The sequence below is a fragment of the Brachionichthys hirsutus genome, chromosome 12 (assembly GCF_040956055.1).
Source record: "Brachionichthys hirsutus isolate HB-005 chromosome 12, CSIRO-AGI_Bhir_v1, whole genome shotgun sequence".
Lineage (NCBI taxonomy): Eukaryota > Metazoa > Chordata > Actinopteri > Lophiiformes > Brachionichthyidae > Brachionichthys > Brachionichthys hirsutus.
In genome coordinates, this window is record NC_090908.1 from 5,378,749 (window position 1) to 5,626,069 (window position 247,321).

Consider the following 247,321-nt stretch of genomic DNA (forward strand, 5'->3'; position numbering starts at 1 on the left):
GTTGCAATATTTATATTTAATGATTTAATAAAAGGAGACCAACTTTCTGTAAAATATTTCAAATATTTTTTATTAATTTTTTTGGAAGCAGAGATTTTCTCCATTGATATGTGTTCTATGAGGAGATTCAACCAATGATTGATGTTTAAAGACTGTTTATTTTTCCAGTTAACGAGGATTGTTTTCTTGGCGATGGCGAGGGCTGCGAGTGTGGGGTGCGTATGTTTCTTAGAAATAACGATTTCTGCCAAGTCACCGAGTAGACAAGTAATCGGAGATAAAGGGAACGTACAATCCAGGATGGACGACAGTCTATGTGATACTGCGACCCAGAAATCCTGGACGGGTGAGCACAACCATAGGGCATGGAAATAAGTGTCAGCAGTATTTTGGGAGCATTGAGAACAGATGTTAGATTCAGAGAAGTCCATTTTCTTCATCATATACTGAGTAATGTGTGTTCTATGAAGGATCTTATACTGGATGAGTTGAAGATTTCTGTGTTTTGTCATTTTAAATGCATTTTCACAGATTTGTGTCCAAAAGTCATGATCTAAGGTTAGTGACAGATCCGTCTCCCATTTTGAGATGGGAAGAAATATCGTATCTGTGCTTGAGAGGAGTTTATAAATCTTAGAAAGGGTCTTTTTAACTGTCGGGGAAATCTTTGTGACTTCCATAACAAATACAGGTGGCTGAGGCGGGCCCCGGAGCGTTGGAATTCTTTTCTTAATTGTATTCATTACCTGAAGATAGTAAAGGAAATTTCCGCTTCCGAGTTCATATTTTTGGAACAATTTTGTACATGACATAAACGTATTGTCATGAAAGAGATGATGGAGTTGAGAGATTCCCTTCTGTTCCCACATACCTACATGGAAAGGTTGATTGCTAGCAATATAGTTGATGATTGATTACCTCCGCCGAGGCAGGGTTTTGTGATCGCCACCGTCCGTCAGTCTGTTAGCAAGATAACTCAAAAAGTTCTGGACAGATTCTGATGAAATTTTCAGAAAATGTTGGGAATATGACCAGGAAGAGATTATTAAATTTTGGTGTGGAAACCAGAAGAGATCCTGGATTATGGATCAGTTTTAAATGTTCGGTAACATTGCAGTCAATGGAGCTTCAAAATTTGTTCCTCAATGTCTCGGTTGATTATTGACCGATGTTTATGGAATTTGACACATGTAGGGTGGGGGCCTCTATCTCAGTGTTTTCCAACCACCGTGCACCGTGAGAGATTGTCAGGTGTGCCGTGGGAAATGATCTAATATCACCTAATTAACCATTGTCGGGTGTCTGTGCTGTAATAAGGTGTGTGTGCCGCCCGTAGATCGCTCTTCAGACTCCAGCGTTGCACCGGAGCACGGTGCCGCTCAGTTCCTCTCTGCCCCTAACTCAAGCACAGCAACTTCTCCTTGCACTACAAAGTAAGAGCACACACTTCAAAATAAATGTCACGCTACTGCGCTGCATTTACAGTGTGGCAGATTAAAAAAAACTCATTTATTAAAAAACAGAAATCAAATATTTCCCAAAAAACAGTTCTTCATGCTTTGGCTTTAGCCTACTATACACTTTGTGAGTGCTTTGGTTCCCCTTTAAAGAGGGTCATCCTTGTTGCCGCACGTGACAGTGGCAGTTTGGGATCACAGCAAGACGAGCAAGTGACAGTGATGGAGACGTTTTTGAGAAGAGAAAATGCAAATGCCGAACACGGCCCTGGACAAAATTCACCACCGACTCCGCTGTGCTTGGTGTGTGGTGAGAAGCTATCCAATAACTCCATGGTGCCAAGCAAGCTCAAACGCCACCTCCAAACAAAACACCCTTCCGTTCAAGCCGAATAGTCGATGGACTATTTTGTACGCTTACGTACAAACAATGAGAAACAGGCAACTCTTTTTTGAGTTGCCTGTCGAGCGGGTCGTCCTACAATCGAGAGGTTGGCGGATCGATCCCCGGCTCAGGCACATGTGTCCTTAGGCAAGACACTTCACCCACATTGCCCGGGCGCATGCGCATGCTGCGACCAGCAGCAGACTACAGTTGAAGTGTAACTGCTGTAAACCAATTCTACCTTTGGGTACAAATATAGTCACCTTACCTTTTACCTTGTTGCTGAACTTGTAGCGAAATCAAAAAGTCCGACACTGTGGCAGAAACATTAATACTGCCAGCATGTAAAGGTAAACGAGATGCTCGGCCCTGACGCGGCAATCTTGAGAAGTTCCCTCTCACCGAGGAACTGCATGATGGCAACCCTGCTGCAATGTGCGAGGTGATTTGCACACATTTGAAAACTCTTGAAGAGAAGTTGTCATTTTATTTCTATTCAGCCTTCACAGAATGCCTTGACTGTGTTAGGAACCCACACAGCTCAGCATCTGTTGCAGGATATCCATTTTGTGTTCACTAATGAATAGAATAGAATAGAAAAACTTTATTGTCATGGCGTAGTGGCTACACAATGAGATTAGGAGCGCTGCTCCGTCTGGTGTCTATAAACAACATAAAATTCAAGTGATAACCGAACATTCAAGTAATTGCAGGATATAACAACATAAGTTTAAAGTGATGAAACAGTGCATGCAGAGAGATTGTCCAGTACTTTGGATATGTTAATAGCATACATTTGTTGTTGCACATAGTGAGTAGGTGTCCTGTTTAGTCCTGATTGTTGTTCAGAGCGCTGATGGCTCTCGGGAAGATATAAACAGCAGATCAATACATGTTGATTAGACGTTCATGGAAATCAGTCATAGCAATACCAAAATAAATGTCATGTCTTCCTAGTGTAGTGTCGGCATGTAATCATGTTGTGGAATTCCATCTGGTATGTAAATTCCCTACAACTTATTCCCTTCCCTAAACTGAAAACCAACTGCATTGGATCAAAAGACCACACGACTAGTTGAATCCATCAACAAAGTGGAATTAAGAACATAAATAAATAAAAGCTGTCATCTATGCCGTAATGAACAACTACTAAAGTAACACAGAGAATCATAGTGTACAATAGAGCTGGATTTACACAACCGTAGGTTAAGTGCTTCCGTTAGGAGCTCCCTATAAAGAGTAACGTTATTATTCTGTGTTTCATTTTACATTATTACTGCTGGAATACGTGGCTTAAGTCACCCAACCTCAGATAAGGGGGATTTGGTAAGGGGGAGGTGCCAGGAATAATAGCCTTGGTTGTATTTCGAAATCTTTGTACCAAAAATGGAATAAATTATTATGATGTTAGATTTAGCCTGCTCAGAATGTCAATACAGGCCTACAGACTTCGTAGAGACTTCTGGTGTTCTTGTTCTTCAGTCAGATCTTTGTAAAATGTGATGACAGTCAACCATGGCTCTCATTAACAATTCCTTCACCCTCTCCTCCATTCTCATCATCACATCCATCATCCTCTCCACCCTGTCATCGTGCTCATTCCTTTTCCCTCATCCCATTTTCCCTTCCAGTCCTCGTTCCTTCTCCTACAGTTTAAGCCAATTGCGAGCACGTCCTTGGCTTCTGGAGGAGAAAGAAGAGAGGCTCTTTCTCCTTTCCACTTTTGTTTAACTCCTTTTTTATTTCCTTTTTTGTCATGAAAGTGTGAGTCATGTGATGACTTCCAAAATGCCTTCAGCACATGTGGACCTTTAAAGGCCTGTGTTAGAGGCAGTTAATGGTTTATCAGGCTATGATTTATCTCTGATGGATCCTTGTTAAAGCTGACAATGAGCTGACGACAAAGGGTTTCTGAAAATATTGACTCCCCTCCAGTCAAGCCAAAGGGCAGCATTGTTCCACAGAGAGCAGGTGCCTACGAGAGCATGTAGTACAACTGACTTATAGACCCATTGCTTGTTTGAAAGGAACCAACGGTCCCTTTTTCTCGTCAGTTCTCGTCAGTAAAAGCAGGCTCGCTTGTTTGTTTTTACAGAATCTCCTCAATTGCAAACACCAAGTTATTAATGATGTATTTAATACTTTCACTTTGTAACAAATTATGAAATCAAATGTTAAGGTTTGAGATCCGTCATGGTTAATGCTCCTGTTAAGGGAAGCTTGTGGATATGGGCATCGATCTTTTTGACTCGTCCTTCTACCTCTTTCCTTGTGGGGTTTGTTGCTTTATTATAAGATGCATAAATTAATTACATTGTCATGATAATGTAATAAGATGAAGCCATTTAAATGAAAGATCAGTAGAATAGTAGCCTCATATTGTAATCACGAGACCTTTTCAGAACTTTCCATGCAGTCGAACCTCCCTGACTTTTTCCCAAACCCTCCTTCTTTATTTGGGTTTGTTAGGTTGTGCAGTTATGATAGAATTACTATCCTGTGTTTTTGAGTTGAATAAAGTAGAAAGCCTTTATTGTCATTGCATAGCTAACTTCGATTGCGTGGCGTCTGTGGAGAATTGGTGTGCTTCCCCTTAACTGAATCCATTTCTTCGGTATTCACATTGACTTTTGGCAACACAAAAAGCAATTAGGCCTGTTTGAATGACACGGTTGTGTCTTTCTCTGCTGAATGGGGTCTTTTGGAATGGTTAGCTTCCAAGTAAACTCAAAGTCAATTAGAGTCTCTTATTTTGAAAAGAGGCTTGCAGTAATGCAGGAATTAAACGGTCTGTTTTTAATTCACTTATGTGGGCAAGTAATACATGCACGTTTTTTTATTGGCAGGTTGGCTAAGGACTTTGATTGGATAAGTAAGCGATCCATTTTAGCTCTTCCTCTGTCATCAATTCTCTTTCCTCCATTCCTCACCACCTCATGCCTCCCTGTTCCATCTCATTCCTGTTGATGAGTGGCTCACGTAGCCATCTGCTGCTCACAAATCCTTTCCTTCCTTGCCCCTCCTTTTGTTTGTTAATGTGACTCTGGGGACGACAGTGATACCTTTATCGCTCTCTCTACTTATCTGTTTCTGTCTCGCTGTCTGCATTTCCTTGTGTGTGTGTGTGTGTGTGCGCGTGTGTGTGTGTGTGTGTGCATATGTATTTACAGCCGTATTTATACAGTTTCAGCTAGGGATGTCCCCGAGTCCGAGTCATTTGATGTTTAAACGACACAGAGTCCCAATCCGATATTTCTATAATACATTTTTTTTACAATTAAAGAAGAGTGATGAAACAGATCCAAGATGTCCCTTATTTTCTTTTTTAATCATCTTATTTCAACATTTAACTCTTAAACAGAGAACTTCTGTGGCGTAGCTTGAACATTCAAGTAATAAATAAAATACTTTTTACACTTTGGACTAGTGCAACAGGAATTATTAATAAATATGAATATTTAAAATAAAATTAACGGCACCGCAATCGCCAGGTTTTTGTCATCCACTTCAAAATACTTCCAGATCGCAGAAATACTGGCACTTTGAATGCAGAGTTTCTGCACCGCTCATAAAAGAAACTCCTGCAAAAGCTGTGCTGGGTGTTCTCTGCTCTCTGAGTAACTCATCTACTGTAGTTCCACCTTGCATGACATTCAAGGAGAGGGAGTTCATCTTGAATCACAGGAGAATAACAACAACAACAACAAAAATACCTTAGATGTGGTGCTTTGAAAAGACACAGCGACTCTGCTGCCCAACATAACCCGTAGTTGTAGCTCTCAGCTGCTGGTAAACCTCTGCTGTACATCTGGATTCATCTCCCAAGAGACTCGGGGTCCGTCCCTGCTCCACAAGCATTTTGCCTAATTAACTCCTTTTCTCCACACTTCCAGCTTTGATGCATTCAGTGTCCCGCAGGCTCACTCCTCCCCTCCTCTGATGACACTGGTAGCGTCGGTGCTCCTGAGAGGGCCGCCGGGCGGTGCCTCATTAACCCACATTTCACTTGCTGATGGGAAATGAAAAGGTTAGGTGTGTGTATGTGTGTGTGTCTGAATCTATTTAGTACCTTCGTGCTAAAGCTATATTTTGTGTGTTTATTTTACAACATTTCACGCCTGGTATATTGAATGCTTCCATTTGGAGTCAGAAGTCAGAGATTAAAAACAATAAAGAAGGGATCCTTTTTGCCTTCGTGCCTGCATGGTTTTAGGAACATACGGGATGTGATTCTTTGTTTGGTTGCTCACAACCACCAGAAAAATACAATCACAGAAGTTCTGTCGTGCCCTGATCCAACGGGAGGTTTTTACATTTCAGATTGTAAAACTATCTCCGATTGAAAAATAGACCAGTGGCTTATATCATTATGAAATCAAAGTATTCTGTTACTTTAGCACTCCCCTCCTAAAGCATTCGCTGTCATGGGCCAGTTAACTGGTCGATTTGTTTGAAGCGCTAACGTGAGCTGAGCACCTGATGAAGCAGAGCTGACACATGCTAACTATTGTTTCTGCCCCCAGTCTACCACGTCCCCAGCTGTTGGGGTAACGTAATCCCAGTAACCTCTCCCCTCTCCTGCTCATGATGTCCAACGTGCTTCCCAGTATCGCTCATGTCCCCTGGGATGGGCTCGAACCCAAAGTTAATCATTTGTGTTTTGAACTTGAAGTATATTATCTTATCCACCCAGCCGGCCAGACAGATGGCCGTCCACCATGAGCCTAGGTTCTGTCCAAGGTTTCTGCCCATTAAAGGGAAGTTTTTCCTTGCCTCCGTTGCTCTTGTGGGTCAAGTTGGGTTCTGTGTTTCCCTGCAGGTCTTTCCCTGCTAATCCTGTAAAGTGCCTTGAGATGACTTTATGTTGTGATCTGGCGCTATATAAATAAAACTGAATTGAATTGAATTAATCACATTAATGCTCCAAATTCTAGTTTTAAAATGAGAGATTCTCTCTCATCACAAATCCTGCTTATCTTCTGGAATCTGTAATGATGATGGTGGTCAGGTCTTACCCTTATGTAAGACACTGCACATAAGCTCCCAATCCAAAGACTGACTCTGAGCCCAGATCGAGCTGGCATCAGTGGGGCTTAACGTGGACCGGGATGAAGAGGCATAGTGCTGGATTAACACTGAGCAGCAGTGAGCAGGTGTGACATCACATGCTGCCTATGAACACTGTGTGGGATACGTATGATGGGCTTCAGCGTTCATCTCGTTCTGTAACATTTTTATGTTACAAGGCTGATTTAGATTTTCCAGACTGATCCTAAAGTGTGTGAATGCATTCAGATAATTTTTGCATGTTTTAGATGGCAGCAATAAATAAATGTATGTTTACTTTGACTTATTTTGATATCAAAACTTCACATTCAGGGATTTAACATCGTATTCAGTGGTATGTATTCTGTTATATTAAGGCTTCTATCATCCTCTAAGGCCCCGTGGGTTTGGTAAATGCTTTAAACATTTAGTTAACACACTAGAGCGCTTCCACCGTTATCCACTTGTTCCCCTTTGGAAAGCACTTCAGGATGTTGCATGCAGTCTTTGATTTATCATTACATGTCTAAACTGCTTCTTTGTCTTTCTGCTGCTGGCTCAGCATTCATCAGTCTGTGCAGCCATCTTTTGAGGCGTGTGGTGAAATACCACAGCGGCGTCTGTCTTCCAGTTCCAGCCATGTTTGAGTTCATACAGTTTGCTTGCACATAAAGCATTATAAGTGCACCATGTGGACAGCAGTTTGCCGTATTCTACCACACACTATTTGCCAGCCCAGTGTGTAACATACACTACACCATTTGTAATGCAGCGTGAGCCATTCTTTTGACTTGATTTCCATTTAAATAACTTTAATGCTACAATAATCAACATTTTCACCTTTTTCTGGTGCATTTTGTATTTTGTTACCAGTCTGCAAGTCACCCCTTTCTTTTTAAGATCACCAGCAAGGGTAGAAAACAAAGAGGTCAGAAGAAATGCACCTGGGTCAGCAGCATGCTACCCCTCCATCCTTGGGCACACAAGGAGCATCCTGACAGCATGCTGAGGCTCCAAGCCGTGCTAACGTTCATCCTCCACTCATACACCATTGTGGGAGGTGAACTCCATGCTCTGTTGGTTTTAATGGAGGGAATATTGTTATCGCTGGATTTCTGACAGACTTCTGTTTACGTTGAGTTATTTTACAGACTGCTTTCTTGCTAGTTCTGAATAAGTATTGGAGAATGTCGACTTCCAAGGTCTAAAACCTATGTAGGAGAATCAGAAAAAGTTCCCACTGTCAGTGAGCGCTCCCTCCTGTGTGTTTCAACACAGCGTCACAGTGCTGTTTGAAGAAGTGGTCCCAAATGTTCAGGACCATAAACCCAGAACAGCCTAGACCAGGGTCCCCCATTGGTTCATTTTCTTCCCGCTGGACCCCCATTAAACTAGAATTTGTTTTGCATGTTAAAACAATTTTAATTGTACCGTGCATTCCAACAGGAAGGCAACATGAAGGCATTCAGACAACATAAAACAAAGGTAGAATGAATTTAGAAGAAATTAAGATTTCAATAGAATTGATAATGATTCCATTATCACACCATGGTCTCTATCCTGATTTGGGATTCTTGCTGTCTGAAGAGTGATAATCAGAAAACGCATGAAGCGCATTTCTAGCATTCTTTAATTTTGTTACTCACACAAGCACACACACACACACACACACACACTGTTTCTTCTGCTAAGGTCCATAGTTGTGGAGGATGAGTGAAACATGAATGGAATGGACTCAGTGACTCACTGAATAAAAACAGGGGACATGGAATAATAAATGGACACTTCAATCAGCACCAATTTCCAATCCAGGCCCGCCTCATAAAAGCGTATCTGTTTCAGTGGGATTGTCTGAGGGAAGTTATTCTGTGGACAAAACAGTTAAGGGAGAAGACTCCCAGCGTAGACTGAGACGAGAGAATAATAATTGCTAAAAGTGTTTGAAATCAGCAGATCTCACGACTAACATTGTATCTGCATCACTGTTGCAGGAGAGAGCGTGCACGGGAAAAAATAGGCGATGCACAGGAAGTTCCGCCAAAATCACCCAGCGCTCCTGGGATGAAAGTGGGGGAGGGGGATAATTGTGATAAGTGACAGGCACTTGTCAAAGCTATGGATGATGCAGCCACAAAACTCTCCATCCTGTGGGATGGGGGGGGGTTACGTAAGAGAACATGCGACTCTGTATGACAATGTTTTGGTTCTCACCGTGTTGATGAAGATGCGATTATTCATCACCCCTGCAGAGAAGTTGTTAGATGTGCTCTTTCCTGTTGTTTCATGTCATATTCTTTTCATGCTGACCTACATTCAATCTGTGTCACTGATCTCGCTGCTTTATTCTTCTCTTTGTGATGTAAAAATGTGTTTTTAAGCATACATGCAAAAAGGAGTTCTGATGTTTTGTTTGTTTTGTTTGAAGCAAGTCACTCTATTTTATTAACTTCTGTTTGAGGGGCTTTGCTGCTGCTTTTATTCACTGTTTGAATATATATCTTAATTTCTCCATCCATCTATTGTCTACAGCCGCTTTATCTGCTTTGTAGGTCACGGGTGTTGCTGGAGCCTATCACAGCTAACTATGGGCTAGCTCAGGCATGGGCAAACCCAGGCCCGGCGGCCTTTTTAATCCGGCCCGTCGAACTTGTCCAAATTATATCATTAAATAAAATTGTATTGTAATTAAACCTCATTCCTTTTACCTTTTCCCTATAATGCTACCTGTAAAAGGCCAAATCCTTTAATGCAATAGCTTTCATGTGTCATTTATATTAGCTCACACAAATACTCCATCCATCTGTTCTTGGTCCGGCCCCGCTGTCAAATTTTAGAACCTATTGTGGCCCGCGAGTCAAAAAGTTTGCCCACGCCTGGGATAGATGGTACACCCCGGACACCTCGCCAGCACATTGGAGGGCTCTCTTTATTTATTGCTAATCAAATTTGTATTTTTAATTGTCTTTTTTAGAAAGCACCCTACTCACATGCATGTGCATGCACACATTGCGGTTCGGCTTACGGTAGTTAGATAGATTATGACTAATTATTATTAATTAATTATTTTTCTCCACGGCCCCTGGTGGCCCTGCTAATATTTGTTTCCTAACCACTGATGGTGCATATCAATTACATTTGTTATGAATTTGACATTTAATGATAAATAGCAGGCTATTCACACCCAATCTGTATGCAAGCTCTCGGTATGATGCATGAAATCTGCTACTCTCTCCTGAGAGAAACACTAATTATGTAATTGTCTCAACATCTAATTCACTCTGTGAAAGCAGGACGTGGGTTGTGTTACCGTATCAGGATACGTCTGCTGCCATTCAAGCCGCAGGTCTCCGCTGCTGCTCAGAGAGGTTTGTTGTTATGTTCTGGAAAAGAAGCTCATTGATTATCGACTATTTTCTTCTCTTTGTGTCTCTTGTAGCTCAGGGCCACATCTGTCTGGCTCAGTGAAACATCCAGACAGATCGCTGCGCTAAGAAGAGACATATGAGGAAAGCAAGCACTTTGGGATCTGAGCCAATGACCTGTACGAGCAGAGAAGCAGCACAGAAGCTTGATTAAAATGGGGTAAGTTTAGATGATGAGAGAGCACATTGCCAGCAGCTGCATGGACTGGATTTATCTGTTAACCTGATCTCTGCAACGTGAAGCTCACCGCTTGGGATCCTCTGCACAGAGAACAGGAGCGATGCGCCGATAGCAACAGACGCTGACTCAGATACAGTATAACAGATCAGTGTACAAAGGCACAGACAGAACTACACACTGGAAACGTAACGCATGATAATCTGCCACAATCATATGACACATGTCACTGGAGACTGTTTCTAATAATCAATGGTGAGGCGCCAGTGTAGTTATTTTTTTCTTATTTTTTATGAATTCGATAAAAAAGTTATTTGCAGTGCAAAATGAAGGTATTCACAATCCTTTTGATTTTAGATGCAGCCTTCAAGGCATCTTTAAAATCTGTAGTAAGGCCAGGTTCTGTTTAAATGATGTTAGAGAGAGAGAGGTGTTGCCTCACGGTTGGTCTTACAGTTTGGATTGGTCGGGGTTGGAACCCACAGAGCTTAGAGTTTCATGTGTTTTTATTTAAATGGGAATAATGTTTAAAAAAACACATTTGGTTTGGGGTGGTTTAACAAAGGTGGCACGGTGGGTAGCGCTGTGTGTGAGTGTGTGCGTGAGTGGTTGTCTGTCTATGAGTGGCCGTACAATGCACTGGCGACGCGTCCGGGGTGTACCATGGTTCTCCCCCATAGTCAGCTGGGATAGGCTCCAGAAACAAAGTGGATATGAGACTAATGACGTTGTCTCGTCTAGAGGATGGATGGATGGATGGATGGATGGTTTAACATATTACAGTACTTTCTGTCAGCAGCTCATTTATAGACCAGTAAAGGTGTTCTGCACTAAAGAGGTATAACAACATCTTGTTATACCTGATAAAGGTAAAGGTTAAAAGGGAAATGATTGCTAGTTGTGTGAAACCATTCAGTGACTTTATACAGAATTCAATCAACTGGAATGAAAGGGGCTCGCCTCCATAACAAGCAGTCCAGTATTCTCTATCCAGTCTGTCCACACAGTTCTGGACTGACAGATAAAAATGTCAGGAGTGTGCAAGCAGACTTGTTAATGTTGAGGTTGGCAAATATAGCACACTGACAATTCACAGATCACAGATTTATTATCTCGTCTTCTTCACACACCCTGTCATCCCATCTGTAGAAAGCAGCTCCCGTGTGAGCCGGCACATGGGCCTGATTTATCTTCCCAGTTAACTCCAGTGACAGAGGGAGCAAAGAGCGGAGACCTCCCAAGAACCTTTTATTGTACACCAGCTGTAATTCAAACAAGGCAATAAGATAGAGAGTGGCATGCTGGGAAGCATGCTGCCTGCTCTTCACACACACACACACACACACACAGTGTGTATGCTGAGCAAGACAACAGGAAACCCTGTAAAAATAACGGTTTGCCGTTTCATACGCTCTAAGTCTTGGGAACCGATTCAATGCCATTTTTCACTCATGCACGTAATGCCCTGATCAATGGAGATAAGAATGGACAATAATCGATGGGTGATGCGATGACATATTCTGTGAGATGATAAATATTTGATCACTGTCTGCTATTCTAACTTTGTGTGAGCCTGTTCTTATCAGTGTGTTGTCGGGAGCAGATATATGGCTATGACGCATAGAATTGGTACAAAGCTTCATGGTTCTCTAACTTTAAACCTCATCCAGAAACTGGAAGACAGTTTCTGGAACATGGGGCCAGTGATTTTCTGTAATACACTGTCAAACAGACAAACCCAAACTGAAGAGATGGCCTCCAGGCTGGAGGTATTAAATGTGTGGGTTTAAGAAAGTAAATTTTTATATGGAAAAATCGACTTCCACAGAGTTTCACCGTTGAAAGAAGTTACCTTGAGTCAACATTTTAATGTCATTGGTATTTGTTCTGGGGCCTCATCTCATGAGATGCCACAAATAAGATTTGAGAGTGCAGAATAGAGATCTGTCTATTAACGCAAAGCTGCAGTGTGGTGCGATGTCCTGTTTGTGCACTGGCTTTAGCAAGCATGATGATGATACAGATGATTTGGGTTTTATTATGGGTTGGTTATGAGCCCTCTGAGTCCTAGTTTCATAATCAGAGTCATAATCACAGCTACCCTCGCTGCTGCGCCAGAGGATGAGATATGGGTGATTGCGTTTGGGCTGGGCGGTCGACATGCTATTTGTACTCATTACAGTGAGAGAGATAACTGTGATACAGCCAGTGCCGTCTCAGCAACTCTCCCGGTCAATCGCCAATTGCTGTCTGACTTGGAAGGAAAGAGCCGAGCTGGCCGCCATCGGACACCCAAGCAGTTATCTTCATTATCCTCCCCTCGATGCATGGCCTTAATGTAATTGAATGGATGCCTGTGCATTTATAAAATTACATCTAGAATGGTCATCGGCGGTGTGAAGCAATGAAAGTCACAACGCTGCTCTTGCGTTGTGATGCGACTGCAGACATAACTTCCATGTTGACACTGATGCAGGACAAGCCCAGTTGTCATCTGCATGAATGTTTTTTATCTGTATTATCATACGTTCTGTCCTCGTTCATGCAGGCTGCAGAGCTTCAGACCTGCCGACTGGGTGTCTGACGGCCGCTCGCTCAGTCCGCAGCCATGCAGACGTGAAGCCTCCACCACCGTATGACTACCTCTCCACCTCTGCTGGCTCTCCTGCTGGCTGCGCCTCTCTCCACCTCATCTTAGGCATGGAGCCCTGCATTACCAACCTTTCCCTATCCCCAGACCTGTCCTCCTTCCCTCAACACCGACCTAGTGCCCCTCACTATCCAAGCTTGCAGGGGCCTCCCTTCCCACTCTTGGCAAGGTGTAACAGCAGCACTCTGCTCACTAACCTGGGGTTGAGGTACTGCACCGGCAAACAGGCTCCTGTTGGCGTGGGGCCGGGCCAGAGTTTGAACCTGGGCGCCTGCATCCATACAGGAAGTAATGGCAGCAGACCTTACAGAAGCATGGAAAACCTAAACTGGAACACACGGACAGATTCTGGTATGTATGGCTTGAGCGCTGCCCCTTACAGAAGTGTTGACAGTGAGTTGATTTTACAATACACCTCTACTAGCCACTGGTGTGGCGAGCCTCCAGATGGGTCTATTGTGGGGACCCATGGACTGGTACCAAACTCAGAGAGTCTGGTGTTTTACCCTCGACATGAGATGCCCAGGAAGGATCTACCGCTCTTCCCTCAAGTGCTGTTTCCAAGTGGCATTGATGAATGGGAAGCAAGGAAGGGTCTCAGGGAGAAACTCCGACTCCAGAGTGCCCGGTCATCAGTTGAGCCTCTGAGGTCGCTCCCCCTACGGCCTCAGGTAACCTCAGGTGCTGCGCCTGTTGAAAAAGAGGGCATGCATCATGTAAGTTCAACAGGTGCTGGGTCCAGGACGCTGTGCACATTGCGCATTACCAGCCCTGAGGACATTAAGCAAGAGGTCCTGAGGCGCTTGCAACTCCGGCGCCAGAACAGTAGTCCGAACCTGGCTCCCCACAGCTCCCCGTCAAACCCAAGAGTGGTTAAGGCCTCCTACACAACAGACTATATTGCAGTTAGCAGTAATCAATCACATGCTGCATCTGACCGCCGCAGAGCTCCTGTGGGGCGCTTACATATTCCTACATTTGAGGAGTTTAAGAGGATGAGGCAGACGGGGGGAGAACAAAGCGACGGTTCCACAGCCGGTTCGGTGGGAGCGAGAAAACTTGATGAAGGAGGAACATCAGACAGTAATATATGTCTTTCTGATAAAACTGTCTCTCAGCCACACTCTATTGGAGGAACCGGAGAGAAGCAAGGAACCATGGAGGAGGTGGAGGCTGAAATTAAAGGCAGCAGCGGTGAAGCCCCGCAGGCCGACACCTCCTCAGACAGACCTCCCATTGACACTGTGAGCAGTAACAACACTGCAGCTCCCACCTCCTCTTCCACCTCCATGACCAGCATGTTCTCCCCAATTCGCACATGCCCATCTCCACGTTCAGCCCTGCAATCCATGGCCAGCTCAGTCCAAAACAAAGCCTCTGCAGCGCGTGGAGGTGATGAAGGCAGCAGGCGGAGGAGGAGCAGTCTGGGACCAGCTGGGTCCGTTCCTTTCCCACCCAGCAGGGAGAACTGGGAAAGGCCCTCCAGCTGCTGCCCTGCACTCCTTCTGGAGGGGTCGGACCTGTCCAGCTATGGAGCCAAGATCTATCAAATGAAGGATGGCCTCATTGGATCTGCACTGGACATCATCAAGAAGAGGTTAGTCTGGTAATGTTGTGTGTGTTTGTTATTGTCAATAGTGTTCAGGTCCTTTACTTAATGAAACTATAAAAGTCATACATTCTAAATGTAATGCAAATATACATTTACATTTCTACATTATTGGATAATTTGTAAAGCTAAATAACGGTGTAATTTTGAGTGTGACTGGGGAAACATTTCAACTACATGGCGAGCGGAAACTCATCTCTCCTTAAACAAGCAGTTTAAGCAAGTTCATTTTCCAAATTTAATTTGGAGCTGTAGACATGAGACTTCCCACCTAAAGATTTATCAGCCAAATGTTTTTTTCCAATATAAAATCATAATAAATGAAGTATATTTTGAAAGGTAATAATTCGATTGTATTCATAAAGTCCAAGTGTTGTGACCAACCTACATTAACTCAGTGCTATCTGCTGGGCAGACTCTGTAATAGCAGACCTTTTCTCTAAGGTGTTTAAGCTTCAAAATGAGTTTATAATCAAATTAAATGAACATTTAAATTAATCCAATTAGGAATTTGCATATCTTATTTGTAATCAATCCATTTGTGCTGTTGTTGTGTTGCTACGGTGTTAAGGCCACCAGCATGCTGTGTGTAATTGTACAATCACAGGATGCTCGTATGTTCAAAATTAAATGTGCTGCTACTTTTACCTCCGCTGAGGAGGTTATTTTTCTCCGCCGTTGGCTTGTCTCTCTGTCTGTCTGCCTGTAAGCCTTTTAGCAAGATAACTCAAAAGATTCTTTACGGATCTTGATGAAATTTTTAGGAAATGTTTGGAACTGTACCAGGAACAGTTGGTAAAATGTTAGTGATGATTGATGATGATGAGATCCTGGATTCTGGATCACTTTAAAATCTTCATTAACATTGCAGTCAATAGAGTTTCAACATCTGTTCCTCAATATCTCGGTTGATTATTGACCGATGTTTATGGGTAGGGTGGAGTCCTCTAACTTACCACCGAATTTCATTCAGATCGGATCCAGAATGAGGTCAAGAAAAATATTACATTTTAACATTGAAAACTCCATTTACGGATTAAAAATCTGTTAAAAATACACATCAACTCGGATTCACGTTTACTTTTCATGGTTGGTGTATAAAGATACCAAGAACAATTTAGAACCTTCTGCGCTCTCTGAGTGCTTTTCTAATTAGTTAATACCAGTAAGGCATCAGATCTGACATATTTTAAATTTTCTTTTAACAATTCTGAATCAACGTTGTAGATAATAGTATTTTTTTTGTATTCTGACTGGCTTGCAGTTCTGTCATAATCAGCTTTTATTGAAAGCATAAACTGTTGCGAAAGTGTGCGTTCGTATATAAGAGTATTTAGGAACCCTGTCCCAAATGCCAGCTTTTTTCAGAAGCTTTTATTACCTTAGCTAATCAATTTGTAATGTGATAACTGACAGGCTCTGTCCAACAGGTGTCCCATAACAGTTTTATAAAGATTTTTTACATGTGCTGTGGCGTTTTTCTGTCTCCTTGAACCCAAAAAATCAATCATAACTAGAAAGACAATCAGAGATTTTCAAGTCGATTGGGTTACTAGTTTTTGAGTTATGCGCTCGGACAGACAAACAAACAGACAGACAAACAGACAAACAGACAAACAAACGCACCCAATTGCATTACCCTCGCCTCCTCTTCAGCGAGGGTAATCAGTAGCCTCAAGTAACATGGTCAGATTTCTCTGCCATAAAATGTATTCTTTTCTATAATTATAATTTTTGTGACTTATTTGGACATTTTAAAAAGAGATAGGGCCTGAAGAGTTTTGAGAGATAAAGGGGTGGACTGCCTAAATAGTGATTATACTCATGTTGAGTACTGAGGACACAACACCTACTGTGGCCTGCTTCTGTTTTACTAGTACCACGTGTCAGTCACAGCCGCTGAGCTGTTGTGGGTTGTCCCAGATCAGTGTGAGCAGGACTGGATCTGTGTTATCAGACAGGGATGTAGGGAAAGCCTAATTCCGCTCTGTGTGTGTGTGTGATGAGGGGACATTGACATTGATTTTGGTGTTTGGGGGTAGAATGATGATGGAAAAAGAGGAGGATGGATAAAAGAACAGGAAGCTGTGAGCTGTGAATGGAAGAGCAAGGTGGACTGAATGACGGAGACGCTGTAATAAGATCGGTCTGATCCAGAATGACCATTTCAGCCCTCGACTCCTTCCTGCTCAATTAATCTTCTTTTTTCTTCCTTTGCTTTTTCCTTATTCATCATTTTAATTCCTCTGTCCCACATTCCTCTCTTTCACACATTTTTTCCACTCACCCTTTCAATGCATTCCTATCATCTTCTCATCCCTCCCTTTCATTTCCCCTCCTCTCCCTCCCTCTCCCCATCTGTCTCCCCATTATTCTGCCGTCTCTGCTCTCAACCAGCTGCAGTGCAGAGCTCTCCGCCGAGGCCCCCGTCAGGCTGTCAGGTGACCAGGACGGAGGCACTGACATCACCGGCCCCTCAACCGGTTGTCAGCCTTCCGTCGTTTCCATGGCAACGTCGACAACGGCCTGCAAAGCTGAAGCTGGCGACGAGGCTCCTGCAGAAGGATGCGTAAGGATTCCTTTCATGTCTTTTGAATGTCTGTTCTTGCTTGATCACCGCATTTTACTTCTGCTTCAGACCATATGGAATATAAATATATTTGTATTCAAGGAGGACCGAACAAGCAAGGGGACTGCGACACACACACACACACACACACACAGGCATGCACATCACTCACACAACGTGATGCAGAGGTATTTGTTGAGACAAGAACAAGCACGTACTGTCGTCCAGCAACATGTCGGTAAAAAGAGGATCCAGCCCCCCCCCCAGAGTGGCTCAGCTCTTCATCCTGCTCTCTGCATGACTCCTCTCCGCTGGCTGCAGCATTGTGCTCCTCTCTGTGCATCTGCAGAACGGCGGAGCCGGACTGGCATGAAGTCTCATCTTGCTTCCATGCTAAAGGGCTGTAGGTGGTTTTGAGAACAGATCTGGTCGAGCTGCGTTTGCTTCTTGCCTTTCAACAACGGAATCTATTTCTGCATTACCAAAGTAAGGATTGTAATTTGATAATTTAGCAGATCATGAATTATTCTCCTTGATTTCACCTCATGGCTGCAAGCTTTAAATTATGTTTCTTCCTGCCGTAGAGCGGTGGAAACCTTTCCACGCAGCTCAGTCACGTAACTGGTAGTTGTCAGACGAACGTAAATATTTCGTGGGTAATTTAAAAGCCAATATCATCACAGGCGATGCCGGGGACCTGCTTGCATGTGAAAGGGATTAACTTTAAACTTTTCATCTTGACTGGCGACTCTTCATGCTGCAGTGGGTCGGGGAAGTCCTTGTTTACCTTGCAAAAAGTCAGGACATGCTTGGGGGGGGGGTCCTATTTTTCATCATTTCAAGCTGTGATCAGAACAGATTTCCAGATGCGTGGCATTGTTAATGTTTGTTACAAGACTTCAGTGCAACATTCCAATATGAAATTTAGATTCTTGTCAAGAGACATAAGAAGAATTTGATGTGTAATGATGCTCGTCGACATGGCAGCATCTTGCTTGGAAGCTGCTCATGCAGATGTGCACAGAGACACTTAAGATGCGAGTTCTCCTCTCATCTTTTGCACCTCATCTTCTCAGAGAGTTGGTGCCTTTTTTCATCCGTTGCTATAGCAACGTGACCATTTGATTGACGTATGTATCCTTCCAAACAGCAGCACGCCGGTCTGGGCTGCAGGCGCTCCAGTTCGGATGCAGCCTATGAGCTGGCTGAGACGGTGAGGGTGCAGCGGGAGTGCCGTCTCCGGCCCCACTACAGCGATCCCATGCCAGCCGACGCCTCGAAACGCAAACAGCTGGAGATGAAGATCGCTGCCGCCGCCAGACTCCACGGCCATCGCCGGGACCGCGACAAAGACCGTGACAGAGACAGTGGTGAGTGTTTGTGGTTGCTCTGTTTTATAAATCCTTTGCATCTTTATGTAATTATAAAACATTCGTAAAGTAAATTATGGAAGAGGCAAAAAAAAGCATATGCATAATATGTTTACAGTATTTTTATTTGCATCTGTACTTAAGACTGCATCATAACCCATGAGAGAAATACTGATTTTGGTATGACTGGATGTTCATATGCATCTGTCATGTTTTTTGTTTTGTTTTTTTGCAACTACAAAAGACAATTGGACATTTTGAAGTTTGTATCAGTCACCCAAAAATATATTGCTGTGCCATAATTGGTTAAGAGTGATGCTCAGGTGAAGGGACGAAAAAAAACTTTTACAATGGAGGACAAGCATGATTAAATATTTGTCATGAATCGTGACATGGACAAAAAATCTAGACAAAAATAAGATGTGCTTCATAATATATAGAAGCACATAGTAATGAATCAAAAATGCAGTGGTATGATAAAGTATTTGATAACATTTATATATCCATCCTTCCATTTATATAATGAAACATGAATAGCTCAGCACAAACATACTTTATATTCCGGATTGGGAAATTTCTTGTGTTACTGGAGCCAAGTAGGAAAAAGTAAACAAGCAATCGGTTGGAAAAAATGATCAGTAAATATAATAAAAAATATAAAATTACATTATTAATATTAAGTTATTCACAAAGTAAAATCCCTATAAATAACAAATAGAAAATAACTACAATGAACAACAAAATTAAAGATAAAATACAATATCTCAGTGGTCAAAACTGGAAACTGGAACTTTGAAGTTGAGAGTTCTGTCTCAGAAAGGTACAGAACTGGGAAGCGTTATTGGCCATGAAAGGTTTGTCCTTGAGACGGCAGAACTGGATCCGTCTGCTGGAGAAGAAGCTTCCTGTCTGTCCAGCAGGGGGAGAAGAGGCTGGTCAGGCTCGTCCACAATGGATAACAGGTGGATCAGCCCCTTCCTCTCCGCTACAGCTTCTAATGTGAACACACGCAATCGCACACTGTAGTGGAGACAAACTGAAGTCTTTGTCTGGAGGAGTAGCGTCGAATTATTGGAGAAAGATCAAATCTATAGTTTATTCATTTGAGGACTGGTCCAGATTAAATGGGCGTTTAAGGAGGCTATCAATTCTCTGTGTGTGTGTGTGTGTGTGTGTGCATGCGTGTATGTTCTCTATGCTTGAGAGAAGAAATCCATGAACATGAACACTGATGAATCTTGCTCTGCTCCTTCTCCACAGCTCCAGCAGCCCTTCGTGGTCGCTCTGAGCCCCCTGGCGAGGAGCGACATGTTGGCCGAGGTGTGACCTGGTCCGGGCAGCATCGCTGGAGCACCATCAGCAGTCTGAGTGCCGACAGTGGCGTGGTCGGCCTCAACGACGAGCGGGAGGATGACGACAGCGAGCCTCGCCGCTACCGCAGAACCCGGGGAGCTGAGGTGGAGCGAGTAGACAGTGGCATTGGCCCGGGGCTGTCCCGCACCTGGAAAAGGCCATCGGCCTCCCTCAGAGCCTGGGAGGCTCAGAGACCCTGTCCAGACTGTGGAATGAGGGACGGCTCCTCCAAAGAACGAGGAGAACGCATGTGTGAACGTTGCTCCAAGCTGCGCACTGAGCGCAAGGAAGCCATCCTGGAGTTTCTGAACACCGAGTCGAGCTATGGCGAGGACCTGCGCATCATCAAGGAGGAGTTTTACTGCCCCATGCAGACTGCTGCCCTGCTGACAGCTGAGCAGCTCGCTGTGGTGTTTGGTAACGTTCAAGAGCTGATGGAGGTGAACGACCGCTTCACTGAACACCTGCAGGATAGCGTCGACCAGGCCTTTGACCAGGTGACCAGAACAATACAGAACCCAAACAACTACTAGATTCAGAAGTAAACTCCATCCGAAAATATGTGTTTGATACGTTTGAAGGTTTCAGAGCAGATACTGAATAGAAAACTTTCAGCAACCGGTTCGAGTTCCGTCCGTCACAATCATTCCTTCTGTTTCCCTTTAGACGTTGAAGCCACTGTGTCCCAATCCTAGTCCTAATCTTCATGGCAAAGGGGTCGGGGTTGGGATTCACAGTCATCAGATCAGTCCTGACTTTATAACCGCCTGCCTGTTATTGTGCAAAGCCCCCTTTAAACTCCAAAAACAGCATCGGGCAGTTGCTCGATTGGATTGAGGACCCGGGAATTTGTAACACCTGGAACTTGTAATCATTTTCCACAAACCATTCCTGAGCGTTTTTTTTGCAGTGTTGCAGGGCTCAATAGCTCGTCTGCAGCTGTGCAGCCCAATGCGCTGCAGCCCAATGCGCTGCAGCCCAATGCGCTGCAGGCCAATGCGCTGCAGCCCAATGCGCTGCAGGCCAATGCGCTGCAGGCCAATGCGCAGCGGGCCAATGTGCTGCAGGCCAATGCGGTGCAGGCCAATGCGCTGCAGGCCAATGCGCTGCAGGCCAATGTGCTGCAGGCCAATGCGCTGCAGCCCAATGCGCTGCAGGCCAATGCGCTGCAGGCCAATGCGCTGCAGGCCAATGCGCTGCAGGCCAATGCGCTGCGGGCCAATGTGCAGTGGGCCAATGCGCAGCGGGCCAATGCGCTGCAGGCCATGGCATACTGTGCTTTCTGACATGCTCCTATCAGAACAAGCAAGCAGTATGTGCTGCACCTCGTCTGTGGAATCAGACAGCGTGGGCCATCCTTCACTCGGGGCCACTGCCCTTCTCAGCACTTCACTGGTTCCCGTTCCTTCGGTCACTTTTTGTCTCAGTAAACTCTGCAGACCAGGAATACTCAGCAAGACCGACGGCTGCAGCGATGCTGAGACCCGGTCGTCAGCAGACACAAGTCCTTGTCAGCGATGCTGAGCTCCTTACACTTGCCGGAGGATCTATCCCACCATTGATGGGTGCCATTGTAACAAGATAATCAATGCGATTTGCTACTGATCAGTTATGTTACAGCTGATCAGTTTAAACGTCACAGAGTTTTCCTTGACAGCGATGACTTCAGCGATCGCGTGGCATGTAAATGAGTGACATGAACTATTTCTCTGATTTGGTTTGACGCCAGGGAGACGATGATCTGCTGACAGTCTACATCGGAGAGATCTTTCTAGAGTTCGTCAATATGTTGCCCGCCTTCCAGACCTACTGCCTGCAGCAGTCTATGTCAGTCAACATGCTCAACGCCCTGGAGAAAGAGAAAGAGCTGCTCAGGTACACAGAATGCAGAAAGTCTTCTAGTTGGTCTGTGTGTTGGAAGCTTTTCTTGCTACGTGGAAAAGACAGACGGTTATTATCGCCGTCAGAAGTTCTATTTTGAGAGCAGACTGGCAATGATTCATATCACGGCTAATCAACGAGCCCGGCTGTCTTAGGATTCCAATTATTCCATTCAATTAATGGTTTTTTAACCTTATTTTCTGTTTCTTACATTGTTTAGAATCTTTCTGGACGTCTCCCAGAATGACAACACGGCACTACGTCGGATGAATTTGCGCTCCTTCCTCATGGCTCCTCTCCAGCGTGTGACTAAATACCCTCTTCTACTGAGCCGCATTATTAAGGGGACTCATGAATGTCACCCTGACTATGCACGCCTCCGTGAGGCCAAGAGTCGTGTGGAATCCCATCTGGAGCACATCAACATGAAGACCAAGCAAGAGGGGAATGGCGTCTCCTGGTCCCTGCGCTCGTTCCGCCGCGACAGCCGCAAAAACCGGGAGCTCGTCAACATCGAGATGCGAGAAGTCTCAATGAAGATGGTCGGCTGGGCGAGAGAAACGGCACGATTTGTTATGGAGGGACCCCTGCAGGTGTCCCAGCCAGCAGATGGTCAGTGGTTAAGGAAGGGCAGCAGGACCCTCAAGTTTCACAACGTCCAGACTCTGCTGATGGTGAGGACGCAGCGGGCTGGTGAAGCCCCCGGACAGGGCGTTGACCCGGGAGCACGGGGGGCTCAGGGGGGGGGATGTAGGGACGGCATACAGGACGGCGTGCTGATTCTAATCAAAGACAAGAGCAGTGGGAAGTTTGCTGTGCTGAGAGAGCCCATCCATTTGGGAAACTGTGTGGTTTCGACAGATCCGGACTCCGAGGATACATTTGAGGTGCTGGACATTCGCCGCGACTCTTTTGTTTTTCGTGCTTCTGACAAATCTCGCACCCAGCAGTGGTTCCATCAGATCCAGAGATATGCTCGGGACTTTGGCAGCTGGAGGAAGAGGCGCAATGCTTTGCCCAATATCATGATCAACACAAACCAGAGCCGCTCCTGAGACTAACTACCCCCCCTCCAGCGTCACCCTGTAAAGAACCTGAATAACTCTCCTACTGCAAAAACAAACTGACCACAAGAGGCATGCGAGAGACGCCACTGCGAGTTCTTAGATGGTGCAAATGGTACAAAAGAGGCCAAGAGCTCTGTTCAGTGATTTCTCCTCTGCTGCACGCTGGAGGTGAAGCAGCTACAGACCTCCTGGATCACTGTGTTTACAGCAATAATCTCCACCAGCTTCTGAACAAGGAGCCACTGCAGGCGCATTTAAGAGGAGCCCCCAGAGGCTCAGCGCTGGAAATGCAGATCATCGTCGTGCCATGAGAGAAGCCAGGTCAATCTCCTTTGCGTTAGCAGCATGCTAAATACCAAGGTCAAGCGCTTGTGTGCCCCCACAAGCATCAGGACAGCCGAGGGATCAGACTGACCCACGGGACAGATGTGTTGGTTATTATGGGGGGGGGGGGGTATTAGCATTCAAACAATGAAGCTGATTAATCTTTTGCCTAAAAGAGAAAATCTCTGAAAGTGAAATTTTTTTCACAGTAAATTCCCAGTTACTTTATGTGCAATTGTAAAAAACAAGGGGGGGGGGGGGCTACATTTGTCAGGACTGAAGCAGCAAACATTTGACTTCCACGTTGATGACCTGGTGTTAAGCTCATTTCAGCACGGTATGATCGTAACGCATTACGCTTGAAACGTGTCATTAGTTTAAATACTTCTGCCTTCGTCCAACAATCTCCACTAGAGCTGAAATACGGCGCTTTGAAATCAATAATCAACGGCTTGCTATGGTCAGACAGCGGCTTTTTTTTAGCAGGTCCTTGATGAGCCTCAAAGATCCATCTCTTCATGATACAGGTTAGCTGTTACTGCCAGCTTGTTGCTGCTGTGCCTTGGTACTCGATTACTGTTAAGCGAAAACCTGAATCCCTTTTCAATCAGCCCCAGTAGCATCGATCACTACTCTAGAATGCCCTCTGGTGGCAGTGAGCTCACGTTACAGGTAATGTGATTCTCTACCACTTGTTTTATTTATGAAGGCTTTATTTTAAATGCACTTTATTCTATAATAGAAAGCTCTGAAGGATAACCAGTGGCAAGACCAGTTCAACTCTCCTCATTGGAGAAGGGACCTTATTGACCAAAGGAGATTTCAGAGAATCAAACCAAAACGATTTAAGCCCGATGCTATGAAGTAGCGCTAGCAGAGGTAGCAAATCACTGTGTGAGTGCAGAGTTGGTCGACTCCATGATACGCCAGTGCCGGAGGACAGCTTCCAATGAACCCTTCTGAAATGTAAAGAAAAACAAAGGCTGCTGATTTAGTTTTCCTCATTTGCATTTGATTGAGTCACTATAATTTCACCGGTGTTAATATATAGTGAATTATATTAAAAGATTTTGAGCTTGTTTGTTGTAGTTTTCTGCTTAATGTGAAATTAAAACGTAGTTTCAGCTTCAATCACTATAAGCATCTTTAGGTCGACGGATAAACCAGTGCAGGTGAAGTGTATGGAAAACAACGACAACATAGAAACCAGGAATATTAATATTTCCAAGAAAATACAATACAGCTCAAAAGTATTTAGACCAAATAAGAGATGTGTAACATACCGGTAACTGAATATTCTCTTGGATAGCAGAGAAACTTTCATCACTTGACGAGCACATTTGTGAAACAGTTTAACAGACTTTCATTGGCAGTTCTAACAAGGGTTCCAAAATAAAGGAACCAAACCAATTACAGACGACAGAGTGCCTTAATATTCAAACATTCCCTCCAGAAATGAGGCACCTGGTCTTTATGCATCTGATTCTGATAATGTTGCCAAAAACACAGACATTAAAAAACTGGCAAAGAACACAAAAGCTGCATTTTTGTTATGTTTACAAACAAAAACTACAAAAATCATCAGAGAACAGATTTCAACAACAAAAACCAAACTGGTTCTTCAAAGTCCCCTGCGTACATTAAACACACTCACACATGGTCTATCCTCGGCTGATGGCTCCTGTCATCAACGTGGGGCGGTTCCAGCCCTCCTCCGTCTCCCACAGCCAATCACCACCTGAAGCTCTACTTGTCTAAGACGGGCTCGGACTCGGGCTCCTTGGCCAACCCACGGATCGACAGGTCGTAAACCACCTCCTCGATCTTCTTCACGTCGTACTTCAGGCCGTCGTAGCGCTTCCGCAGAGGGTCGTTCTTCAGGTTGAGCAGGCGGAAGCCCGAGTCAAGGTCATTGATGAAGTTTGAGATTCGGAGTGGCCGGTTGTAGTCCCCGGCGGTGACGCTGTTTACCGCTAGCCTGGACTGGAGGAAGATGCAATGACAAGAAACAAGAATGAATGCTGGACCCAGATTCAGCAACTTCACATCTCAGGGATTAAAATGGCTTTCTGAAGCAGGACAGTGTGTGTTGGGTCATAATGCATTCAGATGCAGGGGCAGAGGGGCCTGTAGCTGGGCTTAGGGAACCGCTGACTGGAGTGATGTCATCCTGGTGACATCACAAGGTGTGCTATGCCCTGGGTGAAATAACACGATTGATGTGTGCTGATGGCACACACTCGCTGAGCGCGTCGTCATTTCATGAGATTAATCGTATTTAGCTGAAGCAGTGAAAACACTCCCATCCGCCATGTTTCTCCAGAGCTCATGCTGAAACATTCAAAACAGCGGCAGCACATTCTCAAATAAATAACGTTTGTAATACAATAGAAACGTTTCGCCTCCCATGAATTAGTTATAAACACGTGAAAAAACCTTCTCAAGTCATTGACATCACGTGTCTCCATAAAACACACACACACACACATACAGCAGACTTTAAGTATGTCCAGTTAAAACTAGAAACGCAGCACGTCCTTAGTTTTGTGGCATACTGGAAAATATTCCATGGACGGTTTGTGCATTCACGGTGTCGAGGCGAGTCGTCTGGCGCCCTGCAGGTTGACACTGAGGGCAGCGAAATCAGTTCTGATTAATCAGCGCTTTCCTGCGTTTGTCACAGCAGCAGTCAGAATGTCATTTTGGCCTTTGGTCACCACAATTTTACATATTTTGTTGCCATTGAGAAACAATCAAAGAAAGTTTGAGACTCAAAAACGTGTAAAAATAAATCCAGGACAGTTAACGGGTTGCCGAGCTGCAGTTCTACCTGCGGTCCCGGTCTTTAGCAAACATCTTAACAGCCATCAATGGACTCACCAGTTCACTGGCCATGATGAGCACACCTGCCAGGTAGTCCTCTACATCCAGGTGGAAGCCTTTCTCACGCACCACGTCAACTGTAGGGTGAAGAGGAGACGAGAGAAGATGAGGAACGCTGCCTGTCCCAGTACGAGACGCACCGTGGCAGAGCACGCTGACGCGTCGTCTGAAGAAGCTAGAATGTGTAGGAAAGCTTGAGACGTCGTTATGACTGATGGACAGACAGACTGCTGCGTCCCCATCACTTCATGGTCAGAGGGACAACACCCAAGTAACCTAACCCCCCATAAATGCTTGCGGGGGACCAGCAGCAAAAAGCGAGCGTCACAAAAACATGAATGGATTGAAGTTCATCAGAAAATCTGGAGTAGATTACAGCGTTTCGACCAAATTAAAGATCCAGTGTGACGTTTCCAACTGCTGGAAAGGTGCCGGTGCCACGGTGGCACAACCGAGATGACGTAGGAGAAGAGGACCCGCTAAGATGAGTCAGCCGTACCATGCAGAGTGAGATCAGCATCAAACACAAACGGGTACCTACTGCCGAGTATCCGAGTGACTTCCTCCCGAGTCACCAGAGTTTCACCCTCCAGGTAAACGACAAAGGCCGATAAGAAAGCCAAGCGCTGCAGCACAAAACGCCAATGTTCATGGAACCTAAAGCGGAGCCGCAGCAAAACGCTGGTTAATACATGCACCAAGGTTATATCTTGAATCAATACATTATTGAAATGTTCAACCTAAACAGTGGTAAACAAATCGGTGCTTGGACGGAAGCATCCTCAAAGTGCTTTAGGAAAAACAGTTTGGTGTGAAAGATTGTATTAATGCTTTAATCTGAACGCTGTGATCCAGAGAAGCCGTACGTCTCAGGTCCTACCTGTAATACTGCTCCGCAGGAAACTTTGTTTTGAGCTCAGCCATTTGTGTCCTGACGGTGCAGAACAACTCCCGGGCCTTTGCACATTTCACAGGAACTAAACGGAGAAAACAAAAAAACTACTATTAGAGTGAAAAAAAGAGAGGCGGAGAAGGAATAAAAATGGTCTCCTCCACCTCACATTCACACGCCAGTGGGCGACTGCTGCCATGCAAGGAGCTGCCAGACCCACTGGGAGCGATTTGGGGTTCAGCGTCTTGCCACTGACACGTGGGCAGTCAGAGCTGGGATTCGAACCAATGATTTTCTGATCGCTGGATGACCTGCTCCACCAACTGAGCTTCAGCCGCCGCTTCTACTCACTTTCTTTGAATCCAGACGGTTGGTGGACACTTTGCAGTACTGTTAGTATTTCTCTGGCATTCTGCTCCAACACCTGGACTACCTTACGGATATCCTGCAACGGAGTACATCGTGCTTATTGGATCAATGCCACTATCCCCGATCAGTAGTTGTATCATTGCAACCATGGCTCTTTAATGTTTGGTAGGATTCATAACGACTCCACGCATCTCACCTCGACCGCCATTCATGCTCACATGCATTCTTCATTTGTTGACTGTGTGTGTGTGTGTGTGTGTGTGTGTGTGTGTCTGCATCCGAGATCACGGAGAAAGCCCACGGAGACACGGGGAGAACATAAACTCCACACAGATAGGAACCTTCTCTGAGGCAATAGCGCTAATCTTTCCCCCCCAGAGCTCATCGTAGCGCAGAGATAGCACTAGCCGTCTAGCTTATAAGCGCTAGCTAAGGTCACGAAAGACCTTTTACTCGCTACTAATAACAGACTCATGTCTGTGCTTGTCTTATTAGAGGTCAGTGCAGCCTTTGACACAATCGATCATGAGATTCTGTTACAGAGGCTGGCAGGGATGGGTGTTGAGAACCGGTCCTTCTTGAGAACCGGTCCTTCTTGAGAACCGGTTCTTCTTGAGAACCGATGTCCAGCGTTTTAATTCGTTGGTATCGTTCGCCATTTTTGCAAACGATTCCCTCCTTGATTCCAGTAGAATGTAGAACGACGTCACTACATACATTTGCGTAAGATACGCAACTTTAGCACATATATTCTTTTAAAAAAGGAGCACATTTTAATTTCTAGACATTCTTCTGTAATTTATTTTAAAGAAACTATTGTTTGGTTTGTATGCGGTCATGTGAGTCTGGGTCAAGATATAAAACTAAGTTGATCGACCCGTTTGTTGAGTCTGTAGCACCGAATCGAAGATGGAATTGGAATCGTATAAATCTGATCAGTTCTCATCCCTACTCCAGATGTGTCTGTAAATCACTCAGAACAAGATTGGCGATTATATTGATATGGAAATAGTCTGTGAAGGTATGCGCGTGTGAGCAGGAGCAAAAACCTTTAGTAATGTAGCAGCCTAGCTTTGAATGGCAGCGTCCCTGCTAACACGCGTAGTTAAACGTTTAACTACGTTTGTGTACGACATTTGCATAATAAAATTCACTAAAAGCTTCCCAAATACTGTAATAAATCAAACACGAGTTGAGCGTGCGGCCCCACTTTTAACGCACTCTCTCTCTTTCAAAGCCTTATTGCAGATGGTAGCTGAAAGTTTAAAAGAGAAGTGCGGCCGGATTACACTCAACCAACACCAGAGAAAGCAGGACGGATTACACTCAACCAACACCAGAGAAAGCAGGACGGATTACACTCAACCAACACCAGAGAAAGCAGGACGGATTACACTCAACCAACACCAGAGAAAGCAGGACGGATTACACTCAACCAACACCAGAGAAAGCAGGACGGATTACACTCAACCAACACCAGAGAAGGCAGGACGGATTACACTCAACCAACACCAGAGAAAGCAGGACGGATTACACTCAACCAACACCAGAGAAGGCAGGACGGATTACACTCAACCAACACCGGAGAAGGCAGGACGGATTACACTCAACCAACACCGGAGAAGGCAGTGAAGAGGTGCGTCTGGGACCAACAGGAACACTCACTCATCACCCCGAGTCGGATGGAGCTCCCCGCACTTTGTTAGAATTTTGAAACAAATCTTTTCTATTTTCTGATAAAAATAAAAGGCATTTAAACAAAGTGCTGGAGTTCATTTTATTCAAAATTGTGACGCCAATATTTTCCCTGAGATGAATGATCGGCTCCTAATATTGGTCATCAGCCTCCTTTGCTACTAATAATCAGTATCGGCTCTGAAAGAATAGATCAGTCGATCTCTAATATATACGGGCGGCACATGGTGGGTTGGGACTTCGTTTGGGAACCAGAGGGTCACCGGTTCAAACCCCAGCCAAGACAAAAAATATGTGGTGTGGACCGGTTACTGGAGAGAGGTCAGTCTACCTCCAGGCCACTGCCGTGGTGCCCTTGAGCAAGGCACCGACCCCAAAAGCAACCATCAACCATCAAAAGCTTCAGGCGCACTGACCATGGCGGCACCCTTTATATATATACATATATGTACTGTGAACGATATAATTTCATTGTGTGTGTGTGTGCCTTGCTGACTGACATTTATATGACAAATATTCTTGATAACTAACAAACACACACACACACACATACATACGGTCGTTTTTTGCTGGCAGGGCATCAGTTTCGGGAGAATGTGTGTACCGTGCTCTGTTTATGTTTATATCCTATCATCTGCTAACATTAGCTAACATTAGCCGATTGCTAACTCTTTGCCTTTACGAGGCGGCTCGTTGACTCTCACCTCCCGGACGTCCTGGTCGGCGCTCAGGGATCCCTGGATACAACTAAACATCTCGGTGACAGACATTTCTGACCAGTCAAGCTGTTCGTAGCCGATGATTAGCCGATGATTAGCCGATGATTAGCCGATGATTAGCCGTCTGCAGCTAATTCAGACACCATCGGCGTGCACGAGACCCGTCTCCAGTGACTCCGTATTTTGTACGGCGCGTTAATTCGACGTCACCAATAGTCTTCTTCTGCGACTTCTTCTTCGCGGGGTTTATAGGCGGCTGGTCACCTTTACGAAGGGCATTATTGGGCATGGATCAGACTCCTATTTAACCACGAATGTCGCTGTCCTCGAGTTACAACTTCAAAGTATATTTGTGCTAACACGAATACTAAAATAAATAATTACATTTCCCTTATATTCTTCAAAATAATCCTGTGCATTTTACAAACTCCATCACCGCTGTCATCGTTTGTTCGCCTCTTCTTCTTTTATTTTTTTGGCGGTCGGCAACTCATGTCTGATGCGCATCACCGCCACCTTTCGATCTGGAGTGGGTTCGGAATGGATTTTACACACTACAACTTCGTATGCGGTGTGGTGCCCATAGACATAAGACATCCCATAATGTTATTAGATAGCAACCGACACTCACTTTGACGTGTGCCCACTATGGGTCGTTGAAGAAGATCGACTTTCATCCTGAAACCATTACACCCAATTAAAGTGTAAACTGGGGCTAAACCTTCTCACCCTCTGCGATTTCTAAAGGCTCCAGAAGATAAACATAGTTGTCACCGGGCCCTAAAACACTACAAAGCAAAATAAACAGTAATAGCTGGCAGAAAAAGGTTGTGATATATTCATTAAATAAATATAAGACCATGAAAACCGACTGACAGACTCATTTACAACAATCCTTGTACTTATATAATGAATTAAACAAATGTTGCTGTTAAACTACATCTCACATGGGTTTATGAGAAACATAGAAGGTGTTTTCTGACTGCAGGTCACAGACTTGATGTCTATCTGATTTATTCTTCTGATGGAGCCAAATCAGCACTTGGTAATGACATTTTCACGTGTTGCTCGAAACAACGCAAAACAGTCATCAAGAAAGTCCCAATCTTCATGATCCTTCAAGAATCAGAGGCAGAGTTTTATGCATATCATTTTATTACAGTAAGGCAAAAATATAAATTATGTTGCTTGCCCTGAAAAAGACAAATACACCTTTTAAAAATGTCAGTAGCGGTAATTTCTTTCCTTTTTTCTGAAAGAAACGTACCATCTATTCACACTCAATGGATCATATTATATTTATGATATTAGTATGCTATCCTTTGGCCACAACAGATTTGATAAATACATATAATACATGTAACTCATCCTATTACTATGGAAGCCCATTTGTTAAAGAAAAGATTTAAAAGACATAAATCATAAATAGTAACAACAAAAGCAAATCAGTCATAAACTAAATCCATAAAAAATAATAAGAGAGATTTTGGCATAAAATCATAAGATGGTGCTCAGCCTTTCAAGTGAAAAGTGTGTGTGTGTGTGTGTGTGTGTGTGTGTGTGTGTGTGTGTGTGTGTGTGTGGCCACAAAGATCAAAATAGAATAAAATAGGAAATAGAAATAGAAATTGTCAGGCTGAATCAAGCTTAAACTAAATGTAAAGATCAAATTCCGTCGTGGCTCATGCGCTCCACCATAGAGTTCAGCGCTCTCCACTCGTAGTTTTTATATTTCCGATTACCTGGAAGGCATCATCTGAGTGCGCTGCTGACGCAGGAGCGCAGCGTTCAGCCGCCTGTTGCGCCACACGGCTGGTTTCTGCGTTCGGACTGTCTGCGGTCTGAAACGGGTCGCGCCTCAGCTCAGCGGTACCGAGTTAAGAACTTCCGGGGTTTGAAGCCGTGCTGTGAACCTGAAGCCTTGAGATGGAGAAACCCGCAGCTGAAGATGACTGCGTGGATTCAGGAGCGGAGACCGGAGGGTGAGCAAAGCAGACTCCTACCGGACAAGTCACCATTTCCATTTTCTATGATCGATCTCCATCTGATTGTAACAGCAATTATTTTTGATTCATAGAGCTGTAATTTAACAGAGATTTTTTGGAATACCTGTATTTTTTTTTTTATATGTGGCTGCGCTCTTCTTTGAAGTTTCACTTTCCACGCTGCCACGATCCAGTTCTTGAATGATTAATTTTATTTAGAGAGCTGTTCAAGTCAACTGATAAAAAAGATAATTTATTTTGTCGCAAAATATATCACTAAGAGAGAAGTTCACTATCAGTTTGCTGATATATATAATATTTATTCATGTCTGGAGCTTTGCTTTCCTGTAGGATTCAAATGTGACAATTATACTAAAGTATTGGAGCGTGATTTTGTTTTTTAACCTTTTTTTTTAGCCTAAGGAGGTCGTGTTTCTGCATCAACATCTATTTGTTTGTTTGCATGACTTGATTTTCATGAATCCTGGTGGGAGGGATGGTCATGGAACCGTTAAATTATTGAAGGGAATTCTTTTCTTAGAAATTGCAAGCATTCTTTCCCCAGGATGTTCTTCTGTTATGTATAAACCAACTGATAGATTAGTGCTGTCATGTAAAAAAAAAAAAAAAAAGACCAATTTAGTTATTGATCAGTTATTGAATCAGTTCAGCAGACTGCTGAATTGATGTCTTCACTCTCTTTCTGCCTTTAGACAGAGAAGAGTCCCCGTTTCTGCTGTGGTATGTCAGACTGTTGTGGTGTTGTTGTAGTGTTTGTGTGTGTTTTAGTGAAGGATCCTGCAGGACTATCAACTCCTTTTCCCAGACATCATCAGAACAGAACTTTATAGGCTATTTTGTGTTTCATCACTATTTAGATGTGAAGAGCCATTGGGTGGGAATTGGGAAATAATTACAAAAATATGAGCCTTTTTAATTCCTCCTGATATACTATGAAAAAATATTTAATTTCTAAATGATTGATTTCATTGCTCTATAATTTTCTAATTTGTTAAGCCATTTATACTAGTGATCGACCTATATGTTTTTTTATGGCTAATACCTAGTGATTGTTAGTAGTCAAGGAGGCTGATAACCGATATTTGGAGCCAATATTCATTTGCAGTAAAAGTGAAAATATTGGCGTCAAAATTTAGACAATAATCAACAAATCTTTGTTTCAAAATTGTAGCAAAGTGCAGGGAGCTCTCAGCAGCATGTCTAATAAAGTTAAATGAAAAATTAACAATTAAATAGCTTTCTGCCATTTTAAATAAAAGTTATAAAGTAAATAAAACAAAGTTAGATACTTTTTGTTTACAGAAATGTGAGTCACATCAATTATTAATCCCAGTTGAGAAGCATTCGATTTTGGCGCCAAAAGCAAAGTTCCGCATGCTCTCCAGTGAGACGGCTTCTCTACGCTCTCCGGAGTTTCTACTTTCTGTGTCCATGAGCGGCCCCGCATGTACAGCTCACTGCTGATTGGCTGGTTTACCCATGCCATGTGTGTAACCAATCATATGTTGCTGTGGGTCGGACAATGCTGGAGACAAAGTAGTGACTGCAGAGTGCAGACAGAGAGGCATCGCTGCATCAGAGCCAAAGTAAGCCAGTTTTACATTGATCTCTTATTGGCCGTCGGATTAATAAAAAAGGCCGATGCCGATATGTGTCAAAATGACGAATTTCGGCCGATTATCAGTCGACCCCTAATATATGCATGTAATAACTGTGCCTTGTGCTGTTTTAGATTCGTTCTCCTAAATTAAATTTTGCTTGGTGACTTTAACAAGTGAAATCTGAGCCAGGAACTTCCCAAATACTGACAGTTTATTAAATGCCCCACCAGAGAGGAGAACACTTTGGATCACTTAAACTACTGTAAGCAGCGCCTATTGCTCTCTGCCCCGAGCCGCCCCGGGACTATCAGACCACGTGATGCTCCACCTCATCCCAGCATACAGACAGAGACTGAAGCGTGCTAAACATGTAGCAAGCACAACTAAGACCTGGACTAGTGAGGCTGTAGAGGAGCTGCGCACGTGTCATGAAGAACTGAGATCTGGACCCACAATGCAGACAATGCAGTCACCAACAACATGGAGGGCACTTCATCAAAGGCCTCCACCGACACATCACCCACTCCACCCCCCCTGCCCTCTGCATCCAGGAGCAAGAAGTGCACAGACAGTTCATGAAGCTGAACCTGAGCTTGATCGAATCAGACTATTCTGAATTAGGTGTGTACATGAAGGATGTTTATTCCGATCAGGCTTTTACTCCGAATAGATGCGTCCATTTAAACGTAGCCTGTGTGTGGCCCTGCATTGAACTGGAGGCTTGTCCATGGTGTACCCCACCTCTCACCCATAGACTGATGGGATAAGCTCCAGCACGACCCGGGACCCGGTAACGGACAAAGCAGCTAAGAATATGAATGAATGAGTGAATCAGAGTATGCTGAAAAACACAGTGAAATATCAGGCCTAAGAGTTCTCTTTACACTGAAAGTATGATGGAAATGTAATTTGACATTCGTGCATTTATACCGATATTGTTAGTTATTATGGGCGCTACTATTTCATGAGCTGTGATCTGGAACTGAACTCCAGAGTGTGGATGAAAGCGCCAGTGAAAATGTGCTGATGTGAAAGGAAAAGGATGGACGTTGAGCTGATAACCAGTGCACCCCCACCTCCATCAGCTCACATCCTCCAGCGCTGCTCTGCCTTGCATCGTTTCCTTTTCGGCTCCCGTATCACAGACTGCAATGCTAGAATGAGTTAAATGGCATATCAGCACAGGCTCACGTAATTCAACATGATGTGTAGTTAAGTGACAAAATCTCTTAGGGTGTGGTCTTGAACTCTAACAGTGGCTAATTTCTATAGCTAATTGCTACTGAAAGCATTGATAAATCGGAGGTAAAACAACATTGCAATGATATTAAATTCATTTGTTTGACACAAAGATGATGTCATGTTAATGTGTACAGTATGTCACCAAAAATCACCATCATCAACGAGGCACACAGCGAGGTTTTGTTTTCAGCTTGTTCTCAACAATAACTAGAAAAAGACAATCAGAGATTGCAGACCCTCGCCTCCAAAAGACTATTGGATCTTGTGAGACAGTAAACAGGGCTTCCGGATCAGAGGGGCCAAACCTGCTCTAGCTTGCTGCTCCGGAACGTACTACAAGACACCTTCTGGACTCTTTTTCCCATCATGCCATTCGTGTCCCTCCTTCTTAAAGTGGCAGTTTACAGCAGAGCACAATTCCAGATGTAAAAATAATTCTAGAATCTGGATCCAGATCCGGATCAACGCCATTCTCAGGGATCGCTGTTACGACGAGCGGAATGCACTGGCTGAGGAGTTGTGAGTGATTTCGTACATATTGTTACGTACCAAGTCAGAGTAACATGATTCACAGGAAGGGGAGGAGGCAAAATGTAGAAAATATCAGGAAATAACGGTGCCACAAGTTTGACTGTTCATCATTATGTCCAAACCTTCTTGGCGGAGGTAAATACAGTCCTGGGGTTGGTGTCCCTGCAGATAGAAACCACTATGCTATGTCTGTGTGTATTTTTAGTGACCTTTCTATATGGATCCCTCCAATTGTTTAGCCAGATGTCAGCATTTCATGTGAAATAGGAGTATATCATCCTGTAAATCATGTTCATTGTAAGTCACACTGTAATATAAACTCCTGTCTCCGCTCTCTGCTTTTTGTCCTCTTCTTCTTCACATTGCCTCTGCCTCCCTCATCACTGTCGTCTTCTGCAGGTCGGATTACAGTCCCTTGTCCTCAACAAGCAGTAAGTAAACCAACGGCAACACCAACATTTGCTAACATTGATTCAAACATACGCAGATGAGGCCCAGAAAATGAAATGAGCTCTGGCTGCCAGATCTCCAGGCCTTTCATAATGGAAGGATTTTACTCAATATTAGCCCTTTAATCCAGTCTGCAGGAAGCTGCATTATCCCACGCCACACACAAGTAGGAAGTGTAGAACCACACACACACACACACACGGGGACAGAGAGAGAGAGTGGCAGTGATACAAATTTGACAATTTGCATTAGTCGTCCCCAGAGACATTTTATTACATGCTTCTGCAGCATGATCATCAGCCACTTTGGACACACAAATATTATGTGTATTTGTATAAGTAGCATGCAATGTGTTGTGTGTGTGTGTTTGTAAAACTATTCAGGTGATTTTGATCACATGACATTTTGATACTTTGTTTAAAGTAGGCATATTATGAAAAAACACTTTTCCCATGTTTCTACACTCATATTTGGTGCTTTCGGCTTATTACCAACCCCCAAACTGCTAAATGAAACCATCCTGGGTAGTTTGCGTCGTTCCGTAATCAAGCATTGAAACATGTCTGGCAGTACTCTTTTTGTTTTTGACATCACAACGGGGGGACATTTACAAAATGTGTGTGCACTCTCCCCGTGTCTGCGCTCCACACGTCCACACTCTACCTGTGGCTCGTACATGAGTCCAAACAGAAGGAGAGCAGAGTGGATAAAGTTTATTATTGGTGGTAATGTTTTGGCAAAAAAAACGTTTTAGTGTGTGCTAAGAGTCACCTCACCGGTTACCATGGTAGCATGCAGCTGCGTGCAACGCTATGAACGTACTTTCTGTTTCATTTTTGTTTCTGACAGAGCAGTTTGAGACAGAAAAGAGGGACGCTGTCCTGCAGCATCTGTTTGCTATTTTGACCAAAGACTGTCACAGATATTTCACATAAGTGTTTGAGAACTGCGTTAACTTGTGGAAAAAGAGTATAATATGTGACATTTAATATCTCGATCAGGTTACAGTTTAAATAACATCGGTGAAAAATCATGCTTTTTTTCATGTCATTTCTGTGTGTTTTTGTGTGTTCTATGACTATGAAGATGCGTGTGTGTGGAGGTTGTGACCTCTCCCCAACCTGGCTGCCAGATCTCCAGGCCTTTCATAATGGAAGGATTTTACTCAATATTAGCCCTTTAATCCGGTCTGCAGGAAGATGCATTATCCCACGCAGGGGCGTCACTAGGTTTTAAGGACAGGGGGGGCTTAGCCCCCAGGAGATGCACAGGATGTGAGCAAATGTAGCGTACGAGCACAAAACCTCACAAATGGCTAACAAGGACTGATAAATTATACATTATTATTATTTCAGTCTGTTTTTCAATACAGTACAACAACAAACAGTTTTAGGGGGGCTGAAGCCCCCCTAAAATAGGCCTAACGACGCCACTGTATACGGCGTTCTGCTCACTGGGAAAGGGACAAACGCTGATTGATAGCGGATCGGTCTGCGTTCAAAAACAGTGTCAAACCAGTCATTTCAGTGGGTAAGTGGCAAACATACATGTCTGTCTATCTATCTATCTATCTATCTATCTATCTATCTATCTATCTATCTATCTATCTATCTATCTATCTATCTATCTATCTCTATCTATCTCTATATCTATCTATCTATCTATCTATCTATCTATCTATCTATCTATCTATCGCCTAGGCAACGCAGATGAGGCAGAGACACTTTACAAGTGGGGTTGCTGTATTTTGCTGTCGAAAACAGCAGTCAATTTGCAAAAGGGGACCGCACAACGGCCTGTTGTGAGATCAGGAAGTAAACGTCCCTCTTTTAAATCGCGTTGTCAGATCGCTAATTTTAGAAACACTTTGGAGAAGATGGCTGAAAGAAAAAAAGACGAAGTATCGTACTTTTCACTTTGTAGTCACAAAGCCATCACAAACCAAACATCATCAGACTTTTACTGCTTTAAAAACATCAAAAGCAGATTTCCTGAGATCAAAGGAAGCAGGATTATATATTCCAGAATTGGAATACGTGTGAACTACAGACAGAATGGCTGAAAATATTAGACGTTTTCCTGAGAATATTCATACTCTGGACGTAGAAACGGTTCAAAGTTATATCGATGAGCTTGACGAAAAACGAAAGAAACTTACTGCTATGAAGGCAGAACTATGTAAAGATGAACCTAACGACTGTTTGTGGCTTAATGTAGTATTAGCAACTGCTGCTTTTGTAGGAGTGCTAGCTGTAGGTTGGAGCTATTTCAGCAAATGAGTTCAGATTTCTTGGGATCTGCAGCAGTCTCAGCAACAATGTCTGGGAGACACCTCCTCCAGCTCGTCCCACAGCCTGCTTGCTGTGGGACATCCAGAAAATAGCGTCCAGGAGGCCAAAATAGATGCCCCAGCCACCTCAGCTGACTCCTCTCAATGTGGAGGAGCAGCGGCTCTCTGAGGGTGCACACAGCTACCCCGGGAAGGAAACTCATTTGGTCCCCCTTTTTGAAAAGGGGAACCACAACCCCGGTCCAGAGACACTGCCCCCGAATGCCATGTGACTACCTGCCATTTGACTTGACAGACCTGATTCACTTAGTTAATGGAAATATTTATCCATCTTTGGTATTAAAGGGGACATGTTATGAAAAGCTCACTTTTCCCGTGTTTCTACACTATTATGGTGATTTTGGGTCCTTATCAACCCCAAAGCATTCAGTCAATCCTTCGTAGTTTGGATAGGTCTGTAATCACCTCCTGAAACATGAGACGGAAGAAATCGCGCCCACTGTGACGGACACAGCGAGCACCCGCTCGTCTGCTTGTGCACACAAATGTGAACAAGATGTGTGTGCACATGCGTGCGCACGTACCCATGACGCTCATCCACGCTCCACGGCATTCTCCTTGCATAAAGTTTATTTTTGGTGGTGAAGTTCTGGCGAAAAAAAAATGTTTTAGTGTGTGGTGAACACTGAACGAGACTTTATGGAGCGGGAGACGACAGCGATAGACATCACCGATGTACGCGATACTGCCGACGCAGCGCCGATCCGTCGGGTGACGAGGGAGCAGAGCTGAAAGGCAAAGTTCTCCATTTACCGGTCGATGTCCGTTCCTGCCCTCACCTGTGACCACGAGCTTTGGGGAGTGACCGAAATAACAAGGTCGCGGGTACAAGCGGCTGAAATGAGCTTCCTCCGTAGGGTCGCTGGGCTCTCCCTTACAGATGGGGTGAGACATTCCAGACGGGAATAATAATTGGTGAAAATGCATTCAAAAAGAATTTCCATTTCATTTTCTCACCGCTTATTCCGCTATCGGGTCACGGGCCAAGCTGGAGCCAATCCCAGCAGTCAATGGGCAAGAGGCAGGGTACACCCTGGACAAGCCGCCAGTTCATCGCAGGGCAACACAGAGACAGACAACCAGCCACACACACACTCACACCTACGGACAATTTAGGGTCACCAATCAGCCTAGGCTGCATGTCTTTGGAGGTGGGAGGAAGCCGGAGAACCCGGAGAGAACCCACGCAGACGCGGGGAGAACATGCAAACTCCACACAGAATGGCCACAAGCCGGAGACGAACCTGCGACCATCTCGCTGTGAGGCAACAGTGCTTACCACTGCACCACCGAGCCGCCCCCAAAAAGAATTATGAAGTAAATAAATGTTAAGTAGGGCGGCTCGCAGAGACAGTAGCCTACACATTTCTATAACAGGTGTTACAGGGAACTCTGTGACCCGTCAGAATCTGTCGCGGTTTCTGGAGGTTCAGAGTTATCTGTCACACCTGTTATCTAAAAACACCAATTAGAAGGGCTGATTGAAAATGGCGCAGAAAAGAAAGTCATATTCCGCGGCTTACAAGCTTCAGATAGTGAAATATGGAGCTGAAAACGGCAATCGAGCAGCAGAAAGAAAGTTTGGAGTGAGCGAAAAACTTGTAAGGGACTGGCGAAAAGCGGAGGTTACGCTTACTGAAATGAAGAAAACAAAGAAAGCTAATCGCGGGCAACAAGCTAGGTGGCCACAGTTGGAGGAACGAGTTCACGCATGGGTGCTTGAACAACGTGCTTCTGGGAGAGGTTTGTCAACGGTGCAGTTGCGTCTCCACGCCCAAGTGGTTGCCAGGGAAGTGAATATAAACGGCTTTGCGGGAGGACCTTCTTGGTGTTACCGCTTCATGCAGCGCAAACGCCTCTCTATCAGAGCTAGGACGACACTGTCCCAAAAACTGCCAGCGGACTTCCAAGCCAAGGTTGACAGTTTCCGCGCGTTCATTGAAAAGCATGTAAGTGATCACAACGTGACACCGGATCATATTATTAACATGGACGAGGTCCCCCTCACTTTTGACATCCCCATGGGCCGAAGTGTTGCAGAGAAAGGGCAAAAAAGTGTGAATATCGTTACAACTGGTCATGAGAGATCACACTTCACAGTGGTGCTGGCATGTTGTGGAGACGGATCAAAACTGCCACCGATGGTCATTTTCAAACGAAAAACCATGCCAAAAATCCAATCCTCCTCAGTTGAAATCGCCGTGAACGAGAAAGGGTGGATTGATCAAGAAATGATGAACTTGTGGCTTACAAAGTGCTACAATAAGCGACCGGATGGCTTCTTTAGAGCACGCAAAGCTCTGCTTGTGATGGATAGCATGAGAGCGCACATCACACCACAGTTAAAAAATAAATTAAAATTTTTCAACTCCATACCTGCCATCATCCCTGGAGGCTTAACCAAAATACTCCAGCCACTTGATATCTCCGTGAATAGGAGCTTTAAGTCAGTTTTGCGTAACCTGTGGGAGCAGTGGATGACGGATGGAGAGCACAGCTTCACGGCAACCGGGAGAATGCGCCATGCAACTTTCCTGGAAGTCATTGAATGGATCGACAAAGCATGGGCTTCAGTAACAACCGCAACCATCCTGTCGGGATTCAGAAAGGCTGGAATAATTGGAACTGCAACTGACGACGAGTCTGATGTAAGCGACGTAGAAGAGGAAGTGGCGTCTTGTCTACCTGCCGAGTTGGGGGAGTTGTTCAAAAGTGACACCGAGGATGAAGATTTCCTTGGATTTCGTGATTCGGAGTAAAACCTGATATTTTGGTAAACGTGTTAGCATGTTCTTTGTGCTATATGTTGTTTGGTGTTGGATTTTATCAAATAAATTTTCCCCAAAAATGCGACTTATCCTCCAGTGCGACCTATATATGGTTTTTTCTTCTTAATTATGCATTTTTTGGCTGGTGCGACCTACAATCCGGAGCGACGTATAATCCAAAAAATACGGTAACTCTACATTCTTATTACATAAATTTGTTTTACAAAGGTTTGTCTCCCACTTTAAATGTGCATCTGTTTTGGAATTAAAGGAAGATTACCACCATTGTGAAAGTTTTTTTTATTTAAATAAGCTGACAGTTATGATGAAAGTAGTTTCATCATGATACACATGGAAAAAGGATTCCTAAATTCAAACAGGAATTCGTCATCCCTCATGATGATGTCATGCCTCTGGTCAGTGGCATCTACTGTTTCTTCTTTATCACATGACTACGTCTTACTTCACTCGGATTACACTGTACTAACTCATGTGGCCGTGTTTTATGGAAATATCAATTAGATACAACAGTCGCATTGCTGATGAGGCCACATCCATAAAAAATAGAAGGACAAGATGCATTTTGTCAAATCACGCACTGGCTGTCTGAGCCGAGCCACCAACACTCTAAGGCAGGGGTCAGGAACCTATGGCTCGGGAGCCAGATGTGGCTCTTTTGATGGCTGCATCTGATTCTAAATTTTTTTGGTTTGTTTCACTCTTTGTAACTTTGTGCACGTGCGAACCGGCGACAAGAAAGCCAGTTCGCTATGAGGCACCGATCAGGAAGTCCGGCTTATATACGGCCAGGGGCGTCACTAGGTTTTAAGGACAGGGGGGGCTTAGCCCCCATGAGATGCACAGGATGTGAGCAAATGTAGCGTACGAGCACAAAACCTCACAAACGGCTAACAAGGACTGATAAATTATACATTATTATTATTTCAGTCTGTTTTTCAATACAGTACAACAAGTACCTTATTTTCTGGACTCTAGGCCGTTACTTTTCCCCCACGCTTTAAACCAGGTTTTACAATGGCGCAGCTCGTTTATGGATTTTTAAAGGCAAAAGATGCCGCCAACACATTTATCCTCTTCACATCAGACCAAATGAAATGATCAAACAGGTCGCAGTGGACCAATAAAACTATTCAAAATACATCAAACACTCACTAAATTCTCATGCACACACAGACCTGTTTACCAGTACGCCTATGGCAGACAATATTCTGAACTTAATTCAGCCATAATCAACAAATCGTCACGTTTCAACCAAATATTCTGTACCACAAGCAAGAAAAGTCGTAGATTTGTGTGAAGCTGTTTCAAAAGTGTGAAAGCAAGGATATATACTACGGGTGTATGAAAAGATCGATTCTGCAATATATCGCGGTATTACATCGCACGATTCTCCTTTCGACTCAAAATCCGTCCAAATCGATTTTTAGTGTAAATGCAGCGTCTTACATATGTGCCGCACTTAAACTCCCACCCACTAGTTGGCAGCGCAGCAGAGCTTAGCAGCCCACCTGAATAAGACTAATTGATTCAGGCCCTTACTTCCGGTGTCCACCACCAGTTTCGGAGGTTGTCGATCATAGACCCCCGGCCTAGGGTGTCCTGGTGATCGTTATGGACAAACTGTGACGAGCACAGAAGCCCAAAAACAGAACACCACTCACGTTCAGATCGGGGAGGCCGTTCATCCCAGTCATCTGCCGCTGGGTATCACTGAAGTCCAGCAGAAGAACAATGGAGTTCTTCCCCATGTTCTCCCCGTGTCTACGTGGGTTCCCTCCAAGTTCTCCGGCTTCCTCCCACCACCGAAAACATTATATTTAGGTGAATTGGACATGAACTGGCGGCTGCTGGGATCGGCTCCAGTACTACCCACGACCCGGATTTCAGCTAAAGCGATCAATGAGATAAGTGTGTGTGTGTGTGTGTGTGTGTGTGTGTGTTTGTGTTTGTGCGAGTGAGTGCTTATACTCAGAGAGGGTTAGCTGTTCCGAGTAACAAATTATATATTTAGGCCACAAGTGAGCATTGGTGAGACTGTTGCAACAGAAACACAGAATACTAGAATACACTAATGGAGACACGAAGCTGTTGGGAGAACATATACATGAATATGTTACACGCAAACTGTAGAAGTCACTCCCAGGCGAGGCTTAAAGTTTACTTCATAGCTCTCATCCCAAAGACAAGCACACTGGGATGAATTTAGGTTATCCAACTTTTACAGGTAATAGTGGGAGAGTGGAAACATTGAACAAAATTAACTTGGCCTTGTAAATGTTAACATTTCAGTGAGTCTTTTATGAGTCACAGTTTGGTGCAGGATTGATAGTTGTATGACAAATGGCGGGCAGTTACTGGCTGACATCTGATTCGTCTGTGACAAGCTCGCGATACAAAGTCATTGTGATTATGTTCACTGTATGTGGAAAGACTGACAGCAGGTCTGTAGATCAAATCTCAGTCATGACAAGCTGCAGATGAACTGAAGAGGAATGAACAGCCAGGAAGTGTCAGTTGAAGGAAAAATGAAAAGACTTGTTTGGATTAGGAATTGGGATTAATAAAAGCAAATGAATTTCCACTGTGCACTGGTATATATCAGGAAGTGGATTAAATACTTCAGGATGAAGGGGAGCAGCCTGCCAAGTTTGACTTCCTTCCTTGCACTTATTCACAGTCTGCTTTGGCTTTTTTCAGCTCTTACAACCAGCTGAACGTTGAGACAGAAAACTTAAGAGACCTATATATAAATGAAGAATCAAATGCATCTGTTGCCTTATTTTTTTCCTTATCATGATATTAAGAAACTGTAATTTTGAACATCAATTGTCCCTATAAATAGTTTTTACATTTTCCAATAACGAGTGAATGCTTACATAACGAATACATGGGAGATGCGTACATTCATTCATTCATTCATTCATCTTCCTGGCCGCTCTTGTGCGTTACCGGGTCGTGCCTGTCCCAGCAGAGAACGGGCGAGAGGCGGGGTACACCCTGGACAAGCCGCCAGTTCATCGCAGGGCCACAGGAAGACAGACAATTAATTGCACACACATTCACACCTATGGAAAATATAGAGTAACATGCAAACTCCTCACAGAAAGGCCACAAGTCCTGTGACCTGTGACCTTGCTGTGAGGCAACAGCGCTAACCACTGGGCCACCGTGCTGCCCTTGCGTACATATAATTAAGTTAATTAACTGAGTATTCAACAGTTTGTGGCTCATGCCTGATGCACAATTGTAAATTCCGCTTCGACACAAACATTAAACTGATCTTGAGCCGTGTTTCAATGCGTAACAGAGGATTGTCTAAAATCCAGTGTTGGTTCTTTTCGGCTGTGTGTGAATCCCTTTCTAGCTCGATGGAGTATAATTTGCGTGCACCAGGGTTGTGTTTAGTCTCTTAATTACCTCCGTCGAGGTGAGGCGGAGGTTATGTAATCGCCGGCGTCTGTCCGTCTGGCCGTCTTGTAGTAAGATACCTCAAAAAGCTCTGGATGAAATTTTCAGAAAATGTTAGGAATGTTACCAGGAACAGATGATTAAACTTTGGTGACGCTCCAGAAGAGATTGTGGATTGTAAACATTGAAAACTCCATTTACGGATTCGAAAATCAGTTAAAAACACACATAAGGTCTGATTCACTTTTGGTTTTCATAGGTGGTGTATAAAGATACCAAGATGATGATCCAGATCACCATGTTGATGGTGTACATTTAATTAGGAATGGAATGGGCTGCTCGGCGGAGGTCTGCGCTCTCTGAGTGCTTTTCTAGATATTCAGTGTTGTGTGTTGGTACAACATGAATTAAACACATCGGTGAGAATAACACAAATACAGCAGTGCTGTCTTCGTAGGAGAGTGTGGTGTTTTAACATCAAGGCTCTGAGGACAAAAACAGCTCGTCTGAAGTGTTCCCAAATGTGCATCCTCCAGAATAATGTAGTGGCTGCGGTTTCTACTGAACATGCTGCTGTCAGCTGTTTGTTCTGTTTGTTAAGGGGTTAATTGGGGCAGACCTTCCAGACAGCCTTGCTGTGGCCTCCTCGGGAGTTATTGATTGCGTTCTTGCTGCGTTAGTCATTAATTAGTTGCAGAGAAAAATCTGTTGTGTCTTGACTCTGAGCTCCAGAACAGTGAGTTCAGAATGACGAAGGTGAGGTTGAACATTTTCACGGATTCTTTCATCGAAGAACCATCTTGAAACTAGAAAAGCAATCAGAGAGCGCAGACCTCCGCCAAGCAGCTCATTCCCCTTATAATTAAATTTAAACATCCACATGGTGATCTGGATCATCACCAAAAGGTTATAAATTGTTCTGGGTATCTTTATACACCAACCATGAAAAGTAAAAAAAAAAAAAAGGAATCTGAGTTTTTTATGTTAAAATGTAATATTTTATTCCTGACCTCATTGTGGATCAGATCCAGAAGATATGTAGCATGACCTTTATGACTGTGATTTATGGTGAGTGAATTGAATGCATACTTTAGTTTATAAGATATGATCTTTTTGAAAAATCTCTAAGTAAATTGGAAAATCCAGATTAAAAAAATAATAATATGCAGGTATACGGATCGCTTTCAAAATTTGATTTGATGTAAATTAGACCAAGACCCATCTTCAGATTTATTTTCATCAAGATCCATCCAGCAGTTTTTCCATAATCCTGCTAAACGCAATCTGTACCCCCATTTTTAGGAAGAAAATGCGACAGTATCTGCAATCCGGATCCGATCCAGATTAAATTCAGTGGTAAAATGGAGACCCCCACCCTACTGAAGTAGGTGCCTGTAACTGAGTCAAATTCTATCAGCATTGGTCACTAATCAACGCAGATATTGAGGAACAGACTTTGACGCTCCATTGACTGCAATGTTCATGAAAAATTCAACGTCAAACCCCGAAATAGCCAACCCCCCCAACCAGACCTGGATGCATCCCAACAAAACAGCTCACCTGAGGGGGGGGGGGGCAACAACCCTTCACTTTATAGCTGCTAATGACTCCAGGGGATGCGTTGCTCAGGTTTCATGACTGCTGGGGAGCATTAGCATTCATAGAGGAAATCACAATACTCCTGGGGTCTTATTGCCTTGGTGGTTTTGTATCTAAGTATCTAAAGTTTAAGTATCTAACTGAAGAAGCATCTTTGATGAGAGGAGAAACGTCTTCGATCCAACTTGGAAAAAGTCCAATTGATTATATTTATTAGATGGTGATCCATATCTTGGATCTATAGCAACGTTTTTGCTAGCAGGGTTTACAAAAGGTAACTGAAGCAGAGCAAGAACAGAACAGCCTGAATCAGAGTTCGGCTTCAGGGTTTGATATTTTGAAATCAAAAGTAAATATTTAACAGAACGTACAGAAATGATAGTCGAGGCATTTTAGTTTTCTTGGCACCAGTCAGGGTGACGTATGAGTGTTGGAACTTTCTTTTTCTCTTCTCTTCTTTTCTCTTCTTTTCTTTCCACCAGACGACAAAAAGGGGCCCACATCTTGAATTTCCTCTTTCAGATGTTTTGACTTACACTGAGGTCCAAACTAGTTAAAGCTTCGGCTTCACTCCTTATACCCACACAAACACACTCCGAGGCATTAGTTGAGTCGGTTGCTAATCACTCTCATATGTGCAGGGGCCACCAGCAGGCTGCTGCTGTAGCTCACGTCGTCACAGTGAGCATGTGTTAACACTTACTCAGCGCAAACGTAAACATTTATGAGTATTAAAAAACACAGGCCTGACTGTAAATGAGCATGAAGATTTTCATGTGTGTTGAAGATGGTTGTGCACACGTGTGAGTGTGTCTGCAGGCAGATCATCAGCTTCAGGGGATTAAGAGCTTAGAGACATGGTCCTTCAGAGCTTTACACTCAAGCCTCTTCGTTCCCGTCACTGGGCTGGGCTGTCATAAAGCATTCTCCTCTGAGCCCGTATCTGAATCATCATTATAAATACACAAGGTGTGTTGTATTGTTTCATGACGTGGACCAGGAGATTAAACTCATTACCTTGTGTTCTGGCTGCTGAGCGGTCGTTGGTTTATCAGTGACAGATGCCTTTTTGAAAGAATTGGTTAACTTGACAGGAATTACAGTCAACCACTGAGCAAAGCTGCCTCCGTTCAGTTCGCCAGTACGTTGATTTGTGCTTCAATAATGTGTCTGATTTATTACCCGCGCCGAAGGGGAGGCGAGGGTATTGCAATTGGGTCTGTCCGTCTGTCCACGCGCATAACTCAAAAGGTAGTAACACAATCGACTTGAAATTTTTACACAAGCAAGGTTCTATCCGTGGCTCGGTCCTCCCCGAGAATGCCGTTGATCCGGATCTGGATCCAGATTCTAGAATTGTTTTAAGGCATTGCGAGCTAGGGCACTTGGAGGCGAGGGTCTGCAATCTCTGATTGTTCAGCTCGTTTTATGCTTGTCAAGTCAGCTACAGACAAACTCATTTTAATAAAATTCCTGTCAACAAGGTTTAATCGAGGAGGATGTAGGGGCAGCAATGTTTCCATAAACAAGGCTGATAAAGACTTTCGTATACAGTAGTCCCTCGATATAATGCGGTTCATCTTCCGCAACTTCGCTGCTTCGTGGAGTTTTTTAATGCAATTTCAGATTTGTTTTTTGCACTTGAACGCGCCTTGAAACGGTGCAAGGACGAAGGGGCGCGGTTGGAGGAACTGTGAAATACGTGCAAGTTGCTATTAATAACTTCTTATGTGTTCAACCTCGTAGGATGATCGTTAAAATTAAAGTCGTTATTTCTAAAAGCTATTATGTTTATTTGGTCAGCGTTTGTTTTATAGCGCTCTTCTTCTCTGTGTAAAAAGAGGCTTTTATTTTGTAGGAGCATAAACGTCACGTCCCTTTTAGGCTTCGTTTCTTCCTGTTGATGTATGTAGCCGTGCTGCTGTGCTAAGCTATCCAATAAAGCAGCCCACAAGAGGCTAAAGACAGCACGAGTAGAATATTTGTTCTTTTGCACTCCAACCTGCTCTTTCCTCGACCTGCACGCCTTAACATTATTAATAAGAAAACGTTTACTGTACGTACTATATATTTTTATTTCTCAAACAAATGTTTTGTTCTGAAAACAGGTTTTGATCTTTGGTTTCATTCTATAATACTGAAACAATCTATTTAGATTAATGCCTGCCTGTTAAACGTGTATAAAGTGTGTGGTGTGTGGTTTTAGAACGTAACCCCCGTGGAAAATGAGGGACTACTGTATATATTTAATTTATTAACCCCTCCCCCCAACATGTATTATGGAGGTACAGAAATATTCTTTAGTTTTTCTCAGTTTTTTATTGTGCTGTACCTTAATTCTGTGATTCTTGAAATTGTTTTTATCCATTGATATATAAGTGACTTCAGGAGGTTAATTATCATAAAAGCCTTTAAGCCAATCACCTACCAGCTCCTTTATATAAATTACACTGGTGAAAATGAGATCTGTTTAAATTTGACATTTACAATGACTGCCTTTTGTAATTTGTAATTACTAAACAATTTCTTTGTTGTTTTTCTAGATTTTCTTTTTAACCTGGGCTTTTCTGCATGCTGTTTGTTTAGAGAATAATGTACTATATATGTCATATATCATTTGGTACTCTTTAGATTTTATATCAAATATATCTTGATCATTTTTGAAGCACATGTGAACTGTGCATTCTATCTATAGCAGGAATGATCAGATATGTTTTCCTCCAGTTTTCTCTATTTTTATATTTATTTCTAACTGACCCTAAACTTGTGGCTCTTGTTTTGACTCATGCCAGCTTTAGTTGTAAAGTACTTGAACAGGGGACAAGTAGATCACATTTTCAGTGTGTGGTGACAGACAAAGGATCTCACATGCAAAGCAGAAAAACGTATCACCAGAAAAGTACAACACATGTAATGGAGATGAAACTAAAGGAGATGAAGGATTTTAAAGAATCAGTAAAAAGTACTCAAATGTCCTCATTTCTGCTCTGTTTAACTTGTTTTCCACTGTTTCATTGAAGCAGAAATAATGGATGTTGGTCCTAAAAAATTCTTTAAAAAAACACATTATAAGAACATTGTGTATTTAATGTTACTTTGGAGGAATCACACTGTCACAGTCAATCACAGTGTCATGTGTTGTGCAGTAAATACTCTTAAAGATCCTGTGTTTGGTGTCTTGATGCCAGCTACATGTCCGGGAGACAGGCCTTTATTCTAATGGGATTACGCAGTCATTAATGAGAGTGGTGTGTGTGTGTGTGTGTGTGTGTGTGTGTGTGTGTGTGTGTGTGTGTGTGCACCTAAAACCTGCAATAGATCAGTGTCCACCCTGCTGTAGTCGTCTCTTGAGACAAACTGATCCGCACGAGGACACTTTGTTCTTGTTGATGCTGTTTAATTGCAGGTGAATCTAAAATAAATTCAGTGAATTGAACAATTCAAGTCAGATTGTAGCATTTTATTATTAAAAATAAGTGAAATAACATTCCCCAAAGCTCAGGGCTGCCTAACTGTAATGAAGGCCTGGGAACAGGAACCCAAGGAAATACTAAAGTCAGTCCTCATCTGCTGCATCCATTTCCAAGAGTTAGAAGAGAGAAATCCAGGATTCCTGTCCTCGACTCCTGGTTTTCCCACCATCAGTTCAGATCACTTACACCTGAGTGGAGAACACAGGACAATGAGTCAGCGCTACATCAGCAGCAGAGAAAGAACAAGCAACACACTGCGTCAGGGCTGATCACCATTTTAGCATTAAAAGCACAAACATGCAGTGCAGAACTTTTGTCATTCCCTCTGGCATTGAGGGTTATCACACAAACGGGATGTGCAAAGCCGTTGGCCTCATATCTCTAGGTTAACGGTGCAACTCTGACAAACCCATCAATGCTGGTTGGAGGCCACCCTCTCATTTGCCAGCCAAGCCCCTGAGGGCTGAGCGACTGCTTCCCCAATCACAATCTTTTCCAAATAAGTCTGAGTTCTCTAATTTTGCTATTCTGCACAAATAAGAATAAATCTAAGTAGAAGATGCAATAGCGGTCAAGGTCTCAAAATGTGAAAATGTATATGCCATCATTCCATATTTGTTTTAAATATTTTAAATGCATCAAGGCCTGATCCCTAGCCTGTGTTTTCATATCTAAAGGCCCCCTTTAAGTAAAGCTGCCTTGTAACCTCAGCTTGACATTTAGAAAATGTTTCCTCCTCGGTCAGGTAGAAACTCTCCTTTAGCAAAGGTCAACAGGACCCATGAGATCGAAGCCGTCTCGGATTGGCCTCCCGATTTAATGGAGGGATTGTGGCATCAGCCAAGCAGTTTGCTGTGCCAAGGACAAGAAGACTGCGTGCCTTTTCATGAACTTGAAATGGGACAAGACCCCTGAGAAGTCAGATAAAGACCATCGGAAAGAATGAGAAATGGAGCTGAGAAGGTACAAAGTGAGAGAGCAGAGGACATAATTAGCCGATAGTTTGGGAACATTTCAGTGGGAGATTTGCTGTACCTGTAGTGAGGTGCCAAGCTGGTCCGGTTCAGGGATTTTGGGGAAGGCTACACCTGAATGCATCACTTCCACTGGGATCTGAAACACTCCTCTGGGCTTCAGTACTGAGCTCCTAATGGCACCAATGAGCCTTCACAGAGGAGCCCCGCTCTACATGGGTCTGCTGGGAAAAGGAGAGACGAGAGGGATAGAGGAGGTAGAAAGGTGAAAGACGGAGAAAATCTGGATGAGTGAAATGGAGAAGGGGGGGGTGGGAGAATTATGGGAGGAGGGAAAGGGGGAGGGGAAAGAAATGGACAACTGGAACAAAGATGTCAGGGAATTAAAATAAAACAAAGAGGAAAAAACAGCTTTGGTATAAGGCGGCATTATGTCTGTTTAAAATGAAATTACAGTTTGTGTCCCCAAGAGACAAGTCAATTATCAGTTATTGAAAGGTAAAAGAGCAGGCCTAGACTAAATGCAAAAACCTTTCTCCCGTGAGAATGTATGTTGTACATACTATGTGTCTTTTTAATTTATTGTAACTTTGCATCTGAGGTGTAATTTATTTTGAATTTATCCGTCCATCCATCCATTGTCTTCCGCTTATCCGGGGCCGGGTCGCGGGGGCAGCAGCCTAAGCAGCGAAGCCTATACTTCCCTCTCCCCGGCCACTTCCTCTAGCTCTTCCGGGGGGATCCCGAGGCGTTCCCAGACCAGCCGAGAGACATAGTCTCTCCAGCGTGTCCTGGGTCTTCCCCGTGGTCTTCTCCCGGTGGGACGTGCCCTGAACACCTCACCAGGGAGGCGTTCAGGAGGCATCCTGAATAGATGCCCGAGCCACCTCATCTGGCTCCTCTCAACGCGGAGGAGCAGCGGCTCTACTCCGAGCTCCTCCCGGATGACTGAGCTTCTCACCCTATCTCTAAGGGAGAGCCCAGCCACCCTACGGAGGAAGCTCATTTCAGCCGCTTGTACCCACGATCTCGTTCTTCAGGTCACTACCCAAAGCTCGTAACCACAGGTGATTTTGAATTTATTGTTATTTTATATCTGTGGAGTAATTTATTTTTAATGTATTGTTATTTTGCATCAAGTTAGTAATTTAATATGAGTTTTATTTGTATTGTTAAATGTCGATAATTTATGTACTAAGGACTTTCAACGGAAACAAGACCGCAAGGGCTTTTTTGAAAGGCTCCTCTTAGACAGGATGTTTGACTGTATTTGTACTGTGATACATGCAGTCTGTTTGACTGTACTTGTACTCTAACATTCTATCTAATAAATATATTCATCATCATCATCATCAATGTACTGGGCAACATTGGGGGGGAGGGGCAGATTTGGATAGGCATAACATTTGAGGAGATCCTGACTCCAGGTGGGCGGCCTTCTGCTTTCACTGGAGATCTGTATCTTTAGCTAATTATTGCCTCCCCCGAGGAGGTTATGTTTTCGTCTGCGTTGGCTTGTCTGTCTGCCTGTTTATTTTGTTTGTCTTTTAGCAAGATAACTCTAAAGGTTCTGGACAGATCTTAATGACATTTTCAGGAAATGTTGGGAATCTTACCAGCAACAGTTGATCAAACTTTGGTGATGATCCACAAGAGATCCTGGATTCTGGATCAGTTTGAAATTTTCGGTAACATTGCAGTCAATGGAGCTTCAAAGTTTGTTTCTCAATATCTTGGTTGATTATTGCCTGATGTTTATAGAATTTGACACAGTCATGTAGGGTGTGGATCTCTATCTTACCACCAAATTTCATCTGGATCGGATCCGGATTGCAGATAATGTCGCGATTTCTTCCTAAAATTGGGGGTACACGTTGCGTTTAGCAGGATTACGGAAAAAGCTTCAAAAGCTCCAGATCCAGATGAATCCGCCATTACTGAAAGTGTGCTTGTTGTGAATAACTTCTAAACTAATAATGAGGCATGGTTAGTTTTGCCTTTGGAAGGCTTTGCACTCTTGTTAAGGTTAAGGAATCTAAAAATATAGATAAAATAAATGTAGGGCCGTCCTGTTTGGTCTAATTCATCACAATATGGGGAGACTGAGGTGCTCGGTGGAGGTCTGTGCTCTCCGAGTGCTTTTCTAGTTGTAGGTTTCATTATACAGAAAGATATTACAGAAAGAAATCAAGTAAACGGTAATAACAAGTCTAGTTTGGCTTTATCAATGTCGTCATGCTGATAATAATTTGATCTGTTTTTCCCCATGCCCTTCTCATCCCACTTCTTCTCTTGCCATTTTCACCCTTTCTTATCTTGACTTGTATGTGGAGGTGAGTTATCCATGGGGGGGCCTCAGGATCCCTTCCTCGTCTGCATCCACCTCATCGCCGACCCTGGCCAAGGCAAATTCCTGCAGCATGCCGCTGATGCTGCGCTGGCATGGGTTCACCCAGAACTGCAGCTCTTCAGAGTCTCAGAGCGTGGTTCCGTCTCCCAGCGGCCCCGGCCAAAGCCCCATCTAAACAGCAGCCTAGGTGCAACCGGCCAGCCGGCCATGGCGGTCATTCTATTCCTTCAAGAGGCGTTTGGTGGTGAGGATCACATACTGATGCTGCATCACGCTCTGCAGAGACCGCCTTGGCAATATCATCACACCGAAAAGGTCAGCAACGGCCGGCGGATGCTCCCGCTGACACCATGCAGTCAAGACTTTTTCACTCTGTCTCCTGGCACGCCACTCTGGGCCGTGCGTCAGGTCCATTATGGGAAAGAAATTGTGCGATTTACTGTTTATTGCCGATCTGAGCATTATGCCGACATGGTTCGACTTTACAGGCTGTTGCTTCAACGGAGAGTGGCACAGAAGAAGGAAGACTTTTGCTTTTTTGTGGTATATTCCAACCCGGATATGGAGATCCAGTTGTCATTTAAGAGGCTTCCGCGAGGTCAGAGTCCAGTGGCGCTGGCGTCGGCTGTGATAGAGGTGCGAGTGCGAGATGTCGGGGCACTGGTGCCTCTGCTGCCCCACCCCTGCAGCCCAATCAGTGAGATCCGCTGGCAGACAGAGGACTACGACGGAAACAAGGTCTTGCTACAGGTGAGAGGTTTGGATTCATGAATGGATGGTTTATTTTTACTCCGTTTTTAAGATTCACTTCATACAATGGTGGACTGTAAATACTGAACTATGTGTAATATATTTATTAGATAGAATGTTAGAGCAGTACAGTCAAACAGACGCTGTCTAAGAGGAGCATTTCAAAATAGCACTTGCAGCCTTGTTTCCATTGACTGAATGGAACAGAATTCCCTAACCTGGAATCGAACCCTGGCCGCAGCGGTGAGAGTGCCGAACCCCAACCACTAGACTACCAGGGAGCTCGCTGAGTCTATGATTTGTGTTTATGTAAAATTGCAGCAAGAACGTTCCGGATTCGAGTCCGTTCTGTGTGGAGTTTGTATCCGTAGGTGTGAGTGTGTTTGTAAGTGGTTCACTGTCTGTGTGGCCCCGCAATGTGCTCGCGACATGTCCAGGGTGTACCCCGCCTCTCAGCTGGGATGGGCTCCAACCCCTGTGACCTACAAGGTGGATAAAGCGGCTGTGGATGGATGGATGGGAGAGACATTTGCAGTATTTAAAACTGTTTTATAAAATATTAACTGGTTAAGTATGTTACCATCTTATACTGATTACCTCAAAATATCACAAAATCAATTTAATTGTAATTTTACTGCCACAGACCGGTTTCATGCCAGGCAATTTTTTCGCAGACCGGGGGGGGGGGGGGGGTGTAATTAAATAAAAAAAGAGGAATATGATCTTACCAATAAACTTTATATTATGCACTTTCAATAACTATTAAACAAGTATTACACCAATATCTACTCACCATAAATTGTGGTCCCAATAATTACTTCTGGCCTTCATGGTTTTTTGTTTCATAAATTCCACATTCTTGTGTTTTATTCCGGCGTTCTGGTCTCTATGTGCCGAAGCAGTTTTGATGAAGCCAGTCAGCTGTAGGTAAACCCGAGTTTTAAGTCTGACTCCTGGTTTGTCGGTTAAAATAAGTTTTCTTTTATTCCTCCTCTCCTTCCTCCTCAGTTGGACTTTCCCACTAGCAAAGAAGCTCTACAAAGACGTTTGTTTTTTAATTTAATTGTTGCTAGTTTACGGCTGTTTTTAGTAACGTATCAGGTAAAGCATGAAAATTCACAGGCAAATATTACGTTGGTGAACATCCAGTCGTTTTTCAAAATAAAACACCTTTTAGACGCTAATAATCAATACAACGGAAATTGTATGCATTAGTTATTCTTTCTGTGCGGCCCGGTAACAAATGCCTCATGGACTGGTACCGGGCCGTGGCCCGATGGTTGGGGATCACTGCTATAGACCAAGGAACAAGTGACTGTTTATTTTTCAAATTAAAATGTTTTTATATGCACAATAAGTTCTAGAAAGCTGATGGTCCGGCCACCTTAGTCGCTAAGTTGCAAGGCAAATCAAGATTTACACACTGTGAAATGCCTGCATGCTTCTGAATGATCACATACACACACTCACTCATCTACAAACACACACACAAACACACACTATGGTCCTTGTTGGCCAGGTATTAGTTTCAGGGAGATGTGTGTCCAGTCAGTGGCAGATAAGTAGTCTTGATCATTCAAGCTGATTAGCAGCAGTCCATTACTGGGATTGGAACAGCACAGAGGGAAGCCGTTAGCTAATCCATCTAGTTACATTCTAAACTAGAAAACCACTCAGAGAGCGCAGACCTCCGCCGAGCAGCTCATTCCCCTCGTTATTGGATTTACACGTCCAGATGGTGACCTGAATCATCATCAAAAGGTTCTAAATTGTTCTTGGTATCTTTATACACCAACCATGAAAAGTAAAAGTGAATCAGAGTTGATGTGAATTTGTAACTGATTTTGAATTCTAATGGCTTTTCAATGTTAAAATGTAGTATTTTTTCCTGACATCATTCTGGATCAGAACCAGATGAAATTCAGTGGTGAGATAGAGATCCCCACCCTACATAAATGTCTCAAACTTCATAAACATCAGTCAATAATCAACCGAGATATTGAAGAACAAATTTTGAAGCTCCATTGACTGCAATGTTAACTACAAATTAAAAGTAATCCATAATTCAGGATATCTTCTGGATTACCACCAAAATTTAGTCAACTGTCCTCGGTAACATTCCCAAAATATCCTGAAATTTTCATCAAGATCTGTTTGTAACATTTTGAGTTATGTTGCTATCAAACAGACAAAAAAACAAACCACTGCCAGTGATTACGTAGCCCCTCCCTGTGACACTTTGTTTCCTGTGGTGGGGGGTACAACGGCTTCCTGACAAAAGAAGGTGACAAGAGAAGAGAAACAAAAGGAAGGAGAGCGTAACGTGCCTTTCACACCAGAGCATGCTAACTCGCCATTACACGATAGACTGATGCTGTGAACGTGCCACCTCAGCGTTTAGCTGAGGCTCCAGCCTCACAGAGCCGAGTGCATCGGTACACACACTGTTTAGCTGTGCTTCTATTCAGAGGCCACATCCTTCCAGTGTAGTACTACAGCAGTACTGTACTACTATTACCACAACTGCAGCTTTTACTGCAGCCTGCTTTATTTCCAGTACTACGGTACTCTACTACGCCACAACTCGAATATTCCTACCATGGTGATTTGAGGATTGTAAATCTGAAGGTTGTACACACAGAATAAATATTTAGATTGTATCAATCATGATCAGCAGCAACAATTGATTAATGTTACAAATGCAGACTCATGTACGTAGTGAATTGCCGTTCAGCTCGAGTTCCCAGGAAACATTTGCTAATGATATTTACTCTTGTTGACACAGAACATATGGAAATCTACAAACTCCCCTCTTTTCCTGTGATCTTTGAAATAATTGTCTGGAGGCTGCTGTGTGGAAAGTTATTGTTTCTGCTGGTATTGTCCGTTTGGGAAGCCAGTTGACAGAGAAGTCATGAGACCAGAAACATGAGGCATTTTTCCAAATTGAGAGGAGGAGGGTTTTTTTTAATTCTAAGAGAAGACAAACATGTTGAGAAATTAAACCAACATGATGATGGAATGAATCCTGCTGAACGTTGGAAGAATATTTCCACATTCGTGTTGTAATTCGTGTTCTATTCTTTACTTTTCCAGACTATGTACTTTGTAGATAGTGATCAGACTGCAGAGATACTGTGTAGTACTTTCTGTATTTTGAGTGGTCTGTAAATAGAGGTGCGATGCCTATGGGGCCTCGTCTGGATGCTAATGAATTCTCTGGCTGCTTCACTGGCTGGGGTGAGAACAAGGAGCATGGGGAGGCTGTTAGAAGCCCCAGGGTGACCTTGTACCCCTTCCTCCTTCGATCTGCTGCCTGTACGTTACGTGAGGCGTCCTTGATTGCGTGAAAGGGAGACGTTAATAGTCCTGAATGTTGACCTCCTTTCTTTGTAACTCTTGTACCCTCATATTTAACAACCTCCACAGGGTGTAAAACAAAATGGTAGAGTTGCTGTGCTCCCATTCCAAACAAGACATAACTGCTATTTTAAGTAAAATCTATGCATAGCTGCTACACGCAAAGACAGATGTTCTTTAAATGAGACAGAACTGCGATAGATGGCCGACACACATTTTCACCTCTCTGTAGTCCTTATAATTTAAGATTGTAAGCCTTATCTTAGAAAAATCATTATGACAAGGTACAGCAGCAAAGCAGAGGTGTAACCAAAGAGACAGTTGTCTAGATCATCGGTCCCCAACCTTTTTCCTGCCACGGACCGGTTTCATGCTGTGAAATATTTTCGCGGACCGGGGGGGTGTATAATTAAATTTAAAAAGAGGAATATAATCTTACCAATAAACTTTATATTATGCACTTGCAATAACTATTAAATAAATATTTCATAGTTACACAATATCTACTCACCATAAATTGTGGTCCCAATAATTACCCTCGCCGAAGAGGAGGCAAGGGTATTGCAATTGGGTGCGTTTGTTTGTCTGTCCGAGCGCATAAGTCAAAAACTAGTAACCCAATCAACTTGAAAATTTTACACAAGCAAGGTTCTGTCTGTGGCTCGGTCCTCCCCGAGAATGACGTTGATCCGGATCTGGATCCAGATTCTAGAATTATTTTTACATCTGGAATCGGGACACGAATGGCATGATGGGAAAAAGAGTCCAGAAGGAGTCTTGTAGTACGTTCCGGAGCAGCAAGCTAGAGCAGGTTTGGCTCCTCTGATCTGGAAGCCCTGTTTACTGTCTCACAAGATCGAATAGTCTATTGGAGGCGAGGGTCTGCAATCTCTGACTGTCTTTCTAGTTTCTTCTGTCCTTCATGGTTTTTTGTTTCATAAATTTCACATTCTTGTTTTTTAATCCAGGGTTGTTTTGAACCCTTCATTGCTCGTTAACGAAGCTAATCAACTGTTGATAAACTGTGTTTTAAGTCTTAATCCTGGTTTCTCTTCTTGGAGGTCATCACCTCCTCTTCCTCCTCTTCTTCCTCCTCAGTTGGACTTTTTTCATAGCAAAGAAGCTCTCCAAAGACTTTTGTTTCTTTTTATTAATTTTCAGGAGTTCACGGCTGGGTTTTTTTAGCAACGTGTCACGAGGCGATTGTTACGTTGGAGAAAATCCGTTGTTTTTCAAAATAAAACACCTTTTAGACGCTAATAATCGATACAACAGAAATTGTATACATTAGTTGTTCTTTCTTTGCGGCCTGGTAACAAATGCCTCACGGACCGGTACCGGGCCGCAGCCCGGTTGTTGGGGACCCCTGGTCTAGATCATAGTAGATCTGGATTCTGGTTGCATCAAACAGTGGTCGAGTATGCTAATAAACCAATAAGTGTAAATGTGAGCAAAAGAGTACACACACACACACAGTATTTAATGATTACTGATTCGATTTATTTTCCATCCTCTTAAGGTCCAAGGTTCACACTTCCATAACCAACAAGATTCCTGCCACATTTCCAGAATCCCTGAGAAATCCTCAGCTCCGTCCACCTTCACTCGAAGTGCTGCGTCTCACAGGAACCATCGGCACCACTGTCGGACGGCGTCCCTCAGAGTCTACCGGACACCCAGCAGCTCCCACCCTCTGGTCTGTGAAGAGCCAGATGAGAATGAGCAGTGGGCAGGCCAGTACCATCCAGACAGCTGGAGGGGCAAGTGGTCCAAGTCTCTCTACTCGCTACCGAACCTGGGCTCGGCCAGCTCTCACTCCACCTGCTCCTCTCCTGGCCCCTCTCCCATCCCCCATCACAGGAGCCATTCCCTCCACCGGAGCTCGTCCCTCATCCCACCCTTCCGACTCAATGTGGACGCTCTGATTGGGGCAGAGGAGACCAATGTGGACACCGGGGACAAAGTAGATCCAGGCAGCAGTATAGACCTTACAGTGGTTTCTGCATACATCAAATCAATCCTTCCAAAATGTTCTCGGCCATCATCAGCACCACCACAAGACATCAGACCTTCCCCCTCCCCTGGCATCCCAGAGAAGTCCTACAAGTCAGCCACCCTGGGCCGGACTGCAGACAGCTTCTCTACCAACACTCCCTCCACCGTGTTGGGGTTACATAAGCAAAGCACTAGTGCTAACACAAGCGATGCTCCATCCCTGAGTGATGTCTCCATAAACCAGTCTGACAGCTGCAGCATTGGTAGTATGCCGGTTGAAGAGACGGACAATATGGATGAAGAAGAATTCTACATTTGATCCATTGTTAACTGAGAGGACAATGTGGTAAGAGACTCCAGGGCCGAGACGCAACACAGCTCTATTCTGTCCCCTGGTGTTGGACAGTAAGACTTAAATGACGAGGACACCTATTGGAGCGCTTGAGACAAACTATTGACCTTTTAGTCTTTATGTGATGCTGTTTTTTTTTTCATATGTAGATTCAAACTTTGAAAATATCAGGTTATAGACATTAGCAAATGAAATTACACCTTGAAAGAACTAATCACATCACTGTGTAAAAACAACACTAACCAATAAATGTGTTTCTCCATTACTGCTGTGCTAAACGCTACCACTTGGAACAACATGAGACTCTTACCTCATTCAACAGGGTGTCTCCACTTCTGTTACATTTACATTACATTTTTTTCCATCTCAGACTCTTAGAACATTTCACACTGGACTTCAAGCAGCTTGGATTCTTGCCTCTCCATATCTCTCTCATCCATATTCTTGTCGATGAGACACGGTATTAGCAGAAGAAGAAAAAAAATCAATTTACTTCAATATGACTTCCGGAAGATTTTTTTTCAAAACGCAGTCTGTTTCCATGGTAATGGCTGATGCCTTTGATTCTTTATGATGTCACCAACACTACTGGAAAACAGCAGAGTAATATACTGGCTTTCTATTACTCTCAGTGTCTGCAGAGGTTGGTTGCTTTTGTGCTCAAGACTAGTTAGCCAGCTGATCATGGGAAAGCATCTGTTCTGTGTTGTCAGTGAAATATCTGCGGACATCCTGAGGATGACTCGGGCGCCGTGTGTGTGTGTGTGGTTTAACTCAAAAAAGACGGGCATACTGCTGCTTAGGAATTCAGTCCACCTCTCCATTTTTGCAGACTGTTTGATAAAATTCAATAATGACACAAATGAGACTGGAGTTTATACCATTCTACATCATTTTAATAATTCGGATATATAGAGAAGATTTTGGGTTCAGTGTGACTAATTTGACAGGAAATGATTCATACGTGTACACTTTGAAGTAAAATCATTTAAGATCCATTATATATTTGGTGTATTTGCATATACACAAATTATCAGCTAACTGAAGAACCAAATAAATTAGGAGCACTTTAAATCGCTCAGTACAAAACAGTCTGATTTTACTGACAACTGCAGTCTCTACGTGATTCAACCCTTAATGACAGGAATCCTTAGGTCTTCATTGCGATGCTTTACATGCTACAACCTGCACACCAGCTTCTGGCAGTGTTCCTGAGGAATCTTAGCCCATTCCTCCTCCTGACTCACTCCTCCAGTTGCATCATATTCTTGGATATGTGCTGTAACCACATTCTTGAAATGTTTTCTATGGAATTCTTATAGAATGATCCTCTAGAATGATTCAGGACTTCTTCTGGAACCAAACCTTGAGGTCTATGTGGATCGATGCCCTTACAGACTTGCAACATCCTCTTTCTCACAAAAGGAAACATTTTCTTCCAGGATTTCCTCATCCTTAATGAAATCCATCTGAACCTTTACACACTGCAGGTTTCCTGTGTCTGAAGATGCAAAGGAGCCCCCTGCCAAGTTTCACTGGAGGCAGGGGGCTTTTCCCAGTGTCAACTTCATTCCTCCTCCAGACATACCACTCGTCCAGAAGGTCCAGTTTGGTTTCATGGCTCCACAGAACAGCATCCCAGAACTACTGGGTAGATGCTTCTGAGCTACGAGAGTGACTTTTCCTGTAATCATTACAAATGTATGTAGAATGTGAAATAAAGTTCTTGTTTGATTTGCTGGTAAATATTAGTTTGCAATAAGGCTAAAGAGGTTGGATAATTTTGCTTCCAATAGTAGCAGTAGGTCAATAGTGTATTTTTAACATATAAAATGAGTCCACTTGAACATCACGGACAATTTTAATGTTTTTCTTGTGGTAAGATCTTCAAAATTGAAAAAATAAATAAATTCAATTCAGTTTTATTTGTATAGCACCAGATCACAACAGAAAGTTATCTCAAGGCACTTTACAGGATTTGCAGGGAAAGACAGAACCCAACTTGACCCACAAGAGCAAGAACTTTGGCAACGGAGGCAAAGAAAAACTTCCCTTTAACAGGCAGAAACCTTGGACAGAACCTAAGACTCATGGTGGACGGCCATCTGTTTGACCGGCTGGGTTGAGAGAGAGAGAGAGAGAGAGAGTTAGGAGGAGAGTCACAAACAAGGAGATGAATAGGAGACAGAGCAGGAGCAGACATAAATAAACTGTATGAAGCTATAAATGCTAATGCTAGTGATTTGGGCATCAGTGTTGAGGGACACAGGTCCAGGTTCTGCAGCACCACAGACAAGAAGGACCTGCAGACAGAGACAGAAAGAGGGACAAACAGGGAGAGCGAGCACAAGACTTTGTACAGTGTACTGTACAAATATTGGACACACTTAATTCAAGCACAAGTAACTCGACCCATTTCTTGATTTGTCGTGTTTATTAGGCCTTAAATACTTATTTCAGGGCTCCTGCTGTAAGCATAAAGCTAACTATTTATTTATTGTGAGAGAAAGGTCAAACATTGCACATTTATTACAGCTATTTTCACAGTCCTTAACTTGATATGTCCATTTGAGAGGGACCATTTAAAAATACTTTTTGTTGGTCACTTTGCTTCTCTCACATGAACACTCCAAGTATCTCAAACTTTAATCAATAAAGCAGGTCTTTTCGTTCAACCAGTAGTAGCTGGTGATATGGAGGGCAGTGTTTGACTTCATAGCCACACTATGAACGTTTAAGCGTCATTAACCTTCAAACGCAGCACGAAGTGACTCTGAAACCTCAGCCAGCATCTCGTGACATTCCAGCGTTCAGCCACGCCCAGGACAATGACGTCACGGGTTTTGACTGACGAACTACAAGGCTGACCAATGAAATCTCTCGATAGATCTGGGTCATCCAATGCGAGGCTGACTCCCACTGGTGCGTGACGTCAGGGGCGGGCCAAACCTGTGGACTCCGAAGACGTCAACTGGGCAGGAGAAACCCAGAGAAGGAGTCTGTCGATAGAAGAAGGGGCAATGGCGCGGGGCAGTCGGAGTCTCCGAAGGGTCGCTGAGTGCTTCAGGCCGTCTCCTTCAACGGCCAGCCGGGAAATACACACCAGGAGCAGCGTGAGGTAAGAACTCGTTCATGAACCCGGATAACCGGACACACCTCAAACAGGAAGACACGCAGAGGTGAACGTGTTTAGAGTTCAACTTAATCGGGGTTAAAGAGGTCGCAGCTCCGCTCGGATGGTCGTCCTGGAGTAGTCCTGTCTAATGGACGGAGCCCAGGTCTCCTCACCACTACTACTAACTAGTACTACTACTACTACTGATACTACTCACTACTAATACTAGTAGTACCAGGTCTCCTCACTACTACTACTAACTAGTACTACTACTGCTGATACTACTCACTACTAATACTAGTAGTACCAGGTCTCCTCACTACTACTACTACTAACTAGTACTACTACTGCTGATACTACTCACTACTAATACTAGTAGTACCAGGTCTCCTCACTACTACTACTACTAACTAGTACTACTACTGCTGATACTACTCACTACTAATACTAGTAGTACCAGGTCTCCTCACTACTACTACTACTAACTAGTACTACTACTACTAATACTAGTAGTAGTACCAGGTCTCCTCACTACTACTACTAACTAGTACTACTACTACTGATACTACTCACTACTAATACTAGTAGTACCAGGTCTCCTCACTACTACTACTACTAACTAGTACTACTACTGCTGATACTACTCACTACTAATACTAGTAGTACCAGGTCTCCTCACTACTACTACTACTAACTAGTACTACTACTACTAATACTAGTAGTAGTACCAGGTCTCCTCACTACTACTACTACTAACTAGTACTACTACTACTAATACTAGTAGTAGTACCAGGTCTCCTCACTACTACTACTACTAACTAGTACTACTACTACTGATACTACTCACTACTAATACTAGTAGTACCAGGTCTCCTCACTACTACTACTACCGGTTCTACTGACCCCAGCCACCAGGTGGAACGTACCGGTGTGTACTCTGCTTCGTTACTACTACCCTCCAGAGAGAGATCAAACATGGAGCCTTCTTGCTGCTCGTTTCTTGTGTTTCTTTTTTGTTAACTTTGCTCTCATTATGGCTCCCAATGAAGTACAAATTGCTACCGGTACTTGTAGTGTGGCTCAGAAGCCTAAGCGTATTCAAAGGAGTACCGTAGTCTTCCTCCTCCATCTGTGCCACACACTTTCAACAACCACGGTAATTGTACTATTATTATGTTTTAGAATAGTATTAATGTACTGCACTTTTAAGGTTCTTTAGTTCCTCTCTATATTTTGATAGCCCCATAAACCGACGTTTCTGGGCCTGGAGGACGGGTCGGCCGACTTTACGCTCATTTCAACGGGAACGATCGTTTCTGTTTGTCAGAGAGCAGATAGTTTGAGAGCAGATAGTTTGAGAGCAGATAGTTTGAGAGCAGATAGTTTGAGAGCAGATAGTTTGAGAGCAGATAGTTTGAGAGCAGATAGTTTGAGAGCTGAGCTCCGTCTGTGATGTAGAACAAACGGCCGCTGCCTCGGCTCAGAAACCCTGCAGAGGTATTACTGCCATCTTCAATAGGGAACACGATGAGAATCAAAGGGGGTCTGAGGGTCATCGTTTACCCGTTTGAACCTTTGAGAATGCAGTTATTGATCGGTCTGTCTGCCTATTGATGTTCTGGTTGGGTCTCTTTCTGCGCCCTTCTGAGGCTGGATGTGCAAACTGTCCTCTGGTGCTCTACTCTGGGCTCCAATGTGTGAACTGTAACCTTCACATCTGCACCCTTATATAATATATTGCTTTGTATTATATGCAGGAGTTGCTAGTTTGAAGTCCGTAAAGGATCAGGGATTTGAAGCAGCCAATCATAACAAGCAGAATAGATTTCACTGATCAATGCGAGGATGAACTGCACGTTAAGTGTTGATGTCCTGAACGCTACGATCAGCTTCTCAACCATTTGCTGCAAGGGACACTGAATGACGGCCGAGCATGAATAAATCAAAGCTCGTCACGGCGCGCCTGCATTTAGGCATGTATTCATAGCATGGTGGCACAAGGCAGTTTGCCCATCCAGGTTTGACGGTCCTCCGGTAAGCGTCAGGAAGGACCTGCCTCAAAGTCCCATTGGCTCCTGATCGCTAAGGCAGCGCTGTGTACGAAAAGGCAAAGGGAACTTCAGCCACAGTCGAGCGAAGAAAACACAATTTCAGATCGTTGTGTTCCGTTAACTCAAACCGGGATTGAACAGAAATCACAACGACGATTGAGTCGTCTTAACGAATGACCCAATTCACTGGACGTGTTTTACATGAACCTCCGTACGCTGATTTAATATCATAGGGGTGTTTGAGAGATGGTGCTGCTCACAGAGGAGTCATCTCTTAAGCCTGTGTTGTGACTCGCCGCTGCACTCGTGGCGGGTCCTGAGCCAGAAGAGCACACGTTACAGCTGACTCTGTCACCGAAGTTAATATTTAAAGACGTATATTCTGACACCAAAAGTATGTTACCCTGTCAAATCACAAGAAGACCTTTGCTTGTAGAGCTATATCAGCTGCATGCCATCAAAAGACGTGGATCTATAGTGACTTAAAACGTAAACAAGCAACAGCCGTCTGCAAATTAGTGTTAAAAATCCACAACGACGTCGGAGACGGGAAGTGGTTAAGCTTTCAGCAAATTGTTTCAGCTTGTATGTGCTACCGTTTAACATAGGCAATATTTATTTTTATCTTGCCATGATTTAATTATCAGGGGTAAGAAAAACATACATTTATGTCCTGGGACAATGAGACAATGAGACAATGAGGAATCTGGGCTGCCTTAGCAGTGCTGGTCCATGTTGCATGGGTTTATAAAAATCATTTAATAACCAGGGAGTCCCTTCAGAGTGAATGTCTTCTTCGCATGTTCCTCTCTTACTGATGAGCAGTGTTGCAGAGAGTAACTGCTCCACAGAACGCTCACCTCTCATCCCGTCGCTGGTTTCTCCGTGCTCAGGTACCTGTCATCGTGTGGAATCCTCATGACTCGAGTTCCTCCCCTGCTGGGTGCAGCGATGCCGGGGCGCTGCACCATGTTTCCAGCCCGAGGCTTCTTCAACTTCACCGACTCCTTCTCCAAGAGGAAGGAGTACTCTGAGAGACGTGTCATCGGGTCAGGCTGCTTTACCTTCCACCGCTTATGGAACGTACGCCTAGGAAGATTCCACGAAGCATGCTCATCACATTTTTAGGTCTAAACAAAGCTCATTCACAGAAAACATCATCGTGTACATTCAAATATCATGGTAGTAATAATAGAAAGTAACAGTAACAATGCAGGAGTCAGATATTCACGTGTGTAATAATTATTTCTGTATGACGCACTAAGTGTCCTGTGTTCCACACAGAGGTCATAATCACTTAATCTGCTTGTATAAATACGCACTCGTGTAAGAGTGGTGTGGGATACTCTCCATCTGTCTCTCGCCCGGCCTGTTGGGGTGTTTTGTTCAGTACCTCGCTCTCTCTCTCTCTCTCCTTGTTCTCCAGTCCTCATTGGCCCAGATCAGACTGTACTGTCAGGAATCTCACGCTGTTCGATCCTGTTGTGTTATGTCACAGCAGCTGACCTTGGTCTGACCTTGGTCTGACCTCGGTCTGACCCTGGTCTGCTTCCTGCTGTACTTGCGGCTCTGCTCAGGTTCTCCATGCAGGAGATCTACGACGTGGTGTCTGGAGTGGAGAACTACCGCCTCTTTGTTCCCTGGTGCAAGAAGTCTGAAGTTATGTTCAAGAGAGCCGGCTTCTGCAAGGCCAAACTGACTGTGGGCTTTCCTCCTGTGGTGGAGAACTACACCTCCCTCATTACTACAGTGCGCCCCCACCTGGTCAAGGTGAGACACTGCCTCCAAGTTTGCATGACTATTTTTGAGTTCCTCTTCTAAAGTTCTTACCGAGTCACCGTAATGACGTGATTCGAGTCAGGATGTGACGCTGAGGTCATTTTCATTTCACAATGTTCTTCTGTGAGATGCTATTATTTTCAATAATTGGAAAAACATCAGGGTGGCACAGTGGGTAGCGCTGCTGCCTCACAGCAAGAACCTTCCGCGTTAGATTCCTTTCTGCGTGGAGTGCGTGTGTTCTCCCCACGTCTGAGTGGGTTCTCTTCCTCCCACCTAAACTCGTGCACTGAGTGTGCATGGTTGTTGTCTTTCCGCGGCCCCACGATGAGCTGGCGTCTCATCCAGGCTGTATTGTTTACCTCCACCGGATCATTCCACACTCTGGATGCTGTCGGTCTCAGATGTTTGGGTTTTAAAGGGATTCGAACTTCACCTGCAACGCTGTCATTCTGTGCTGCTGCTCAGGCTTCCTCTTCAGAGGCGAAGCTGTTCAACCACTTGGAGACGGTGTGGCGTTTCAGCCCCGGCCTCCCTGGATATCCCCGAACCTGCACTGTGGATTTTTCTGTAAGTGTAAGCAATGTGTTCAGCCTTTAACGGCGCTTCTTATTGGATCAGTCTCGTACTGTGACACACAAAGACCTCCGACATACACAGCGCCCTGAAAAGTATTTGCGTTGCACGCAAACGTTTCCAGTCTTTAAGTTCAACAAAGTGCAGCTTTAAAATGATCACCTGCATGAAAAGGTATCCCTCAATGTAATTGCTGGTTGTGCCTCATCAGGCCACAAATTATTTCCCAAACATCTCGGCATTATCAGGATGCTTTTTTGGGGAAAGTTGGTTTTCACGCTCCTCAATTTGAAACATTTAATTGTGACAGATGTGCAAAAAAGAAGAAATCAGGAAGTGGCAAATACTTTTTATTGCAGTGCGGTTTATGTGTGTACATATTGTAACTATCTCCTTCCTCTCTCCCTCAGATCTCCTTCGAGTTTCGTTCTCTCCTCCACTCCCAGCTAGCTCACGTCTTCTTTGATGAGGTGGTGAAGCAGATGGTTTCAGCATTTGAGCGCCGCGCCTCCAAGATATACGGAGCGGAGACGGCCATCCCTCGAGAGCTCATGTTCCAGGAGGTTCACCACACATAGACGGGGAAGCACAGAGAAACTGTCCTCACGCAACGCTGCAGTGCCTTCCTCACAGCATCCACCAGCAATGTTGTATTTCATCTTTAAGAAATGACCCACCAGCACATTCTCAGCTGGTGCTAAACGTTTCCATGATAAGAACAATCCGTGCCTGAGTCTATTTCCATCGAGGTGAGCCTGCGGCGGTCCAGGGAGTGCCATCGTTCCTGTTAGCTACCGTCTAGCTACCGTCTCGCTACCGTCGCGCTACCGTCGCGCTTCCTCTGTTACAACGAAAGTTATACTGAATCCTCACATTGGCTACGTTTACATGGACACATTTAATCGGAATAAAAATGCTTCATGTACAAACCAAATTCTGAATAGTCTGCTCTGATCAAGCTCATTCCGATTATTCTGATCGAGAGGGGTGTTTTATGCTGATTGATAATCTGATCAGCGCGCGTGAAAACATTTTTCGTTAAAAGCCGTCCTTCCTACGTATCTGTGTGACGCTCTGCTTCAACGCGCTTCTGTTATTCCCAGAAGCGACTTGGAGCAGAGCGAGTGAAAGACAGAACTGCTCAGTATCTGAGACAAACGCGTTGCCGGAGATATTACAGTAAAGTTACAGCGCAAACGGGGAAAACGTACGAAATAATGCTGACGTTGTGGGTGGAGCCATGTTTTGTTAACAACGGAAGTCGCTACGTCTTCTACTATTTTGGGTATATTTGGTAAAATTGCACATGTCAACATAATTTATTCCCATCAAAAGTGTGATGCGTAAACACGCGAGTCCTAATCGGATCAATATGTTTAGGGTCCATGAACACAGTGCATAATTTTAATACGAACTCTAATCGGATTAAATGAATGTCCGTGTAAACGCAGCTATTGTGCTTCACAGACGATGATTCATGATTCATTTTCTTTAAATCGACTGATTGATCAATCAGCTCATAGTTGGGTATTATATTCACTACAGCCACAGCTTGGTGCTGATGAGAAGAACCTCTGAACCCCACCGGTGTGCTGATTCAGAGAGACGGTGACTGGAACATGATGCAAAAACAGAAAATAAAAATCTAAATTCATTCTATAAAGCTCCACACAACTCATCGCACCGCTAAAGCACCCTAACCCAATGCACACACACACACACATGGAGACCACATTTGTTTTTGATGGAGGTTGTGTAGCGGTTACTGCAGTGTGATGTACATGTACCGTAACCTATTGAAGGGTGTTGAACCCCTTTGTTTCTCTGTAAGGGACTGTCTGTTTATGTTTAACAGAAGAGTTGTCGTACTTTTACAGCTCAGTGTGCAATATCAGCAGTGTACGCGTACCCACTGTCAATACAAGGGCCCAAACTGGCAGCAAGGCAGGGGTCGGGTCACCGCCCCCCCCCCCCTCACCAGGGCCGCCTCACCTGCTGCCAGCACTTTTGTTTGAAACATATTAGTTTTATCATATTTATTGCTAAGTATAAGAGTAAATGTTGGATTGGAGAAGGTAAAGCTGTGGCAAACCCTTTTAGCATTTAATCAGGGCCGGTTCGTTTTATTAGTGCAGATAACCTTTTCTAATATTTAACATAAATGTAATCGCTGTTATCTACACTGAATTTCCAAAAGGATGGTGACAAATAAAAATCACATTTTCACTGTATTCAACTTATCCGTTCCTTCCTGATACGTCCCTGCCCCCCTATCCCTTAACTAACTGGCGACTCTTCCAGAGTGTACACTGCCTGTCGCCCGTAGCCAGCTGGGACAGACTCCAGCGTGATTTGGATAAGCACCTGGAGACGACTACAGTCATCTTCTACTTGTTCTGCAGCAATAATTTGAATTACATCCTGGATGTGTGGATCTGGATCTGCAAGTGAAATGTTGATAAATCTGCTTTATGGCCTCTGATAAATATAATTTCCTAATTAAATTGACTTGCTGACTTTCTAGCTGATTTGTGAAGGTTGAAGGGGTTCGCCACACAACCACAGCTTCGTAAAGTGTTTCAATGGAATGGAGAAAGATGTACCAACTGCATGACTTATAAAGTATTTTTTCTAAGAAAAACATCTGGCTGATGTCTGGTCTGTTGTCCAAAGATCCGCAGAGCAGATTGTGAAGCCGTCTGATTGGACGGTGGGGTCATGTGAGTGGTAGGAACAGACCAGCCATCTTGAGTGTGAGTTTGGTTCAGAGCCCTAGAACAGTTCTGATGAAATCATTTACTGTAACGGTTAAAATCTAGATGAGCTGAGAACCTCGACAGGACAGGATTTAAAATCAACTTGATGAGAATGATTTCATACTGAACAGGATTGAAAGCACTCAAGTTACTAAATATCAGGTAAAATTAATATCAGGACATTTAGACATAACGCAACAAAATATCAGAACAAATGAATTTATTAAATAAAAATTACCATCAATCATGTCTACATCTTACATCACATGATCATTGCTGTCTGCCATTTTTGTAAAGGAATGATGTCTTGGAGAAGAGCCGTTCACCGGCGAGTCTGACTAGCAGCGCTGCACGTTTTAGGCTCGGTGGGGATAAACTGGTTTGTAACTGCAGCCCATCAATAATCAGCCGACGCCAACAATGAAAACATTCCCAGACATTTCAGTAAACAGTTCATCTCCACACTGGCTCAAACAGGCCTCTGGTGAACGGAGGCACTCTTCATCGGCCTGATGTACCGGAGAACAGCGGCAGACATGCAGGAGACAAAATGATCAAGCTCCGGCAGACGAAACCCGAACCCAAACCCACAGCGCATCAGCACGGAAAAAAAACAACAAGACAAACATGGACAGTCACAGTCCTGCTTTATCAGGTTTCTTCTCAGACTACAGCGCTCATCTACTGATGATGATGGTGTGAGGAAGGTGATGCTGTGACTACTGGACCTCATTCTGAGGATAATGGATGAGTAGGATGAGGCTGGTCATCCTAGAAACCTGGATATGGGGGGGGGGGTCATTGGCTGTTTGTAGCTCATTAACATAATCATGGCCAGTGACCCAGTTTGGTGGACGAGGTGGGCGGAGCTTCTTGGAGGACTTTCCTTTTATTCCTCATCACCACTCTGCCCATTAGTCTGTATGGCAAGGTCGGGGGGGGGGGGATCAACTTAGAAACCCATGCCACCTCCCATTCCTCCCATGCCCCCCATACCTCCCATGCCCCCACCTCCTGGCATCTCCTTGTCCTCCTTGGGTATCTCTGTGACTACGGCCTCGGCCGTGGCGAGCAGAGACGCGACTCCAGCGGCGTCCAACAAGGCCGTCCTCACCACCTGAAGGAGCAGCAGAGGACGTCACGACACGCCGGGCTTCCAACCTCGACCCCAGCCAGTGACACTAGCCAGGGTTAACCCTAACCACTTCCTCAAATTTACAACGGTATCATTTTAGTGCCAATTATAACAAATAATTTGTTTCCCCTTTCCATTGTGTGCATCCTCAGCCAGCCTTGTTAACCACTAGGTGGCAGCGTCAACCTGCCCGAGCTGGCGAAGGCGTCCCGTACCTTGGTGGGGTCGATGATGCCCTTCTCCACCATGTCGACGTACTCTCCCTGCATGGCGTCGTAGCCGAGCTCAGGAGGAGACTGCAAGATCTTCTCCACGACGAGAGAACCCTCCACCCCCGCGTTCTTAGCGATGGTCATAGCCGGGATGCGCAGCGCCCGTCTGATGATTTCCAAACCTGTTGGGAACAAGGCAGCCAATCAGATTCTCTGACCGTCAGGTTTAAACACCACATTTTTCACACACACAATCACTTCGGCAGGATGGACGTTCAATTTGATTTCACCGGTACCATCAACAAGCTTTAATAAATAAACTTTTATCTGTCCAATAATTTAAAATCAAACTTCCTGGCATGCCCAGCAGCTCCATGCGGGTCGCCTACTTCTAATGGGGACTTGGAAAACGTATTTTCCTGAGTTCCAGATATCCTGTATTTAGTGACTGAGGCGGCGCGTGCTTTTACTGCATTTGCCGTTTCCCTTTCTTTCTGCCACCTGAACACATGAAGTTTAGAAAAACTAATGTTACTGTAAAACAACGTTTCACCACATGTGCTTTACTAACCAGTCTTCTGGTCAGAATTGGCCATCTTGAGGTTATCAAGGGAGGGGATGCAGCGCAGCAAGGCACACCCTCCACCTGGTACGATCCCCTCCTCCACGGCCGCTCGGGTGGCATTCAGAGCATCCGTCACACGATCCTTCTTCTCATTCACCTCGACATCACTCGTTCCTCCCACCTGACAGGTGCGCATGCATGATTGCTTTGCAGCAGGAGTGCAGTGACGAGCGGCGATGCATGGGGGGGGCGACTCACCTTGAGTACAGCCACGCCGTCAGACAGCTTGGCCAGCCTCTCGTTGAGTTTCTCCTTCTCGTAGTCGCTGGTCGTGCTTTCCAGCTGCTCAACGATCTCCGCTGCCCGCTTCTCAACTTCAGCCGAGCTGCCCCCCCCCTTTAGTAGCAAGGTGTCATCTTTGGTAATCTGCACCTCGCCGACTTTACCGAAGTCGTGAGCCTGGATATCTTCCAGGGCCAGGCCCAGAGAGTCGTCTCCAAACACCTGTAGGAAGGGACCCAACAACACCCCGTCAAAATGGCTCAGCATGCTCGATTACATTCATAAAAAAATACAAATAAAAAGTCACAACAGAAACTCTCTCTTGATTCAGTTCGTGGACTCACGGTGCCCCCAGTAGCAACGGCCATGTCCCTGAGCTGGTTCTTCCTGTTGTCTCCGAAGCCCGGGGCTTTAACAGCTACTACCTGGAGCCCAACCTTGAGCCTGAAAATATCAGTCACTGCTTTTAGTCCCGCTTCAAACACTCATAAGAGTCCTAACGGCGGATCAGGGCCGGATGTACCTGTTGAGAACCAAGGTGCTGAGAGCCTCTCCATCCACGTCTTCGGCCACAATAACCAAAGGCTTGCGCTGCTGGTTGGCGATCTCCAGGGCCGGCACAATGCTCTGGACACTGGAGATCTTCTTCTCACTGAGCAGCAGGTAGGCATCCTGGAACTCGCATTTCTGTCCTGGAGACGTTTCATAGATGGAGTGAAGCAGATTTCTACAGAGCTCAAACTAGGCTGAGCTTCATGTTTATAACATGAAAGGGCTCTACTCAAAGCTCACAGAAACCATTTCATATAACGCTGCAGCGACATCGAGTCTTACATTAGCGATGACTTGAACCAGAGCAGCTTCCGGGACCGAATCATTAACTAGAATCTAGTTAACGCTCCGCTACAAAACTAAACATGCTGGTTAAGGTAGAGCCCAGGAATCTAGATTTAGTGGTGGATTATTATGAAAAGGAACTCGACTGTTTGAGCTTTACTGAAACTCTAATGACATGTTTGTCCTTCATGTGGCGCTGCAACGAGCTGGTGTCTCATCCAGGGTGTACCCCGCCTCATCTGTAGCACGATTACCTTTGGCGGTGTTGATGAAGTAAGGAGAGATGTAGCCGCGGTCAAACTTCATGCCTTCGATGATCTCCAGCTCATCATGCAGAGTCTTCCCGTCCTGAGAAGTGAAGAACGCAGAAAGCGTCACTTCCCAGCAGACTGCGGAGCTTCTCTCCGCTAGCAGCGCGGCGCAGTCACGTGAAACCAACCTTGACAGTAATGACCCCCTTGCGGCCGACCTTCTTCATGGCATTGGAGATGATCTCCCCGATCTCTGCGTCACCATTGGCTGAGATTGTCGCAACCTTGAAGAAAACATTCCAGCATTTCAGGACAAACTTCATTTCTGCTAATATGCAGAGGTATAAACAGATTCTCTAAAAGTTACTCTCATTTTAATAGAAACAAAACGACAGCATGACTTCATCTGCAGCATGTCTGGACTCGTTCTTTTATGGGATAGATTTATGCTTTTCCCAGACAGTTTGGCCATGTACAACCCAAACACGCCACGCACGACACAAACACGCCGACCCAGACAGGCAAGATCTCTGCCACACATTTCCACCCATCCCATGAATGCACGTTTGTGCCCAGAAGTGTGTTTTGTGTTGTGTTGTGTGTTTACCTGTGCGATCTCCTCGGGGGTGGTGACTGGTTTGGAGAGCTTCTTCAGCTCATTAATGATGGTTTCTACCGCCATCATGACGCCGCGGCGGATCTCCACCGGATTAGCGCCTTTGTTAATGGTATCAAAGCCCTCCTTGGCGATGGCACGGGCCAGCACAGTGGCCGTCGTGGTGCCGTCACCGGCCTCCTCGTTGGTGTTGTTGGCCACGTCCTGCACCAGCTTGGCCCCAATGTTCTTGTACTTATCCTTCAGGTCAATGCTCTTGGCCACCGTCACGCCGTCCTTGGTGACCTTCGGGCTGCCCCAGCTCTGCTCGATGATAACAGTGCGACCCTGGAAACAAGGATAAACCGATGATAAACGAGTCCACTCTAAACCTCAGCGGGCCGATGGCAAAGCTCGCTACCTTCGGGCCCATCGTTAGGGCCACAGCGTCAGTCAGCAGGTCCACTCCCTGCAGCATGAGGGCGCGGGCATCGGCGCCAAATTTAACATCCTTAGCATAGGCTCGGGTGAGGTGAGGAGCCAGCGCCCTGCACACGGGCCGCGCCCGTCCCATGACTGTTGGTAGACGAAACATTTCTATGGAGGACAAAGGGAGAACGACTGAGCATGTCCAGAAGCTCGTTCCAATAATCTCTGGGCTGAGAGTCCACATTAATCAGACGCGCTTTCTGTAATGGCCGAAGAGAAAACGGTCAACACATTCAAAATACATCCATCGACTACGAGATGCCAAGAGTCAACCCCCCCCCCCCCCCCCAGCAGAACATGTCATACAAAGGGGAAATGCGCCCCTAGTGGTCATCGGTGGTATGACATGTCAGCGAGTAACCGACCCTTCACGTCAGCGGTTTAATATTCTCCAAATCAAAGAGGACACACACGGTAAACAGGTTTTCACACCACTGCACTCGAAAAAGTTATACGTTTTTATTTACGATAAAAAAACACACTAGTTACTTAAAATAATTATTGACGGCAGTTGAATGTAACAGTCTATTGTGCAGATCCTGTTTAGGATATTAAAAGGTCAAGAAGTAAGGCACTGATTCGGCCTAAAATGTCCATCTTCATTTATTATAGATTTATTTATCTCTCTTCTAGGGAGTCTGTTAAGACAAACAGTGCGTCAAATAAATACAACCTACTTTACTTTCTCAAACTAATCAATCAGAATACTTTAATAATCCGATAGGGAAAGTATATAATGCCTAAATAAATAACTAAATACTGACTGACCACTAAACTTTTTATGTTCTGGGTGCTGGAACCAGAAAATTATATTTTTCCTTGGTTAATGTTCGTTAACTATTAAATGCTTTCAGAATCTATCCTCACTACACACACGTTAAAAATATAACTTGGTTGGCAAACAATGATCTTAAATTCTAGAACTACGGTAATTAAAACTACGTTTCGATAGTATCACGATCCTGAAGTCTGCTCGAACCAGCTGCACCACGTGTTTTCCGCAGGTCGAGCGGCACAAGGTCAAACTGAGAAACCACGTGCGGAACGCCTCACCACCTCCCGGATGAACGACGACCAGCCCCAGTGCCTCTTGGACCAAGAACGGGTCAATCGATTAAGAATGCCGATCAAACTCCGGTCGTGATCGTCATTCAGGCCGAATGTGGCTTCTTCACGAGACGACTTCAATAATCAGATTTCATCAGACACGAACGCAACAAACGTGACCGGATCAACGCAATAAACGGGAATGTCCCCCCATTAATGAATACCTTCCAGTGTTAGCAACGGAGCGTCTAAAGCTAGCATTTCAGCGACAAGTGTTGCGTATTAGCTAGTAATCCAACCTACAATGAACAGGCAGCACTGGTCAAAAAAGAGTCCGCCATATTTGCACGATATCTGTAAAGACTTACTTGAAAGGTTAGATCGCTTCTTGCAGCAGCTGCGAGGTGCTCAACGTGAAGTCGGGATGAAACAGCGACCGGGGTTGCGGGCAGCAGCAAGTAAGTTACTTAAAAGGGTGCACATGGCCCTGTACATCCGGGTAATTAACCGGACCGCCCCGAACCCTGAATAGTAGCAAAATATTTAAAATAACCTTCTTAAACTACTAACTTGTTAAAAAGATAACTAACCCATTGAATATTATAGTTATATAATCTATGAAAATTAGTGTGAAGTATATCTAATCTGTAAATCTTTTTTAATATTCATTTAAAATACGTTAATGCTCGTTCCCGGGTTCATAATTCTCGAACGTTCGCGTGTGCCATTGGTGGCATAAGGCAAAGGTCAAAGTTGACATTGTGCAATATTGCTCCTCCACGGAATGTCTGGATAAGAGAGAAATAAAGAAAATTCTTTCGGAATTCCTGAATATTCTTTATGAATTGAAAGTGTGTTTTGTTTTTGTTCATTAAGTGAGGCAGCATTTTATTTTTGAGCAGGCTTTGAACAGGCTTCAAATTTAGGGCAGGTAGTGCGCATGCGCGGGTTCTTTCTGGATATTTCCTCACGTGGAGCTGCGCCATCCATTGTCCCGTTCACGAAGAAACCGGGGTCCATTTCCACGCCGACTCCCAGACCTCACGCTCCTATCCAGAAATGGTAAGATGTACCGTCCAGAATCTGCGTTATTTGTCACGAACCCCGCAGAGCTCCATTGAATAATCATCAATCAATAATCACGTGGCTGCTAAACTCGTTAGCGGCTAATGTTATCAGCCACATTTTAATGTCGATCAGCAAGGTCAAACGACAGGGAAGAAGAAAGGAAAGGAAGCGTCCCTAACGAGGCGGCGGCTTTGCTGCGGCTACGCCGGCTGTTAGCTAGCACACAGTTAGCTTCCTGAGGCGGGTCGGGTTCTGGTCGTCGTGCGGACATGCAGAAATGGACCTCCGAGCTGACTCGTTCTGATGTTCCGCCGTAAGTCGCGGTGAGCTGCTGCGGTCGCACGTGGATGACGTGCCTGAGCATTCAGACCAGTTTGGTGCGTTTTGGTGTTAACCGGTGTTGCGTTGACACGCATGGATCTGGTCAGTGAGAGACGACAAATACACGCCTTGCAATAATTTGACCTCCATGATTTATCTGCTTCCGGTAACCATTATCAAATAAAACCCGAATCCCTTTGCTTCGAGTCTCATCGTAGACGCGGGCTACTTTATGCGCCTGCTTTCCCAGTGATTTGTGTGGTTCTGGGTGAATTATTAAACACAAACTATTGACATTGATACACGAGAATATAAGAAACAGTCCTAAACTTGTAAGGTGCCCAAAGATGCCATGAAATGATCCTCGTCCGATGGAGATTGTAATCTTGAATTCCGTTTGAATAGAAACGTTATTGGTTGCTCTGCAGGCGCTGCTATAAGACGGCATTTATGATGCAGATATTTACGCCTCCTCACAAATCTTTACACGGAACCTTCTGGAAAACCGGCCCTGCAAGTTATCGCCTTGTGCTCGAAACATGGAGGACGTTCACGTGCAAAATGCAACTTCTCCAACTGAAGCCTTAAGAGTCTATATTTGTCCTACTCTGGATTAGCTTGGGGTGAACGGGTGCAGTGAATAACTAACCAGCCCTTCTGGTCTCTGCTGAATTAGATCAGTCATGAAAGACCAGCCAACGACCTTCACCCAAGGACACTCATAAATCAGCTGGTTTTAAAAAGCTGCTTTCCTCCCTTATTTTTATTTTTCTAATGTTACGTTGCATCAATTGAGTTATTGAATATTGGTTTTATTTTTATGTGTATTGTTAATTGTGGATGATTTATGTACGAAGGACTGTCAACGGAAACAAGACCGCGAGGGCTTTTTTGAAATGCTCAGGATGTTTGACTGTACTTGTACTGTAATACATGCTACTGTGTGACTGTACTTGTACTCTAACATTCTATCTAATAAATATATTCATTCATTCATGCATCTACTAATGTGGCTTAAACAAGTTGCCATGGTTTCATTTTATTTTCTCTACTCCGGCTCCCCGTTTCCCTACTGACTCCCTCATTTGCATCAAACTCTTCTAGCCAGTGGGTCACGAGTCTAGTCTTTGGCTGGAGATCGCCCCCTTGTGGTGTCTCTTAGTTCTTACAGTGCATGTTCAAGTTGTATAATTTTGAACGAAGTAAAAACGTTCCTATTTAATATAAACTAATATTTTCTATTTTTCCCTCTTGCTGGTCTCTCCAGGCCTTCAGAAAGTTCCTCCCCTTGTTCGACCGTGTGCTGGTGGAGCGTTTGACTGCAGAGACTGTGACAAAGGGTGGAATCATGCTTCCAGAGAAGTCCCAAAGCAAGGTGGTGCAGGCCACAGTAATGGCAGTCGGGCCTGGCTCTGTCAATCAGGTGATCAGCTTCTATGAGCCTGGAATGTTTTCTCATGATGCAGATGGAGCTGCACATGAAGAGTGCGGGACTTTTGCTGCTGTTTTACTCTTATCGTTTTGTTCTTTGTTTCTCGTTTGTTTTCTAGAAGGGGCACTTGCAACCAGTCAGCGTGAAGGTTGGAGAAAATGTCCTCCTACCAGAGTATGGTGGAACTAAAGTTGTTCTGGATGACAAGGTACAGATGATGGTTCTTAATAAAGATTCCCTTTGTGCTCTTTATTTTGGTTAATTTCTTGTGTATATTTTCTCTTAACATCCAGGACTATTTCCTGTTCCGTGACGGAGACATCCTTGGGAAGTACATGGATTGAGTCTTGCCGTGTCTGATGCTGTGGAACGTGTGATGTCCCCGTCATCCCTGCAGAATTAATATTTCATGTCTGTTTTTTTTTTTTCTATTCTATGATTGTAAATAATTCAAATCACATTTTGTTATAATAATAAAAGTGAGCTGTCGATTGCTGTGTTTTTGTCTACATATTGTATTAAACATCGAGTATTCCAAAGAGAGGGTTCACTTATTGGCCCGTTCTGCTACTTCTGGCTATATATCGTGCAGCCAAGTTCAGATAATGGCGAATAAAGCAATGGCTGGGTGTGAACTCACTTCAGTTAAACCTGTGTGTCTGGCCATGCCCCCAGACACACGGGAGGGCGGCCATATTGGGTTGAAATTTAAAAACTCCTGATGGCGGATGGCCGTGTAATCCAAATAACGATTTGACTAAACTGTGAGCTACTCATGCAGCTCGAATCTAAACACTTGTGAAGCACTCAGGACAAAAGCGGCGTGCGTCGGCGGGTCAGCTCATCGGCCTGTCGGCCGGCGAGGGCCGACAATGCCGCTTGCGGCTTTAATTAATTTTGTTATTGTATTTGATGTCTACAGCATAGTCCAGAAGAGAAGTGGAAAAGGTTTTTTGGGATATTATTGTAAGAAAAGCGGGAGCTTCCAAATAAGCATTTGCGTAAATATAATTTTATTTCGATAGCGCAAATAAATTGCGCTTCAGTCGGAGCCGAAGTGCAATTTTCCTCTTATGAGAGGAAAGCAACAGCTGAGTGCTACAGAAGTGAAATCGATGAGAAATCGCGCTAATGTGAGGATTCGTGTTGAAAGGGTCATCAGAACGGTGCTGCAAAGGTTCGTGAGTCTTGGAGCAAAGTCTTCTTGCTTGTCTTGTGTCAACAGCTGTGTTTGTATGCTGTGCTCTGACCAACATGTCCCTCTGGCGTGTCATTTCATAAGCAGCAACACTGTCCTTTATGTTGTGCAGTATACAGCAGCGTGTATCCTCACGTTGTGCTGCATGTCTGACATTAGCATTCAGAGAATTCAATTCAGTTTTATTTGTATAGCACCAGATCACAACAGAAAGTCATCTCAAGGCACTTTACAGGATTCAAAGGGAAAGACAGAACCCAACTTGACCCACAAGAGCAAGAACTTTGGCAATGGAGGCAAAGAAAAACTTCCCTTTAACAGGCAGAAACCTTGGACAGAACCTAGGCTCATGGTGGACAGACATCTGTCTGACTGGGTTGAGAGAGAGAGAGAGCAGGAGCAGACATAAATAAACTGTATGAAGCTATAAATGCTAATGCTAGTGATATGTGCCACAGGTGGTACATTTCCATTACCTTTTGTCAGAGTTGTCTTCGTTGTATATTGTCATGAATAGATCAATGATGAAATATAAACAGTAAGGAAACAGGTCAGCAGTGACGTCATCCATTCTGCGTGATCAATGTAATCCCATTCCCACGACAGAAGCTGCACTGACGAGGCCAGGAATTGTTAGACTTTGTGATTCAACACGCGTTTTTGAGACAAAATGGTTTTAGGTCTGTTTTATCTGCACAGTGATGTTGGCTGAAAAATATGTTTCATATTGTAATATGTTCTGATATGACAGCAAATCTCAAATGTTTTTATCTTTACAGGGTAAAGTGTTTTTAAGATGACCGGAATGGAACAGACATTTTCAAAACATTGTGAACGCAATTAAATCTGCAGAAAACTGCAGATATGTTTATTTTATTTTAAACTTTTTTATTTTGTCACTTAGTGTAACAACATTCTCCCAATCCTGACTGACTACGGTGTCCAATGTAAATTGTAACTATAAATTATTAGTTTTTGAAATACTTAAAGTATAAACACATCGATTCTGTTCTCAAATACTGGAGCCCGGTTATAATCGGTCTTTGTGATCCGATTATAACCGGGTCCGCTGACACAACAGAGCGCCCGACTAACATCCGGGTATTCTGTCGAGATGGTCATGGCGGAGGGTACGGCAGTTCTTAGGAGGAACCGGCCTGGAACCAAAGCAACGGTGCGTTTCACCGGGCAGGAACGCGCTAAAAACAATGTGACGAAGCTCCCGACATTACGCGGTTCGGTCCAGACCGGTCCTTGTCGCGGTGTCCCGCGCATGTCGTCGACAACTTGGTCACGGACACCACGTAGTAAGGGCCTGAAGGAAGCTGTGGCTCGGTCTAGTTCCCGGAAGGATGCTAACTAGTCCGGCTGTGGGGTTTGCGGTATCGTCTACGTGACTGAAACCGTTTGTCTTCGGTTATCGTGTTTTCACTCTGTTGAATGAAGCCGGAAATGCGCAGTCATCGAATGTGGCTCCTGATGTGTTGCGAGCGACCCGCTAGCTGTTAGCTTCGCAGGAAGCAGACGCACCCCAGCCGTAGGTAGCTCGCTGTTCGTGTCAGGCTAGCTTTGTAGCTGTGATAAAGGTATAAAACCCTCTTTAGCCTTTAGCTGTCACCGTTTAGCTAGTGTTGTCTCAACACAATAGAGCTGAAAGTAATACTTCAGACGCGTGTTTATACACAGTAATAGTTTTATTACATCGGATTCCTGCTATGTAACGACGTTTATCCTGCAATCCTGGATTTCACCTTGGATTGTAACTATCTCAAATAATCCTCCCTCCTGCAGGATTTCTACAACTGGCCGGATGAGTCGTTCGAGGAGATGGACAGTACTCTGGCTGTCCAGCAGGTGTGTTGCTCGTCACAGACACACAAACGGTATCGTTATTTCTGGTAGTTGTATCTGAAATGGAAACACAATAAAGTAACAAGTAAATCAGTCCGTGCTTGATATGTTTCAGGCATTTTACACAATCTTCTGATTGACGTTTGTTACCAGGCCAGAAAGAATAAATAATTTGTATAACTTCAGTTGTATTGATTATTAGTCTGACGGGTGTTTTATTTTGAAGAGGGACAAACAGAGGGAGAGAGAGCACAAGACTACATGGAAGAGAGAGAGATTACTGATATATATTTAACATGAATAATCAGATAGAGAGGGAGGAGCTCAGTGTGTCATATGAGGTTAAGCCACCAGTGCTGGCCTATGACTGCATATTGATTATTGTATTGATTAACTATAAGCTTTGCTGAAGAGGAAAGTCTTTAGTCTACTCTTGAACACAGATGGAGTCTGTCTCACGGACCAATCAGGGAGCTCCTGTGACTCCCTCAAGCAGATAAGGCGTTCGGAAATCGATATAAACTATTGAAGAGTAATTAATTTAAGAATGTATCTCACTGCTTCTGTCACTCGTACTCCGGTGATCTTCCGTCGCTGAATATTCGTGTCAGGGTTCGATGAAAACTGCCTGCCTGAAAACATTTGATGGTTGCCCGCAAATATTTAACTTTTTTTCCGTAATGTATCGACTAGACTATCGACTGATTGTCAGGGTTGTGAAAATGTATCGTTTTCCTTTCCTGTGTGATTCATATGAACGTTTAGACTCTTATTTTTTCTCCTTGTCTTCAGTTGCCAAAATCAAATAATTTACGTTCACCTGTATTTAGCTTGGATTTAATTAAATGTAATTAATTATTTATAAAAGAAATTTGAGAGCATGCAGATATATTTTAGTGACTATTAAACTACAGTGGTACCTCGACTTACGAATGTCCCTACATCCGAAATTTTCAGGTTACGAAGTTTCTGAATGGGAAAATATTGCCTCTTGTTACGGAAGCATTTCAGGATACGAGGTGAACTCTGGGAGCGGCGAATAGCGCTATTCGCCGCTCCCAGAGTTCACCGAACGTAAACAAACTTGTAGCTGCTCTGCCATCTGCCTGGCAACCCGTTGCGTATGCGTGTATCTCAGCATGCTATTCGTGTCCCCCTCGTGTCACCCGGAAAAAGTGTTGACAAGTCGGGCTATTGCTCATTATGATGACGTCTGCCTCGCACATTTCCGACGGATTGTCAAAAGCCGGCAAAAGCAGACGTCATCGGATCAGTTTTTCAAGAAACGCGAGGCAGAAAACACCGCAAAGGACCAGTAAACAAAGAGGACAAAAAGTAACAGCTAACAGGTAGATTAATATTTTAAAAAAATATCATAATGTAGCGTCCGTCGGACGCTGGAATAAGCACACGACGGGTAACTCTCCGTGTGTGTGGGTGCCGCGAGGAGGAGGAGGGGAACGGGAGAGCTGCGTAGCTCCCGCAGCTCTCCCGTTCCCCTCCTCCTCCCCGCGGCACCCACACACACACACCGCCCCTCCTCCCTGGATGCCTTTGCGGACTCTCTGCAGCGTAGGAATAATGAACACTCCTAAAACATGAACCGTTACAATACTTTTGCGGGGCTTGGAACGGATTAGTGCATTTACATTCAAAATGCGTCTCTACTTACGAAGTTTTCACGTTACGAGGTTAGTCCCGGAACGGATTAAATTCGTAAGCTGAGGTACCACTGTATCTGAAATGGGGCAATGAATCATTTAGGAATTTCTAATCAAAATAAACAGAAATGTTGTTTCTTCCTGCTTTACACAAATGTGTTTTCCTCTGTGCTTTGTGAACCTTCTCCCGATCCACACCCTGACGGTACAGTTCACATACGCATTGTGGATTATCGCTCTCGTGTGATGAAGATAATGTTGTTTTATTGCTGTTTCAGTACATTCAGCAGAACATCAGATCAGACTGCTCCAATATCGACAAAATCCTGGAGCCACCTGAGGGTCAGGATGAGGGTGTGTGGAAGTATGAGCATCTCAGGTATGTCAATGACCCGAGACGCGTTGAGCACATTCTGACCTCCACCAATAGCATAGGCACATTCTGCCATCAGTTGTCTTTTTACTGATATCTCAAAAGTCAGCAGCGGACTTTGAATAACCGGCGTGGAGATGCGGTTCTAGGAGCAGACGAGTGACGCTTCTGCGATCTTTAAATAAATATAAGTAAGGCAGGGATGCACCGATCGATCGGCGTTGATTCCCTTCATTTTGCCGGATCAGCCGATTCGTACATATGAAACTGATCAACCTCCGCAAAGGTCTGAAAGTCAGCCACTGTCTCCTGCTCTGCCATTAAATCACTGACAGGCCCGCCTACCTGCCCGAGCCTATGGCTCCGCCCCCTGCTGCATTGAAAGAGAGCGCCTGTTTAGCTTGGCTGGACATTTAGAAGATGAGGAAAGACTTTTCCCGTCTGGTGGAAAAGCAGCAATGCTTTTGCTCATCCAAAATGAAAACCTGCCACTAATGTAAAGGTGACTGCAGTGAGTCTGAGAACAATGACCCGTTGACTTATGAAAACGTTTAACATGCTGCACTATTTTTTGTAGAATATTTTTGGGCATGTTTTTCTTTTTGCCCTACGAGAAAGAAAAGCTCAAAGTCGGGACACCTTATTGGTGGTTGAGGCTGTTTGGTTAGTTTGTTCCGTGTTTTCCTTTTACTTTGTAAAAGCAAAATCCTGCTGCTCAACAGGTCTGCAGTGTAACCTGTTTAAAAAATCCAAATCGGAAGGTCAGGCTTTTTAGAGATGCAGCTCTAAATATGGACAATAATCAGGCGTGTCGGATCTATAATCTGATTTCTCCCAGGTTAATGCCAACGGTGGAGGGACACAGTGCATCCGCTGTAATGTTGTACACGTTTTTATTTCTATTCTTGACTAGTTCCTGTTGCTCATTTGTCTTCCCTGTCCTGCGTAGACAGTTCTGCCTGGAGCTGAACGGACTCGCTGTAAAACTGCAGGTACGTGATCGGACTCGCCTTTTTAAAACTCAATGACGTAAAGCGAACGCTCTGGACCCAAAACAATGGACTGTGATACGAGCTGTTAGTCGTATCACTTCAATAGTTTGAGCAGTCTTCCAATAATGTTGACATCACATATGTGCTATAAAGTTTAGAGGATTTTAAACTTTATACAGGTTTTGGAATTTGTGATGCCCTGAGCTCAGGATAAAGGAGATCGAGTGTAGTTTGATTTCCTGGGATAAATAAATGATGCTTTATGTTTATGATCACACTGTAGCATGAATTACTGTGGAGGAGCTCCGGCAGCGTCTCCGTGCTGTGAACGTTTCTGCCTTTGTGTCGGTGTCATTTGTATTTCTATCGCGCCAGAGGACAACAGAAATGTATCTCCAGGTACTTTACAGGTGTAGCAGGGAAAGACGGAACCCAAGTTGTCCCACGAGAGCAAGAACTTTGGTGACAGAGGCAAAAAAGAAACGTCCCTTTTGACGGGCAGAAACCTTGGACAGAACCTCAGACTCTGAGTGGACAGACATCTGTCCTTACATAACATATAAGCTGCTGAGCAAGCCACAAAGAGGTGCTGTATGAGGCTATAAATGCTAATGCTAGTGATTTGGGCATCAGTGTTGAGGGACACAGGTCCAGGTTCTGCAGCACGACGGACAAGAAGGACCTGCAGACAGAGACAGAAAGAGGGACAAACAGGGAGAGCGAGCACAAGACTACAGGGAAGAGAGAGAGAGAGAGAGATTACTGATGTATATTTATAACATGAATAATCAGATAAAGAGGGAGGAGCTCAGTGTGTCATGATGTTAAGCCACCAGTGCCTGCCTATGACAGCATATTGATTATTATATTGATTAACTGTAAGCTTTGATAAAAAGGAAAGCAAAAAAGGAAAACAAAGGAGCTTGATAACTGAAAGCTCCGCCCCCTAATGCCTGTCTAACTGAAAGCTCCGCCCCCTAATGCCTGTCTCTGCTCCAACAGAGTGAGTGCCATCCAGACACGTGCACCCAGATGACGGCCACAGAGCAGTGGATCTTTCTCTGTGCTGCCCATAAGACCCCCAAAGAGGTGAGTCCAGAGCGTGCGTTACCCTGAGAGGCTGTTTACTGACGTGTGTGCTGCGTCCTCAGTGTCCTGCCATTGACTACACCAGGCACACGCTGGACGGAGCTGCCTGCCTTCTCAATAGCAACAAATACTTCCCCAGCAGGTCAGTCGTCTCCCTTCAAGCAGCCACGACTGACCGTCTGACTGTCCCTGACACTCGTCGGTCGAGGTATTACTGCACTTTGTGCTGACAGTAGACGCCAAACTGTGTCCCCTCATTGGCGCGAGCCTGGAGTCCCCGTCTCTGAACGGTGCAGTGGACAGGATGTCTGAGCTCACTCTAAGCCCAGAGCAGCTCCTTATTCTGGGGGTAATTCCTGTTGTCATGGTTCCCTGTCACTGTTCGGCTATGGATTATGGTGCGGCGTCAGAATGTCCGTGAGGGCAGCACACAGGAAATATTATCTGCCATTTGCTTTCCAGGGTGAGCATCAAGGAGTCGTCGGTGGCCAAGCTGGGCTCCGTCTGCCGCCGCATCTATCGGATATTCTCTCATGCGTACTTCCATCACCGCCAGATATTTGACAAATACGAGGTGAGTTTCCTTTGAAACGGTGAATCAGTTGCACCTAAACAAAACTTGTGTGTTTAAATTGTTTTAAAGTGTACGTTTACGTCGCCATCGGCCCAGGCCTTTCTTAAAAATACGTGCACACCTTGCAGGCGATAAATATTTTCTCCATCTGACCAAATTTGTCATAAAACATTGTGACTCGTAAGCGAAAGGGCAGCATTGTTAGTTTCGTTGTGTGTCTGTGTGTATACAGAATGAAACATTCCTGTGTCATCGCTTCACACGCTTCGTAATGAAGTACAACCTGATGTCCAAGGACAACTTGATTGTGCCCATCCTGGAGGAGGAAGTGCAGAACACGTCGTCGGCTGGCGAGAGCGAAGCCTAGGATGAGAGTCGCATGCAAAAACACAACGTTTGACACACAAACACGCACACCGGTGTAATTAGAGTCCATGTCCCCTCACCCCAGTCGCCTGTGTCTGTCTCAGAGGACGAGGCCGAGTAGCAGGAGCAGAGCTGCACGCCGCTTCCTGTCCAGTTCACCCACTGGTTCAGGCTGGAACCGCTGCTGCTCCCTCCTCGCCGTCTCCAACAAGCAAAAACTCAAGTAACCGTATTGACCCCCCCCCTCTGTGTGTATATAAATATATATATATATATTTAACCCGCCCACTCCCACTCTAAATTCACTTGTTCTTGTTCTTTGCTTGTTGCCTCATGTCCTTTTGGGGGCGACATGGACCCCATCTCATCACGATATTAAACAGTGTGGTTCCTGAGGCAGAGATGCGTAACCTCTTAGTGAGTACACTAACTCACCGGTAGTAACCAGCTAACTCACCGGTAGTAACCAGTCGTTCTGTTTGGCCTCTGGAGTGATCCTTTGTGACATGCCCCCGTTTTAATCCTGCATAAGATGCTCCTGATGTTCACCCTCCTTCATGCAATAGTACGTGATCCACGGCGAGGCAGAGACTGCGCTGCTGTAAACCTGTTATTGATTAAACGGAAAGATGGAATATCAGCTACATTGATCGTCGAGCACGACCGCCCTCCCTCATTAAGTTATTTTGTCGATCCAAGCCACTTTTTTAATGGACTAAAACCTTTTGTTACTGATAATTTTCATGTCTGTTAATAAATAAGACATATTATTCACATGGCTGTGTGGATCTTTGCCTCACGTTTGGTGTCTGTCTGGCAGCAAGATAACTCAGGAACAGTTGATCAAACTTTGGTGACGATGTACGAGAGATCCTGGATTTTGGATCACTTTGAAATATTCGTTAGCGTTGCAGTCAATGGGGCGTCAAAATTTGTTCATGTTTATTGGATTTGACATGGGGGGGGGGGGGGGGGGGTTAAAATGCCTCATTAAATCAGTTATGGAAGGAACCATCTGGATCAGGTGCAGAATAAAGTCAGGAAAGAATATTTTATTTTAACATTGAAAACTCCATTTATGGAGTTATAGTTATATATTTATATATAACTGTATTTATATCAGTTATAAATACACATCAACTCTGATTCACTTTTACTTGTCACAGTTGAAAAAGGTACCAAGAACAATTTATAACCTTGGTGATGATCCAGATCACCATCTGGATGGTGGAAGTCTAATTATGAGGGGAATGAGCTCAGAGGCGATTTTATTAGCGCCATAAAAAATGCTTCAAATATTCCAGATTAACCTGATTGCAGACTTGAGTCCAGGAAATGACTCTCTCCAGCGTGGTACCTTGTGGAGAATGACAGCAAGTACTATGAAGAAAGTGACTCTAAAACCAAAGTATTTCTCTTGAACCAGTTCCCATCATCTAGAAAGCAAAGCTTTGGCAGAGGCGTCCCCTTCATCAAAAATGTCAGCCATTTTCTGGAGTCTTTATTGCTGAAGGCTGATTGTCACCACATTTTCCAACCAACTCCATTTAAACTCGACACACATCCCTCATTCCTCGTTCCTCACGCTGACGTGTCAACCAGAAATGAGAAACTGCAGTCAGCAACTTTTAGTTACATTTACTTTCCTCCTGCTTTCAGTCGTCCATGTTTCAGGATTTAGTGCTGCTCAATAGGTCCCAAGTTCTACTTGCAGATTCAGGACTACATCCCATCATGTCAGCTCTGAGGCGTGCTCGTTTAGCGAGGAAAGGGGGCAGACTGCAGACAGAAACAATTCTTCTGTGATGGATGCATCTTGGTAAATTAATTGATGCTGCAGTTTTTCTGCACTCGTGAAACTTTTCCATGTGAAGAGTAGGACCGGGAATGAATCGTGCCATTAATGAAAGCTCACAACGGATGGAAAAGTGTTTAATTCAAAGTGCAATAATAAAGTAAAATGTACACATCAAAGAGGGCCAGAGGAATAATACTGATGTTTAGTAAACTGATCAATACATCAGTTTAAACAAGGACTCATCTGGTCTGTTAATATCAATGAACACTTATTTTCACCGCTTCATGAATGCATAAAGGAGAAGCATTCACACAACTCTGTATGCTAACGCGAGATAAATACGACGTCCTCTGTGTGTGTGAGATGCACAACGTCAACACTCGGCTAGCTTCTGAGTTAAAGGTCCATGACCCCCCCATACATCTTCCACGTCTGACGGCATGTCTCCGATCCGGCTGACGGGAATGTCCACGCATCACTTCACACCGCTTCATCGTCAACCTCTCTCATGTCCAATCAGCTCCGTCTGGAGCCGCGGAACACGAGATTCAAAGAGCTTCATCCACAAGAGAGGAAAGGACGGTCGTACCGTGTTAGCCGTAACGCAGCAGAGGAACGTGAACTTCGTTTGAGCAAACGCCACACAGAACTTGGAAATCCTAAAATGGCAGGCAGAACAGGCTCCTATGATTTTTGGGTCGACACTGATCTGAACCGTCTTGTTTCTGAACAGAACAGAACATGAAAAACCTCCGGCGCCCTCAGATAAACGCCGTTATCTGCATGGCGTTAGCAGCTTCAGTGAGGTCAGCCGTGTTGATGACACCCCGCCCCCGCCCCCCCGGGGAGGACAGCAGGAGCAGCGAGTTCGTGAGGAGCACGTCACACACGAATGGACTTTCTCATTTCCACTCATTTCAGTGTGAATAAAGTTCCTGCCTTCACAAATCATTTGTGGAGTGTCGAAACAAAACAAAGCACTAACACATGCGCCACGCGACGAGATCAGAGGGAATCATCGGCACCTCAGTGGCCACTCTAGATAAAAATGTAACGTCATGTCATCCAGCAGAGCTCCGATGCGTCACTTTGAGGGGACGGGTGAACGGTGATGTAAGCAGAGATCGTTGCTGACTCTCTTACATTAGCGGCACAAAGGGAAGATTTCACCCTGAAATGACCGTAAAGAATATCTTTCAATCGGTTTTGATCTCGGGGCTCCTGGAGAGGTTTCTAAAACTGGTCTCCATCTTCTTCACGTGTTCAGGAGAATGCTACAGTCTGATGCGAATTAAGGCGCTTCACCCGACTTCCCATTGAAGTTGTTGTTTTTATAAGTAACTTACAGATGAAGGGGTGACTGAACAATACACAAGATGTGAAGACGAAACTGTGAAACATTTCACTACTACTCGTGTCTAATGTGCAGAAATCTGGAACAACGTTTGTGTTTTAAAATACTGTAAGCGTTTTCCATGAGCGCCTGAACGAATCCGAGGTTGGAAATCCCCTGAAGATGGTTTTAAGTACGTAGAAATAGTCCAGTTTCTCATTATGGCTTCATTAAAAACAGTTTTAAAAAGTGCCGGTTCCTGGATTTAAAAGTTCAGGTTCTACTTTTGGGTCCCGGAGTCTCGGACATAATGGCCAATGAAGAGTTTCTGATTCACTTCTCTGACCCATAAATGATTGAATCCTGGAATCTGAAGCAGCCGATTTCCTCCTCACATACAGGTAACCTCCGCTTTCCCCTCCTCCTGATCAAAGCCTCCTTCCTCCAGGTGTGACAAGGTGCTGGAATATCCCCCTCCAAACACCGGGAAGCCGCCGATGCCTCCAGCGGTGGGAGACGACTCCTCCGGAGAGGGGGTGCTACGGACCGCTTGGCTCACAGAGCGGCTGGACACATCGCCGTGGACAGACACGTCCTGCAGATGGGAACAAACAGCTGTTCTTTACCTAAGACTGAACACCAGGGGGCATCGTGGCCCCACAAATAAGCACATCTCATATCAGCATTATTTACACATACAAAGTGTAGTAAACAAAAAGCATTTAATTATTTTTTATTATTATGGCTTTACTCATAAATGAAGATCATGCACTCCTCTTTCTGAATAAAAGCATTGATAACTTGTTAATATAAGTTTTTCTCATCTTCCTTCCATTTTAAAGCTCAAATAAACAGTACGTTACAGGTAGCTGTAAATTACTCTCGTCGACAAGTCACAAATAGAATCCCTGGGATCACAGCGCCCCTTACCATGAGGCACAAAAACTGCATGCCTCACAGAGTTCCCCTTTTTCAGTCGTTTTATGATCGCTCAGCGCACAAAAAAACACGTTAGACAAACAGCTAACAAAAAAAAAGACTACATTATACGAATCAGCTGAAATATAGTCATTTAGTTCATATAGCTATATTAACTAGCAACATAGAGAGACAACAATACGGACTCAGTTAGCTGTTTGATTGATCCATGTGAGGCTCAGCTGGCTGCTGCCTCACCACACGCCTCCTGGTATTTAAATTACAAATGTGAAAATTCAGCGATTTTAAATGAAAAACAATCTAAAACTGTTGAAGTTCAATGGATAATAACTTCAGTACAAATCACTGGATAAATAACAAATTAATGTTATTTGTTTCCCTTTTTTTTTTTTTTTTTTTTGCATGTAGCAGGTGAGGCTCGGTCTCACCTGCCTCCCCCTGACTGTGCGCCACTGCTTTGTACAGACTGTAAAGCCCTCAGGCAAAATGTGACTGACTGAATATACTGGCAAGTTTAGAGCAGGAAAAAGCTGATCAACAAGTCAAAAAGACCCTACCCTCCGTTTCTGCGGAAAATAATTGTCCTGCAAGTGATGACATCACAGGAATGACCTAGAAACACGGAACTATTTTATAAATACATTTTGAGGGATGAAAAAAAAGAACAATTATCTAAATATTGTTGTACTTGGTGCCAATTAGCAGCAAGGACTATCAAGGAGCTCGCCGATGGCCAGAACCGGGTCTGGAGATCCACCGACACGTCAGGGGCCTGCTGAGATGTTCCATGCGGGGACCAAACACGCCGAGTTCATTGTGAGCTGTGCAAGCATCCATTCATCCATTCATCCATTCATTCATTCATTTTCTTAACCGCTTTGTCCGTTACCGGGTCGTGCTGGAGCCAATCCCAGCAGTCACCGGGCAAAAGGCGGGCTACACCCTGGACAAGCCGCCAGTCAATCGCAGGTTCACACACAGACAGACAATCATTCACACACACACTCACATCTACGTACAATTTAGTGTAGCCAATTCACCTAATTTGCATGTTGTTGGTGGCGGAAGGAAGCCGGAGAACCCGGAGAACCCGGAGAGAACCCACGCAGGGAGAACATACAACCCTCACGGAAAGGCGAGTAGGATTCGAACTTGTGACCTTCTCGCTGTGAGGCAACAGCGCCACCACTGCAGCGCCATGCTGCCTGAAAGTCAAGCAATGTTTCTAAACGTTACTTTGATCTTCAGTGTGATTTTGAATCCAGTGGGTTGTTGGTTTTGGTTTCCACCGACCATTGTTCCAGTTTTGTTCCGAACAAACCAAACCAGCGATTTAAAGACCCGTTGTGTGATTTACGCCCCCCCTCACCTTGTTCCTGGGTCGTCCTGCCGCCTGGCTCCTGACGGGCCTTTGCAGAAACATCACCTGTTTAGTCGCCAGGTTCCCGTCACTGCACACACAAACACAGACGTCAGCAGAGCAGGCTGGATGAGGGTCTCCACCGAGAGCACGGCGGCCGCGGAGCGCGTTCCTCTACCTGTCATGCCGGATGATGGGGGTGGGCAGCACACACGTGAGCAGCCAGCCAAACTCAGCCAGAGTGTGAAGGAGGGGGCCGTAGTCAGTTTTCACATTGGAGCCCTGGAGGTCATTAAATGCTGAGTCACTTCATGAATCAAACAACATGTTAGAAATGTAGATGAAGGAAGCAGGTGACCTCTGAACTGGGAAACACGCATGCAGACAGAGCCAGTATGAGGTGGGCCTCACTGAGGGACGGCGCGACGCCCCGAAGACCCCGACAAAACGAAACCCCGCTAACAGACAACCTGGCCGACATTTTGTGTGGTCATGAAACGAAAGGAGCATTTCTACTGTACTTATGATACATATTGATCCTGATCAGCAGGCCATACGGTGGTGGAGTCGCTTCACAGCAAGAAGGTCTCAGGTTCGAATCCCACCTGTGCGGAGTTTGCATGTTCTCCCATATTCGTGGATTTTCTCCGGCTTCCTCCCAAACACGTGTACAAGTGCGTGTGTGTGTGTGTGTGTGTGTGTGTGCGTGTGTGAATGGTTGTTTGTCTCTGTGTGGCCAAACACTGATGAAACGTGTTCAACCTTTAAACACATTCATGTGTGACCAGACAGGATCAATGTGAATGCTCCGTTTGAGTGAACTGGGCCTTTAATTATGGAGCCTCCTCTTGTCTACATCTCGACCTTCCCTTTACGCATGAAGCCCGAACAGCGAGACGCTTCCAGTCGCTTTGTGACGTGAACCTTTACAACAAGACGAGCGTTTGTTTATTCTGCCGTAAATCAAGCTGCCAGCCCGATTCGTCACGTCACGTTGCTTCTGACAGAATGAGACCATCCATGCATCATCATTATGAAGGCTCCGTCTCACACGCACGCACACACGCACGCACACACACACACACACGTCTACTGACCTCGATGACAGTCCATTGCTCTACAACAACGGTGTCATTGGCAGGCGGAGATGTGCTCCTCTCCTCATACACAAACAATCCCTCTAAAGACCTGGGCACTGGCTCACCTGGAAAACACACACACACACACACACACACACACACTAAGATGTGTACAAACCTCTGAGTGTGATGGTGAACATTCTTGCTACTGCCAAAGTCTGGAAGTCAGCGAATGCATTTCCATCTCTTCTCAGCCATGCCGATGTCTGCTACTCAGCAGAGGAACAGGAAGTGTGGTCGCCAAGGTCAGGAAGGCAACTCCAAATACAGATGCAATGGAGGAGGGGGGGGGCACAGCCAAAACAGGAAGTATCTGCTTCTAACCCCCCCACCCTCAGATCCAGCTTCCACCCGCCGACAGATTCAAGGTTCCCACGAGCAGGCCGATTCAATCCTCCATCATTTCAGGGTCAGCCTGCATGGAGTCCAGAACTGACCTCGTTGCAGCGACAGTAAACTGTAAATGGATCTTATCTTCATTTACACACTTACCGGTACGTTGCAGGAAGATTTAAAATGCCTCGACCACCAGATAAAACCGTTTGTTTGTTCGGTGTAAATAAATAAATGCAGCGAAGCCTTTGCTGCTCAGGACCTTGAATTGATTGGAATGCTTTTGTTTCCATAGTTATAAATTGAATTTGGGCTCATTCTGGAAGCGGAACTCACCTCGGATGAGGCTTCTGGGGCACTACAAAAAAACTGGTCAGGACTTTTCACCAAATTTTGCATACCCATAAAATCTTGACACACATTTTGAAAACAAATCTATTTGTCTCAGATATTGTTCAGCGAAAACGTAAACGACTTCTCTCTAACCTCACCGGGGGGGCGGGGGGGGGGGGGGGTCATGTTTGTCTTCAGGGTGCCGTCTGTGGAGCTTCTCAGTCACCCTGGTGATGAGAGAACTCCATGTTGAAGAAAGTCAGCCTCAGTCCCAGAGGATTAAACCTCATTTACAAACGACTCAACCAATCAGCTGAACGGCTTTCAGGTGACTCCAACCTCCCTGGGGTGGCAGCCTGCAGCCCACCAATAACTCAGTCACACAGCAGAGTTAACCCAGACCCCTCCCACTAGGTTAAACATCTAGGACTCCCCACCAGTCGTTCAGAACCGAAGAAGCCCCTTGGTGAGAAGCTTCAGTCATTATTACCTCCAGAGGCCATCACATCCTCAGACATGCACGTATCTGTGCACAAAGACAATCCAACAGAGTAGAGCATGACCAACTCAAATCTAAGATTCCTCGATGTAAAAAACAAAACTGGACCTGCTGCGGATCAACAGACACCGGAACTCTGATGTCATGCAGGAAAAACCATCCAACAACTAGAAAGACAATCAGAGATTGCAGACCCTCGCCTCCAAAAGACTATTGGATCTTGTGAGACAGTAAACAGGGCTTCCGGATCAGAGGAGCCAAACCTGCTCTAGCTTGCTGCTCCGGAACGGGGAAAGATACAACTTTTACGTTGCACCCCTGAGATGAAATGAACGATCATCTTCGTTTGGCAACTTTTAATTACAGTCCTCGGTTCAGTAACGTCAAGTAATATTTTTGTCTCCTGCGTACTACAAGACTCCTTCTGGACTCCTTTTCCCATCATGCCATTCGTGTCCCTCCCTCTTGAAGTGACACTCCCATGTTACAGCACAGGCACAATTCCAGATGTAGAAATAATTCTAGAATCTGGATCCAGATCCGGATCAATGCCATTCAGGGAGGACCGAGCCACGGACAGAACCTTGCTTGTGTAAAAATTTCAAGTAGATTGGGTTACCAGTTTTTGAGTTATGCGCTCAGACAGACAAACAAACAGACAAACAAACAGACGGACCCAATTGCAATACCCTCGCCTCCCCTTCGGCGAGGGCAACAACCAACCTTTAGGGGTGTCCCAGTAAACAAACGAATCCACCAATGACCAGCCTTTGCGGTAGTAAGCAGCAGTCAGCTCCAGCCAATCAGCTTCAAGGGCAATGACAACCTGTCCCTTCCTGGAAACACGCATGGAGAGCGCCCCCTGGTGGTACTGACAGATGAGTGGGTCCAGAGGAGCAGAGCCTGGAGCCCAGGAGTGGAAGAAGACGAGCAACCTCAAGTCTGCAGGGAGAGGATGAGGTCAGGAGAAAGAGGCGTGGCCAAAAACCGGACCCGATTTACAGGCTAGAGTCAGAGGTGCATCTCAAAAATGTAAATATCATCGTAAAGCTATTCCTTTTCTCGGAATTAAATTCAAACAATGGATTTCATATTTCTTGGGTTTATTACACAAACTGAAATATTTCAAGTCCTTTTTGTTTTTATTTCACTGACTGTCATGCAAAACAATAACAGAATGTTGTCCTGATCTCGTTGTGTAACCACTATGCAATGACAATAAAGGCTTTCTCTTAATTAGAAAAGCACTCGGAGCGCAGACCTCCGCCAAGCCGCTCAGTCCCCTCCCAATTAGATTTACTCCGTCCACATGGTGATCTGGATCCTCATCGAAAGGTTCTAGATGGTTCTTGGTATCTTTATACACCAGTAAACCCGCTCCCAGGAAGTTTCTGTGGGAAGATGCCAAGTCCGGCTGAAAAGGAAATCAGCATCTCCACAAAGCTTGCCAGCAGACAGAAGCATGAAGCGCTCTGAACTTTCCTGGAGGCTTGTTTGTGGACCAACACCGGCAGAGGACGCAGACCCAAACCATCTCTGACTGTGGACACTTCAAGCAGCTTGGATTCTGGCCCCTCGACTTCCCAAATGAAGTACATTCATCTGAAACGAGGACTTTGGACCACTGAGCTACGGTCCAGCTCCTTTTCTCTTCAGCCCTATTTACTGAGCTGTAAGCCATAATTAACCAAATAAAAATGAAAAACGCTTGGAACATTTTAGTTTATTTACACGGTTTTCACTAACGGACCAAACATACGGAACTCTTCCCAGATATTCAGATTTCATAAGATGCACCTGCGGTTCGGGAATCAAGTTTGGTTTCGATCTCGGGACAGAAGACGGGACCTTTAGAGGTTATCCGTTGTGAGACAGACTTCAAGGTGACACCCTGATGAAAGACGGAAACGAGCGTCTCACCGGGGCCGCAGATGTTCTCCTCCAGCTCCCGGTGGCCAGGCGGCGTAGGGGGAGGGGTTCTCGGCGGGGAGCGATAGCCCCTCTTTGGACTCTGCGCCCCGCCATTGGTGATCCCACTCACCTGCTGGAGGACCGAGCCAATGAAGCGGACCCCCCCGCGGGCGCTGCTGTTCACCTACGGAACAGGTTAAGTGAGAACACTCATCGACATGATTCACTACCAGCACAGCAGATCTTGTGATGCAGTGTCATAATCCAAAAACAGTCTCAAGTACTTCATGATTTACTACTTAAGTACTTCATGATTTACATGAGGATGCTGTTAATAACTTGTCTACATACTTTTATTTATTAGATGGATAAATTCCTCTGCTCAGACTGGAAACAAGTAGTGCTCTGATAATAGTAATAATAATAATAATCAGCTGTACATTTTAAAACTGATCATCCAGGAGGCTTGAACTGAAGAAGCCTCCTGGATTAAAGGTGAAACGTCTCCAATCGAGTCCAGTTGACTCTTCGTTTGTGCTTCTTGCTGTGAGGCGACACTTTGCTACCGTGATGTGTGATAGAAAGTACCCACATCTGAACGTTAGCGCTCGACTGCCTTTGAGAACAGCACATTTCTGTCTTTCCTCTGGTTTATTCTTATTGGCCAGCCTCAGCCAGGGAAACGTTGGTCTCCTTCATTGCTTCACTAAGTTGCAGTAGAAGCACCAACCCTGTCGATGAGAGCTCGGACCGTGTCGCCCGTCAGCGAGTCTCCAGGCAATGGCCATTCCTCCACCCTCAGAACGGGAATGCTGTGGCACATGGATGGCGTCTGCCTACTGACACACACACACACACACACACACACACACACACACACACACACACAGAGTCGGATGTGGGAAACGAACTGCAGGCACCACGCACATTATTTACAGGTAAACAACAATGTAAGCAGCTCAGGCAGAATTTTAGACGAGAACAACGACTTCTGTTCGAATGTCGTTTCATGACATTAAAAGTACCGCCGTAGTTCCAGCCTCCCGACCTATTAACCATCAGAGACCAATGAGGTTTCAACCCCATTGGCTGCTGCTCCCTAATGCCTGTTGGGTGGATTTCTAGCCAATAGAAATCATGGCAGACACAAGAACCAAACATATATCCAGGAACGCACCTCTGACCTCCTACCATGAATCTACATTAAACATGCAGCTGCCTTCATACATCATTTATTTATTTACTCAGCAGTGTGGTGGGCACCGTGGGGGGGGGGATCTTAGTTTATGACATGTTTGCATGATTCTAAAAGCCAAAATAAGGAGAATCTCACAATGTTATTTTTTACATTCTCAGATCCATCTCGTGATCATGATCAACATTCACACACATCTAGGATCTGCAAGGCTCCATCTTTGGAGAAAATGTCACAATCGTGCTGACAGCATGACAAACAAACCAAACAAATCAACCATCGATTCTGCATGACAGTGTTCAGGAATCGGCGGCTGTGACTTCTGAGTGTCGCTCGGCTGACATCTTTAGCAGATTCTTACTAATCAGACTTTCAGTGTGGACTCAGAGCAGTTTCTCTGGGTGCCACAGTTTGTTCTTTCTTTCATTAATTTAGCTTAAAATAAAAGGTGATATTTTTGACAGAGAAAAATACAATTATTAAAATCATCAAAGCCAGATTTGCTCATATTCACAACAGACTCAAATTGTTCTGCAGGTGACTGAGCGTTCTAGACCTACAAGGATGAATTACCTGTAGTATATTAAAGTCTACAGGTTTAACAGGGTCAGGATCGGCGTACCTGCGTCTGGGGCGGGCCAGGATGGCACGGTAGAGGAGACTAAAGGCCAGCGAGCGGGTTCGGCCCACGGAGAGGATGATGGGGTGCAAGGCCGACAGGACGTAGCCTTGAGTATAGTAGGGCTGCAGGGCCTGCGGCAACTCGGACAGCGAAGACACATACTGCACCGTAGGACGACTGCCTGGAGGATGGAGAGACGGTCAGCGAGAGAAACATCAGAGTGCAATGCTTCTCGCCGTTTCCAAAAGATAAAACGAAATCCTCATCCTTTCAGCGGCGAAACGCTGGATCAGCGGACGCCAGATCAAGAGTGGCTGCAAAATTAGAAACAGATTCGTTGCTAATAACGTTGCTGTTTTCAGGTTCCAGCTCCTACAACAGCTTTTGAACAACAGTAAAGTGACAAAGTTTTTCTACGCAAATGAACGGAGGGGGGGGGGGGGGGGGTCACACAATACAGGAGCAAGAGGTTCATTTACACTGGTCAGTTCTGCTTCGTTTACGTCCTCATCTCATCCCGACTTGTTTCAGAGACACACTTGTGTTAATCAGGTAAGTTAATTGAGAATTAATTATCATTAAGTTACTTGTTTTTGGGAGGAAGCCGGAGAGAACCCACTCAGACACGGGGAGAACATGCTAACTCCTCACAGAAAAGCCCCAAGCTGGATTTGAACCTGTGACCTTATTGCTGTGAGGCAGCAGTGCTAAGTCAGAACCATATATCGTGTAATTTATGCTTTGAGTTCAATTAATTCAACCCAAGTCACTGGAGACTCACAAGACGTCCCCAGAATCACTTTTTCCCTTTAAAATCTTTCAGAAAATGATGTAAGTGTATCGTATCGCGAGATTCGTGTATCGCTACAGCCCTTTCTCAGTCTGTACAAGAAGTCCTTAGATATGGAGCCGTGTCTTTAAAAATCACCACGCATATGATCAAAGTAAATATTATGGTGTGTGAAACTCACCATCACCGCTGCAGAGTTTTAACGTTCAGCCGTTTGATGGCTCAAGGAACAGCCAACGGACTTCTGTGGCGAGACGCCACGGAAAAAACCGCCGCCACACCGACAAATCTGTATTTAGATTTTTAGTGCTCAGGCCGTGACGTCATGCGGTGAGACTGGTTTTGGGGTTCTGCTGGGGTGTGGCTCTGGGACCAGCACATACAGAAACAGACTTTTAATTTTAGTCGTATAATCGTCATCTCACTGTTACAGTTTGGGTCTAATTCAACAGAAATATAGACAATTATTTAGAATCTCTGGCAGATAACTGATCTGAACAAGTCTGTGCTGTCGGTTGGCTCTTCTTTTCAGCAGCGAGGAGCTGTGAGCTGCTTCTGTTCACACTCGAGGCCTGGCTGGAGCCGTCAACTTCCTGTGTCCACAAAGACCGGCTGTTCAGACAACCCCCCCCCCCCAACCCCGACACACACACACACACACATTCTTTTTCTTAATCAAATGCAAAATGCACAAACATAATGATGTCAAAACTTCATGTAATGCAATTAACTGTGTGTTTGTGTGAAATATTCCTCATCAATACGACAACTCTCATGGGGGGGGGGGCTGTCTGCCTCCATTATGGGACCAACCCCACCAGAAGCTCAATGAGGGGGGGGGGGGGGTGTCGGCAAACAAGCTGCATTTACTGGCATTCCTGACATGCTGATGGTTCTTCACTGAGGACAGAACAGATCCAGGCAGCTCATAGATCAGTTACAGAGTCTGGAGGCCCAAACTGAAACACAACCGGCAGTAATGTCTCCCAGGACGACCACAGGGACACAATGGACTTCAGAGGCATCCTTTACTCCTCATCTCCTCCCGTGCTTTCAGAATCCCGAATCCCTCTGCCACACTGAGGACTCTGTCCTGAGATGGGTAGAGAAATAAAACAGGACGAGGAGGAGGAGAAGAGAGGATGTAAAAAAGGGAACAGAAAGAGGAGTAGAAGGGGGGGGGCTGGCAGGATGGGGCCTGGAGCAGCGGAAGACAGAAGGATGCTGAAACAGAGGTGAGAATCAGGAGGAACATTTACAGGCTAACGGGTTACAAGATGAACGTTTATCAGCCCGCGTGTGGAGGAGGGAGCTGGAGAAGGGCTGAAGAGACAAACAGAGAACAGGAAACCAAAGACACGGCAGATGTGGCTGTACTGAAGACGAAAGAGCGTGGATTTACTCTGAAACGCATCATCCAATTCATCCTTTCTATTCTTTCATTTTCTTAAAGATGAAACAATCAATTATCGGCTCGTCTTTAGCTGCTTATCCGAATCCGGCTAACAGGTTTACGATGGAGCCGAATGCAGGGAGAACCCAAGCAGAATGGGGAGAATCCCTCCCTCCAGGAGGTACCGAACCCCAGACCTTCTTGCTATGAAGCAACAGCACTACCCACTGCACCACCGTGCTGTCCTCTGACTCCATTTCTATCCTCAGAACATTAAAGACAAATGTTACCGAGTCCTCTTGACTGCTTTTCTCCAAAGGAGCATCAATAAAGGCTCTCATCGTTTCCTGATGAGCTCCAGCTGCAGGAGGCGTCGCCTCCTCTTACGAGGAAGCTGCTGCTGATTGTTACTATCAACACGTTTCACACGTCAGAGTTCTACCTCATTAAAGAGAACATGTGTGGAGATGGCAGCTTGTTTTAATGCTGCTACTACTGGACTTTCTTCTTGTCCCCTGAGGGGTCGCCACATCAAACCAACGTTCTCCACTTCACCCTGTCCTTTGCATCCTCCTCCCCAACACCAGCCACTCTCATGTCCACATACGTCCATGTATCTTCTCCTGGGTCGACCTCTAGCCCTGTTCCCTGGCAGTTCCATCCTCAACATCCTTCTACTGATATAGTCCCTGTCTCTCCTCTGGACATGTCCAAACCATCAAAGTCTGTCCACGCTGACCTCATCTCCGTCTAACCTTCCCTGTCCCTCTTAGTGAAACTCAATTCACTTTGAAAGATATTAGTTATTGACATGTTGAAATAATGAGGACTGATTGTGTGTAAAGAGACAGGTGCAACCTGGGAAACGGAACAGACAGGATTAGATGCTTATGTTTATACATATTAGTCATAGGATTAGATGTTCATATTCATCACATCACATGATTCTGAGTGTAGAACACTTCTGCCTCCACTGCTCATCGATGTAAGTAGACAGCACTTCCTTCTTAAGTCACACATCTTGTAAAACTGTGTCTCCAATGCATTACAAGCTACTTAGAAGAAAGACAGAAGACTGCCATTTGGTGTCCGGGAACTTTATTGGTCCTCTTCCAAAAGAACTCCTAGAACATTCTGCACAAACTCGTCTTCCAAGATAACCCCTCCTCCATTCCTCTCTCCATCTCCTCCGTTATAAAACAACTTGAATGCTGCTCCTCAGCTTCTTGCCTTGCTTCCTTTCCACCTGGTCTCCTGGACACACAACACGTCAACCTTTCTCCTCATCATGTCCACCAGCTCTCTAGCTTTTCCCGTCATAGTCCCAACAAAGTTCCTACTCTCAGTCCTAAACTCTTCCATTCCTTCTTCGCTCGCTGCTGATGCACCCGTCTCCTCTCCTCCTCTTCTTCGTCTCCGTCCCACAGTAATCCAACTTCCAGCAGCATCCCGTGGGTTAACAACGCTGCTGGCAGTCATTGTTAACCCGGGCCTCGACCCATCCGGTATGACTCTCTTATTTATGATGATTTGCATTTTGTAGCTTGGCAAATATTAGCTTATTATTATATATTTATCCGGGCTCGACACCGGCACAAACTGGCAAAGCTACTTTAGCTTCTGCTAACCGCACTACCCATGAGGCAGCATTGTTGTAATGGAGACAAATCAGTCCAACACAGACAACAGAGGGAAGCCTTGCAGCCCTTCAAAGCTCCTACAAATGTAATAATGATTGAAGAAACTTTAATCAGAGATAATCCACTACAAACCGTTAGAACCTCAGATTAGACAGATTAAAGATACTGATCTCTGGAAATAGCAGCATAATGACATCAAAGACACTTTCTAAAACAGGGCAGTGATCCTGAGGGAATACTGTTTAACCATCTTCCCTCCATTCATTCAACCAGTAAAAAGGACACGTCACCTCAGATGAACTCATCTCTCCACCCCCAAATCTCTTTGAATCCTCCCATTTATACTTCTGGTCCCGACATGTCATCACTTCATCCTCTTATCTCTGGTTCCCTTCACATGGCTCGGATGACATTGCTCCAAAAGCTTGGAATCATGATTTGGGCGTCTTCACTGTCGAGCTGTCCGGTTGTGGGAACTGGCGCTCGGTTACGGTTTCAGTTCGGTTAAAGAGTCGAGTTTTGGTTTTATTGAATACTACATTTGTAAATGACTCAACCTGTGAGAAACGCGCAACATAAATTGTTACATAACAAAATATATTACTTCAACACAAAAAACAGTTCACTGTCGCAGGTTCTGCCCGAGAAAGGCAAGTTGTTCAGCGAAGAATGGGTCAATAACATGTTCTAATATTGTTCATTTACCTGCAGTTTACACATTTTAAATACGTAAATGCGTAGCTACAGCCAGGCCTCGAAATAACGGTCTGATATTGCATAGCGAAATGCTACACCAAGAAGCTGTTTCAGTATTTGAATAGCATTTCTGTAATAAACAGCAAATAAATAGTAAACATGTTGCTTTGGGCAAGCTTTATGGACCCAATACGATACACGCAGTGATGGAATATCAAGATACACTACCAACCACATTAGTAGTTTAACTTTTATTACAATGTTTGGGAATTCGTCACAGACGAAGACAAAGACGAGAATAAACATGAATATTTCTAAAGCTACTGTTCGTCTGTCGGAAAGAAATCTCAAACAGATAGTTCAACGTATCTGCTACAAAGCGTCATCAACTTCTTTCGCCAACTACCAATTAGTTGACTCAAATGATAAACACGTTTTTTTTATCGCTTATAACTGTACAATTATTGCCGCGGCGCACTTTGAGGTGACTTCTCCGGCGCCCAAGCCTTCTGTATTTAAGAAGGCGTGACTTCTCCACATATTTAAGCGGTGGTGACACGAGAGGGTACACTGAAAACGAATATATATAGTGGGCGACGGTGGCGCAGGTGAATGTCGGTGGTGGTCAGGAGGGCCGATGGCGCAGATTGGCAGCCTCGCTCCTGTCAGGCTGCCCCTGGGCAGCTGTAGCTACTAGCAGCTTGACCACCACCAAGTGTGGAGAGAATGAGTTGAGCGCTTTGAGTTTCTCATAGAAAAGCGCAAAATAAGTCCAAAACATTATTTATTATTATATACACACTGATAAAAAAAAAGAGTCTTAGATTTCACACACACACACACACACACACACACACACACACACACACACACACACACACACACACACGCACGCACGCACGCACGCGGAAGTCTGACCTTTCTTTTGGTGAGAAGAAGCTGATTTAACTTGGAAAGCATGGCAGACGTCACCAGACTGCACACGTCTACTAGAGACAGGAATCTCTGCAGAGCCGATTGTAGAGCTTCAACACTTTGAAAGAGACGTTTATTAACACATCTGATTAAGGGAGGGAGAAAGTCTGCATGCTAAAACCTGCCTTTCTACCATTCACTAAATGAATAGTGAAGTGGTCGAGAGCAGCTGCAGGCCTGAAAGACGTCTCAGATATGGAGCATGTATCTGGTACAAATCCGATGGACACAGTCCATTCAGTCTGATCTGCCAAAAACAGACAAGATTTTCAACTTTACATCTGAGCTAACCAGCAGCCAACGCATCGCAGAGAGATAGTTGATCCACACCACGGGTTGTCCTCAGTGGATGGAAATCAGTGACACACACACACTCAGTATTTCTGAGCCCGTCTGGGAGCAGAACCTATGACTTTGCAGATCGCCGTCACAAAGAATCACAGTGCTTCAGAAAAACAGTCCAGAATGCGACCACACGCAGATTCACCAGCATTCACGTGGGAGATCGTCCTAGGAGCAGACATGTGGAATGTGTGACGCCTGTATGGAATGCCGGATTGCTTTTTAAAAGCACACTGGGGTATCATTAAGATGCCGCCGGTTTGTTGTGTAAACAAAGACTTCTCTAGGTCACATGATCCGTGTGCTAATGAGGCTATGGGCTCTGGGTTGTTTGATTAACGGGTTTACAGCACAAACATTAATGAGTTCAAGTTTATCAACTTCACTGAACACCAAGTCATTGAGGGAGTATGCCGACTGTGAGCATGAGGCTTTTCTGTGGGTTAGTCACTGATAAAACAAACAACATCAGCAATCAATCAATTCACAGCTTCAAATCAATCGTCTAATTTCTGATTACTTTGATTTAATTGATTTTGGCCGCTCCAATGTGACTTTTCAAAAATATTTTTCTAGCAGGGACACATTTGTGAATCCTGATGCACCGGTCCTCCAGGACTCTAATCCAGGATCTCATTTAAGCGCCATGCTTCTGTCATTACGACGTCACCGAGACGAGGCTCAGTCGGTCATCTGGTGCATTTAGCCGCTCATCGAGGCTATCTGCCACTCACTGGGCACAAACCTATCGTGGAAGTTAGTGGAAACCATCGTCATGAGTGGTGAGTTTACAGCTGTAATGAATGATCCTTTAGTTTGGGAGTGTTTATAAAGTAGAAGGTCTACTGAAGAAAATAATCCTTAAGTGAGTCAACTATAAGAAGCTGATTGCACTCTGAAGGGATCATACCCCAACAGGATCGGACCCTGCTGAATCCTGGAGCACCCTGAACTCATTAAAAGGCAGGACATGCATTTATTGTTCCTCTGACCAGAACAGCATTTCCCCCATGATTCATTCTGGTGTCGACCTGCGGTTCTCTAGGCTCTCATTCAGAACTGAATCACCATTTCCTCCCAAATAGGTCACAGCCCAAACAGCCATACTGAGGCCCAGATAAAGGGATTATCCCTCGAAAATATCAACCTTCTGCCATTCCAGATTAACACACGTTCACATTAGCCTCCATATCACAGCAGGTGGCTTGTAGTCTGAGAGGGCATTGCATTTATCTGCATGGAAATGAGTGTGTGCCCATGTGCTCATCAAGTGGTCATGGTTCTCTGGAGAAATAAATTGTGTGTGACCCATTTCTGCATGAGCCGGATACTGTAACGTTACACTAATACGCTGGCAAGAACAAACAGGTCACTCGTCTAGAAGCAGGGATGAGGATACCGCCTGTTATTACCACATAAAGAATGAAAACTCAACGCTAGCTCGGGCAGAGGCCCCCGCCGCCTCAACAGAGGCCCCCGCTGCCGCTGCCTCAACAGTGGCCCCCGCCGCCTCAACAGAGGCCCCCGCCGCCTCAACAGTGGCCCCCGCCGCCTCAACAGAGGCCCCCGCTGCTGCTGCCTCAACAGGTATGAGGTAGATCACAAGTTCTCGTTGGTCCCTTCGAACCTTCCTCACACTCCATGTATTTTTATCAAAGAAGGTCAAAATTGAGGCAGCAATGTCCTTCCAAAGTTTGGGGTCTCTGGTCTTCCGGAGACTCTGATCCTCCTAACACGCTTCTACAGAGTCATTTCACATGCCGCTGCCGCTGTTCTGTTCCCGCTTTTCTTCAGTTGCTTAGCAGAAAACTATGAGACTGTCCTGGTGTGATGCTGAAAGCGGCCTAATCATCTACAAAACTTCACCCAAAGTTCCATCAGAATTACTGACGACCGAATTTAAATTTGCCCATGAACTGCTCCTTTGATTCCACGTTTCAGTAAAAAGAAGTCCTTACAGTTAATTATATCTTTAAGGGTACATCCTTATTCTAAGGTTTGGTTTTATTAAGATTGATGTGTGATAATTAACTTTAGGCCAAATGGAGTGAAGCGTAATCAATTCACGTGTAGAACCAACCAAGGATCATTTTCATTGTGTTGATTATTTTCTGATCGATTAATTGTTAGGATTTTAAAATGTAACGCATGTTCTGCAATTTCACAATCATCTAATAATTTAATTTGAGAAGCATGTCCATAGCTCGAAGTTCCCAAATGATATTCATTTTTGAACACAGAACCAGGAAATATTCCGTGTTATATTCGGAAGGGTGACTGAAAATAGAGTAACAATATGAAATCATTTCATTCTTTTGAGCGGTTTAAACAAGGAATCCTTTCAGCGTACAATAACAATAAATGGAGCCGCTCACCTTCCAGGCTGAAGTCGAGCAGCACGTACTCGTACACGGTATCCGTTTTTGTCTCCACTTGCGGTCTCTTCAAGGTGGAATAAATCTTCCCGGGGCTGGAATCCTCCGGGTCTTCCAGTTTCCGCAGCCCGCAGCCCATGGCCTCCAACCCGCGGACAGCGGCTCTGAGCGTGGCCTCAACTTTAACGGGACCGCCGCATCCTTCCGGCGGCTCTCAAAGAAGTAGCGGCGCAGATACGACTACAACTCCCAGTGACTCGGGAGAAGAGCAGCCTGGAGGATTATCCCACCGGCCGCTCGAACAGAAGCGTCCCGCTGGTGCGGCTGCAGGGCGGGCGCGTGGAGCGGAGCTGCCCTGGAAGGAAACTTTCCCCGACCGGAGGAAAGAGTCGAAGAGGAACTTCCGCCAAACGTCAAAGTAAGATTCTGACGTAAGCACCAATTTAACGCGAACCTTCAACCCGATGCGCCTTTAGGATGTATTGGCCTTCCGTACTCTTGTTCAATACTTTTTTTCCCATGATTTTTGTAATAATAATTAATTTTCAGAATTAGAATCAGATTCAGTATCGGTTTATTGCCATTGTCAATGACGGTCCACAGACTAGGATTTATTTTCAGTGCAATCATGCAACATGTAACAATAATGATAATAATATAATAAAATGCAAACTACAGCGCTCCTTGTCGTGTCTTTATGTTGTCAACAAACACCAACACCACACTCCCAAGTATACTTTCCAGATATCAATCAATCAAATCTTTATTGCAGACACAATGGTCCAATTAAAAACACACATAACATTTACAGCATTTACAACGTTTACACAGTAAACACAGTAATCCTATAATAACATTAGGTACCAATGACACCAAATACCTGAGTTAAACTTCACAGCACTTAGGCTTGGCTGAGTCAGTGTTCTGATGATGTCATTCCCTGAGTCATGCAGCCGACATATAAACCTGTATGACAGGTGCCTCAGCTGAGCGTTAAGGCTGTTAACCCCGACACCACAGAACATCTCACTGGCGCTGGACCATCTTGGCTTCCTGAGAATTATCCGCATGCAGTCATTGTATGCCACCCTCAACTTCTGCATGCTGGCCTGTTTGTACTTAATCCACAAGGGGGCAGTATGGAGTGGCGTACAAAAGGCCCTGAAGAGGGTGACTTTGACCGCTTCAGAGCAAAAACTAAATGTCTTCTTTAGCATGTTAGCCTGCGCATACAGCATCCGCCGCTGTCTATACATGTCATCATCATCTCCCAGCTGGTCATTGATGATGTGGCCCAGATATTTAGTTCTGCTGCAGACAGACAGCACTTGCCCTGACAGATAAAAGTTTGGGAAGTCCAAACCCTTATCCTCTCTGGTTCTGCAGACCATGACGGCACTCTTCTTGGCATTATATTCTACATCAAACCTGATACCATAGCCAGTGCATATGTCCAGGAGCTGCTGGAAGCCATCACTGCTCGGTGACAATATGGCCAGGTCGTCAGCATACATGAAGTGATTGATCAAGGTGTCACCAAGCATACATCCAGTACAGATGTATGCACAGAGAGATCATGCATGTAGAAGTTAAAAAGTACCGGCGAAAGAAGCCCACCCTGGCGGACACCGTTCCCCACAGCAAAAGGAGGAGAGACCACATTACCCCACCTAACCTGCATGGTCTGATTTGCATACCAATATGCAAGGATTCTAAGGAGGCAGTTTGGCACACCTCTCTCCCTCAGCTTCAGGAACAGCTTCCGATGGTTCACACAGTCAAATGCCTTAAAGGCATCGATGAAGCCCACCAATACAGAGGAGTTTTTAGCCATATACATGTCAATCACTTCTTTCAGTCCATAAATACACATGTCAGTACCATGCTTGGTTTTAAACCCAAATTGATTGTCAGTGGTGTTAAGAAAAGGACTTAAGCGAATCAATAAGATTTTTTCTAAAACCTTAGAAATTACACTAGCAAGAGCAATCGGCCGGTAGTTATCCAGGCTCCCCACCTTGCCTGTCTTATCCTTAATCACTGGCACCAGGGTAACATGCAACATGGAGTCAGGCAGCAGCCCATGCGACAATAAGCCTGTAAAACATAAGGCAAGCAGGACAGACACCCTCTGGCTAGCATACTTTAGGTGCTCTGCAGTGATTCTATCTGGACCATCAGCTTTGTTATCTGCCAGTTTATCTATGGCTTCATGCACCTCAGTAGCTGTGACCCCCACCACCTCGCTGTCAGGGACGCTCCCTACCTGGAAGGGGACACTGTCAACACAGTTAAAGATAGCAGAGTAGTGCTGCCTCCACAGCTCAGCTATATTATCCGATCCAGTGACTCCCTCAACAGAACATGGCAGGGCCACACTTCCCCGATTCAAGGACTTCACCTCCTTCCAGAACCCAGTTACATTACAGCTGAGAAGCTTCTCAGCCAAAGAGTCAGCCCTCATCAGTCGTTCCTGCCTGGTGATATAACGAATGGCCGATTTGTACCTGGCTTGAGTCAGTTTTCTGTGGTCCAGAACAGGCCCCTGCCTGGGCCTGCCTGCCTGAACCCACTCTCTGTGAGCGTCCCTGGCTGCAGCATGGTGTGGAGCTACATGTTTGTGCCAGCCTGGTTTGCCTCCCAAGTATACTTTCCAGATAATGTGGCAATGTAGAAATATCAGTAAATAGTGGCCATGCCCCTAACGTCAAACCCGTGCTGTCACATCTTAGTTACTGTTCTTGTCTAAACAGAAAACTAACACCCTAAGTTAATCATCCACCCATCCATGTAAAGTACAAAGATATTCTTTTCATTGGGAATAAAGCGACAAAATTGTGGCTGCTTAATAAGCAGTCATTTCAACTGAAGATGATGAAGTCTCTGCAGACGCACACTCCTCTATCAGACAGTAATGACTCAGGAATCCAAGGACAGAAGACCAGTGATGACAACGAAACCTGAAAGATGGAAATTTTGCAATTGTGACAAAATTACATCAAATTTTGGACTGTGATCCTCAAAATAGGCAACATTTTCAGATCCCATATTATACTCTTCTTCCACAAGTTAACGCAGTTCCCTCAGAGACTTACCGGTACATGAAATATCTGTGACAGTCTTTGGTCAAAACATCAAGCAGATGCTGCAGGACAGCGTCCCTCTTTTCTGTCTCAAACTGCTCTGTCAGAAAAGCCTCTGAAACCGAAACAAAAACTATGTTCATTGTGCAATGAATGTGCATGCATGTGCACGGACATCTTGTGCAGGTTCCTGCTCTGTGACATCACAGGGGGAGAGATTTCTGCCAGACGCGTTTCAGTAGGTGATTCCAGAACTACGCAGGGTTTATTTTGCTGTTTTTGTAATGACCCAAACCCACCATAATAGAGTAGACACACGGGGAAAGTAAGTTTTTCCCAACATGTCTCCTTTTACTTACAGCACTTTATATGCACCTGATGTTTTATTTGGAACACAGCAATATTCCCCCTGGTGTTCGAAACAAAATGTTGCTGGCAGTATTCAGGACTTGTCGCAAATACAGCAGAATGTAAGTGGCTAGGACTCCATCTGTTCAAGTCTGTTCAATACAATAAATGACTTTATAAAGCTACTTCGTGTTATATATCAATCTATTGATCTGCCACAATAATGTAATGAAATACCTCAAGTTAAGGTCTTTTCTCAGCAATGTTTCAGTGAGATTAAAAAAGAGATTAATTAGATTAATTAATTACAGATCACAATTAATTAATCTCTCAAATGTTTTAATCTCTTGATAGCACTAAACATTACAGCTCACCTGAGGGTGGGGGGACAACAACCCCCCTTATGAATGTTCATGACTCCTGGTAGTCTTATTGCCTTGGTGCTTTTGGTCCTTTCTTTGTTTTCTGCTCCAACATGAATATAAGTATCTGGACTCTCTGCCAGTCGTTTAGAACTGAAGAAGCCTCTCAGATGAGAGGTCAAATGTCTTCAACCAAACTTAAACAAGTCCAGTTGATTCTTCGTTTTTGCTCTTCTTGATAAAAACACATTATCACAATATAAACACGTATGTCGGCCATTGCATCAACTTGTCGAAGGTTTGGTAGTCCGACACTAACTTCCCCCATGTCTGCGTGCTGATGCATGCGTCAACAAGATACATAGCTCCAACTTGCTCCCCATGTGCTATAAGGGCTGCCCACAGCTCCTGTATGGGTGGGTCCAATGCAGGAGGGAAAAAATACACAACAATGTAATACAGTACAACAATACAGTATTATCAAATAAAACCGTTATAGAAAAACACAAGACAGCAAGTAACTAGACAATACAACAATGTGAACAATTATTATCACAATACAAATGCAAGAATGTAAACATATAATATCACAATACAGTATTATCATATAGTTCAATGATATAAAGACTAAAGTTAAACATTTATTATCACAATATAAACTCATAATGCAATATATACAATAGCAATAATTAAAATGTGTGTTTGAAGGATGTTAAAAATAAGTTGTTATTGATATTATTCATAAATGAAAACAACTGTGTTTTTCTGCCTGCTATTTTTTTTTTTTAGCTCTCTGGATTGCTCTTTTGTCTGGATGAATGAATGAATGAATGAATGAATGAATGAAAGGAAGGAAAGGAAAGGAAAGGAGAATGCAGCTGGTCTGATGAGAGACATTATTATTAGAGAGGAATAAATAGTGGAGAAAACCCTACATGTATTTGTCTGCTGAAAACAGACTTATGTTAAACAGGTATTTCTAATTTAGACTTTCTATATCACCATTCAGTAAATTGTTTTAGACATTATGTGATTGTAAGCAGATAAATAGATAATAGATATCCATAAGTTCAAGCTGGTGTGTAACCACACAAGGAATGAGAATAAACACGTTTATAAACTATCTATATAAGGGAAGTTAGAACTACTGACAAATACTGCATGTCCTTTAAACTGCTTATGTAATTAGAGATCAGAGACACATGCTGACTGCATACTGATGACAGAATGTTTCAAACATAACTCTAAATGGCTCCAGCAGGAACTTGCTGTCACTCAGGAGCTCCATCCGGAAAAGAAGCACCAAAAGGAAACCTGGGACTCTTCATTAAACACCGGCCACAGAATTGGGAGGAACAGTCTGGTTTACACGCATCTGATGACCTTTGTCTATCCACTGACTCTCGCTGTGTTTAATTCAAATAGACCAAACGGGACTCGACTGCAGCTGTAAGCCAAGTGAGATGCTGATCATTATTTCTTAAATATGTTTATTTATTAGAATATTATTTTTTTCTTTACTTAAAATAGACATTTTAAAATTGTATTTACCTTTAACATCACGGTGAATATTTATTCTAAAGTTGTGTACTGCTGTGTTTTTGTACATATTAATATAAAGTACATATTTCTATATGTACCGGTAATTAAAGTTTGCTCTTGTGAATATTTTTATGATTATAAAGAAATGCATGGAATTCATTCAGTGCCACCATAGTCAAACAATTTACAACCAATTTTTGACATAAAAAGTAAAACGTTATTTACACCATTGCCCATGCACAAGTTACACATTGTTTTATTTATTTTTTTGTATTATGTTTTATTTTATTTTATTGTGTATATTCTGATAAAGTAAATTTTTGGTCTCTATCTTTTACCACTTTTTTACACATTGGCCCTGTGACACAAGAATTTAATTGGCCGGGACTGCCCTGTGAAATTGTTGTCCATATGATAATAAAGCCCTGATTGATTATTAAATCATTTTCAATTTCCTTAGATTAGAATTACTACAATATTTAATTTACTCATAACTGTGATGAAGTTTTTCCTCAAACATACATGACTCTGTCTCTTAGTTCAACAAAATCCTAGATTGTGGGCATGTCTCGGTGTCCTGTTCCTTATAATAATTAATTCAGTATAATCAATATTGTTTCTGAACATAATGCATTAAGAAATGACACTTTGCTAATAAATGCATTGAAACTTACAAATCAGTCTACATAAAATAAACTTTCAGGAGAGAAGGGAAGTTTTCTCAGGAGGACTGTTTATGACAGATGTGGAGACTTTGGGACATCATTTGGTTTGGGACGTGTCTCAACAATCATGATTCACCTCACAGAGTTTGGCTGTGGAAACTTGAAGCACTGAGATCTCATACAGAATGAGAAGATAAAATGTGTCTGTCTGCGTAAATGCAGAAATAGTTGTGTATTATATGTTTCAATTAATCGGAACTTTTTAAGACTTCCATCCGGTGCTCCATTGTACAACGTTACACAAATTAATGCTGAATGTCATTGCACAAAAATCAAAAGATGATTGACATGCCTGGTTCATTGCTGCTTTGTTCGAACATGACGCCATCTAGCGGTAAGCAATGTCTCTGTTCTGTACACAGACTCATCCCCCTGAGAAAAATGTGTGATTTCTAAAATAACAACTGTTTGATTGATTGATTGATTGACCTTTACTTTGATATCCAATTGTCCTATTTGTAAATTTTGCAAATAACATGAACATATGTTTCTCTCATGCAATGACAAGTCATTTGAAGTTTCTTTAAAATATTTATATTCTTCACAATGTCTGTGATGAAAGCTGTGGGGACCCTTTTGGCAGTGCCATTTTCTTTTGCCGGTGATATGGGGGCTCATTGACGGTGTGCCGTGCTGTTAGATATTTTGTGCCTGACATGATGAAATGAATAAAGACTGAATACTTGTTGTTGAATCCATTGCTGGTAAATGCTGGTGCCACCAGGCGCTGGCATATGAACCCCAACTCCGGGCCCTTGATGCTTTTCTCTTCATAAGGGATTTCTGACTGCTCTGAGTCTGGCCCATCACCCAGGACCTGTTTGCCATGGGAGACCCTACCAGGAGCATAAAGCAGTGGAAGATGGGTGGAAGAAATTATATCTATTCATTTTTCTGTATTAAATCTCAGAATATTGACAAATTAAAATGTTTTTTAAGAATTATAAAACTACGTACATTTCTTGGGGGTGCTATGTTCATCCAAGGGGGACCAACAGCACCACCAAGCCCCTTCTTGGTGCAGCACCACCAAGCCCCTTCTTGGTGCCGCCTATGCTTTTTATGGAGATTAATGATGTGGGGACATAAAAATGTTCCTTTTCAATGCTGCATTTTGTAGCAGGGTATTACTAATTTTACTAAATAAGTCTCTAAAAGTTTGAATCTAACAATATAACCTTAAAATCAATAGAGGGGTTTGTCCTTTTCGTAACAGTATCTCACAATGCAACGCTGCCGGCCATATTTGTAGGTTGTAGGCTTTACAGAGTCGTATACGATCGTTAATCATAACACGTAATTTTCCAAAGTATTTACTGGACATTAACTTTTCGGCGGATTTTGTAACATGCAGAAGTATTAGAAGGCTATGATTGGGGGCAAAGATCCTTACAAGATCGACAAGTCCGATTGGAGTAAAGATAACTTCATGTTCCCTGGTGTTTCCTACTCAAACTTGGTAAATTAGCTCATCTTTCAACCCAGCTCGTTTTACTCTTTGAAGGACTTTCAGAATCATCCGAGTCTTGACAGCTACAATGGTTTTGTTTTGGATGGGTCCGTGATGTTTCTGTTTATCTGCATAAACCCAGCTCTGCTCACGTAATCTAAACTACTTTTCAAACAAACAAATCAATTTAATATGTAATGTGGGCATCATTTATTACGATATTACATCGATGTCTAGCAAATTTTGCTTGATATAACTTGCCTGAAATGATCCGAGCAAACATGAAGCATTTTGTTGGATTTTATGCAGCTGAATGGTTTTCCTTGCACTTTCTGTGTATTTTGTCTTTTATTAAGAGGGGTGTGGTTTTATCTGTCTTTCAGCTCTCACAGTGTGTCTGGAGAGTCATATGTAAAGGAATTTTCACTCCCATGCTAAAGGCTCCTGAAAAGCAGTCAGCTTCATCATTGTCTGCCCGGGGTTTAGCTACGGTCATAGCACGGCACATCAGATCGGTTTATTGCAGCATTACATGCGCTCCTTCGCCATTCACTCTTCTGTTCTGCTGCTTCCCCTGCCAAGAAATAACATTAAGAACATGATAAAAGCTATTTTTTCTCTCCCGCCGTGATTGGGACAGTTTATAATAGCGCACTGGCTGAACATCAACAACACAGAGTAAGTAATCACAGCTTACAAGTATGGCGACCCACAGTGCACTGTGGGAAATTTATAAAAGGACGAACCCCTCTGTAGGAAATTTGTGCTTCATTCTTTGTTGTGATGAAAGACAAGTGAACAAGAATTGTTTAGGGCTCAGGTGTGAGATGATGCTGTCACCTTAAACCAAGAGAAAGACAGTGCTGAACCCCACACATGGTGCTCTTTTCATGCAAATATTGAATGCTCCACACACACCTACATACATATGGAGAAGGGGTGTGAGTGTGTGATGATCCACAGTGGATTTTCAGACAAAAAGTTAGAGTCATTTGTTGCTCTTTAATGAGGAATCGGATACAGAATTTGCTCTGAGACAAACATGCAGACGCTGTTAATAATCACCTCGATGTTGATTTACATCTGTAATGATACTTAAAGTAAGGTCTATGCAGGGGTACCAGAGAGGAGGGTCCGCAGGATAGTCAAACCTCGGATTCAGGAGGTGCATTGTGGTTTTTGTCCTGGCCGTGGAACTGTGGACCAGCTCTACACCCTCGGCAGGGTCCTGGAGGGTGCATGGGAGTTTGCCAAACCAGTCCACATGTGTTTTGTGGACTTGGAGAAGGCATTCAACCATGTCTCCGTGAGTATAGGGGTTCGGACCCCCTGATATGGGCCGTCCGTTCCCTAAAGTACCGGTGTCAGAGCTTGGTCCGCATTGCCGGCAGTAAGTTGAACACATTTCCAGTGCGGGTTGGACTCCGCCAGGGCTGCCCTTTGTCACCGATTCTGTTCCTAACAGGACATAATTTCTAGGTGCAGCCAGGGCGTTGAGGGGGTCCGGTTTGGTGACCTCAGGATTTGGTCGCTGCTTTTTGCAGACAACGTGATCCTGTTGGCTTCATCAGGCCGTGCCCTCCAGCTCTCACTGGATCGGTTCACAGCCGCATGTGAAGCGGCCGGGATGAGAATCAGCACCTCCAAATCCGAGGCCATGGTTCTCAGCCAGAAAAGGTTAGAGAGTAACCTCCAGATCGGGGAGGAGATCCTGCCCCAAGTGGAGGAGTTCAAGTACCTCGGGGTCTTGTTCACGAGTGAGGGAAGGATGGAGCGGGAGATCGACAGACGGATCGGTGCAGCGTCTGCATTGATGCGGACTCTGCACAGATCGGTCATGGTGAAGAGAGAGCTGAGCCGAAAGGTAAAGCTCTCGATTTACCGGCCGATCTCCGTTCCTACCCTCACCTATGGTCACGAGCTTTGGGTACTGACTGAAAGAACAAGATCGTGGTACAAGCGGCGGAAATGAGCTTCCTCCGTAGGGTGGCTGGGCTCTCCCTTAGGGATAGGGTGAGAAGCTTGGAGTAGAGCCGCTGCTCCTCCGCATTGAGAGGAGTCAGATGAGTTGGCTCGGGCATCTATTTAGGATGAATGTGAATTAGTGTGAATGTAGGGGAAACAAAGGGTTTACAGCTGTTCAACCACACAGATAGCAGATTACTGAGTGAATACTGTGATATTACAAATATCAACATGAGAAATAATGGAAAGTACATTTATAATAATAATATATAATAATTTAGATATTTATATTGTAACATATTCCAAGAAAAAAACTATAAACATAGGCATAGAGACCAATTAAATATCCCCGAAGACAATGTTTACATGACTGAGAGAAGAGTTTGTAGAGGATGACCTTTTCCTCTGCCTTTAGTTCAAGGTCCCGAGGAGGCCAGTAGACAATTAATATTTAACACAAAGATGTGCATGGATACACACCGACACCCCACTGGACTGCCACAAGGCCTTTGCTCCAACTTTCTCACACCCTGATGGAGCATAGCATGAAGGTTCTAGTTTCAGTAGAAATGAACTCACATTCCTTTGCCATCCTTTTGAGAATTTCCATCTGGTATCATGATACTCTATTTCCCTATTCTTGTCTCAAATTTTTTGTGTGTTTGTCATTTTAAGGGAAAGGTGGAACTGCATCTGGAGTCTTAGATTCACATTGGGGAAAACAAAATTGACAGTTGAAACTGTACATGAACAAAGTCAGAACTGTAAGATAAAAAATTATATTACAATTTCCCACATGTATGACTGGAAAACAAAACATAACTTTTCATAACGTAACGTAACGTAACGTAACGTAACGTAACGTAACATAACGTAACGTAACGTAACGTAACGTAACGTAGCGTAACGTAGCGTAGCGTAACGTAACGTAACGTAGCGTAACGTAACGTAGCGTAACGTAGCGCAGCGTAGCGTATTGTAACGTAACGTATCGTATCGTAACGTATCGTATCGTATCGTATCGTATTGTAACGTAACGTATCGTATCGTAACGTATCGTATCGTAACGTATCGTATCGTATCGTATTGTAACGTAACGTAACTTAGCGATATGTTCCATTTTCGTTGACAGAAAAAATCCTAGATGTCAGCCATCGACACAACAAAATAAACATCCATACTCTGTAGTCTGTGTGATGCCACATGCGATAAAACTATTTTCGCACTAAGTGAACTGTGGTTCCACAAATACTAACAGTGAGGTGCGACTGGTGAGCTTCATGCACTTAATAGGCCTCACCAGCTGACCACATTCCACAGCTGCGTGCTTCAAGGTCTCCCCCCCACACACAGTAACACCTTCTAATTCTGGGGATTCAGAGAAGTTAATGGCTTTCTGCCTAGTCTCAGCTACACTAGAAAGTGTTTCTGCTCTGTGAAAAAAGGTCTTCAAAGTTCCTGTGGAATAAACGACATGTGCTTTAAAGGGCATGAAGCATTAACCCTGGATTTATGGGATAAAAGTCTGTTCTGTATAACAAAGAGAAAAATGTAAAACATTTTATGATGTGAACAACAGAAATGGTTACCAACTTTTACAATAAGTGGATAAATGAATGTGGCTCTGTCTAGAACCTGCAGGCGATTGCTCCACTGGTTTATAACAGGCGATGTCATAATAACTTCACCTCTCTTGAATAATCCCCTCAGTATAATCTAAAATCTTCAACTAATGCTGCTGATTTCACATCTATGTAAAACGAGTGAACCAAAAGTAGTGGGGATGGATGGGACATCTTCATGAGGTGCCATTGCGCTGAGCAGAGGACAATGGAACTGAGTAGGTCAATGATGTATTATCATTCATTCATTCATTCATTCTATATATTAGCCCATACTGTTCAAAAACTATTTGATGGCAAGATTTTCTGTCACTGCTGTGAACGGCTACTGAACAAGACTGGAAGCAAAGCTGACCCACTTTATGTTACAGTTTATTGGTTGTGATAAAAGAGACACAGTAATTGTGAGTCTTGCAGCTTTTTGTAATTCCCTAAATCTTTCTTGACATATGTATGATGAGGTACAATAATACCATATACTCTTTTCTCTCCTAATTTACATTCAAGTGGTATTCTACGTAGTCTGTTCAGGAATGGTATTGAAGAGCTTGTACATTATTAAGACATCTAGATATCAAAATCTGCGTGAGCTACAATCCACCCTGCTGACTTATCCTTGAGCACAAACACTAAATCCCTTCCTGCTCCAGGAGTCCTGCTGTCAGGAGGGTCTGACTTCTGACCTGCAGGAAAGGTTCCCAATGAATAAAGGAAATTTTACTACAGCGATAAATAATGTATCATATTTTTTATTATACTGCCACAATGCCTACCAATTATTACTCTTCTGCCTACCTCCAGAAACCAGCTCAAACTAGACAGCAAGAAGAGGTGAGAGGGCAGATGTGCATCTCAGACATCTAAATTCATTCTCAGCACAAAGACTTCTATTGTATTTCTGCTCACTACTCTGTCCCATAAGATAAATATTTTTGTCTCCCTTATGTCCAGTCTCACTTACAGTTTCAGAAGGAAGATTTATTGGGCTGAATGCATGTGTGAAGTTAACTTAAGAAGGTCCTCGGCTTAAATCCACCTGAGGATCCGTGACTTTTCTGTGTGGAGTTTGAAAGTTCCCCCCATGTCTGCATGGTACCCCTGTCCATTGAGTGATGAAAAATTAGATTAGAGACAAGAGAAAAACGCTGTTTTGACTGATCAGAATCCTGTTTATAATTTTAGAAACTGTTGTGTTAGATTTTTCTTGAATTAAAAGAAGCATTCACAGGGCTCGAATGTGCAAGAAGTGAAAATGAATATGCGAGTATTGGAAAAACAAACCCAGCGTTAGAGTATAAGTTAGAACCTACTGCTAATGTCAGCATCAGAAACAGCACCCCAAATTCCACAGCAGGTGATGGTGATTATGCGACCATATATTACAGACATAATACGAAGCATTTATGACCCAAAATCTCGAACAACATCTAGGTATTTATCATGTATTTTGCTAAATCGTGTACTCTACTTACATTATCTCAGATATTTCCTCCAAAATCTGTAACTTTATTTGAGATCTATTATTTGTACACAAATAGCAACCCCCCTCCCACCAGGGTGTGGAACCTGAGCAGGAGAAAATAATTATTTTGCAATGCAGACATCAAAAGCGGTGATAACCTTTCATTTTTATATTGTGAGATGAAGGGATGTATTTGTAATCCAGACACACATTATATCATTGTGTGAGGTGCAAATGTAGTATTTTTACTTGCCTGGACACACACACACTTTCCTTCCAATAAGTCAAGCATTATTCATCTAAACATTTCTGCTGTCAATACAGCTACATAAACTCTAACATGTGACATATTTCACCAATATGTCTACCAAGTTTGTGGAAATCCATCTGGTAGTTTTTGCATAGGCCTGACGACATGAGAGTGGCAGGTGCTGGGGAGGACGATGCAAAGGACGGGGTGAAGTGGAGAACCTCTGGCCTCTTCATCTAATATGATGGTTGTATAGAGTGTGTGAGCCGGTAAAGTGGGCTGGACTGGGCAGGAGCCGCATTCCAGAACCTAAGACGGATGAAATGGAAGATTTACACTTAAAGGTTCTATGCAGCAAAGGGTTGATTTAAATTATTGTTGATACCGGTACTCTTGTCATTTTCCATTTAAAGAAAGATCTTATTTTCTCTTCTGTGGATTGTATGCCACTTTAATCTCGCTGTACAATGTACAATGACAGTAAAGGTTTTCTATCCTATTCTATTTCTCTTCTTCTATTCTAGACAGATTGCGGTACAGCAAGGACAGCAGTATTCACCCACCAACGGCTTAGATTAGAAGAACACGCTGTTTTGGCTGGCTGGCTGTAAAAAGGGTGCAGAAACTGGCATGAATGAGGATTCTCAAGCATATAAAACGAGGCCCCGCTGCCACAGGGCAAGGGTGCAAGGATGGAGTGCGTGTGTGCGCGCGTGTGTGCGTGTACTCTTCATATATTCCCTTGTAATTCCCTACTTGGGCCACCAGAGTTGAAGTCTGGACACCAGACAACCATTACGCGCTGATATTTCCCTAGCGTGCCTTCCCAAGTTATTCCCAGCGCTCCTTGGATTTGAACGCGCTCCGTGGTCTCTGGGAAGCGGCTGGCCGCCTATCACAGCCTCTGACACGGGACGAACCTCCCAACGACTGGCCGATTGGCCGCCGTGCGCGTCGATCTCGTTTTCGGGCAGCGCGTAGGAGGAGCAGAGAGGAAGGTTGAAGGGAGGAGGTGGCGGCCGCCGCGCCGCGGGGTTTCTGTCAGTTGTGTTGCTGCTGTGCGCGGAGCTCAGGCGGCCGCTCGGACCGGTGCGCGCCACGCACCGCCACGCACGAACGGATCCTCGTCTCTCTCACCATTTTCTACACGCACCGACGCTTCGGGGGATTCATCCTCACACTGATTAAGGACTTGTTGCGCGCATCCGGGAGCGCGCCAGTCCAGTCTTCGTCCAAGTCGTTTACCTGCGTGTGATGCTTTGATCCACAGTGACTGCGTGGAACGGCTCGATTCTCGGTTGCTCATCATTAACTTGTGTTTATTAGTTGCTGCTGATGCCTCAGGAAAACAACCGGGTTCCCTTTTAAATGGCATCAACGCACCGAGAAGGAAAACTTTTAACGAGTTGATTAATTTCCTCCTCTCAGTGTTTTTTATTGGACTCGCCGACATGTCTGAGCGTGATGAATTTGGAGACGGGCTCAGCAGCGACGGCGCGCCGGACTTCGTTGCGCCGAGAGCGCCCCGCGGCCGGCGGAGCGGCGTCACCCCCCCCGGCGGCGGCCAGGACGCAGACAGCATTCTCCTGGACTCGGTGAAGGCAGCACCTCGCAGAAGCAGCATCATTAAGGTAAAGATTGCCCCTCTGGCTGCCTCATTTAGTTTCAGACGGCTCGGTAAGGAAGGAAACTGCTGTCGTGTAGTCCTCTCGGACACTTTACGCCCTCCTTGTCTGGCCGCGCGTTGAACTGCGACGACTCCTCATCCTTTCACGTCCTGATTTAGATTCACTGTAATTGTCTTTAAAAATGATGTTTCCAGAATCTCAAATGATAAGAGGGATAAGACCCAACCGGTCCAGACAGATGGCCGCCTGCTATGAGCCTTGGGTTCTGTCCAAGGTTTCTGCCTAGTCAAGTTGGGTTCTGTCTTTCCCTGCTACACCTGTAAAGTACCTGGAGATAACTTTCTGTTGTGATCTGGCGCTATAGAAATATATTTGAATTGAATCAGACAGGTGAATCAAATAGGTCCGTTCCATTGTGTCCTTGCAGTAGTAATTTATGCTAAACAGATTTCGTCGTTGAGTTGTGGTGATTAATTCTCCATGACTAGTGTGTATTCAGGGACGAAGATTGTGTGCGACTCTGATGTGATGTGGTGCAAGACACACGTTCAGACTGTAAGAGTGTTCTGTCAGGACAAACTCTATTATTATCATAGCTAAGAGCGTGAGTGGAAAATATTGGAAGAACTGATTAGATGCTTTACTCTAAATGCTGTCAAAACGGTACAAAATACGACCTCATATCTAAATGTCCAGTTATTCAACCCTCATTTTTTATCAGGTTTATTAGCAAAATATATTATTTATCAACTGGTTGATGACAAGTAACATTTAAATAGCAAAACACAGCAGATTGCATTTTTTTTCTACTTTTAATAACTGCAGTCTTGAAACGGGTCAAGGTCCTGAAACTCGTACCTCATCCGAGACACATTTACACACACACACTGGGGGCACAGGTGTAAATACATACAGGTGAAACCTCTGAAGACCTTCGTTCACAGTAGAATTACATTATTATTTTTTTAGTGCTTTTAAATCGTGGCTGAAAATGCGGCTGCGGATGTGAAACAGATTCTTCTTTCTTCAGATGTAGTTCAAACACTGAGCCAGTCTTCATAGAGGTTTTGTTCAGGTCTAAACGTACATCAGGGCTCCAGATCCCAGCTCCAGGCTGTTCACACTGCTGACCTTTAACACTACTTTTTAGAAATATGTATGAATATATAGAAATCTTTAGCCCGAGCAAATACATGTAAAAGTACATGCACCACAAAATTGTGCTTGCGTCTATTACTTGATTAATTAATCTTAGTTACTTTCCAACACTACTCGAAAGACACCCATGCATTGACATGCTGACATCATTCTTTTCCACCATCACTTGTACTCAGCCTGCAGTCACTGTGTCCTATCCAGGATCAGGATGGGAAGTAGGGATCGTGTTTGAGGATCATTACCTTTGTGTGTGGCTAACATGTCAAGTCAGGTTGTGTGTCGCCTGTGCTGCAAGGCGTAGTCCTTCAGCAGGGTAGACTTCAGGCAGCAGGAGGTTTTCTGTGACACCAAAGGTCACCGAAAGAGAAGTAGATTCACGTTTAGTTGCCACTGAGGTTTAGAACCTTCTCATCTGATGCTGAAATGAGGCTCCATATTTCATGTCACAGGGGGCTGATGATTTTTTGCCAGACTGTCATTTGTGCAGGACGTTGTGAGTTTTCCTTCTAGAAGACGTGCTGAGTAATGAGCTCTGTATGTATGAAGTAGATGTCAGGGACAGGAACTTGAAAAACCAATGACTGAAAGTTGATATGTCTGGTTGAAATGTATTAATAGACTAATACTTCCAGAAACTACGTTTCTTTTTTGTCTGAGTTATTTTCTGGAACACACACAACCCCTGACATGATGCCAAAATGAAGAATAGAATGCACTTTTTTGATTACAAAATGAACCATGTTTGGATTTCCTGTTGCACATGGGAGGAAGGAAATGGGAGTACTTCTTTTACTGTTACATTACATATTTATTCATCCGCTTCATCTGAAATTGTACCAAGTCAAATAAGTAAAATTATTGTTTGCGTGAATGATTCTTTGGTATTAAAATGTTTAAATTACCTCTACCGATACAGTTGGAGTGTCTGTAACACAGAAAAGGCCACAGAATTTGATTGGTTTTATAGGTTATGGCCAAGGGACAGTCCAGTAGATAAAGGTGATGATGATCTTCATCTGGATCCAGCAGAAGGTGGCATTTGAGTTATCCTAGTCAGTCTGTGTGTAATAACACATACTCAGTGACATTATAGGAGCCTTCAAGAAACAGTTCTTAGACTTTGGTGATTCTCTTGTCAGTTGGTCACATTCTCTTAAGACAGAGCTTTACCTTCTGTCATTGGACACAGCTTTTATAGATATGGTATAATGATTCCAGGAAGGAATTATCTGATGCTTATTTCTAAATGCATAGCTAATGTCTACAATGATTGGACAGAAATGACGTGATGCAGGGGCGTCACTAGGTTTTAAGGACAGGGGGGGCTTAGCCCCCAGGAGATGAAAAGGATGTGAGCAAATGTAGCGTACGAGCACAAAACCTCACAAATGGCTAACAAGCACTGAGAAATTATACATTAATATTATTTCAGTCTGTTTTTCAATACAGTACAACAACAAACAGGTTTAACCAGTAAGATAATGTTTACAGTATTAACAATAAAAAAAATGGCTCACATTACAACTTATTTGGTGGATGGAAGCATCAAAGAATGCCGTCTGTTTCTAAGAGAAGCAAATCTGTCGATCACTCTGTTGTGATTCTGAAGCTTGTCTTTTTCAATGACTGCAAGACTGAAGTCTTTTCTGGCTCATTTGAGCCAGACGCAGTGCACTAAGGGACCTTTCACATGAGCAGCTGCTTACAGGCACTGTTAGGGCAACTTGGGTAGAACCTTCAGAGAGGGAAACATGTCTGAATCAAGGACAATATATCTTTGGGAAAACATCCAGCCTCTGTTTTCTGGCCACCAGAACATCCTCTGTTTTCAGGCTCTAGTGTTGAAGTTCATTCAAGTGTGATCCACTCAATAAGTTCTCACATTTAGGACACATTTAAATCTTAACTCAAGCTCGCCAACCATCCTATCCACACAAGGGAAAAGTAACTCTCTTTTCACTGTGTCTGAGTTCTAGTCAGTGCGTGAACCTGCAGGTTCCTCCAGGTTCTGCAGGTCTCTGCACCTGATTCAGGGAGACTGTGGGCGTGGCTCAGGGCTGTAGTTCTCCCATACAGCTCCATATGCATCTGTGTGTTTGCCCTTAAATCTATCACACAATAACTAAGTGTTACTACCAGCAGTGATAAACTCTTACTTTCTTGAAAAATATTCTTATATCCATTCTTCATCCATCCGTTCACGTTCTTCTCCTAAAGCTTCAAACACGCTGCAGGGACCGACGTCCTACAATTAGCGCGGTCACAGGGAAAACGTGGACTGGAGTTTCAGTGATGCGAGCATTCTCTATAAGAATAGGTGGAACGGGTTCTCTACCTTTCGTCATGAAGTGAGGGGAAACTGATTCATGATCAGATTTAAGTAAATAATGACAGGTTACATGTCTTTAAACATATATTCTGGCGGCTTTAATAGAATATGTCCGCATTTTTTGGTCACTGAACAAAAAAAAAAAACGTTTTTTTTTTTTTTTTTTTTTATAAAACAACCCAAAATTATTTAGGGGGGCTTAAGAATATTTTAGGGGGGCTGAAGCCCCCCTAAAATAGGCCTAACGATGCCACTGACGTGATGACATAGAATCGAGCACGCATCAGAGTGTATCACTGTAATATTCTGGATCTGGTCGTAACAAATATGATACAGACTGAACTGCGATCAGGTTTGAGCAAAAACTGATCTCGATAATTAGGAAAATCAAATGAACTTTTATGAAATTATTGATATTGTATTTCTTAAGTATCAGTAATAACACTGATATGGTTCCAGATTCTATGGGCAGGTTTTTATGATCCACAAGTCACATGATGAGGGTGAGACTGATGATAGTTTTAGATTTTAGGGGTAATGAATTATGGAGACTGAATTTATTGGTTTCTCCTCTGAGTGACATTTAGTTCAGGGGTCCTGAATTTTCCTCCTTCCAACCTTTCTTACTTACCAAGAACTTGCCATGACCCTTGTTGTTACATCAGGAGAATAAACCATTTTCAGGAAAAAGTCTAGAACTGACATCCATCCACGATCATTGGTTTCAGGAGAATCAGATCAATAAGTGTCACTGCCTCCTCGGGGTTTTCACACTATTAAAGAAAGTGGATCAACCTCTTCATCTGGATGTACCGTACATTCAGAGGGCTCTCCCTGACACACGCACGCATGCACAAACACACACACACACACACACACACACCAAGTTTCATGTTAATCTGTCAAATGTTTTTTGTGTAATGCTGCTAACAGACAAACCTCCATTAAACTGTTTGAGGTGGATGTAAATGAAGATTTTGCCAGCAGACAGTCGAACACAGACTTCCTAGATTGTGAACATGTCGTTATGGGTCATTTAAAACAACGCTAAGAAGTGATGTTTATACACTGGGAATCAGTAGAAATGCATCCTTTCACATGACATGAGCCCTAAATCTGCAGGCCCACAGAACCCCATGGTCTCTGGGTGTCCCATGAGCTCCATTCACACAGACCTGTTTGAGGTCCAGATCTGACTCGAGCACGAGGCCAGAGTCGTCTCCAGTGATCACTGTCAGAATGAATATGGACACAGTCCTGCACAGTGACAGACGCGGGCTTGGATAAGGAATCAGTGGGGAGGAAGAGTGTGATATGGGGAACACCGTCATCCTCAGAGATTAAGCTGTATTCACATGCTTACCCTTTACTTTGTTTAACACGTTTCAGTTTTCAAGGATGAGAAATGTTCTGTTGCCATAGTAACACTCAGTTTATAAAGTAATGACTCATTTTCTTATTTTTCTTTCCAATATAAAATATTTTCTAGGTATTTCCACTGACTTTCGCTGTGTGTGTGTATGTGTATATATTTGTACATATTTATATGCATATATTTTCATATGTACAGTATATATAAATATATATGGGTAGCAAGGAGGCGTAGTGGGTAGTGCGGTCACCTCACAGCAAGAAGGTTCCGGTTCGATCTGTGGAGTTTGTACATTCTCACTGTGTCTGAGTTCTGAGGGTTCAGGATCTGGGTCTGGAAGTCCCACAGGATCTTGGTTCGATTATTCTCGAACACCTTTTGGAGGTGTCCTCCATCTTGACTCTGGGGTCTCCAGCCCGTATTTGGTACAGATGTTCCTGTACAATTTGATTTTTATATGTACATATACATGTTTTGCATGTTTGACTTTTTCATCAAAGAAGTCGATTTTCTAAGTGAAGCCTTTTTCTGTACAGACGATTCATTCAAGAGAGTGTTTTATCCATCGAGACCCTGAACAGGCTACAATCACCAGTCACCTATTGACCCTTGTTGCCAGAAATAACTCTTCCTTCATTTTTAGTTGAATAGCAATTAAAGTGACATCTGCATGACTTGGGAGGAAAGCCTTTCGGTTCTCTTGAAGGCTTCAGAACCATGGAGATGTGTGTGCAGAAAAGCCAAACCGAATGGCATCCATTAAGAAGACCAGTTCACCCTAACTTCAGTCCAAGATTGAGAAGGTTTCTGGTTTTGCTGGTCCAGCCAGATTTTCAAACATTAACCGATTGCTTCGTGCAAACTGGCCAAATGTATCGGGTGAAAAGAGCGAGCAGCATACAGCTAGTTAGCCAGAGCTGGGTAGCTGATAAGATCCGTGCCTGAGTGCCTGGACCCGTCTGTCACTTAAAAAGCCGGAACCAGGCCAATGCACACGAGAAGTTATGGACCCAAATCCAGGAGACTCCAATCCTGTTGGCAGTGGTTTTGTTACTGGTTGCCATCAACAAGTTAGCGTTCATTTGCAAGTTGTCAAAACAAAACGTTGCCTCACTAATGTAAAGTTAGCGGTCATCTTTGCCAGGAGACACATGTAATTCATCCTCCTTGCCAAGAGCCGGTGAAGTCCATCCAGTTTGTCTGTTTGTTTTCCTCTCTTGCTGAATCAGCGTTTACGCCCCCGGAGTTCAGAGGATGACAGCAGTAACACGTTCCAGCTTTAAACTGGAATAGAAAAGATAGGAAGCGGATGCATAATACAAGGCTATTTTATAACAAAGGAAATGTAAGGTTTTAACTAAAATGACCTTCTTTGTACAAAGTTGTCCGCTGTATCCACCCCACTGGTTATTCCGGGGTTTTGAGCGCCTCGCTCTGATTAATGGCGTAACACCAGCTGCTGCCCACAGAGCCGTCATGCCTCTGTATTCTTTCATTTTTCATGGTATGAGCAAAAAACCAGAAAAAAATGGAAGGAAGCGAATCAAGCGATCCAGAATCGGCTTCCATACCTGGATCCGTAACAACTCTTCCTCAGTCCGACTCCACTCCTACACAAAATGTGGTCAAAATCCAGACAGACCAACCAGCGTGGGAGATTTCATCACTTCCTCCAGCTCTAAGATTCTCTGACATGTCTTTCCTTCTTTGGCTCATTTTCACTCATTCATGCATTTTTATTGAGGCCATGTTGAGCTGGCGCAGCTGCCAGACATGCAGCGACTTAAAGCAACATTAATCGAGTTAAACACATTAGGTTGAGGCTGTTATATTAATTCTGCTCGGCAATTAGCTTTCAGTATGACTGTGTAACAGGCCAGAAGGCATGCAGAGCCTGTCAGGGCTGAGCGTGGTGAGAGGGATTAGCAGTGGAGCCCATATGTAAGGGAGGGACCGCGCACACACACACACACACACACACACACACACACACTGGTTTTCCAGCACGAGGCTCGGGGGAACCATCGTCTCTGAGGCCTGTGTTTCCTGACTGCTCTCTGTTGTGGCGCTGAACAACACGTCTCTCTCTCTTCCTGTTGTGTCTGGAGGGCAGAGCTTCGTGTGTCAGAGTTTGACCACCAGACAGTGTTTAGTATTCCTGCCGGACACATGCTGAAGTATCTTTCATGGAGATACTGATGTGTGATTAGCTTCCTGGGTGCTGTTACCACGGCCGCACTGCTCCTCATGCAGATGAAGCATTTTTCTATATTTTATTTTATAAAAATGTTAAGTGCATCGATGCGCCTCCTCTCCATTATTGAAAGTCATGGAAAAGTCATGGAATTTCATACCAAGGCCACACTGGGAGTCCTGTTTATCTCTGATACGCACTGCAGAGTTTATTTTTGTCCTTTCTCAGAGGGCTGTGTGGATTTATTACCCTGCCCTGCCTCCTTCTCCCTCATCTCCACTCCCTCGTCCTCAAACGTTGTGCCATTCTTTTCCCATCCCCATCTTTGCTCGCTCTTTCAACCATTAGCTTTTGGACTTCTGTTGTTTTTCTTGGCATTGTTGCTCTCTCTCTGTTCCATTCTCAACACTGTTGCCCAGAAGTGAACAATGATTTGCTTACGCCGTACTCCCGTGTGTGTTATGCTTTTGTGTGATCGTTTGTGTGAACATACACAGTGAACAGAGCCCTCTGAGGGTCCTCTGGGGGCCCTCTGTGTCTCGGTGCCATTCTGCTACTGGTGGCGCAGCTCTCTGGGAACACACCGCCTCATCACAGCTGCTGGTCAGGAGTTTATCTGTGTGACCGCCAGATAGGGAAAGAACAAGAAAAGAACTGACCAAAGCGCTGACGTATTGACGCTTTCAGACAACACTGCAATAGACCTTCACACGAACAACATTAGTTGATACCTGCATGTTGGCTATTTAGCAGCTCAAAGGTTTTCCACTCTCCGAAGTTTTCATGCTCAATGAAGGAGCTTGTCTGATTGTATCCAGATTATCCACACACGAAGGAGGGATTTGATCTGGGACCTCAGTTAGTAGTTCTGCCTAGCCCTAGATGATTGGCTAATGTAGAACTTCTGGCCAGTGTTAAACTTTCTGAACCTCACACGGGCTCAGAGGGGCGGCCCTACTAAAATCAATCATGTTTAATATTTAGGATTCAAATCTAAATATTAAAAAGGTTTAATGGCATGTCTGGGTGTTTCACCCAGTTGGAACGCTTAGAAAGCAGCCAGTAGCAGTGAGCTGAAGAAGAAACAATTCACCAGAAGAGGCCTTTAAATTGGAGCGGCAGAACAATGTTTGGGTGACCCCGCATGAATGAAATATAGGATGAGATCAGCTCTCATCTCGCAGGAAAGATGAATATTTTTGGCATGTTAATCTATTCTTTCCAAATTGCCAGTTGAAGACTGTGTTAGAAAACACACTGGACCCAGGCAAGAAAAGATGAAAATGAATTCATCCCTCGCTGCGGAAGCCGTTGACTTGTTGCACTTCCGGCTTCCTTTACTTGTGGGACACGAGTTGAAATCGCCCACTGGAGGACTTTTCTGCTCTTTTGTTCAGTGTGAACAAACAAAGGCTTGCAGAGAAGGGACTTTGTTGTGGTCTGATCTCTGTGCCAAAGATGCTAATGACAGATTGTATATCATGATTGTATATCATGATATCATTGCTGTCAAGCAATGATAATCATTAATTGGGCAAAAAGGTGGAGAGAGAGACGAGCCTATAGAGACGGGATGTGAACATGATTTCTGTACGCTTGTCTAAAGCGTTTGCAGTGGCTCTCTGTGAGGATCGAACTGCTTTTGGAGCCATGTCTCTTGTTACACTTACCTTTAGTCCAGAGGTGATGGAATATTAAAAGCAATGAGACAACATATTTTCAGAATCCCTGCTTTATGTCATTTTCCCGTATTTAAAGATTTCCCCATGCTAATTTCCACGGTACGCCGTACTGCTCAAAATCCAATTTTCCTGTCCAAAAATACTGAGAAAGCGTATTAGTTGACAGGCATGATACCTTCCCCTTGACATGCTTCTACAGAGGAGTGTAGTAACAGTACTGTTACATACTGCACACTGAAACAGCAAGCGAGCTGCCATGCCTGTTCTGGACAGCAGCAACGTTCTGCACTCTTGTCATGGCTGTCCATTGAAGACTCCTCTGAGCTGTAGCTAACGATGCTTAATCACCCTCACCCAAGACTATTAAAGTTCCAGCCGGTGTAGTGAGTCCAGTCACCATCAGAGAGGAGCTTTTACCTGACATGAATTATGGCTACTGGCTTGGTAGGTTAAACACAAGCATATAAATTAGGAAATAGTCAATTTAGTTAATTCAAGGTGATCTTTTTGAATTATTATTAGTAGTCATTTGAAGGCTTAAGATAATACATATATCTCCAATGTGTCACAATAACCTTAATTAAAATGACTGCGCACTAACTTTTGTCTGGATTCCTTACGCCCACAAAATGATTTTATAACTGACTTAACCTGTGTGAAAATAAAATACCGTTAAAGAGGACATAGAATGAAAAACTCTTTCTGTACTACTATTTTGGTGGGTTTGGCTCATTACCAACCCAAAAACAGCTAAATAATCCTGCGTAGTTCTGTAATCAAGTACTGAAACGGGTCTGGCAGAAATCTTCGTCACTGTGACGTCACATTGTTAAAACGTGCACAAGATGTGCGTCACTTTTGGACTTGTTGCACGTAGACCAGGTGTTGCTGAGCCCATGTCATGCCCCTCCCACACACTATCTCAGCATTAGTGCCCCTGCTTGCTGGCACCTGCGTGCCAGTGTGTGATGCGTTTGCACAGTGTGACTACTGATTACACATGTCACCTTGCATGTCAGGAACCAATCAGCGCTCTGCGAGAAATCTCACCACTACATCTTGCTGACCTTGGATTAGTTTGAACCAGAGTGGTTTTGATTTTGTTTTTTCACTGACCTTGACAAAGAAATTGATTTCCTGGTATTTGTGTCATTGATCTCTAAATGAAAACTCTGACAGCATTAGACAGATTGAATTAGTGATCCCCTCTGAGCCAACGATGCTGTTGTCAGCTCACTGCTACAGTGATTATGTGAGCACCAGACCAGTCGTTACACCGAACATTATCTGCAACAACATTTAATTAGTCATGAACGTATTGTGTTTGCATTTAATGTGACTGCCAGCCAGTGATTAACTGCTTTACAAACAAACCTGACTCTGATCAGAGACAATGATATTCTGACAGCTGAATGTGCACACATCAGGAAAACCATAAACATACATCCCTGTGTTGGGCTTGGAAGAGTCATTCCAAGATGACAAGATGAACACTCGGTGCATGTTAACCTTGTGAAGGTTACCCTCCACAGACCAGCTACTTTAATTATCTCTGGGGGGGGTTGCATGCTAACAAATATGCTCCAGTTCTGAAGCTAACCATCATGCCCATGAAATAAATCCATCATGATAATCAGACTCTAAATGACTGCTGTCATTATTTATTAATTATGGTGGCGACAACTTGAAACAGTCGTTTTATCATTTTCCTGCAATCCCATGATGATTAGGTTCCATCTGTCAACTGAGAATGATTTCCTGACTCGTCATCCAATCATATGCTCAAATACTCCCAGTTGAACACAGCTGTGTCACCCTTTCTATCACCGCTCCTCTTCAAACAGGCAGGGAACAAGGAGGAGACGAGAGTCTCTGGAGGCAGAGAAGGATGACGATGGAGAAATGATGGAAGGAGTTTGACAGGTAGAAAGTGACACACAGATGAGTCGACATGACGGGAAATACTGCAAAAGCAGGATAAAGAGAAGTCATTCAGGCAGGTGTATGTATGTGTGTGTGTGTGTGTGTGTGTGTGTGTGTTCATTCATCAGTGTGTGGTGTTAACCTCAGGGTGGATAGACTGGGCAAAACTCTGAGGGTACCTGCTGGGTTGTTTTGCCGTTACGGACTTCAGCATTGAAATATTTAATGTGCCTATCAGTGAAATTATGTGCTTTCTAGAGTTACACATAAACAATGTAAATTCAGTCTCTGATGAAGATCCACCATATTTCAACTGGCTGGCAACAGAGCATGGAAGACAATGAAACTCTTAGTGATATATATATATATATATATATACTACCGTTAACATTCATTTATTTAAAAGAACATGAAAATGAATGGTGCATCTGCTCTCTGTAAGAAAAGTTAAGTCATCAAGAAAATGTCATTTCATCATCATGCCTTCCAGGCGTCTGCTGAGATCAACCAGCTTCTCACTTTTCAGATATTTTTATATGGTTCAGTCTTAAAGGTCAAAAACTATTTCAGATGTTGCACACATTTTCTACTTTACACGTACACTTATATAAACTTAGACATAATAGTTATTCCTTTTGAAAGTTTGTGTTCTTGATAGAATCCTTCGGTTTGATGATTGTATATCGTCGATGGACTCCGCTCGTACTGGCGTGTCAAATCACTCACGAGAACACCACGGCCATGTTGATCGGTAATTTCATGCTTCATCTCCATCGTCATCATCCTGCATCTTTTCTTGCCACTGCCATCCTCACCACTCGCTTTCTTTGGACAAATCACAGATACAGCCAAAACCATGTAACTAATGGAAACACGACTCGGGAGATGCAGGAGACGAGTACGGAAGGTGGTGAATACCTGAACTGAATGGGTGAAGCGCGCTCGCAGCTCGGCCATCTAGCGGCAGCATCTGGAAGTCGCTCGTATCTCTCCTGTCTCACATTTATGCTCGCAACTCAAAGCAAAATATTGCACGCAGGCTGGCTCGTATAGCATGTGTAACTGAGAAGGTCCCAGGAGGAACAGTGAAGTTACAAGGAATGGATGGAGAGAATGTGGAAAGGAAGGTAAGAATCGTGTGCAGGCAGGCTGGAACGGGTGGAGGAAAGTATCCGGTGTGCTCTGTAATAGAAGAGTATCAGCAAGGATGAAGGGAAAGGTCTGCAAGACAGTGGTGAGGACAGCCATGATGGACGGCTTAGAGACAGTGGTGAGGACAGCCATGATGGACGGCTTAGAGACAGTGGTGAGGACAGCCATGATGGATGGCTTAGAGACAGTGTCTCTGAGGAAAAGACAGGAGGCGGAGCTAGAAGTGGAGGAGATGAAGATGCTGAGGTTCTCCTTGGGAGTGACCAGGTTGGACAGGATTAGAAATGAGACAATAAGAGGGACAGTGAAGGTTAGATGAGGATGGAACTGCCAGGGAACAGGGCTAGAGGTCGACCCAGGAGAAGATACATGGACGTAGTGAGGGAGGACATGAGAGTGGCTGGTGTTGGGGAGGACGATGCAAAGGACAGGGTGAAGTGGAGAAAGTTGATTTGCTGTAGCGACGTCTGAGGGGACAAGCCGAAAGTACAATTGTAGTAGTAGTATTACTGTCAATGTAATCTGTCGAGAGCAGAACATTCTACCAAACCATTTTATCTCTGAAAACAAAATAATATATTGTAGAGCTCAGCGTGTCTCTGTCCATCCATACTGGTCATCCATACTGATCTAAACATTACTAGCTTCACCAAACACATATTAATCATGACATGCTTCTGACACGTTTTCTTTGCCTAAACACAATGGCAACTTTCTTTTCTCATTGTTAAACAGCTGTTTGCATTGCAGTTCTCAACAACTGAGTAAAGGACTAATTCACACTGGGCGTGCCCTAATTCACCATTGTTAGTGTTGTGTTAATCTTGTCTGTCTGTCTGCCTCTCAGAAACAACCTTTGCTACCTGCAGGCTGCACGAAACGGGCTAGAAATATCAAAAGCGTGTCTTCAGTCCCATCAGAGAGGAGAACGTGCAGCTTCATGCTGGTCAGTGAGGACCTCTAAGCTGTCCTGTCCAGTGGAGCAGGAATGCCACTCATGTTCCCGCCGTGAGCAGGTGGGAGCTTTTTTGCTGAGGATCTCAGAGCAGCCTCAGTCAGATGGACTCAGTAAAGTTTACTCTGAATCAGGGTTTAAATGAGCACATTTTTAGGTGAACCACTCAGATTCAGAACATTTATTTATTCTCCACGCCCCTTCTCAAAAGGGGCGTGTACCATCCCCAGAGCCATTCTACGTAGTCTGTTCCCTCCTTAAATAATTCTACGGACCAAAATCAGCTGCAATTAACCGAATGCTTTCTACTTGAATAAATGTAACAAACATTGAAGCAGTGAAACATTATTTAACTGACTGATATTTTTGTGTAACTCATCACATCCAAAATCGGTCCTGAACACGAGGGGTTGAATCCTCTTTCTCCAGAAAGCTACGCCTTCTTGCGTTTAACACTCTGCGTGTATCTGTAGACTAGAAACATTTTTTGTCTACTAGAATAACCAGACTGAAGGTTGGGTTGAGCCTGTGTGTGTGTGTGTGTGTGTGTGTGTGTGTGTGTGTGTGTGGTGAAGGACATGCCTCAGCTCTTTCACAGCAGAGGAATGCTGTGTGGCTGCCAGAATAGTCTGCTGTGACTGGGACCAGCAAAGATTCCTTGCACTACACACACCTGCTGCCATGGCAACCACATATAGCACCCATGATATACCAACCACAGTACATGTGCATGCTTGGTGATGTGATTTAGTGTCTATTTAATGTAATGTAATAATAAGTAATAATAATAACCCATGTTGTAACAACATCTATTACCTATGTAACAATATCCTGTTTAAAATAATAACATTGGTAAAACTAGAAAAGCACTCTGGGCACAGACCTCCGCCGAGCATTTCACCTATATTGTGATTTACACCAAAAATAATGGCCCTACCTTTATTTGATCAATATTTCTAGATTCAATAACCATGAAAACAAACCTTTAGCAATTGGATTCACGTTGATATCATTATTAGTTTAGACGTTATTCACAAAAAACATGGTGGATTCTTCTGGATGCAGATCCGTAGCTTTTGAAGATACAACCAATCCTCAATTGGTCAATGCTCAATTCAGATTTTTTATGAAATCTGATTTTTGTGCAAATTCGTTCACTTTTCCAATTAAATTCGACTTGTATGTGATGTCCTGTGTGAACGCCAAGCGACCCAAACGCGTGGCCACAACGACGTCACACGCGGTGAGTGACGCTCAGTGTTTGTCAAAGTAAATATGGATGGTAATGGTGGCGTGTATGTGGCGATTTTAAAACTCTTGTCCAACCGGAGCAGCACATTTACAACTTGATATTTTCAAGAAGAAGATTAAAAAGGAAGCGAAAACTTCAGTATTGCAGAATTCCATGTTCTTTTGTTAGAAACTGCCAGAAGCAGCTTGTTCTGGCTCTTTCAACTTGTTTTCAGGTCATTTTCAGTGAATTAGCCGTGGCGTTCTGTGGGGCATTTGGGGTCTTGCGAACCGCTTTGTCCGTTAACGGGCCGCGGGTCATGCTAGAGCCTAACGGCCAAGAGGCGGCATACACCCTGGACAAGCCGCCAGTTCATCCCAGGGCCACACACAGACAGACAATAATTCACACACACACCAGTGTCACCAATTCACCTAATTTGCATGTGGTTGGTGGTGGGAGGAAACCAGAGAACCCGGAGAGAACCCACGTAGACATGGGGGGAACATACAAATTCCTCACGTAAAGGCCCCAGTTTGGATACGAACCTGTGACCTTCTTGCTGTGAAGCAACAGCGCTTACCACTGCGTCCAATGTAAAATCGATACTCAATCAGGATGAAGCGAAGCAAACAAAGACAATGAAGAGAGGAAGCTGGACTTTGCTGAAGTAAACCTGAAAGCATAATCTGGCAGAGGCTACGAAGGTGAATAAGTAGAGAGCCGGTGAAGCGAGGAATTGGAGTCAGGGGTGCCTCACTTCGTCCAATCAGTGCCGTTCAATCTCGCAGCTGTGAGTGGAGCAGATGACAAGGCAAACAAATGCACAAAAATACAACCCTCACAAAAATGGTGTCGGATGGAAACTGTTCAGGTCACGGATAATTATGTCTTGTCTTAGTAAGTCCCACTAATGAAATATTCAACATACCGTATTGCTTACTCATCAAACTACCTCCATGCAATTGAAGTGACGTTCTGCGGAGGACAGCAGGATTACTGCTAGTCTTTCAGCGTTTAACATGGCCACGTAGATAAAGGTCAGCTGAGCAAGTGATCCAACGTTTCACTGTTTCACCGCGAATTTTGCCCTTTTTGTCTGTGATATGGAAATCCTTTCAGAAATGATTATAATTCCAGGCTTCTCTTTCTCTTTTCATCTCTATGGTCCCCTCTGTTCCACCAGCTTTATTCAGCCAGGCAGAATGAATTGTGGGACAAGGAGACAAAAGAGGACACTGTGGTGGATTCAGAGTTCGAGACGTGGAGACGAACAGTCAGGTGTTTCTGGCACGAATAATTGAGGGAGAGCAGTTGAAATGGTTTGAAAATTAAACCTGAAGCAGGAAAGAAACAATGCAGCACTTGTTCGTTCTCCCACTGCATTATATGAACACTCTATTCTAATAAAAAATAACAGTTTGCTGCTGCCAAAGGGTTTTCGCACAAAATAATATCCTCTTTGTCTTTTTTTCCAGAGCTGTTGTGTATCTCCCACCTCATTCTGTCTGCCACCCATCATACAGATTCAAACCTCTTCATTCATTTGTGTTATTCTGGTTTCAAGCTGTGTCGAAAATCATTGTCTCTTCAATCTCTAGATCAGACCTGGGCATTGTATGGCACCAGGGCCGCATACGGCCCTTTGGTTGTCTCTGACCGGCCCGTGAAAGGTCAATTGGAAATTACAAAATAAACACATTTTCTCATTTTACCTCATGCATGGACTAAAATGGCATTCAGTGACAGTTCAATATGATGTATCTTTCTTAATGAGGACAAAGACAATATTGTGATGTTTTTAGGATGCTATGAACCTTCACACAACTTTCCAACAGTATATTAAATATGTTTTAGAGTGAATGTGACTGAAGATGTTCACTAATATGAGTCACAAATGGTAAAACGTTCACTTTTATTTTACCATTGTTTTGAGAAATTTAATTGAATAAATGCTGAAAATCCTCGGCCTCATTCAGCTGAATTGTGGGAGTGTTTCAGATGAAGACCAAACGGGATCTGTCTGTAAGCTCGGCAAACAAGTCGGATGCCTTATCTCAGCAGCACAACGGATCTGATCACTTGTCAAGGCAGCATACAGATCACAGATTGTGCTTCTGATAGCTGGACACATTAATTAATTCAGGCTAAAACCATGAAATATATCGCTACTACCTCTGTAAACCCTCCTTCCTTCCTCCCAGACAGGAAACACATCATGGCAGCTTTAATAATTATAATGCATTGGTTTTATATAGGCACATAAAGATGCTTTACATTGTGCATTATTCATTCACTCCACACTTGGTGGTGGTGAAGCTACTAGTAGCCACAGCTGCCCTGCGGCAGACTGACAGAAGCAAGGCTGCCAATTTGTGCCATCGGCCCTCCTGATTCACTCGCTCACTACATTCACACAGGAACTTCAATTAAATTAAATTCAGTTTTATTTATATAGCGCCAGATCACAACAGAAAGTCATCTCAAGGCACTTTACAGGATTAGCAGGGAAAGACCTGCAGGGAAACACAGAACCCAACTTGACCCACAAGAGCAAGCACTTTGGCAACGGAGACAAGGAAAAACTTCCCTTTAACAGGCATAAACCTTGGACAGAACCTAGGCTCATGGTGGACGGCCATCTGTCTGACCGGCTGGGTTGATAGAGAGAGAGAGAGAGAGAATGGCTGGTCGGAGGAGAGTCAAAAACAAGGAGATGGGTAGGGAAGTGATAGCAAGACAGAGCAGGAGCAGACAAAAGCAAGATGGATAAAACTAGAAATGCTAATGCTAGCGATATGGGCATCAGTGTTGAGGGACACAGGTCCAGGTTCTCCAGCACGACGGACAGAAGGACCTGCAGACAGAGACAGAAAGAGGGACAAACAGGGAGAGAGAGAGCACAAGACTACAGGGAAGAGAGAGGGATTATTGACATAATTATAACATGAATAATCAGATAAAGAGGGAGGCGCTCAGTGTGTCATATGAGGTTAAGCCACCAGTGCTGGCCTATGACAGCATATTGATTATTATATTGATTAACTATAAGCTTTGTTAAAAAGGAAAGTCTTTAGTCTACTCTTGAACATAGAGATGGTGTCTGTCTCACAAACCGAAACAGGGAGCCGATTCCACAATAAAGGAGCTTGATAACTGAAAGCTCAGCCTGCCTGTCTGCTCTTGGACATTTTTGGAACCAAGAGCAGGCCAGCATATATTCAATTCGTGCTCTAACAGGAAGCCAATGCAGAGACGCCAGACCAGGGGAAATGTGTTCTCTCAGTCTGGTTCCTGTCAGAACAAGAGCTGCTGCGTTCTGGATTAGCTGACGATGTTTAATCGACCTTTTGGGGCATCCGGACAGTAAGGAATTGCAGTAATCCAGTCTGGAACTTACAAAAGCATGGACAACTTTTTCTACATCTTTTCGGGTTAATAGGTGCCTGATTTTTGAAATATTGCGAAGGTGAAAGAACGCAGTCCTTGAAATGTGCTTTATCTGGGACTGAAAGGACAGGTCCTGATCAAAGAGTACCCCCAGATTCTTGGCAGTGGTGCTGGTGGACACTGAGATGCCATCGAGTTCAACTACAACACTAGAACATATATTTCTGAGATGTTTTGGCCCAAGAACCAGTACCTCAGTTTTATTTAGATTTAATAACAGGAAGTTCTTGGTCATCCAGGAGTAAATGTCCTTAAGGCACGTCTGAAGTCTAACCAACTGATCGACTTTGTCTGGCTGAACGGACAGGTATAATTGTGTGTCATCTGCATAGCAGTGGAAATTTATGCTGTGTTTCTTAATAATGTTGCCTAAGGGAAGCATATACAGCATGAACAGAATAGGTCCAAGCACTGGACCCTGTGGAACTCCATATTTAACTTCTGTGTACATAGAAGATTTATCATGAACACGTACAAACTGAAATCTAAGTTGATGATTAACATTTATTAGATAGAATGTTAGAGCAGTACAAGTACAGTCAAACACCCTGTCGTATATCTACTTCCATTGCGCAGGGATGGGTCAATGCCACACGCTGATGAATGTCATCTGTCTGTTCTGTCGGAACAGAAGGGTCAATAGAGCTGGTGCTTTGTGTTAGCATAGCTACGGTGTCAAAGAGAAACCTTGGATTAGATTTGTTCTCTTCTCCTCTTAGAGGTGAGGAGTATGTGGTAGTATGCAGGAGCATACTACCACATACTCCTCCTCAGCCATAATGTGGCTGTCTTGCCCAAGGACACAGCAACAGTGGACACATGTGCCGGAGCTGGGAATTGAACCGCCAACCTCTCGCTCATAGGACAACCCTCCCAACCACCTGCGCCACCGTCGCTTTATTTGTTTATGTTTGACTTTGGCAAAAAGACCCCAAACTTACATCTAGGCTTAAAAACATCAGTAAAGCCAGTAGAAGCACTTTTGTGTGTGTTTTGTGTGACTTGCTCTTTTCCTGCCAGTCAGGTCTGATCGGGATTCAGTGATTATGAACAGTTACAGTATAAACTTTGAAACCACTCCAATGCAGAAGCTGTCACATTCACTGCTGCACACGTAGCACTATGAATGTGGAGGATGAGGCCATTGTGCTCCCGGCCTTGCTGGGGAGATGGGACTCATCTCACATAAAGAGTATCTCATTAAGGCCCAGCAGGCACTAGCCGCCTTCTCCTCTGTCACACTGTCCTACACTTCAGTTTTAAAATGTCTGTCAGCTCTGTGCTCAAGCAGCCATTTCCTGTGTGTCACCCATGACCTGTAACCTTGACTGAGGACATCTTTGGTCTGTTTCCTTGGCAACTGAGAAGGAAAAAACGAATGGCCTTTCTGGCTCCTGCATCTGGCTCTCGCTTTCTTTCATGCACCCTCCGTATTTAACTCGTGTTTGCAGGATCTCAGCTTTGAGTAGAGATTGTTGAATGTGGATGATAGGAGCACTGCAGTAGAGACCGCCATCACTGACTTTCTCTTTGTACTGTTTAAGCCACCAACCCAATTACACTATCATTACACAGTCATGAGTCAGGTTGGATCCATTTGTGCCTATTTGCAGTTCCTAGCAGTGTGCCTGGGTGAGGGAGTAATCAACTCCGCCAAACAGGTAATGTTTTAATGTTGTTTGTTAGCAGGATCACGAAAAAACTTCTGGATGGAACTTGATGAGCGTCTGGTGCAGCGTCTGCAGTCATGCGGACTCTGCACAGATCCGTCATGGTGAAGAGAGAGCTGAGTCGAAAGGCGAAGCTCTCGATTTACCGGTCGATCTTCGTTCCTACCCTCACCTGTGGTCACGAGCTTTGGGTAGTGACCGAAAGAACAAGATCGCGGGTACAAGCGGCCAAAATGAGCTTCCTCCGTAGGGTGGCCGGGTTCTCCCTTGGAGATAGGGTGAGAAGCTCAGTCATCCGGGAGGAGCTCGGAGTTGAGCCGCTGCTCCTCCGCGGTGAGGAGCCAGATGAGGTGCCTTGGGCATCTATTTAGGCATCTGGGGAGGTGTTCAGGGCACGTCCCACTGGGAGGAGACCACGGGAAAGACCCAGGACATGTTGGAGAGACTATGTCTCTCGGCTGGCCTGGGAACGCCTCGGGATCCCCCCGGAAGAAGTGGCCGGGGAGAGGGAAGTCTGGGCTTCCCTGCTTAGGCTGCTGCCCCTGCGACCCGGCCCCGGATAAGCGTTTGAAAATGGATGGATGGAAAATTCTGAAGGTGGGTCTTTGTCTAATTTACATACCATCAAATTTTAAGGCCGATTTGGATACCTGTATGGATTTTTCTTTTTATCTGGATTTTCCCATTTATAATGAAGTTTTCAAAACAAAATCATATCTTGTAAAATATGTGTTCAATTCACTCACCAAAAATCACAGACATAAAGGGGTCCGCTATGCAACATCATGAAAAATGTCATCTGGATCTGATCCAGAATGAGGTCAGGAAATAACATTTTATCATTAAAACCCCCATTTGTGGATATAAAAATCTGTTAAATATACACATCAACTCCGATTCAATATTACTTTTCATGGTTGGTGTATAAAGATACCTAGAACAATTTAGAACCTTTTGATGATGATCCAGATCACCATGTGGATGGTGTAAATCCAATTATGGGGGGAGTGACCTGCTTGGCGGAGGTCTGCACTCTCCGAGTGATCTTCTAGTTCGTAGTGAAATGAGACTTCAACCCTTTTCACACAGATTGCAACACTGCCTGTGTTTTCAACGAACAAACAAAGGCAGCCTAACGTAACAAAGAGAATGGGAGTCTTCTCCTTTAGATAAGATCGATTAGATTTAAATTGACAAATATATTTTTTTGATTAAAGAGCATTCAAATATTCTAAAAACAATATCGCATACTTACTATGCAACGTGTTGGAAGTCTGAACAGCATGAACATTTCACCTTGGTTGCATCAGTGTAGATTTTATTGATAAAAACTTTTTGCCACCTCAGCCAAACACGTTTTTGCCCCTTACACTCTGTAACGTATTTTCTTGAACTTTCCAGAATGTCCACATTGGAAATGGGCGCATAAACAATCATAATAGATACATCTGTATTTATTTTGTGTCGCGTCTGGATAGAAATTAGACAAGTGTGGCAGTCAAAACAAAATCTGTAACCCCAGAGTGGCTGACAGCTCCTGCTGTCTACATGCGAGCTTCTGCTTCTTAATTGTTCAGATTAGTTCCTGACATTTTCAGTGACGGACAGAGAAGCTGTTAATGAGCAGAGCTGACTGGTGTTTGACAAGAGACACATCTAGAGACACACACGCATGTATGTGTTGCTGCTCGAGCTCTGGGCTGCCAGTCAGATTTCAACAAGGGCTAATTAAAATAATTCGTGCTTTTCTATCATGAAGACATTCTCTACCCTCTCTGCAAAGCCTTGGAGTCATTAGTGTGTCTGTCATAAAAAAAAAATTCAAGGTGCCAAAACTGGATTTTCAGTTATCTTGTTTCTTGAGATTGACATCTGTAAATGATTTCTGTTCAATCTCAGTACGTTGGAGTCTGACATGGTGTGAGGGATTCAACAGTTGATCCCTCACACTTCCCATCTTCACACCAGGTGGCAAAACCCGTTTGCTTAATGCACATCCTGACAAGCGGATAGATGTTTGACTTGAGAGATGTCCTGCTGGACACCACATGCTGGAGTAATGGGCTCCATCTTTACAGTTCTGTATTGGTGTTGTGGTTGTCTGCTCTCTTTTCTAGAGCATAATTCCACTTCTCTAAATACTCCTCTACCTGCTCCCTGCTCTCGCTCCAGATCACTATGTCATCTGAAAACATCATATTCCAAGGAGCTTCCTGTCTCACCTCATATGTTAGTCCATCCATCACCATGGCAAACAAAAAGGGGCTCAGAGCTGATCCCTGGTGCATCCCACCTCTAAACTAAACTCCCCTGTTACTCCTACTGTACACTTCACTGCTGTCATACATGTCCTGAACTACTCTGACATACTTCTCTGCCACTCCAGACTTCCTCATGCAGTACCACAGTTCCTCCATGAATTTGTGCCATATTTAAAGCAAATCACAAACAGTTCACAAAAGGTTCAATGACATTAATGATTTTGATAATACCAAGCTAAAAAGCTGGTATTTGGAATCATGAGTCATTTTCAGAGTGACAGACACACAAACAGCGTCCCTGTAACCGTAGCAACTGATTCTCAGGCTTGGCAGTGCACGAGAGGATGAATACAGATATAATATTGTGATATAGTTCTCGCTGTATATTTTCCCAGTGCTGCGTTGATACTTTGTCTGTCTGAGCTTTCAGTGTCTTTTTTTGTGCCATGATGTTTTTTTCATCGAAGGTAGATAGATAGATAAATAGATAGAGATAGATAGATACCCTATTAATCCTGAAGAAAATTCCGTAATTGTGTGAGTATGTGAAGTAAACTGTGAAGAGTGTTCAGGCTGTGAGTCTCACAATCACCCCTTGAGAGACGGTATCAGTGGCCTTGGAAGTTTCATCGATGGGAACTGATGAATTGGTGCCAATGGAAGGTTTTTTATAACTACCGGTATCTGTAGCCCTCGTCTGACAGCAGGCATTGGCTCTGCAGCCTCCGCTGTGCACTGATGCACCGGCTTCAAGAGAAAAGATTACTCCGAAATGTGTGTGAGAGTCTGTAGTATTATGGACACATGCATGCGTTTACTGTTTTCATACTTCGTGGAGTTTTATTGACACGTATTTGCAGAATGCAGACGTTCAGGATTACACAACAATGATGTGTTTTAATGAGCACTTTATATATGCACACTGGTTTGTAAGTCAGTCACTGCTCACTGTCTGCCTATGAAAGATCCACCTGCACCCTTCTCCCCCAACTGTTAGGCCTCCCCCACTACAGCTCTGTCTCATCTCGTCTGTCTTCCCATTATAGTGTATATAGTAAGCATTTCAGTCACACTTTGCAGCGCTGGTTTATTTATTTGGAGGTGTTCCATGACTTTTCTTCATCTCTGTCTCTTTCAGATCTCCAATAAAGTGCTTCCAACATGTCTCAACACACACACATGCATGCTCGCACGCACACACTTTTCTCCCCATCCTCTCTTCATCGGGGGCGGCATCTGTGGCTCAGTTGGTAGAGTGGGTCGCCCAGTGATCGGTAAATCGGTGGTTTGAATCCCAGCTCTGAAGTGGAAGTGAATGTGTGTGTGAATGGGTGAATGTGAGGCCTCATGTAGAGCGCTTTGAGCACCGGAAAGGTGGAAAAAGCGCAATATAAGTGCGGTCCATTACCGTCACTCTTTTTGTGTCCCACCTCCCTATTTAAGCCTCTCTTATCTCATGCGGATGCTCTGTTTAATTCTTACTCTGTCTTTCTCTCTCCTCTCAGGAGAATAATGGATGTTTCTTCTTCTTCTTCCACTGTTTTGTATTTTCCCTCATTGAATTGTCGTTATTTCTTCCTCTGTGTTGGTTGGTACTCTTCCTTTTCTTCCATTCATCCTATTCATCATCCTGTCTCTTCAACAGCTCAATTTGAATGCATATGAGCTAATGTACGGATATTTAATGGAGGTCTTTAGTTACTTAAATCTATTCACATATCAGGATCTAATGGTCCTTTACTCTGTTCAGGTTCACACAGTGAAATAGTTTCCTTCCTGGAGTGAATTATTCTCTCTACTAGTGATCTAAGCTCAAAGATGTCCCCTACTGGACAAATGAGGTGTCCCACAGACATAGCACTCCTATGTTCACAGCAGGAGTGCTCACCATGTACTTCCCTATTTAATGCATTTGACAGTGACTTTGTGCTTAGACAGCTTAGTACTGATTCAGTGGATGAAAGGTTTTGTAAATTTATCATGCAAGCTGTTTAATTAGTATTTCGTTTTTTTTCAAGTTTCTTCATAAACTTATCAGGAAAGTTCAACAGTCAGGATTCTGGACTAGACCTTTCTTTACTGCTTTACTGACCCAGTGCCCTCATTTTCCTGTGCATTCTCTCTCTCTCTCTCTCTCTGCTTGGGGATGTCTTGTCTAGACGTCTTATTATATATATATAGTTGTTGTTTGTGTCTGTGCGCATGGAAACTTGTGATTCTGTGTATTGCTGTCTGTGACAGTGTCTGTTAGTGACTATGGTGGCCATGATTATTTGTCATTTTCTTTGAGTGGCTCCGTTACCACAGAGAAGGCGGGTCTTATGTCAGTGGTGTACTAGAGAGCCACTTCAATCTTGCTGCTGTCAGTGAAGCGTGAAACCTGGGAGAATGCACATGCTATCCACGGACACTTGAGAGCTGCAGGAAGCGCACCCTGAGCGTGTTTGCATGCTGGGGTGTGATCTTACCCGATGTAATGGAAATTCGAAGCAGCGTGTCCCACTACATTGTTGTAGTGGGTCACTCATGTGGGTGAAATATTGGTACAAGCCATCAGATTTCTATGTGAACGTTGGTCTGAATGGTCAAGGCTTTTAAACAGCCTGCATTGGAAGGCTATTGAGATGGAATTGGGGATAATTATCTGCACCTGGGGAAGCAGTGGGGTAACTTGGAGAGTAATGGGGAAACTGATCATTGAGGATATTCCAGAAGATGATCATCAATGATAAACTCACCAAGGAAATGAGTTGGAAAGAGCTAAATTGTGGTGTTTGGATTGGCCTAAGAAGGGTACAAAGCTTGTAGAAATCTTACAGTTGTCCGAGAACACAGTATTAAAGAGATCCGAGTCCTCACGCCAATGCGCTAATTCTTCAGAGAATCAGCAGCTCTCGATATTGAACGGAAACATTTCCCTCACCTGTTGTCACTCACATCTGGTTTCAGGGTCACATCCCCTGCCTCCATTGTCTCTCAGTTTTCATCAAAAAGAAATCTACACATTAAAGCTGCAGGGAGTGTTGAACGGGTCGGGGTCACGTCGGGGGCCCGTCGGGGTATCAGTGATACCTTGACATACGAGTATAATTCGCTCCTGGACCGAGTTCAAAACTCAAATCAATGCTAATAACAATTGAAAAAATGTTTTTAACACACACAAACACACCGTTCACCATTTGCGAGCAGCCGATCACGATGACAAGGAAAGATCTAAATTTGTTCTGATGCATTATGACGTTCAACAAGTTATTTCGAGCTCAAAACTATATGAAACATCCCATTTCCTGTTGCCAGCCGACGGGGACACTAACAAACATTGAATTTAGACCTTTGGGTGTCTTCAAGATGGGGCCAGTACCCCAGCTGCAACGATAGGACAGGACAGTGGTGCTAGAATCACTTCCTCTTTTATCGTGAATGAAATTCCCCACACATTTAGAATGATTCAACCTTTCATCGCTGACATGTTTTGTTCAACCAAGACTAAATGTCAATGAGTGCTGGCCCCAAGAGGCTGTTCAGCAGGTCTTGTATGTAACATACCCGTATGTTTACCAAAACCGTGTACCCCTCCTCCCCCGTAGCCAGCTGGAATCAGCTCCAGCAGCATCCGCGACCTGCAAGGCAGATGAGCGGCGGAAGAAGAAAATGGATGGATGGATGTGTACCAAAAATTGTGTTAATAAGCTAAGCTTAATAAAGAAACAGCTCGAATGCAGCAAGAGACTGCTGAACCCGACTACGTTCTAGCATGAAATTCCTACAGGAAATTAGACAAAAGTATTTTAAATTGAATTTGTTATTTTGTACAGGGTGTTTATTTTTAGGCCCACTGTACGATTCCTGAAAGGTTATTGTTAGATTTTATTTTATTTCCCTCAAGTCCTGGTGTGTTCCTGGAGGTCTGTTCAGAGTGAATGACCAATGCTCCTCTCCCTCTCTCTCTCTCTCTCTCATTTCCATGGTTACAGCAAACCAGAATTGCGTGCCTCTTGCGTACGTCGTACACACTTACTACCACCCTCTCTGTGTCCTATCCATCTTGAGAATGGCGACAGCGTGACACGGAGAATGAGAAGACGTAGATGTCTATGGGTTTAGAAATGAATCCTTGAGGGTATGAATCCAGCGGGAGAGATGGATGCAGTTGAAGACTTCTGTTGGGCCTCCGATGAGACACACTCACACAACAGCAGGAACAGGCTGGTGCTGAGAGAAGACTCAGTCTAACAAATGAAAGCAGCTACCGTGATACCGGGAGCCCGAATATTAATGTACGGGATTCTACGACTATTGATTGATATTATTCCAACTTCTAAAGTCCTGAATGACACCACACTGATCCTACGGAGTTCTAAGAAATGAAGGAAGAGATGTCATGACCATGCTGTCTCTGGACTGTAGGAAAACGCTATGACTGAGGATGACTGAAAACCAGCGGTCTGAATACTTGGTCAAACATTTACCCGAGGCCTGAATTTAGATACAGGTGATCAGTACCAGGCTTGTATATTTATCCATGTTATCTGAATGATCTCTGGGTTAATATTTCCATTCCACCATGCTCCTAGGCTGGCATCAAAGGTGAGGGCCCCTCTAACACACACACACACACAGGCCCCAGATAACCAGATAATGACACTTAGCAGCCGTACATCAAGTCTGATATGTCATTTTGTGGCGTAGGCGGCTCTACAGAATATTACTGTTCACACGTTTCTTATATGACAATTCCAAATTCAGCGCCGTTGTAGAATGTGTGGAGGAAGACAGCTGGAGAAGGCCATTTCCTGTGAGGGCCATGTTAAAGGAGATGTGAGATTGTGATCTATATATAGCCGCATCTGTGAGTGTGCATTTGTTTGTGCATGTGAGGAAGAGGAGCGATAATGTGGGCCTGCCCTGTAATGATTTTGAGGTTGGTAGGTCCAGCATCAATAGCAATGAGCTAATATTACTGATGCCATGGAAGATAAGCTGCTCTGTAGGCTAGTGTTGGTTTCATTTGTGTGTCTGTAGGTTAACCTCTACATTGTGGGAGTAGGAGGGTTTGTTATTTGTGTCGGGATATCTGTTATATTTATGGATGGATGACGTGGGGTGGAGTGTAAAGGACACGTTGCTTGTCCTGCTCTGTCTTTGTGACGGGGTATGGTCCGCTCATCGCTCCTCAAAAGCTGCTGGACCTAAACGAGTTCAATTCCTCAGGAGGTACTGAGGAACTGAACTTGTTATAGATCCAGTCTTACGCCGACTGAGCTGCTTTGCAAATGCTTTGGGCCGCCCTGAAAATGTCCAACAGGATGATTTAGTGCATTCAAAACGGTGCATTATCTAATGCATAGATGGCAATTTTTGTCTTCAGCCACTTTTCTGAAAATAGCTGTTTCTTGAGAGATCAAATGAGGTGATGCGTTCATGCTCCTCTGGTACCAGGATCTGAATTGAGGCTTTTCGTGTCGCGGTGCTATTTTTTTTTTCATTTCTTGGGTGTGCCCATGTTTGAGATGGAGATAATCAATAGATATTCTATTTTGATCAGTTAGGATTCTAGAGCTCCTGCCACCTGAGGCCTGCTTAAAGCAACGTCATCCTGATGACACGTACATAAGGATGTGCATTCTGTGGTTCGATACACGGGGGGTCTACCCCCCCCCCCCCCACACACACACACACACACACTATGAAACACTGTTTGTCTGCTCTTTGAAAAAACAAACCATTACATAACATAATCTCCTTATGTAACAAATTGAAGTCATTACACGTATGCACACAGTACACACACACACACACACACAACCCAGTGGTTCACGTTCAACCCACCAGCTGTCTGATATTGACATTGGCATATCATTAAGACGTTTTTTCCCCTCCTGTGCTTCTGCACCCTCGACCCCCTCAACACATTCAATCATCTTCTTATCATGTTCACATCATTGTAACAAGCTTACTCTACATGTGCTCACCTTTAAATGAACAAAAATAACGTGTCGTGGATGTGTTTCGGGCTCCACAGCAATCACATTTCAAAACTCGTTACTTGCTTCAGCAGCACCGCCTGCCTGCAATCGAGGATTAAGTTTTCCCACGAACCAAACTGAGTAGTACAAGAAGACATTTTCTGGTGAGCAGAGTCGACTTTAATCTGCTGATAAACAAATAAACAAGCACAGATCTTACCATTGTTAAGAGTTTGACCCCTTTGGTTGTAGAAATAATTATTTTGACACAGTACTTAAATACTTTATTTATGCACACAGCCCAGAACTGCATTTAATAAAATGTGTGTCTGGCTGAAAGAAGCCAGAAGCCACAAGGTTACAAGGTTTGGCATCTTGACTTTAAATGTTCTTCATCAGGGAAGCATTTCCAGCATCTTTGCTCAGATGAATCTACGTTCAAGAGTTGATTAAAAACTGGGGGTGTAACGGTACACTAAAATGTAATATCGGTTCGGGTCAGTTGCTTGAGGTGCTCGGTTCCATTAATTTTCGGTAGGGTTGTCCCAATCAGGTTTTTTTGCCCCCGAGTCCGAGTCATTTGATTTTGAACCGAGTGAAATATTTTTTATTCATCTTATTTCAACATTTAACTCTTAAACAGATCACTTCTGTGGCGTAGCTTGTACATTCAAGTAATAAATAAAAGACTTTGTTCACTTTGGACTTGGACGAGTGCAACAGGAAATATTGACGGCATTCAACCAATAGTGTCACAGGAAGTGACATCATGCCGCTCGTGCTGCCGTTTCTGTTGGAGTAGGGAGGTCTGTGCCACAACTCCAGATCTGATAAAAAGTAATGAAAATAAATATCCATATATCCGAGTCCTGATCGGGAGGTAGCGTCCGATTGAGTCCGCAAGCTTGTGATTGGGTCCGATTTCCGATCACGAGATCGGATCGGGACATTCCTAATAAATACAGTTATTTAGCAGCATGTTAAGGAGTAGTTACATTTATTTTACATTACATTACATTTAGTGACTTTTACACTGTGTTACGGTTACAACTGGCCTTTTGAGGGCCACCATAATGCTAATGTGGCCCTCGGAGAAAATTAGTTGCACACCCCTGCCCTAGCTGTTCTATTTTTCTCTCTGTTCCACTTAAAGTTTAATTAAAGAATAAAAACTGGACAGATTATTAAACAGATACCATGTCTCCAAAATGGCATGACGTTCTTGTTTGTTGTGGGATGCATAAAGACTTATTTGAAGCTCTGCCCTTAAAGTTTTTACACTGATATTGTCTGAATTGTTTCATTCCCAGCATCGCGCTCTGACAGGAGGCAGCTGGCTTGGTGTTTGGCCTCCTGTTTGTCCCCTTTGAATTCTTGACACCATTAATCCAGAAGCTGGTCAGTGCCCTGATGAGGCTCACACTGCACACCTCCAGCTACGACTATTACAGTCTGAACTTTAATGAAGCTGTATTTTTCTACAGCCGATCTGTCAAGACAGAAGCTGCTTCCCAACCAACGCTCTTCCCAAGTCTGGCTTCGGAAGGTGGTTTGAATTGACATCAGCCAAAAACCCAGTATTGTATTGATTTTTGGGAAGCGAGCGCAGAGACGGAGAGATTAGCCTTTCCTATGCTCAAAGACACAAGTAGACAAAGTGATTTTCCTTCATATGGTGGCTGGAGACATATGGTGGGCAGTTCTGACATCCTGGAGCAGAGACACTGCTCCACTCTAGTTTGGGTGGATTCAGCATCTGATTACGATGCGTCCAGGGGGCCTTCCTTTGGAGGCTTTCAGCCGTCTTCAACTGGATGGATGGATAGATAGATAAATGGTTGATGATTGGCGCTGTGGGAGTGGCAACTCGCCACAGCAGCGCCGACTCTTTTAATTTTATTTTCGTTTGTTTCATTTGGTTTTGTCTTTTTTCCCCATCCGGCACTCGATTGTTCCTTTTTGTCTACAATTGAGTGTGAGATATATTTATATATATATATATATATATATCACACAGAGTCGCCAGAATTGTGTGTATATTTCTATTGTTTTGTATTTTGAATAATTTCATTTTCATTCATTTTCTCTTTTAATTTCCATGCATCCACTCACGCACACACTCATACACAATTTTGATTAATCAATTGGCTTAAATTGCATGTTTTTGGAGGTGTGAGGTAACCCACGTGGACACGTGGAGAATATACAAACCCCACACAAATAGGATTCGAACCCGGCTTCTTTCTGTGATGCGACAGCACTACCCACTTATTTAATATGTTTATGAGATTTATATTTTTTTGGCTGCTGTGATGATGACTATTTTCCCATTTGGGGATAAATAAAGTCTCATCTCATTCATCTTATCCATCTGCTGTGTCAGACAAACAGGATGCCCCCTTTGTTTCTGCCGCCACCGAGACGGAGGTGACGTAATCGCAGGCGTTTGTTTGTCCATCCGTCCGTTAGCAAGATAACTCAAAAGGTTCTGGATGGATCTTGATGAACTTTTCAGGAAATGTTGGGAATGTTACCAGGAACAGATGCTCAAATTGTATTGATGATCCAGAAGAGATCCTGGATTATTGGTCAGTTGGAAATGTTCGGTAACATTGCAATCAATGGAGCTTCAAAATTTGTTCCTTAATATCTTGGTTGATTATTGACCGATTTTTATGTATTTTGACACAGTCATGTAGGGTGGGAATCTCTATCTTACCACAGAATTTCATCTGGATCGGATCCAGAATTGAGTTTGAATTGTTTTGTTTGTTTTTTTACATTGAAGACTCCATTTACGGATTCAAACATTTTTATAGAAAAATGTATAACCTTTTTATAATGATCCAGATCACCATGTGGACTGTGTAAATCCAATCAGGAGGGGGATGAGCTGCTCGGCGGAGGTCTGTGCTCTCTGAGAGCTTTTCGAGTTTCATAATTTCAATTTCTTAGTTTTTGGCCCTGATTCAGTAACTAAATCACGTACGTGTGCATTAATTGTGCCTGAAGGAAGGACACACAGCAGAGCTCTGGAATAAGTCACACATATTTCATGCGTAAAACCACACCCACTGACCTTGAGACGTGAACGGTGTGCGTTTAAACTACACACAGTTTAAAAGCTCAAGGGAGTAGCTGATCACGTTGTGTGTGTTTCTAAATGAAAAGCATTCGCAGCTGCATGAAGTCATGACGCTCATAACCCTGGGAACTCACGTAGAAATGCTGTCAGAGCAGGACTGACCACAGTGATGAAGAGATTTATGGTTGACCTTAATACAGGAGCGGACTCATCAGCGGCTTGTCTGCTGAAACGCTCTCAGGCCCTCTCAGGGGAAGTGGGTGTGATGATGGGTTACCCAGTTCAGACACACATTCAGTGAATCACAGGCGAAACAACTTCCATGTTCGTTTGTTCAGAATAAATGAGATTATTTCATTAAACCAGGAGCCCCCAACCTTTTCTGCGCCACGGACCGGTTTTATTGTCAGACAATATTTGGACGGACCGGCCTTTAAAGTGTGGCGGATAAATACAACAAAATAAAATGATATGCATCTTATGCAGAGCAGGCTTGGTGCGTGGGAATCAGCCGTCGCCATAAATCCATATTCATCTCCTGGTATTGTCTGTTAAATGCAGCTTTCTTTTTCTTAGCGGTCATGGGCTCTTCTTCTGTCTCCTCACTGGGCCTTTTCCCCTTTGCAAAGAAACTTTCCAAAGACGTCTGTCTTTTACTCACTTTGCGAGCTTGTGGGTTTAATATTAGCGTTGATGTATCATGTGAGCGAGTCGAGCATCAGTTACAGAGATGTAACGGAGATAATTTTTTAAAAACAACAATGTTTTACATTGTTCAGACTCGGATAATGATTAAAATAAAATGTAAATATACGAAATAAATAAGAATTAAAAAGGAAAATGATTTATTCTTTGTGTTCGGCCCGGTATCAAATGACCCATCGACCGGTCCGCGGCCCGGGGGCTGGGGACCGCTGCATTAAAACATCCAGTGTCCTTCAATAGCAGCTGCGGAACTCATACCGAAAACAGAGCGAGTGTAACACCAACAGTGTGTGTGTGTGTGTGTGTGTGTGTGTAGTCCAGTCACTGCTCTGACCTGTCTCAGTCGGTACGTTGGTTTTTGGAGGACGTTGCGTAACTGATGTCTTAGCCAGTTCTCTCATCTGACAGAACTGTTGCTTGGCTGCTGGAGCCGTCTATGCTGCTAACACACACACACACACGTACACGCACACGCACACGCACACACACAGTAGCTGAACATTTCTCTACTTGTCATGCAGGGTCCATATGTCCACATCATTTGTCAGATGCATTTTGAATCACGATGAAGCTCAGTCTAATTTCCCTTAATCTCTCTTGATTATTCAAAATGAGCTTTCACTCTTCCTCCTCTTCTGCATTTTCTCCACCTCCTCTCCCTCACTCCGAGATTAATCGTGCCATTTACCAAACACCCCCTTTTCAGAAGCGTTCACGGCTGCCATCCAACTCTCTCCTCTCCATCTCTCCTCCTTTCCCGGTCATCCTTCCTTCCTATGGTTGCAGCAGTCGATTTCTGTGGAACCTCTGAGGGTCTCTGTGTTTTTAGGGCGCCTGACCGGTCTACCATTTCTCCATCCATTCAATTATTTTTTCCTTTAATGCTCAGCTTGGACTTCTCCTCTCATCTCTGCTGCCCTTGTGTTTGATCATCTTTTCTTCACATATCTCTGCATCCTCTTTTCTTAATCTGTCACTCTATCTTCTTCCTCACCCCTTCTCTTGATCTCAGTTCCACCTTAATCTTTCCTCCCACCTCGATGCGTGTGGTTTCTGTTTGCATTTATGTGTGTGTACATTTGTAGATATTGGTCGATGCCCACCAGAGAAGCTTTAATCCGTTATATAACAAATGTCCTTTTGACTTGAAAGTGTGTCATTGCTTTTGATAAGGGCCCCTTGTGGCCACTGCCTAAAGATCCCTCCAGGCTTCCTTTGATTGCACTAATGTTTGTATGGAGGGATGACGAAAAAGAGTGTGGGAATGGAGACCAAACGTCTGAAAAGAATGGAAGATATGGAAAAAGACAAGAAAGAAGGAGTAGGCATCAGCAGAGGTGAGGAGGTGCTGCATTTAGAGCAGGGGTGTCAAAACTCATTTTCTCCGAGGGCCACATCAGCATTATGGTTGCCCTCAAGGGGCCAGTTGTAAATGTAATATCGTGTGAATGTAACTATAAATAAATTGTAACTACTCCTTAACATGCTGCTAAATAACTGTATTTAGTACTACATACTTAATTAAATTATAAATATTGCATATGCAATTGCATAGTTCTAAAAATATATCGATACCTTACTGCTGTAAAAATATCCGCCGAGGTTATGTAATCGCCATTGATTATTGACTGATATTTAGGGAATTTAACACAGTCATGTAGGGTGGGGGCCTCTATCTCACCACTGGATATCAACTGGGTCGGATCCAGAATGGAGTCAGCAACAAATATTTAATTTTAACATTGAAACCCCATTTACAGATTAAAAATCAGTTACAAATACACATCAACTCTGATTCACTTTTACTTTTCAGCATTTTACAAAAACAAATGTCTGCACAAAGCTCTTGCGGGCCACAAAAAATGACGTGGCGGGCCACATTGGCCCCCGGGCCTTGAGTTTGACACATATGATTTAGAGGGTAAGGGAGGACAATCACTCCTAGGAGACAGAAGGAGGGAAGAGAAATGGGAGGGGAAAACAACACAAATGGATGGAAAGAAAGAAAGCGGGCCGCTAAAGAGATGACGTCATGCAGACAGGAAGGAGATGTTGCTATAGGAGTGCCTGGAACGTTGGAACAGACTCAGCTCCTTCATACATGTAGATCTTTATGTGAAGATAATGATGAATCAACATGTTGCTGGGTAGATTATTGCTACAGCCAGCAGACATTTCCCTTAAATTTTGGTCCTGTAACTTTTTACATTTTTTTTAACAATGTGAGAACTTACTCCAAAATATGTCTAAACATGATTAAAGTAATTTCCTCTTGGGTCAGACAAGCTGATTAGACGTGTGGAGGAAATCTACAGTCGTGCTGAAGACGTGTGCTGACTCATCATCATCATCATCGACTTCCTGGTGTCTGCTCGTCTAAACGATTCAGTTACATACCACAGCGTACAGATGACAGCTGTCATTCACCTACCGCTAATGCCATTACATCATGAGCGCTGTGTAACTGATCTCGTCACAGCAGACCAGAGTGACATTGTGGAAGTCAAACATGGTTTTACATCCCAGAAAACCACATGGCTGTTTGTCAGATCACTGATGGTCAACAGTCGTTGACCTCCCCCTAGCTGGAGGTCACAAAACAAATCGAAGCTTCCCTCCTTAGGGAACATTATAGGGATTTAGAAATACCTGCTTTATCGATATTCTGCTCTAATGGTCTGGATCTGTGAACAACACCCTAAAAAGTTGACAGGATATAAGGTAGCCTTCTGTAGAGCGGCATGCTGCTAGCTGCTGTATACATTGGTATAATGTGTGTGGTGACATAATAGAGAGATAAATCAGTTTGTGGTAAAGGTCGCAGCTTCTCAGGGCTGTGGCCATCGGTGGTTCCATTTGAAGAATCAACTCAGGCTCTGATTGGTTCGGAATCTGAAGAGGAAGAGCTGAGACACTGGCAATCATACCCAAAGCCCATCAGTCATACCTGACTGAACGCACCAGTGGACGATAACAATGTAACTCCTACTTTCAATAAATATTGTAAAGGCACTGACAGACTCTAATTAATGTTACTCGTGTTTTCATCCAAACATCGTAGGTGTGAGTGTTGGACAGAAGGACACATTCAATATGTATATACTGAAATGTCCTTTGATACTGAATCTATCCAGAAAGGTGTCCCCGGATCATTACTGAAACACAGTCGTGCTTGAAATTGGGCTCTAAATATTTCAGGAACCTGTTTCTCCCTGCGCTCTCCACAGTCTAGGTTTAACAGGTGGTTTGTCAATCTATCAGTTTGTTCATATGATTTATGTTGTGTAATTCCTGCCCACGCTAGACTGGCCTTCCATTCCTTGTTTGAAGTTTGAGACTAGCTTTGTTAATGCAACACGCCTGTTCATTCAAGCCTGCTATAAATTATTACGCACTGAAACACAAGCCAACTCTATAAATGTGCACAGATGTGTTTACAGTAGTTGTTGAGCACTCTTATTTAACTTTGGCTTATTGGTCTTTTTCTACCCTTTCAGTTGTCTGTCAGGTTGAATTATTGTGAAGTGTTTTGCTTTCCAGGTACATCACTAATCCTTCAACCTAACAGAATGTACTTGTAAGGAGACAACATACCAAACAACAGGAAGTAGGGTGCATAACCAGTGGCCTCGCTAAGTGTACAATTGTAAGCATGGACCACATTAGCCAGGGATGCTCTCCTATCTGCTTTGGCAGTCTCCGGTAGAGTTCTGAGCATGGCCAATAGCGTACAATAAAATGGATGGATGGACAATTATTAGTTTCATCATGACATAAATTATGGTTGCATATGATATTGTAGTCATCCATCCAAAAATTAGACCTAACCCTGACTAAATGACGATGGTTTGACAACATTCATCAGTCTGAAATCTAAGTGGCTAGAGGCAGCACTGCAGTAATCTACTGTGCTAATCTTCTGCACTCAGGGATCATTAGCCACATCATGGGATCAGATTGGGTTTGGATTTGTTTGTTCTGTGTGTGGCAGCATTATGGATGAGGCTAACACGTAGACACTTTGAGACTGGATACAGCAACACGCAGGGCTGGCGAAGCAGTGGGTGTGTATGCGGTTATAGTGCGTTTGTAGTTTGTTACAGTTGTAAATGTTTGTTCATGTAACTGCTCCTCATCCTTCTATGATAAATTCACAAGTGATCATTTGTTTTCTAGAGCTTGTACTTCCCAAAAATCCACACATGATGGAGAAACCCATCTTTTAGGTGCAAGCTCCTCTCACTCTCTGTCCCAGGAGCCCCACACAACCACTGCGGAGGGAATGCTTTCCTCAATATGGTGAGAGGCATCACTCGGCCAGGAAGCTTCATGCTCATATTCTATGTGGGGGATTGGTGATTACATTTGGAGAGTACCTCCATAAAGTTTAGGACTGTCCTCTAAGTCCTGCAGGTCCGTTGGGTCACGTCAGTGCCAGTCAGGTTGGTCCTGCAGGTCCTGTGGACTTTCATTGCTTCATCCCTGAATGTGTTGAACCTGTGGGTTGGTCAGCTCCCTCTTCATCACAGTTATCCGCTACAACGGACCCTGAGATGTGGGGACCACACCCTGCAGGAGTAAATCCACTGTATTCCTGCCTGAGAACAACATCCTCAGCGTCATCCCTGCCTCTTCACATTCTGTTGCAGACTGCTGCAGCGATGAAGGTCATAGAATGATGACGCTAGAATCCCATGAGTCTCAGCCAGCAACCACTCGGTTCTGAGGACCCTCTCCTTACTTCAGCTGCCCCTTGAGTTACATGTCTATTACACATGGCAGTAAAAGCGTTAGTATTGTTGGCTCTCTATGGCTGAAACGCATGTGATTCAGCTGCTCCAAGTGCTTAATCTACTTTCCTGATTACTACATTGTTCCAGGTCCATTTATTCTCCTATCCCCTCATCCCTGCTCTTCTTACTTGGTGCATGTCAGTCTCTTTATGTCTCCCAGCTTCCATCTATTTTATTGAGTTTGACAATATTTTTAGTACATCTTCCATACATTTATTTTGGTTAGTTGTCCTTTCCTCCGCAAAATAAGAATGTCCTGCTGTTTTTTAACGCGTCTTGTTTCTGCCTTTCTTGAGTCTCCTCTCTTTTCCCCTGCGAATGGGTCCATTCCTCTTTCACATCTCTTCATCTGTGCTGACATTTTTCCATGGCAGCAGCTCAGTGATGGAGAGAATGATCCCATCACAGCTAAGAAGAGTGCAGGAGTAAAACAAGTTGCAGAGCAGGAGGTGAAGGCAGGCTGTGGATTTTAACCAATAGAGGCCCTGCATTAAAAGCTTAATGTGGACGTGGCCATAGTTTCCTGGATGGCATCGCGGTCATGCACCGAGATGCTAGCGTTACACTGGCAACATGCACACATGCACTGTTCGTGCATGCACGCACTGGATTAATGAGAGCCAATACAACCAATGTTCCCAAACGCTCACGCCGCCACTAAGCGTTGCTAACATCCGCCGCCGCCCACGCCTGGCTCCGTCCACATAAACACCAGCTGACCTGGTTTCTCTGAGCTGAACTTAAAAAAACACCGTTTGGGGCACAGTTGTGTGAACGAAGACAAAAAAACCATCTGTCCGGGTCGTGGAATTGTTAGAATTAGAAATCACCAAATCGTCCTGTTGTGAATGTGACAAGGCAACAATCTTCTCTTCCTTTGTTTGGGGTAATCATTTTCTGTCCTGTTTTTTTGTCCTGTTCTCAGTGTACCATTTTTTTTTCTACCAGTGCTTTGCCCATAAATACACTCAACTTCTCCAGTGAGGAAAACATTACTTTTGTTAAACATATTGTTCATATCAGGTCAGGTTTATTTAATTGCAAAACCTTCGGGTAAATGTACACAATGAATGATCTCAATGTTTGAGTTAGCATCCTGGTTTAAAGTGAACACAAAGGGTGTCACTAAAACCTAATTAATGGTGAAAGAAGTATAATTAATGAAAGGTCTAACACTAAAAAAACATATAAAGTATATTATTCCCATGAAAATGCATTCATATTCAAGGAGAACATGTCCATGTAACTGCACAGAAAAGAACAATCAAAAATAACATAATTCATTCTCAAATTTGAGAGATAAAATAATTAAAAGTCTATTATTCGTCGTCTAGCCTGAAGCCTTAAGATCAAAACACGGAAGTAATTTCTGTGAGGTTCTTGTGTAAAATACATTTTTAAAGGATAAACCGGATATTGTTTACCTGACTTAATCCCCACATCTAAAGCAATAAACTTTGACATCATTTTATCAAATGGTCCTAAAAGCCTTCACAAGGAAAGAAGAGGAACAAATGTCAAAAACAGGTTTCTTGCTGTAAACAGGGCAGATCGATTTGGATTATTTGCTCGTATTCCGATGACAATTGATGGATTGGGAAAAACAGGAGGTTTCCATGAATCTGTCACAGCTGCTTCAACTCTTTACATCTGCGATACTCTATGATCTGACTCTTTTCCTAACTTTTTAAATTTAGGAACATTAAAATCTAAGTTGATGATGTGCCATTTAAAATTGCTTTAATAACTTGTCACAGTAAATGGAAATATTGAAACATTTAAAGTAATTTGGGTCCATTATACACGGATAGAAACGAATGATTGCAAATTGATACCATATAACAATACTGAATGGCATACGTGCATATCTCCACCGAGGCAGAAGAATTCTCCATGTTTGTTAAGCTAGCTTGGCTCAAGCCGCCACAAAGTTTTCTTTATGTTCTTGAGGTGGATTTATGTACATTTCCTGACCTAGGAACTAATTTTTCACAATATTCATACCCTTTAATTATTTCACCTTGTTGCTCCAGGAATTACACAGGGTGTTGAATTATACCATGATGGCTAAAGTGCATCATGTGTTGCATTCTGGCCCAAAAATACAATTTCATTTGAGTTTACAATGTGAAAGAAGCATCAGCGAAAATCTAAATCTATTGTCAGCAGATTAAGAAGAGCAAAACATCAAGAACTTCATTTATTATTACAAAAAGTATGAAAGAAAAGTCCTCAATACTTAAAGTAGGATGAGACTGTTGGATGCATGAATGTGCTCTAAAAGCTTAAAACAATAACGACTAAAATCCTTATTCATGTAATGCCATGAATGTGAGCACGGGCCTTCATCAAGACTCCATCAGCACTTTGACTGTGAGAGAAATTACACAAGCGTTAAATCCTTTGACCAGCTGTACCTTACCTTACATTAGATTTGATGGTACTGCTATTACCATGTAAAAAACACATCCTTGTCTTTATAGAATGAGCTTGTGGCTATCTGCATCTTTTTGCAGGATCCTTCAATCCAGAAGGTGGGAGGAGGCAGGAAGAAGACGGTGTCCTTCAGCAGCATGCCCTCTGAAAAGAAGGTAGATCTGTTTCACGAAATTACATAATAAAACATGCGGTTGTACTTGAAATTATTTAATGAAGTTTTCACCGATTTTTTATATTATTGTATTTTTTTTATCCCAGGTGAGCAGTGCAGCAGACTGCTTGGCATTCATGCAGGGTGGGTGTGAACTGAAGAAGGTCCGGCCTAATTCCAGAGTTTACTGTCGGTTCTACACGCTGGACTCAGACCTCAGCTGTTTACGCTGGGAGCCATCTAAAAAGGAAGTGGATCGGGCCAAGCTGGAGGTCTCCAGCATACGTGAGGTTCGCACCGGGAAGAGTACTGAGACGTTCCTCCATAGCGGTCCTCTGTCTGAACATCTGGCTGAGGAAGCAGCCTTCTCTGTCATCCACGGGGATGAGTACCAGGTACTGCATTCATTCTTTGGCTTGTTTTATTCTTGAGGATCTACTACAATCACCTTATATCCACTTTATTATCTGTCCGTCTCCACAGTCTCTCGACTTGGTTGCGCTGTCTGCAGACGTAGCCAACATCTGGGTGACAGGACTTCGCTACCTATTGGCTCATCCCTCAATCATTGGGGCTGCTGGGGGAGGAAGTGAAGGAGGAACACTGGTTGAAGGGGGTCTGGCTGTAGAAGGCAGTCTGGGAGGAAAGATGAGGAGCGAGTGGCTTACGGCAGAGTTTTCCCAGGTAGATGAAGATGGCTACGGCATCGTATCTGAGGATGTGGCTGTCGCTACCATCTGTAGACTTTACCCGGGCATTAAGGAAGCAAAGGTGAGGGCAGCTGGGCTTATTATGTCTGCAAACTGTTTGGTCAAACTATGATGTCTATGTCTGCTCAAAAAGTCAGCAATTAATGATGGTATAGAAGTTGCTCAGGAACTGTAAAGCCTTCAAGCAAGAGAAGCCATAACTTAAAAAATAAGAAGCGGCTGGCTCCAGGAGGATGCTAACATACTGAAACACCCCTAACATAACACAAACAGCCAGTCATAGTGGGGAGGATGTGTCCTGAGAGAAGAAACAAGGACATGGATTTTTTTCTTCTTTTTTTTTCTTTTCTCTTTTTACCTTGTCTGCATTCGTGCTCCACACTGACAACGTACACAACGTCAGTCACTGCTAGAGTTCTATGCAATTTTTATTCTTATAGTGATTGTGACCGTCACCTGCCCTCTTGGCAGACTAGCCTATTCATATTTTATTGGTTTTATTACCTGCTTACCGCCGTTGAGGGCTGTGCACACCGCAGTGAACATACAACATGGACAAACAAAAACTGACAAATACACAGTGTTCTGAGAAGAAAGTGCAATGGATTTATTTGTGCCCCTTAATTCTACCCCTTCCATCCACTCATCACCAAGAGTTGTCCCAATACACCAGGTTCACATCCATCTCTAGAGGAAAGTCTGGATCACCAAGGAGGAGAGAGGTCAGGGAGGAGGGAGGGGAGGTGAGGGGGCCATGGCCATGCCAGGTCACCAACCGGACCCGGGCCGCTACTACCAGCAGAGGAGTGACAGACTGCGCCAGCTCAGTGCCATCCCGAACTCATGGGCCAGCACCCCGGCATGGCAACCTAGTGGAACACCGGCGGCCGCCCGAGAAGCATGCGCCACCCAGCAGAGACCAGAGGAGCCGGGCCGCACATATCAAGCCACGGGGACAGCCCCTGAAGAGTTAGCCCAGCATGCAACAGCCCCAGAGATCGACCATCCTTGTGTGAAGAACATTGAGCTGGAGACTGGAGCTGAAACATAGAAAGTTAGAATGGCTGGGAGGTGATGTATTTCTGAGGTTCACTCGGTCCTGGAGACAGAAACCGGGACATGGATAATCAGCCAGGAAGCTTGAGCATTAATACATTACCTTATTTAATGTAGGCCATTTCAATATTACCCTATGTTGCGGCTTCCTTGTAGCCTGTTTCCGGGTTTAGCTGCTGAGAGGTATGTTGGGTCATGCATAGTTGTCCGACGTGCTAAAATGTCTATACAGAGACGCGGAATCCAAGATGCGTTCACGTGTGTATTTATTGGATGCCCAAGTACGGCGGTACCGGTGATGAACAAAGTCAGAAAAGTGCCCTCATATGTTGCAAGATGCCCTCATCTATGCAATAAATGAATAATGTATTGATGAAAAATAAACCATAAAATAAAGAAAAAGCGCTGAACAAAAATTACGGATACCTAACTGCCTCTCCGAGCTCCGTGTACCAGGTGAGTGTGCACCATTCAAACCTCATACACACCCACAGGCACACCCACTCCCAAGCCATTCTCACCTTCACCATACGGGGCAGCAGACACACACATGTATACAGTGCTCACCATACCTGTTTTCTACACCCTATTAGAACCAGGTGTCTGCAGATCAATCACATTTATCAGCTTTAGTGAGGCATGAGAAACCTGCTCCAGCGGACTCACTGGGATCAATAACTGGTCCATCCTGCCTCTCTTTCATCGCATTTCTCTTTCCACAGGTGCGTCTGCGTTTTAAGGAGATCCAGCATAGCAAGGAGAAGCTGACCTCCCATGTGACACGTGAAGAGTTCCAGGAAGCCTACTGCGAGCTTTGCACCCGACCCGATGTCTACTTCTTACTGGTGCAACTGTCAAAGGACCGCGAGTGTCTGGACCCTCAGGACCTCCGCCTCTTCCTGGAGACAGAGCAGGGCTTATCTCTGGTGACGACTGAGGGCTGCTGTGAGCTCCTGAAGCGCTATGAGCCTTCGCTCCAAGGCCGCGAGAGAGGGCTGCTGGGTCTGGATGGATTCTCTCGTTACCTGCAGTCTCCAGAGTGCCAGCTGCTTGACCCGGAGCACCTTGGAGTTTGTCAGGACATGAACATGCCTCTGTGCCATTACTACATCAGGTGCGAGTCACCATTCAGTTTGATGAGAGATAAAGTGGCCTCTATAATCTTATTCTGTATCATCAGTGTCAACCATTTACAGTCAGTCTCTAAGATCGTCCCTGTCAGCGATTGTCCCATCATCGTTTGCAATTAGGACCATCGACAATGACAGACTTGTGTTTTTCCTCCAGGTTGTTGACTAGCAGTAGCGATACTGTAGTTAGAAGAGCTCAAAACTCCTTTCCTTTTATTTTTTACATTTTACAAAAATTGACAAAAGCAAATTACAGTTGGACAAATAGCAGCGCTTAGACTATACGAGTGCCATTCATACTGCTTTCCTTCCCTCAGCACCTCCTACCGCTCCTACCTGCAGGATGATCAGGTCCATGGCAGAGCAGACTTGGGGGGGTTGATCAAGGCCCTGCAGTCCGGCTGTCGATGCGTTGAGCTGGGGGTGACTGATGGCCCGGAGGGAGAGCCTCTCCTCGGGGTCGGCTATGAGCCGGATATCTCTCGCCACCATCATCAGCATCATCATCACCACCGTGCTCCTGTCACTATCCGCTCTGCCCTGGAGGTGGTCATTAAGTATGCCTTCCTGACGTCTCAGTACCCACTCTTGGTATACTTGTGCCACCGTTGCTCCCCTGTTCAGCAGCGCACCATGGCGCATCACCTAAATAAAGTGTTTGGGCCAAGGCTTTACACTCCAGACTCCCTGCTGGTCAGCCTCGGAGGGCGAGCCACAACCTTACCCTCCCCTGAGCAGCTAAGGGGACGCATCTTGGTGGTGGGGAAGAAGCTCCTCCCAGGGCAAGAAGAGTCTGATGCGGAGGTATCGGAGGAGGAAGAGGAGATTGGAGGGGGTGGACCTCTGGCAGGACGGCGAATGACCATCCCTGGTGAGGAAGAACTAGGGGTGGTCTTGGTGGTGCCTCCACCTTCGCAACCCAGAAAGCTCCGCCTCCACAAAGAACTTTCTGACCTCATTGCCATCGCTCGGACAGGCAGCCGTTGCTTCTATGCCCAAAGAACCAGTCAGAAACAGGCTCAGAAGCAGTCGCCACCCAGCAGTCCCTCCTGCCCCGACACACCAGTACCTTCTGAGTTGCCTTATTGGACACTGTGCTCCCTGGGGGAGGGCGAGGCGGGGCGACTGACCACTGAGAGCCCACAAGACCTTGTTATGTTCACCAAACGCACCCTCAGTAGGGTACGACCCAGTTCAGTGCGCCTCGATTCCAGTAACCCCAACCCACAAGGATATTGGAAAGGAGGGCTCCAGCTTGTGGCTCTGAACCAGCAGACCCCTGGAGCTATGCTGGACCTTCACAGAGGCCGCTTCTCACAGAATGGCGGGTGTGGTTATGTCCTCCGACCCACTGTAATGAGGGACGAGGTGTCATATTTCAGTGCCCACACACAGGGCTGCGTGCCAGGAGTGCCACCTCAAACTCTGCGAATCAAGGTGTTGATCCCATTTTTGTTTTGTAACATTCATGATTTCATGAAGGCTCGATTTCTCTGCCCATGTGAAACCTAATTTGCTTTCACTCTGAATTTGGACTCTACTCTGCAGGTTATTAGTGCCCATAATCTTCCCAAACCTCTGGGATCAGGGGCAAAGGGAGAGGTGATTGACCCGTATGTGGTTCTGGAGCTGCACGGTGTCCCAGCAGACTGTGCAGAACAACGAACGCGCACAGCTGCACAGAACCAGGATCATCCACTGTTCGATGAGACCTTTGAATTTCAAGTAAGGCATTTTCCACTTGTATTTAAGTCTATTTGATCATTTGTGAGTTTATTTGTTTCATAAGCAATGTCGGTTCCACTCTTTGGATATTTTGTCTCCACATTTGGCTCACCTGCTGTTCTAGAAATATATATAATAATAATAATCAGACTCAGACCGAAATCTTCTCTTCCACACGACCAACCATCCTGCTAAATTTCACAGGAATCTATCAGGATGGAGACGCTGAGGATGACCTTAACTCGTAATGCTGAAATTCAAAAACGGCTGGATCCTAATAGTTTTTGTACAGTTTTAAACAAAGAAACAAACATAGGCACAAACATTACCTGAAACAAGGAGGGAAAGTGAAGCAAGTAATAGTCAAAACAGCAGATTAAACCGCTCTAGATAAACGGAGTAAACAATGTCCAGAGCAGGTCAATGTCCAAAACAACTAAATGAGAAAGATCACATTATGGTAATTGTGAGTATAAAACAGGAGGAGCACACTAAATCCAACATGGGTGTTGCGTCCCGTAGGCCTAACGAGCAGAGAAGACCCCAAAAAATGCGGAGACAGAGCCGGGAAACAAAATAGAGACTTTAATTGCTCTTAAACAAAAAACACTCAGTCTAAAACGGTACTGAGGGGCGGACGGGCTGGAACGTCCGGTAAGAAAAAAAACAAAATCGCAGCCAAACAAAAGTGCAAAAAACACCAGCTGAGCTGGTAACTAAATCTAACAAACAAAAATCCAAATACTCAGCTGAGGTCTCGTACCAACGGCAGAGAACGGAACGCTTCACAAACAGAGCAGGAACGGGAAACAAGCACGAGAGACATTTGGGTGATCTGGTAGTCGTGAGACTGGTGACCAAGGGATTATAAACAGTTGGGTAATTGGAATGATGGGTTACAGGTGTGTCTGCTCTGCCGAGCCCTTCTCTGCCACGCCCACTGCCGAGAGAGGGAGAGGGGAGAATGAATGAAAATCAAGCAAAACTCAGAACCCCAACAATGGGGGGTGAGTTTAACGAGACAAGATGGTATTATTCACAGTGTAAGCTAAATATTTAAATTTAGTATTAACATAAACATGTAGACCAGAAAAGAAAACATGTGCTTCCGAGCGATCCCAGGGTAAATGTTGCTATAGTTATATTTAGGCTGTTTACATGCACACATTGTTTATACAGCAAATACTGAGAAAAGCAATAACCCGTTCCGAACATTTACATGAATGCACGACATCTTCTAATAATCCTGTTTACAAGGTTTAAAATAGGATGTTCATGTTTTGGAACAGATTGTTTATTGGTGTTTTCCTTTAAACACAATGTCTCATTCTGGGTCGCACTTCAGTGAGGATTTGACTGAAAGCGAAGAGGAGTGTGACATTCTGATTTGTTGATCTAAATCAATATAGTTGCATTTTAATATGAATTGAGGAGTATACCAGATTAAAAATGTATGAAGTAGAAAATGTTAATAGCACAAAGCAGGCCTGTTATGACTTCAGATATTCATTGTTTGCTCGTCGGTTGCTTTGCACCTACAAAAAAAGAGCCCCACAGAACTGCATTAAAGGAGGGTTAAGAGGATGGAGACTTAAGTGCTGTGCTCTGTGACACAGCAATGTCAGCAGTGCATTGATTTAAGGAGATGCTCTGATGACTGTGGCGTTCCTCATTTGGCTTCCTTAATGACAGAAAGTTGTCACAACTCATGTGGCATGTTCTCTGTCTGTCATCAAGCTTACTTTTGTTCAGGCATTACCGTTTTAAAAGGGCTGACAGGTACAGTTTTTATTATTTCTGACAGAAGCATAGCTGAGGACTAGCCTGTTAGACTTAACCCTTTATTGTGTAAGTAAATATTTTTTGTTATTTTATTTTCTACATGACATTGAAAATTTGTGAAATTTTTTACTGAAATTAAGTTTCGTTTTGCCCTCCAATAACACTCTCAGGTTTAATTGTTGAATTCCAAATGTTTCAATGAGTGCCCTTTAAAGGCAATGTAATTATACATTTATATTTAGCATTTATTTATTTTACCAATAATATATCCTGCGCAGCTTTAAATGAGTTGTAAAAAGTGAATAATTTCCCAAGGCATTCAATTTTCAGAATTTAACAGATACAGCCAAAATCACTGAATGAGCGAGCGTGCTCGCAGCGCTCGGCCATCTAGTGTCAGCATCTGGAAGCGTGCTCATATCTCAAATTTATGCTCGTATCTCAATGCAAAATATTTCTAGCAGGCTAGCTCATATCTCTGAATGCTTGTATGAAAGCACCTCACAAATGTTGAGGTATTACAGTGCATACAAGCTGCAATCACAGTGTTGCTGGCTTATTTTCCTCTGAGGCTGAAGACTCATGAAATATGACTTTGTGTGTGACGCACACACGCACACACTCGCACACACATACATGCACACACACATGCACACACATTCACACACACTTGCTTGTGGCAAGTTACTCTTATTCTCAGTAGGAAATGACCTGCTTCCTGATACAGATATCCATCTGTGTGTGTGTGTGTGTGTGTGTGTGTGTGTGTGTGTGTGTGTATGAAATGATGTGTAGTTGTTATTTAGGGATTGTTGTGTTTTCTCTTTTTTTGTTTCCATGGTTACAGGTTGGTCTTAAGGTCATTTTGAGCAGACCTGAAATACTGTTCAGTATTTTTCTACAAAACTTTCTACATAGAAGACCGAGTTCTGAAGTGGTGCTGGTTCTTAGTCATGATTTTAAGCTCTTTATTTATTTATCCTTTATTTTTTGTTTCTATGGTTACAATTCAATCTGAATCTGTGAGTGGGATTTCTCTCAGAAGGCGGTTTCCATGGCATAAAACAATATATTTTCTGAATCGTGTACAGATCATGTCCAGCAGAGATGGTTTTGTTATTTTAAGAATGTTAATATTGGAATTCTAAATAAAAGGATACAATTATTGATCCTATATCACCAACTGTTAAAATTAGTATTTCCTGCTTGTTTATAAATCATCCAATTCATGCTCATGCTTGACACCACTGGTTCACAGCAGCATGAATAGATTTCAGCTTTTCCATTTCATTTCTTGTCTCCAGGTAAATATGCCAGAGCTGGCCTTGTTGCGCTTTGTGGTGTTAGATGACGACTACATTGGAGACGATTTCATTGGCCAGTACAGCCTAGCCTTTGAGTGTCTTCAGCCCGGCTACCGCAATGTGCCCCTGCTGGGCATGTCGGGAGACCTGCTTCCCCACACCAGCCTGTTCGTGCACGTGGCAATTACCAACCGGCGAGGAGGAGGGAAGGCCCAGCGACGAGGTCTGTCTGTGAGGAGGGTGGGAAGGCGAGGGAGGGAGTACGTCATATTGAGGCACACCGGTATCAAGGTAGTAGACGAGACTTTCAAACCAGCTGGTGGCCCCCTCAAAGAGGCAACAGACCTGCGTGAGGATGCTCAGGTGAGAGGAGAAATCTATAATGGTGTTATAAAAATAACTCAAAGTGTAATTTTAAAGGAAATAATCATCATTTGGACAGGAAAGCTAATGTGGATAACATAATGACTCATTGAGACATCCATCGGGCCAGTTTGCCCACCTTGCGGGTCACGGGCTTGCTGGAACCTGTCCCAGCAGACGACAGGACGAGATGCGGGGTACACCCGGGATGAGAAGCCAGCTCCTCGCAAGGCCACACAAAAGACAAACAAACACACACGCTTACACTCACACCTACAAACACTTTGGAGCGATAAATTCACCGAAGCTGCATGTTTTTGGAGGTGGGAGGAAACCGGAGAACCCGGAGAAAACCCACGCAGACACCGGGAGAACATACAAACTCCACACAGATAGGAGTCAAACCCGAAACCTTCTTGCTGTGAGGCGATAGCACTAACCACTACACGACATTTATCTAAATATGAATACTATGTTCTTTCTGAAAATCACCGCCGTTTGTTTGTTTGTCTGTTTGTTAGTGAGCAACATAACTCAAAATGTTTAGGACGGATTGTGATGAAATTTTCAGGAAATGTTGGGAATTCTACCAGGAACAGACGGTTACATTTTGTTGATGATCCAGAAGAGATCCTGGATTCTGGATCACTTTGAAATTTGTGTTACCATTGCAGTTGGTTGATTATTGACCGACGATTACGCACGTTGACACAGTCATGTAGGGTGGGGGTCCTCTGTCTCACCATCTCACCCATCCAGATCACCATGTTTATATGTAAATCCAATTAGGAGGGGAATGAGCTGCTTGGCGGAGGTCTGCGCTCTCTGAATGCTTTTCTAGTTCTATGCAATGAATTCACAGGATAAAACATATTAAATTTATTTTCTTTTGTTTATTTACCATGCAAATCAATGTAGTGCACAATCTATTAGATACAGTAAGAGGAAAGACAAATACTGTGATCTCAGCAGTTTCCTATATGTTAAACACAGTCAGAGAAGAAGGCGTCCTCAGTGGGGGGCTGTGATTTTCTGATCATCCTTCTGGTTGATGAAAATGCTTTATGAAAAAGTCAAAGAAATGAAAACTCTTTAGAGCTACCAGAACATTATACAGCATGTGTTAGACGGCCTTTCCTCTAAACCTGCACCAGCACCTCCAGCCATATCTCTGCTTTGGATGGTCCAATATGGGAGGTTAGGTCATGTCTTTTTGTATTTGAGAACAAAATAAATACCATAATAGGAATTGTTTTTATCCAACTCTTTTATTCAAATGACTTGTGTAATTGGGGTAATGAGTGGCAGTTGGTCAGATGTCTGATCTCTGACTCTACCTGAGACTACTCTGTAAAATATGAGATAGAAAAGGTGAGAGGAGGTGCGCCAATGACTAAAGTGGAGCCAGTAAGAAGGGAGGAGGCGGATCATAAATACGAGCTAAAATAGAACCACGCTGCACAGCGCCCACCAGCTTGACACAAATACAAATGGGGTGTGTGATGTGAATAGAATTCTTGTTAGTTTCAAAAGACTTGTGTTACATTAATATAATCTATACACTCAAAAGTATTTTGGATAATCTCCTCTTTCAACAAAATTGCCCAAATTTCAAAGCCATATCAAGACCAGGAACCTCAACCTGATTCTAGGCCCAAATCTCTACTACCAGTATCCTGGCTCTGTAAAACCTGGTTTCCTTTGGGCAGCTCAACACCAATTATCAATATATATATATAAATATTCCAGACCTTACAGAGAAATCAAAGTCTCCAGAAAACCCTGAGATCCCAAATTTATTAGAAAAAAATATTTTAAAACAGCTGACACTGCATTGTTTGATATTAAAGGAACACTTCTAAAGAGGTTCTATCGCTCTGTGAAGCAGGGACACAGTCCTGGCGTTATAATCGATCTCAATATTCAACACACAGTCAGCGCAGTGTTCGGCTTTTCATTAGCTTCTGTTATGTAGCACAGATTTATGGATTAAATGCATTTCTAAACAAATGTAGCTTCTAATCTGCCAGCTTCAGTCTCGTTGTCCCGCCTGTCTTTCTGCCAGGACATCAGCTGCTCATCTGCTACAGTCAGTTATTATTCATCAAGCCAGTATATCAGTGTGTCGTACACACAGATATACACAAGCACACACAGGTGGCGCGTGGTAGTGGTTGGTGCAGTTGGACCTCTGCCACATGGTAAATTCTGTTTCCATTTGTGTGTGTTTTTATGTGGACCAATAGTTATTTAATTCTTTCATGCCTCATTTTGACCCCGAAACAGTGTTGCAGAACATTTACGCATGTTAACACAGTTGAAAAACATTCTTCCTCATTTGTGGAATATTTCCATTTTCTTATCAAATTAAGTTAAACTCAAGCTGATTTCACTGGATTAAAACAGAAATGACCAGAGTATTTAAATTACAGGTGAGACAGCAGGTGACAGAACAAGAGAGGAATATATGTGTATTTGCTCCTCATCCCAATCCTCTGTTAAACTGTTCACAGAGCACTGTTTCCAGTCTCAAAGAGCAGTGTGGGCTCCCCACGGTGGCCAAGTTGAAGCAGTGCATCCAGAGCCTGGCCACAAGACTACAGAGCCCTGAGGGCACCGTGGGGGCCACCATGGTGCTGAAGGAGGGCTACCCATATCTGGAGTCTTTGGTCAACCTCTCTGAACCGACACGCAAACTGCTCACAGCCTACGACACAGTAAGTAAGAGGCATACCTGTCAACCAGTACGTTTTTGCCGTACAAAGTACGGTTTTTATGCATTTTAAGACGTGTACGGCGTAATCTGTACGGAAAAACGCAAATTTGAAAATTCTGGGTACTGTAGCGTCCGTCAGACGCTGAAATAAGGACGAGATGTTCTCACAACAAGCGTTTTATTCATCGGTCACTGTCGGCCGTAACCCCGCCGCTAACAGAACAGATATCGTTCTCACGGCTCAACCCCGTCTGCTCCGTCTCCCTCTCGCTCCTCGCAGCACCCACCCACACACACACACACACACACACCTCCTCCCTGGATGCCTTCACTGACTCTCTACAGAGTAGGAATTACGAACACTGTCAGAACGTGAACCGTTACAGTACCATCCGGTATGCACCGAATATCAAGAAACGGCAAATCAAACGAGTTCGCCGCGGTAGCCTCCATTCCGTATTTCTACTGTCCGCATGCGTGTGCCGCCTCGGTATTTCCCATTGCATCATTCCGATCACGTGTGAACAGAGCGGAAGGACAGTACAACGTGGTTTTAAACTTTTTTTGGATACAATCAAGTCGCGATGTCCAAACCTGAAATAAGTTAAATGGAAGAGACAAACATCACAAAGAGTGGGAGAAAATGTCAGGACGATACGAGGGATTGATACAAGCTTTGAAGAAAGCTGTGGAATATTCATTTTGTGTTGCTTGCAAAAAAGACGTGAAAATAGCTGCCTCCGGTTTCTATGATTTAAATATGCATTTTGATACAAAGAGCCACGCCAAAAACGTAGACGTCTCGAAAACCTATCGATCAATGGATGCTCATTTTGCTCTTTTACATAATTTATTGAGCATGTAGAATATAGCGAAACAAGTGTAAAATATCAAATGTTAAACTGTATCATAATTAATAATGTCCAACTATGTACATAAATAAACGCATTTGAAAAATATATATGGTGTACGATTATTTTGTATTTTGTAAGGAAAAATACAACGGTTTGTAAGGCCATGGAGCCTTGGAGGTTGACAGGTATGAAGAGGAATGATTGAATGCAGCGATGAGGTGGAAGGAACGTGCTTCAACACTTTAATGGCATGTCCACAAAATAAAGGGGGTCGTCACTATTTTAACAACACTGGCCAGAACATCACGGGTAACCTGAAGAAAGTCCTGGTCCAACACAAAGCATCGAATAGCTGAGCAGAGGTCAGCGTTTACGAGTCTTAATGTCTCTCGGCTAACGTTAGCACGTCTGCAGGCAGTGTTGCGTTTCATTGACATCATATAAGTTGTTTTTTTACTGCCATAGATAAACGTAGCCGGACATTTGTACTTGTCGGCCGATGCTCAACCTCAACAGCAACAACACAGAAAAATGAAATGAAATCCTGATAAAGCTCATTCCTCCATTGTTTTTCATGACCTCAATAGTGGGCTGCCTGTTGCACTGGGTGATCGCGTGCACTGTGGCCCCACATAGACCACAAACAGGCGTTGGTGACCAGATTCATATTAGTCGCTGTCACCAGGCCGGTGGATCTGTGAGGGTGGTGGTTTAGCTAAAAGCTATTGAAACCAAATTATCACCGTCGAACAAAGAGTTGAACCAAAAATATTTCACTTTCCTAATTGATGATGCAGTATGTACACGCCACACATGATCACAATGTCACTTTATCTTCCTCATGCATATGTCACATTTGAGTTTACATCACCCTCAGGAGTAATTTGACCAATCCCAAAACTGTTTGTTACCATTGACTGTGTAGTCACACAGATTGTACAGGTTTTATTTAACATAACAAATCTACTATTGTAGAACATTATATATGCCAACAGAAACTCTGAGGTGGCATACATGAAGCAGCCACCCAAACACACATAACACACACCCTGCCTGCCAGCTGTGTCTCCTCCTACTCGATCTCCTTGTGCATCAGATCAGGATGAAACGCTCCCATTTGTTGCAGCACTCAGTCATTACACGTCCTACACACACTCATTAGTACGCAGAGAGATTTTTCCAAGTGTTACTTTGACACTGTGCATGCCAGTGGAGCTAATGATGTTTTTAGTGTGAACACAGCACACAGCGTCAGTTGGTGTAATCTCTGGTGGTGCACGACACCTCCAGCGCTCCCACAGTCTTTAGTCATGACACACTCACACTCTTCTCTCTCTCTTTTGCTGCCCTGTAGCCCGTCTTCTATGCCATCTGCCCTCCGACTTTCCATTTCTTCGCGACACGAGTGTACAGATGATCAGACAAACAGCACCTCAATTAAACTGAAGTTGACCTTGAAATTCTTACCAAAATGGACATAAATGATTCAACGCTGAGTTATTTTTCTTTGTTGATTATTCTCAACACTTTGATTTCACACATAGACTGTTCGAAACATGGCCATCGTCTCTGTGATGTATCTGCTTACTTTTGTGCTATAGTTCCATTGACTCCAGCCAACTCCCTGCTAATCCAACAGTTGGCAAGAAGGTGGCGTCTATACTTAAAATGTATCAGAGCATCTTTTCTATTTGTCCAATATTTGTGTGGCAAATTCTCCAAAATGCAAAAAACAACACCACAAATACAGCTGGAAAAGGCAAATTCTAATTGACATAAACAAGCTAAAAATGTCTTGAGTTTTTCTTTTAGTAATGTCCCAATTGATATTATGTGAATGATCTCCATACTTAGAAGGGTGTGTTGATATGATTTGGAGGCTGTGGTTATAAATCAAATGAGCAGGCTGAGTCATGTTCAATGAGAGGTGACATCAAATATAGTGGCCGTGATTCCTCAGGCATGATGTTGACTGAGCAGCTCATTCCCCTCCTAACTGGATTTACACCGTCCACATGGTTGATCTGGATCATCAACAAAAAGTTCTAAATTGTTCTTGGTATCTTTATACATCAACCATGAAAAGTAAAATTGAATCGGAGTTCAGATTTTTGAATCCTTAAATGGGGTTTTTAATGTTAAAGTTTTATATTTTTTCCTGACGTCATTCATGATCCGATCCAGATGAAAATAGAGATACCCACCCTACATGACTGTGTCAAATTTAAATTTCATAAACATTGGTCAATAATCAACAGAAATATCAAGGAGCAAATTTTGAAGCTCCATTGACTTCAATGTTACAGAAAATGTCAAAGTGATCCAGAATCCAGGATCTCTTCTGGATCATCACCAAACTGTAATAATCTGTTCCTGTTATCATTCCCATAACATTTCCTGAAAAGTAAAAGTGATTCGGAGTTTATGTATGTTTTTAATATATTTTTGAATCTACAAATGGAGATTTGAATGTTAATTTTTTTTTTTCCTGACCTCATCAGGACTTCTTAAGTGTTTTTCAAGTTTTCTTAAACAGAGACTTTAGGGGCTTGAGAGCTCTCAGATGTCTGTGACCATGTTGTTTTACAATACATCAAGTGACTAAATGCCATTGATTGCATATAAGCAAGTCATATAGTCAGATAAGGCCTTATATGTTTAAAGTTTGCTCAATTAAAATTTATAATATTGGAAAACTGCTGTTGTTATGTTTATACTAGTATATCCTCCTGGGACCCAGCTTTGGGTTAGCATGTCATCTGTAATGGACAAATGTCCACTACAGAGGACATGCTTCTGGCTGGGTCTCAGGACATGGAAGGAAAGGTGAATGTGAAGAATATGCTTGCCTGTTAGACCTTGCAAATAATCAGAATAGTACAAAGAATAATAATAATAATGAAAACAGTTACATATAAAAGAAAAAATACAAATATGATGAAAGCAGCCACACCATTATCACTATAACATCAAGATTTTCCATGTTTTTGTTCTGTATCTACTTTTTTATTTTAATAAAAATAAATACACTTCATAATACAATGCAATACAATAATGAAAAACAGGATATCTAAGATGCCTTAAAGATCTGTTCAATTAATTCACATTTGTATGAAAAAGAAAGGGGTGGCTCGGTGGCGCAGTGGTAAGCACTGTTGCCTCACAGCGAGGTGGTTGCAGGTTCGTCTCCGGCTTGTGACCATTCTGTGAGGAGTTTGCATGTTCTCCCCGTGTCTGCGTGGGTTCTTTCCGGGTTCTCCGGCTTCCTCCCACCACCAAAAACATGCAGCCTAGGCCGATTGGTGACACTGAATTGCCCGTAGGTGTGAGTGTGTGTGTGGCTGGTTGTCTGTCTCTGTGTTGCCCTGCGATGAACTGGCGGCTTGTCCAGGGTGTCCCCTGCCTCTCGCCCATTGACTGCTGGGATTGGCTCCGGCTTGGCCCGCGACCCGATAGCGGAATAAGCGGTTAGAAAATGAAAAAGAAAGCATTCTTTTCACATTTTCCTTATTTTCAGGCTCATATATTCCATCTGTTTTTATGAATTTCAATTTGAAACTAAAAGATCCCTTGTAGAGCTCATGTGCACCATGAGTTAAACACTGAACCAAAATAATGAAATCCTGAGTCTGTGCCTTTGTCAGGATCCATTCTAATATTTAATGGGTTCGTTCTCCTTACACACCCAAACTTTCACCACAATCAGTCCCGTAGCATTTCTCTGCCAATGTCAAAGAAAGTGAGGAAACACCCTGAATCTGGTCTTTCATCAGGATGGCCTTTCATAAATAATAGATTCTTCTCTGTCCAACTCTCCCACTTTCAGTTTAATGAAAATCCATCAGGTAGTTTTGTGTAATTCCTCAATCAGACAAACAGTCAGATGAAAACATAACCCTTGCGTATCAGGCTCCGGCGGCTTGTAACACAAAGACTTATAACACAATCCGTCTTCCTGTCCATTCAGCTGGTTACCGCCCAGAAACAGCTGATTGAGGGTGCCGATGCTGTTCAGGAGCGGATTGCTCAGGTGCAGCGAGAAGGTAAGGCCAGCGAAAGATGGATAAACTGCTGCATGAGTTGACATGAGCTGAGAACAGAGTGTAAATGGTATAAGTTTGGTGCAAATACATTTCAGTCTCTAAATTAGCATGTTGAGTCACTTTTAGTGACACTGTCCTTTAGGATGCTTTTGGTTCTGAGTCTTGGGTGTGAAGAGCCTGTAACTCTGTACTGCATCCATAAACCCGGTGGATTATTAAAGACTCACTCCTGACCTTTACCTGCCAGTTTAAATGTCATGAAATGTCACTGGATGTCATTCTGCTTTTGCATATACAGGTGGTCCTCACTTCTCATTAAATGACTTTCAGTTTTATGTATGTGTGTGTGTGTGTGTTATGTTTATGAATGTCTAGAAAACAGAAAAAGGACATTCTTTTTGTTTGTATTTCAGCTTTACAGATCTTCTTAGTAAAGCTTCAATAAATGAAGACTCTGATGTTTTAATGGGAAGCTGTTTAGCTGTGTACCAAGATAGAAATCACCTTTATTCTTGTGAAGGCAGAATAGTTGTGTTCTCAGAATACAAAAGTGTTTGTAGGCGTGTGTGGGAAAGGGTAATAGTTTCAGTTTATTAATTTGTTTTGAACAGTTCAAAAATCATAAAGAGAAACGCAAGTAATGCAACAATACTGCTCAAAAAGGAGTGGGAATAAGTAAAAAAAAAAAACCCGTAGTAATCGTTTAGTGAGGACTACCTGTATATGTGAATCCATCATCTGACAAGCAGCCCATCAAATGATTCTCGTGCTTCAGCAGAGAAATAAGTCAGACTTGATCCTCCACTTGAAGGTTATTTTTCATTGAATTGAACAGCTGATGGCTGCTCTCTGCACGAGACTGATGCAGAGCTCTTTCTGGGTTTGGGTTTTTCAGGCATGGAGTTTCATGAGGATCTTCCTCGCCTTGGGGAGAAGGAGGGACTGAAGGGACAGAAACTAAGCAAAGCTGTGGAGAGTTTCACCTGGAACATCACTGTGCTCAAGGTACTGGGACACAACAGCATGGAAGTGCTCACATTTTACAGGACTAATGGCAAGCAGCTGTCTGTTAATTAGGATATTTACACTACATGCTATCTTCCATAACATTATAGAGGAGAGTTTGACCTTTTATAACATGTCCTAATTTTTTGTTTTACTTGCTGTAAAGTCAGTGCTCACACTTTTTTGGCTTGAGAGATACTTTTAAAATGAAAAAGTCAAAATGAAGTACCAACAAAATATGGTACAGCTATTCAAGCAGACCAACGGGGTCTGCTTAAACCTCCGAGGTCAGGCGGAGGTTATGGAAACAGCGGCGTTTGTCTGTCCGTCCGTCCATTGTCAAGATAACTCAAAAAGTTCTGAACGGATTTGGATACAATTTTTCAGGACATGATGGGAATGTTACCAGGAAAATACTTTTATATTTTGGTGACGATCCAGAAGAGATCCTGGATTCTGGATCGTTAACATTGCAGTCAATGGAGCTTCAAGATTTGTTCCTCAATATCTCGGCTGATTATTGACCAATGTTTATGGAATGTATCACAGTCATGTAGGGTGGGGGCCGCTATCTCACCACTGAATTTCGTCCGGATCAGATCCAGAATGAGGTCGGGAAAAAATATTACATTTAAACATTTAACAACATTCAACTCAGATTCACTTTTACTTTTCATGGTTGGTGGATGAAGATAACAAGAACAATTTAGATCCTTTTGATGGTGTAAATCTAATTGGGAGGAGAATGAGCTGCTTGGGGGAGGTCTGCGCTCTCTGAGTACTTTTCTAGTTTATTCATTTATCTTCTGTTTTCACAAGGATTTTGATCACAGAAGTGGAAATATCATTGCAAATTGTAGACTGTTGAACACACAATGGTGTGATATTGTACATTATTGTACATTAGTACCTCTCTCTTTAAATTACAACACACGGATTATTCAGGTAAGGCAAAGCAACATCAGTTCAGTAAAGTATAATAAAAATTAAGAATCAACTGGGCTTGTTCAAGTTTGATTGAAGACGTTTCACCTCTCATCCAAGTTCAGTTCTGAAGCACTGGTTAAGGGTCCAGATGCTTGTACTCCTGTTGGAGCAGAAAACAAAGAAACAAAGAAAGAACTTTATAAATGCTAATGCTCCCCGGGAGTCATGGAACCTGACAAATGAATTCTCAGGTGTCTTTATCATCCATAAGGCGAAGGGTCGATCCAAAATCCACCAACCCCAGCCACACCTTGGTGCATCTCAACAAAACAGCTCATCTGAGCCTCGGCCAGTCTCTCAGAACTGAAGAAGCCTCTTGGATGAGAGGTGAAATGTCTTCAATCAAATTTGAACAAGTCCAGTTGATTCTTTGTTTTTTTGCTCTTCCTGATTTACCCTAACCTGGACAACTGAGAACCTACAAAGACAGTAATTCCCACATTTACAGATCAATGGTGGAACTAATCCTGCCCTTTGCGCATTCTAGGTAGAAAAGCCAAATGTTTGGGCTCTGGGACTTCTATTGTTAAATCTTTCCGGGTTCTTGTCCCATAAAAGCAAGAAAGAACAAGACATCAAATCATAAGAGCAACGTGGTAAGCTTAATAATAAAATCAAAAGGGGCAACAAACAATAAGTACTCTTTTCTAAAAAGGCAGATTTTTAATTCATTTTTAAAAGCATCCACTGTCTGTGGAGCCCTGAGATGGTCAGGGAGGGGGGCATCCCACAGATGGGGAGCAGCTACCTTGGCCCTGTCGCCTATGGTCTAAAGCCGAGTCCTGGGTGGGCGCAGATAGTGCTGTTGACCTGACCGGGTTCTTGCTGAGGTGTGTAGGGTGAGGAGTTCTGTGAGGTAAGTGGGGGCCACACCGTGCAGACATTGATGGGTGTGCAGGAGGATTTTGTATTGTATACGGAGGTGAATGGGTATCCAGTGTAGAGTGTGAAAGGAAGGGGGTGATGTGCTCATGTTTACACACCCTCATCAGGATCCTGGCAGCACTGTTTTGAACATGCTGGAGCTTTTGGATGTTCTTGCCAGGAATCCCGAGGAGGAGTGCATTGCAGTAGTCCAACCTGGAGGAGAAAAAGGCATGGGCGAGCTTGTCTGCCGCAGGAAGAGAGAGAGATGGCGATGTTAGTGCTGGATGTTAATTGTACACTGTCCCTGTATAAATAAATAAAATAACCAAATATCCAGTGGTAGACTTCCAGAAGCTGATGTTTTAAGAGCAGTCAGTAGCAGGAACAGACTGACAGGGAAAAATCACATCTGGGTTTCCAAGACGGTCATGCAGTCATTATCACAGGTCCCCATCCAAGGCAAGACAGACACAACAGGCTTGTGAACAAAGTGGAACATCAAGCTAAACATTTCCCCCAATCTAACACATTACAGTCATCTGTAAAACACAATCATTTGCAGAATGTCTACCTTTAAACGTATTACAATCCTGAAGTGAGACAGACTGGTGCTTCCCTGTGTGCTGCAGGGTCAGAGCGATCTGCTGCGGGGAGCTAAAGCCGACTCCTTGGATGCCCTGAGACAGCTGGCGCTGGCCTGTGAAGCCTGTGGACTCATCTCCTCCTCCTCATCCTCCAGTTCCTCTTCATCACACTTTTCCACAGCCAAGCTTCACTACTCCTCCCACCCTCAGTCTGGTCGCCGCAGCAGCACACATGGCAACGGACGCATTTGACGCCCTCCCATGGGGTCCAGCATGCTGCAACAGATGAAGAGGGAGATGTGTAATTAATAGGGGTTAATGCCGATGAGGAGATAATAGATGAAGAAAGACAACCAAAATAGTGTTTGTGTGTAAAACACTACAGGAGACAGGATTTCTATTCCTTTACCCAGTTAAGGTCGAGCTCAGCCTCGACCTTTGCAGTTTATCTGTCGAAGCCTTGCAGGTGAGATCAGCTGCATGCAGCGTTTTAATGATGGTCTCGACTTTGTGATGTTCGAACAATGAACGATTCTTCACCTGGGTCTTAGAAGCCTTACTTATTTAACTGTGAGAAAATGTGTGACTCAACATTGTAACTCTGTAGAATTTTCTCATTAGAGGAAATGACTGTATGTGTGTGTGTGTGTGTGTGTGTGTGTGTGTGTGTGTATGCTTACAGCATTGCTTGCTGTAACAACAAAACACACAGGTTGAGAACAACTAAATCTACTAGTCTAGATTCTTACGTTACTACTTCTTTAAGACTCAGAGCGTTTTTATGGTGCCTCTGCTGAGTTCAGTTGAGGAGCTTAATGTAAAAACACATCTGGACACTTTTTAAGTGATCTAAGCACATGATCTGAAGTCCATGACGCTGCGCGTTCGGGCTGTATCTAACCACCTCTTGATAGGAAAATGGTCCATAATATGGGCACCAGGTAGTACTGCATAAAAGTTGTATTTAGGTTGTGAATTATTCACAGCTGTTTTGAGTATAACATGAATTAAACCAATCACAGAGCCAGGAGCATCTGAACCCTGTAGTTCCACCATTTCCCGATACTCTGTCCCATGCAAGTGAACAAATATACTGCTATTTGATTGAGGAGGGGGAGGAGGATGTGTCACAGTCCTATTGATGCACTGGGATCACTGTCCGTCCTAAAAGCTTTCATTCTGAATAATAGCAGATGGGAGGTGAATTGATCACCATTGCATTACCTGCAGATTTCCTCCAAGCAGCAGAAAGGATAAATGCATCCATAATTCATAGCAGTTTAACGTCATCTATCCATCCATTTCCTATAAACACCTGTACCTATCCTCAGCGGGGGGGCTGGCGCCTATTCCAACTGTCATTAGGTGAGTGTTGTTGACCCAGTACGTGTTTCCAATTCATCACCAGGCTGAGACGTAGAGACTGCATTTCGAGTGTTCAATTTTATTCTGTACACTTTTGTCCTGTAGGAAGACGCTGGCGTTCTCAGTGCCCAGTCAGATAGTGGGAGAAGATGCAAACTGACCCCAGGTCAGGATTTAATCCAGAACCCTCTAACTGTTAGCCAGCACCAACTGCTACTCCATTGAGCCGCCCCGCTTACATTCATTAATTATTAAAATATCCCAACGCGCAGACATGATCTAATATTAATTAATGCTCATGTTTCTCTCCACACATCCAAAAGGCCCTACACAGCCCATACAGTGAAATCGTGCATGCATCTACAGATGATATAAACGAACTGCATTGTTGATTTTAGACCAATGTTTTCCTTGGTTCCTCTTTTCTGCTGCCTCAAGATAGGAACAATGTGCCGGACAACACTTTATTTTGAGGCCAACTCTTCTGTAGGTGTAAAGATGGGTGAACATTGATTTACTACTCGTGTCCTACTCGTCACCTGGTGTGAAAATGCTAACTGCGATAATAATATGATGTGATAATAATAATACCAGTACGACTCCGGAGCCCTCAGTTCACACGGAGTTGAACAAAGGCAATTTGTTGTAAATCAGTGACTGTTCTTGAAAACCTTTTCAATTCCTGATTAGCTAAATGCTTCCATTTCTGGCTATCGTTGGTCTTCAGGCTTAGATTAACGTAAAATAATCCAAAACTATTGAAAATTACATGAAAAGTTGACAAGTATTAACAGTTACTCGTGAGGTTTGGGCGTTAGGAGACGTGCAAAGTCACATTTATCAGCCGCTGGTGCATTGCGATGCTTTGCAGTCTTCAGTCTCCTCTCTGTCGATGTTCACCCTGAAATAATAGGACATGATTCGTCGATTCATAGAACGACCTGCAGTGGCCTATCAAAGCTCAGTGGGATGCTGTTGTTCTCATACCGGTAATCGTATGATTCGTACATGTGTGTAACCACCAGCAGCACACACAGGTCTTCTCCTGATTTGAGTCTGTCACCAAAATGCCAGCAGAAACACAAGGGATGAAGTGTAGGGAAGAAAGGCTGCTGTAACTGGAGATGAAGTACATCGTGATGATACTGTAGTAACACACATTATAGTACGTGTGGATCAAACAACCGCCTTACTCTACCAACGTGCAACGAGACGCACCTGCACATCGTAGCTGATCAGCTCCTGCCTCTCTGGACGGTTCTCTGCCAGAACATCCTCTGTTTCCTCAGTATTTTCAGGCTCTCCCGTTCTATGTGTCGTCTGTATTCCCTAGTTCTATCTTTAATACCTGAGGAAACAGATCCAGTTTAAATCGGAGTAAAATTTCACGACAAAACGATTTTGTTTTTTGATACTTTCAATAATGTCTCTCTGATTGCCTCCACAAAGGATGTTCTGTTTCTCCTCGTCTTTACCAAGACGCTGTGGAATTAGTGGTGGACAAACTGATTTGTTGCATCTTCAAAAGCTACGGATCCAGATCCAGGAGAATCGGCCATTACTGAAAGTGTTCTTTTTGTGAATAACTTCTAAACTAATAATGATATCAACGTGAATCCAATTGATAAAGGTTTGTTTTCATGGTTAAGGAATCTAAAAATATTGATACAATAAAGGAAAGGCCATTATTTTTGGTGTAAATTGCACACCACCTGCTATCATGGGGACATTTACCGGAGTCATCCCTTTGAGCCTGAATGCATCTATCCATGTTCTATCATCAGATATCCTTCGCAGGGTTAAAGTCACTGCACCATCATTCAGATCTGAAGCAGCCAGGACATCGTTAATAATTCAGAAATCTGGCCTTCTGAATTTCTTGTGCAGGACGACTGTATTCTTTGAATGATGCCCCATATTTTTGCCTTTCATTCATCTTCACATTCAGTTCCTTCTTTGATTCCCATCATTCTATCACATCTCTCCATCCTGTTCCTCCTGCTGTTCTATCGGCGGCTCTGTGTAGGAGTTAACAGAGCTGAGTAGTAGCTGCAGGAGGAAACCTCATAACCTTTCCAATCGTTTTTATGTGTGTGAGAGATGAGCTTCTAAAAGTAGAAGATATAAAAAGGAGCGCGCATAGGGGGAAGATTGCATGTGCGGTTGCGTGGAACACCTGCAGAGCTTCATAATTGGCTGTGAGCAGCAGACAGAGTGACAGCACCTGCTGCGTGTAAATATCATGCTGACTCCCTGCAGGCCCTGGTGTGTGTGTGTGTGTGTGTGTGTGCGTGCTGGTGCTCTTATCTGTCATGATAGCACGGTGCCTTTATTCTGCGACCGACAAAGAAATTGCCAAACCATGTGTCCTATTCGCTCTTAAATTCACAGACGCAGGTTGAGGAGCTGTTTCGACGTCGCCACTGCCCCCGTGTCTCTATGAAAGCTACAGCTTTCATGTGGCCATAGCAGAGATCTGCTTACCTTCAGGGAGGATCTCTGAGCGTCAACGATGCATCAGCTGCAGTAAAACAAATTGCACTAATAGTTTTCTGTATTCCGGTTTACATGCCTGCTTCCTCAAAGAGGAAACACACAATCGGACATCTTTACTATACCTGGGTTACAGTGAAGACGGGTCACCTGAGCTGGTGGACATGAGAGATGGAGGGGTCAGGCTCTTTAGTTGCATAGTGATTTAATGGAAGGGGAGACAGGCAGGGCTGCGCTGCTGCTCAGCTGAAAAATGGCAGCTTGTTATCTCTGTGGAAACGATGCCTGAGTCACTAAATTGAAGCTGGATGAGCCCAATGGACCAGACCTGTTTACATTAAATGTGCGTACAATTGGATCCACTTCAGTGAACGAGTGTGACAGTTTAAATAGTGTCTGTGATGTGCTCAGGAAAACAGTTTTATGTACTTGGAAAAAAGAAACTGAAATAAGGATCTTGCTCACTTATAAGCGTGTCAGTCCACATTTATACAGCTGACTGCTCACTCTGACATTACAAGACACCCCCTCCCACACAAAACAAAATGTAGCACAGGTGGTCTTCACTTTCGGAATTTTTAAAGTATGCATTTAGTGACAAGGGATTGCTGTTACGACGAGTGCCTGCGTGTCACAGAGGTTGTGGGAGCCTATCCCAGCTTTTCTACGGACAAGAGGCGGAGTACACCCCGGAAGTGTCGCCAGCGTATCACGGGTTAAAAACATTTTTTGCCACACAAAATTTTGAACAAGTTGTCGGGTCGTTTCGTTTAATTGAAAAATCTTTTAACGTAACTCCGTCGTTCAGTGAGGAGCGCCTGTAGCTAAAATACAAAATACAAAATACAAGAAACTAATTGCATTTATTAATTAAAGTATTAAAAGCACCAACATTTTAGACCTTCTCATGTACAGCAGTCTGACAAATTCTCATAATAAAACACCAAACACTGATTTTGTTTGGAGGTCTGAGTACAAGCAGCATATGATGTTAACAGTATTTGTAAAATATGTCCTGTTCGACATCACTAACATTTTCATTAATTCAGTGTAACTGGGGGAATTAACTGTTGCAGGAAATTTGCACTGCATGCTGTGACACTTTTTACATTCACCACTGACTCTACAAGAAAACTGAAATGATTTAGAATTTACTGTAGCTGTCAACAAGATCGTTAAATAAAACATTTAATAAGAACACTATCCCTCTAAATTATGGGATTTTGAACGGATTCATTGGTTCATTGGGGAAATCAGCTGAAAGGGACTAAATCTACGACTTACCTTGGCAGGTCAGCATCATTTCTATGACAGTAAACCAGATGGACAAGAGACCATGTGCTCTTCGTTCTGTTGGCCTTCATGTAGAAAATGTGACCCAGATCCTGACTCCATCTGTTCACATCTGCACGTAGAGCTATCGGATCACCCAGGGTGATATTAATAACAGGCTGACAGGATATGGGCTTTTCATCGCCTCACTGTGTTCATTCAGTGGTTCGCTTTGCGGCGGCAAACAATGATTACATCACATACCGTCCGATCTGCAGCGTGTTGCGTCGCCCACGTGTGTAACCTGCGCTGGCTCTCGGTGCTCCTCGGTGTGCGATGCTGCCTATGTTTGCAGACCAGCTGTTGAATATTGCTTAACTTTAAGAACTTGGGAGAGTTGCCTGTGCTGTCATAGTGCCGTGTGGCGACTTTTGGAGATGTATACCTGTTCCATAGTACATCTGCATTGTTGGTGTTGGCCTGTGTCTGCACCGCTGACCTTTACTCTTATGCTGTTTCCTGTTCTCACACTCACTGTATGTTTTTGTAAAATAGAAAAAGAGCAACAGAAGAAAAGTATTTATTCAAGTGTGTTTCAAAAACCATAAATAAATAAATAAAAATAATTAAACGCACCCTGCTTTTACTTTGATAAACTACTATTGTATTTTCCACCTGACACGTAATCAAATATAACATGAGTTATGATTGGTTTTATTCCAGACTAAATAAAATATATTTTCCTGATTGTTGACTTATTTATCCTGTTGTACTGTTGTAGTACACACACCACATACTCTGCTCCTCGCACTAACACAGTTTGGGAAGTTACTTTAATATCACACTTTCAAAACAAAACAAATGTCGCTGTCTGTGTAGGTTCTGATCGCTGTCGCTGATCTCTTTTCTCTCTCAAGGACTAGAAACATTTCTTGCTTACTGATGACAACAAATAAGTTATACAGTACTACTGTATATCTTGATAGTGTGCTGCTCATGATGTTACTCTGTTTGGTCAGGAGGGGGAGACAAACCTCCAGCTATTACACACTTATTACAGATCAGGACCTCAAACAGCAGATTAATTGGACCTCATTCGTCTTTAAAGGGTCTGAAACTCTGATTTAACACTCACACAACCTTCCACTAAATAAAAAATACAATTAAATAACTGATTTCAGTCTGACTTGAAAAATTAGTAAAATTAACAAAATTAGCAAAATTGTTCAGCCACTCTTCAGAATCAGATTCTGATTCTGATTCCGATTCTGAAGAGTGGCTGAACAATTTTCTGTCAATCACCTCACTAATTGATGAATTGATCTTTTCTGCTTGATAAAAAGAGCAGCCTCTCAGATTACTTCCTGGCACTGGCACTGAATGAAGGGTTTATTTAAAATGCCTTTATGGCATGTTAAAGTAGAACTCTCACACTGCTTGTTCAGGTAATGAGATCTTTACTTTGATATGCCCAGATAAATAAGAGCATTTTAATTTAAAACTTGACTCTATTCCAGACAGAGAGGCTGCTGTTTTTTCTGCCTTGAACCTGTTTTAACTTCTAGTACACCTGCCTTTCACATGGAGTTTTACAGTTTTATAAAACTGATCATATCAGCTTACGTGGCTGCGTTTTATGGTGTGTTGTGCTGTGTTGAATATCTTTGTTTTTAAGACAACCAAACATCCACACATTAAACCAGGATTGCAGTCCCTTTGAATTCAATCAAAAGCCCATTGACCTTCCTGTAGTTACACTTTCATAGCCCCATTTCTTTCCATCCGGCCCTGCTTTGAAACGATTTTTACAGATTATATATATATATGGTCATCTCGCCCACCCGGGCGGTACGATGTCTCCTTTAGGTCAGGTCCTCTACCAGAGGCCTGGGAGCTTGAGAGTTCTGTGCAGGATCTTAGCTGTCCCTCGGACTGCGCTCTTCTGGGCGGAGATGTAGGAGGTTGTTCCTGGTATCTGCTGGAGCCATGCACCCAGCTTGGGGGTTACTGCCCCTAGTGCCCCGATCACTACTGGCACCACTGTTGTCTTCTGATGTTTATCCACCACCACTAGAAAACCAGCATCCCAAATATGGAAAGCCTGTTTTTAACCCATGACTACTTTTCTCACAAGCTTGTGAAAAACACCCTCATCAAGCTTTTACAACTTTAAATAGAGTGGAAAAAGTGAGTCCATCCCTTCACTTGGATCCAACCAACCTTTAATGTTTTTTTTTTGGCCATGATCAACTCTGCTGACATGATTATTTTAATAGTTTTCATGTGATGATAGATTTTAATCAGACAAAGCAACATGCTGATAGTATTAAGGAGCAGAGGTTAGGATAATCTGTTCTGGGATACAGGAGACAGACATGAAGGACTGTCCGCCTCCAGATGGAGACAGTTAACATTAAATAGATTGTCAGTTCAGCATGTGTGTCCTATGCTAACTGAATAGCACTCAGATAACTCATCCTAGCGCTGCATTATGAATAGAAAAATCATCAAATGTGAACTGAAATTAAAAACTTCATTATCTGTGTATATCAATCATTCTATTACAGTCTATTCTGAATCTATATAGAGACAACTGATACCTGCAGGGATTGTGTTAATGTAGCATCTGTTCTCAACCTTACTATAATTAAACTTGAGCATTAAACACTCGCAGCATTAAAGAAGGTGAACATGATTCCCTCGCCTTGATGAGCAATGACAACATAAACTGCTGTTGCAGTCATAATATATGAGTGACAGTTGGGACGCATTGTCTCTTATGTGGGTTGAAGGGCAATGAAGCCTCATCGCCTGTATCTGCCCCCCCCCCCCCCCTCCCCGTATCTCCCTCAGGAGGTGTTGCGCAGCAGATGGGAGGTGATGGAATTGCGTGGTAGTGTAGGCGATGACATGACAAGCTGTCAGGCCCTAATGCAGGCTAACATCTGGAGGTTGTTGTCCACGTCACTTCTTGCCTTCCGGCGGGGTCCTCTAGCCTGGAGCCAGAAGCCACCCTGAGGGACATGAAGCCGGGGCCAAACCGGGGCCTCTACGACAGGAAGCAGCAGCACTAAGGGTTTACTTACAGAAGGAGTCACTCTGACTTCTACTGTTAGTTCCTGCAAAGCATCAAGCTTGTGTTGAAGGTAACATTGATTGAGCTGCACATATTAAGAGCAGAGAGTGGTATAAATGGCTCATAGGCGTTCACTGTACTGTGTTGTAATGCTATAGAGCCCAGGAACTGGCAGAGAAATACATTTAGTTTGAGATGAACTACATGTCTCTGCAGCTTTGGAGGATTTTAACACAGCGGTGGCCAAATGTAAATACAATAGAAGACAGTGAGTGGCTGCTGTGCTTGTGACGACCTGCACCACTGAGCTACGATGCTATTACCGGCAGCTTCACGCTTACTTTGAGCATCTGAGAAGCAAAAGACTCTTTTGTTTGAATGACAGCCCTTGCCCAGAAGTAATTTCACTGTGATTAAAGGCAGAAAAATTATCTCTTAAAAGTCTCTAAATTGCATCTTATTTATCCACCTTTTAACTAACTACAAAAGGCAGACAATAGCACTGCATGTTTCTGTCTCTCCCGCTGAACAATTATACTTCAGACATTCTCTGGCCAATCATTATACAAATATTAAAGATGCCCCCAGGAGATATAGAAGCTATAGAAGATGGAAAAACTCAGAAGAAAAATTATTGGATACAAACAGGCTTCTTTAAGTTTATTTATTCATCATTTAGTTTTAATTGTTACTCCTGTTAATTGTTAATATAATTTCATTTCTAAACAGTTGTCACAGCCCCTTTCCATCCCCAAGGAAAAAGTGTGGCCTGTGATTTAACCTGTGTGTGTTGGTTGGCTAGTTTGTGAGTGCAGTCACACAAACACACAGGAAACTCGGGCGACTGACAAAGCTGCTCATGCAGGACTTTTGTCGTGTCTTTAACTTTGTGTCATTACATGCTACTCAGCTTTTTGAAGACTATCAAGTCGATTGGAAGCAAAGATTGTAAAGGTGTGTGGTCACGAAAATGAGCCCTTCACCGAGTGCCATTCACCTTTTTTTAAGGGCTGCCTTTTTCAATTCACTTTTGGCCCACAGAATATTAATGGTTTGAGCCTGCAAGAGTTAGCAAGCCTGTCCACGGGACATTAAACTTTTTTGTGCGATAAAGACGTGTCACGTTCCCACAGTAGTGGCAGATGCTAATATTCACCTGTTCATTATCAGCATTTGATAAGCCAAGGCTGCCCTGTCCCTTGGACAGATGTGACTGCTGATGTTAGAAACATGCTAGCCATGTGACTTGTATGTCCAGTAGACTGTTTCTTACTGTACCAAATAAACCATCTAAATAACTTATGTGTGGCTTGCTAAAAAGTGTGGCTCAGACATTCATGGTGCTCAGAGTTTGAAGCCTCCTGCCAAGTGGTGATTGGAGCTTCAACTCCAATCACCATGACCATCAAAACTTTCACTTGTACTACTAAATTCTTTCACACCTACTAAACTCATTTTTCCAGTATGTTTGTGTTCAAATCCCAAAAATCATTGAACATGAATCATGAAGAGTAAAAAAGAAGAACCAAAATATCCCCACCAGTGTGGAAGGAAACGCCAAAGAGCAGAAACACATCTATCCGAACTGGGCATGTGTCTACTAGACCAGCAAATATATTAACAAAACCAACCAGGAACAGGAGAAGAAAGACAAACGGACAAACCCGTTGTCATCCCCTACATCGCCGGTGTTTCAAGAGACAAAATTCCCATACACTTCAAACCTGGCAACACCCTGAGACAGATGCTGGTCCACCCGAAAGACAAAACACCCAGACACAAACAGAGCAACGTAGGGTGTGCTGTCCAGTGCGGTGAAGAATGCAGCGACCTGTACTTTGGGGAGGCCAAACAACAGCGCCACAAGTGTACGGCTCAGCACAGGAGAGACAACTCTGGTTCTGAATTGTTTGGTTTCATGTCATTCTCCTCTCTCCCTCTCCCTTGGCAGTGGGCGTTAGTCAGGTTTCATGACTTCCGGGGAGCATTAACATTCATAAAGTGAATGCTAATACTCCGGGGGAGTCTGATTGTCTTGGTGGCTTCGGCCCCTTCTTTGTTCTTTGTTTTCTGCTCCATCAAGAGTATAAGTATCTAAACTCTCTTCCAGTCTCTCAGAACTGAGGAAGCCTCTTGGATGAGAGGAGAAACGTCTTCAATCAAACTGGAAGTCCAGTTGATTCTTCTTTTTTGCTCTTTATGATTTACCATGACATGGATGGCCACATTTAACAAGGTCATCACATTATTTCCACAGGAAATCCATTCTCTTTTGTACAATCACAAAATTATCGAGTCAAAATCATTGGAAAGTGTTTTTATCGGACAGATCCCAAACATCAGCTTCATGAACCCAGGATAGGAGGAACGCGGTCCCATCAGTCTTCTCAAATCACACTCCATTGTGTGGGCTTGAGAGCGGTGTACATGGATAATTACAGTCACCAGAATAGCTGCTGCACCTCTGTGGGCGCCTTACCTGAGCAATCAGACGCCATCTCCCCACACATTATATTGTAATCACAGTCATTCAGCACTCACTAAAACGCACGTCTCTCTACTGTCCTCCTGTCCTCACTTCTCTTATTTTCCCTCACTTGATTGGAAGGACAGTTAGTCAGTGTTTCTTTAGCTCCTGGAAGAACTGCTTTGTAAAGGACTAAAACACTTAAATGTTAAATTGCACTGCCTCCACTTGCCACACACACACACCCGTCTGGCTAATTTTGGTTGTGTTAATAGCGTGTGCGGCTTTAATTGGTTCCTAAATGCTGTAAGCAGGGTTCCTACTGTGTGTTTGATGAACAGGTAGCACTCCATGATTGCAGCAATCTCAACCCACCACCCTGCTGCCACATACTCCCCTCACACACACACACACACACACACACACTCTTTAGCCTTGTACGCAAATGGACAAAAAGGCAATTTGAGAGTGTTCTATGCACTGTAGGATGCTGGGAAATTTAGAGAAGAGGATTAGAGGGAGGGGAAGACAACAAAAAAAGATGAAGGACATGAGCACAAAAAGGATTCCAGTTTCATTAAAGAGAGGTGGAATCTTTTCATAACCTCCAGTCTCTGATTAGAAATATGTATATTTTGTTGTAACTGTGTTTGACACCCCCAGATTGTCTGCTGATTTCCATTCTGATTCAAGAAATCATTGAAATGGTCTCATCTCAGGAGGTACTTGGAGAACAAAACTGGCCTCCTCTCCTCTCCTCTCCTCTCCTCCCTCCATCTGTTAGTCCTTATCTATCCTGAGGCACAGAGTGAGCAGCTCCTCTTCTCCATCAGCTGATGAAGATGTGAGATGACAGCCGTCTCTCTCACGCAGATTGAGCAGAAACAGAGGTGGGTCTAGTTGGAGGCCTGTATATATGTACGGCTGGGTGGCAAACCTCATGTTGTATACATATTTGTTCAAACATGTGCAACTTGCCCAGTAATCCTCCCCACCCTGTTTCTCCTCCCACACATGTATATAAACAGGCAGACCACTGCCCATCTCAGCGACCATGGGGAAGATGCAATGGGTGAGGTTAGTGAGGAGGGGGGTGGTAGGGGGAGGGTGCAGCTTCTACCAGATGCCCTTTGTAAATAAGCAGGCAGCCCTTAGAGGGGCATGTTAGACTGTCTTGACTCACCCGTCCCGAAGGACGCAATCAGGTTGTCTCACCCTACCTTGTGGAAGGGGTGAGGAAGGAGGAGAGGGGAAGGTCTGGTCTGTATGTGCCTGGTGCTGACTCAGAGAAGCTGTGGGTCTAATTCATTAAACCAGCCTTCTAATATAAACAGCCATTCATTTCACTGCCTGACGCTGGGATGCCTGGACAATGTGAAGCGCCCCAATAGAACTGCCATCCACTGCTGTTTGTGTGTGTGTGTGTGTGAGCATGCATGCAGGAGCCTGATGTTTGTGTGAATGACGTCTCGGGCAGCCTGTTGGTCCCCAGCAGGTACAGTGAAGCTAACCAGAGGCTTTCATGAGCCATCACATGTTTCACAGCACAAATCAACAGCATGTATTATTTCTATTTGGTTAAAATCTACATAAATGAAGTCACATTGTATAATTTGGTATCCGAGTCAGTGTCATTGTACTCAGGCTGTAAAAAGGTCCACCTTGGACCGATTTTGAGTAAGACCCGGGTGAACTGGGAGCCGGAACTTCAGCTGAGCTTCTCGGAGTCCTTCTGGGAGCGAACTTTGGGGGCTGTTAACTCATCATCCAGCTGCGCCAGACTCTCATTAATACAATTTAAGGTCGTACATAGGCTACACTATAGCAAGGAAAAACTTTCAAGGCTTTTTCCCGACAAGTTTGATGAGAAGTGTAGTAGATGCTCTGCAGACCCCTTGTAACCTCACCCATATGTTCTGGACATGTCCCAAGCTGTCTGGGTTCTGGCAACAATTTTTCAAAACAATCTCAGATATATTAGGTATCAATATAATTCCAACTCCGCATATCGCCATCTTCGGCTTGCCCCCAGATGACCTCCAGATCACAGCGATCCAGAGACACATTATTGCCTTTTCCTCGCTTGTTGCTCGTAAGAGAATTCTCTTATTATGGAAGTCCTCCCAACCACCATTACTAAAAGTCTGGCTCCATGATATTTTAGGCCTTCTGAAACTGGAGAAGATTAAATTCTCACTTAGAGGTTCATCTGACAGGTTCTATGCTCATTGGAGACCTCTACTCAATTATCTGGATGGGCTGCCGGCTGGGGAGGTTTCTCTGTAAGGTCCTTGTATGTGGTTTTGTTTGAACCTGCCCTCCTGTGCTGGTCTGCCAGTGGCAGATAACTGCCCCTCTTTCAAGACTTATTCAGACACTGTAGCACAACAAATCTGCTTGACTTGACTGACCAAGGAGTAGGCAGCTATTGGGAGTCGTCTTGTTTACATAAGCATTGACACTGACACTTGTGTGAATATGTATGTATATGTATAATGTATTTATTGTTGTTGCTTTTTTGTTTTTGTTTTTTGTTTATTATTTTATTTATTTTATTTATTTTTATTTTATTTTTTATCCTCGTTTGTTTGCTTTTGAAATTGCCACTGTGTTTATGTACGAGTATTGTTCATACTTTGTTATTTCTAGTTTACTATGTTGGGGGGTGGGTGGGTGTTCATTTGGTTGTTTGTTTATAAAAAGGAAAAATGTAACTGTACGTTTGCACTTTACGTCCATCTTGCATTTGATAAATAAAAGTATATAAAAAAAAAAAGGTCCACCTTTCTTAAACACCTAAAATCAAACAATTTAACAAGAAGCTCATTTTGCATGAAAGAATGTCTTTATGTGTTTACCACACACTTTAAAAGTATTGTCAGCTTGTAGGAGGACACCAGAATTCACACTCACATTCACACCAATAGGCTGGTTTCTGTTGTCCTGAGGAAGCTGCAGAACCTGAGGAACCAATGCAGACATGTGGAGAACATGCAAACGCCGCACATAGAAGTCCAGGTTGAGAGGCGGCAGCGTTAACCACTGTAAGTTACATGTTACAATTCAATCACTATTATTATAATCATGCCTGAGGTGCTTTATAAGTCTTAACATTCTTTTTTACCAGAAGGTAGAATTTCCATCGACGAAGATGGTTTCAGGATTGTGCACTAAATGAAACGAAACAATAATAACTGCTACATATAAGAAATGGCCCTAACACAAGCATTATACCTGCTTTTGTATGGCTTACATGAACAAATGCAATATTTCATGTCATGTTGCTTTTGCAAAAGTCAGGGAATTGAGAAAGGAAAAGGAAGGTGGAAAAAGAGATCACTGATTTTTTCCTCTGCTGTCGAGGTGGATCATGTTTGATGTTTAAGATTTATGCCTCCAGGCGATGAAAGTGAACGCCTAAATAAATGTTCAAACTTTGGTCGTTACTTTACAACAAAATTCAAATATTGAAATGTAGATAGAAAAGAATGACATGCTAATAAATTATTGAATGAATGAATGATTAATAATAATAATGCATTGGTTTTATATGGCACTTTACATTGTGCTTTATTCATTCACTCCGTACTTGGTAGTGGTGAAGCTACTATTGCAGCTACAGCTGCCCTGGAGCAGACTGACAGAAGTGAGGCTGCATATTTCCATCATCGGCCCTCCTGACCACCACCGACATTCACTCACTCACTGCATTCACACACAATGTTGGTGGTGTCTTCCCCAAGGACACAACGACAGTGTCCATGAATGTATGAGTTATTATGATTTGTAATGTTGGGTTAACTTGCAAACAAAGTCTAAAACACACACCTACACACGCACCCACACACACCCACACACACACACACACACACACAGGTCATGCAGGTCCCCTGTTGGTCCATGCCTTCTTTTATTCTGTGTTCATATTTGTTCACATCAAAGGAAGAAGCCTTGACTTCCACAGAGTGCTGCTAACAGGCTGGATTAACAGATTAATGTATTTAGCGGTCATGATTTACAACGATGAACATAAATTAACAGTCAAGTCAAACTTTAACTGCAGTGCATTAAAAAATAATAATTATGGGGTAAAAAAAATATTTCAAATCAACTATTTTGGTGTTGATCACATTACATGTGACAGGCTACTCTAACCGACTGTCTGGCTGCCTGTTATTCAGGAACACATTCACACAGATTCAGAGACACGATTGTCGACCGGCGGAATGTGCACACCCACTGAGCCTGATACTGAACGTGGAATGCAAGCACATACACGCTCTCATGTGTGTGCATGCACGCAGGCACATGCATACACACCCATTGATCCAAACATCCCATCATCCACCCACCCACACATGAAACACACACACACACGCACACACACACACATCTAGGTATCTGCGACCACTAACTGTGTCTAGCCAGTGCTGTCCCCAGCAGCCAGGGTCATGAGAGTGCTGTGGTGCAGGACAGGCTAGCCATTGCGGTAGCCTCTTAAACATAACTTATCCTGAGGCCTGTTATTACTCTGACAAACTATCATCTCTTTCTCCTCGAAACCCTCCTGTTCAGTCCATTTAATGAAGCAGGCATTCCAATGGAGGGAAATAAGTCCCTTCCACAGTCCCACACAGCACTAACAGCTTCCTTCGGGAAGGAGACCGGGGACAGCAAGCATGCTAACACTGATATTTATTAATATTTGTTTCTCTGCTGATTGATTTTGTTCATCCTTTATTCTAACTGTTATATCCTTCTATAAAGAGACAGTAAAGTCAACTAAACGTTGAATCACACATGAGGAGAAGCTCACACATTACAGGATATTACTTAAATTCAGTATGCAGTATGCATTGAGCACAAGAAGAATTAGGATGGATCTATAAATATCTCAGATCACCTGGTCATTTGCATTTCTTTTAAATGTTGTGTGCTCTACAAATACAGATAATTCATTAATAATATGGCAGCAAACACAGCAGCTATACTCCCTCAGAGTATGATTCTTTTTCCATGTGTCCTGTTGGAATTAATTTCCTGTTTCACTTCAGCTTAATATGAGTGTTTAAAGGAGAGCAGAGCTGGAAGCTGAGTGACATCCTTTACCTCCTCTAATCTCAAGGACCCCCCCCCCCCCCCCCCCCAATCATCTGTTGCCTTGAATTAGTTTCCTGCTGCCTTTATTAGCCACAGCGGTGGAATCAGAGAAGTTTGTCTGCTTGGATCGTGGAGGACTGAAGAAGGGGGGGTGGGGCGACCGCTAAGTGCTTCACTTCTGATCTCTGATGGAGGTCATGGGGTCGACGCTCAACCTCACCCTGATAACTTCTGACTCTGCACGAGGAACCAAAACCACACGCACACACACACACACACACACACACAAATAAGACACACAAATCTGGATTCAGATTCATACAGAGGCAAAAAAAACATATTCTCAGAAGAGGTCTAAGCACTGATGCAGTAAACTCACACCAATATCACTTTAAATATCAAAAAGAGAAACCTGTGGCTCGGCATCGGTATTGGTTCAAAACCAAATGACTCGGACCTGGGGGCAAAAAAACCTGATCAGGACATCCCTAGTCATTACCAACCCAAAAATTGCTAAATTAAACCATCCAGCAAATCATACGTAGTTTGCGTAGCTCTGTAATCAAGTATTGAAACATGTCTGGCAGCACTCTTTTCATCTGCGACATCACAGTGGGGGGACTTACACAAGATGTGCGTGCACTTTCCCCGTGTCTGCGCTCCACACTCTACCTGTGACTCGTGCATGAGTCAAAGAAGAAGAAGAACAATTTAGTGGATAAAGTTTATTTTTGATGGTAATGTTATAGCGAAAATTTACAAACATGTTTTAGGGTGTGCTAAAAAAGTCACCTCATCGGTTACCATGGTAGCGTGCAGCTGCGCGCGTGCCCACAATGAACTTAGTTTCGGTTTAATTTTCAGAGGCATTTCTGACAGACCTGTTTGAGACAGAAAAGAGGGACGCTGTCCTGCAGCATCTGTTTGCTATTTTGACCAAACACTGTCACAGATATTTCATGTAAGTGTTTGAGAACTGCGTTAACTTATGGAAAAAAGGGTATAATATGTGACATTTAATTTTCAGCAGATGATGGACTTTGTCATAGAAAAGACTTCCCTGATTTATTTACTGCAATGAAAAGTGATTCACAGTTTGGTCTCTATAGATTAACAGTTTTGCAAATATGAGCAGGACTCTGAAACACACTTGAATCAAACGTTTCATATTTTACCTTATTCACTCTGAGTGATTTATTCTGATGCTTTTAATTGGTCAGTAATTCATAAATTATTGTAGGACTAAATTTATAAATGTCCGGATTTGATTCGTCAAAGAAACAAATCCCTTCCAGTTTATTGGTGACATCACCTTCATCACTGTCTGCAGAGGCCAGATGTATAACCAATTTGGTGAATTGTGCTTTATCACCCTTCTATGACTTTACGCCTTTTCTCTGCTTCTCATACAGTTTCGGGTAAAAGCCCTAATCTCTTGATCTTGCCTCCTCTTTTCCTGCCTCCTTCCCACCTCCCTCCCCAGTTTCCCTCCTTCAGGCCAGACAGTCTCCTTTGTGTTTATCTTCTCATCAGGACTCTTTATTGGTAAATAAGGGTGGCCCGCTCAGCCTCGCTCTCCCTTTTCTCTCACTCCTTATGCTCTTCCATCTTTCTTTAGTCTGTCTACCAACCCCATCTCTCCCTCCCTTCCGTGCCTCCCTCCTCATCTCTGTGTGTGGAGTCTAAGTGCTGCTGATATGTGTGTGTAAGTGTAACTATAGCGGCCAGTGTTTAGGCTATTAGAGCCGTCTATTTACAATCTGGGGTTTCCTATTGATTATGTCTGCCTTCTCTCTGTGTTTACATGAGGGAAATAAATAACACATGTTGCAGACTTGCTCTGACTCTGCATCTTCTTTTTCTTCCAGCCCTGTCTGCCTTTTTTCTTTCTCACCCCTCCCTGTCTTGTGCTCCCACCTCGCTCTCCTCATTCTAAAAATCTGTCAGTGCTTTTTAACTGGTTCCTTTAATCAAGTAAAGTAAAATGAGATTGGAGGAGACACATAAAGAAAATGCCACACACAAAAGACATTCCATCTTAGATACGAAGAGGTTCTAATAAGTCATTGATGACAAAATTGGCAGTCAGACGGCTGCTTGCTATGCAGGAGATCCTCAGTGATTTATCCACCAACCTGTTTGAACGCTGAGGTGTGGACACAGTGTGTACTCCCATGCTTCTATATGCCATCATGCTTTTTCTTTCGTCCTTTATAACATGAGCTGGTTGACTGGGCTTCAGACCAGGCAATATGTCATACCTTCCATCTCTCCCCCACTCCCACTTCTTCTGCTGGGTGTGCTCTGATAGCCCCTCTGATAAGACCAGAGCTTTGCATGAACAGCAGACTCCGGAGTTGACGCTCACTGGTGGTAAAATGAATTCCTAACAATAAGTCCTGGACATATGCAGCATTTGAAGTTTAAAGTACTATGTTTACATATATGAAAATGAATTACTTCAAATGAAGTTCATAAGATATTTCTTAATGACGATACTAATCTCATTGTGAAGCCACTATGCAATGACAACAAAGGCTTTCTCTTCTCTTCTATTCCATTCACATATTTTAATATGTATGAAAACTTTAATTGAATAATTGTACTTCAATGTAATTTTGATGGATCTTTACTATAAAAATGTAATAATTTCTGTTCTACTGCCACGCCCTCACGTTCTAAAGGGAGTTACATTACCGGTACTGATTTTAATTGTTTTTTTTGTTATTTTTTTTACCAATTCATTATATAAATTAAGTTACTTTGCATTGAAACGCATTGAAAATATACAAATAAATCATTGCAGATGAAAATAAGATACGTATACTATGTTGAAAAGTTAAGAATATATTTTTGACTAGAGGTAGATTTTCAATGTTGGTGTGTGCGTAGTTGATGCAACCTTGTATCATATTTTTAAATCAGCTGACTCAAAGAAGATGCTAAAAAAAGGATTAGAGTAAAAAAAAAAAAAGCACATTGATATAGTGGTAGTTTCTGACACCAACACCCTGAAGAGTTCGTACCTCTGCCGAGGTAGAACAATCCAGGAACGTGTCTCTCCACATTCTCTGGTTTATGCCTCCACAAAATTTCATAAAACATTTTAATTGTGTTTTGCATAAAAAGGGAAAATGTTCACATGTTAAAGAACAAAACCGGCATTCATTATTTTATCCACATCCGTACCGTAATAAAAAGATTATTACCTGGCCCATTCTTCTATCACACTGTGGGGTAATCTAGATGACATACAAACAAACCAATGAAAAAAGGGAAAAAAGGGTGAAAATAAAGCCTTTTTGGAAGATCAGAAAATATAATAGAGACATTCAGATATAAATTCCTTGAGCCTTAACGTTGCATTAATGAGTTCAGTCAATTTAACATACCTGAAACTCTCCATCTGAAACAATATCGCCAACTGAAAAAGGCTGAATTTAACTTTAAATATAGAAATGAAACTATACACAATTGAAGAGCCCTCGATAGTAAAATGGACAGCATAAGTATTTGGTTGTTGTGTGTAGTTTATCAAAAGGGAAACAAATACCGATTAGTACTTAGGAACTGCTCTTGATATTAAACCAACCACCACAAAGTTCATCATGTAACCGCAGAATAACAAATAATAATATAATAAATTAATTCATTGATCTTCTTAACCGCTTTGGCCATTACCGGGTCACGGGCCATGCTGGAGCCTGTCTCAGCAGTCAACAGGCTAGAGGCGGGGTACCCCTGGACAAGCCGCCAGTTCATTGCAGGGCCACACACACACATGGATAATTTACATGTCTTTGGTGTGGGAAGAAGCCAGAGAACCTGGAGAGAACCCACGCAGACACGGAGAGAACATGAAAACTCCTCACAGAAAGGCCAAAAGTCTGATTTGAACCTGTGACCTTGTCGTGAGGCAACAGTGCAACCCCAGCACCACCGTACTGCCCCTAAAATAATACAATAATCCCTAAATAATATCCCTCAATATCAAAAAGGATCACCCATGAACAAAAAAAAAGGAATACCTTTTCCAGAAACAGAACCTCTGGGCTTGTGCCTCCATGTCTACTGCTGTACATTTAGATACTGTCGAGTACGTGTGTGTGTGGGAAGGGGGGGCAAGGACACCACTGCTCAAAAATCAGAAGAGGGGTGAGATGAAAGAGAGCAAACCCAGAGCAATGCAGGGTGTTTATGGGAGAGAAGCTTGGAAAACGGGTTGCCGTGGTCAGCGGCTGTAACTGGAGCTGCTTGTGTGGATGCACATAGCCTGTCGTGCTGCTCGCTTAATGCTTGAGGGTTACAGGCTTTGTTATCCCAAAATGACACCACATATTTTGACCAGCAATCAAATAAACTCAGTCTCGGGTTCTGGGGTTCCTTTGAAACGCCGCTGGTTTTGAGTTAGATCAGATACACATGAACGTACTCTATTCAAGCTCAGAACTCAGAGAGCACGGAGTCAACTTAAGTGGAAGTGGAATCTTTCCTCTGTGGCCAACAGGGAGCAGTAGACACCTGGTAAAACTAATTTAACAAGCAGCTATAAGTTGAGACCTGAGATTCTCCTCACCTCCACTGACTTCAATGTCTGGCACCCCACCCTCACCCTGCCTCCCCAGCTCTGTCCAATCAGGTCAGGGCATGTGTTGAGGGGAAAAGGTGCTGTGAGATGTCCATCAGCATGGCTGCATATACAGTGCAGGTCTGAGGCAAATGAGACTGATGGCCTTCTGTGTGAATGTGTGTGCGAGAGAGACAATGTGAGTGACACTGAGCATGTCTGAATGTGAATGCATGTTGTTTTTCTGTTTTCCATGTGAACTGTATCCGGTGGTCGTGTGGCCGCCGCAGACATCCCTGCAAGTGACATGTGAATGCAAAACAGCGCCACTCATTACTCTGCTAAGTATAGGGTCGCCACTCTTCTCCAACAAATGCTTTATGATAATCGGTCGGTGTGTGTTAAAATAGGTGTGCTGTGGGAATTTATCTGCCGAGGAGCAAAACCTGAGAAGATGTCATGGTGGCTCTTATCGTCTTTTTTTTTTAGAAAGTCAGGAAGTTTGTCAACGTCTGCAATTTTTTCATTTGTGATTATCTAAAATCATTGCGGGTAAACAAAATTAAACGAAGATGGAAAAAACTTGCATGCTGTCAACCTGCATGGGCCAACCTTTCACAGGCTAACACAGACATGGGCAAACCACGGCCCGTTATGCTTTTCAATACAGCCCGCCGAACTTGTCCAATGACCAAAAAATTAAAAATCATAACGTTCATTTTGTCCCTGCAATACCCGTGTTTGACCAGCAGATGGCGCACTGACCATCGATGGCTTGTAGCGTATTGCTCTGCTTTTAGTTTCGTTTCCCCCATTGCTGGTGTCCCGTCCCCCGTCACAAGACCCTGAAACCGCACCGCAGGAGCTGCAGTTGGAACTGATCGATCTTCAGTCCGACTCCGCCTTGAAGGATAAGTTCAAGTCTCTTAACATGAATGACTTTTATGCCTCACTTAACGAAGCCACGTTTCCAAACCTCCGGAGGACGGCACAGAAGGTGCTGGTGTTGTTTGGCTCGACCTCCGTGTGTGAGCAGACGTTCAGGGTCATGATCAATAAAGCCCGTCATAGATCCAAGTTAACGGACCAACATCTCAGATCTATCCTGAGAATAGAACAGCAAAAATAACTCCAGACTTTGATGCACTGGCAAAAAAGGGAGACCAATAACACTGTTCCCACTGAAATTGGTGCGTTTGTATGTTCTGTTATGAAAGAAAATGCATCTGGAAAGTTTGAACGTGCGTCTTTTAATGAAGTGCGCATTTATGCACAGCAGTGGAACAACAATGAGTGCAGCAGGAATGATTGAGATTTAGTATTTCGTGTTTTGATATGTTTTGAATGTTGAAAGTGATCATCTTTTTTCAATAAATGTTGGTTTATTTAACTTTACGCCTTCAAGTGAAATTTATTAAAAAACAGATGCAATCACCAGGTTTGACAGATCACAGTGTCATTGCTATTTTAATCTATTTACATTTCTCCTCACACCGTTGTGCCAAAATATGTGTAAATGCCGCATCTTGCATATTCATTGAGACAAACGTACTACCTGGATAAAGGCTATTTTGCACATTTGAAAGACGCAGTTCTTCGTACACACTGTTAGTAAATCTGGTTGTACATTTATCTGTGTGTGTTTACTGTGCTATGAGGTTTGCACACTACACGCAGCGTTTTAGTATATCTGGGCCAAACACTCATCCAAAAGCTCCTGGCCCGGCCCCTCTGTCAAACTTTCAAACCCAATGTGGCCCACACGTCAAAAAGTTTGCCCACCCCTGGGCTAACAACATTAGCCTGTGAAATTATATTTAATATTTATTCAATTGCTAGTCTCTTACTTAAAATATGATCATCTTTGTATAATATCATTTTCTCCACTTGTTTGCTGAGTGAAATTGTTCATGAGAAGGGTTCAAATTTTGCTTGTTTGTGTAAATGCACAAGAGTTGGCATGTAAAATATAGCACATTTGTCTGTAATAAAATTCAGAGTTAAAATGTTTATGTATGGGATTTTGTTAACCAAAGTATTCAATCATATGAAATAACCCACTAAAAATAGATTCATTCACACATTTTTATTGAGAAACAAAAGTTTTTGAAGTGTCTTTGCTCCGAGGCAATTTCTCCTCTTGGACACCAGTTCCCCTGCCTTAGAAAACACTCATTCACAGGGAACAGATGAAGATGGTGTACATAGATATTTAAGTGCCAGTTGATGAAGGTGTGGATATGTTTTCTGGTTATCCTTCCAATATTTTAACGGGTCTTGCGTTCTGGGTGTGTTGCTTTCAGCCAGGTAGCGTTGGACTTCAACTATGGAATCTGTAGTATTCTAGGTCATCCTGATCTCCTCAACCTCCATACCCATAGGTTTCTAGAGATTGTGCCCTAACAAATATTTATAAAAACAATTGTCATGTGATGAAACACTGACAAACCACAGAAATATACAAAAACACACACAAAAATGTGCTTTCATACCTGAACTGGGTTCTGATCCATGTGAAGAGCATGGCTCTTCTGCTGGGTCAGGCTCATGGCTCCTCATTTCAGCAGCACACTTCGACTTCAGTCTCTTAACAGCTTCAGTTGCTGTTAGTGGACTAAAGAAGCCAACTGTTTTAAACCTGGGGTACAACAGTGTTGCCAGCGTCATCACACTGAGCGATTCCATGTTGCAGCTGGACTCAGGTTAGCCCCTTTCTCAGATTCTCAGCCAGTTCTTGAGCAGCTGTGTTTGTCAATGTTGAGGCTTGATGTTGAAGCTCAATGTGGACCATTCTCATCAATGGAATAACCTTTGACCCCGACTCTTTTTTCCTCAGAGAGTTCTCTCATGGCTTGGTCAAAAGGAGAGCGCACCCTGAGCGTCTCTTCAGTGACTCCAAATTCTTCAGGTGTCAGTGGCATAATATCAGTTTTCAATGAGGCCAGTGACACCCAGACTGCCTCCTTCTGCTCAGTCATTCTTTCCAGCATGTGGTAGGTGCTGTTCCATCGTGTTGGCACCTCATTTATCAATCTATGGAATGGTGTTCCCAGATGTTGCTGCAATTGCGTGAGCTTTTCTTTTGCCGTGGTGCTTGATCGAAAGTATGTGACAATTTGCCGTGTTTTGTTGCATATTTCTGTTAGTGTTGTGATTTGATCAGATGATTTTCTTACAATTAAATTGATGGAATGAGCAATGCATATGGTTTGCCGTATTTGCAGCATTCGAGCACATGAAGTCATGTTTGCTGCTGCATCGGTGACGAGACACCTGACCTTGCTCGCTATGCCCAGCTCCTCCATGAGGCTCGTTTTAACCATGGCCATATTTTCTGCAGTGTGTTTCTGTGGAAAATGGAATGGAATTCATGGCTTTCTTTGTCCACATAGTGGCAAGTAACAGTAAGATATGCCTCCATATTAATCAAGGTCCACATATCGGCTGTTAAAGTAACAGCAACGGCACACTGGAGGGCCTTTGTTTTCTCCTTTCCCTCCACATATCTCTGGCCCACCAAGTCCTTGCCAGTGTAAAAATAACCATACAAATATTGTAATGTCTTATGAATATATAGATGTCCGTCTGTTTCTATCGACAGTAATTAATGAATTCAACCATACATTTCTTACGCATACTTTCCTGCTTGGTAGAACATATGAGCTCCCTGAATCCCTCATTGCGGCTGACAGTCTTTAATGATCATGTTAATCACAGCTGCATCCAATGCTTGGTTGTTAGGAACTGCAAGCAAAAAGGAAGTATTTGGTATAAGGCTTGTTAAAGGACTGTAATTTTACAAATAGTATGACAGTCACACAAAGCCTTTTGTGTGTAATAAAGTATTTTGGGAAATTCAAAGTTTTTGTGAGAATGTCATCATGCCTGGCGCACTCACAGCAGGAGTGTCTGCCGACTCTTCATTCCCATGCCAAGCTCTATAATGATGTAAGACAATTCTGTAGAGCAGCTACTATATAATAAAATGTTAATTTATCTGAAAACAAATCAAACCTCTCACTAGAAAAGAGTAGGAACATTTAACTAACTAAGAACTAACGGTAAACAATGCCCAGGGGAGGAAAATATTTACCTTATTTGGCATCAAAATTATTCCAGACCTGTGGAAATGTCCTAGAATAATCCATAACTGGAAGCAAAGCGCAAACCGCTTCTCAAAAAACCAACTTTGGATCCTGATGTCTTAGATAACTATCGGCCAATTTCAAACCTTCCATTCCTGTCAAAGATTTTAGAGAAAGCAGTTGCCAGTCAGCTGTGTGAATTATTACAAGACAATAAGTTATTCGAGGTTTTTGAATCAGGTTTCAGAGCTCATCATAGCACAGAGACAGCATTAGTTAAAGTTACCAATGACCTTTTAATATCATCTGATAATGGACTGGTCTCCAGTGGATTATCAGTGCAGCCTTTGACACAATAGATCATCAGATTCTGTTACAGAGGCTGGAACAATCAGTTGGCGTTAGAGGATTTGCATTGAACTGGTTTAGATCATATTTATCTGATAGATTTTCAGTTTGTACGTGTTCATGATAAATCTTCTACGTACACTGGCGTTAAATATGGAGTTCCACAGGGTTCAGTGCTTGGACCAATTTTATTCATGCTATATATGTTTCCCTTAGGTAACATTATTAAGAAACACGGCATAAATTTCTACTGCTATGCAGATGACACACAATTATACCTGTCAGTTCAGACAGACAAAGTCGATCAGTTGGTTAGACTTCAGATGTGCCTTAAAGACATTAACTCCTGGATGACCAATAACTTCCTGTTATTAAATCTAAATAAAATGCTGGCCTGCTCTTGGTTCCAAAAATGTCCAAGAGCAGACAGGCAGGCTGAGCTTTCAGTTATCAAGCTCCTTTATTGTGGAATCGGCTCCCTGTTTCGGTTCGTGAGACAGACACCATCTCTGTGTTCAAGAGTAGACTAAAGACTTTCCTTTTTAACAAAGCTTATAGTTAATCAATACAATAATCAATATGCTGTCATAGGCCAGCACTGGTGGCTTAACCTCCATTGACACACTGAGATCCTCCCTCTTTATCTGATTATTCATGTTAAATATATATCAGTAATCTCTCTCTCTCTTCCCTGTAGTCTTGTGCTCTCTCTCTCCCTGTTTGTCCCTCTTTCTGTCTCTGTCTGCAGGTTCTTCTGTCCGTGGTGCTGCAGAACCAGGACCTGTGGCCCTCAACACTGATGTCCTTATCGCTGGCATTAGCATTTAAAGCATTTGTCTGCTCCTACTCATCTATTCATCTCCTTGTTTTTGACTCTCCTCCTAACTGTCTCTCTCTCTCTCTCGCTCTCTCTCTCTCGCTCTCTCGCTCTCTCTCAACCCAGCTGGTCAAACAGATGGCCGTCCACCATGAGCCTTAGGTTCTGTCCAAGGTTTCTAGGAGCATTTCAAGGGAAGTTTTTACTTGCCTCCGTTGCCAAAGTGCTTGCTTTTGTGGGTCGAGTTGGGTTCTGTCTTTCCCTGCAGGTCTTTCCCTGATACTCCTGTAAAGTGACTTGAGATAACTTTCTGTTGTGATCTGGCGCTATATAAATAAAATTGAATTGAATTGAAATTACACCCACCGATATGACAAACATGGGTAAATCCTCCTTCTACAATACTGCCACCCAAGGGTCGAACTGCTCGACTCCTGCCCTCAAAACATGCACCTCGATGACTTCTTTCAAAACAGCCATAAAAATTCACCTTTCAGGGGGGCAGAAACGACTCATCACAACTCTCTCCAGATTCCAGATTAATCTCCTTACCTTGTCCCTTTTTTCTCCACCTACGTTGTACATATTGTGTCTTTTTTATTTATTATTTTGCATCAATTGAGTAATTAATTTGTATTGGTATTTGTTACATGTTGATGAATTACGTACGGAGGGCTTTCAACGGAAACAAGACCGCAAGGGCTTTTTTGAAATGCTCCTAGACAGGGTGTTTGACTGTACATGCTATTGTTTGACTGTACTTGTACTGCTCTAACATTCTATCTAATAAATATACTCATCATCATCATCACTCTGTCGGCAGGGTCCATTGTGGCCAGATTGTTCTGTCACAAGACTGACCACGGAAAACCAAAAGAACGACAAGAGATTGGAATCCAAATCAGAATCAATACATGGTTGTCAAAACAGAAACAGGAATGCTGAAAAGTAGTTTTCACAGTAACAATCTGGCCGATAACTGAGGGCTGAGCAGAGTATAAAGTATGTAGTGTTGAGACTAATTGGGAGATGGTTAGCAGGTGCCTGAGATAACACAGGTGAAATGGATGAACTTCATTGAGTGCAGGGAGGTGCAGACGGGACTGAAATGACAGGAGACATTAATTCAGGAAAACACTAACATTATATTGAATTAAAGAATAAACTTAAGTCTTGGCAGGAGTCATGACAATACTGCTGACATTTGTGTTTTTCTGCTTGTTGCCTGCAGTCGTTTGTTGATGTACTGACCAGTAGGACTTTTCTCAGGCTTTCGCCTGAAAAGTTCTGGTCTGGGCTGGGCTTGAAGTTTGGTCAAGATGATGAAGGGAGAAGGAACTGGAGTTGACCCACATCGGCACCTTCAATCCGGTCCAACTGAGGACCTTTTCTTGCCCACTGAAGCCGATGGACTGTAAACACGCTGGACAAGTACACAGAGCGATAGACAAAGGCCGACCACAAAGTTTGTTTGGCATCTGCTTACATTGATAGCTTTCAGTTTTTAACTTAAGGTTTAGTGTTATGTGTTCTGCTCGAAGGACAGAGAAACAAATCCTCAACCACTGAGAGCTTCATGTCCTGTCAAATAAATCTGTGGCAGTCACAGTGATTTTTTTTAATTTTAGTTACCTAAAGAATTTATACAAATGCATTAATAATAATTTGCGCTGTGTATTATTCACTTACAGTATCTACTCTAGTATGGTCTCATATTGAAAATCAGGATCAGACAATAATGTTGGCACAATGTGTTCATTTTTCTGAACTAGTAGCTTTTTCTTGCTTTCCCAGCACATTTGATTAGACTTGATTGCACCTCCTGCCCTTACCCCACCATCTGATGAAGATGGAAGAGATTATTATCGTTTGTGTTTGATCATTTAAAAATTACACTCACACAAAAGGTGTGTCACTAATACTGATTCAAGATGATGAGCTATTATAAGCATGAAATAATTTTACTGACATGCTTATGTTGCACGATTATATTTGTTAAATTTTTGCTTCAAGCAAAAATCAAAATTAATTATTGTCTTCCTTAAGCAACAATTATGAGATGCTATTATTGAAATTGGCAGATATTTGTGTAGTGACACAGAGAATGTGTGTTTGTTTGACGTTTTTATTGTAATTTTCCTTTTCGGAGATCCTTGCTCCACTAACTGCCCCTTTAATTAAAACATAGTTGTTTTTTTTACTTCAAAATCTTGCAACATATTTGCAACAGAATTTACTCTAAACTCCTTTAAATGAGAACTGTCATTCATGCTGAAATTTTACACTCAGTCCAAAATTAGTTTATGCATGCAAAGAATTTATGAATCTTTGATAATTACATATTTTAATAATTGTCAAAGGAAAGATATTTAAACTAAGGAAGACATATAATATGTCTAAAGTTGACTCAGGCACTTCTTATTTGCAGATGTCCTTTCCTGCCTGATCTCGAGCCAAGAGACCCTGATCAGAAAAAAAGAAACATCTAATGACATACATTCATAACCGTCTATTGGTTTGCTACATTTTAAATGAATATGAATTAAATAATATTGATTAATCCATTCCCTTTGAATTGACTTTTGATGCTTGCCATTAATTAATGCAGGTTCTGAGTCACTTACAGTTAAATATTGCATTAACGTTATAAAATATGCATCCAAGAAATCTATTTATTTTTCAATTGCACACATCTTATGAAGCATTGTACAATAAGACATTGTTCTTCACTGCAAGTTTAATCTTTTTATCCTTTCACATTTGGTGAATGTAGAGTGCGAGAGACTTCTACATAAAAACAAACTATTATAAAAACTTTATATTTAAGATATTTTATTTATGTGCTATTTCATAAAGTATTCTATACTTCTTCTGCAATCCAGGAATTCAAGACATAGCATCTAGCAAGAATAAGGATGAATTTTACCCAAAGGTTATGGAGAAAATATGAATTATTAAATATAAAGATTAAAATGACAGAGTTTAGAATCTTTGATGGCCCAGAGCCCCAGGTCATACCAGGTCTGGTGGTAGCGTGAGAATCAGTCCCTTTATTATATCCACAGCCACCAGATTCTCCATAAAGACGACCCCCATAAAGTCCAAATAAAATACCTCTTCATCTGTATCATTACCCTGTGCCTGAAAACAATGCTGTAAAAGACTTTTAGTTTTACTGGAGTTATAAAAAAAGTACCTGCTGTACTGTTGAACATGTGTTTCATTTTAATGGAGATGCTGCTTTATAGAGGATGGTCATATGAGAGCAATCAATAGTACAAGATGAGAGTTCACATTGAATAGATGTGCAAATACACACACACACACACACACACAGGTCCTGCATCATTGAAGATTGATGTGGACCAGTACACACAGAACAGGCCTGCATTTCAAACATGGCCCAATAGATTTGTATTGCCTTGCTTGCTACTTAACCCATGCAATTAGCAGACAGGAAGAGGTCTGGTCACTGAAAATGTAATCATGAAATTAGCAGTGTGATACATCAACTGAACACAGGTCTATTAAGTCTAGGTTATGGCTACAGCATTTGTTCATATCAGGGTTGAGGATGGCAGATAATTGGGTGCACTAATCCAGTAAAGCTTACAAATGGTCAAATTACATCGAGCAATGATGATTAAGGCGCATTACGGCCACACATGCACAGCAATGCATGTCGGTCCTCATGCTCACATATGAGCACCAAAGTTTGTGTCACACCATCAGGGGTCAAAGTGTGGTTAGTTACACATCACATTGACAAGTGACAGCACTCATAAAACATAGCTGTCATTAACTGCGTCATTTGCCAATACACCACTCAGCTGTCATAAAAGCACAGAAAACACATCCCAGCTGTGGTTATTGTGTAATTTAAACCTTGGCCAGCCTATAAAAATGGATGAAATTACAGGAATATCAGCCTGATCAGTTCTTTATGAGATTTTTTGTTCCCTGCTATCCTGCATAAATAAGAGCAGAATGGTAAATAACACTTATCCCCTCCAGGATGGATTGTTTTGGGTTTGTTTGTTTGTGAGATATGGACAATCATAAAATGTTCCTTATTTTCAAAAATGTTATTAATTTTTTCTATATATAAAAATTCAATCAGAGTCAAAGTTCTCAAGAAACCTTTTAATAAGAGAAAGACAGTAGACAGGTTCGTAGAGACCCAACAATGATTAAGGACATGGAGACAGTCACACAAAAACGACCTTTTAACAGATCGAAGCCTCAAACAGAATGTTTATCAGAGAGAGAGAGAGATCAAATAATAATAATAACAATAATAAGGTGCAAATTGCAAAAGTTAGTAACATGAATTAATGAGATTTTATTGTGTTTTTAAAGGGTCTTAAACACCTCCTTGACTGAACCTGAAACAATGCTTGGATAATACAAACACAATAACATCACCTTAAGTTCTACAGCACATCATTCTGTTATATATATTTTTACATTCATTTAGTGATTGTAAAAAATGCCTCAGTGTTTTTAATCCAATACAGCCTATGCAACAAACCAATCGAATGAAACATAACATTCCAATTTATGACTGAATTCAAAATGCCTCATACACATGAGCTTATGACTGCCTTTAACCTAATATAACTAATATGAGCTCCATATATCACTTATTACTGATATATAATCAATACTGGATTCAATTAGGTAATGATGCTGAGGTACTTCCCGGATCTATGGGGATTACAGAGTTTTGCTTCTGGACATATCTTCATGAATGTTTCTCACTAACATTGTTGTTTACAGCCACAAAAAATAGTTTGAGAGTAATGATAGCCAAGTCAAAAACACTGCAGTAGATGTTGGATAAGGTCACTATCTTTGATCTGTAGCATTCTGATTAAGCGCTGCTTTAAACCTCAGGTCTCTCAATGTAGATGTTTCATCTCTACTTTATTTCAACTTATTGAAGGACTACAACATAATATCAAAATCGTCTATAGTAAAACTAGAAAACGACAATCAGAGATTGCAGACCCTCGCCTCCAATCGACTATTCGATCTTGTGAGACAGTAAACAGGGCTTCCGGATCAGAGGGTCCAAACCTGCTCTAGCTTGCTGCTCCGGAACGTACTACAAGACACTTTCTGGACTCTTTTTCCCATCATGCCATTCGTTTCCCTCCCTCTTAAAGTGACAGTTTACAGCACAGGCACGATTCCAGATGTAAAAATAATTTTAGAATCTGAATCCAGATCCGGATCAATTCTCGGGGAGGACCGAGCCACGGACAGAACCTTGCTTGTGTAAAAATTTCATGTCGATTGGGTTACTAGTTTTTGAGTTATGCGCTCGGACAGACAGACAAACAGACAGACAAACAAACAAACAAACGGACCCAATTGCAATACCCTCGCCTCCGCTTCGGCGAGGGTAAATATGAGCATGAGTAGAACATCCTGCAAAATAAGGTGTCCATTTGTGTCGAGGCAGTGAGCAAAGACATAATTTGATCCTACACCTGAATTTTTTTTAGTTTGAAATACTCACTACCCAGTAAAACATTTGCTCATGTGGACAAACTGGGTTGCTTCCAATGGCTCACGTTCCACAGAATCGGTGGAGTATTTGAAACAGTAGATAAATAACTGTAAAACAATCTGAAGTAACATTGTGTGATATCCATACATTTCATCTAACATCTTTTCCTGTACAGAATCATGAGGGCCTGAAGGTGTACGCCTCGTACGAATTGCCAGATCATCACAGGGCTATATATAAAGGCAAAAACCTGCATCACTCAAATTCATGTCTACAGCCAATTCAGTTACTAATTCACCTCTACTGCATGAATTGCAACAGAAAAATCCCAGATCTCTATGTGATGTTTCTGAGCTGAGAGACTGACGTACCGGTGAGCGTATTGCGTCACTTCCTGTCCGCTTGTTACACAAATTGTTTGTGCTCTCTGCCACTTTTTCTGCTCTTTTCCCACATAACTTTAATCACTCCCTGTCCTATTTATTGTTAGCGGATTAACGCCGCCAATTTTCACAACTCTTTGGGGCGTTTCTCCTTTGGTTTGATAAGCTAACTATCGAATAGCTTTTAGCACCGCTAGCTAGCTAGCGATGGCTTCTCCCTCTGCCTCTCCGCTGTCCTGCTCAGTGTGTCAAATGTTTAGCTTCTCCTCTGCTTCCTTTACTGACAGCGAAACGTGTAAGAGGTGTAGTCTATTTGCTATGTTGGAGATGAGGCTAAATGATTTAGAGACCCGGTTCCGCACCATAGAAGCGAATCCAGTAGCTTCGATAGCTAGCCAGCCCTCCCTTAGCGGTGCGGACCGAGCCGCTAACCGTCTCCCGGCTGCTCCCGAGCAGCCGGGACACCAAGGCGGCTGGGTGACTGTTCGGAGGAAGCATAGTCCGAAGCCCGCTACGGTTCACCACCGCCCCGTTCACGTTTCTAATAGATTTTCCCCGCTCAGCAACACACCTGCTGAGGACAGTACTCTGGTGATTGGTGACTCCATTCTCAGAAACGTGAAGCTAGCGACTCCAGCGGCCATAGTGAGGTGTATCCCGGGGGCCAGAGCGGGCGACATTGAATCAAATTTGAAGTTGCTGGCGAAAGCTAAACGTAAATACCGTAAGATTGTAATCCACGTCGGCACTAATGACGTCCGGCTACGCCAGTCGGAGGTCACTAAAATTAATATTGAGTCGGTGTGTAGCTTTGCTAGGACTATGTCGGACTCCGTAGTTTTCTCTGGCCCCCTCCCCAATCTGACGGGTGACGATATGTTTAGCCGCATGTCGTCATTCAACCGCTGGCTGTCTAGGTGGTGTCCAGAAAACAACGTGGGCTTCGTAAATAACTGGCAGACATTCTGGGGAAAACCTGGTCTTATTAGGAGAGACGGTGTCCATCCTACGTTTGGTGGCGCAGCTCTCATTTCTAGCAATCTGACCGAGTTTGTTAGACAACCAAAACCCTGACAATCCAGAGTCGGGACCAGGAGTCAGAGATATAGTCCTACACCCATCTCTGAGCGTCCTCTGGATCAGTCACCCACCCAGAACCCCATCCAGAACCCCACACAGAACCCCATAGAGATGGTGTCTATAGAGATGGTGTCTGTTCCACCAAACCACCTAAGGTTGTTAAATTGTACAGGAGACGTGTTACTCCTGGAAACCTTATAAACATAAAAACTGCTGCCACAGAAATTAATAATAGTAAAACCATTTAATGTGGACTTTTGAATATTCGCTCTTTGGCGTCAAAGGCATTTTTAATAAATGATCTGATCTCAGATCAGCATGTTGATATTTTCTCTTTGACTGAAACCTGGCTGGGTCCTGAAGATTATTTCAGTTTAAATGAAGCCACGCCTCAGAGTTATGTTAACTCTCACATTTCTCGAGACGCCGGCCGAGGAGGTGGAGTTGGAGCCATCTATAACTCTGAGCTCCAGATTAACACTAAACCTAAATTAAACTATACCTCCTTTGAGAGTCTTATTCTTAGTCTGTCACTCCCAACATGGAAATCAAGCCAGCCAGTCCTGATTGTTATAGTTTACCGCCCTCCAGGCCCATACTCTGATTTCATGTCAGAATTTTCAGAATTTTTAACAAGCTTAGTTCTGAAAGCAGAACAGATACTTGTTGTGGGAGATTTTAACATTCATGTAGATGTCAGTGACGACTGCCTTGCTACTGCCTTCCTCTCATTACTGGACTCAATTGGCTTCTCCCAGATAGTGAACGAACCCACCCACAGCTTTAATCACACCTTGGATCTGGTTCTCACGTATGGTATTGATATTGATCAATTAATTGTATTTCCACTGAACCCTTTTTTATCAGACCACAAGTTCATCACTTTTACGTTTGTATTATTGGACTACGTTCCATCAAACAGAACTGCCTTGACTAGATGTCTGTCTGATGGTGCTATTGCTAAATTCAAAGAAGTGATCCCGTCAGCATTAAACTCTTTATCAAGCCTTAACATTACTGAGGAGTCGTGTGGTAACTTTAGCCCCTCCCACATAGATCATCTTGTAGGTGGTGCTGGGGACTTGACGCGCACGACGCTTGACTCCATCGCCCCCTTAAGAATTAAAAAACTAAAACCAAGAAGGAAAGCTCCGTGGTTCAATTCTGAAATTAGATTGTTAAAACAAACATCCCGAAGACTGGAGAGAAGGTGGCGCTCAACTAAATTGGAGGAGTCTTGTTTAATCTGGAAAAACAGCCTGAAAATGTACAGGAAGACGCTCCGCAAGGCAAGAGGTGCATATTACTCATCTCTAATAGAAGAGAACAAATCTAATCCGAGGTTTCTCTTTGACACCGTAGCTAGGCTGACACAAAGCGCCAGCTCTGTTGACCCTTTTGCCCCGACAGGTCTCAGTAGTGAAGATTTCATGAACTTCTTCAGTACCAAAATCGAATCGATTAGGGACGTCATTCATCAGCGTCTGCCTTCGTGTGGCATTGACCCCCCCTGGCAATGGAAGTAGAGATACGGCTGTTACTCTTGATAGTTACTTGGATAGCTTCACCCCCATTAACTTGCAGCAAATGAGTGCAGCTATTGCCTCATCTAAACCGTGCACTTGTCTCTTAGACCCGGTCCCAACTAAGCTACTTAAAGAAGTCTTCCCCTCAATCAGTATTGCTTTGCTAAATATAATTAATCTATCCCTACTCACAGGCTATGTACCCAAGTCTTTTAAAACAGCAGTCATTAAACCGCTTCTCAAAAAACCAACATTAGATCCTGATGTCTTGGCTAACTATCGGCCAATTTCAAACCTTCCATTCCAGTCTAAGCTTTTAGAGAAAGCAGTTTCCAGTCAGCTGTGTGAATTCTTACAAGACAATAAGTTATTTGAGGTTTTTCAGTCGGGTTTCAGAGCTCATCATAGCACAGAGACAGCATTAGTTAAAGTCACCAATGACCTTTTACTAGCGTCTGATAATGGACTTGTCTCCGTGCTTATTTTATTAGATCTTAGTGCAGCCTTTGACACAATAGATCATCAGATTCTGTTACAGAGGCTGGAACAATCTGTTGGTGTTAGAGGGTCTGCATTAAACTGGTTTAGATCATATTTATCTGATAGATTTCAGTTTGTACGTGTTCATGATGAATCTTCTACGTACACTGAAGTTAAATATGGAGTTCCACAGGGTTCAGTGGTTGGACCTATTCTGTTCACGCTGTATATGCTACCCTTAGGTAACATTATTAAGAAACATAGCATAAATTTCCACTGCTATGCGGACGATACTCAATTGTACCTGTCCGTTCAGCCAGACAAGGTCGATCAGTCGGTTAGACTTCAGACGTGCCTTAAGGACATTAACTCCTGGATGACCGAGAACTTCCTGTTATTAAATCTAAATAAAACTGAGGTTCTGGTTCTTGGGCCAAAGCATCTCAGAAATGTCTGTTCTACTGTTGTAGTTGAACTAGATGGCGTCTCAGTGTCCACCAGCACCACTGCCAAGAATCTGGGTGTAATCTTTGATCAGGACCTGTCATTTCAGTCCCAGATAAAGCATATTTCAAGGACTGCGTTCTTTCACCTTCGGAATATTTCAAAAGTCAGGCACCTACTAACCCGAAAAGATGCAGAAAAAATAGTCCATGCTTTTGTGACTTCCAGACTGGACTACTGCAACTCCTTACTGTCCGGCTGCCCAAAAAAGTCTATTAAACATCTCCAGCTAATCCAGAATGCAGCAGCTCGTGTTCTGACAGGAACCAGACTGAGAGAACACATTTCCCCTGTTCTGGCGTCTCTGCATTGGCTTCCTGTTAGGGAACGGATTGAATATAAAATCCTTCTACTTACTTTTAAAGCCCTCACTGGCCAGGCCCCTCCTTACCTTACAGAGATGATTATCCCGTATTGCCCCACTAGGACCCTGCGGTCCCAAAACGCTGGCCTGCTCGTGGTTCCAAAAATTTCCAAGAGTAGACAGGGGGGCAGAGCTTTCAGTTATCAAGCTCCTTTATTGTGGAATCGGCTCCCCGTTTTGGTTCGTGAGACAGACACCATCTCTATGTTCAAGAGTAGATTAAAGACTTTCCTTTTTAACAAAGCTTATAACTAATCGATGCAGTAATCAGTATAATCAATCTGCTGTCATTAGGCAGCATTGGTGGCTTAACATCATGACACACTGAGCTCCTCCCCCTTTATCTGATTATTTATGTTATAAATATATGTGTGCAATATGTCTCTATTCCCCGTAGTCTTGTTCGCTCTCTCCCGCTGTTTGTCCCTCTCTCTCTTTCAGGTCCTTCTGTCCGTGGTGCTGCAGAACCTGGACCTGTGTCCCTCAACACTGAAGTCCACGTCGCTAGTCCTTCTGTCCGTGGTGCTGCAGAACCTGGACCTGTGGCCTCAGCGCTTATGTCCACGTCGCTAGCATTAGCATTTAGTTTTTGTCTGCTCCTGCTCTGTCTCACTATCACTTCCCTATCCATCTCCTTGACTCGTCTCCGACCTGCCATTCTCTCTCTCTCTCTCTCTCAACCCAGCCGGCCAGACAGATGGCCGTCCACCATGAGCCTAGGTTCTGTCCAAGGTTTCTGCCCGTTAAAGGGAAGTTTTTCCTTGCCTCCGTTGCTCTTGTGGGTCAAGTTGGGTTCTGTGTTTCCCTGCAGGTCTTTCCCTGCTAATCCTGTAAAGTGCCTTGAGATGACTTTATGTTGTGATCTGGCGCTATATAAATAAAACTGAATTGAATTGAATTGAAACACATTTCGATGATAAGTAATATCAGTCTTTTTGCTTTGTTTCACACGACCTCACAACTCTTTGGAAATTTGTTCTTGCAAGAATTAAATTACCGATAAATTAATTTGTATTTATATAGCGTCAGATTATAACACAAAGTTATCTAAAGGCACTTTACAGGGAAAGATCTGCAAGGAAAAACAGAACTCAACTTGACCCACAAGAGCAAGCACGTTGGCGATGGAGACTCCTGCTAACCGCACTACCCGTATTACCCATGAGGCTGCATTTGAATTTTATTTAGATTTAATAACAAGAAGTGCTTGGTCATCCAGGAGTAATGTCCTTAAGGCATGTTTGAAGTCTAACTAACTGACTCGACTTTGTCTGGCTAAACTGACAGGTATAATTGTGTGTCATCTGCATAGCAGTAGAAATTTATGCTGTGTTTCTTAATAATGTTACCTAAGGGAAGCATATACAGCGTGAATAAAATAGTTCCAAGCACTGAACCCTGTGGAACTCCATATTTAACCTCTGTGTAAATAGAAGATTTATCATGAACACGTACAAACTGAAATCTGTCAGATAATTATGATCTAAACCAGTTCAATGCAGATCCTCTAACGCCAACTGATTGTTCCAGCCTCTGTAACAGAATCTGATGATCTATTGTGTCAAAGGCTGCACTGAGATCTAATAAAATAAGCACGGCGATAAGTCCGTTATCAGATGCTATTAAAATATAATTTGTCTAATGCTGCCTCTGTGCTATGATGAGCTCTGAATCCTGACTGAAAAACCTCAAATAACTATTGCCTTGTAAGAATTCACACAGCTGACTGGCAACTGCTTTCTCTAAAATCTTAGACAGGAATGGAAGTTGGAAGTGGCCTATAGTTTGCTTTGAGAAGAGGTTTAATGACAGCTGTTTTAAAAGACTGGGGTACATAGCCTGTAAGTAAAGATAGATTAATTGTATTTAGCAATGGAATGGAGGGGAAGACTTCGTTAAGTAGTTTAGTTGGGACTGGGTCTAAGAGACAAGTGCACGGTTTACATGCGGTCTTCTTTCAACGGAAACAAGACCGCAAGGGCTTTTTTGAAATGCTCCTCTTAGACAGGATGTTTGACTGTACTTGTACTGTAATACATACTACTGTTTGACTGCACTTGTACTCTAACATTCTATCTAATAAATATATTCATCATTATAGCCGAACTTACTTGCTGAAAGTTAATTGTGGTGAAACTATCCAAGTAACTATCAAGAGTATCTCTACCGTATTTTTACAACCATAGGGCGCACCTGGTTATAAGGCGCAACTTCGCGCAACATCAATGAACGCGTCTTTTTTCATACGAAAGGCTCACCGGGTTTTAAGGCGCATTAAGTCAAACTTTATTCAACTTATTCTCAAGATGAAACTCACCCGGCGTCGCCTCTCTGTCTTGGTGAATGTGTGTTTGCCTTCTGTTGTCCAACGCTCCCACGCTGCTCGCAGTTTAACGTTAAATGGTTGGAGTTCTTTGGTTAATCCAAACAAGGTCCGAGTTAGTTTTCTTCACTTGGGATTAGACAGTATCGGGGAGATCGGCGCGCACGGAGTCGCAGATCGCAGGAGATGAGTTGCTGCAGATCTTCTTCTTGCTTCCTCCACTCCCTCCATTGACTCATTCATGTTGGATTATCTCGCCGCTGCTCTATTCCCGTGTTCTGCTGCGGGACCGACAGCCTTGAGTTGGAAATCCGCATCATCAGCACACCATAATAATATGATGGACAGCACCGGTACGTATCACTCCGCGAGACTCTCTACTACGGCAGCCGTAACGCTCCGAGAATCCATCTAGCGGTGCGGCTTCATCGCTTACCAAAGTTGTACTAAAACATTTTTGAGCCATAAAAGGCACACTGCGTTAAAAGGCGCACGGTCAAGTTTTGATAAAATTAAAGGATTTCAGGTGCACCTTATGGGCGGCCCGGTGACTCAGTGGTAAGCACTGTTGCCTCACAGCGAGCTGGTCGCAGGTTCGTCTTCGACTTGTGGTCATTCTGTGAGGAGTTTGCATGTTCTCCCTGTGGGTTCTCTCCGTGTTCTCCAGCTTCCTCCCACCACCAAAAACATGCAGCTTAGGCTGATTGGTGTCACTAAATTGCTCGTAGGTGTGAGTGTGTGTGTGGCTGATTGTCTGTCTCTGTGTTGCCCTGCGATGGACTGGTGGCTCGTCCAGGGTGTACCCCGCCTCTCGCCCATTGACTTCTGGGATTGGCTCCAGCTTGGCCCGTGAATGAATGAAGGTGCACCTTATGGTTGTGAAAATACGTTACATCCATCGCTCAGGGAGGGATCAATGCCACACAAAGGCAGACGCTGATGAATGTCGTCCCTAATAGTGATTGTGGTACTGAAGAAGTTCATGAAATTTTCACTACTGAGACCTGCCGGAAGAGAAGGGTCAACAGAGCTGGCGCTTTGTGTCAGCCTAGCTACGTTGTCAAAGAGAAACCATGGATTAGATTTGTTCTCTTTTATTAGAGATGAGTAATATGCTGCTCTTGCCTTCCGGATGGCCGTCCTGTAAATTTTGAACCCGTTTTTCCAGATTAAACAAGACTCCTCCAATTTAGTTGAGCGCCGTATTCTCTCCAGTCTTCGGGCTGTTTGCTTTAACAATCTAATCTCAGAATTGAACCACGGAGCTTTCCTTTTTGGTTTTAGATTTTTAATTCTTTAGGGGGCAATGGAGTCAAGCGTTGTGCGCATCAAGTCCCCAGCACCACCTACAAGATGATCTATGTGGGAGGGGCTAAAGTTACCACACGACTCCTCAGTAATGTTAATTCGAGATATTTACATAAACATTAGAGTTTAATGCTGATGGGATTACTTCTTTGAATTTAGCAATAGCACCATCAGACAGACATTGAGTCAAGGCAAGTTCAGTTTGATGGCATGTAGTCCAATAATAAACATTTAAAAGTGATGATTTTGTGGTCAGATACAAAAGGGTTCAGTGGAAATACAGTTAATTGATCAATATCAATACCATACGTGAGAACCAGATCCAAGGTGTGATTAAAGCTGTGGGGGGGTTCTTTCACTTTCTGTGAGAAGCCAATTGAGTCTAATAATGAGAGGAAGGCAGTAGCAAGGCAGTTGTCACTGACATCTACATGAATGTTAAAATCTCCCACAACCAGTATCTGTTCTGCTTTCAGAACTAAGCTTGTTAAAAATTTAGAAAACCCAGATATAAAATCAGAGTATGGGCCCAAATGATGGGAAACTATAGCAATCAGGACTGGCTGGATTGATCTCGAGAAATGTGAGAGTTAACATAACTGGGAGGAGTGGCTTAATTTAAGTTAAAATAATCTTCAGGACCCAGCCAGGTTTCTGTCAAAAAGAAAATATCTACATTGTCAAATTACCTTTCTAACTTCCCTCTCACGAATCTTTGTCACTTCCTGGTCCACAACAAGTGCCTCGACTACCCTTGGTTCTCTCTCATTTTCTTATTCATGAATTCCTCAAAATACTTCTTCCATCTTCCTAGCATACTGCTGGCCTCTGTCAACACCTTTCCATCTCTATTCTTGATCACTCTAACATGCTGAACATGTTGTGGAGGAATAAAGTTATCTCTCTGTCTGGCCAGCTTGTACAGATCCTTCTCTCCTTCTTTACTATCTAAAGTACTACTACTACTACCTATGGCTCAGGAGCCAGATGTGGCTCTTTTGATGGCTGCATCTGGCTTGCAGACAAATCTTTAATGAAAAAAAAAAGTTCTGTTACACTCCTTTGCGCATGTGCGAACCGGCAACAGTCACCGGTGACGAGAAAGCCGGTTCGCTATGAGGCAGCGATCAGAGGAAGTCCGGCTTATATACGGCGTTCTGCTCTCTGGGAAAGGGGACAAACGCTGATTGATAGCGGATCGGTCTGCATTCAAAAACAGTGTCAAACCAGTCATTTCAGTGGGGAAGTGGCAAACATACATGTCATTGTGTCTATCTATCTATTAGTTTATAAATTAATCTTTAAATTAAAATAATCTTCAGGCAGCAGATGAGGCAGAGACATTTCCAGTTGGGTTGCTGTATTTTGCAGTCGAAAATAGTGGTGATGAGTGCAAAAGTGTCTAAGTATGCTGGACTGATGGTCGATGTCCCCATCAGAGGGGGTGTTTCAAGCAAGACTCGGTCCAGCTGATGTTATTGTGAGGTGTAACAGATCCATTCCAAGTTCTCTGGACCACATCAGGATTTGCAAATGTTTCAAACATGTTTGATATGCTGGAACTAAAATGTAATTGATTACATCAGAATTTCCTGAGTGAGCTCACTCAAACCAATCAAAGGGAAGAGTAGCTGCTGATGGTGTTTTCAGACAGTAGTAAACATTTTATACTTTTATGCCATTAATAATTATTAATGTGTTAAATGAAGAGTTATCCCCGCCACTTCTGCCCAAAGGACAGATAACCTCTTTACTGTTTACTTCTCTTTTTCATCTTCTATTCTGCATTCCCATTCACAGACAATAATTAAATAAAGTAGCATTAAAGCAACCAATTATATGTAATGCATTACATTTTTAATGACATTGTTTAAGCTAAAGGTTAATCTAATCCTCTAGTCTAGCCAATAAGAATGACGCTGTTGTTTGAGAGTGTACTCTGTTTGCCTGACATGAAACCATCGTGTCAAGGCTATCATACATCATAGTCTGTTTGGTCGCCTGGTCATACAAGGTGGAGTATTATCCACTGTAACACAGCATAGCGCCCTGAAACAGCTTGCTCACATGCAGCACTGTGTTTATGGGCTGAAACCGCTCAGACACCAGCATTAAAAGCAGTTGGTGGAAGGTTTTTATTCCAACATGTCCAAAAGTCTGGATATCATCAGGCCTGCTACATGCGCTGTAAACAGACTGGGCATTGAATGCATTAGTCCCTGCATCGATTTGAACCTCTCCTTCCAAACACCACCTCTCCTCACTGCTCCCCCACCTTAACCCTCTAAATTTAATTTCCCTTTTCAGCTTCTCCTCTTTGTCCTGTACGGTCAGTCACTTTGCCTCTTAATTTTGTCCCTCCTTTAACAATTGAAATATCATGTGGACGAATGCCTAGTCCTGTCACCATATGGCTGCAACTACAGTTAAAGGAAACCAAATAGAATGGACGGTGTTTATGATGAGATAACCTCATGTAAGGACCTCTCTCATCTGGGGTCCTCATTTCAGGATGGTGTCCAAGCTGATTGCCTGCACGGCCTAATTGCAGTAATCTTTGTATCATTAGTACAGATGGATTGAATATCTAACACACACACACACACACACATTGAGCCAAGTACCACTCGCTGCTTATCACACACTGATGCTTTGCTACACTCGTTGATAGAAACACATTTATCAGTGTGAGATGGTCAGCACAGCAGCACAACACATCGTATGGGACAAACTCAGACGTTCCCAAGTGGGTCGGCGTTGATTGGTGGACACACACACACACCATTTTCACCGGGACAGTTTGTGTCCATCCCAACCAGGTCACAGAATTTTCCTAAACTCACGTATGGAGTTCTCACCTCTAGAAAAATGAATTGCTTCACATTAAGTCTGTTAGAAAGGCTTTGAGCATCAACAGAACTTCTTACTGCTACCTCCTGGTGTGTCTAGGACTCTAGGTAGATACACCACATACATAGCTTCTGAATGAGGATTGTTGAGAAGGGCCTGTTGTGTATCATTATTGTCTCTGTGTAAATATGTATCCAGTTAGTATATAATATATATTCTTGTTCAAACTGATTTTAAAAAACAATTGATAAAGCAGAGGGTTATGAAATAAGGGTAGTTGCCATTAGCAGTCAGCTTCATGAAGCCTGATCACTGTCTGTAGTCCCACCACCAGCCTTCTCCATCAGCTCCGCTGAGAAGACACAAATCACCACCATGGATGGAGCCCCTGAGGGACCAGGTTAACTCCTGATGCACGACCAATCACCAGTGGCAGATATATATGTGGACAAAGACTATCGATTATTGGCTGAGTGCGTGGTGATGTACTGTATTTAATTCATAATATAAATAACAAAACCAGTGAAAAAAAGATTAATACAAAGAATACCTGAAAAGATATACATGGATACATATTTATAATTGTAGAAGTGACTGTTATATTTGAAATATATAGAATGACATCCATATAATATCTCCTCTTCTCTCCTCTCCTCTCCTCTGAATAAACCACCAACATGATGAATTGGAAAAAATGCAGCCATATATTCTAAATCCAACACATTCCATCATTTTTGTCCATTAACATTCTTATTTTATTGAAAAAAAATAATCTCTCGCCTCCACCCAACATCTTATCTTCAGACATGGAGCCAGCAGCTTGAGAGGAGTGGTGTAGCTGGAAACACAACCAGGACAGATCTGTTCATTTATTCATGTCGGACTGTAAAGTTGTTTGATTTGTTATTTAGCTTGAGTGTTTATGTGTCTGTGTTTCATATCAATCCAAATCTGAGGGCCTGTCAGCTGATGTGGACATCTAAGTGCTCACAACCTGTGTGTGTGTGTTATTGGCCGGGGGTTGGGCGGAGCCAGGCCGGTGGTTCTTGTTTGGCAGGCTGGCCTGTCGCTTTGGCTCTGCTCTGATCAGCACCAGCAGACCCGGTTAGCGCTGAGCTCAGAGTGCAAAAGCATGTCAAGCAACACACAGCTGTTTACACACTAGGCCACAAAAACTCCGCACCAACAGCCTCGCTCCTGATGAATAATACACATGATGCACACACCGCCAGACGGCCACTGCTGCAGTCTAAACCTTCTCGCTCGCTCTATATATTTGTGTGTGTGTGTGTGTGTGTGTGTGTGTGTGTGTTGTGTAATATACTGTAGGCAGAAATCTGGATTGGATTGCGGTGATGCATTAAGTGGCAGAGAGACTGTAATCATGTCCTACATCCCTGGCTCCTGGTCCAGGAAATGTAAAAGATATGGAATATGAAAATATATATTTAAACTACACAAAGTAATATAAATATTTTGCACCATCTTGATTTACTGCCAAATGTGTGCAACATTTGAAATAGTTTTTGACCTTGAAGACTGAACCATATAAAACTAGAAAGACAATCAGAGATTGCAGACCCTCGCCTCCAAAAGACTATTCGATCTTGTGAGACAGTAAACAGGGCTTCCGGATCAGAGGGGCCAATCCTGCTCTAGCTTGCTGCTCCGGAATGTACTACAAGCCATCTTCTGGACTCTTTTTCCCATCATGCCATTTGTGTCCCTCCCTCTTAAAGTGGCAGTTTACAGCACAGGCACAATTCCAGATGTAAAAATAATTCTAGAATCTGGATCCAGAGCCGGATCAACGCCATTCTCGGGGAGGACCGAGCCACAGACAGAACCTTGCTTGTGTAAAAATTTCAGTTATTGAGTTATGCGCTCGGACAGACAAACAAACAAACAAACAAACAGACAGACAAACGCACCCAATTGCAATACCCTCGCCTCCTCTTCGGCGAGGGTAAATATCTGAAAAGTGAGAAGCTGGTTGATCTCAGCAGACGCCTGGAAGGTATGATGAAGAAATTACATTTTCTTGATGACCTAACTTTTCTTACAGAGAGCAGATACACCATTCATTTTCATGTTATTTTAAGGTTGTGATGTTAAATAAATGAATGTTAATGGTAGTATATATATATATATATCACTAAGAGTTTCATTGTCTTCCATGCTCTGTTGCTAGCCAGTTGAAATATGGTGCATCTTCGTCAGAGACTGAATTTACATTGTTTATGTGTAACTCTAGAAAGCACATAATTTCACTGATAGGCACATTAAATATTTATTTGTAGATTTCTTGGTAGCAGCTTTGTAGTCAGCTGCTCTTACAACTTGTTGATCTGAAATGTTTAAAGCATTAAATTGAAGCTTGCTTTGCAATTGAACCTGCTGAGGCATCTGGAAGGGAGCAGGGCTGCAGCATGGAAGGAGTTAAATTGCACTGTGGCGAAGAGAGGGTCTGCACAGGAAAAAAAGTGATCTCTTTCATTGTTGAGTTTAATTAAATTTTCAGCCCTAATTACAATTAAGCCACTTAGTATGTATAATAATGTTTGCATCACAGAGCAGCACAGATGCAGTCCATCAACGCAATTAAATATTAAAATGGCTGTGGCTGTATTAATAGCAATGAGGTGTGTGTGTGTGTCCGTCCAAGCCAAGTCATTGCAAATGGTCTCCCCTGGCACTGGTGCTGTCGCCTGGAGACCTGCAGCACCATCCTTTGTGCAGCCAGTAAGCCCAGGAAGCATGTGACCTATATTCGCCACACCACTTTGTGCCAGAGAAGCAGTACTAAATGAGAAACACACAGCGAGGAGGGGAGAGAAATCCCCACGAGTGTATGAATATTCCTGAGCTGCAGAATCAGTGTACTGTAAGTCTAATGCAAAATTAGTGTTTTGGTACAAAATTATTCATGACTGCACAATGCACATAATGAGCGAGTTTTTAAGTCAAAGTGATGATTTGCCTCGTTCACCTCTAGTCTCAACCCCCCCTCTTTGGCCTCTCATTCCTTCTCTTTGCTCAGTTTTCATCCTCATGCTCAAATACACATTCAAACATGAGGAGAAATGAATCTTGCACATGCAAAGAAACTCTCCTTAACAGAGATGCAGATAAATCAAGTTTCATGTCCATTAGGAAATAAGACAAAATGTGAGCAGGGCCTAACTGCACAATTCTGTAACATTTGCATACCGTTTTGGCTGCGGTGTCCGGAGGGAGGTGGAGGGACAGAAGGAATGGGGAAGGGTTATTGCTTTGAAAGGGAGTCCTCCTCCATAAAGTGACTGGGTAACTGTCCTTCTGGGTTTTAATTTCACTACTCTTTCTCTTCAGCTCAGTTTTCGTAAGAAAAGTCTAAATTGTCGATTTCTCCATACCGTACTGCGCTGCAAGATCCGAGACACGGACGCCATTTTCATATTTGGCGATTATTTCCTTCTTTAATTTAACAGTTCACTACTTTCCTATTTTCTTTTCCAGTAGTATTAATGCTGCCTTTCTTTAGATCAATGGCTAAGAGCTAAAGAGAACAAAGCAAAAAAACATGCACACAAAGTGTAAAATCTGCACAGTCTTTCTACTGTGGCAGGTCGACTCAAACTGAACCTACTCAGGTAGACTCCGCCTTCGCTCGCGTGTCTTCGGATCCCCTCGGCTCCACTCCACTTTTTTTGTTTGAGAACCAAGGTTTCATTGTAACAATTTTTAAACAGGCAGCATGTTTGTGCTGATTGTCATTCATTCAGGTCAAGCTGATCACTGGAGGCTGACTCTGAGGCAGGGTACTTGTGATCCAGTCGTATCAGGATTTCAAACTGTCTTGCGCCAGTATTGAGAGCTAATTTAATGTCATTTTTGCAGAAACAATTTAGTGCTACAACTTTTTCGATTTGTTGAAGGCTGTATTGTAGAACAAAACTGATAAAGTTGGAAAAGGATTTCCAACAAGCTACGATAGATGTGCATTTCCATACACTGATTTGTGGAGTTGGTGGTCATCTTCAGGCCGGCTGTAGATGTGTATCGTGATGGCTGTTGGAATGTGTGGGGAGAACAGCAGTAAAGTGGAGCAAATGGGCCTGCATCTGGCTCAGGCTAGGCGTATGCTGATAAATATAGATACCACTGAAGCAGTCTAAATACAAGGTTCTTCTCTGCTGTAATAGATGGGTGTCGCTAACTTATGGTGCAATCACGCTAGATGCCACAGAAATGTTTCTACACAGTGGCAAACAAACAAAGCAAAAAACAAAAGCGCAGACCAGGCAATGCTAATCATGAGGCATGGCTAGGCGTCTGTGGTTGGGGTGGTGGAGCTGGTGTGTGTGTGTGTGTGTGTCTGGGACAGAGAGAGAGAGAATGTGTTCGAGTGCATAGAGGTGTATATGCACGGAGAGTATAGGGTGATATTTATGACTAGAGATTATACTGAGGACGCTGCAAAGTCCAAAGGTTGCTCTTTTCTCTGTTTATCTATCTGTGTTTCTGGGCGCATCATTAACCAACATTTAACTGCTGGCTTATGAGTACAATTTAACAATGTGGGCTGTCCTCTTGTGTAGAAGTTGCACACACACCCATCCAATACTGGCACTTCGCTCCAATATCCGGACTGTTGAATGACCATTTATCAACCAATGAAATGGCAATAATCCTCCAATAAAAATTCACTTGGTCACCTTTGACAAATAAAGCTTGCGTCACATGAGTCTCTACACCTTTATAGAAATGTAGAGGAGCTCTTGTCTCTCTCACACACACACGCACACACAGTCATCAGCTGCCACAGCCTGTGGTGATTTGCAGGGCAGCTGTTGAACTAGAGTGGGTTGATGTGATATAGTTTACACACACAATTACAATTAATACTGGGGACACATGTGTCTCAGCTATTTATCCATCCACTTATCCTCACTGTGTCATCTCTTGGATGTGAAGCGCGACTGATTGGACCACTCTGTGTCTGTGCGTGTGTGTTTGAAGAAGCAAAGAGACAGGAGGCAGTCAAGCGTGAGGGACACACCTGTTAGGGACACACACACATGAGCATCAGCACAGATCTGAACAATTCACAGGAAAGTTATCATATAGCAGCATTTAGTGACCCTGTAAGCTGTGTGTGAGTGGGGAGTAATGATAAGGATAATTAAAGGGTTAGCTTTGCTTTGGTTTAGTCTCTGTCTGTCTAGACTGTTTTTAAAGATCTCATTTATTTTGCACCTCTAAAATGGTTGTTCTACACGTGAACATATTTATGTCCCTCCCAGCACATAGTGTGGGGTTATAGCTATTTCTCTGTCTGTGTATCCTGAACATTTCTTGTCTATGGAATAAATGCTTAAACATTTATTGTGACAACTGGCTAATGCATCAACTGTATACTGGAGGTTTGTCATACACAATTGAAATTTAATACTGCGATACTGTGGGAATTATTTCAGCAAAATCTCTAAATATAAACCACTGACACTGATGAGTCACAAAGAAAATGAGTGGTGAAAATAGAAGATGGAACAAAGTGACAACTGAGAAGCTGCATTTAACATACATTGTAATTAACTCTCAACTTTACAGTTATGTTTGGGGTCAGTTTTGTGCTTCTTCTTCTTCGTTCTCTTACGGCCTGTCCGGAGTCACCACAGCAAACCAACGTTCTCCACTTCACCCTGTCCTTTGCATCGTCCTCCCCAACACCAGCCACACTCATGTCCTCCCTCACTACGTCCATGTATCTTCTCCTGGGTCGACCTCTAGCCCTGTTCCCTGGGAGTTCCATCCTCAACATCCTTCTACCGATATAGTCCCTGTCTCTCCTCTGGACATGTCCAAACCATCAAAGTCTGTCCTCTCTGACCTTATCTCCAACACGTCTAACCTTCACTGTCCCTCTTATTGTCTCATTTCTAATCCTACTCAACCTGGTCAATCCCAAGGAGAACCTCTGCATCTTCATCTCCGCCACTTCTAGCTCCGCCTCCTTTCTTTTCTTCATTGAAAAATGCAGATTAATGACAAACAACCTGAGTGGCTGTTAGTGACAGCAGGGTTGCCAGATATTTGATTGACCCCCATTAGCTTGGATAATGTGTGTCCCCATAGGAGTCTTTGTGACTGAGTGAGTGCCAGATGGGTGTCCATCGCTGAAGAAACCTGAACAATGATCCTTAACTCTTACACAGTCTGAAATGTCTAAACATGAAGCTAGACATTTTCCTATTTGAGCTCTATAATAATCAGTGAGTCGTATTACTAATCTCAATCTTAAACTCATCACTGAACACACCACCAAAGGCTCTGCTGCCATTCCTCTGGGCATCGCTAGTCATCCTGCGTGGTTCCTGTCCCACCCAGTCACACACACACACACACACACAAAGAGAGTTTAGACTAGGTGAGTAAATTGTTCTTTATTCTTGAAATATTTATCAAGCAGAACGTTGGACTCCTGTAATGGATCTGATTAATGGTAGTTTATTAACAAAATCTCTGTTGTTCAGGCCCCGAGGGATCTGTGTAATTCTAGAGCTGATATAATGGCCTATTTTAGGAGCTCTGTGATTAAGCACCATTAAGCAGCATGCAAAGTCAGGCTTTGGACAACTTCAATGGCAGCAAACATAAACACAACAGTGTCCCCAGAGCTCCTCCATCCTTCCCAGTCTGTCCCACTCTGTCTGTGTCTGCCTTTGTTACTGAATCAGAGTGCTGCATTCATATTGAGTGTGGAGAAGAATTCTGAGGAGGACAAAATTAATCTACATTTTAGTCATACAGTATCAGATCACTATCAATGGAAAAAATGGGAAATTCTTGTTAGTTGAGAAGCATTGGAAAGTCCGATACTGAATGAATCTGTCCATTTGCGCTGTACATCATTATAATAATTGATGAAATGATGAATGGGAGTTTGGTGCTCCACCAGACTACATCCCCAGGCAGAGAAGGCAATAACATGGATCTTGACATCAGCATACTAATGGATAACCCATTTCCGTTTTCTCCTTACGTGCATACTGATCTGGTTAGCCTAAACTCAGTCAATACAGTCAGCCACTTCCAAAGACGAGGCCTTTTGTTGATAAAACCGTTGGAAAGCACTTTCATCAATTTTCCTTGTTCTCCCTAACCAATCATTGGAGACCAGTGTGTCCACGAGAATATCTAGAATATATTTTCTCAGTCCTAATTAATGACATTTCGCACTGATGTGTAACCTTGTCAACTGGATTTTCTTTTTCTGTCAGGATTTCCTCGCATCCTCGCATACAAGTGTGTTGTCTACCAAAAAGTCTTTCTGGCATGCGCCTACATTAAACTGAGCTTTTGCTGAGTTCAGGTGCAAATTTCAGAAAAGATCTGAGTATTTGCGCTGCTAGCTTGCTAATTAAGCTAATTACCGTATTTTCCGGATTATAAGTCGCGGTTTTTTTCATAGTTTGGTCGGGGGTGCGACTTATAAATCGGAGCGACTTATATATGCTTTTTTTTACAAAATCTGTGAGCGCAGAGACAGTAGCCTACACATTTCTATAACAGGTGTTACAGGGAACTCTGTGACCCGTCAGAATCTGTCGCGGTTTCTGGAGGTTCAGAGTTATCTGTCACACCTGTTATCTAAAAACACAAATTAGAAGGGCTGAATGAAAATGGCGCCGAAAAGAAAGTCATATTCCGCGGCTTACAAGCTTCAGATAGTGAAATATGGAGCCGAAAACGGCAATCGAACAGCAGAAAGAAAGTTTGGAGTGAGCGAAAAACTTGTAAGGGACTGGCGAAAAGCGGAGGTTACGCTTACTGAAATGAAGAAAACAAAGAAAGCTAATCGCGGGCGACAAGCTAGGTGGCCGCAGTTGGAGGAACGAGTTCATGTATGGGTGCTTGAACAACGTGCTGCTGGGAGAGGTTTGTCAACGGTGCAGTTGCGTCTCCGCGCCCAGGTGGTTGCCAGGGCGGTGAATATAAACGGCTTTGCGGGAGGACCTTCTTGGTGTTACCGCTTCATGCAACGCAAACGCCTCTCTATCAGAGCTAGGACGACACTGTCCCAAAAACTGCCAGCGGACTTCCAAGCCAAGGTTGACAGTTTCCGCGCGTTCATTGAAAAGCATGTAAGTGATCACAACGTGACACCGGATCATATTATTAACATGGACGAGGTCCCCCTCACTTTTGACATCCCCATGGGCCGAAGTGTTGCAGAGAAAGGGCAAAAAAGTGTGAATATCGTTACAACTGGTCATGAGAGATCACACTTCACAGTGGTGATGGCATGTTGTGGAGACGGATCAAAACTGCCACCGATGGTCATTTTCAAACGAAAAACCATGCCAAAAATCCAATCCTCCTCAGTTGAAGTCGCCGTGAACGAGAAAGGGTGGATTGATCAAGAAATGATGAACTTGTGGCTTACAAAGTGCTACAATAAGCGACCGGATGGCTTCTTTAGAGCACGCAAAGCTCTGCTTGTGATGGATAGCATGAGAGCGCACATCACACCACAGTTAAAAAATAAATTAAAATTTTTCAACTCCATACCTGCCATCATCCCTGGAGGCTTAACCAAAATACTCCAGCCACTTGATATCTCCGTGAATAGGAGCTTTAAGTCAGTTTTGCGTAACCTGTGGGAGCAGTGGATGACGGATGGAGAGCACAGCTTCACGGCAACCGGGAGAATGCGCCATGCAACTTTCCTGGAAGTCATTGAATGGATCGACAAAGCATGGGCTTCAGTGACAACCGTAACCATCCTGTCGGGATTCAGAAAGGCTGGAATAATTGGAACTGCAACTGACGACGAGTCTGATGTAAGCGACGTAGAAGAGGAAGCGGCGTCTTGTCTACCTGCCGAGTTGGGGGAGTTGTTCAAATGTGACACCGAGGATGAAGATTTCCTTGGATTTCGTGATTCGGAGTAAAACCTGATATTTTGGTAAACTTGTTAGCATGTTCTTTGTGCTATATGTTGTTTGGTGTTGGATTTTATCAAATACATTTTCCCCAAAAATGCGACTTATCCTCCAGTGCGACCTATATATGTTTTTTTCTTCTTAATTATGCATTTTTTGGCTGGTGCGACCTACAATCCGGAGCGACGTATAATCCAAAAAATACGGTATATTAATCTTAGGTCCATGATTTTGTGTGAAATTGCCTCCTCTACCAAATACTGAAGTCTCATTAAAAATATAAATTCTGTTAAATCGTTTAAATCCTTACACTTGATAACTATGCAGTCACTCCGAATACAGATTTTAAACTATCATCTTGTCTAAAGAGCCGAAGAAATTGAGCTCAACCCAGCTAATTGACAGTAATTTAATGTGGCTCGGTGGTAGAGTGGTTAGGGCTGTCATTTCACAGCAAAAGGCACCGGGTTCGAATCCTATCTGTGCTGTTTGTATGTTTTCCCCGTGTCTGCGTGGGTTTTATCTGGGTTCTCCGGAACCTTCCACCTCCAAAAACATGCAATTTAGGTGAATTGGTTACTCCAAATTGTCCGTAGTGCTTGAGTGCGTGCGTAAATGGTTGTCTGTCTCTGTGTGGCCCCGCGACGCGCTGGTGTACCCCGCCTCTGGCCCATAGCCAGGTGCAACTCCCAGCAACTCCCATGACCCGCAAAATCGAGAAATTGAAGAAAAGGAATGAATGAATGTTGCAGCATAGTCAGGATACAGTCTCTAATGGCCCCCTGTTAACAGATGACTGAGGTGCTATTCTTAGATGTAATTGCTGCACCATCAGAAACCTGGTTTAGACTAAACACTAGAATATACTTTTCCAGTACAGTTTTGTTTTAAATGTGTCCCTCATGGTTTTATTTTTTGCTCTATACTGTTCTCTATTTACCTCACATCCAGCGCATCCACAAACATATACATAGTTCCCACAGGTCACGTGACCCCCCCGGTGTCGTGACGTCATGTGGGAACTATGTATTGTTTGTGTCACCGTTATGAGGGGGATGCAGTTTTATGCACCTCCTCTCTAATGGCTCAAGCACTTTAAATAATTATATTTCCTGCCTCTGTGATATGAAATATTATATAGCCTAAAAAATCCTCAATGTTCAGACATTCAGATCTCCATTTTGATATTTATATTGAAAGTGTAGTCAAAAATATATGTTAGAAATTTAGCCAAATGCTCATTAAACAAAACGTTATAATTTTCACCCATTGTTGATCCACTGAATTGGAAAGAAAAACTATTGTTCTTTCATTGGAGTGTAGAATAATTTGTCATCAATATGATATGGACAAGTACCCAGAGTTTGGCAAATGTGAAGTTGTTTGGGATAGCCGGTTTGGGTCAGGATGCTTGGATTCATGGAACCTGTGTCACAAAATAATTACCCTGTATTCACTTTGTCTTTTCCTTCTTTTTCCTTTCGTTTAATCTAAAGTTGTGATTCCTGCACTAAATTCAATGGGAATTAGTCAAAAATGGACACTAAAATCAGTATTCATTATTTCTCTATTTCTGTTCCTATCTTCCATTCCTCTTCTTTTCGTCCTCGAATCCATCTGTCTCTCAACAGGACTGTTCACTCTTCCTACTGTTTTCACTGTCCATCTCCTCCCTCCCTCCCTCCCTCCCTTTCTACCGCCTTCTATCCCACTTTTCATCTCGCCCCAGATCCTAGAATCTTCTCTAGGGAGAGCAGTAATAATTATTATGTAAATAAATACGCCTGCTGTAATCACATTCGTGCGACTGATCCAATTAGAGAGCTGATAGCAGGCGGCTGATTGTGTGGACTGGCGGCTGATGGTCAGGGCCTGTGTGCCTGTCTGACTGGCCAGCCAAGGTAGCAGGCAGAACACAAATTAGCAAGCGAGCAGACTGACGTAATGAGAGCCGTTTGGTACCGCGCTACATGTTCTCTGAATAATGCTCTTTGACCAGGACTCTCCATGTCTGGCAGCCTTGCAGTCTGTGCGCTGGCTTGTCTGTCACTGGAGTATACAGTGTGTGTGTGTGTGTTTGTGCTAACATGATCCCTGGCTATGGATCACTTTCACGATACATCAGCTTATCACCAATTAACTGCCTTGTCCTGATTCGCATCAGTTCTGTCTCCATTGAGACCATTATAGTTGGGCCTCTTACAGCCTCATCCTTCACCTTCCATCCATCCACAAACCCCCCCCCCTCCCTCCCTCCCCCGAAAAGACGATGCAAGAGGCTATTCACAGGTCACTGCCATAAATGCTGGACATGGACAATGTTTATACAGGTAGTCGTCGACCTATGACCTATGATGATGATGAATATATTTATTAGATAGAATGTTAGAGTACAAGTACAGTCACACAGTAGCATGTATTACAGTACAAATAAAGTCAAACATCCTGTCTAAGAGGAGCATTTCAAAAAAGCCCTTGCGGTCTTGTTTCCGTTGAAAGTCCTTCGTACATAAATCATCCACAATTAACAATACAAATTTAACAATACAAATAAAAATGAAACCAATATTAAATTAAATTACTCAATTGATTGTTCGACTTGGTGGTGATCCGGAAGAGATCCTGGATTATGGATTAGTTTGAAATTTTCGGTAACATTGCAGTAAATAGGCTTTAAAATGTGTTCCTTAATATCTCGGTGGATTATTATTAAGTTTATGGAATTTGAAAAAATCATGTATGGTGGGGATCTCTATCTCACCACGAATTTCGTCTGGATTGAATCCAAAATGACGTTAGGAAACAATATTACATTGAAACCCCATTTATGGATTCAAAAATCAGTTAAAAAATACACATCAACTCCGATTCACTTTTACTTTTCATGGTTGGTGTATAAAGATACCAAGAACAACTTATAACCTTTTGATGATGATCCAGATCATCATGTGGACGGTGCAAATCCAAGTATTTTGGGAGTGAGCTGCTCGGTGGACGTCTGCGCGCTCTGAGTGCTTTTCTAGTTTTATAAATGAAATGAGAACCCATAGAGAACGATTGTTCTTTGGGATTTTTTTCCCTCACCAAATTATGGAACCTAGTTTCAGCACATGATTTGCCCCACGCATTATAGAGTGGAGCACAGACAACATGATTTGATCTATCAGACATTTATATTTGTGATTTTGGATTTGCTTCAAGAGCCTTTGCACGTCATTGCTACAGTGTTTTGGATTTTATGAAAGGTTGTGTTGCATCATTTTAAAGCAGAGCCAAAACTGATCCAGGAATAAAGGATAATAGGTCTGAGCATGATAACTCTTTACATTAATGGATGGGGCACATCAGGAATGTCAGGAATCCCTATGTTAAATCATCATGCTGCCAACTGTAGGCCATACTTTTCAAGGGTGTGGGCACAGGAGAGTGGTTAAAGGGGGAGGGCATTAGTTATAACCTCAACGTTTGCCCAGGGGCCTTACTCCCACCACCATGTGTCGGCTGAGTAGACTACTGTTAATGTTGGGCAGTAATGTATGGGTCCCAGTGCTAAGTCTCTGCCTTTTACATCTCAATCAGGTCACTCTAGTTTATTTATATATTGTCAGGGGGCAGGGAAGAGGGAGTGTGGGGCCGAGAGATGAATGTGGCAGTGATTTTTTTTCCTTTTCCTCTCTGTATTTATTTAGTAAAAAGCTTTTATAATGAATTTGAAAGGCGGCACAGATCCAAGCGTTTGAAATTCCCAGAGCACTGCTAAGTGAAAGATGTGTGTGTGTGTGTTTGGAGGAGGGGGTAGCTGAAAAAATGTAATGCTTTAACTCATAAAATGTGCAAGGAATACAAATCTCTTCATTTCTTCCCATGCTTTTTTGTTTCGTCATCTCTTTACTCATCTCATTAGTATTTTTTGGGTCCAGCTACCTTCCAAATTTTGCTTTTTAGTTGGTCGCATACTATTAAACAAACAGTTCTAATATTTTGAGATGGCTGGCAGTTTGAATTTCATCTCGTCAACGCATCTTGTTTCTCTCAAGCTCTGACTGTTTTGACATGCGCCCCGATTAAATTATAAACAAGCAGGCCTCCTGATGGTGATGCTGGAGCCACTAATTTCCCTAATTGTTTGCAGTTGTCTGGGAGGCGAGGCTAGGAGGCCCGGGCCTGATCCTTCTGACTAAAGGGGAGAGAGGGAGAGAAGGAGATGGAGGTGGGTGGGAGAACAAGGGAGGGATAAAAGCAGGAAGAAAGGAAGGAAGATACAAAATAATGGAGTGAGGAAGAATGTTAAACAGAAGAGTAAGGACAAAGAAACGGTTTGGAAATAGGAATGGAGGTGTGATAATGACTTGGTGGTTTACAGAGAAAAAATTCAGCTGTGTGGCAGGATTTTCCTAAACCTCTGAAGGCGATGTAGATTTCTATCAAAATGTAATTCTACAATGACTCCATGAAGCTTTTATTGCGTGATCCAAGTCTCCAGATTTATTTAAAGACATTATTTACAAAATATTTTAGTAAAATCTGACAAAGGTGCATTGAATAAGGACTTATGATCTTCACACACCTGAGTGCTTACCAACCATACAGAAGCTTGGTAATTTCTAACCATTAATTTCCAGCAACTCACACCCCTGGATGAGGAATTGGATGAACTCGTAAACTAGCGCAAAGTGCATTCCATTTCCAGGGTACATTTCCAGGGAACAGTACTCACTATATCGGGGTCAACAAGTAGCATCTCTTTAAAAAAATAGGAACACCTTCGTGCCTATTTTGAACTTTTAGCAAAAAATACATTTTGAACAGGCACAATGACGCCAGCACAGAAAAGCTGCATGAGTCCACATGGTTACTTGGCTACCTCAATATGCTTCTACACTGCTATGCAAGTTGATTGCTTTGTTCAGCACAGAGACATGCCATACATGAAAGATGACATCAAAGATGACTGATTTCATTCATTTCTACAACAATCTTTATGAGGCTCTTGCCTCATGTACATGCAGGACTGTTAAAGTATATTATGTGGAGGGTTGAGAATAAATGAGCCCCGTGTTAGTGACCTAGACAAGTCCTCGCTCATCCCCTCGGCACTCTGACAAGCATACGAGTGTTCAGTGGAATACACTAGAAACCATGTTGGGATTGTTGGGATTCACAGATTGGAAAAACAAAGCCTGACTATGAGTCTTAGGTTGTGTCCAAGGAATAAAGAAATAAGTCAGCTGCAGCAACCACAAGAAGCTCTGAATTATTAGGATGCAAAGTCACAAGCTCAGTGCTGCTATTCAGAGTCATCTAGCATAGCTTTATCCGCAGACTAATTCAATTATGTTAGCAAACATGTCCAGCTTTGGATCCAGTTCATTGGATTTTACTATTCAATTAAATTACATTTTATTTATTTAATACAGAACCTAAGAGTCATAGTGGGCGGCCGTCTGTCTTAACCGGCTGGGTTGAGAAGGAGAGCGAGAGACAGCGGTAGACAGAGAGAGACAGAGACAAGGACAGGTAGGAGGAGAGTCAAAAACAAAGAGATGGATAGAGAGTGAGAGAGAGACAGAGCAGGAGCAGAAAAAAACATAATATAACATACAGGCTGCTGAACAAGATACTGACTAAACAGCTGCTATACAAAACTATTAATGCTAGAGATGTGGACATCAGTGTTGAGGGTCACAGGTCCAGATTCTGCACCACAGACAGAAGGACATGCAGACAGAGACAGAAAGAGGGACAAACAGAGGACAAACAAGACTACGGGGAAGAGAGAGAGATTACTGACATATATTTATAACCAGATGAAGAGGGAGGAGCTCAGTGTGTCATATGAGGTTATGCCATCAAAGTTGGCCTATGACAGCATATTGATTGAGTAACTATAAGCTTTGTTAAAAAGGAAAGTCTTTAGTCTACTCTTGAACATAGAGATGGTGTCTGTCTCACGAACCGAATCAGGGAGCTGTATACTATGCAGACCAAAAAGTCAAGACATCCTTATTGTCAAGGCAATGCCACCACAGAGAGGATCATAAGGCCAGACCTTTGTTCTTGGAAGATGACAGGATTATTGTCACAACTGCTGTCCTGTCTAGAGGAAGTTGGACTCAAAGAGGACTGAAAACATTTTATAGAAATGAAACAAAATCAGACGGAGAGAGATTTTTCCTCTTAGAATGAAACTGGAAACATCTTCAGCTTTGGAGTGCAACTCCTGCTTCTGGTCAGAAATGGCACAGATTTTCATGGATATATAAGTAAGCAAATTCTGAATCTCCACAGATGGAACTCATTGAAATGCAACAACGTTTTTCCTGACTGTAAAAAAAATACAAAAATCAGAACAAACCTTTTTTTGAAGCGAGAGTAACTAATTTTTTGATTTCAAAATTATATCAACTGCATAATTATTTGTAATAGTAGTAAAAGTGCAATATTTTTTAAGTGCCGTTTAATTCAGTACAAAAAATGTATGTAAAGTTTTTAAGTAAATGTACTTAGTTGCTTTTCACATAGCTGCCAAGGTGATAGCAGAGGTGTGGTATCACAGGAAGTGCCAGGAAAGCTTGAAGGAAGGTTTCCTGCTCCATCCACCACCTTTAGCTCTCATCTCGTGTCACATGAGGTGGAGTTCCAGCAGTCACCACTGCTCCATCCCACCATGCCAATCCAGCTGGCAGCATGCTCTGGAGTGTGCAGCTTGTTGTGGGACACAACTGAGATCGCCTGTGTATGGAAGCTTATTCTTTCCTATGGTATTCCCTTTAGGCTTTATTTTTGAGCTTCTGTCAGCAAGTAAGAGATGGCACACAAATAAAGCAAGAGGAAATTTGTTTACATGTGTGTGTTTTTATGTGTCCTTGTCTAGATGCGAGTAGATGAAAGAGCAGTGAATGTTATCCACACTGGCATCAACAGACAGGCATCGTTACCTAGCAGACAGGGGTCCAGTCCTATCACTGCTGTCATCACCCAATCACAGGTATCATCTGTGTGGGTTTGTGTTTGTGTGTGGGAGTGCCCAATGAAGGCTACTTTAGCGTGACAGTAGAGATGGCTGGTATTGTTGCTGCGCAGGTGAGCTAATAAGCCTTTATTGAAACCTGAGGTGAAACACGTACACCAAGCCAAACTCCTGCAGCTCCTGCTGGAAGCACAGACTGAAGCCAGGTTACAGCTCCTACAGAGAAGGATACTTCATTTAGCTGATCTACCACCTGATTTATATTGAAATATCTCAGATGTATTTAATGACTTGTACATACCTTCATGTTCCTTGAAGATTAACCCATATTGACTTAATTTCTTGACTTTTCTCATGTTCATTGACCATTTACTGGGGGCCCATCTGGCCCTCCAAAGCTTCTCACCACCCTGCAGATTCAGAAAATGGGTGCATCTATTACATACGTTTACCTAATGCAGTGCTTCATTTTAATAGGAATAGGAAACTAAAAAGTCATTGTCTTCTTAGAAATACAGTATACTTGCTTTTGGACAACATATGTCTTGGTCCCCTCTTTCTGACCCAGTGAGATTTACAGTTTTGGAATATCTTTACAATTATTGATTTGTTTTTAAACAGAATGCCACGAAACACATTACAGGTGCTCATATTCTAAATGAACTTTGATGATATCCATGATAAAGTCACAGGATTACCAACATCACCATCAGGTAACAGTTATTTCATACTCAGTGAAATACCCCATTATTTAATGGATGCATTGGTGTCTCATTTTGTAGAGCTGTTTGTGACTTCCAGTGTGTCCTGATGATCAGCTAGGTTTTATTTTTCCTGAGAGAGATTCTATCAACATTCAGCCTAATCAGGACACGTTTCTGCTTCTCTGTTTTATTCTCTCAAATCTCAGTCTCCTCTGTTATTCTCATTTACTCCATTGCGGAGAAGCAGTGAGTGAGTGTGTGTGTGAGTGTGTGTGTGTGTGTGCTTTGCTCTGTCAGCTGTTTAACTATTTCAACTGAAGGAACCCATTATGTGACAGCTTGAGGTGATGAATATTGAATACACTCTGTGCCCAATGTTAATGTCGGTGCATGTGCGTGTGTGAGTTTTGTTTCTGTATGTGCGTTAAAAGAACCAATGATCATTTCTTGGGGTTTAAAATCAAGTCAGAGGGTGCGTGCTCATTTTAATTTTTTTCACACACACACTGACGGACTTATTAAATGACACACACCAACAAACATGCACATACTGCGACACTAGTGCACACACTTTTCTCATTACTTATTTTCAGCATAGTAAATATTTGAATGATTCCTGTTTATCTTTGTTCTGAATAAATAGCCAGACTACAGAGGTGGAAGGACGCCTTACTGTGCTAACCTACAGACTGATCGTTTGGCTGTGTTCAGCATAAAACAGAATCAGTGACAGATGACCATCCAACCGGGACGTGCTGCTCAATAGGCTGTTGATGTGGTTAATGCCTAATGAGAATTCACCACCTATGGGCTCAAATGCTGCGATAGCTGGTATTGTTGTTCAACAGGGGAGCTAATAAACCTTTATTTAAACCCGAGGTCCAACACGTACACTAAGACAAACTTCTCCAGCTCCTGCTGGAAGCACAGAATGAAGCCAGATTACAGCTCCTACAGAGAAGGATACTTAACTGTTCTAGCAGCAATCGCTCCAGGGAATTTAAAGGACAGTTACTGACTGACAGCATACTGCCAGCCATGTTTATTGTAAAGACATGAAAGATAGCATTTTGCGGTGAGATGTCCTGATGAAGACAGCATGAGCTAAAAACAAGTTTGAGCATCACACATCATGGAATCATCACCTTTTTGAATTTCCCTACAGCATTAACAGATAGCTTTCGACTGTGGACACTTTACTCTATGATCAAGTAATACAAATTCAAAAGTCTTTGAAGGATGGTTTGATAGGAGGAGGAAGAACATACTTAGAAGATGGAAGGGCAGGGGAGGTGGGGCCAGATTTTTAAATGTCACTAAATTATTTTTTTATGAATAAACGTAGTAGTGATTAGAGTTCTTTCTAAAAGAACACACTCCTTCAACATTGTCCTTAATAGTCTCATTGCAGCACAGCACAGCACACACTATGGCAGTATTTCCCAACCTTTTTTGAGCCCGGCACATTTTTTACATTTACGAAATCCTGCGGCACACCACCAACCAAAATGACACAAAATGACACACTACACAGTATATATTAGATTAGATTACCTTTATTATAAATAATATAGTTTTGTAATGTATTTATACTTAGTGGGACACCTGGGCCTGTTTCGATGAACACAAAATGGATATCCTGGCAGTAATGGTAGAAAGACACACACGAAGCTCTTCCTCAACAGCTCTCAGTCTGTTTTTAGTTTTTATCGCAGTAAAGCTTGAGAACCTCAGCTCACACAGATATGTGTTTGAAAACGGCAGCAATGTCAAAATAGCTTTGTTGGCTAGAATGGGGAACTCCTTGGCAACAGATAACCAAAAACGGTCCAAAGGAAGATCAGTAAAGTTTAGCTTTAAACCACCATCTTGTTTCAGTTCAATGAGTTCCTCTTGCTCCTTTAAAGTCAGGTCCTTTCCAGCACCGGATGCTGAGCTGTGTGGGTCCCTAACCCAGTCAAGGCATTCTGTGAAGGCTGAATAGAAATAAAATGCCAACTTCTCCTCAAGAGTTTTCAAATGTGTGCAAATCACCTCGCACATTGCAGCAGTGTTGCCATCATGCAGTTTCTCGCTGCAAATGTTGTTGCCAGAGCTGCACCTTTAAACGGAATCTGTTCATTTTATCAGTGCTTGTAAGCAGGTTTTCATTTCGGCCTTGCATCCGTGTGTTCAGTTCATTCAGATGATGAAATTTATCAGCCAGGTACGCCAGCTTTGCGCACCACTCATCACTTGCAAGCAGCTTTGAGTAGTCGGACCTCTCTTTTGTCAGAAAAACTTCTTCTCGTAGCTCATACACACGGGCCAGCCACCGGACCTCCGTGTGGAGCAATAAGACTTTATGCTCCGCTCCCACTTTAGCTATCTCTTTGGCCGCGTCAGGGCCGAGCAGCTCGTTTACCTTTACAAGTTGGCAGTATTAATGTTTCTGCCGCAGTGTGGGACTTTTTTGATTTAGTTACAAGTTCAGCAACAAGGTGGCTAGCTTTGAGGGCTCTCTCCTTTACCTTTGTGATTTTTCTAAAAAAAGTTGCCTGTTTCTCATTGTTTGTACGCAAGCGTACAAAATAGTCCATCGGCTTGTTTTGAACGGAAGGTTGTTTCGTTTGGAGGTGGTGTTTGAGCTTGCTTGGCACCATGGAGTTATTGGATAGCTTCTCACCACACACCAAGCACAGCGGAGTCAGTGCCGGTGCATCCCCGGTGAAAGTAAATCCAAATAAAAATGAGCTTTCGCTGTATTGCCTCGAGCTCACCGTGTTTTCTTTTTTCTTTTGTCGACCACTCATACTCGGGCCTTAATCTGGGTCCGAATTTTGTCCAGGGCCGTGTTCGGCATTTGCATTTTCTCTTCTCAAAAACGTCTCCATCACTGTCACTTGCTCGTCTTGCTGTGATCCCAAACTGCCACTGTCACGTGCGGCAACAAGGATGACAGGGGAGCCAAAGCACTCACAAAGTGTATAGTAGGCTAAAGCCAAAGCATGAAGAACTGTTTTTTGGGAAATATTTGATTTCTGTTTTTTTAATAAATGAGTTTTTTTTAATCTGCCACACTGTAAATGCAGCGCAGTAGCGTGACATTTATTTTGAAGTGTGTGCTCTTACTTTGTAGTGCAAGGAGAAGTTGCTGTACTAGAGTTAGGGGCAGAGAGGAACTGAGCGGCACCGTGCTCCGGTGCAACGCTGGAGTCTGAAGAGCGATCTACGGGCGTCACACACACCTTATTACAGCACAGACACCCGACAATGGTTAATTAGGTGATATTAGATCATTTCCCACGGCACACCTGACGATCCCTCGCGGCACACCACTTTTGCCAGATTTAAACATACAATCAACCTTAAATATAAGTCATACCGGATTGGTTGAGGCCCGGGTTAATAATGACTGCAATCGGCGCTGTTAACTCACAGGACGCTGGGGAAAATTGGATTACTGTGGGACAGAGACGAAGAAGACAAGGAAGAAAGGTGCATCAGCAGTGAGAGAAGAGGGTTGAGTGGACAAGTTTCATTTGCAGTGGCGACCCCTCAAGCCAAAAGTACAGTAGTAGTCTTGCTATAGTAATAGTTACAATAAACTGTAAAATTTCAATTTTAATAACAGTTGTAGTTGCACATGTTTCATTCACTCACTCACCCACTGTCTCCATGTTCTTGCTCATAGGGGATTGTTGTGTAGAATAAAGATTTGGTCTACGCCTACTCTTCTTGCAAAGGACCTTGATAACATAACTTTTGTTGTGATTTGGCCATATATAAATAAACTGAATTAAATCGCAGTGAATCTAAAAGCCATGTGCTGAAATGCTGATGTGCATGACACATCACTTTATAAACAGCATCATTTGTCTTGCTGTGGCACAAGTACTGGTATGTGGTCCTTGGCCACATACTTTTGTCACCATACTTTTCCATTTAACTTCAAAAGTCTTAGATTATTTTTCATTCAAAATCTCCAAATTTTACATTTATGATTCTAATAGTGAGATGTGCGGTGAGGTAGCAACTAGCTGAGCCTCACCATTGATTGATTAATCGCTCGGGTAACTATGCTAACATGCTATGCAGTGCGAATCTCTGTCTCTCTGTATATTGTTATTTACTATATGTGTAACTTGTTTCTTGTGCTGAGCGATCATAAAATAGCTGGAAAAGAGGCACTTGGTGAAGCAAGCCATTTTGCTGCCTCATGATTGTGTTCCCAGGGATTATATTATCAACGACATGGTTAGTTACAGCTCGTCATTGTAGCTAGCTGTAACTAACTCTGTTTATTTGAATTTTGATGAGGAAGATTCTATACAGGGGGTCGTCGACTTACGACCCCAATTGGTTCCAAAGGTTTTGTCGTAAACCAATTTGGTCGGCCCATGTTAAATTACCGTAAGTAAGCTGCATCATGATACTGTAAATGAGGAGTAGAAAGAGTCAATTTCCTCTCTGTAGGCAATGATGTGATGTGAGACAGCAGCGGGGCCGACCCATGTTATTTGTGGGCCCTAAGCAAAATAAGGACAAGGGGTCTTTGCTCAAGGGCATCTCAGCAGTGCCCTGGAGGTAGACTGGCTCCTCTCCAGCCACCAGTCCACACTCCGTATTTTTGTCTGGGCTGTGACTTGAACCGGTGACGTTCTGGATGAAGTGCAATGGGCAGACTGTTTCTTTGTCTCATTTTATCATGAGTTGTGTTTTCGTGTTATTTCTACGTATTTCATTTGCTGGTGCTCTTCTCACTGTCATGTTTGTGTTGACAGTGAGGGCCAGTCAGCAGCTCTCCCAGTAGCCAGTGTGGAGATTACCAGCTAACTGTGAGTGGCAGATCAAGAAACAAATGTACCGTAATTCCGACAACGCACCTTAAGACTTTCATGTAAAGATATATTTACTTTATTTCCAAATAGATTTCTCTAGAGAGTTTCTCAGACTCAACCCATGCACAGGTCTGCTCACAGTGAATACAAGCACCAAATGATAACAATTTAACAAAATGTATTTAGTGATCATAAAATATTTGTCCAATAAAAATACATTTCTTCCAAAAAAATTATCAAATTTTGTTGTCCAAGTTAAACACACACAAAAAAAAACAATTTAAGCAGAGTTAAATGAATATAATGTCTGAGGTCTCTGCCAACTAAAGAAAAGCAACCAAAAAGGGTCTATAAACACTATACAAACCTGCGTCAAAGTGAAAACAATAAAATAAAAAACATGAAGACAAACGAGGTAGTTCCACCACCAGGATTTACACTCGAGCTGTCCCGGACAGCCTGTCCAGTTAACAGAAAAGCCAACTCTGTCTCGGTTGTAAAACTTACAACCGAGCATGCGCACAAATAACTGTTCGATCAACCTAGTCACAACAGTGTCCCACAAAACAACATTAAATATTTACCTTACATCTGTTGTTTCTTTTCTTCTTCCATTTTTCTGCACCTGACGGATAAATTCTCTGAGATATGATGACGAGTGAAGACCACTGTTTGTATCATGCATTGCTTGCTTCCACGGTAGTTTGCTTACAATAAGGCGACCAATCATCGCAAGGTCAGGTCCAATGTCACTCTGTAGGTTGCCAGGTTTCAATCACCCAAACAGGATACCACCTCGCAATTGTTATGCGATCTTTATACACTGTTTGTATACTTATTTGTTTTAAAATAAAACTTTATTAAAAAAATAATAATAATCACCCAAATAGGCAGCGCCTACCGGTAATCATTCATGCACGCTGCGCACATCACTCCCTGCATAATGCAAAATAGGGTTGCCAGGTCGGGGGCCCCCTAGTGGCCAGGTGCCCCAGCAGCTGCTTAGGGCGCTTACTGGCCCTGGACAGCAGTAACAGCAGTAACAGCCACACAATTGATTTGCTCGCTTGCTTTCTCTTTTGTTGTAAACACACGTCTTAAACAGACAACAAAACAAAAGATGTGTGTTCTCATAAAGTCGATCTGTCACAAGTTGGATTGGTTGTAAGTCGACGACTACCTGTAAATAAGCTATCAATGCTTGTATTCAGAAAGAGTGGCAAATGACTTTATAAGTAAAGGCAAGACCATTAACATTTTTTTCATTAAATTGGCTTTTTTGTGTGCTACATTTCGTATGTGTAAAGAATCCTGATATGAAATTTTTATCATAACCTGTTAACTGCTGCCAATCAAATGGATAATAAGCTACCCTGTAGGGTTCATCAGTTTGTGAATCTGATTGTGATTCACAAACACAGTCAGTGCCTCACCAGCCATGGATCACTGACATCCGTCAAAGGACCCGGTCTACTTAAGTCTGTGGTTGACAAAGGCCAGGCGGCATTGAACACTCTTTTCTCCTAGCAGCACAGAATGCTGTGCCTGTTGCACAATAAAATTAATTGTGCTAATTGTGTAATATAAGTGTTTAAGTGGTTTTTGTTAGTCAATGGTCCAATCGATTTCTGCTACCTCAGACTAGAAATTCACCAATAATGTGTCTACACCTCATTTTAAGACCAATACTATATTTACTACATACAGAAAATGAGTTCTAGGGATCTAAACCCCTGGCATTGCACTTTGTCCCCTTCGTGCTGCATGAAGGATTGAACACATGATCTGCATTTTGATATCTAGATGAAGGTGCTGAGATCACTTCTGCCAAAAAAAAAAAAAAAAAAAACTTCCGTCTAAGGCAGGCATGGGCAAACCCAGGCCCGCGGGCCATATGTGGCCCGTTGGGCTATTTAATCCGGCCCACCGAACTTGTCCAAATTATATCATTAAATAAAATTGTATTATAATTAAACCTATTTCATTTGACCTTTTCCCTGTAATGCTACCTGTAAAATGCCAAATCCTTTCATGTAATGGCTTTTACACATCATTTATATTAGCTCACACAAATACTCCATTCATCTGTTCCTCGCCCGGCCCGTCTATCAAATTTTAGAACCCATTGTGGCCCGCGAGTCAAAAAGTTTGCCCACCCCTGGTCTAAGGAGAGTCAAATGAGTTTCCCCAGAGATTTCCCAGAAGCCGTCACTCAGACTGATTCTCAGCTCACACCAGCAAAGTACACACATACTGTAGCCTGCATCAGTGAGAACCACAGAACTCTGGGTGGTCTTGCTGTGTCTAACCAAGCAGACCTGTCTCCCATCCAACTTCTGACGGACCCGCTGTTTAACACCGGGAGGCTGATATGGGTTTAACTTCAGCGATACCCCACAGGCTCTTCAGGCACTTTGTAACACTGCATATGTGTGTGTGAGTAAGTTTGGGCATGTACCCCCTGCCCTGCTCCTTCACAAATCCTGTCTGCTAATGACTACCAGCTCTATAGGACCCGAGGCAGGAGGGGTTACAGCCCACCAATTGAGCGAATAATACGTTGAATTAAGAGATTTGGGGATGAGGTAGAAGGAGAAGGAGAAGGAGAAGGAGAAGGGGACGGGTGGTACTGAATGAAAACCAGAGGTGGTTACCGCAAAGCTGTAGAGCAGAGAGGCTGTGTCATACTGGAGTGTAATAGGGTGGTGCAGAGAGCAGTCAGCAGTTGCATGTAGTGACAAAAAGCAGTCTGGCATAAAGGTAGAAACCACAAATCACTTCATTAGAATAAATTAAATTGCTGATATTTTAAGTATAAAGTAAAAATGCTATTTTAAATAGCAGCATCCATGACAATAAGTGAAGCCATCACTCTTCATCCCATGCAAATGCAGACTGCTCTCAGTTCCATAGAAGAGTCACTCTATTGACAACTGTAGCTCCTCATCGGTACCCTACAAAGCTGTCCTGTAGAATCACTGTGTACAATCAGTATATTGTTATGATTAGTATTGTTTCTTTTGAAAGCACAGATCAACCAGATGATCAGATATTCAAACTTGAATTAGCCTCAAAGCAAACAATTTGAGGCATGCCATTAGAATCCGGTGGGCAGATATACCGGTACCTGTTTTCTTTTTCAATAAGACACATAATGAACACTTTCCTATATCCTAATGCTTTCACTAACAATTTTATATTGTAATGGGCAGCTACTCGCTCACAAATATCATTACCAGAATATGTAAGAGGAAACCGTGCATTTCAGCCATCTGTTTGATCAGGTGAATTTATTATTTCCCAGAACGTCCACCCAGGCCTCCTTGGTAATATTGGCCTCTGGACCATTTGCTAGCAGAAAAATGATCTACTATGAATAGCATTAACAGTAGGAGCTGCTGGTTACTTACTAGTTTTGTCTCGCACAACAATCTCCTTTACTTAGTTTGAGTCTGAATAGTTTGGCCTGAAAACTCACCAGATAGGTTGTTGTGAAGTATCCGAGCAAGGCTGTCAGTTTATTTTTTTATTTCCTGACTTTGGTAATTGAGCTATTAAAAGAGCATTTATTTACTGTATAAACACATGAAGCTATTTTTTCATGCACAATTGGGTAAATTCTACCCAAACAAACTTCGGGGAAGTCTTTTTTTTTTCCATTTCTGGTTTTCTTTGATTGCATACATGTTCAAATGAAGCAATATTTGGTTCTTGTGGCTACTCGGCCCAGCCCAACCTCCCGACAAGCCACATCATCTTTAAGTTTATACACAATGTACAATATTGTTCTAAAGACAAGACACTCTGAAATAGTCTGGATGCCTTTGAACATCATGAAATGAGTCCAAGGTTAACTTGGACAGCTGAACATAAACTCTCAGAGCAGAATGATTCATGCTGATGAGATGAAATAGATTAAAGTTTCTTTTTGTGGAATAATGAAAATATCAGCTGCACCAATACACTAAAAGATGAAGGGACTTGAACAGCTGTTCTGTGAGGGTCATGTGGCTGCACTGGCTGATTGGCCTACGACTCACACCTGGTTGCTGCCTCTCAGCCCAGACACACCTGAGGCTGATTACGACCGGCCTTCATAAGCCCTGCTCCGCCCGCTGTTCCTAGTCGGACTATTTTTCATGGATCGCGTCCCTGCGTACAGAACGTCTTTCTGCCGCTCCTCATCCCTGGGATCTGCCTTTGTTAGAGTTTTGTATTTTGAGCTTGCTTATTTGGTTTGTTCTTTTGGCTGTGTCTTTTTGTTTAACAAGATATTTTCGTTGGGCTCCAGCCACCCCGTAACCCGTGCGCAGCTCCGGGATAGTGACTCGACTGATGAACATTCCAGTAAAGCTTATAGTCACGTTTGTACTGTCTCCGTCCTCTGTTTCTTGGGGTCCTCTCGCACCAGTCCGTAACAGTAATAGTCCGACCACAGTAACATGGACCCCGCAGAGACGGAACGGGTACGTCAAGCCCTTTCTAGCCAGGGCCTCCTAGTCCGGCAGCACGATGCCTCCCTCAGGGGTCTCGCTGACGCCCTGGACCAGCTCAGCTCTACCGTGGCGCAAATGGACGGCCGAGTTGAATGCATTGAACGCAGCGGGGATCCCTCCACCCACCTTCTCCCGCGAGCCGCATATCCCCACGCCGGAGAGATACGCCGGGGAACCGGGGAGGTGCGCGCAGTTCCTGCTGCAGTGTTCCTTGATTTTTGATCACCAGCCGGCAACATACAGCACCCAGAGCGCCAAGATCGCCTTCCTGATAAGTCTCCTCTCGGACCGGGCCGCCGCCTGGGCGCTCGCCGCCCATTCCAGCGGGGCGGCCTTCCTGGACTCGTACCCGCTATTCGTGGCCGAGATGCGGAAGGTATTCGACCACCGCGTCTGCAGCAGGGAAGCCGGCAGCCGCCTCCTTTCCCTTCGACAGGGCTCCGCCACCGTCGCCCATTTTTCGGTAGACTTCCGTATCACAGCGGCAGAGAGCGGGTGGGGACAGACTGCACTCCAGTCAGTTTTTTTAAGGTGCCTAAACGACGATGCCAGAGACGAGTTGGCGGCACGGGACGAGGCCAGGTCACTGGAGGAACTGGTGGCGCTCGCTATCCGTCTGGACGACCGCCTCAGAGAGAGACGCCGTGAGCGCGCTGAGACCCGGGGAGTCCGTGGATCCATGGGCCCCCGGCCATTACGGAGGCCCGACTTGGGTGCCTTCGTCCCCCCGGAACCGGCTGCTGCCACCCCTTCTCCCGGTTCTGGTGAGGAGCCAATGCAGCTGGGGAGAACCAGCCTCTTCAGGGTGGAGCGTCAGCGTCGCCTTCAGCAGCACCTGTGCCTCTACTGTGGTGAACAGGGTCACTACCTCGCCTCCTGCCCCATACGGCCCAGAAGCGCCACTCCGCCAGCCGGGGGACGGGCCCTTCTGAACCGGGCAGCGTCCTCCCTCCACACAGTCAGCGGGGTTACAATTCGAGGTACGATCCGTTTTCTGCAAGATTCTGTTCCGGTGCACGTTCTGATCGACAGCGGATCAGACGATAACTTTGTGGACTCTGAACTCTGTACCCAAGCCGGCATCCCGCTGGTGACGCTTGCTAGTTCCATGGACGTCTTGGCGTTGGATGGGAAGCGCCTATCCAAGGTCACACACCGCACGGCCCCTGTCACCCTCCAGTTGTCAGGAAACCACGCTGAGGTCCTTTCTTTTTATGTTTTCTCGTCACCCTCTGCTCCATTGGTGCTCGGACTCCCCTGGTTACAGATGCACAATCCCCACATAGACTGGTCCACCGGGTCGGTAGCCAATTGGAGCGTTTATTGCCACTCTAATTGTCTCCGGTCAGCTATCCCTCACTCCGGTCACACCCCTCCGTCCACTCCGCCACCGGCCGACTTATCCAATGTTCCGACGGTGTATCATGTCCTCCGTGAGGCTTTTAGCAAGACCCGCGCTCTGGAACTACCGCCTCACCGACCCTATGATTGTGCTATCGATCTGCTCCCTGGCTCACCTCTCCCTTCGCAGAGGCTGTTTAATATCTCCAAGCCAGAGAGGGAGGCCATGGAGACGTACATAACCGACTCCGTGGCGGCAGGCATCATCCGTCCGTCCTCCTCTCCGGTCGGGGCGGGGTTTTTCTTTGTCGAGAAAAAGGACAAGAGCTTGCGCCCCTGTATCGATTACCGTGGCCTCAACGCTATCACCGTGCGCAACAAATACCCCCTTCCTCTCATAGACTCGGCGTTCGGGTCGCTTAGTCAGGCCACCATTTTCACTAAGCTCGACCTCCGAAATGCCTACCACCTCGTCCGTGTCCGCGAGGGGGACGAGTGGAAGACGGCGTTTAACACACCTCTCGGTCACTTCGAGTATTTGGTTATGCCGTTCGGGCTCACCAACGCACCGGCGGTTTTTCAAGCCTTAGTGAACGACGTGCTGAGGGATATGCTAAATCGGTTTGTTTTTGTGTACCTCGACGACATTCTGATCTTCTCCCGCAACCTGGACG

At 43.4% G+C, this 247,321-nt stretch overlaps 10 protein-coding genes across 10 annotated transcripts; 7 read left to right on the forward strand and 3 right to left on the reverse strand.

Annotated features, from left to right (window-relative positions):
- Positions 1–12,869: 12,869 nt before the first annotated feature.
- Positions 12,870–22,975, forward strand: arhgef49 (Rho guanine nucleotide exchange factor 49). The gene is given in 7 exon segments (XM_068746489.1): positions 12,870–12,882; positions 13,037–14,735; positions 17,145–17,290; positions 18,426–18,663; positions 19,942–20,536; positions 21,769–21,914; positions 22,141–22,975. Coding segments are annotated over 7 exon segments (3,672 nt in total).
- A 1,536-nt stretch (positions 22,976–24,511) lies between these two features.
- Positions 24,512–30,049, reverse strand: tsn (translin). The gene is made up of 6 exons (XM_068746388.1): positions 29,855–30,049; positions 27,438–27,531; positions 27,075–27,171; positions 26,736–26,851; positions 26,192–26,271; positions 24,512–25,294 (listed from the first exon to the last, which is right to left on the reverse strand). The coding sequence occupies exons 1-6, from the start codon at positions 29,918–29,920 to the stop codon at positions 25,058–25,060; spliced, it is 690 nt and encodes a 229-aa protein (XP_068602489.1). The 5' UTR covers positions 29,921–30,049; the 3' UTR covers positions 24,512–25,057.
- A 22,219-nt stretch (positions 30,050–52,268) lies between these two features.
- On the forward strand, positions 52,269–59,066 carry LOC137902406 (protein FAM124A). Its single transcript, XM_068746490.1, has 3 exons — positions 52,269–52,278; positions 52,626–53,392; positions 58,272–59,066. Exons 1-3 carry the CDS (start codon positions 52,269–52,271, stop codon positions 59,064–59,066), a joined length of 1,572 nt encoding a protein of 523 aa, XP_068602591.1.
- Positions 59,067–62,109: 3,043 nt separating this feature from the next.
- Positions 62,110–69,435, forward strand: coq10b (coenzyme Q10B). Its single transcript, XM_068746017.1, has 5 exons — positions 62,110–62,217; positions 65,159–65,314; positions 65,843–66,035; positions 66,513–66,614; positions 67,031–69,435. Exons 1-5 carry the CDS (start codon positions 62,120–62,122, stop codon positions 67,196–67,198), a joined length of 717 nt encoding a protein of 238 aa, XP_068602118.1. The 5' UTR covers positions 62,110–62,119; the 3' UTR covers positions 67,199–69,435.
- A 146-nt stretch (positions 69,436–69,581) lies between these two features.
- On the reverse strand, positions 69,582–75,216 carry hspd1 (heat shock 60 protein 1). Its single transcript, XM_068746016.1, has 11 exons — positions 75,158–75,216; positions 73,675–73,850; positions 73,266–73,601; positions 72,847–72,942; positions 72,662–72,755; positions 72,094–72,262; positions 71,915–72,014; positions 71,547–71,792; positions 71,295–71,469; positions 70,727–70,905; positions 69,582–70,493 (listed from the first exon to the last, which is right to left on the reverse strand). Exons 2-11 carry the CDS (start codon positions 73,846–73,848, stop codon positions 70,329–70,331), a joined length of 1,734 nt encoding a protein of 577 aa, XP_068602117.1. The 5' UTR covers positions 73,849–73,850; positions 75,158–75,216; the 3' UTR covers positions 69,582–70,328.
- Positions 75,217–75,747: 531 nt separating this feature from the next.
- hspe1 (heat shock 10 protein 1) lies at positions 75,748–78,099 on the forward strand. The gene is made up of 4 exons (XM_068746055.1): positions 75,748–75,851; positions 77,446–77,601; positions 77,729–77,818; positions 77,904–78,099. Exons 1-4 carry the CDS (start codon positions 75,849–75,851, stop codon positions 77,952–77,954), a joined length of 300 nt encoding a protein of 99 aa, XP_068602156.1. The 5' UTR covers positions 75,748–75,848; the 3' UTR covers positions 77,955–78,099.
- Positions 78,100–79,916: 1,817 nt separating this feature from the next.
- mob4 (MOB family member 4, phocein) lies at positions 79,917–86,484 on the forward strand. The gene is made up of 8 exons (XM_068746053.1): positions 79,917–79,982; positions 80,600–80,662; positions 82,599–82,699; positions 83,643–83,685; positions 84,688–84,774; positions 84,837–84,916; positions 85,237–85,348; positions 85,581–86,484. The coding sequence occupies exons 1-8, from the start codon at positions 79,923–79,925 to the stop codon at positions 85,713–85,715; spliced, it is 681 nt and encodes a 226-aa protein (XP_068602154.1). The 5' UTR covers positions 79,917–79,922; the 3' UTR covers positions 85,716–86,484.
- A 2,358-nt stretch (positions 86,485–88,842) lies between these two features.
- On the reverse strand, positions 88,843–105,526 carry rftn2 (raftlin family member 2). The gene is made up of 9 exons (XM_068746701.1): positions 105,388–105,526; positions 97,177–97,357; positions 96,090–96,198; positions 95,369–95,543; positions 94,172–94,390; positions 92,242–92,348; positions 91,323–91,426; positions 91,154–91,235; positions 88,843–89,440 (listed from the first exon to the last, which is right to left on the reverse strand). Exons 1-9 carry the CDS (start codon positions 105,524–105,526, stop codon positions 89,237–89,239), a joined length of 1,320 nt encoding a protein of 439 aa, XP_068602802.1. The 3' UTR covers positions 88,843–89,236.
- Positions 105,527–119,647: 14,121 nt separating this feature from the next.
- plcl1 (phospholipase C like 1) lies at positions 119,648–177,718 on the forward strand. Its single transcript, XM_068746264.1, has 12 exons — positions 119,648–119,827; positions 158,267–158,341; positions 158,448–158,735; positions 158,824–159,111; positions 160,829–161,220; positions 161,554–162,673; positions 162,785–162,961; positions 166,048–166,410; positions 168,924–169,127; positions 173,948–174,023; positions 174,919–175,028; positions 177,512–177,718. Exons 1-12 carry the CDS (start codon positions 119,648–119,650, stop codon positions 177,716–177,718), a joined length of 3,480 nt encoding a protein of 1,159 aa, XP_068602365.1.
- Positions 177,719–209,161: 31,443 nt separating this feature from the next.
- LOC137901887 (uncharacterized) lies at positions 209,162–210,028 on the forward strand. Its single transcript, XM_068745917.1, has one exon. The coding sequence runs from the start codon at positions 209,162–209,164 to the stop codon at positions 210,026–210,028; it is 867 nt and encodes a 288-aa protein (XP_068602018.1).
- Positions 210,029–247,321: the final 37,293 nt, after the last annotated feature.

Bases quoted from the DNA above. Each gene is read 5' to 3' on its own strand.
- hspe1 (XM_068746055.1), top strand. The intron at 77,602-77,728 runs GTGATCAGCTTC...TTTGTTTTCTAG, and splicing joins GGCCTGGCTCTGTCAATCAG to AAGGGGCACTTGCAACCAGT. The intron at 77,819-77,903 runs GTACAGATGATG...CTTAACATCCAG, and splicing joins AAGTTGTTCTGGATGACAAG to GACTATTTCCTGTTCCGTGA.
- tsn (XM_068746388.1), bottom strand. From the start codon at position 29,920: ATGTCTGTCACCGAGATGTTTAGTTGTATCCAGGGATCCCTGAGCGCC. The intron at 26,272-26,735 runs GTAGGTACCCGT...TTCACCCTACAG, and splicing joins AGTCACTCGGATACTCGGCA to TTGACGTGGTGCGTGAGAAA. The intron at 25,295-26,191 runs GTGAGTCCATTG...ATCTTCCTCCAG, and splicing joins TCATCATGGCCAGTGAACTG to TCCAGGCTAGCGGTAAACAG.
- coq10b (XM_068746017.1), top strand. From the start codon at position 62,120: ATGGCGCGGGGCAGTCGGAGTCTCCGAAGGGTCGCTGAGTGCTTCAGG. The intron at 62,218-65,158 runs GTAAGAACTCGT...CTCCGTGCTCAG, and splicing joins CACACCAGGAGCAGCGTGAG to GTACCTGTCATCGTGTGGAA. The intron at 66,036-66,512 runs GTGAGACACTGC...GCTGCTGCTCAG, and splicing joins TGCGCCCCCACCTGGTCAAG to GCTTCCTCTTCAGAGGCGAA.
- hspd1 (XM_068746016.1), bottom strand. From the start codon at position 73,848: ATGTTTCGTCTACCAACAGTCATGGGACGGGCGCGGCCCGTGTGCAGG. The intron at 72,263-72,661 runs GTAATCGTGCTA...AAACGTCTCCAG, and splicing joins CTTCATCAACACCGCCAAAG to GACAGAAATGCGAGTTCCAG. The intron at 71,470-71,546 runs GTGAGTCGCCCC...CGCACCTGTCAG, and splicing joins ACGGCGTGGCTGTACTCAAG to GTGGGAGGAACGAGTGATGT.
- LOC137902406 (XM_068746490.1), top strand. The intron at 53,393-58,271 runs GTGAGAGGTTTG...CATCCTCTTAAG, and splicing joins GAAACAAGGTCTTGCTACAG to GTCCAAGGTTCACACTTCCA.
- mob4 (XM_068746053.1), top strand. From the start codon at position 79,923: ATGGTCATGGCGGAGGGTACGGCAGTTCTTAGGAGGAACCGGCCTGGA. The intron at 79,983-80,599 runs GTGCGTTTCACC...TCCCTCCTGCAG, and splicing joins GGCCTGGAACCAAAGCAACG to GATTTCTACAACTGGCCGGA. The intron at 84,775-84,836 runs GTGAGTCCAGAG...CTGCGTCCTCAG, and splicing joins CCCATAAGACCCCCAAAGAG to TGTCCTGCCATTGACTACAC.
- rftn2 (XM_068746701.1), bottom strand. From the start codon at position 105,526: ATGGGCTGCGGGCTGCGGAAACTGGAAGACCCGGAGGATTCCAGCCCC. The intron at 91,427-92,241 runs GTCAGTAGACGT...AATGACCTCCAG, and splicing joins AGCAATGGACTGTCATCGAG to GGCTCCAATGTGAAAACTGA. The intron at 89,441-91,153 runs GTGAGGGGGGGC...TCCCATCTGCAG, and splicing joins CAGGACGACCCAGGAACAAG to GACGTGTCTGTCCACGGCGA.
- LOC137901887 (XM_068745917.1), top strand. From the start codon at position 209,162: ATGGCTTCTCCCTCTGCCTCTCCGCTGTCCTGCTCAGTGTGTCAAATG.
- plcl1 (XM_068746264.1), top strand. From the start codon at position 119,648: ATGTCTGAGCGTGATGAATTTGGAGACGGGCTCAGCAGCGACGGCGCG. The intron at 162,674-162,784 runs GTGTTGATCCCA...TCTACTCTGCAG, and splicing joins CTCAAACTCTGCGAATCAAG to GTTATTAGTGCCCATAATCT. The intron at 174,024-174,918 runs GTAAGGCCAGCG...TGGGTTTTTCAG, and splicing joins TGCTCAGGTGCAGCGAGAAG to GCATGGAGTTTCATGAGGAT.